The sequence below is a fragment of the Achroia grisella genome, unplaced genomic scaffold (assembly GCF_030625045.1).
Source record: "Achroia grisella isolate CSIRO2021 unplaced genomic scaffold, CSIRO_AGI_Agris_v1 utg1061, whole genome shotgun sequence".
Taxonomy (NCBI): Eukaryota; Metazoa; Arthropoda; class Insecta; order Lepidoptera; family Pyralidae; genus Achroia; species Achroia grisella.
This window is the reverse complement of record NW_026712565.1, coordinates 405,655-659,359: the sequence shown is the minus strand read 5'-3', so window position 1 is coordinate 659,359 and position 253,705 is coordinate 405,655. Positions and strand designations below refer to the sequence as shown.

Below are 253,705 nucleotides of genomic sequence, written 5' to 3'. Positions count from 1 at the left end.
CCAGCCAATTGCTATTTTGATTTAAAAACTGTTCTTTCTTACAACCACATTTCGTATAGCGTTGACGAAACTGAGTTATGAAAGACTTCTGAATACTTGCGATAATTTTTGCTATATTCGCATCTGAAGATTCGGTAAAATTATTTCGTATATAGGTTGAGATAGAATCAACATAATCGCTTCAAAATCCGTTGCGTAGTTTTAAAGATTTAAGCATACATAGGGACGGACAGACAGCGACTGCGACTTTGTTTTATTCTATGTAATGATATTCATTCTTCATATATATTTCTTTATATGTATATATTGGAATAGCATACAAATTTAATGTGATATAACGATTACAGTAATTCTAATGATTAGTTTTTTTATAGCCAATGTATGACCCTCTATTTATTTGAGTGCCTGCAATAGTTTTTTTTAATAGGTCCTTGAATATTAATTGTAAAGAACTCGCGAATGGTTTATTATCTGCCATAGAGAAAGTGGTATAGAGCATAATATATTTAAATAAATTATTTTAGATTTAAAATGTTATAGATAGCTTCAATATGTCACTTTAGGCTGGCTTGAAAGTTAACATGTATATGTGGTTTTTTACATATATAATGTATACATATAGAAATAATATATTTGATTATACATATACTTGCTGCGTGATTTGTCCATATTTATTTAATACTATTATTCGTTTAGTTCTTATCTGACTTATTGGTTTATATGTATTAGTATAACATAAAATCATTATAATCTTTTTAATCATTAATTTGTAAAGTTTTTATTATCCTGAATGAAAATTCTATTATTAATCAATAATGATTCGTAATCCATAATTACATAAACGAGATATTTACTATGACAATATTATGAGTTCCCTGTGAAAAAAATATCAAAAGAGTTAGAGTTACATAGACTTATTTATTATTTTCATTATTGTCACGCTGGTTTTTTTTAAAGATTTATTGTACTATTTTTACACCTGCCTAACCTATACTTATATTTTTCATTATGGTACGGTAGATTCGATATATCATAAGAGTCTATAACAGATCTACATGAATAAAGATATTTTGCTTAAATATAAAAGAAAAAGGTCGATATTTATTACAAAATCTTTTTAAAATTTTCTATTACTCGGTACTTAACCCATAGTATAAAGCTTTGCTTTATAAATTGTCTTATTATCATTCACTTTTTATTTTTGCACATTATTATTGTTGATTATTATAAATAAATAGATTTTAATGTAATCATTAATAGATTTTAATTGGCCTAATAAATAGTTACGTATAAACTTTCGTGTTTATGTTGGTAACCGGGTCTTAACACGAATAATGTTTATGTTTATGGTAAATCGAGCGAGAGGTAAATACCTTTATTTACCATAAAATTATTCGTATTAGGACCCGGTTAACAATATAGATAAGGCCTAATGAATTTCTATTCCAGTCTTAATAGTGACATTTTGAATTCTAGAATAATATAAGACATTAATTATTTTTTAACTTTCGTGTTTAATATACATTATTTATATTATTAACCGGGTCTTAACACGAACTAATTTATTAAAATTATCATCTGCGTGGAATCCAGTCATAAATTAATTCAAGCAAAGTTCAGTAGCATCAATAGTCTATAAGTGTAGGGATACCGTGAGTGTATAATATAGTATCGCTAACTTTCGTTGAACAATCTAGTGGTGGTAGTGAAAAAACTGCTGTCCCCTATCTACATTGACATCGCTGTTACTCCAGTCAGCTCGTGACAACGGCTCACTAGCCGACTGGAGGACTCACTGACTGGAGGTTGCACTCAACCTAGTCGAAATGTCGAGAGGGGTAAATACCTTTATTTGCAATAAAATTAGTTCGTTTTAAGACCCGGTTAAAATATAAATAATGTATATAAGACATTATTTTTATTCAGGGTTGAATATCACTTATCGATAATAAATATCAATAGACAATATTATTATATACCTAGTATCAATTATTTATTCATAAAAATGTTTTTCTTTAATATATGTAAATAATTGTAATTTATTTGTAATATAATTAAACTATACATTACATTAGATTTTAAGTTAAAATTATCATTACAAGTAGTGTAAGATTTCTTGCCATTTTTAGAGTCAATATATATTAAATGAATGGTTAATTATATGTATCAATTCCAAAAGTTATTGGGCATCTTATTATGAAATCTATAACATTTGTTAACTGCATCAGATTTTGCCCAATGACCTTTATTTAACTATTATATATTAGAAATACAAAACAAGAAAGACTATGACATTCCATTTCTTTTTAGTTATAAATATTATATACGAAGGTGAATGAACATAGTGAATTCTATATTATAAAGTTGATTGTGTAACTTTATGGTTGAATACAAAAGTTGATTGAGGTTTTAATGAAAATTACTTCTATAACAATTCGTGTAGAACAGTGTTTCCCAACGTGTTCCACGCCCCACGATACAATTCGGAAACGGACTCGACACGAGTTTAACCTTTTCACTCCGAGACATTTAAATCCAATACTAGTTTACAGTACCGATATTTAATCAAAAAAAGAAAATTCTTAAATAATGTTTTATTGCTAAATTAAAATAATAAATTGATATAGAAAAATCTTTATTTTAAATTAATTGGAATTTATATTCAGTTTTTCATTATATGTTTTAAAAAACTTACTGTGTTTCATTAATAATTGCCTAGTGATTTGTTCCTAAAACATGTCATTTAAGTTTCTTAAGTGAACAATTCATTTTTTTTATATTAAATATTATGTATTGAGGGCTGGGGGGCATAAGAATTTTAGAACAGCTAATGTGCATGGGGCATGGCACACAAAAGGTTGGAAAACGCTGATCTCCGATTTTTAGGATTTGTTGAAAATATCATACAACTTGATGAACTTGATGATAACATTAGACTTTTTAATTATTTAACTTTTAAATAAATCCTTTTTGCAATCATATCATTTGTATGTAACTTCACATGTAATTAGATTTTTGGATAAGTATCAAAATTATTAAAATAAATAAAACAAGGAGATTATGTTTTGGCTGTTTTAATAGTAATTGTTAGGCTGATAAATGCGCGTAAATAAATGCAAAATGTAAATAAGCGTTTATATAAAATATTACACACCAGCGTACATTTAAAAATGTTAAACGTCTAACCGATTTATTTACTATTCCACTGTGTTGTTCTGCTCTTTCATAATTTTTCGTCATTTGCTAGAATGCGACAAAAAATCTTGTTTAGTTAAAAAAACTGTAGAAGGTTTTAGTTTTTAATAACAATTATCTAAGAAGATTAATAATGATGCATATATGTAAAATATAGTGGTTAGTTCGCTATACAATATGTTTTGAATAAAGAATAAAGAAAGATTGTTTATTATATAGTTTGAATAAAGTATTCTTTATTCAAATTATATATATCATAAATGTTTATTGTATAGGTATGCTTATTAGTTATTAATATGATTTTAACATGAATAATTTTACTGTAAACTAAGGTACATCTCCCGCTATTTGAACAAGGTTGCACTAGTTGTCTTGACACATGGCTGTATTCCAGTCAGCTCATGACCACGGTTAGTGGAACCGTTTTTTTGGCGATAGGAAAATCTTCATAGTCCCATCCGGCTTAGGTGCCGATGGATACGAATAAAAACCTTATATTTCTCCTCGAATCATAATGCCCGGGTCAAACTGGGGTCTTAGCGCATTGGCCCAAACCTCGGTATGGTTCCCAACCCAAAAGGCGAGCTGAGAATATACTCTCCACGCCATTTCCAGACCCTAATGTCTTCCCCGTAGGCTTCGGATGGCTCTAACCGTCCTCCACCCCAGGGTCGATTTAGTTGATGCCCACACTGTTTTAAGTCAGCTGTTCGCTGCTAGTGGAAGCCTAAACTGAAGCCTAACATAAAATTATTCGTGTTAAGACCATAATACAATTGACTATAATAATAATATACTAGTCTTCAATTGAGAACTACATTACCAAAGAATCTCATTAAGTTAACAATAATAAAGTATAACTAACAAATAATACCACATTTCCACTAAAATATGCTGTAAACCCGCTGTTTTTGTCTGTCTGTTCTCTGCTTACTTAAACTATGAAATATGTTTTGTCTCATGATTTTATGGAGAGGGTCGGCAAAGTGTGACGTGTGTCAAAGGGTTCTATATCTGAAACACACTTCTTAGCATTCCATAGCACCGTGCGGGTGCCGGGTCCATCATGTGGAAGAGAGGGAAACTCCGAACAGTTCCCGGGACTTGTGACCTGGGTGTCCGAGTCACAAGTCCCTTGCTCACGTATGTCAACACTCACCTTCACCGATGTTTCTCTCCCTGTCACATGATGTTATATTTGAAAACACGAAATTAAAACTGACGGGGATCAGAAGGGGACGAGTGATCGATTGGAGGGGGACGGGGGATCGATCGGAGGCGAACGGGGATTGATCAGAGAGGGCCCCGTCCCTCGATTTGTTCGATCTGAAAGAACGTTATCGATGAGGGATGAGGGAATTTATCGATGACCCCTCTTTATAGGAACTGTCCTATAAAGAATGACGCAGGGACGTAGTCTATTATTGATTATTGTTTTTCCTTATTGTAATTGTTTTAAATCTAGTCTAAGTTAGAGAAATGATGTACAAAGCCCTAAAATATTCGTACATCTTTAGCTTTATGTCTAGGTAATATTACAATGGATAGTGCAGATTAGAATTTAAGTAGTGATTTTATATATAAACAAGTTTGGATATAAGCGAATTTGCATTTTGTATTTCAGTTTTTATTTAGGCATATATATATATATAAGTTTTATTTTGTTATATTATTTGATTCGATGAGTCTGTTTAAAATAATTATTTGTTTTTATTTGCTCAGTTCCTTTTACACGAATAAATATTGTGATTTGGAAAATTATACTGTTTTTCATTTTCTCTGAATGTTGTCTACAAAATGTACCTAGAGATTAGTAAAATGAGTTAGGAAACTAAGAGATACGAGTGACCTAAAGCCTAAAAGTTGTAAATGGTATATAACAGCATTTTTTTTCTACAATCATTTCGAATCTGTTTCGCAATTTCTAAAATATTTTTTAATATGGACAGGCACACATTGCCATCTAGTCCTAAGCTAAGCAGACCTTGTGATTTATGGGTACTAGAGAACTGATAAATACATATATCCATTAAAAAAATGTAGGCCCCTAGGAGTGGATAAACTTCTTAACGGCCCGAGAATAAGTCGCTCTAATAACCATGTGAAGGCTGGTGAGACGGTACGCCGTGATTTGTTTTTGTAGTATTTTGTACTGTTACTCTTCACTTCCCCCGTCCAATACCAACGGGGACCGATGTTACGACGGCTTGAGCCGAGGTTCGAACCCCTAGCGGTGCCCTCAAACTAAAGTCGTATCTGTCAGGCGGGAGTTGGCCTTCAGCCGCTCCATAAGTACGTCCGTAAACTTCCGCGAGTTTGCAGTGCCATGTGCACTCGCCCCCTATCGTCCGGTGAAGCTGTAAAGGCCAGCTGCGGCCAACAGCAGTAGAGTAATCCGAAAAAAAAACTCCACTTCGACATATCAGTGACAATGATTTTGTTTTCAGCTGTCTAGAAATAATTTGGACGATGGATATGGCTACGAGGATAAGTGATACTTATCCTCATAGACGCGTTTAACGCGGCGTCAGTAAGTAAAAATGCTGCCTGCCCATCTGGACAGATTTTTCACTAGTTTATCGGAACCGTCCAAAATTGGCGACTGTTAGGTATTTTTTGCAAACTCGTGGATCTCATCGAGCGTATCTTATGAGAGTATGGGGGTGGACCACCAAAAAAGTGTAGCGTGCCTTCGCGGGGCCCCATATAAAAAATTCTTGGGGCCCTAATGAAGGGTAAAAAAATCGTGAGTGTGTAATGCGAACGACGTTTTTATTTTTCGCCATTGTATTATACATATATTTTTCCACCAATCATTTGAGAACTAAGATTAAATTCTGTGCTAATATATTCTATATCAGAAATATAAAAAGTTGGCCGGAAGGGGTAGTATTAGGGGGCGGCACATTTTAGTTTTTGATCGCGCATCGAATAAAACGAAGCACCTTTATTATTCGACACATACAATTTCGAAGAAAATCAGAAAATATTACCCTGCAGCAATCTTTACCATTTATCTTATTTTTGTCGTTTATCTTCACCCATTATTTTTTTAATTCTACTTATAGCATTATGAACTATTTATAACAGACTAGCTCTATCCGCGACTTCGCGTAAAATTTGGACCTTGACCAAATAATAAATAAATATTTAAAGACCAATCCAATAAAAGCCAAATAAAAAAGATTCATAATTTTAGCTTCAAAAATGACGATACATAATTCCATACAATTCAATCAACAGCCTAAAAAATAAGCTTCAAGCATATAGCTTTGAAAGTGACGCCACTTCCATACAATCTTTCATCTCTCTTTTATAACAGGTTAAAAATATACCTAATATAGATTATATTAGGTATATTTTTAACCTGTTAATTCTCTATTACACACTCAATTTAGTATTTATATTTGACATATTACGTGTAACCATTATCCTTGCCGATTATTACTCATTCAATACATAAAGATCTGAATTTCGTATTCGCCAACATTTTCAATTAGATAACTGTAGATTATTTTAATAAATAACAATTACTAGTCCCTGTCTAACTGTCCCCAGCACTAACTAGAAACAATGACTATGCACTAAAGCCAGTGTTTCTGCTTGAATTCTATTGATAAAGCCGCTAATCTCTAACGATTAATAATCCCCTCCCCTTTTAGATATTAAGGCATATATCCAATTGGTTATTGATAAATTAAATCAATACTACAGACATAACCAATTTACATGTATTCAAGATTAATTGCGTAAACACATTGTGGTCGAAAACTACTCGAATTACGTCCGAATAATATTTTGTTTAAAAAAAATGTACCCAACTAGCCAGACTGATGGTCGGGTGATGGGTCGCCGTTTTATGTTAACATTGGTGATTGGAATATCCGCTGGATTTAGTGTTGCATACATATTGTTTACGTCTGCTGGATACACTCAAGATGAAGTATGGACGTCTCACAGGTAACAACTTAACTTATCTTATAATATCCAAATGTTTTTGTAGCACTATCTTTGGTCGAGTTTGCCGAATCTGTATTGCGATTCGAACTGGCGGGAATCACGAAAATTAAATGTATGTTGTGAATTCGGTTTTTACCAAAAATAATACTAAATATTCCAATAATTAAGTTGGTTTTAAGTTTTTGTACATAGGAAATAGTGCAACATTAGTGACCCGGGATAATTGCCCTCGTAGAAAAAGGCGGGGCTAAAGAGATTGCCCCGAGGCCCCACGTATATCCTCCTTGCTGGGAAAAGAAGGATAGTCCTTGAAGAATTTCTTCAGTAACATTTTTAGTATGTTGTGGCATAGAATATCTAATAGTGGGTACTCTGAAAAATTGATCAACTAAATTAGTTGAGTTACTATAATCATAAGAAAAACAAGCTTTAAAAATAAATAAGAAAATGTCAGTAATGGTATGTAATATTATCTTATCTGTGGTAATAATGACTAAACTTTGGATATAAATATATATTTAAATTAGTTTCTAGTACAACTAGTAATATATATCCGTCCCTATTTTTCAATAAGTGATATCATGTTTATATTATCGTGTTTATTATTATTTTTTTTTTATACTACGATGGTGGCAATCAAGCATACGGCTCATCTTTTTTATTTGGTAGTTATTTCTCAAAAACTTATTTTCTGTAAATATTATTAGGTATATTAAAAAAGACGGAACGACGAATTTCCGTTTCGCCTCGACGCGACGCCACTACATAAAACCGTGTAGGTAGTTAAACTTCGTTGAACGAATTACAAATTAAATCAATAAAGCTTAACCACAGCCGGGCTTTCAGGGATTCCGTAAGAGATTTCGACAAGCATCCAATATCGGCCATCATAGACCACGGAAGCGATGAGCCAGCGCACAGGGATGAGGACAGGTCGGTGGCCGACGAGCTGGCGAAGCGAGTCAGGGTCCTCTGTTGGATCATGACTCAGCCGAGCAACCATGAGAAGAAGGCGAAGCACGTCAAGGCGACGTGGGGAAAGAGATGCAATAAGTTGATATTTATGAGTACTGATGAAGGTTAGTTTTTATTTAATATCGTGCTCGCAAATTGTTAGTTTCCGACAGGGACCCCAGCCGTAAGAAAATCCTCGAAAAGGGAGTAACCTAGGCAACCGGGAGGTGATTCCACTTACAAGAAAGTCCCAAAAAGCTCCTCCTGCGCATTCTCAAGAGATGAGGGTTAAGCCCAGGGCCATCTTTCACCTATTAGAGGCCCTGGGCACATTAGGATAAGGGGGTAAATAATTTTAAAAAGTCGTTATGGGATGAGGGGTTCGAGACATTTATATATAACGTATATAATATATAATAAAAACGAACAATCCATAGTTGGTAAGCATTTGTTAAAACTGATTTTCAGGCGACAGTAGAGTAGTTATCGTTTATCGTTTGGTAATAGGGTAGGGACTAGACTAGACTAGGTGGCCCCAATCCATCGCGGGCACGTGCCCAGTGTGCCCAGTCGGGAAGAGGGGCCTGGTTAAGCCCCAAAACATAGCAGAAGGGCATAGCATAGCAATACCCATACACTAAAGCGGGGCAACCTCGCTGGAGTCGCGATGGACTATCATTGCGATCCCATGACTCTCCCTCAATATGCGCTTCGTCGGGATACCTTGAAGATTTCTTTTTTTAATTTACCTCTCATTAGGAAAGCTATCTCATCACGAGAAGAACAAGTAAGAAACTCGCGTGTTGTTCTTTTATTTATTTTGACTAATTGTTGAATCTTTACGTTTTTAAATGTGTGAATACAAACTACCAACTAGCACTAATTCACACAGTAGTCTCACAGTGCTACTTGCCTCCTCCGAGGCGGAGTGCCTCCCCTGATGGATTTTCTTTAAGGAAAAGGTTCTAACCTAGGCGAGTTAGTCAACTACAATTCAGGCAATTATTATACGATTAAGTTTGATAACGTATGACTCGTGTATATGAATAATACGGTTGTGTGATTGTTTTGTGACTCGGCTATATCATCATAGATAGTCATCCTATCATATGACTCGCCTATATATGACTGAGCAAGATATCCTTATCAAGGCCTTCGTGTTGATGCAACTAGTGGAATATTGAGGGATTCGTATTGGATAAGATTCCAATAATCCTTCAGCGTCCGCCCCCCTGATGGATCCTCTATTGAAAATTTTCCCCCCAGAAAAGAAGGTTATCAATAACTATACCATATTGTTTTATGTTTCTAGGATATTCCTATGTTACCTTTGGAGTAGCTATATATCCTTCCGATTCGAACTTTCTACTTCAAGAATAACATCAAATTCAATTCTTACAAAGCATGATTTACTGTTGTTTGACGAGTTTGACGAGCTTGGTGGTCTAGCGGTCGCTAGTTCGATTCGGTCGAGCAAACATTTATATTCATAAGTATATTTGTTTGTATCGGTCTGAGTGTTATGTATATATATATATGTATTAGATATATATTTTAATAAAATGTATTTAAGTATTTCTAAGAGTTGTCTAATACTCATAACACACGCTGTGCTTAGCTAGGGACTAGTATTATAGATGGATAGGTGGCGCTGTGTGAATTGACCAGTGTTACTGTTATTATAAAGATTGCGAATCACACATAAGTTTCTATATATTGACTTCTTTACCACAAGGTTTACGTGTAGACAAAATTAATATTGAAGTTGAAATAAGGTAAATTGATTGGGAAAATGTTCACTAGCCGATAAGCTTAGACATTATCATGATATGTTGGGTCAACTACCGATATCTGATTAGTGATTTAAATGGAGAATAGAATATATTTTTATTGACTCGACTTGACACAGCAATAAAGACAAAAAGCAATTGTTGCTTGTATTAAGCAACAATTTAAACACATTACAAAACAGAGTCAATGTGTGCCACATCTCAGTATAACGCTCTAAACATTTTGCAGCGCTGATTTTCAGTTGGTCTCATAATTTGGTCGCACACAAATTACAATTTTAAAAAAATTATATAAAACAGACACTAGATGCTATCGATCTTCTCCCTCCTTTTATATATATACTGGCAGGAACACCATTATCAGCCATTATTTGTATATATATATATTAATGGATGATAATGGAAATGTAGTCCTGCCTGCGCTAACGGTTTACGCGGGTGAGACACTAGAGGAAAATGATAGATGAGCATGAGGTCAGGTTGATAGACCATTGGATAAAATTCAGTTGGAATTTATAACAATGATTTCCGTGTTGATGCAACGAGGGGAATATTGAAGGATTTGTACTAAATAAGAACCCTACACCATCCGTCCGCCCCCTAATGCCTAGTTTACACTCAGCCCGAGTGGGCAGGGAAGTGAGCAGCGCGAGAGTGTAAACACTTCCCATGCCATTGGCGCTGCCACTCGCGCTGCCGGGCGCTCTCTCGATTGTCGGTTTTTCATGCGCGAGTCAAAGGACTGGCAGCGCGAGTGGCAGCTTGCTTTTACATTCTCAGTTGTCGCCCGGCAATATTTCTGGCAGCGCGAGTGGCATGGGAAGCGGCTGAATGTAAACGTAGCATTACAAGGGTAGTTCTCTATTAAAGATATCGCCATAGAAAAATGCTGCTTCCAGCCTGCGCTAACGATTTGCGGTGGTGAGGCACTAGAGGAAAATGATAAGATGAGCATAAGGTTAGGACAGCTAGACCAATGTGGATTTAGTTGGAATTTATCACAATGATTTCAGGGGGGGCATGAAGGTCTACCTGACATGGTACATTGCTAGCAATGGGATCATTAGTTCACATTACTCCCCCTTAACTATTATATTCCTAATGTTGACACTGATTGAGTATTATTTGTATTTTAAGATGACTCGTTGCCGTCCATAAAGCTTCCGGTAAAGGAAGGACGGGACTATCTTTGGGCCAAAACTAAGGAAGCGTTTCGTTATGTTTACGAATATCATCGACGGGACGCGGATTGGTTTCTCAAGGCAGACGATGATACGTGAGTAATTAAAAAAAAATGTGTAAAGACTAAGAGTTCGAGATAAGAGAGAGAAAGAAAGAGCCAGGACGAATCATTTTATGTGTCTCTTCTTTGGAATTATTCTAAGTGCAAGCTGGCCTTTATGACTTCACCAGATGAAAATAAGAACACTTCCCGTGTGATTGATTGTTTGTGATTTCTAAATAACTAGTTACCCGGCTTTGCATGGATGTAAGTGTATTAGAACTAAAAACCTTCTCGATTGCCAAAAACTACATTAAAATCTGTTTCGTAAATTAAAATATCTAAGCGGACAGACAACGGAAACGGCTTCTTTTTTTACTATCTAAAGGTATTCTAGGTAGGTAGGTAGGTCTATTTACAGAAATAACTATAGTAGTACCACAGATAACATAATTATATTATATTATGTTATCTGTGGTCGTACTATTTACAGAGTAACTAATATTTATATCAGTTGTCAAGTACTGATTAGCTAGGGACTAGATGACACTGTGTGAATTGTCCAGGGTCCCTAATATTATATTATTATTATTATTATTCCAAATGCACGGACGGGCTTCTGGAGCAGCTAAATATCAATGCGTTCCTTACGGATACACAGACTTACTTGTTTTTTTTTTTATGAGAATGGAAGCAAGTGGTTTCAGCTATTTTGCAGTTGTGCTATTGTAAGACTTACGTTGTATTTAATACAGGATGTTTAGTTATCTTCAAATATTATAAGCAATTGAGTTTATATCACTTTCCTCCGCAGGTACGTGGTGATGGAGAACTTGAGGTACATGCTCGCAGACTACGACACCAACGAGCCTATATACTTCGGGTGCCGTTTCAAACCCTTCACTCCACAGGTTTGATTATATCTATTTGTTTATTAATGTAATTGGAATGAAATACAAATTGAAGCCTCATCTAAATGGTAAGGGGCTATTACCAATGTACAGGTACCATGGTAAGAGCACGGACGTTACATCATCATGCAACGGTGGTGATTCTTTTTATGCGTTACTATCCTGGAGGACTACGATGTGGTCCCTCCGTGCCACATAATTTCACTGCTATATCCTTCAACCCGAACACAGCTTATAAAGCAAGCTTGGCCGCTGAATTAGGTGAAACAGTGATAGATGTATCTACGTAAAAACTTTGACTAGACTTTGTTCGATATGTACCTCGCTTCATATTGCACGTGTAGCGCGGTTGTTATCCACTCATCACTGTTATATATATAACTAGCTACTCGCCTCAGCTTCGCCCGGGTGTACATGTATTATACATATAAATCTTCCTCTTGAATCACTCTGTCTATTAAAAAAATAGCTTTGAAATCCGTTGTGTAGTTTTAAAGATTTAAGCATACATAGGGACGGACAGTCATCGACACCGATGTTATTTTATACTATGTAATGACGTTCCAGTGATGAGGTGATATTTTTTTTTTTTTGGATTGTTTGGGCTATTGTCAGATGTGTAGCACCTGTAGCACTGCGACCTACATAGATCTATTGTGCTCGCCCTTTTCAGAGTTCGCTACCTAGACCCGTCAGGGACAAGAATTGAAGGATATTCTTAGGAGCGATCGTTTTTATCTCCTCGGGAAAGAGTGTAAACTTTCCAAAGGAGATATTTCGTTTATGCATGAGTGGGCTACAACCACATAGAATGTGATGTGAAGCGGCGTTTCCTCTTCAGTTTGGCAGAATCTGCAGATACTTGTCGTGCATAGGCCTAGTTTAGCCATATGCTTGTTTAATTTGCAGTGTCCTGTGAGGGCCCTAGTCATCATGCATATGTTGTTTTTACTCAATAGCAGTAGTCTATTGGAGTAGTTGGTCGACAAGCCCGATATTAGGTCTTTTGAATGTGTTAATCCTGGCATTCTTGCCAGTAATTCAGTGCTTCTCGTTTGGTTATTAATTTGAGATGTCCCAGTTTTAGGCAACGAGGCACACCACAGAAGGGTTCGGGGCCCAGTTGGACGGTTTTTGCCCCTGGTGGGGTGATAACATATGATAGTCATATGACTAATTGTACCCGCGGTTTCAATCGCATGAAATTTATAGCCTATATGTAATTCTGATATATAAGCTATATTACTGTAAAGTTTCATCAAAATACGTTCAGTACTTTTTGCCTGAAATAGTAACAAACATCCCCGCAAACCCGTTATACCCGTTTATACCCGCAAACTTTCGAGTTTATTATATAAAATATATCGTTTTATATGATGTGATGAGGTGTCGTTACATAATTTATTTGTTTATCGTAGTATCTAGGTAGTGAGTATACAGGTGAAATGATTGTACTATTTATAGTACATTAGTAAGTTTATTTGATACTACTACTACTACTACTACATGGCTTATTATTAATAAACAAGCCATGTAGCATGTAACTTTACACTTAAACTATGTTATCTGGAGAGGTACTAATGCAAGGGTGTCGAGTGTTGACAGAAATATTACAAGTGTAGGAACATATGTTTGTTATCTGTTAGAGGTAAATATATGAACTGACTTTCGCAACTATACATATAAATAAAATTGTAGTGTCTATCTGTTTGTAATTTGAAATTAACAACTTTTCACTAAATGCATATGAACTTATTTACGATGATTATTTCAAACAACTTTAAAGAAGTAATTTTAAAATGTGTATCTCTCTGTCTGTTTGTTTGTTCTTGCTCTGAAACGGCTGGCTCGATTTTCGACGATACTTTCACTTTCAGACAGCTAACGATAGAAGTAACTTTGCTTACTTTTATTCATAAAAAGAAAGTTAAATTATTATTAGACGTGAGTGTAGTCGCGGGTAAAAATCTATTGCCAAACGTATGTAAGTCCTACACTTTAATACTATTTCAAGAATTGTTGATTTAAAACTCTAATATCAATTATGTTATCTGTGGTAATATGGTATTTTATGTTGTTTATTTATTGCAAATTATTTAATTAAAAAAATGTTTGTAACGGCAAAGAAAAAAGTAAAATAAAGCTGAATTAATAAGTGATCACATAATTCTTTATTTACGGAATTGACAGATCGAACTTCAGTTGTTCAGTTATCGAAATTGATAAGTGCATACTGAATACAAATAAATTTATCGATGTCGGTAATCATGTATCATTCATGGATCAGTCATGTAGGATTATAATAATTTAGTATCTAATATGATTGCAGCTTATATATATATTATATTATATTTTGACTTTTGCATTAAATAAATGTTGTTAAATAACTATGTATACCTAATTTATTTGTAGAAACTGTATTTAGTATGAATTGAAATATTATATTTTCATATTTATTAATTCATGTAGATGTTTATAAAACTTTATAAGCATTGTAAATTAATTTCAGTTAAATAAAAATAAGTTGTTTAAGGATTCAATGATTGTCTATAAAAGGAACGCGTCTACCTTCCGATAGATCCTCCGTCCAATTGAAACGGGGATCGAAATTACGGCGGCTTAAGCCGAGGTTCGAACCCCTAACAGCGCCCGCAGACTAAAGTCGTATCCGTCAGGCGGGAGTTGGCCTTCAGCCGCTCCATAAGTCTTTCCGCGGGTTTGAAGTGCCATCTGCACTCGCCCCCTATCGTCCGGTGAAGCTGTAAAGGCCAACTGCGGCCAACATTAGAGTAGCCGAAAAAAAACTGAGTGGGGGAGTTGATTTTGAAATATGAACAAAGTGGGTAGTGTTCGTAAAAGTAAATCCTTGTACACAACCGTAGTTTCATTTTTAAGACCTTTAACTCTATATGTACAGTCATAAAGTTCCAAATTCTGTGTTAGTACCTACACCCGAAGTCTGCGACGTATAATAACGGTAGTTAATGCATTATAGATAAATGTATCTTTTTCCCGAAATGCCTGAAGCAATCAAATATATGTATATGTTGAGTTATGAGAACTTAGTTTAGTTTAGTTTAGTGTCATTTATTGACCAACGTAAAAAACATCTTTACATATATGGCACGTCATAATATACAATAATGATATTTGTAAAATTTAAATTTGATTACATACAATTAAATATATATTATTAAATAAAATAAAATATATAAATTACGTACACAATACACGGTATAACTAATTACAAAACGTTATAATAAAGTTTAAAAATCATAATTACGGTAATTATATAATTACATTTTGATTCATATATTCTGTAATATTATAAAAAGGATGTTTTTCAAAATAACATTATTTATTTTCAATGTAAATTCTTTTGGAGGCAATTGTCTGATAGTAATAGGTAGCTTATTATACATTTTTATTTTTAAAGTAATACTATGTAATATTATATTATCTGTGGTAATACCTTGTTTAAAAATTTATCGAGTCTTGTTATTGGCAATTGTACCTATATTATCTTTATTACCCGTGTGGTAATTATGATTATCTGAAATCGTACTTAGCTCATTTCTTTTATCGTGTACATTTAATAAACTGTGGTGGATGTACAATGAAATTACAGTCATAATTTTTTTTTTATAAAGTGGGGTCTGGCTGATATGTGTTTGTGGAGACCACAAATAATTCTTATGGCTCGTTTGGGGCTCGCTAGCGTTGCCCCAAATTGTCACTGCTTAAGTAATTAAAGACAGGATGTAAGCCTAATATACAGACTTCAGTGCTTTTTTATGAACTAATGATTTTAATTTGCTTAAGGCAAAATTGGCTGACGCGAGTTTATTACACAGTTTTCCGATATAGCAATAGCATAACCAAGGAATGTTGTCTCTTTACTGCAAGATCGTTGGCTTGTATTTCCTATGTATGCTTTGTTGGTAGTGTTATACGTCATAAGTACATTTTTATCTGTATTAAGTACAATTCCATTTGGTTAAACTGATCATTTAGAACAGTAGTGACCGAGTTTACGTCATGTTCTAAAATGATAACAATGAAATCACACTTATAAAAATAACAAGATAGTCGTATACTTAATTCGTTGTAATCTGACGATACGACATATCTTGCAATTGATTACATGAAGGACTTATCTGATGACTTGAAATTTCTTTAATGTATAACTGTTTACGATAAAATTAAATTAAATTGAAAAACTAAATACACGAAATTTGTTTTTTAAATATATTAAAGTAATATAACTTAAATAATAAAAACTAAGCAAAATAATAAATATAGGCAAGTATACAGAACATCAGATATGTCATTCATGTAATAATAATTACATGAATGACATATTATGATGGTTGTACTGATTGAATGATCAAATTCGGCGGCATGAGCCTAAAGTGACTCTGAAAATGACTCCTATGTGTACTAAGTCTGCTAAGTACTAAGTAGTAAGTACTAAGAGCGTGACGATGATGGTCTTGTCACGGTACAAAAGAAAAGTTTTGTACGCACAAAGAGGGTCAATCGAAACCATTATGGCACAGCACCGACGGGGCCCAACTTCTTGTTGCGTGCCGCAACACCGCTCACGGCAATGTACCTGTCTCGCCTACACCACGCTACCAAGGAACAGGACATTGTTGACTATATCCAGACCAAAAGTAATCTGACATTGAGGGTGTCGCAGCGGGAATAGAGTCACAACGCGAGCTTCAAAACGTTCGTGACCCGGGTCCCCACCAATATGCTGCCCACCTTCATGAAGGAGGACTGCTGACCGAAAGGAGTGGTCTATCCGTGGGAGTTAATTTTATTTACTTTTTATTCTTATTTAATAATATAAATATATAATATAATATAAATAATATATTATATTCTTATGTATGTTAAGTCTATACTTAACATACATAAGAATATAATATATTAGGTATTTATATTATGGGCCATGTAGCCTGAATTAAATGAATAATAAATAAATTGTATGGTTGACAACCCTAGTCACGGCCCGTTCCAATCCAATTCAAACTGGGATCGATATTACGACGGCTTCAGCCGAACTAGGAGTCAGGCAGGAGATTGCCTTCAGCTGCTCCATATGTCCTTCCGCGGGTTTAGAGTACCATCTGCACTCCCCCATCGTTCGGTCAAGCTTTAAAGGCCAGTTGCGAACAAAAGCATTAGAATAATTCGGTGTTTCCTTATTAGTGGTACGCGTACCCCCAGGGGTACGTGAAGTCGCATCAAAGAGTACGTGCGGCTATTAGTGAAACCAACACACACACAAACTTTCACATTTATAATATTAGTGTAATTTCTACAATAAGGGGTACGCAAGGTTTGGGGTCTCTTTTGAAGTGGTACGCAGCAAAAAGTATTTGGGAAAATGAAAACTTTACTATTAGGTAATTGCCTCAATGAATATAACTTGAGGAAATGTTGGTTTCCAGGGCTATATGAGCGGTGGTGCTGGCTACGTGCTGAGTCGAGAGGCGCTCGATAGGTTCGTGAACAAGGCGCTACCCTCGCCGCATTTGTGTAAAGCCGCCGATGAAGGTGCTGAAGACGCCGAAATTGGTACGGATTTAATTTTTAGTATATCTAAATGGCAAATTTAGTATTTTCCTTATTTCTTTTATGTAATTACTAGCTGTCCCGGCAAACGTTGTTTTGCCATATACATTAATAACGCTATAAAAAAATAGGGGTTGGTGATAGAAGTGTGAAAATTTTGGGGTTGTATGTATTTTTTAATGCCACATAATAAATAAATAAAAAAAATTGTCGAAAAAATAAAAATAAAATTTTGGGGTGTAAAAATTTGTTATAAATCTATTCTCAGACCTACTGAATATACATATAAAATTTCATCAAAATCGGTCATATGTATTTCGGAGAACGGGTGTACATAAACGATAAACCTCTTGAGTCACTTATATTAAAAAAACTTCTCCGTTGCGTAGTTTTAAAGATTTAAGCATACGTACAGAGATATATATGATATTAATTTGTAAGTACATTTAGTAAAGAGCACATTATGAATAATTTTAATCTCTATGGTCCCCGCAGGACTAGCGGTGATCAGGTATCCACACCGAATATTTATTGTTTTACATATGCTAATGGTAGCGCAATAAAAAAAAATATATAAATCTATTAAGTATTAATTGGGATTGGTTTGGAAACTACTGCTACCCTTTCTGGTTGTACCTCACGCTAACTCTTCTGCAAAACAATCGTGATTTATACGCCACCATTGACTGCCCTGGCTTCTTCCTCGTCAGCTTCCTCTGGTGTCCCGCCAGCGTGTACCGTTACTTAGGTGGGTGCATTAACCATATGGTTAGTTAGTTGTTAGCCACTGTGGTGAGTTAACTGGAGAAAATTTGTGTACATAATATCCTTTTAAATTATAGCCTATGTGTTATTCTAATCTATAAGCTATATTACTGTAAAGTTTCATCAAAATCCGTTCAGTAGTCTTTGCGTGAAAAGTGACAAATGAGTATGTTTTTTGAAACTTTACAGATTAGAATAACACATAGACTATAATTTAAACAAACTTTCGAGTTTATAATATTAGTAAGATTTTCTAAGCGCAATATAGAGTACATATTTTACATATTACAGGCAAGTGTTTGAACAATATAGACGTGAAGGCAATGGATTCTCGCGACTCTATGAACCGAGGCAGATTCTTCCCGTTCACGCCGAAGGATCACTTGTTTCCTAGCACTAACAAAGACTATTGGTATTGGAAGTACATATACTATCCAACTGACGAGGTGAGTATATTTAAATATAATATATATAGTGAATATCATAAAAAACTAAAGCCAAAACCATTCTCTCGCAATATGAATTTAAAAACATATTACGGCGACTCCAAATAAATGGGATAAGGAAGAAGCAGATGATAATGATGACGAGGTGAGAAGTTTAAAGTGATGACCACGGTTGCCTGGCGGTTTAGATACGGCCTTACTTACGAGGCCGTGGGTTCGATCCTTACACATTACAAATATCTGAAAATATGATCTGTATTTTTCTATGTATGTTGCCAATGGTCGAATTCCGATAGAATTAATTTCAATTTTAAGATTGAACGTTATTAAGGTTCTATTGTCAAGACTTACTTAAGTGATATCTACATCCGTACTGAGTGGGATGAAATATTTAATAGTAGGCAGCCATCTTGCCTTTCTTTCTCTCAATTTCTATGTCGGTCGGCCATTTTTATTTCTTTAGTATGATGCCACAACTGTTCATATTGCAGACGTTGTATTCTTCAAATGAGTGTTTTAAAAGAATATAGTATATTATAATATTATTTATTCTTATTAAATTAATATTATAGTAATAATCTCAGAACATCTCAGGACAATTAACATAGCGCCATCTAGACCCAAGTTAAGCTAGCTAAAGCTTGTGTTATGAATACTAGATAACTGATACATATACATAGATATTTTTTTGTAAATACATACATATTATACATAGAACACAACCAGACCGATATAAACAATCATACTCATGAAAACAAATGATTGTGCCGTGCGAGAAATCGAACCCGCGACCATCGGTCGTAAAGCGGTGTGCTAGACCACCGAGGTCGTCAAAGATATATAGATAGTGAGTTTTAGTGAGTTTTTCAAGCATTCCTATAAACATTTTTATGATTAATAATGATTAAATATTGTATCAGATCTAGTCAGCTCTGGTGCAATATTCCATCCGTATTTCGTTGTACACGCTGGCATTAGTGGAGGATGAGAATGTAGTCAAGTTAGTCAGCCAATTGTGACGCAATCACCAGGAATAAATCACGATGGTTTCTAGAGGGGACTTAAGGGATATTAACCTAACATAAAACATTGCTACCAGTGGTGTCAATAGTCCCCATTACTAACAATGTCACACCTCTCCCCTAATATAAAAAGTATTAGCTCTTTGCACTCCATCTCTATATAAATTTTAACTGTGCCAAATTTCATACTCCTTCGTGTGTAATTTTTATTTATTTGTTTATTTATTAAAACTTTAATGTACAAATACATAAATATAGATGCATATAGCGGACTTAACACCTTGAGGCATTTTCTTCCAGTCAACCACTGGGAAAACAGAGATTTATGTGGGCAGTGCATTAAAAAAAAATATGTATATAATTTTAAATAACAATGGTAAAAAATTTATAAAACAAATTAAACGATTTAATTTTCGTAAAAAGGAGAGAAAGTATTGCTTCACACTTTAAGTCACAACACAAACTCTGCTTAAATTCGAACTATATGGCGCTGTACGAAAAGAAAGAAAGAAAGAAAATTGTTTATTTGGTACACTGAAAATAATTTTTAAAATTTAATTTACATTTTATATTAATAATTAGAGTACCAACTAGGTCTCCGCTCAGCATATGTCGTGACGGGGTGCCACGGCGCTGGTTTTCAGCGGACACGAGTACTGTACGAGTAGTCCAGACTTTTTCTGCTTATATTTCAGGGATTAGACTGCTGTTCAGATTACGCGGTATCATTCCACTACGTGAATCCAGAGGAAATGTACGTGATGGACTATCTCATATACCATCTGCGGCCGTATGGGATCAAGCATGGCAGCGGCGAGTTGCCGAAAATACTCCAAAATAATAATGATAATAATCTCAGGACAAGTCAAACAGTGTCATCCAGACCAAGTTCAACTAGCTAAAGCTTGTGTCATGGGCACTAGATAACTGATACAAATACATATACGTATATATTTTTTTCGTAAATATATACATATTAGGTATACATAGAAAACACCCAGACCGATACAAACAAGCATACAAATATTTATACCATGCGAGATCCAACCGCGACCATCGGTCGTAAAGCGGTGTGCTAACCGCTAGACCACCGAGGTCGTCTGTATGATATGAAGGATATTAATGTCATATAGCCCATGAAATTACGTATAATAAGAATGTATAAAATGCTCGTGTCATAATGTAAGTTACCAATTACCATACTCCTCCGAAACGGCTTGACCGATTTGTATGAAATTTTATATAAATATTCAGTAGATCTGAAAATCGACTACTATCTATTTTTCATATCCCTACGTGATAAGGGTTCTCCACCCTAACATTTATATTTTAATTTTTGGGCAATTTTTTTTATAATGTGCTATTAAAAAATATATGCAACCCTAAATTTTAACCCTTATATCATCAACACCTATTTTTTCATAGTTTTTTAATTTATTTGGTAAAACAACGTTTGTCGTATAAATTAAAAATATATATTCATACTAGCTGTCCAGCCAGTATGAATATATTTTATTAAATTTGGCCTAATAATTTAGTAGGTGGTTGAATTATTGTAGGTATAATATGGTTATGTTATACCATATACGAACTTCTTTGAAATAAAAAAATAAAGTTTATTGTAATTGTCTGGCCGTTAAGAAAACTAGCGAAAAAATGATCATTAACAACATATTTTAAATTCGAATATCGAAGTCTTATTCGAATATTGAATCAAAGTCAATCGAGTCGACTTCGTCCGCATGTAATAGTGGCCTTGGATAGCATTTCTAATTATTTAGGCCATTTGTTTTACTTATAAGACATGCATGACCTCTTGCTATCTTCAAAAATTACGAATTTCCGTACAAACTTTCATTTCCTAATTTAGTTTAAGGGTAAAATTTTTACAAACTTTGAATGGCTCCTTTATTTATATTTAATCAAAAGCCTAAAAATAAGTTTCCAGCTTCTAAAAATCACGAAATTTTCATACAACCTTTCATCTCCCCTTTTAAATCCTTACAACCCTTTTTTAATATTAAAAAGTAGCGTATATCCTTGCTCAGAGTGTGAACTATCTGTTTACCAAATTTAATTTATTTTGGTTCTGTAGTTTTGGCGTGAATGAGCGACAGACAGAGAGAGTTACTTTCGTATTTATAATAATTGTAAGTAAAATATACCTACAATGGATGAAGTAGATAAATGAATTAAATGATTGATTAAAGTGATATTGAATCAAACAGGATTAATCACTACTTTTAATCTATTACTTATTACTTAATTACATTTGAAATTGAACAGGAAATTATAGGTACCTTCGTCCATGGAATAAACCTTGACCAAATAAACAAATAATATTTAATATTATTTGTTTAAATCTAAATCTAATCTAAATTTAATAAAGAAATAAATTTCCATCTAGTTTCTAAAATGACGATATTTGAAAAACAACCTTTCGTCTCCCCTTTCAAACCCCTCTCAACCCTTTTATCGCATTAAAAAGTAGCCTAAGTCCATTCTCAGATCAGTTCAGTAGTTTTGACTTGACAGCGAGACAGACAAACATACAGATTAAATTACTTTCGCATTTATAACATTAGTAAGGATAATGTTTATTGATATACATTTTTTTTGACAATTGTAAAGGCAGATTAACGAAAATATATAAACCAATGCACTACCCAATGTGAGAAAGAAATGAAAATCTCAGTGGTTGAGCGATTTAGTACACCGTCTTATCGATGATCGCGGGTTCGATTCCTCGCACGAAGATTCATGAACATAATTCTGTATCGGTCTGGGTGTTTTCTATGTATAAATATATAAGTATTTATATCACTTATCCGGCTCTCGTTGATTTTTACGAATTTTCAACAACCAATAAGTTTTCAGTAAATATATAATTGTAAGACTTAGGTTTTTGTAAATATTATTTAAGTATGTAAATGTTGTAGGCATGATCTGCTAATTTAACTTATTTATTTTAAATTATAGTAATATATACCTAATTAAGTACCTATACGAGTTTCAGCGTTTACGCTTGTTATTTTAAGAAAAAAATGTTAACTATGTTATAAAATATTTTTTATTAAGAATTTGTTGTTATATAATAAAAATACATTCATACATTATTTACGCTTATTTATTTACCAGTTCCTGGGTATTTCCACAGTATTAAATACAAATGGAAAATAATTATAGCGCTTGTATGTCTGCCTATATTTTTATTTATTTTTATTGAGGGCTATTGTAAGCTGCTAAGACCTCTAGCACTGCGACCTACATAGATCTATTGTGCTCGCCCGTTTTCAGAGTTCGCTACCTAGACCCGTCAGGGACAATAATTGAAGGATATTCTTAGGAGCGATGGTTTTTATCTCCTCAGGTTAGAGTGTATACTTTCCAAAGGAGATATTTCGTTTATGCATGAGTGGCAACCACATAGGATGTGTAGTGGGGTTTCCTCTTCTGCTTGGCAAAATCTACAGTTTGTTGGTAAGTTTAACCGTACACATACGGTTACTATAATTGTTTTCGATAATTATTATTAATTAATTAGAAATTTTACGAGCATCATGTTGAGAGTTGGTAATGTTTAATTTATTTTTATAGAACGATTATAAATAAGAAAGTATATTTGACTGTCTGTCTGTTTGTTACCTTTCCACGACTGTATGCTTGGTCTTAATGAAATATTATATAAAAATAGTATATTTATAAGTGCTAGGAGTACAGACATAGGTTATCTTTTAGTTTTTCAAAAAAGCAGATTAAATCACCGCTAACAGCTCAAATCTAATCAGAAATCATTTACTTATGGAGGACATTTTAGTCGCTTATGAACGTAAAATTTTTGTATTAATATTTTTTCCCTACCGTCTAGTTCAGTATACAGATTATTTAAGATGCTTGCATAGGTATGTATATGTTTTGGATTATTTTTTTTATGTCATTTGAATTGCAAACAATCTGACGTCCCATCTGATGGTAAGCACTAACCGTCGTCTATATACATGAACAGACGGACATCACGTTATAAAGTGACATCCTTGATAACAATCAGGCTTGGGAGGAAGGGGATTGTAAGTAATGTGGACTGATAACTCCATTGCTAGAAATGTACCATATCAGGTTGACCTCTACACACTTCTCCCTGGAAAGTACAATGATAAATTCCTGGTAAGTTTGTAATGATGGGCTAACTGTCCTGGCCTCATGTTTATCTTATAATCCTCCAAAGGGTAACATTATTCGTAAGAATCTCCTTACCCGCACGCCTGATTGCTACCAATAGGTTATTAGTCCACATTACTACGTGGACTAATAACTTATTGGTAGTGATGTTGACCTCCACGTGGTTTCCCCCTCGAAACCATTCTGGGAAAATGCCATTTATCAAGATGGGCTACATGACCTGACTTCATGCTCATCTTATCATCCTCCACTGGACCCTCGCCTGCGTAAACCGTTGGCGCAGACGGGTACATCATTCCATTATCATAATAAAAAATAGATAAAAAACACTGATATTCCAGAGGACTATGATGTCTATTTGTATCTGAATATGTAATTTCTGAGTCAAAAACACAGGAGCTGACTGAGGTACGCACACAGAGGATTATTTTACAGTTTATCTCCGGTAAATTCTGTATAATAATAAATTAATATGGTAACCCCGCACTGTATAACTAGTATACGAACCTATAAATTGAGTTAATCAGATACCAAATATTATTACCGAGTATGTTTACGATTGTTATAAGTGTGCACACATGTTAGTCTAGATACTGGGTTAGTGGTAAAGAGTACCTAATAATATTGTTTTTTTTACTTAGAGAAGAACATTTTAAATTTGTAGAACCTTTTAGTTTTTTGATCAGGGTTACCAGTCTTAAAATACTTAGAGCCTCGTGGAAATAAATAAATAATCTTTGATATATAACCTCGTACATTATTACATTAATAATATAGTATTTAGACCGATTTTTGTTTAAATATCGTACAAACTTGCGCGATGGTCTTCGAACGGCTGGCATCCCTGTTCCGGAAACAGCAGAATTTTATCCGACAAGTAAAATGGGGCGTTGAATTTTATATGAAATGTAGAAATTTTATAATACTTTTTTAGACAACAAAATTTATTACGTGATATCATATCACGTAATAAAATTGGAGTTTGGCTTGGTTATTGAAAATCATATGGAATGGGCGATCCTTACCGATTGAAAGTGATAATCGCCTTTTCAGCTGGATTTACTTTGGCATATATCTTGACAATAACTGACAAATATAATATATCTTATATTAATACGTAGGTATATAAAGAATTAAATGATAATCATAGTTAATCGTAAAGCAATCATATACGGTATAATAATGTCTGCGGATCTGTTTGTTTTGTTACGTTTTCGGGACTCATCACTTGAAAAAGTGTTTTCAACCCTTTTTTTAACATTTTCATCCCTTTCTCGTCAACTTAAATCAGAATTTTTTTTGAATATTATTATTCATGTAGTCGCGGACTATTTTTTTATATTGCGCCAAAACTGGTCACGTTTATGTTTAATTTAAAATTTTACTGGACTATTTTATTACAATTACCACAGATAACATAATATTACATACATACTATTATCATCTTACTATCTTTTTTTCAGAGTAAGTAACGATACTGATCAGACGCAAAGAGACTTATTGTACCGGGATAACATAAACTTTAGCAGATCTCATAGTGGTGTAAACAGAAATGTTGCAGATGAGTTAGCAAGTCGGGTACGAGTGCTTTGTTGGGTCATGACTCAACCGAAGACCCATCATACCAGAGCACAACTTGTGAAAGCAACCTGGGGGAGGAGATGTAACAAATTGCTATTCATGAGCACAGTTTACGGTAATCAATTCAACATTGTTGTTAACAGAAGCTATTTAAGATAACTAAATTGGCGCGACTGTGGATGAAACCTCAACCTAAAAAATAACGCGGTATAGCTGATTAGCACACCGCTTTACCTCCGATACTCGCGGGTTCGATTCCTCGCATAGTACAAACATTTGTGTTTATGAATCGATGTTTCGTTCTGGATGTTTTCTATGTATATTGAGTATGTATTTACAAAAATAAATGTATATTCCAGGATGTATCCATCGCCATCTAGTCCTAAATTAAGCAAAGATTGGGTACTAGACAATTGGTACAAATACATAGATACATATTTTTTGTAAATTTATACATAGAAAAACACCCAGACTGATACAAACAGTCATATTCATGAATACAAATGTCCGAACCGTACGAGGAAGCGAACCTGCGACCATCGGAAGTAAAGCGGTGTGTTAAACCATTAGACCACCGAGGCCATCAAAATAGATCTCCTCAGTATAATGTTAGATTATTCTTACAACATTTGTAATATTATTTTATAAAATCATTAATGATTTCATTACCATAGACAAGTCGATACCAACAGTGAAGTTGTTAGTAAACGAAGGTAGAGATTATCTGTGGGCGAAAACAAAAGAAGGTTTTCGTTACGTATACGAACAGCATCGCAGTGAAGCTGATTGGTTTCTCAAAGCAGACGATGACTCGTAAGTAATATTTTTTTTATAATATTTTTATTATATAGATGATAATGGAATGGCACACGCTGCGCCAACGGTTTACGCTTGCAGGGCTTGTTTTATCAATGGATTTATGTTACATTTACTCGAACTTACATTATCGCATTTTAAAAATTGAAATTATTTTATATTGCATCACAACTTTAACAGAAACGATTTCATATAGTGTTACATAATTAACCCACAGGTTACATAGCCCAACGTGTCAAATTTATCAGAATTTGTCACGATGGTTTCCAGGAGGAACCGGGTGGTACATTGCTAACAATGTCGTCATCAGTTCACATTATTAACACGCGCATGTATGGAAATAAAATATTTTATATGCTATAGCGGTTCCTACCACAAGTGTTTTTATTAAGAGTAAGGGAAGTAAGAAAGAATGTTATAATTTGAAGAAGAGCATGTAAGTGCTCCTACTACCTTTCTCCTGGTGTCTTACCAGTGAAAGTGACTTTAGACATTCGGATCGGAGTTTATATAAAAAAAAAATATTTTCAGTTATGTGGTGGTTGAAAACCTTCGATATTTATTACACAATTATAGCAGCAGAGACCCTTTATATTTTGGGTGCAGATTCAAACCTTATGTTAAACAGGTCAGTAAAAAAAATCTTAAATAGATCTAGCAGTGTGTTGCGTGCCATATATTTTGTTCAGTAAATAAAATCAAAATCAAAATATCTTTATTAATGAAGGTCTGTTACAGACTCTTATGATATGTCAAATCTACCGTCAGTTCGGAATGATTTCGAGATGAGAAGAACTGACAAGAAACTCAGCTCGTATTCTTTTCAGATTCATTTATAAATTGAAATTTGAAAGAATAGAGTGAATACCAGCATATGCTATACCAAGTTTTTATATTAAGTTTATTTTAATAAAAAATATTTATTCATATTTCTATTCCAACTATGAATACTCCTCCTATTATAGGGTTATATGGCCGGTGGTGCAGGATATGTATTAAGCAGAGAAGCTCTGAATTTGTTCGTCAATAAAGGTCTATCGTCGACTGATAAATGTGCTGCAGTCGACTTCGGGCCCGAGGATGTTTTAATGGGTACCTAATTCATCTTGAAAACAGATAATCATTAGAAATACCTTTATCAGATCTATTTTTGTTACTTAAATAACTATTTATTTACTTATGCCAACTTTGGTACTCGGTAGTTTGCAATCACAAAACATTCTTTAAAAGAAAATTCTGAACAATCGTATAAACAAAATTTTAATAAACAATTTAAAAGGCCAAGCGAGGGGAAAATAAATGTATCTAATATGTGTACCTATGTTATAGACGTATTTACAAAAAGTTGTCTTAGTAATAGTACCTGTTGTAGGTAGGTCAACATTAATTATTGTATTCCCTACCTACTTATTTAGAATAAAGCAGTTATCGTCGTGACATAATGTTTCATTGACACAACAGTACCTATAACATAAGCTATGCTTACCGTGGGGCTAAATAGAGCTGTGTTAATTGTGAACGGTACATTTTTTTTTAATACAGATATTACGAAATACCTACCGACACAGATAACATAATATTACATACTACCGATATTATGGTAGTTGCAGGGACTAGTAGTAATACTGCAACTCTTTCTCTACTCGATTCCGATTGAAATAACTTATGTTATATTCTACAAATTTTCCTGAATACGCACTATATATTCTGAACAATAATGATCAACGATCATGCATATATACCTATATATAATCATGCATAATATTTATTTTATTTATTTATATATAAAAACTTCATGCACAAATATAAAGCAAAATAAAGGTGCATATGGCGGACTTAACACCATAAGGCATTTTCTCCCAGTCGACCATAGGGCAAACAGAGATTAGTGGGCGGTGCATTTAAGTAAATAATAACATAATATATATATATATATATATACACTTCCGAACTCTTTTTAGGCAAATGTATGGAACTCATTGGAGTAAAAGCAATGGACAGCCGCGACACTTTCGGCCGTGGAAGATTTTTTCCATTCCGTCCTGTAGCTCATTTGTTCCCGTTATATGAGAAAGATTTTTGGTACTGGAGCTACTTATATTACCAGGCTAGAGAGGTATGTGTAAACTGACTGTATGTTCCGCGGGGCGGGGGATTGTTAGTAATGTGGACTAATAACCATATTGCTGGCAATGTACGACGTCAGGTTAAACTACACGCGGTTTCCCCCGGAAACCATCATGATAAATTTCTGGTGAATTTGCCACGATGGGCTAACTGACCTCCTGTATTATCATCCTCCACTGGTGCCCCGCTAATAAGAAATAACCATTTTTACTACATGCATATGAATATAAATACGGTACATACACCAAAATAATATTTTTCACAATTTTTGTCTGTCTGTCTGTTTGTTCCGTCTAATCTCTGAAATGGCTGGACAGATTTTCTGACGGCTTGTATTTAAAAAAAATCGTTTAAAGTAGAAAAATAAAGTTACATTCCACGCGGACGAAGTCGCGGGAACAGCTAGTATTCATTACAAATGCATGATGAAATTTAGTAGGTTTACAAGCCTACATAAATAAACACAATTCAGATTTTCAAACTGCACACTTGGTTACCTACTTTACGCAAGCATCGTCCTGAAAACATTTTTTATTTATGGATGAAAATAGAATGGTGCAGCCGCTTGAGCTAATGGTATACACTGACAGGGCACCGGTGAAGTATGTTAGGATGAGCATGATGTCAGTACAGTTTGACTATCGTGGCGAATTTACCAGAAATTGACCACGATGGTCGCCAAGGGAGACCGCGTGAAGGTCTACTTGACATGGTATATTGCTAGAAATCTCGCTACTATCCTGATTATTAAAAATCCCCTACTTCTCTGATCTGGGTGTTCTCTATGTATGTATTTATAAACAAATATCTGTCAAGTCATCTAATAGCAATAGAACAAGCTCTGCTTAGTTTCACACCATCTAGTCCGGCGAGTTATTATTTATTTATTTTAGGGTTTGGATTGCTGTTCTGACTTCGCCATCTCATTCCACTACATTAACTGCAAGCAAATGTATGTACTGGATTACCTAATATACCACTTACATCCATTCGGCATCAACTACAAGGATGAGCTGTAAATGTTTTAAATTAAACCTCTATTTATCAATTATGTTTTTTTATTTAATTTTACATTAATAGATACATAATACACAAAGAAAAGCGTTGACGAAGCTCGCTCTATTAACTAACAAGTACAATTAAATTAAACATTAAACTTCTATATAAAAAGTTGGTGAAATCGCTTCGTCAACTTCAAAACGAGATTAATTTTCAAACAGATCTTCAAAAACTTAACTAAGAACAATCTCAATCGCATCAGATTTGGTGATAGACAGACGCACAGGTAGGTACGTTAAACTTACATCCCTCTTTTTACGTAGGGGTTTAAAAACACCATGACATTATTACTACAAAAAATATAGTCCGCGAGATAGAGACAATTTTCGTCAATTATTTTCTCCCGTTGGAAAACTTCTAAGGTGGCTTCTAAATCTTAGCAAAAACTAAACTTAAAAACTATGTTATGAAGTTTAGTGAAATTAACTGACTTTGCTGTTACGAGGGTTCAGCTATTTCTTCCAGTTTCAAATTTGATTTGACAGCAATTTGAATTGGGAAGAAATGACTTTATGAATCTTAGAAGTTTTGGACAGGGAGGAAATTGAGTTCCTGACTTTGACTTTACTGTAATAAAAGTTACACAATATATTACAAAGTAACGAAACGGTTTTACAATATTTTGACAATAAAATATCATAGATAATCTAGTCAGACTTTATAAAAGTCGTTTGCGTTTGCGTGGTCAGTCTCATTTATTTCAGTCGTCAAAGAGCTAGTTTTGTGAGCAGACATCTTAGAGACAGTCACAGCATGACATCTTAGTCCTCCTGAATACCAACACATGATATCACGGGTGTCACATGATAACGTGATGTCCGTGGTGCTGTTCTTGTATATAGGTTACGGTTACCACTTACCAGCAGGTTGGCCGTCATATAGCCATTCTCAAATTAAATTAAATATATACATAGAAGTTTAATTTTAGATCTCAACTAGAGATTTAACAACTCCTATATCAAATTATCTCACTTGCAACTTTTCACTTTATAATAATGTAAGAAGTACAAAATATATGAGATTTTGTTACATTACGAATTACATTTTTTTATACATAAAAAATGTTACAAAAATACACATTACCGACTATAACTATTCGATTCTAAATCGACTTTTTTTTAATTAACATATACTGTAGTCATAGAGACACTTTTCCGTTTTATACACTATTACTTTGTTACAAAGATATAATAGGATTATTTATAAATACTAGGTAACACGGTGAACTTTGTATCACCTATATACTTCATATACATGCATATATATACTAACTACATGGTATAGGGTTCGACTTTAATTTATTAAATGAAATTTGCTTTCCAATACATACATTTTTATGTAAATATAACGACAGTTCAAAAGAAATTATATAAAAAACAATTTATGAAAAAATAGCAGTCTTGTAGATCGTTTGATTATTTGAAAGTGTACACCATGAAGGTCATCTATTAAAACAAAGTTGAATTAACGAATCCCATACAAAATTACTACCTTGTTTTTACGGAATGAACAAAGATAAACGTTTTATTATATTATATAAAGTCAGTCGTTAAATATTTTTAGCGATACTAAAGTACAGCAATTGATTTAGTATATAAAGATACAGATAACTATAAATAAACATAATACAGATATATTCGCCGAATAAACATCAGACATCCTACTATCTACTAATAAAAATCAGATATGATAAATCTAACTTATTGTATATGCAATAAACATGAATATTCCATTATATACATTCGTAGGCGGCTGATGTGACGTCACGACAACGGAAACAGCTTATGACAAGCGGTAAAGGTCACAAAATGATCGATTTTTATTAACAGGCCAACTATGTACAGGGATGCCAACCGTAAGGATTCTCGTACAAAAACCCATATTTTTGGTGATAAGCAGACATTTTGATTAATGTACAAATTTGTACGAAACGTTGATGTACGAAATACAACGATGCAACGAAAACAGCTTATGATAAGCGGTAAAGGTCACAAAATGGTTGATTTCTGTTAACAGGCCAACTATGTACAGGGATGTTAACTGCAGAAGCATTCTCTTAAAAAACCAGATTTTTGGTCGTACGCAGACATTTTCATTGTTGTAAAAATTTGTACAAAATTATGATGTACGAAATATAACAGTGTACGAGGTTAGAGAACCTAATTCCGCTAATCTCGCATGATTTTATGTATTAAGGTTAATTCTAGTTGTGTTCCACATAAACAAGATTCCACTTTCGGTAATTTTTTATGTCTACACGGGATAACTGTGTACCGTACGGAAATAATATACCTTCACGCCATTATTCCTGATGTGGTAGTCAGAGGCATTGCCGACTGTCAACATGGTGGTGAACGCAACACTTGACATGTCCACATTACACTGGGCGCATTTGACCCCAACATGGCAGAGAGCCTACAGTAAGAACATACAAAAATCTATATTTACCATATAAATACTACGTTAATAAATACATAGAGCTGATACGATACACTATTTACATATATAATTAAGATTACAACTGAAATTGTTAATAAAATTCTATCACCTCGTTATACAATAGAAAAAAAAACCCTTAATCATATTAAGTACAATTCTTAGTAAATGCTAACAAAATTATATATTAAATTAAATACTAAATGTATACACAAAATGTATTAGTACTTGATTATAAACTAACTGAACGTGTGAAAAAATAACTAACAAAAGAATCAATACAACTAAGGCTATCTGTATATATGAATTCGTTTATTTTAATCAGCATTGCCTTGCCTTTACTGGGATAAGGATAAGGCAATAGTGAATTTGTTTTAATCCGGCTAGTTATAACTATTTTAGTTGAAATACAATAATTTGAATAGAATAGAATAGAAAATAATTTATTCAAATAAACTTAATTTAAGCACTTTTGAATAGTCAACATTTATTTTAAATCTACCGCTTATTCGGAAAGCTGTCTCATCACAAGAAGGATAAGCAAGAAACTTGTGTGTTGCTCTTTTAAACAATCCTTGTAAGTTCACATTTTACAAGTCGAAACTTCTGAATACAAACTACCAACCAGCACTAATTTATTTAGGCTCAAATATAACGGTTTACAAATGAATAAGGAAGATTAAATTACAGCAAGTGTACAAAAAATGTAAAATTTTACAGAATCAGTTTGCGTATTAAAAAAATTTTTATTATTATTTTATATTATCATAATATTTATTATTAAATGAGGTGTTGTTTTGTGGTCTACTTCAGTTACACGGTACAAAAAAAAAATATTAATACAGAAAAATTGACGTTCATCAGCGGCTAAAATTTCCAATGAATAAATTATTTTCTATTTTATTAGATTTATTTTATCCAATTAGTGGTGTATTTATTTCAAATTATCTTGTTTTTCATGAAAGACTACAAAATGGAATAACTATCTATTGTATGCACTATTACTAATTTTGTACAACTGAAAGTCTTGCTACATTTGTTGAATGGTTAAATCTGATATGGGATGAAAATCATAATAATTCTAATTTGACTCAAATATAAGTTGTTTGTCATTTAGTTCATTCATTGATAACTTGGAACTAATATTACGTTACAATTTATGAATATAAAGAGTATGCAATATCACATTCCAATATTCAAACAAATCAGCATTGATTTCAAGAGAACGACAGATTTTATAAAAGAAACAATTAACTGAAACTTCTTTTAATTGAGCGGAGCGCGAAGCGATCTTAGAGATCAAATTTGCACTCTTTGTAACGATACTCCTATGAAACGGCCATCACCAATCGAAACAAAAATTTCATTGAAGATGGACCCACGAGAATAGCTTACTACTTAGCTTACCACTAAAAAAAATCCGATAGGTCAAGGTTGAGTTTTTAAAACTAAATGCGCTCCGCTCAAAATGTGGCCGGGTGTAAACGACACACTGGTAACAAAACTAGTTATCGCTAAATCAGACATATGTGTACACAAAACTTAGCAAACATTACAAATTATCACTGTACGGGTCAAATTAATTTATAAATAGAAAATTAATAGACAATATACAAGAAAATGGTTAACATGAGTGATCACTCACTAACCATAGTTGTTTCAATGGCTGATCAATGGAAGTAATTTCTCTTCTTTCTCGATATTCTGCAATAGAATTTTGTTAACTTATTACAGAGAATAATATTATTATATTGACAATTCACACAGCGCCATCTAGTCCCAAGTTAACGAGAGCTTGTGTTATGGGTACTAAACTATTGATATAAACACATTGACACTTTTTTTGTAAATACATAATATACATAGAAAACACCCATACCACAAGCTCTGCTTACATTGCTGTGTAAACTGTACAGGATATATAATATCATTATATAGATTATATTGTAATTATAGAAGTACTAGCTATTACCCGGGGCTTAGCTCGTACTAAATCAAATATATTAGATTTTTTAAAAAAGAAGAATTCTATTGCCATACAAGAACCTGTATATAAAATTTCATGATGATCGGTTCAATAGTTTTTGCATGAAAGCGTAACAAACTACCCTACTTTCACATTTATAATATTACTACCTACTCGACCCGTCTTTGCACATCTACATGGTATTATATATATATACCTTCCTCTTGAATCATTCTATCTATTAAAAAAAACCGCATAAAATCCGTTACGCAGTTTTAAAGATTTAACTTTGTTTTATACTATGTAATGATAATGATAATGATGATTAACGATTAAGGATAGTCTCTGACAATAGAAGCTGAATGATGTCAAAATCTAAAAATTAATTTTTCAATTAATTATGGTCGAATTTCGACCACTATAGATAGAAGAAATTACCCAGTATCACTAGGCGAGAAGAAGAATCCCCTTGGTTTGCCCGGATGCTGTGGTGGCAGTGTGCCCAGGTTGCTGGCAACCGGCGAGTTAGCTGCCGACGTGGGACACGCCCACTGTGCCCAGTAGTCCGACGGAAGCCGCAGCATCAACTGCATCACCTGACAAACGAACAAACGAACTTGATGTTCAAGGGTTTCAAGAATATCTTATCTAATTAATATATATATAGTTATAAACGCAAAAGTTTGTGAGTATGGATGGATGTTTGTTACTCTTTCACGCAAAAAGTACTGAACTGATTTTGATGTCACTTTACAGTAATATAGCTTAAAAATCAGAATACCATATAGGCTAAAAATTTCACGCGGGTAAAACCGGAGGCACAGTTAGTTAATATTATAAATACGAAAGTTTGTTAATATGGATGGATGTTTCTAACTCTTTCACGCAAAAAGTACTGAACGGATTTTGATGAAACTTTACAATAATATAGCTTATACAGCAGAATAACATAAGCTAAGAATATCAAGCGGGGAAGCCGCGGGCACAGCTAGTATATACATAAGTTGAAGAAGGCAGTTTGTTACAAATCCTACCTTATTGTTGACATGACACATATCGAATAATCAAATTAAATATAACTAACTAACTTTAATAACTAAGGCACTCACATTAAACATCTGCGCGGTGGCGCTATACATTTCCGCCTGCGTCACTAAGCCATATCCAACTACAGTTGGGCCGAATATTTTCGACAAATTCTCGATGCCCATCTCGCATTCTGGACTCTCGGCCACTCTGTGAACAAAAGTAATACTATAGTAAATTATCCGGTTAATAGTTTACTTAAAAATATATTTTCAAGAAGGGTTTATTAAGGTTTCTTTAGGGTCAGCAACGTGCACGTGACACTGGTGTTTCAGGCGTCCATAGGCTACGGTAACGCTTTACCATCAGATGGACCGTAAAAAAAATAGACTTAATAAATATTACAGTTTGATTTTGAAAAAGAAGTGGTTTGTTGTTCTTACTTGTTGCAATTGGTTTTTTAGTCTGCCTTTTTTTTACATGGGGAAGATCCCTCATGGAGACCCGTCTGTCTCAGGGGTTGGACGGGTACAGTGAGACTCCTACTCACCAAAAACCCCACGATATTCCTCCCCGCCACCATAGTACCGGGTCGCGGGAACGAGTTCGCAATCGACGTAAAGAATGCTACTCACTTCTGTAGATGAGGAAAGCCAGCGAGCCCCCGTTGGGCTGCCGGACTGCACGATGGCGGCAGTAGCGTCGTCTAGAGAGTTCTACTCACTTCTGCAGGTGGAGGATGAGGAAGGCCAGCGAGTCCCTGTTGGGCTGCGGGAGTTGGCTCACAGCCTGCACGATGGCGGCAGTAGCATCACTAGGTTCAGCCAGCCGCGCTGCGTCCATGAAGTCTGCCCACAGCGCGTTGGACACGAGCGGCTCGCGCAGCGACCGCAGGAAGTCCTTGATGCAGCCGCACAGTACGTGAATGTCCTCCGAGCTCAGCTGCGGCGATCCACACCCTCGCAAGAACCGCTCCTGATATATTTCACAATTGGATTTATTAAGACTAGATACCCTTGTACATATAAATGGATGGTTATAAGGGCAGAAGAAGGCTAAAAGAAGATGAATGGACTGTGTGAATGTTGATATGGAGTAAAGGGAGCAAATAACAAGATGATTGCGAACAGATGGGATAAAAAACTCAAATAAATGGGATGATAAGAAAGAAGCAGATGATGATGATGATGTTGAGATGCCGCAGTGTGAATTTTTTAGTGAGTTCTCATTAGCTAACTTTACATGTGTATGTACTTTCACACGCGAATTGACTATGACGCATGACAGAAAGAGCATGCAAATGTAAAGAGAACGAGAGAGACTGCGCGCCGCCAGCTCGAGGATTACCGCATCCTTCCATCGTGCGTGCTTTGGCGTCTTTTTGTTATAATTAATTATCATTACGAAATGGCGGACAACTGAATATTGAGCAAAAACTTAATTGAACAGATATTGATAATTTATAAATGTTCATCTTTGGAAACTAAAATCTGTGGAACAAAAATTTAAGTAAAAAAAAATTGAAACAATACATACGCGCGAAAGTATATTTAATTATGTTCGTATTTAGATCAGTGGGCAGCCACTAGTATTTATACCTTGAGCCGCTTGACATCCTTATCGACGGCACTGATGCGGTAGATGCCTCGTTCGCTGAGTCCGCGTTTTTCGACCTCATTGATGCAGTGCACCAGCAGCGCCGGGACCATCGGCGGGGAACTCGGAGCGAAGTCCGCGATACAACCCTCCTGCGGATATATATAGCAAAATATTTGTATGACTTTTTTATTCCAGGACAATTCACACATAATCTACGTTCAGCATATTTTTTTTTCTAGAATTTTTTTCTGTCTTTTTTTTGTACCTCCAAGTATGGCACTTACATAAATACTTAAGCTACTTGGTTTCACTCTTGCCCCGCGAGACCTTCAACCCCAGAGTAGACGCATTAGCAGGCTAACGCGGGGCGAGAGGGAAGATCAAAAGAGAGAGGAAATGAGAGAGAAAAAGGGAAAAGGACAATTTGGGGGTTTGCCCCGAGGCCCCAACGTTCGCCCCTAGAGGTGTAAGGATGCCCAGTGTGTGTACACACCTGCCTGGCATTGGGCCTGCGCGCGAGTGGTCCGGGCGGTACACACGGCAGCGGCAGCAGCGCGCGGCACTCGGGGTGCGCCTGCGCACGACACGTCTCACACTTCACGCCCACTTTTGCGAACCCAATACTGTAAACATTATTAAATATTTGTTACGACGAAGTTTGATATTAACATGATAAAGTACGCATGCCCACCGGTGGGTCACTTCGTAACAACATTACCGGCCCGCGTGATCACGGGTGGGTACACGACATGTTTTAATATATGTAATTTACAATAAAAAAAAAATGGCGCTTCCTATCTGAAAAAAAAGATTTTTCAATACGGTCTTCAACGTGTTAAAAAAAATACAGATAAAATAGTGAACATTGTATATTCAAATATTTAAAACTGAATACTGACGTTTTGCCGCAGGGTCCGCAGGCCTCCCGGCGGTAGAAGTTCTTGGTGACGAAGTTGTGGGGGCGGAGCCTCGCGCGCGGGGACCCGCCCACGGCCCCGGACAGCACGGACGCGGCGGACGGCGTGCGCTGCGCCGCGCGGCCCGTCGTGCCCGTCCGGCCCGTCCGGGGCGTCCGCCCGCACCCGCCCGCCTCCGGCTCCGGCCCGCTCTCCGTCTCTGTCGACAACACTAACATTTGCCTTACATTACGAAGAAAGGATGACTACATCATTAGTTATGACTTTATTATTGTCAGGCACAAACTGTAAATAAAATAGCAAACATGCCTAATGGTGAGTGGCAACCAAAATAGGACCACATACATCGCGTCGACATGTGACGGTAGTTGTAACTCATACGCTACAACTGATGACACGACTTCGTTCAAACCTAGTTCTAGCAAAAGTTGCAGTACATAGATGCTATCGAAATTTACTGGTAAACTTCGATAGCATCTATGCACTGCAATGGATGGTAAAAAGGTGCGTTAAAGATAATATTAGTATAGTACTATACTAATAATATATCAGGACAATTCACACAGCGCCATCTAGTCCCAAACTAAATAAATCTTTTACTATGGGTACTAGATAACTAATATAAATCCACATATATATCTTTGGAAGTATTTCTACCGTACGAGGAATGGAACCCGAAACCATCGGAAGTAAGGCGACGTACTAAACTGCTAAATCAGAAAGATTGTCGTTACTTAATGTATTTATAGGGTTTTCTTTACTAGCCAGTTACTAGGACTACTAGATACTTCGATGATGGATGGTAAAAAGGTATCTATCTTTACTTAATGATTTTATCTTCTTTTGGTTAATTCCGCTACCATAGACTATATATACCATAGAATAAAAAGTTACCTGTATGCGGAGGAGCAGAAGGCGTACACGGTTGATGGTCCTCTTTCTTAACAAACTGTCCTGAGAGCCGACATGACGACTTCCGAGGCGGTGCTTCATCGCTGCTCTCCGATATCGGTTGCTGCAATGTTTTTATTAATATTACATGAACTGTGAAGTATACTGGCTGAAACATGTGGCGAACAAAAGTTTAACATATTACAATAAATGGAAAATCGATATATTGACGGAGTTATTAGGTCTTCTTATCGTATGTGTCATTATTAGATACACTTTGTTGTTTTATTGTAATCGTTCAGTAACTAGTATCACATATATCGTTGCCTAGCAACGAATATTAATCTTTACATAGTATAAATCAAAGTCGCTTCCGCGGTGTGGTGGCTTTTAAATTACGCAACGAATATTAATGCAGTTTTCAGCAATAGATAGAGTAATTCAAGAGGAATATACAAGCGTGTTATAGTGTAGAGACAATGTTTTATTTTTAAGCCAATGCGAATTTGATATCATCTACGTTTATATATATATTTTTTTGTAGTTTTTTCGATGAGAGGGACTGACTGAAAATCAGCGCTAAAAATTATTTATGTACATTACTATAAAAGCACAAACGTTTTAATTTCATTTATTTGTTCCACACAAGATAGCGGCCTTTCTGTTAAGGCTGGAATGAATTATGTAAATTATATATTAAGTAAAATATATAAATATACTAGCAGACCCAGCCACGCGTTGCTGTGGCTAAGGTTCTTGAATAAAATAATATTGCGACTATAAAAGATGTAACCTCCTATCTTTCAAGTTGGATCAAATTGCACACAATGTCCAAATAAAATATGCAATCGGTTTAGGAGTCCATCGCGAACAAACAACGTGACACGTAATTTTTATATATAAATATTATTTAAAAAGTAGTATTCATTATATAAAAAAAGCATGGTAAGCTGGTAGCATGTTAGCACCATCACCTGACAGACAGTAAAAACGATCCCCTGCACCTGTTATATATACATACATTTTAATAAATAAAATATGTGATAATAACATTAAAAATACTTATGACTGTAAGAAAGAAATTTAAAATAATTTAATACATTCATTAGTAAGAAAAAAAATTACAGGCGATTTCGATGAGCGAAAGTATATGTAAAGGGAACTTACTGAGAGTTCTTGTACCCTCAACAAACCGTAAGGACCGTACCAACCATAAGTAACTGTAGTACAAGATATGTTTAGTTTGAAGACAGTAAGCGGACGCTGTATCAGTTGTTCAGATTTATAAAAGAAAATGATCTAGGCGTAAGCTAGGGTATTACACGACTAATATAAATAATCAGACACATTTTTTTAAATGTACATAATATAAATAGAAAACACCCAGACGGATACAAACAAGCATACTCACCAATACAAATATTTATACAAGAGGAATTGAACTGCGACCATCGGATATAAAACGATGTGTTAAACTGGTATACCACTGGGGCCGCCATGTTGTGTTAATTGAGTCATAGTAGTGTTAATATTTAGTGAAATATTAGAATAGAGATTGATGAATGTAGAGGAAGTAAAAGTGGTATGAACATTTGGCGTTCCTAGTTACCCCAATGGAAGATAGGCGAGCTTATATATGTATGTACTTACGAAATTTTGCAGTATTTAGTGAAATATTAGAATAGAGATTTATGAATGTAGAGGAAGTAAAAGTGGTATGAACATTTGGCGTTCCTAGTTACCCCAATGGAAGATAGGCGAGCTTATATATGTATGTATTTATGAAATTTTGCGGTATTTAGTGAAATATTAGAATAGAGATTGATGAATGTAGAGGAAGTAAAAGTGGTATGAACATTTGGCGCTCCTAGTTACTCCAATGGAAGATAGGCGAGCTTATATATGTATGTACTTACGAAATTTTGTGGTGGTTTTAAATCATGTCCTGTCGGCGCCCGCTCGAGAGTCAATGTCGTTTTGGCAGTAGCTAACACCTTCGCTCCTTGCAACTCTACTGTCTATATAACAAATTTATATGTTTTTACAACAGTTATTAATGTTGTATTTTCGTATAAAACGGACTATTTACTGGAACACGCAAGTTTTTTGCTCGTTCTTCTTGTGATGAGATAGCTTTCCGAATGAGCTGTAGATTAAAAAAGTAACTACGACTATTCAAGTCTTAAAATTTCAATTTTTCTGTTTTATTCTATACACATTTAGCCTACCGTTGTAGGTGTAGAGCGGAGACTTCAAAAGTAGTCAACAAAGCCATTTTAAAGGAAGGTGTTTATTATAAAAAAAAAGCCTCTGCACATGACTTAGCATGATCAACACTGGCAAGGGCTTATAGTGGCCATGTACTTCTCCATCCCAAATAACTGTACTCATTTAGTACATATTATTATTTTCTTCCTTTTATTTATGTTTGTTTTTTTTCTTTTCTCCTATTTTCATGTTCCCTACATATTCGATATTTAAAATCGTTTCCTTAAGGGTGCTGTTCGAGCGGTATCGAACATGAGCAATTGACAGCCGCTAGACCGGGAAACCTTTCACTTTGCCTTGCGCCTACGACGTCCCGCACGCGTATCTTATTAATTAGATAATGTTCCTTGTAATATTATAACTCCTCGTATTAAATATAATAATTTACGGTCCCCTACTCATTTTATTTACGAGTCATCAACAGGTGCCTTGTAAAGATTGCTTTCAGTATAGTGCCGACTTTTTATAATAATACATGTGTACTTTAATATATTATTTATGTCTTTTCTTTAATATATGCTTAAAATCAAAATAAAAAATTCATGTAGGACATATTAGGCGCTTATGAACATCAAGTTTTTTGCATTAATATTTTATCCCTGCCGACCAGTTCAGTATACAGATTCAATTGAGAATAGCCTAGAAACTCAACAGAATTTCTTTTTCGAAATTACAAATACAAACAAAGTATATTCTATCTACCTGTACATGCCAAGATTCATGACGTTTGTTGAAGCTGTTCAGGCATTAAAGCGTCGCCAAATAAACAAATTCACTTTCTTATCTGTAATATTAGTCATAACTTACCTTAGTGACGGAAGACGAGGAGGAACGGCGTTTCTTTGAAGCAGGAGGGTTTTCGCGTGGATTCCATCCGCCCCGTTGTACCCACGAGCGACGAGTCGACGCTAGAGATAGATCGAGATCGTCTTCCGATCGAGAGTAAGACATCTCTGATAGCAATGTACCTGTTGACAATAGTTGAATTAATTTTGTACACATTAATAAAAAAAAGGTTAAAACTTTTTTTTTTATTAAAGTAATTTTTTTTGATGCAATATTATTTTTTTGGGTGCATTGTGAATGCCAATTAACTTTTTTACTGAGGTAGTCTATGTAGCTTGGGTTACTAGTAACTCTATATTGCGCACAACAATAAAAAAGTGTTAGAAATTAATTTTAAAATTAACTTATTGCATATTTTTTTAATGTCAATCAACTTCTTTACTGAGGTACCTCATACCGTAGCTTACTTTGCTTGGGTACCTTTATCTCTTGTATTACTGCCGATAAGTAGCTTGCTTTGTAAGCTGTGTTTTGGTAAGTGAGATTAAGATAAGAAGTACATATATCTTAATTCTCTAGAAAGCCAACGAAGAATGTGTATCACGAGCGTCACATGATAACGTGATGTACATTTCACGTTTGCCACTTAACATGTTTTACCGTGGGCTCGATTTTTAAATAGAATAGCTTCAAATACATAAAAAAAATGTCCAGACCAGAATTAAAGCAGCTCTTTTTGTGATTAGTCTGGGATCCGAATTAGAATAAACAATAAATACGTCCATACAAAAGTGCATATATTAAGTTTATTTGATTAAAGATTATTGTTATTTCTGATATGACTCACCAGTAGAATTCAACTCTGGAACACCGTTAAGTTTGGCATTGTGGTCTTGTTGGGCTCCATTCAAGAAGGCAAGCTTCTGTAAGGTTTCATCATTCAGTTTGGTGCGGTTGTCGTTGAACAAGAGGTCACGAGCCATCTCCAGTCTCTTACCCTATAATAGCACAATAAAAATGACATAAAATTCCCTTTTCTCTATTATTTTTTGAATTAATGTGAACTATAAAGTATAGTTATGATGACATACATTGTTCTTTTTCTTGCCTATCGGGTTGAAAATTACTACAATTTAGTTTTATTCAATTATTTCTGTCAGTTCAGTATGGTGAATCATGTTTTCACATGTTATTTTCACATTGAGCTTAATGCGAAAATATCTTTATAACTCTATATGTTTAGATTCATTTTTAAATGTCTACCACTTACCAATTCATTGCATTTTTTTAACACAATATTCCTCTCTCTCTTTTCACTGTCAAGCAATTTCCTGACATGTGAAAACTTGGCCTCCCATTTGGAAAGTGTTCGTAGCGCCTCATCCAGTTCCGACTGAAGTCGTATGGTTTCTGCTTCTGATGCAGCCCATTGGGTACGAACCCATTCAACATGCTTCACAAAAGCATAGAAACCTGTTAAAAATAAAACAGATATATAAAAATTATAGATAGATAATTTATTTGCTTGAATAATTACAGTATTAGGTACAAATGTTCGCCTCATATTCAGGAGGCATTCAAATTGTAGTTCTTAGTGCACAATTAAATTAGTGCAGAATGTAAAGTCAGTTCAACAAGAGTAGCAGCAGTTTTTTAGGAGCCTTTGGTGCAGTTCTCTTTTAAATGTATTTAACAGCATCTCTCAAATTACTTGTGGTATTTTGTTATATATTTGTATGAAGTTGATATGTGAGTTAATTTTATACAAGTTTAGTTCTACATGGTGGCATTATGTTATAATATATAATATGAAACAAGTTCTTCATGGTGGTAGAGGACTGTTTGTTTGTTTTTTTTATGGATGATAATGTAGTGGAGCACCTGCCGGCGCAAGCGGTTAAATTGGGAGGGCACCAGAGGAGGATGATAAGATGAACACGAGGTCAGGTCCGTTAGCCCATCATGACATATTCACCAGGAATTTATCATGATGGTGTCCAAGGGGAACTGCATGGAGGTTAACCCAACATGATGCAGTGATAGCAATAGAGTCAACTGACTTATTACCATACAATCCCCAGGGGATTATTTATTGATATATGACACTATCACGCCGACTCCAAATTAACCTAGTACCAAGAGAAATAGTATAAAATATATGTATTTATTTCGTAATTTAGCATCCCTCCCAGAGAAACACATTAAAACAAATGAGAAAATAAACACAATAGAGAAACAAATAAAATTAGTAAAATAAAAATTGGCAAGAGTAGTAAATGCTAAATACCCAGTCAGGCACTCAGCTAGAAATTCAGCTCAGGCTGTTGTAATTGAAATCCCTGTTTATATTAGAAAGGCAATTTGTGCTATATGTACTATTACGTTCATAACTATTAGAAGCATGTACTTAACTACTAGAAGAATAACATTTTTTAAAGTATAGGGGTCATACTAAATACCCAAATTACAAATGTATCAAGTGTGTATTGAAATAGTGACTAAATTAGGTATCATACTTAATTGCTTGAGAACCGAAACATAGACAATATAATCTAAAATGTAATTATTTCATATTCCATAAATTAAATTTAGTTATAAAAGGTCAAAATTTGAGTATCACTATATTAAATTAATTAATAAAACTATTTAAAATTAATTTTCTTACGAAAATTGTAAGAGCCAACTAGAGAAATAAATAAAATGGCATCTGTGGAACACAAAACACTAGGAGCAACATGCTATTATACAAGTCTGTAATAAGTTAAAGTGTCTGTACTCAAAGATATCTGATTTCTGCAAAAACAAGACTTGAGTTTAATGGAAGAGGATTGTTGAGGTTGTTGTTAAAGCATTTTATATGTATTTATGAATGTAAAAGTGCAAAAAAAGCTATATCTAACATTGAAATATTATCTAGCTTAGATATGTGAAGATCCGCCCTACCCTTCTGTATGGTGTATATTGATGGGTTTATAAGTATAGTAATAGATTATAATATAAATTTACTTAAGCTAAGGCCGGGATTTATAATAAAAATATCATAAATCACTAACAAACACCACGACATTTAAAGGCAAGCGGTTGTGAAATTGCAAATAAACATTCTTTTCATTAAAACCCTCTTGTAGCCTTAGAATATTCCTTGAAAGTGATTAAAGATTGTTGTCTTACTGTTATCACTTACATTCTTCAGCAATTCCAGCATTTAAAACTCCGTTAAGACGATTTAAATCGTCGAATTGTGCCACAAGCGAAAGGGCGATGCTTGATCCAAAATTCAAATTTTCTGCACTCATTTTTATTTATACTACTACTTTCAAGATGAAACACAACAAAGCTCTATTTAATAACGAAATAAAACATTTCAATTCAACACAAAAATACAATTATTTGACTACACTCTGTAACCGTATTAAAATATTTCTTCTGTCGAATTGAATTTTTAACGGCCACCGTCTATTTACGTTTATAACGACCAATAATTGTTTTTTATTTATTCTTCTACGAAGACAAAGAGCATAAGCCCATACAGCCGTACGGCCAAACTATTTCATTCAAATTAACGTCAATGTCAAATCGTTGAACATGGCGTTTTAAATTTTTTATATATATTACTGAATTCCATGCTTATTGAATTACATTCATACTTCTTTTATATATCTGCGGCATACTATTTACAGGGATATTGGAAGTAAACTATACACATACGCAATGAATGTAGTTGTCAACTTCTTTATTTTTGAACGAAAATGCCGTCTTTTGTGTTTCCATTATTGAAACGTAATACTACACTTCGATATGCCCGAACGCACACGAAACAAATATATTTTAGAACTAATGGAAAGTGTAAACTCTATACTATTCAAAACACGCATAATGATCAGTTACCAAAAACGATATACACTTTCCTACCTATGAAATATTATTAAAAAGTAAATAATTGTCTGATATAACTTGGGCTTGTATATTTTTTTCTAATAAAAGACCTGACGTTAATGTATTTTGAGTAATTTTCACTTTTTTTTAACTATTAACACTAAACTTATTTATTTGTTTTCAAGTAGGTTTAAATTATATTGTACGTAGGGTTTGGGTTTAATATATTTTGCCCCATACTTCACTAGTACGACATTGTAGAATTCAGTTTAAGATTTTAGACTTGCGTCATGTAGATTGTATATTGTCAATTATTGTCACATACAGTTAATTAAGCAAAAGTTATCTTAAATTGTTAAAAATAATTAAAGTATTATGCGCAGAGAGGAAATTAATATATTTACTAAAAATTTCTATTGATATATTTAAATAAAGTTTTATTATGTCTAAAATGTTAGACTTAAATGTTGTGTGTAATATTCCTAATAACCTAGTTACATTTCTATGTGTTAAGGTTAAATAGGAGTTATTTAGAGTGATTATTAAATAGCTTAAGGTTTTTTTTCAGTGACAGAATAAACCCTTTGTAATAAACAATCACTGAAAAAGTGTGTGTTGTAAACATAAGTTCAATAACTTATTAAAAAACTTGAAACAGTTCATATCGTGTCGTGTACAATAATATACCCTATTTGCCCCTTTTTTTCCAGAACCAAATACCCGTATCTACTTTTGTTTCTTCTGTTTATAGTATTAGGTAGGTCATTCTGCTTCTATTGTGATGTTAAAATTTATCTAATAAAGAAACAGTTATACCATACTTTCTTCATTATTTATAACAACTTTAAGCTAGAGTAACTTAAAATAGTTATATTATTTTAAATTGTCATAACCTGAAGACAGTCGCGGCGGCACATCGTTTATATTAAAAGGAACCGGTCATCACTCTATTCCGTTCGATAATGGTTTTATTCATTAATAGTGGGTAATCGGTAGAAGCTGGAAACATTCTGTACTAACATAATCTGACATTGACACATGACAGTTGGATCGCTTCATTTCATTGGTTATTCGGCTATTTCAATAGAATTCGCATTGCCTTTCTTGCTTGACAAACCGCAATGACGTTTGATTGAGTACGGTTGTCTACTCGTCTCCGTCGCGCATCCTAGCGATTTCTGTGAATTAGTAATAAATTGACGGGCCACCGGTGTATCGTCCACCGCGTGTTGCCATGGCGGACGAAGAGAATAATTGTGATGATGGTGGTGGTGAAGTACGAGCTGATCAGGCGTTTCGGCTTCGAGGCCGCAAGGGTGCCCTGAAGAAGAAGAATGTTTACTTCGTGAAGGATCACAAGTTTATGCCGCGGTTCTTCAAACAGCCCACCTTCTGTTCACACTGCAAAGATTTCATATGGTGAGTCTATATTAAATATATGGCTGTATCTACGTACGTCCTTGTGTAATTGTTTAAGATATGAAATTAAAAATACATCATTTGTTTACAATGTGGAGGCGCTCGTAATCAGTTGCCTACTTGTTTTTAGTTTGAGTTTATGATAACACAGGCATAAATTTGCGTAAATGGAGTGAAATTATTTTATTAATTTAATATAATAAACTTTGTTTGAATTTATTATAAGGAAGTTACTAAATTCACTTAAATTGCTTAGGGAACACTGTTATGATTGTTTTAATTAAAATGATTGCATATTTGTATTGTTATAGGCACAGTTAGAGTATTAATAATGTAATTGTATGCAAAGTGTATTGCTATACACTTATCATTATAGTCTGAGTTTGTTATTATAAATTAAAAGAGTGGTTAATTTAATTAAAAAAATACTTATTTCTTTTCCTATAATAATATTTATTATATTATATTACAACAATTATTACTCATTTTACCACAGGTTATAGGTACTCAGGTAATATGTGGTAATACTGATGATATGAATGATAATTGTAAAATTCAATAAATAGGCTAACACAAAATTATTAATATGGAATCTTACATTTAACTGTATTATAAAATATTTTGATTACTAACTACCCACCTACTTCATAAAAAAAATAGTATAAAAAACAAATATGATAATAATAATAATCTTTAATATTCTGCTCTCAAGGAATTTTACAATGTAAATTAAGTATATTTAAATTTTCAAGTTATTCCTTATGAGAGACTGTAACCTACTAAGCTGAAACCTGTGCAAAAGATCTCCAGGCTCTCTCCGGGATCTTACAGTACTATATAATACATATTGAATGTATTTAATATATAATCAATATTCAAATTGGCAATATAATGTAATGTGAATACTTTACTACTGTTATTGTGAATTTATTCAATAGCAGAGGGTCAGCATAATAAAAAAAAATTATGATGAAATAATGTTATACTGCAATCTGACTTTTATGTTGAATCTGTCATAACATCCTCACCATTTTATACCGGGAATATTTACAGTATTTACACAATCAGAAATGTTTATCTTTCATTCTTGATCACTTCATTGTAGCTAATAAAAAGAATATATGTAAGTAAAATAAAACTTCATTATTTGTATACTTGTGTACTATAAGCTGATTGGGTACTTTTGCTGCCTTTTATTAAGTATCCTTTAAATGTATTTTCTTATATGTAATTTCACTAGCAGCAATAAATGATTCTTATTCTGATTCTTATTCATATATAAAATTTAAATTAATAAATAATAATTTTAATTTATTCTGAAATTTCTTCGGGTAATATTAAAATTTATAACAACCAATTAGGTTAATTATAATATTGACATGATGACAATTGTCCTTATGGTTAAAATGTATAATAATGTTATAAAGGTAGAAAGAGAGCGGATTTTGTTATGAGGAAATTAAAACTATTGGACCACAGCGCTAATTTAAGAAGTACTTTTACTGTTTAGAAGGTACTTTATTCTAGAGTAGCATAGACTATAAATACTTTCGTTTATTGGGTGATAATGGTGCACTATTGCACCTATCTGCACTAATGGCTAGTGGGGCACTAGTAGAGAATGATAAGCTTATGCATAAGGTGAGGTCAGATAACCCATCGAGATAAACTCATCAGGAATTTATCATTGTAGTTTCCAGGGAGACTGTGTGGTGGTCAACCTGACATGGTACATTGCTAGAAATGGGGTCAACAGTCTACATTACTAATAATTCTCTTCCGCTATAGGTGATATATAAAAAAATATTCAAAACTAGCATAAGTCTGAGTGTGCCACTAGTTATGTAAAAAAGATATGTCATGTGTTAAGTAACATGCACAAATTTTGTTTATACCCCAATATATATAATACTAGCTGACCCGGGAAATGATGTTTTGCCTTAAAATAAAAAAAAATGTTGGTGTGGATTACCCCTAACATTTAGGGGGATGAAAAATAGATGTTAGCCGATTCTCATACCTACTCAATACGCTCACAAAACTGTGACACGAGAATTTTATATATAAGATAATATTTAATATATATATTTTAATATATGGCTTATATATTAAAATATACATATTAAATACGGAACTAGTACTACGAGTATATGCCTGAGTGTGCCACTAGTTATGTAAAAAAACATCTCATATGCTATGTATGCATGCACAAGTCGAATTTATTGTTTTTGGCCACAGTACTATAATGATTTCTGAAGTGCGTTATGGTGGCAGACATCCGTCATCACTACTGTATAAATTATGCTTGTTAATTAAATCATCTGCTATTTTGTATAGTGGAAAGATAAATGACAATTGGACATTATTATTTCAATGTAAAAGTAAAGTATAGTAATTATTGTACATACGAACATTGTATTACAAAAAAATAATTAAAAACATTGTTTATGACAATAATTACCGATTGGTTTTAAAAAGTCATATTTAATATGGCTACGCTACTAATAATGTAATACTACTACATAATTGAAAAACGTATGATGTCTATGTAATTTGTGGTTACAAAAAATTTGCTTAACCAATTTACTCACAAGTCACAATGTGTTAGGGAGTCTAAAAATCATACTCTTTACGAATCATAATAAAATTTGCGTATTTTTTCAAATGAAAAACTACTCTTTATTAATATTACGCCGTCAATGTAAGAGTTGACGGTGAGTTGAACTAGAAGGTAGACTAAAAAGCAGTTTATGTGTGGGTCCTCCGCTCATAAAAAAAGCTGAAATAATTAGCAAGTATTCTTTTTTATACCAAGAAGGTAGCAATCAAGCATACGGTCCATCTAATGGTAAATGGTTTACCGTAGCCTATGGACGCTTGAAACATCAGCTTGCTTTGTAAACTGCGTTTTGGTTGATGGGTACTATGAGACAGTAAAATTACAGGGTGAGAGGTATAATACTGGTTTAGTTATTTCGAATGGTAGGCAATGTGGTGGTCCGTTGTGCAGTACATGTATGTATGTAGACCACTGTTACCGTTCACCATCAGGATGATCCTCAGTTACTTACGCTGGAACCTAAGGTCCTAACCTCACATAGTGCAGTTTCAGATGAGCTTTCTCCCGCGTACACTTACATTGTGGAATGAACTACCTTCCGAGGTTTTCTCGAGAGACTACAGCATAGGTCTTTCAAAGAAGGGTATATTAAGATTTCTTAAGAATCGGCAACGCGCACATGACACTCCTAGTGTTTCAGGCGTCCATAGACTACGGTAACTGTTTACCATCATATGTTTGTGTGCTGGTTTGCCAACGTCGTAAAAAAAAAGTTACCTATAGTAATTACCTAAAAAGACTGCTTTTTTTTTATACTTATTATTCTAGAATGGTGGCAAACAAGCATTCAGCCTTTTTTATGTTAAATTACCTAGTATATGGTTGCCTGATACACCAGGAGTGTTATATGTGCATTGTCGACCCGTTCCTAGGTCAGTTGTAATTTTGTTATTTTAATTCTTCACTATGAAATTCAAATTTGCTTTAGGAAACAAAGTAATTCCCGCATGATGCAAGAAACTACGTTACGTTACGTTGTGTAAATTATATTTTATTAAAGTAATACAATCTTTATTCAAATAAACTAAATGTAAACACTGTAGTAGCGATTGTTTTATGATTCTAATGTTTTAGTCGCAATGCAGATTTAGACGAGAAGATTAGTCATAACAATATAAAATCTCAGGACAACTCGCACAGCGCTATCTAGTCCCAAGCTAATCAGAGCTTGTGTTATGAGTACTAGACAGCTGATATAAATGCGTAGCGACATTTCTTTTTATAAATACATACGCAGAACACCCAGAACTATAAAATCCTAGTAATGCCTATGATTTTATAGTTCTGGGTACAAATGTATCGTACGAGGAATTAAACTCGCGAACTTAGGAGCAAACTGTGTATCGAACCACTAAAGCGTTTAGGTTCTTAATTAAATACAAATATGTAAATATAACATTCAAAGTTCGTCATTCGTCGTCTATTCCGACGCGGTCGAAGTCGCGGGCACAGCTTGTATTAATATAATTCAATTTTCAATTGATTTTACCATTCATATTCTCAACAACAATCAACATAAAGCCGTTTTAAATAAAGATAGGACCGTGTCGAATGAATTTGCTACGGGCGTTAGATTGTATAGTTATATTACCGCTGCACACACCTATAAATTGCAGACTAATTTTAACCGAAGCTACACGTATTTATTTATGAATTTATAACTCTATTTTTATATTAGAATGGACGTAGAAATAAACTGCTCCACGAGCCACGTCCAGTGACAGTTCTTTGGCTCCAGAATGAAATTTATCGATTCTAACATTTTGTTGGGAAATATAGTCGTAAACTTTGTATCTTGAGAAGACGTTTTATAACAATAATAATAATAGCTTCTTTATTTCGAGCCACAGGTGTTATTATTTATAAGTACTATCACAATAATTTATATTTTAATTTTACAATAAGATACTGGATTTTCTAGAATTAGCTTTAAATATTGGTGCTGCTTATAGGGCTTGGGCTGCTCTGGTAACTATGACTGATTTCTTTTGTCACTCAAGTAACTATTTATTTATTAATTCAATTTCGCTATTTGGCAGGATTTAATTCACACGAAATTCTTAAAAATGTAATTCTTAACAAGATTTATTTAAAAGTTATACGCAAGTTTCTTGCTCATTCTTCTTACGATGTATCTGCGTTCCAAATGAGTACTAGAATTAAAAAAATATGACTATGAAGTTTTTATATTTTTTTTTTGATAAATAATATTTCTATTTGTATTTTTAAATAAAAATTTTCTGTTTAATCATATTTATTTAAATGACAAATGGGCCTGGCTTTCGTTCTTCATGCACGGGATTTTCATTTTATGTTAGACATAGACACCTAAATAAGTAAAAAAGTTAACAAACTGGCTTAAATAAAAAAATAAATTCAATTTTGTTTCTTGCCAGTTCAATTGAATTTATAGACTAAACTGGACGGTAGGAAAAAAATATAAATTGAAAAAAAAAATTACGTTTATAAGCGACTAAAATATCCTACATGAATAAATTATTTTTGGTTTCATTAGTACAGTATTGTGATAGTAGGGCAGGACAAATGATTCTAAAAGTACAGATTTTAATATAAATGAAGGATTCTGCAATTTTAGTTGTAAAATATATACGTACAGTGTAATGACAAGCACTTTATCGCTGCCGTCCGTTGTGGTATCATTAAGACCAATTAAGATTATGTTCTGCTAATAAAAAAAACAATCTCATGCGAAAAAATGACCATCAGCGACGTGATTCAGCGTGAGAATAGGGAAATACGTTGTTATTTTGTAGCGAAATAAATTGCTCGTGTTCGTGCTTCGTATACTATGTTGTTGATATCTAATATTGTAATGAGGAATGATTTGTTTGTATGTTAGTCATGGCTCAAATTCAACTCAAAAACGTCTTATTTATTGTATTATTCTATAGTGACAGGAATAGAATAGAAAGTGATTTATGCAAATAAACTTAAATTTAAGCACTTTATAGTCTTAATTCTTTTTTTAAGCGACCGAGCATTTTTTGCGATCTTAATGACCCAGTCTTTCACGCCGCCACATATCTGGACATTTTATTAAGCATGACTACTCGTGATACCAACTCGTCCTAGCTTCTATAGGATTATTTTTACTGCTTATTACAATACTTTAACTATTATTACCTATAATAGAAATGTTGATATATTGTACAAAAGTCATAAAGTTGTACTCGCCACGGCTTCGTCCAGGTAAATTATAATCTTTACAACTTGTGTTATATATCCTACTAATATTCAAAATATCAAAGTATCCCATACAGTTTTTCTTTTCGAAGTATTATAATGCTGATGGCCGCAGCTGGCCTTTACAGCTTCACCAAACGAAACGGGGCGAATGCAGATGACACAGCAAATCCGGGAAGGGACTTATGGAGCCGCTGAAGGGCATCTCCTACCTGACGGATACGACTTTAATCTGAAGGTCTAGGGGGTTCAATCTCAGCTCAAGCCTTCGTAATTTCGATAGCAATGAGATTTTAACCCGTTACTCGGGACATAGTTTGTTTTTTTTATATAAAAGATATTCTGCATCAGTCCACGATTGGTGAAGGAGATTCGTTTAGCAGTTTAGTCGTGAAAAGACGAACAGACATACTTATAAACAATTGAATTCAATACGATCTGATCGTCGAATAGTATGAGTGAGATTCGATAAAATCTTTACGTACCTACTTAACTTTTAATTAACACTAGTTACTACTCATCCTATAATTGTTTATGGTACTCCATAGACAATTACGGAATACGTTATGACGGTCATGTCTTAATTTTGCTCCGTCATACACTGCCTTTGTTGTCGTTGCTAACACCCAAGGTGTCTTTATTTTATCAAGTAAAATTAGACTATCTTAACCTTCAGATCAGGGTTACCGACCCTAAAATATTTTGCCTTTTTTTATTTATTCTGAATCACAAACAAGCCAGTTTGGTAGTCTAACCTCATGCATCATTGTATTTAGACCGATTTCCGTAGGTCATCATTTCGAGAGCCAGGGTAATCCCTGGTCCTAGAGATATAGACAGAGGCAGAGTCTTAATCAAGTGGCCCTCGGAGGCGTGCGCCTGTACCCACATTATACCACAATTAAGTAGGGCGAGATCGGTCGCCCTAACAACGGATGGGTACTGACCTGCACCATCACCACCGAGAATGGTGCTCATAGGTACAGCATGTGGTTTTTTAGTGGCTAAGAATCCTAGATACGCATCGTCACCTCTCTGGCGGAGGTACGATCTATTGAAGATTTTTCCACACGATGAAAACGGTCACAATTTTGTACAAGCTTGTACGAGGATGAAAATGTTCTCGTATCGCCACATAAGTTCCTTGTACTATTGGTATACTTGTACCATACCCGTGTAATACCATATTATCGTAGTTGTGTATATATCGTGTAGGCGTATATTTTCCTGTTCATTTCTAATTATATTAAATCTAATTTTGTACATATAATACAATACCATTGTTAAGTTTGTTCTTGAATAGGTATATGTGACATATAGTAGTACAAATTACTATGTTATACATATTTTTGTACTTTACAGGAAATAAGAAATATAATGTTCAGCATTGTTTCATAATGATTCATACGAATAAAATAAAACTTACCGGCTCTTACCTGTGACTTTGTGTTTGTTGAGATGAGCTATCTACTATATTACTGTTTAGATATATAGACTTACTGTCACGTTTGTATTATTAATATGGATTGTTAGTCCATCCTAATTAGATCTCGAGAATAAAAGCCTTAAGAAGAAATTAGAGCCTAGAACAATACAAATTTTAGTATTCAAATCACTGATCAAAGTCCTGAAAATATCCTCTCTTTTTTGCTCAGTCATTAGGAAGTTTTGTTATTATAAAAGTAGAAGGTACTTATTTTTTTCCCAACTTTAGGTGTCAATTAACTTTAATTTTAGGACTAAGGAAATTATATTATATAAGTTTATAGCATTTTACCACTTTTTTATAAAGGTAATTGTACAAATTTTATTTAGCCACGTTGTCAATATTACAGGGAAATAATAAATAAAATATCCCTCAATCGGTTTAGCACACCAATTTAATTCCGATGATAGCGGGTTCGACACCCAGCACGATACATACATTCGTATTCATGAGTTTTGTTTGTTGAACATGAACTTTGTTTGTTTACTTGGGTGTCTTCTATGTATATTTAAAAAATCTTTAAGTATTAATCTGCCGTTGAGTACACATATGATCTGCTTAGCTTGGGATTAGATGGCGCTGTGTTAATTGTCCACGGTTTTTATTATTATTATTTAACTATGCAAAACTATTCTTGTATGAAAATAGTCTCATGTAAGATTTTGTATTTTGACTTTAAATATTAAGTTTTGATTTTGTATAAGGGTGATACTGATACTTATAAAATATTATGTTAATTACTCTGTGGTGTTAGTTGCTCTGTGACTTGCGCAATGAAAATCCATCATCATCTGTCAATTAAAATAAACAGCTATAAAAGGAGAATTAAATCAAATTGTATAACAATTGGAAAGTTTCAAAAAGTTTTCATTTCAAATGCAATTAATATAATTATATAATTTTACACATGGTAATATTTCTCTACCCAATTTAAACCAAACATTACTAGATTACGTTTGTTTTTTTTTTCTATTAATTAAGTGCGAGCAAAGGCGCTTCGGTGAGTTCCGCTATATCGTGAGGTGTCTGTGTTGTACTCTTAATTGATACCGGTTTTTATTTATATTTTTTTAATTTGTCAAGGAAAACGAGAATGTTACGACACACATTTATTAACCTTAAGTCGAATGTAGTTTTAATAAAAGATGCGTTTTATTTTAATTATTTATTGCGCTAGACTAAAACATTTAAAGTAAAGAAATCGGTTACATATCTATACTGTGTAGTTTGTCGTACTTTCACGCCAAAACTACTGAATCGATTTAAATGAAATTTGGTACGCAGATAGCCTAGACTCTAAGACAGGACATAGGCTACTTTTTAATGCGAAAAAGGGTTGAAAGATATGTTGTATGGAAGTACAGTAATTTTAAAGCTAAAAGCATTAAACTTATTTTTAAGGCTGTAGATTAAATATATATAAATATAACATTAAAAGTTGGTAAAATATTTACCTCTAAGGAGGTAAAATAAAATAGGGAATGAGAGTTTGTATGGAAATTCGTTATGTGTTGTCTATTCCACGCGGACGAAGCCGCGGGCATATCTAGTTATATAATATAACTGTTTGGTTGTACATAGTAAAATGTTAGAGACGATGGTTTCGGACAAACTCTCTTTATAATATTGTACTAATATGTATAACTATTGCAGTAATTAATATACGTGCATTATTATAGTATTGAATTGAATTGCGTCATTATTGGAATGTAATAAAGTTTTATATCGCGCGTACTAAGCCATCGGTATTCAAAGCATTTGTGTTACTAATCAGCCGTGCAATTACAACTATACTAAACTGAGACATATCAACTAACAGATCACGTGTCAACTCAACAATGACATGGATAACGTCCATTTGTTGCTCTGTTGATTGGTCTAATGTTTCTTTCACGAAATCTATCCGTCATTGTCATTAAATGTTTGCCTACTACAGTAGTGATGATCAAAATTGAACTTATTGAGTAATTAGCTTAGGTTCTAATTCGATTGATTATATGTTAGAGTGGATGTGCGTTGCGTAATGCGCTGTCCATCTAAAATGGTCGCATAGGTGATTAGGAATTGATTACAATAAGTACTAGATAGAATAGAATAGAATAGAAATAATCTTTATTAATATATAAACTTAATATGAGCACTTTTGAATAGTCATATTTTACTGGATAAAGAAATGTTATAATCCTTTTTAAATATTGTAATTTTGATGGTATATACAAATAAAGCAATGTTATTATTATTATTCTCAATGACACTGGTCTTCTGCACCCCCCTAGCGGGTGAAGGTTCTCGGGGCGAGCCCCATGGCCCGGGTTGGCCTTTTGGGGCGGGTTTTTAAAACTAAAAGTAACTATATATATTTGATTTAACTTGTCCTAACTTAAGAGGTAGTACCATACTTGCGGAATGGTTTTTATTATTTCTATATTATTGGATTTTGAAAAACTACAACATCCAACTTTGTGTTAAATTTCGTTAAACAGAAACAAAACAATATGATAGAAATCCCTATATTAAACTTTGTAAAAAGGCGTAAGTAACTCGGTCTCATTTATTCAGTCTCTAAGCAATTTATTTAGTACGCCTTACTTCCGATGGTCGCGGGTTCGATTCCTCGCACAGTACAAACATTTGTATTCGTGATCCTGATAGTTTGTTAATAGAATATCCAGGTATTTACTATGTAGGTATATGACTTCGACAAAAAAATCCATTGAAGTGTTTATTAGTTGTCTAGTACCCATAACACAAGCTTTGCTTAGCTTGGGAGTAGATGACGCTATATAAATTGTCCTGGTTTATTATTCATTTGTTTTTTTTACCTTGCCTCTGTCCCATTTTTTTTCACCAAATAATGGGACAGAGGCAAAGCAAAGAAATAAAAAATAGGACATTTTTTCGGCGCAGTATGTCATTCTCTTCCCTAACCTAACCTAACCTAATCCATATCGGCCGTCATATCTGAGCATATTCTTCTTTTACACATCTTTCGCACAATCTTTCCATCTTATTATTATCTTCTACGCAGACAGCACAAAGTCTACCTCAGTAGACAGTTGATAAATGGTCGTAAAACATTTAATTTTAGACATATTTAGGCTTTGTAATTATCACCGTGGGCGTAAAATAATCCCATCATGATTACGGTTATATCTAGGAACATTTAATTGGATGACTAGCCTGCGCCCACATATCCGATTCCTACAAATACAATTTCAAATTATTATTTCTCGGAAACCATAATTTACCAAATAAACATAGTATACTGACGTTAACATTCTAGTTATTATGGTTTGTATATATGTGCTTAATAAAAACAATGTTATTCATCATCATCATCATCGCAGCCCGGAAGACGTCCACTGCTGGACATAGGCCTCCCCCAAAGATCTCCACGACGATCGGTCCTGCGCTGTTCGCATCCAATGCCTTCCAGCGATCTTGACCAGATCGTCGGTCCACCTTGCTGGAGGTCTTCCCACGCTGCGTCTTCCAGTCCGTGGTCGCCACTCGAGGACTTTACTGCCCCAACGGCCATCAGTCCTACAGCAAAAATATTGGTGAAAGCCGAGCAATAAAACAGAAATAATAATTGTATTATAATAGTGACAAATCCGTCAAAAGGAATCTAAGGAGACCCTTATAAGAAAACTAAAATATAGGCTGAACCGGATACTTAAATCTTATAGCTTATGTGTTATTGTATGTGTAATGTATAAGCTATATTACTGTAAAGTTTCATCAAAAACCGTTCCGCAGTTTTTGCGTGAATGAGTAACAAACATCCATACTTCCATACTCACAAACTTACGTGTTTATAATATTAATAAGATGTGCATATGTATACAGGTCCTTGTTATATGCTATAATATTCTTAAGTGATATATACACATGTTCGTTTGGAATCGTGTATTGGAGTCTTAGTTGTCCCACATATGTGCGTTTGTTATCTCAGGTGCTCGCTCTGACATCACAATGAGGAATCTCAGCGATTATACTAACCGCCTGTGTTGTTCTAAAGCTATTACAGACAATGGTATTATTAAAAACTATAGCTACAACGCTAGACTTAAAGGTAGCTATCATTATTACATAGTATGAAACAAAGTAGCTGCCGCTGTCTGTCCGTCCCTATGTATGCTTAAATCTTTAAAACTACGCACCCGCCTGCGCTAATGCTTTACGCTGGCAGGGCACCAGTAGAAGATAATAAGATGAGCATGAGGTCAGGTCAGTTAGCCCATCGTGACAAATTCGCCAAGAATTTATCACGATGGTTTCCAGGGGGAACCGCGTGGAGGTCAACCTGACATGGTACATTGCTAGCAATAAGTGCATCAGTCCACATTACTAACAATCCCCTTTCCCCCCAATGGTTGCGGGTTCAATCAAGTAAATAAAGTCACAAAAATTTAGCATACGAATATTTTTCAATAGATCTATCAGGACCTTGATGGCTTCAGTAGTTTAGAGGTTTAGTACACCGTCTTGCCGTGAGTCGCGAATTCGATTCATTGCATGATACAAATATTTGTGTTCATCAGAATGATTGTTTATATGTACAAAATTTTTGTGAATTTATTTGCTTTAATAATATTCATATATTTATTTGCCAAATCAAGGCAAATAAAAATTTTAATATCAAGGATCAATAGTATATTGTTGATAACCGTAAATTATCTGCTTACAGTTGTGCAAAAGTTAAATCAATATGTTTTATTTTCTGTTTAAATTACTATGTTACGTCATACATAGTAATGAAAACAATTATATACGTCTTTATATTAATGTTACAGTCAGGAAATTACTATAATGTATGAAGGCTTAATCGAAAATCAGTGATGTATAATTTACTATTTAATTATTAGTGCGTGGAAACAGGTCGTTTAATCTGGAAAATCTTTTCAAATTGAAATCAGTTATATTATACATGAATTTTAAGCGCTGTATTAAAGTATAATAATATAGACGGCATTTGTGCTTTTGTGGTTTGTCATACCGCTATTCTTCTGATGCTAACAGGTTCGATTCCTAGCACGGTACAAACATTTCCATTCATAAGTATAATTATTTGTTTTGGTTTGGGTGTCTGGTATGTATATTATGTATAAAAATATCTATGTATTTATATAGGTTCATAGGTTAGGTTAGTACACAAGCTCTGCTTAACCTGGAACTAGATGGCGGTATGTGAATTGTCTAGGGATATTATTATTATTGTAATAATCCATATGAACATCTATTCGTGAATATTACTTATCTTAGTTTAATTTAGAAGGATTTGTTCAAAACCTGGCCTCGTTATTTCACACGTAGACATCTAAAATCCTTTAACTTCTTAATGCTTGTTGTCTTCGACCCTGTGAAAAATTAAAGCGGAACTTTGTTCAACACGGCTAATGGTGAAACAATGCATAAACTTTGGCCCCTTTCAAGAGCTTAGTACTGTAGTCTATCGTGTCTACACTAAAGTAATTTAGGTGTATAAAAAGGTATTACCTCGTTTGGATCTAAACGAGACAAGTTCTTGAATCACGTTGAATCATGTTCACGGCAAAGTAGGTTACCAAAATTCTTTAAGCATGTGAGATTTTGTTATAAGCATGAAGGTCGACCTGATATGGTATATTGCCAGCAAAAAGCCAATAATCTTCATTACTAAGTCATCTCCCCTATGTAAATATACAAATTTTCAGTCATAAATTGTATTTCTGCATTGTAGAATTTGTAGATGACTTACTAAAGGTTCTAATTGCAAGGTGATTCAGATAAGAAATATCACATTATGTATTTATTTTTATCTCAGGACAATTCACACAGCATCATCTAGACCCAAGTTAAGCTAGCTAAAGCTTGTGTTATGGGTACCAGATAACTGATACATCGATATATATTTTTTTCGTAAATACATACATATTATACAACCTTGTTTTTATAATATTAAACAATATAATATTTAATCTTTATTTGATTTAATCTGTTTTTTTACTTAAATGTTAATATTCCCATTCCAGCGAACCCCAACTGCTTCTGTACATTCATTTCTTTTAAAAACACTTCCCAATTTATTTCTCATTACGTTCTATTTGTAAAACCGAAATTGTGAGAGCAACATGAAACGGATTGCTTTTTACAACCAAAAGAGACTGTTTATCTAAAATAAATGTAATACTTGATGTCATTACAAGAATATAATGAACCTGGAAAATAAACTCTATTCAAACATTGCCTTTGGCGCCCAACGTGGGACTTCAATGACTTTGTCACCGGCTATATTTTCTACACGTATTGCATTTACGAGTGTGATTCCATTTATCTAAAATCTACAGGACGGCGCAATAAAACCTTGTATGTTGCGTTTATTGTTCACATGTAACGTACTCGTATACTTTGTTCAACCTTAATCCCGCAACGTGGCATGAATCCATGCTCGGTTTGTCTTTTTGTGACGTCGTCGAACAGATTTATTTAACAGCGAATCATTAGAGCATTAAATGGTCTATAAAAGTAATAGCAGCTAATAAAGCGTTTCGAATTATGGACCCTTTGTAATATTCGCGAAAGCCGTACAGAGAGTAATTTACATTTTTACGAGGGAGCCAGGTGATTTTAAAAGCATCTGTATCCTATTTAACGAGATCAAAAGAAGCTTCTTTGCAAATTTCGCAATATGTATATATACACCAGTTAAATAACGGCAGATAAAACCTGGTTAGGATGGAGCTAAATATACGATTCCTGCGTATGGACAATTCACTCGACTAGTCCGATTTTAAGGATAAAATGCAGGCAACTAATGTGTTTATATCCGTCAACAGTCAGACAGTCAATCCAAGTGCTACGAAAACAAACGGCGATAGAAGTATTAAGTATTTGATAACTAAATAGCGAAAACCCATTGAAATATGTATTAGAAAAAGACAGATGCTTTTGATAAATCAAGTTAGCATACATAAAAGTTATTATTGAAATTAAAGAAAAAACATAGTCAAATATCGTTTATTTACTAAGCATTTATCGTTTATTTAGAAAAGAGCTAGATACTTTTATAACATTACATTACAGATTTGAATGTTTGAATATTATATTGCGTGAATACTTGGCATAGTTATTATTTCATAGTCATTAATAAACATCTGTTATATTCTGTACATGCAATTTGATCTGTCGTTTCTATTACTGTACGGAAAACCAGAATAAATCAACAGGTATATGGCCCATTTGGGTGGAATAAGTCTTTATTTCAGGAAGTTTACTTGAAGATATCAGGACCTACTTTGTGAAACAAGAATTCACAACTCTTGAGAGGGTTGTGGCCTGCTACTTTACTATGACTACTTATGTTACAATATAAACTTACACACCTTACGATAGTTAGTAGTCGGGATAATATAATATTACAAGGGTTTTTTGTCTTACAAGGGTGGCAATCAACCTTTTCAAGCTTATCGTTAATGATGGTAATTGAGCAGTGTTGCTAAAAAACATTGGCTCCAATCGCATATTGTTATCTCTTATGACATGCAGATATTGATCCTCAATTTTCTTGCTTTATGTAAAATCATTCCAAAAATAGAAATCTTGGAAGCAACCTGCTTTTCAACATTCCCATTAAGAGAGTTACCTACACATCATGTTTACATCTTTGTTGTAAATTTCTAGATTTTTCTCATTCAAAGTATTCTCGAGTAACGTGCTAAATATATTTGTTTTAAAGGATTGTTATCACTTCCGGTTTTTCAAGAGTATTGGGACATAAGATGGCGGCCTATGAATAGTGACTCGGACAGAAATGGCATTACACAAGTAGCTCGCGAAAGGAACCGAAGAGTCGTGTGCAGGTTTACAAAATGATGTTTCATCATTGAATCAATCTCCCGTTAGTTACTATAGAAGTGTTGTTTAAAAAACATTATATTCTAACTGTAGTTTCTGCAGTAGAGACTTGTATAGTGTAAGAATCAACGGAAACATTATATTTATTTTTTATCTAATTATTAATTGTACAAATATACATATGTGATACATCATCATCTGCTTCTCTCTTATCCCATTCATTTAATATAGTTCTCTTTTATTCATCCCTATTCGCAGTCATTTCGTTATTCACTCCCTTTCTTGTCATATCATCTTCCACATAGACGATCCATCACTTTTCGGCCTTCCTCTGCCCTTATAACCATCCTCATTCATATGTAATGTAGAACATAAATGCTACAGTATACCATTAAGATATAAGGTAAAAATTCTGCTCCCTAAAGAGATAAAAACTGTACCCTTAGGGCTCGTCAGGGCTCGTCACTTATAACAACAGAAACTATAAATAGGATAATAATAATATGAGTATCATTGACTTTACATATTTGTCATTTTAAAACTTACTATTTTTTTAATGATGATGAATTGAAAAAAATAGTATGAGTATGAATGAGTATGATGATGAATTTGAGGACGATAATGGAATAATGCATCCGCCTGCGCTAACGGTTTACGCTGGCGGGGCATCAGTGGAGGATGATAAAAAGAGCATGAAGTCAGTTCAGTTACCCATCTTAGCAAATGGCAGTTTATTACGGTGGTAAAAGGTGGTCAACCTGACATGGTACATCACAGCAATGAGGCTAGTCACATTACTAACAACCCCCTTGCCCTTAAACCTTACTCTTTGTAATATATACAATAGATATACGTGCTAGACACTTTTGTTTTAAAAGTTGGTTCAGTAAATAGCTAAAATCTGTTGGGAGGGTAGAACGAGTCAGCCACTCATCGCCTTATCCAGCGTAATTAAATTACTCTCGCCTTATCTTTTGTACTGTTGACTTTTAACGGTTTAAGGTAGTAACTGTTTGGAAGATTAAAATTTAATTACCCGTTTCCTTAATGGTTTGTTACTTACAAATTTGCGAAATACCAAACGAATTTTGGACGCGTTGTTCTATTGTTCTGTAATTACTATTTCGTTATAGATGTGTTTCAGGCTCAACCGTCACTCTCTTGAACGGGTGAATGGAACCTGCTTGTGGGGACTGGTCTGTTCGGCTTACTGCCACTGATCGAGTTATTTCCTTTAGATCATAATGCTAGATAAAAATATATTGAAATAATTATCTTTATGAGCAATTAATAATCATAGTTATTATATTAAGTAGATAGTAATAGTACTAACAACCATATTCATAAACACAAGTTTGTATCATGCAAGTAATCAAACCCACGACCACCGGAAGTAAAGCGCAGTGTATACAATACAATAAAAAATAATTTTACCTAATTTGAAACTATTGACTGCCGAATTCGTCAGTTTTTCTTTGTCCAAATATAGTTTTATTATGTAAATCTGAAATCTGAGTTCGTAAATGCAAAAGTTCATTAGGTATTTCTGCAAAATCCATATTTAATGAGCCACCTACCTTCATAATCAAGGTTGCTTACAATATTTCCGCACATTTCGCTGAATATTGGAAGCTGCTGGCACGTTTGCTTAATGGGTTTTTAAGTGGGCCCCGCCCGCTGGCCTTTGCCCTTGCTACCACTTCAATTTTTCATTTTTACTGATGACGTAACATTTCTATTCGCTATTCATATGGAAAGTGGATGTCTATGCAAAGAAACAACATTCTTTTATAGAATTAAATGACTTTTAGATTTGACATAACGAATTTTAGATGCCCATGTATATGTAATCCTGAATAAAATAATCAAAAGCATCCTCTGTAAATCTAGGTATATAAAAAGTCTCATTCTTTGGAATTATGTTATAGTTTAAATGATATAAGGCTGGTGACACGCCCTGGCTTTAGAGTGGTCATATATTGTACTAGCTGTACATGTATGTATGTATATATATATATACACATTATACACATCGTCTATACATCTATACGTATAAATAAAATTGGAGTGTCTGTAATATTGAAATAACCGTTTTTTACTACATGCATATGAATATAAATACGGTATATACACCAAAATATCATTTTTTTACAATTTTTATCTGTCTGTGTTTGTTCCGGCTAATCTCTGAAATGGCTGAACCGATTTTGACGGGAATTTTATTGGCAGGTAGCTGATGTAATAAGGAGTAACTTAGGATACTTTTAAAAAACATATTTTATATTAGAAAAATAATGTTAAATACTTTTATTTTAGAAAAATAAGTTAAATTCCACGTGGACGAAGTCGCGAGTACAGCCAGTTGTACATATAAACCTTCCGGATGAAATTCTATATATGGTAGTAAAACCTTATCCAAATTCATTACTTACTCACAAGTAATCGAGTTAATAAATAAAGTTTCTGCCGGAAACTGCGAACTTTATACTATTTAGAGATAAAGATTTTACAACGGTTACCACATATGTATTTATAGACACAGGGCCTCGGTGGTCTAGCGGTTTGGCACATCGCTTTACTTTCCAATGGTTGCCGGTTCGATTCCTCGCATGGTGCAAACATTCCTGATTCGGATTGTTTTTATTGGTCTGGGTGTTTTAGTGTATATTATGTATGTATGCTCATGTTACGCCTACTAGGCAACTGATATAAATATTAAATTATATCAGTTGCCTAGTAGGCGTAACATGAGCTCTGCGGTGGCATATATTAGCAAAAGCAATACGGTAATTTAAGTAGGTACTAAATGAAAAATAGTATTGAAAATATGTTACTTATTTATATTTGATGAATATTGTAACAAAATCAGGCAGATCGTATGTATATTTAAAATCTTATGGATGAAAATGGAATGATGCACCCGCCTTCACTAATAGTTTACGCTGGCGGTACACCAGTGGAGGATCAGATGAGCATGACGTCAGGTCAGCTGTAAATTTACCATGATCTAATCAGGATGGTATACATTCACCATTAATTAACCAAGATGGTTTGCAGGGGATCTGCGTGAGGTCAACCTGACATTGCTAGCAATGGTGTTATTAGTCCACATTACTAACAATATCTACCCCCTGTTTATTTACAATCGCATTTATGTAAAAATGAATGCATAAACGTAAACAAACTATGGGACTTAATGAAAGTATAAAGTCTGTGGGCTCTTGCAGGCTAAATTAAAAATATTTGTTGGTTATTTTCCAGAGTTTTCGGTATAATGGGAAAAAGTTAACAAATGAGAGCAAATTTTACAGCAGATCCCAACCATTACGTGAAATTAATGTGACGAGATATCGTGGAAATTTTGAATATTTTCTTAAAAAAATGTTGGATAAAATAAAATCGTGCTTCCTGTGTTTATTAGAGGAGAGGGGATGGTTGGTATTGGGAAATATTAACTCTATTGATATCAATGTACATGATCCATACAAGGTCGATCTCCTCTCTGTAAACCATGGTAGCTAACCATGATATGATGTAATTCTAGTTTCTGCCAAATAAACATACATTATTATATACTGTTTTAAATTTGACGTGGTCATTATTTATACCTATAATTAGTCAAAATCACGGGACCTTACCACGTTTCAACGTATGACGGGGAAACTGTTACACATGATCATTGCGGTTGAAACACTGCCGAAATATCGGGAACTCAATAAACGTAAAACGTGGTAAGATCCCATGATTTTTACTAATTATACTTATATCATTACTATCGGATACCCATCCTTGACTTCGTCTGCATGTAAAAATATGATAAAAGACAGCCTATGTTCTTGCTCGTGATGCAATCTATCTTCATAGATAATTTCATTAAGATCCATACAGGTGTTTTGCCGTAAAGGTAATAAAAAGACAAAAAAAACTTGACATTCATAAGCGGCTAGAATGTCGTACATGAATAAATTAATTTTGATTTAGATTTATGTCAAACTTCATCTTTACATAGTATAAAATAAAGTCGCTGTCGCTGTCTGTCCGTTCCTATGTATGTTTAAATCTTTAAAACTACGCAACGGATTTTGAAGCGGTTTTTTTTAATAGATAGTGATTATAGAGGTTTATATATATAATGCATGTATACCCGTGCGATACCGGAGTGAGTAGCTAGTATTTAATCATTATTAATAGGAATACCTATTGACTATTAAAGTTACATTTTAATAAATGTTTTTTTTCTATTTCAGGTAAGTTTGAGATTTAACGGCGCAAAAATATGGTTCTAGTCGTGAACGGCTGATCTTCATCGGGAAGTCGACCTGTATTGTAAGAATAGCATATGGCACCCTTATGTTCTCTCTCGAAACAATTAAGTGAATTTTTTTAACCACCTGTTCTGTATCTTTGGCCATGTATTTTCCTAAAAATAAACAATAATATATATAATAGTATTTCAATATTAAATAATTAATGTCGTTACTCAAGAACATATAGCAATATCTTTATTTAGTATAAAGTGAAGTCACTTCCGCTGTCTGTTCGCGTAGATCTTTTAAACTACGCAACGGACTTTAAAACAGTTTTTAGTATAGATAGAGTGATTCAAGAGGAAGTCTTTTATATATAATACATATATCCATACTCAGCCGGAGTGGGTAGCTATAGTGAAATGGAATCTAATTATGAAATTAATTATGCTTCCCAACTTATTAAGCATAGCAATAATAATTTATTTTTAGCAAAATTAATTATCATCGCAATTTTATTTTAATATAGCTCTTAGTTACATATTTCTGTTACTGCTATATATATTAAAATCTCTTGAATTAGCAAATTTTGATGAGCCGTATGCTTAATTGCCACCATCGAAGTATAAATAAATGAAAACAACGAATAACACTTTTGTTCTTCAGAATGACAACGGTCGTGATGTACCGTGAGCGTCCCTTGATGATGTGGTTAGTGAAGCTTATCTGTTCATCAGGCGGTCAGTTCTAATTAAGAAAATGTAGAAACTATATTTTTATATCCTTTCAGTTATTATGTTCCTAGCTGTGTCCGCAGATTCACCTGCTTTAAATTACAATAAAAAATATAGTTATTCTGATGCATAAGCTATATTACTGTAAAGTTTCATCAAAATCCGTTCAGTAGTTTTTGTGTCAAAGAGTAACAAAAATCCATACTTACAAACTTTCGTATTTATAATAAGATTAAGATATTTCTGCTTCTCATTCGATACGTTTTTGACAGAATGGTCGGAGTCATTATATAGTGGATGCAATAACACATCCGATGCTTGCTTCGCCCAAAAAATATATTAATACAAAAACCCCAGAATATACCGTAACATCTCTATTATAAGTACATTTTCAGATGACGGAGTACCTATTGCGTCCAAATTTACATTTTTCGGCATACTGAAATATTTTTTGCGTGTGATAACTCACTCTGTTGAATTTGTAGCGACATTAATCGCAACATGGCGTTGATGGCAGCGTCTCTTTGTTCTCTCCATAAAACGGTACAATTGAAAATAAAATTCTCCGACTGTTTTTCGTGATAGGAAAGTACGCTGAATATTCAGTTAATATTGTTTTATTTTTTTCATTCTAAATGCGACTCTTCGCTGCGGACATATGGTAGACTTTCGAGCACCAAGCATTGGGTCATTACAGAAGGCGCCCTTGATTAGTCAGTTGTGACGGGTTTCGTCCTTGCTCCTGTTTTGTGCTTTTGTTAACCCTCATAATTGATAACCGCCGACCATTTTCGGCTCCTAATGTTGATGTGTAAGGTTGAATTTTCATTGGCATTATATTTTGAGGTGTACGGGTTCAGGTAAAGTGCCGGTTTGGTGGTAAAGGTGAAATCTCAGCGAAAATGGATGAAATTCGGGTCGGGGATGCGGGGATGCGGTCAAACCGAGTATATATAGTTTTGGGTCGTTATTGGTACAAATAAATGAGATAATCTTCAAATGCAACATTTACAGGTAGGCAGTATATTACCGGCTGTAGAATAGATAAATAAACATTCCTGGAAATATTTACGAGTATATTAGAACAGAAAATTAGATATTTAAAACATAATTTAACATCCTTCTCTATTAAAGACTTGTCTCCATGTTATTCCCAAATTTCGTTGATTATCATCAAGGTTTGTTGTTGATTAGATTTTGATTTGTTGTTTGTTTGATTGTTAATTTTGCCCACCGCTGTCTTAAAATGAGTTTTGGTACTCACTTCCGAATCTTATCTTAGTTTCTTCTTAGAAAATAAGCTAACAAAGCCAACAGCCCTATTTTTCCTTGTATAATTTGTTACCTCTACCTCATCAATTTCAGCTGCCAAGCAGGTTACTTTGGAAACTGAGTTTCTTCTTGAAATATGAGATGACTGATTAGGCAGTGAATGTACAGGATAAGAAGCATGCCATCTAAGACTACTGGAATGGCAATGCACTATCACGGGTGTCAAATGATAACGTGATCTCTGTAGTGTTGTTAATGTATATAGGCAACGGTTATCACTTACCATCAGGAGCATCGTAAGGTTATTTGTTATTTCAATTACTACAAAAATGAAAGAATATCCATCATATAAACAATCTGTAGAACCCGCCCACAGTACCTAATATGTCAGCATGATCTGAATGGCTCGCACATATTTTTTCTTTTTTTTATTAATATGTTTTACTGCTCTGGATACAAGTTTATTTTAGCCCAACTAATTCGACTGTGTTGTTAGCTGTAATAAACCGTATACACGGCTTAATATTATCTCAGCGTACTGTTGTAGATGAAAGTGTAGCATTATTAATATAATACACGCTTAATATAGTACCGCATTAACACAAAAATTACAAATTATTGCAACTAGACTTTAAAACCAAAACTTTAGAGTTGATTTTTCAAAATTGAGTGAACTTTGTGTTATTGCAGTATTGTGATATATTTATATGACTTCAAGAATAGTCTTTTATAATATAAAATTATCTATTTTATTACACGCAGCTTTGTCGTTACAATTTTAACATCATGTTACGTCATATGTTTGTCATTTGATTTTTAAATATAAATTTTCAATATAAGTGAAATGTATAATACCTCTTTTCACATTTATTATATTCTATTTCCTTCCTTTCTCTCCATTGTAAAATAAAAATGGTCAACAATGTTTTCCTATTCGTTTCTTTCTCATGCTCTAGTATGAGGCGAAATAAACTTAAAGTACAACGATGCAAGAGTTATTTTTTAATGTATAAAGAAATGTACTGTCGCTTTTGATTGTCATTTCGATGGTAAATGGTATACGTTGATATACTAGCGGTTTTTGTTCATGAACAGGCTGATTTCTGGGGTTAGTTGAATTACCCGTGTGAAGCCAAAACAGTTCGCTAGTTTTGTATATTTTTTGCATTCTTGAAAGATATTTAATAAGTTTCCTCGTTTATGATTTACTTAGCAATACTGTGAGCGACTGTACCGTACTGTTATCAAGTAACAACAGGCTTCGAGAATTCATTTGATTTGAATATTATATGCCAAATTGGATATTATCTAATAATATTGTGTAGTTTTATCCCTATAGGTACGTTACGTCTTGCGAATACGACTGAACTATTCCATTGTAATCCAACCTCGGTTTAGCACTCAGCTTGACTTCCGATGGTCGCGGGTACGATTCCTCGCACAGTGCAAACATTTTGTATTCATAAGCATGAATGTTTGTATCGGTCTGGTTGTTTTCTATGTCTAAGTTGGTATTTACCAAAAAATGTATTTAATTATTTGTAACAGTTGGTTATAGGCACTAGCCTATAACACAAGTTCTGCTTAGCTTGCGACTTGATGATACTCTGGTAGTTGTCTAGGGGTTATTATGATTATGATTATATGTTATCTTATTAATATTATAAACGCGAAATTGTTGAGTATTGATGGATAGATGGATGGATGAATTGATGTTTGTTACACTTTCACGCAAAAACACAGTTTATATTGATTTTTTCTATTGACTTTAATATCATTCATATGTATGTAAGGTATTTATAATATGGGCTATTAGTAGCCTGAATTCAATAAATAAAAAACTACTGAACGGCAGAATTTGATAAAACTTTACAGTTATATCTTTATATACAAACATTACGTGTCACGTTGTTTATCCGCAATGGACTCCTAAACTACTGAACCGATTGCAAATTTGATTTGCACATTGTGTGCAATTTGATCCAACTAGAAAGGATAGCTGACATCTCAATTTATAGTCGCAATATTATTTTATTCAAGAACCTTAGCGACACCAATGCGTGGCCGAGTCTACTAGTACCTTATATATCAAAATAATACATAGGTTATAAATTTCATGCGGGTGTAACCTCGGGCACAACATGTTAGTAATAAAATATATATATATGTATATATATATATATATATATATATATATATATATATATATATATATTTTATTACATTGTGTATATATATACACCTGATATTTTTATTCAGAAAATAGATATCCAAGTTTTACAGCAGCATTACCTAATGACGACATTAAAAACGTGGTCACGACATCATGTACCTACATGTATTTTCAGTAGGCAATAGTTCTGATGGGCTATAATTTTGATAACTTGCATGATATCTACATATTTCATAGGCAATGTTCTGATGGGCCATAAATTTTAATGTCTTGAATGTTTGGCGACTTTAATTTATTAGAAACATTTTTTTATTTTTATCAAATCCATACTAATAACATAAATGTGAAAATATATCCATTGTATTATCTGTCCGTTTGATGGTTTTATACTGTATCTGTTTGTATGTCTATCTAGTTTATGTTTATGTCTATCTAGTATATTTTCGCGACTAAACTGCTGAACGGATTTTAATGAAATTTGATGTGAAGAATAATTATAACAGCAAGAAGAACATAGACTATTTTTTGTCTAAAAAATTACTAATAATACATGTAAAACTAACTAATACATGTACTAAAACTATATAGTACATGTACACCCTGGCGAAGCCAGTGTATGTGTAAAACAACTCCGTCTTCTACAAGCTTTAATGGAAGCATATTGGTAGGAAAGAATTTTAGTCCCAGTTCGGTTTTCGAAAATATATTTAGTTGTTTCTAATTTATAGTTCCCTAACCATATTGCAAACATTAAAATTCTGTTTACTGTAGAACAAAATCTTGAAAGATATATTTTAAAAACTTATTTTCATTTTTAACTAATATGTCGTACTGGAATTTAATGAACTTAATGTATTTTGATGAAAAGAGACAGACGCATTTTATAGATTTCCATATATTACATCCTATAGCAGAGAGGGAATCTCCGCGCAATTCCCGGGACTTGTGACCCGGGTGTAGGTTTAAGGCCCTTTGCTGACGTAACAACTCACCTTAGCTACTCGTGTTTCTCTTCCTACCCATCCAAATGTGGTAGGATCCAGCTAGGGCACCTTTAGATACACGTTTTAGTATGAAACTTACTGCAGTTCTAGACACGGGACACGTGATCTGGGTGTAGGTTTAAGCCTTTTGCCGACATAAGATAACATTCCCCTTCACCGCTCGTGTTTCTATTCCTGCCCAGACAAATCTGATAGGAGCCTGCGAGTGCAGATAGATACACGTTTTAGTATAGAACTTACTGCAGTTTTAGACATGCCAAGATGTTATTTGTTTTTATTGTATGGTTTTTAGGTATATTTGTCTCCCATGATACAGTGAGCTCTAACAGTATTACACGTTTAGTTTTTTTTTCGAAAATCTACATATATCTGGTCTGGCTAATGAAACGTCTAGTAATTTAATTAAATTCCCGTATATAGTTATAAAGTGTTTAATTAATTAGATACATGTTTTGTTTCTGATAACGTCATAAACATATGTTTATTCTCGTTGCCATTATAAGGTATATCCTATGATGTATTACAGTAAACAACACCCAATTATATCCTCTTAACAATGGATATAAATAAAAACAATATCATTGTTCACAAACGTATACCTTCATATGTGGTGAGATAATCGTTACTGTCCTAATGATGCTTGTTGTTTTACCCGATTGTAAAAGAAAGGAGGATAATGTTTTTCACATGTATAAGCATGACTGGGTCTTTAGTATAATGCGTAACTTAAGTAGCTTAACATATGAACTCGAAACAAAGCTCGGTCGTCTGTTTACTTTTGTTTCAAAGCTTTTTTTTATGAGTCCTTGTTTAAGTTAAACTTTTATTCTTTTAGTAAAACTGGATTAGCTTATATCATTGTCACTCGGTGTTGATCAATAAAGAAATTGGTCAAACTGACTTATTACTTACTAAAAAAAATCATCTGTATTTACTCTAAGGTTTATTGTTAAGTTTCATTGTAGAATAGAATAGAAAATTCTTTATTCAAATAAACTTACATCTTATTATTTTAATTTACTGCTCATTCGGAAAGCTGTCTCATTACAAGAAGAAGAAACAAAAATTTTGCATCCTGCAAATTAAATAATTGTTGTAACTTTACATTTTGAAGTTGAATTGCAAATACCAACTAGACATTAAATATTAAAACACAACCAATTGGTTCAGTAACTAAATAAGAAAAATAGTCGTATTGATCAGAGCAGACCAGTCCCAACAAGTCCTCGTTCGTTAAATATGTGGACAGTCAGCTTATCTGCTACCACTTTTTGGAAAACATGCCATTCTGTTTATATAAAGCATTCAATCATTTATAATTTAAGAGTCAGACTCTTGTTAGTGGAGTTCTTGCCACAAACCACTATATTCCATCTCTTAAATGTTGATACAATGCGACCCCAAATTTGTTTTATGTTACTGCGCCTTGTTTGGGTAAAATATCTAAAATATACACATCGATCACAAAAATAATATTTATTTATTTATTTATTTAGGAAGATTAACGGTGTAATGTTACATGTTACTTGTCATATCAAATTGTCTATATGCCAATTAATAATCTTCGCCAATAGTATTACTAGATTAAATTTTTCATTATCCAATTTTAACATTTAATCACAGTGTTTCAGTTGTAGTTATACAGTACAAGCAAATAGACTAACATACCCACAAGCAGCGATGTATCCACAGAACACACAATTAAAGTACAGCTCTGTACCGTTAAAGAATTGGTTACATATGAGTTTCCTAACTGAGGCAGTGCTGGAACAAAACAGTATACAAAATAATTTAAATCTGTTAACTGCACACTGCCACTGTATTTTTCTATGGATTTATCCATAGCGAGATACAGTATCCTGATGGGCGCAGCAAGCTAATTGTATTGCTGCGCCTATCAGGGTCCATAGTGCACTTATAATAAAATTATGTCAACCTTTATTGCAGCACCATAGAATGCAAATGAATAAATAAAAAAGCATTACTATACAAAACTGCTACGTAAAGTGTTCGTTAAATATGTGTCGTTGTTAAATATTGAAAGTTTTATTAATACAAAATCAATTAGACGTAAGTCTGCTTGGGTTTGAGTTCGTATGCGAACGCAAATGGAAATCAGAAACAATTTTGTTTAATCAACTTCATGTATTTCTCGTCGCCGAGATCTAAGTTCAGGGCTCGTTAAGAGGCTGCTCTTACTAAGTAAATAGAATATATTTCAACCTATCATAAAAATGATATTTTATATTAACATACATATAATATATGTATCTATATAAAAAAATGTCTTTATAATTGGTTGTAAGATTCGTTCGTCAAGTTATTATTTATCAAGGATAAGTTCCAGCTGTAATAATGTTGCACAAAATATTTTAAAAACCAGATATAACTAACTAACTAATTTCGTATAGATTTTATTTAGACTATATCAGATTATAAATACCATGTATATTAAAATGCAAAATAATAACGACTGAGTGTCTAAGAAATTCAACTCTCTTATATGTGATTCTTATTTTTTGTTGAACAAAAGGATATGTCCGTATTTGTTAATTTTGTTTTGACTTGCTGATTTGTTAACTGACTGACTCCTTTTGCCGATTGTTTCCAAGATATCCATTTGATTCCACTTATAGATATTCATATGCAATATACATCTATCCAGTTATAAAAAATATAATTCTCTACAATATAAAAAAATATATAGACGTGATCCTCTTAACATAACGTAACTTCTAACGAATATTCCGCTGTACATAGGTTTTCCTCGACGACGTTACGCGGCCTTTGCTAAGGAAACGTAATTAATTAATTGCGCCGTCTTCCTTTTAGTACACTCTGATTTCTACATTCGAAATGTAAAGTTTCAGTACGAACTCGATTAAAGAGCCTCTTTTGAGTGTATACATACTTGGGAAATGTAGCGTATAAAGGCTATGGAATCATAAAGTAACATAACATGAGAAGCTTGGAAATGTAAGCGCATTAGCAAATTACTAATGAAAAAATAGGTAATTATTTATGAACTCTAATTCATGAGTAACATCTTTATCTTTTTATCTTTGCATAGTATAAGATCTTTTAAACTACGCAACGGATGTTTTAGCAATAGAGTGATTCAAGAGGATGGTTTATATGTATAATACTAATAATACACGTACACCCGTGCGAGTCCAGGGCGGGTAGCTAGACTGATTATTGAATGATTTATAAAGTAATATTGTTAAATAGGCAGTCTCATCAAGTAATCTTTTGCTATATTTCTATAGAGGAGAGAAGGCAGAAATTGCGAATTTTGATTAGACAGGTCACATGACACAGACACAGTATCACATGAATGTGCAGAAGAAAAATGTTAGAATCATTATATTAATACGTGAAATAAATACTTTCTACCCCTTTTTACAAAAATGAACTTTTCCATATGGGAGTATGAAAATTTGCAAATTTAAAGTATAGGTCTCTCTCTATGTATATAGAGAAGGAGTGCAGAAAGATAAGATTTTTTCAATTTATTCATATAAAATACATTAAATCAATAAGAAAAAACATTACACACTACCATGTTTCTATGTAACCACACGTATAGAAGTATATAATCGTATATAGTCTAATAATAGAACCTTAACATTTAATATTAAGTCGAATTTCGACCATTGAGCGACCACTAGTATGTCAAATATGAATAATAAAAAATAACTAAATAGAAATATTGATGTTTTCATGATAAGTAAATATAATAACATCAATTATAGTTACAAGTAGTTTCCGTATTTCAAGATATAATAATAGTCTCAGGACAATTGACACAGCGCCATCTAGATCAAAGTTAAGCTAGCCAAAGCTTGTGTTTTGGGTATTAGACGACTGATACAAATACGTAGATTTTTTTATTAATACATACATATTATATATAGAAAATACCCAGACCGATACAAACAATCATACTCATAAATACAAATGTTTGTACCGTATGAGGAATCGAACCCGCGACCATCGGAAGTTAGGCGGTGTCGTGATATTATTGTATAAAATAAAAGGAGCTGCAATCTTTAAGATCAAAGAATGAAAAAGCTTAAGATCTAGTAATCGTAACATATCTGAATTTGTGTATCTATCGACAAAAACTTTCGTTTACAATCTAGAAATAAATTCTGTTGATAAAATCCAGTTGATTCACTGGAAGTTTTGAAGAGAGGCTGATCTTGTGAATTATTGTGAAGCATCCAAACAATAGAATGTTATTACAATACAAACGATGGAATACTTGAGATACTAATTAGTTTACAAGTTCCTGACGAAGCCTTGTTTCAAAGGTCGTTAATTCTTTTCAAGGAACAACTAAAGTTTTCTATCGCCTCAATTTTTGCACGGGTTCCTTGAATTAGCTTATATCTCAATTTTTAATATTTCAGTGAAGAAATTCTTTCACTGCACAGATACTGGACGGATTCGAATAAAATTTTGTATAACATCTGTGTAGCTATCTGCGAGTGAAAGTCCCGTCAAAATCGGAACAGTCATTTCAGAGATAAAAACAAATTTTGTATAATATACATATTATACTGTGAGAATTGTATAACATATAACTATCTGCGAGTGAAAGTCCCGTCAAAATCGGAACAGTCATTTCAGAGATTAGCAAGAACAAATAGACAGGTAAATTTGTTTTTGCTCATTTTATGATGTAATATACATATTATACTTTAATATGCATTTAGTGAAATGCTGTTTATTTGGAATTACAAATAGACACTTCAATTTTATTTATATGTATCGATTAATACAAATGTTAGAGTCGTAAATTTACGTATCACCTATATGTATGTGATATAGGTGATACGTAAATTTACGACTATGTTTGTTAACATATAGGTAACCTGGACGAAGACAATCTTGAGTATTTGTTGATAGTTGCAAAATGTAGTCTATATATATATAGACGTAGAGTGCAGGACTAACTAAAACTTGGGAGCATAACTTATACTTCGTAACTATTTCAATATAGTTGCTAAAATGTAGCAATTTCAGTCTTGCATGAGGTTCCTGTTGCCATTTTAATGTTTATATAGTAAGTACGGAGTGTAGAAAAGAGCGTACATTTAGAAATTGCTTTTTAAGATATCATACTGAAACTTGAGTATTATTATTTGTATCGGTCTGGGTGTTTTCTATGTATGATATGTATGTATTTACGAAAAAAAATAATATCTATGTACTTGTATCAGTTATCTAGTACCTATAACACAAGCTTTAGATAGCTTAACTTGGGACTAGATGGCGCTGTGTGAATTGTCCTGAGATTATTATTATTATTATTATTAAATGGAAAAGTGGCAAATAAATTTTCTTCCGTCTATATGTGTATTTATATATATATATATTTAAAATTTGACCACAGATTGTAACAATAGACCAAAGAATATATATGCATATCTGTGTCATATACATGGTAGTGTGTTTACTGACTTTTTTAAATTAAACAATAAAGATTAATTTAAAAAAAAATATCATTTTGTGCTCCTTCTCCTTCTCTATATAAACTACTAGCTACCTACCCCGCCTTCGCGCGGACGTACATTGTACATGTATTATACATACCTTTCTCTTGAATCACTCCACATATTAAAAAACACCGCTTCAGAATTCGTTGCGTAGTTTTAAAGATTTAAGCATACATACGGACAGGTAGCGACTGCGACGTTCTTTTGTATTATGCAATGATAATGAAAAGTGTGATAAATTTCATACTCCTCAGACTGTACAATTTTCATAAAAATGAGTACAAAGTTTTAGCTTCACTTTTTAATATATATGTAGGTAACTGCATTTTAAAGTAGCAATCTCATAGTTGCACTTCTTTTCGTATTCCTGTGCTGGGGGCGTTGCTCGAGTACTATCAAATGCATTCAACATCCGCAGTTGTTTAAATTATAAATATATTAATATTAAACGAACTGCGCTTTTAAAAATATTACGTAACCTTTTGAAGCATATTTATTTCTTTATTGCAGCATAGAGTTAGGAATAAATTGTATAGCAATAAAGGCGTTTTATTTTTTTAATTTATTTATAGAGTTAGGTTTATTTATATTGTTAAGCGGATCTTAACACGAATAATTTTATGGTAAATAAAGGTATTTACGTCTCTCTCTCTCTCTCTCTCTCTCTCTCTCGCTCTCTCGCTCGCTCTCTCTCTAGAGAGATTTGAATCCTAATACCTTATTACTAACTATATTTTAAAATGTCATTCCAATTATATAAAACTAGCTGTGCCCGTGTTTTCGCCTGCATTAAATTTCAATAAAAAATAGAGCCTATATGTTATTCCGATGCCTAATTGTAGATTTTTTTGCGTGAAAGAGTAACAAACATCCATACTCACAAACTTTCTCGTTTATAATATTTTTAAAATTAAGCTTAACATAAATAGTTTTTATGAGTAAAGGAATTCATTCTTTAACCGATAAACAATAAAGTTGCATGTATCGTGGTTACGAGAAGGCGTTGTGGAATGCAAAGATAGATAGATAGATAGAGGAGTTAAACAGTATTTTATGACAACAATATCCGGTTGTTAATGCTACATCGATAGAGGAAACTGCGGTTGCAGTTTATCTTACTCAGATAATATTGTCTTACCTATTTCTTCAATGAATCAGCTATGCACACATCATATTATTATCTAAAGTTTTTTTAAATTATGTTGAATAATAAACATGAAAACCGTTTACCTGATTGTAAATGATAACTGATGTCTAATAATAATAATGCTGGACACTTCATACACTTCATACAGCGCCATCTAGTACACACATAACACGAGCTCTGCTTAAAAAGTGTATTTAAGTATTTCTATTAGTAGAAGCAGCTAAATATATTTTTGCTTTGTAAATACTTATACATAGAATACATAAAAGCCAATACAAGCAATCATACTCAGTAAAATAGACTTTTCTATTGTGCGAGAAATTGAACCCGCGGCCTTCAGATGTATGGCGGTGTATTAAATCGCTAAAACATAAGAGGATGTCGGAGCATAAATATCACCAAACATATCATAAAATTCACCATAATGTCCTATTCTTTATACTTATTAATCTCAGTGTCATATCTCTGGCCGAATGCATCCAAACTGAAGAAAGGTTTTAAGGAATAACGTAAGAATAACATCTGAAATAGATGTAACCTTATTACAATAACAATTAATTTATAATAGATAATATTAATATTCAGTGTTGTCAATAATATTAAAATGACAAGGTACTAAAGTGTTTACATATCATTTATGACTACAAAATGTTCTTGAAGTAAGGCTATCACTTCATGGAAAAGACTTATTTAAATATACTGGTACAAATATGAATATAACATACTTAATCATGCAAATGGTAAGGTAGCTATCCAAATACGACCGAGATTCGCTGCCGACTACACAAATATTTGCACCAATTTAGTAGCTATTTCTCGTATATGTAAACACATATGACTCGTATTTGTTTCTATAAAAATATTCTAAATATAAATGGTAACTGTGAAGTAACTGTTGTTTGATGTTTCGTCAGTGGAAGCGGTATTTTCCGAGGCAGATTTTGTACCTACGAAATTGTCTACGTAGGTACTACAGATTGTATTATCTGTGGTACTACTGTCTCGACATGAAATCCTTTTTTATGGTATAAGGGAGAAACGAGCTTGCGACTCACCTGATTACCGCCGCCCATGAGCAAAGAATTGCAAGTGCATTGTCGGCCTTTTAAGAAGGAATAAGCTATTTTCTTTAAGGTTTCATGGTGTATATATAAAATAGCTTATTTCATATGAAATATCATTGCTGGAAAGTGACTTATGGGATACAATTACATTAAAATAATAAATGCATTTAATAATATCTAGTAAGACAAATTCAATATTGTCTACTAAGCACTGCTATGTCTAAACTGTGTCACCCCACCTTACATTTTCCTATTGTTATTTAGTATATAAGATCATTATTTCTATGTACATACTGTCAGTTTATTACCATCTGTAATATACATCATCTCGACCAACAACATCGTATCATTTACCCGCAACCTGACTCCATATCTCATTTTGCGAGAAGAAAGTTTCCAAACACACAGTGGAGGAACGCTATTCCTGCAGATGATCAGGGTAGATTTCAGTTTCTGGCGGGTTGTTCAACAGTGAAATTCAGCAATTGGTCAATAATCGGAACAATTTATCCGAACGTTCTTCGAGATATATGCGGTAGAAAATATACAGAGATGCAATGTTTGTCCGCAAAGCCAATGGATCGAGTCTGTCATAAAGCATTTGGTTACCTATGATTCTGGCTGCTCGGTTTTAAAATGGAAGGTTCTTAGTGCTGTTCATTATTATTTAGGTTTACCACTTGAGAGCAATCAGCTTGTTTGCTCTAGGATCTGTCAGGATCTCTCGCGATAAAGGCAGAATAGTGGTTTAGTAACTGCCACGTTAAGCGAACCTTTCATTTATTTAGATTTTTTTATTACAGTCTATTGTTGTGGTATGTTTTGTTTCCTAAGTAGGCTTTCACGTACAGAATGGGCGTGATATAGTGACGTGTAGTCTTATTCTATTAACACATTATCTTGTCCCATCATGGAGAAATGACTGAATTTATTCTTTTTTTAAACTGATACCAAGATAAAAATAGAATTATTTTTATCTTCAACATCAGTATTATATCATATCACTAGATTTTTTTTTCTCTTCTTTTGGCTCCGGCGAAATTTGAAATTCATTTCGAATTGTTGCATAGCAAAATTCGAAATGAATTTAAAATTTCGAATCCCTTTTGTTATAGTTGTGTATTTTAAGAAGAAAGTACACAGAGAAATCATCAAGTAAATCCCTGTACAAAGTATTGAAACTATAGTGAATATTTTATGCGTAATTTTCTACATAATTAAAGATTGCTAATGATTCCATTAATTGTCCGCAACTTCTGTCTCAAGTATCAATTAATGTCTCAAACAAAACATTTAGAATATATGTTATTTATTTCATTTGTTTACAAAAGTTATAGAGAAAATCATATATTTCGCGTGCAAGCGAGAACTTTAATATGTATGCGAACACCTCGATTCTTGAATCCACGAACCGTATCCTGAGTCAGATGTCCTTTGAAAATTGATCTCTGATATTTCCACTTTGAAATTTTCATTACAATGTTGGTACGTTCAACTTTGAACTTTGAATGAATTATTAATGAGTGTTATTGTAAAGTGATTATACCTATTACAACATTTAATTGCTTCATTGTTTTTATAACTTTGTTATATGCTTAGCTATATGATTTGTAGTTGTTGATTTTCCTATTGCGACCGACCGACCGATAGATGAGTGGATTGTACATATAAGGTGAATTAAACAACAAATAAAAATAACTACTTATGACGGTCTCCGTGGTCTAGTGGTTTAGCACACCTGCACCGCCTCACTTCCGATAGTCGCGGGTTCTATTCCTCGCACAATAAAAACACTATACTCATGAGTATGATGTTTTGTATTGGTCTGTGTGAATTCTATGTATAAGATGTATGCATATACAAAAAAAAATATTTATCTTTTTATATTAGTTGTCTAGTACTCATAACATACGCTTTGCTTTACTTAGGACTAGATGGTGCTGATATATTAGTACATACTAATAATAATACTGTAGGAACAGTGAAAAGTGATGATATATGTATATAGGAATATTCATTCATTTATAAAAAGAACATTAAAAATAAATATTAACATAAATATATCAAAAATTACAAATAGTTTGCAACGCCTACGGTTATATATTTTTGTTTGTCTTCTCTACCTACACAATTTTTTTTAAAGGCTTCATATACAATATTTGTATTATCTCTAGAATAGATATTTTAGGCGAAAAATAGGCAACCTACATAATGTTATTTTGCTAGCAGAAAAGTGAAATCAAAGGCCCACAAGTTCTATTAACTAGAAAGACCCTGCACCCTTTTCGCTTATCTTAATGTTTCCGTCATCCTTTTGTGTCCATCATAGCTGAAGGTGATTGTAAAGCGGGTTAACTTTGTCGGCAAGTACAAAACATGAACCTCATCGTAATTTTGTTTTATTGAAAAGAGTAGCAAATGGGTCTGCGGTAACCGTACGACCCGCAGTACTGATGACTGCATCAGTACTAACTTATCAGTACCAGAGAATTTGCCGACAAGTTTCTGACCATTTAGAGAACGTCATAGCCTAGTGGTACATAACCCGTATTATTTTGTGTTGTGTATTTATTCATTGCATGTTGTTATAGTAGGTAGATATATGTTTATATATGTAATATATTATGTTAATATTTGTAATACTATTGCCATTATTATTATGATACTTTTTATCGTTATAGAATGATCGTGCCAGCTACCACCTTCTGTCTTTTCTCTTCTACCCAAAGGTTATTATAAGAGATTGTATAAGCGATAAGGCTCCTTACCTTATTAAGGTACCTTATTACTCTGTTAATTTTGATTCCTGTAATTTATCTGGTACAATAAACAAACCTGCAATCGCCCCGAATCGAACCTGTGCCCAACTGAAGTAAAGCAATGTGCTAAACCGCTAAACCACCAAGGCTGTTAAATGGCTTATTTCTACTTTATATGATGGAGTAATAACCTAATAAGAGCTTCAATAAATATGAGTGTCTATGAATATATATCAGGATACCACCCAGTATTACCGGCCCGCCAGTCAACCATGTCATTTGTCTAATTAATTTCAATTTGCATACTCGAGATTAGTAATTTTGCGGTGTCTGCAGCTAAGTAATTGTTATGCCATTAATTTACTTGGTAAATGTTGATTTATGTCAACCATTTTAGTACACACTCATATCATGGGCTTCTTTTGTTCTTACTCGTTTTTACCCGCGGCTTTGATCGTGTTGATATTTTTATTACTTTTTTTTTAATTATCAGAAAATATCCGTACAGTTTGAAGCAAATTGGACGATACTATAAAGTTTCGTACATAATTACCCCATTCTCATCCTACCGTCTATAAGTTTTACAACATTTTTAGAAAAATTGGGCTAAACAGTTCGAAGGGTTCCTTCTGTGTCTATATAAAAATTCTTGAATTTTGATTTTGTTTTGTTTTCATTTAGAAAATTGGATTTAGTAGTTTAGGTGTAAAATCATAACAAAGTCACTACTGCATTTATAATAATAGGACTAGCATAATCCTATTATTCAATGCGTAAGTGACTTTGGACTAGGAATGTGTAACTTAGTTTATTTTTTAAATTTAGTCAGTCATAAGAATATGTATTCTCTGCTATGCCGTGCTTCTTTAAAGATCATAGCTGATACTGTAGCAATTATTTCCTCCCCCAGACTCCTAAAATTTTTCTCCTTATTCCTAAAAAAACCACAGTCATTAACCCTGCCCCGGACTAAGCAAAAAGTTCGTGAGATATAAATTGCATACTATACAATCAAACTTTGGTAATGAAAGCCCTTAAAAATATCAAATGAATATCTATTCCCAAAAATGATTTCTAATATTGAATAATTTCCTCAGAAATGTCGGACATTTTGACAGTATATTTTAAATTTCGAATACGAATTTCCAAAGAAAGTATCGACGAATAAAACTGAGATATACCAATTAAAGAAAATTGGTTTTTAATTTTGAACGTCGTTCGTGTTCTGGAAAAGTCGGACATTTTGTCAGGATATTTTAAATTTCGAATTGGAATTTCTGAGGAAGGTGTCGTGGAAGAAATCTGAGAACTGCCAATTATAAAGCCACGGCAATTGTTGAAAGCGTCCTTATCCACAGGGGACCTGTAACCGTTACATCATTCAGTGGGTAACTCGATCTACCCTCATTTTTCTCGTCACCGTCACCCATCGTTACAAAGGCGTCCCGGTGGATCCATTAGTTACGCCACTCCTTAGTTTCGAATGACGCTTCTTTTTAATTGTTCTTGTGAACGAAATGTTGAAGCATCACGTAAAGCGCGTTATGGGTAATACACATTTATCGTTTGAAGAACTATTAACTTTGTTCGCACAAGTGGAGGCTATACTAAACAGTCGTCCATTGTACCCTATGTCATCCTCTCCTGACGATTTTCACTCCTTATCTCCTGGGCACTTTTTAATCGGCAGACCTTTAAATGCACTGCCGGCACCGGCATTAGAAGACAGCAAAATAAACCCAATCCAGCGACACCTTCGTCTTGAGCAAATCCGACAACATTTTTGGAGAAGATGGCAATTGGAATACATCTCTGAACTACAACAAAGAACGAAATGGAAGACCGATAAAACAAAACTCAATATTGGAGATCTGGTCTTGCTGAAAGAAAAGGATGCTCCGCCATTGTGCTGGCGTCTTGGACGGGTCTCTCGACTGTTCCCAGGCTCGGACGGTGTAGCACGGGTGGCAGATATCAATACTGCAAGAGGTTGCGTGCGTCGACCTCTGGTTGGCCTGTGCCCTTTGCCAACTTCTGAAGCTTCAAGTTGAAAGTCATGTCTTTCAAAGGAGGGAAGATGTTCGCGCGCTTAAGTTACGGCAAAAATGTAACACTTTGTTGCGGGTGGAAGAATAATAAATGTCACTCACTACTAACTCGGCCATTTTACACAAGTGATTCTTGCTCTGTACAATTTTATTATATTAAATGTCTAAATAAGTAAAATATCGAGTTTCACTAAAGAAATTCCAATCTTGTGCTAAATCATATCAAATCTAGAAGTGTGTTCAGCTAATTACAAGGAAGCTTGGAAGCTGCTTTGTGATAGGTACGATAATAAAAGAATTCTTATTAATCATCACTTAGATTCATTATTTAATATTCAACAGTTACCTAAAGAATCTGAAAAATCACTACGTTTTTGGTTGATCATGTCACTAAAAATTTACGTGCGCTTCTTGGCCAGCCTACTGATTACTGGGACATATTGATCATTTATATGCTAACATCTAAATTAGATACTACTACCATGATAAAATGGGAAGAATTTCGTAACAGTTTGGACGACGTACCAAACTTATTACAATTCAATAAATTTTTAATTGATCGTGCCGATATTTTACAATCCTTAAATCGTAATAAAGGTACAAACGACAATCAAACTTTCAATAATTCATCTAAATATTCTTCATCTAATTTTAGCAAACCACCATATGCACCACGTTCTTTGCAAGGTCAATTTTCTAAAAACAATAAGCGTAATAATTTTGAACGTGTACAGCATATTAATACTTATGTTAATACTACGGAAAATAAGCCTAATATTTTACGTTGCATAATCTGTGATGGAAATCATAAGATTTATGATTGTACAACTTTCAAATCAAAAAATATTCACGAAAGATTTTCTTATGTTACTAAATACAAATTATGTCCTAATTGTCTCAGACAAGGTCACGCTACCACTGAATGTAGAATGGGTCCTTGTCGAATGTGTACTCAAATGCACAATACCCTTTTACATAACTCTAATAATATTCATTCTCAATCCAATAGGAATGAATCTGTAGTAACTTTTTGTAAACAAACCCCAAGCCAAGTTCTTCTGTCTACAGCTTTGTTAGAAGTATATAATCCTGAAAACAGTAAAACGGAGTTAGTTCGAGCACTTTTGGATTGCGGTAGTCAGTCATCGTTTATCACAAAATCACTGCAACAAAAATTATCTCTTAAATGTAATTCATTAGATGCTATTAAAGTCATAGGAATAGGTAACAACTGTTCAAATAATGTTGTAGAATATTGTAACACTAAATTAAAATCAATTAATAGTGCTTACCAAGTGAATTTAAGATGTTACGTTCTTAATGAACTGACTGGTAGTCTCCCGAAGGCTCCTATTGACATACAAAATATTAAAATACCAGAACATATTAAGCTAGCTGATCCAAATTTTTACTTACCTGGTCCTATAGAAGTGTTGATAGGCGCAGACATCTTTTGGGATATACTTGGCCGTGAGCAGCATGAATTGGGCTCGAATTTACCAAAATTACACAACTCTAAATTTGGATGGGTTGTTGCTGGTCCGTTGCATTCAACTATCATAAATAATAATAATATTCAATGTAATAAGGCAATTATTTCAAATTGCAATATAGACGAAATGTTAATAAAATTCTGGGAACTAGAAGAATTGCCACGAAAGAATATTCTTAGTCCCAACGAAATAGCTTGCGAAAATCATTTTATAAACAATACAGTACGATTAAATACAGGCAGATTTTGTGTGAAATTGCCCCTAAAGGAATCCCCAGACTGCCTTGGTAACTCATACTATTTAGCAAAAAAAACGTCTACTAAATCTTGAAAAAAGATTCAGAAAAAATAAAACTCTAAAATTACAGTATATAGAATTTATTCGCGAGTACTCTGATTTAGGACACCTGTCTCAATCACCGGTATTCATTCCAAATTCGTCTCATTATTTTTTATGCCATCATGCTGTCTTCAAGGACGACAGCGAGTCTACTAAAGTTCGTGTCGTGTTTGATGGCTCCGCTCCTACAACCTCCGGATATTCTGTCAATGACATTTTGATGGTAGGTCCGAACCTTCAGAGCTCTCTTCTCTCCATTTTAATCCGATCGCGTCAGTACAAATTCATTTTGACAGGTGACATCGCTAAAATGTACCGCCAAATAGAAGTTCATCCTGAAAATCGCAATCTACAACTTATTTTGTGGAGAGAAGACGAGCATCAGCCTATCCGAACGCTGCAGCTGAGTACTATCACTTACGGTACTGCAAGTGCTAGTTACTTAAGCACCAGATGTCTTTGGCAGGTGGGAGAAGAGTGTGATGACGAATTAATTAAAACAATCATTCATTAAACATCAGTCATTAAACATAATGTTTCATTATGGTACTGAGGTAATACCTTAATATATAACTGTGTGGTTTTCTTATTATACATTGACAATAACTGTAAATTGTTTACTTAAAATTAACGATTATTTTAATGGAAATAAGAAATCTTTATAAAGTTTTAGGTAAGAGATTTTTTGCCTTCGGTTCGAAGATTTTTTCATCCTCATACAACTTTTTACTGGATTTTATCTTACGGAAATCCGCCAAAATATCGAGGTCAATCCTCGATATTTTTAAGACAGTAAAATTAAGCCAAAAAAAAATAAAAAAATGTAAGGCTGACAACCCTATTATCTTGTACTCCTTATCTTGTAATTTCACTGCTACATCTCACCATTCAATATGTTTATATAAATATGTATAACTATTAATGTAAAATATTACGTATAAAATTTAATATATATAGGCAGGAGTAACTTAGTCATCCCCTAGAGATATATACTAAATTACTATAACTTTTGCGGTATCAAGTCGGCTTAAGTATAATAATCTATCAAAATATATACATATTTATTATTAATTTCTCTGTTATTATATTTTATATTTAATAACAGAGAAACTAATAATCCGGAACACAGTTTGCAAGCCGCTGGCAGTAAAGTTAAGATAAGTACCCACGCAGATCACTTTATTCAAAGTCTCCCTCTGGAAAATCTTTTATAACGTCAAATGCGATCGCTTAATGTCAAATGGAGACCTTTGACATTCGGTACACCCACATTACATCGCTACTTATTCCAGTTATCTCGGGATTACTTTACAAGTTTGCGTGGTAGTTAGTGGATTTCGGACTGAATTTTGCTATTTTGTTCGTTATTAATTGCGAATCTCGTAATTATATTACCTACTCTGAGTAGTTATTTAGACTATTTTTTAAGTTTAGTAATTAGTAATTTCGAGAAAAGGCCCACTCATGGATAAACAAAATATCTCCTTTGGATGGTCTCTGTCTCTCTATCCTTGTGTCTCAGGCGTCTATATGTTACAGTAACCATTTACCATCAGATGGGCCGTAGGCTTGTTTGCCACCATTGTAGTATAGAAAAAAAAATTTAGAAAACCAATATATATCATATATCCTAACAATATCCTATAATTCTTGTTCCGAACGGATCTTAGGTAGCGAAGTTTGAAAATTATTTTTATTTATTATTATTAGAAGAAAAGAAAACGAGCACAGCTACAGGTCGCAATGCTACAGGTCTTAGCACATAACAATAGCCCGAAATCCTCAATAATAAAAAAACAGCTTCAGTCGATCGAGTCTATGCTACGTTCATAAATTAAGTTTATTTTTTATCGTAGAAATTTTCTATAACAAAAGTCTGATTTTCTCCGTAATAGATTCTCACCCGAAATAAACATTTGTATTCAGGTATGTAAGCGAGCCTAAGTCAGGCAGGCAGAAGGTACAAATAGACCTTCACAGTTCAGTGGATCGTAGTAAGTACTCACGGTGGAATCCGGAAGAAAAACTGCACCAACAAATAAGTCTGTCAGATATTTAGTCGCATTACCACATCGATAAATAAATAATAAAAAAATGTGCCGTCACAGCTTACATAAGGAATATAATGGAATTCAGTAAACATATGTTAGTAATGACGTAAAAAAACGCAAGTAATGACCACAACAAGACATAATGCTGCAAAAACATGGTTTCCATCGCTAATTTTGAGTTGCACTCACACTCGACGAAACTCACTCACGATTTACAAATATTAATAATCTATACATATAAATAAAATTGGAGTGTCTGTTTGTAATATTGAAATAACCGTTTTTTACTACATACATGCATATGAATATAAATACGGGACATACAACAAAATAACATTTTTTACAATTTTTGTCTGTCTGTCTGTTTGTTCGGGCTAATCTCTGAAATGGCTGGACCGATGTTGACTGGACTTTTTTTGGCAGGAAGTTGATGTAATAAGGAATACCTTAGACTACTTTTATTTTAGAAAAATAAAGTTAAATTCCACGCGGACGAAGTCGCTAGTATAATACAATATTTCAGGACAATTCACACAGCACCAACTAGTCCCAAGCTAAGCAGAGCTTGTCTTATGGTTACTACACAACTGATATAAATATATATAGAAAACACCCAGACTGTTACAAACAATAATACTCAAATATTTGTACCGTGCGAGGTATCAAACCCGGACATAAAGCGGTGTGCTAAACTGCTAGTACACCGAGGCCATCAATTAAAAAAATAAATAACATATAAACGTATTTACTAATATTTTTCTTAAACTAAATTACGACACGGAAACTTTGTGCAACGACGTCAGTCTAGATACTTAAGTCTTGTCTATTCCTGCCGCTAAGCAGCTTACTTCGTAAGCTGTGTTCCGGTTGGAAGGTGACATGGCAGCGAAATGAAGGCTGGATACATTACACAGTCTTCAGAAAGGCCAACTCATGTAAGATGTCACCTGATGTTGCGATGTCACTGATGCTGTTTATGTATCAGACAAAATTTTTAAATGTTTAACCTGTTAAATTTATGATTATTCTCACGCCTTTTATCTTGTAGATCTGTGTTTTAACTTTTTTTTTAATTATAAATTTGAAGTAAATCGTACAATACTATAAAAAGTTTCGTACAAAAATTACCCCAATCTCACCCTAACGACTATAAGTTTTAAAACACTATTAGAAAAATTGGACTAAAACAGTTCCAAGGGCCTTCTGTCTCTATATCAAAATTCATCGCAATTGGATTTGGTGTAAGAAGGATGTCACCTGATGACGCGATGTCGGTTATGCTGTTCATATATCAGACTAAATTCTAATGATATAAAATTAATATGGTTAATATTGTTTAACCTGTCGTATTTCATAAAATTTATATTCCAAAAAGGATAGAATATAACAGTAATACATTATGGTGCACAGAAAAAAATAAGTACAACAAAAATTACATAAAGCCTTATAGCTTAAAACAATTATATACTTATCATATAATATTTAAATACAAAGGGATCTATGTAATTTATTCTATGACTAGATGTTACCCTACAGTATGCAACTATGTCCACGTATAATTATTTTTTTCTTTATATTCTGAAAATAAATAACATTTCTAAAATAAAAGTAGTTTAAGTTACTCCATATAATGAGTGAAAGTCTATGAGTGAAAAGCCAATTAAAATCGCTTTATTTATTAAAGAGATTAGGAAGTACAGATAGACAATATTTTTAATTAATACATCTTGCAATTTTCAATTACTAATAATAGTAATTATTTCTATAGATTAATAATTACTGCTCGTATAATCACTGTCCCGATAATCTAGTGTTTTTTTATTCATACGCAATGCATCATATCATTAAGAAAAATTATTAAAATAATTATACGCGTGTTGAGGCAACCTAAAAACACATAACAATCGCATTACTAAAAAGCACACAAAAACTACTGGTGACACCTTTAGAATAATTAGAATTCAAATTAAGAAGAATCATCAAAATCTGTTCACCTAAGAAAAGTATTAACAATACAAACATTAAAAAAATGCAGTCGTGTTTAGAATTAATTTACTTTTGTTAATAGAAGTATTAGCTAGAAAATAGCTACATAAAATTAAACTACATTCTCTCCTTTCTTACTTCAACATTATATTGTTTTCTTTATTTTCTAGATTGCCCGGTACAACAGTGTAGGAGCTTGTTACTTTATCCGTTCACCTGTTAGACCGCGATTAATGCTGTCCATTTTATCCGGGCCGCTCGTTACGGCAAATAATTATGCGATTTAGTTAAAAAGGGGGACTTTGTTGTCAACCCTAATAACGATAATGTCCTGTAAACACTGCCATCATTTTTATCTTTTCGCCAAGGTATTGTTTGGGATTAAGTACACACTATAGAATGGTTGCTAGCTGACATTGTTGATAGAAGGTGTTTAATATTATGGATGTACCTTTTAAACACTGTTTTAAATTCTTTTTCACTGTTGTTTACATTTGCACGAATTAAAGAAAAGTATTTATTATTCATTCATAATTTAAGAGCTGCGCTCCTGTGTGCCACTGAATGTCGTGCTCGTGCCATCTCTTTAGTTGTTGAGACGACTCCAAATTTTTCCCTATCTTGGTCTTCCCCTTCCCCTTCTCCTCTTTCCTCTAAAAGTCATTATAATAATAGTATAATCTTTATTGGAACTCAAAAATAACATTTTACGACGGAGTAGGCAGTGTAACGATGACAGTCACATTAGTAATATATATAGTATTAAAGTAATAAATAATGAATATAATTTTTTTAATATACCCATTAAAAATAAATAATTTAGAGAAAGAATGCACATATGGTTAAACTAGACTACAAATTATTATTAGTGATATTTGTCTTTCGTTGTTCAAATGTTTTTTTTTTTTTAATTCAAATAAACTTAATATAGGCACTTTTGAATTGTCATATTTCTTTATATTCCATCACTCATTAGAATAGATTTTTTTTTAATCATATAAACTCACATTTAAGCATTTTTCTAATAGTGGTATTTACTTTTGAAACCTACTGCCACCTAGGGATATCAATCTCATTACAAGAAGATTGAGCAAAATACTTGCGTGTTGCTCTTTTAGATAATTGAATAACTACATTTATATGTTGAAATGTAAATACTAACTAACAACTAGCGCTAATTCATTAGCATTTGGAAAGCAGCACAGGAAAAACGAGCCAGCTGCTCTGGCTCATCATGAGAAGAATGAAGAAGAAACTTATGTGAAAGACGGCTCTATAAAGTACTGGCCTCGGCTTCGCCCGGGTGTACATATATGATACATATAAATCTTCCACTTGAATCACTCTAACTATTAAAAAAAAACTGCTTCAAAATCCGATGCATAGTTTTAAAGATTTAAGCATACATAGGGACAGATAGCGGCAGCGACTTTGTTTTATACTATGTAATGATAATGATGAAGATAATTAAAATTATATGGATATACTTACATGATAATTGCTATAATTTTAGTTCACTCGCCACAAGTTTCAATAAAAAGCCCTGCAGGCCCGTAATAACGTTTACGGCCTTCATTACGTTTATCACGTAATCCTCGTACGACGTAGTTTCTTAATTAGCTTTTATACCATCTTTATCACTCAATGTATCTGTCTCGTTCTGCCTTAGAACATACGTTGTAATTAGCGGCAATTGATTCAAAGTTTTGCTGAATTGATTGTGTTCGCGAAACGGCAGTTTATTTTGTTTGCTAAGAAAATATCGCAACAAAGCTACTTAATATATAATATTGTGTTCAAAATCTACCCTGTATCATCATAAGCACAGATTATTATATTAGAGTCCGTCAGTTTTCTGTTCCCGCGTCTTTCCTTCCCCTCCCTTAACTAGTAACAAACGGACCGTACAGCGGCCTTGACGCGCGCGCGCATTTGTTGTGAATTAAAATAAATTAAAACTGTAAAACCTACTGTGAAAGTGTGTGAAAGCTAGCGAAGATATCTTCGAGACCCTGAAGCCCAAGAAATCCGCAGAACCATACAGGTACGTGACCTACCGTTTTCCCTAACATTTTGGTAGCAGAGTAGTTTCCCAAACAAATGTGAAATGTTGTTTCACTGTTTGTCTGTCTTTCTCATCTTCATGAGATATGATCGTAATTAAATTTGAGAAGAAGTAAATTACATTACGAGAGTGGTGTTTGGCCAGTAACCGTTCACCATCAGATTGGTCGTATGCTCCATTGTCACTGCTGCTGTATAGAAAAATCTGATATCTTAAAAATAATATGGAAAAAAGGGTTAATAATGTGAATTGATGACCTTATAGATAGCAATGTACCATGTCAGGTTGACCTCCACATGGTTCCTTCAGGAAACCAACATGATAAATGATTAGCGAATGGGCTAACTGGTGTGACCTCCAGCTGATCCTATCATCCTTCACTGGATGGTCGCGGGTTAGATTCCTCACACGATACAAATATTTGTATTCATGAGTATGATTATTTGTATCAGTCTGGGTATTTCCTATGTATAATAATATGTATGTATTTACAAAAATGAATATATCTATTAATTTGTGTCAGTTGTCTAGTACCCATAACTCAAGCTCTAGCTAGCTTAGCTTGGAACTAGATGACGCTGTGTGAATTGTTCTGAGATATATAAAGTCGTAATACTGACTTCTTTACGGGCGAAGTTGCAGACAAGTAGTAAAATAGTCGAAACTTAAAATTTTTGATACTTGAAAGATATTGTGAACTACTCGTAGCTACTTTAATATAGTCGGCATTCGATATTACTATTGAATTGAAATAAGGTAAGTTCTATCAGCGAAATTATTCGTTTAACCATTATTGGTATTTTAATACATTTTAGCAATATAAATGTAATAGAGTATGATTATTTGTATCGGTCTGGATATTTTCTATGTGTAATATGTACATAATTACGAATATATCTATGTATTTCTATCATTTATCTAGTATTTCATAACACAAGCTTTAGCTAGCTTAACTTGGGTTTAGATGGCGCTATGTGAATTGTCCTGAGATTATTATTAATATGTGTATTAAACACGAAAGTTTAACAAAAATCACTTTTAGATTAATATTGTTGGTAAGTAGTTAGTAGTAGTTGTTCTACGGTCTACGCCGTAGAGGTTTGTTGTAAAGATACGCGTAGCGCTGTAGCCTACTACGCTGCGGCTTTACGGCTACACCGCCCGCTACGCAATCTTCTTGGCTGTGGCATCATTGATATAAGAGAAGTACTTTTATCTATTTGTTAGTATTATTAATACGTGAAGCAAAAACTTTGTACCCCTTTATCAAATATTCGTGGATGTAAGAAATTTCGCATACTTATAATTTATGTAGAGTCACAAGTAAAACAAACAACCTTTTCTAGTTTTTTATATACGAAAACAATGTAAATGGATAGCTATTTATTTAAATCGTTTGTTCTGTAAGATATATTAGTGTTTTATGTACGTAGTATATCTTCCGAATAAATTATAAAAAATATAGAAATATACATTGACACATATTTTTAGTCCAATTTCTAACTTATAACCTCTCAGTCTAAGTACTAGTAGCGTACCACTAGGCCATGACGTTCTCAAATTAATTTATAACGGTTCACTTATAAGGTTTACGTGACGGAGCGGTTTTAATTTCTGAGATTTCTCATTTGTTTTATTGTGTGCGTAAATTTTGCCGACGAGGCTACAAATTAGTAATCTGTGGTAATAAAAACGTTTAATGGCATTGTTATCGGGAAGAATTTACTTTGTACTGAAAGAAAGGGGCAATGAACTTATGTTTACTATATACAGTACCTTGATCAAATTACACAGGGTCATCTAAATGTAACAGATTGTTATTTATGTAACAGAACGGCAAATAAGTTGATGGCTATCATGACGGTAAGCTTATAAATCTCAATAGTCCTATGGACTTTGTAGTTTTTAAGTTTTGTAGCCTTTTTCCTTTGGTTACGGCAGAACGTGTGGACGGCTGCACCGATTTCGCATTTTTTTTTGTTGTATTAATATTATAAGGAGAAGGTTATATAAAGTAGAAACAGAAAATAGGAAAGTTGCGCGGAATGCGAACTCTATATTCACATTTATTAAACAGGACAATGTTTGTCCAAACTCCGCTCCACTTCTATCCTCCACTGGGGCTGGAGTGGTCACCTTAGGTGAGGCAGTGCCCCAAATAAATGGGCCCGGAGACGTGCACGTGTCCCTACGTGAGTCCACAGTCTAGTAGTGCGCTATAGGTCGCCCTAACAACGTGATGGGGCCTGCTCTACCATATACAAAGTGGGCCATTAACGCGACCTCGCGACTACGACAATGTCGCTCGTAAGTACACCATATGGTTTTTAGTAGGTAAGAATTCCATACACCCCCTCGGCACCCCTCTGACGGGCAGACGGTCTTTTACAGACTACATATATAAAAATAAAAGGAAAACGTCTGTCAGGTTAGCTAGTGTAAGTCAAGTAATTCATGTATTAAAAATCAACGTTGTAGCTTCGGCTACAGCAATATGCTGAGCTGAGTCATGATTAGCAAATAGTTGTTAGTAGTGTATCGGCTTTAATTATAATTTTACTTTATTGGAGTGGCAGTGTGTATATATATATATGTTTTCATATATTGTATACATACTGCAAAATTAATTTAATGTAGATATGCTAATGTTAACTTTTTTGCTAAATAAATATATATTATTATTAAAAAGTAAGTATACGTTTTTCTCTACAAAGTCAATGAACAGTTCTAAATACCACATGCCAATAATCTATTAAAAGTATCAACGATACCACATCGCAAAAGAATGTAGTTAATAGCAACATGCAACAAGAATGTAGCTGTTAAAAGATAATTAGTGAATGAAGTTTAGCCGGCGATAAAAATAAAAGAAAAATCATAAAATGTTTATGTAAAAATACCGATATGAACGTGGGTGGCAGTTGGCCAGCCGAGCGGGATGCAGCCGCGGCTGTCGGCTCGCCCGCGCCTTGTTTCCCGCAGCTAATGAATGAAAAACGGATTTTGTTGTCAACGTGCTTTTTTTTTGTATATACGACGAATATACTTATTTTGGGAAGATTAATGGTGTAATTTTAAATACTGTCTGTCAATACCAGGTTGTCTCTAAGAGATTGCTAATAGCAATAAGACTGCCTTTTGTAAAACATTTTCAATGTTATTTTCAAACACTTCTTTGGTTATTTACTGATCTGTGCGCAAAGAGTTATTATTATTACTTCTATATAGTGGCGTTGTGTGGTCTTTCCCCACTTGTAGACATCCGGTCCCTTTATTTTATTAAATTCATAATTTTATAACAATTAAAATACCTAGGTTTTTAGGTAAATAACAATATAAGAAAAGTACTAGGAGTATGAGACTAATTGTGCCCGCGGTTTCACCTGCTGGAAATTTATAGCCTAAGTGTTATTCTGATGTATAAACTATATTACTGTAAAGCTTCGTCGAAATCCGTTCAGTAGTTTTAAAGAGTAGTGAAAGAGTAATAAACAATCATTCATCCATCTATTCTTCCGCTTTTATAATATCAGCAAGATACTTTTTATGTGATTAAATTACGCAGAGAAATTGCGGTTATTGTAATAAGTTTTTGTCGTAAATGTACATTAGTTCAACTCGATGGCTTTAAACAAAGTTTCTTTACACTCCACTTAATACCTAGCTGCCTTACAAGTATCTACAATCCTGAACATTAATGCATAGTAACACATAAATTATGATACCGCCAGTGCAGATAAACAATACATAATGCGCTTTATTACAAAGTGTGAAGGTAGAGTTTTGTGTGTCGTGTTGTATAAGTTTTATATGGGTCGTGAATGACTATATTCAGGTCGCTGTCACACCTTGTGGGCCGTATCGCTGGAGAACAATGTAGTGCTCTACAATGGATCAAAGTATACTTTATCTTATTTAAAGTGTATCGTGTGTCTATACGTCTATACAGAGCGGAAAAACAAGAGGCTCTTGAGGAAATACTACAAACAATATTGAAGATAGCAAATTATATTCAATGAAAAAATAAGAGCGTGTAGTGAGTATTGAACCACCGACTTTCGACATCGAATTGTGACTTAATGTATAATGATTAATGTTACAAATTTTTAATATACATTTTTTAATGTTTATTTTACTTAAGAATATGATAAAACTTGTCTTTTTATAATTACTACCATATTCTGACAAATAACTAAATAATGATATATTTTTCTTCTTTATTATTTTTCTCCTCGGCTTTTATCGTTATTTTTGCTACATAGAGGCCTAAGACAAGTACATTATAATGCTATGTTATTACGTGAATATAGTATTACTATATCCTACTCTTATTATATGAGTATCGGCCAGACCATTTTATTATTATTATTATAAAATGTTATATAGTTTTTTATACCAATTATTTTTAGAAACAGAAATGTTTTGTCTGGAGTCCCGGACTCAATTGGTATAACTATTTAATAAATGCCACCGTATTTTTGCAATCTCAAATCAATATGTATTATTATATATTCTGGGCTTATAGCTTTTAAATTCGACGCGTGTCAAGGTACAGAGGGCGATTTAAAATAAATTAAAAACCTCTTAACCGCAAAGTACATGTCAAAACAAATTGCTTTTAGGCAAGTTTCGAAGTTCTTCAAGTAATTTACATTTTACTTAGAAAAATATTTTACGGCGCTGTTGTTTCATTTCTGTAGTTCTATGTTGGAGTGATTCAAAAGTTTTTTAATTATGATTAGGTTGTGACAGGCTTCTCATAGAAAAATATAACAATTATCAGTAGATTCACATGTACTTCAGTATTTTTATCGTCATAATGATTCAATATCGTCTCACCACTAAATATTAACTCAAAAAAGTCAAGAATTTTGTTTCATTTACCACACTGGCCAGGCGACATGGTATAAGCGTGTTTTTTCGATTTTTCTTCTCATGCATCGTAATTTTCGGTGCAGTTACAGACATACACAGATAAAAGACAAGTATTTATATTATATTGAATTGTGGCTTTTTCATCATCATCATCATTGCAGCCCGGAAGACGTCCATTGCTGGACATAGGCCTCCCCTTCCCCAAAATTGTGGCTTTTAAAATTAAATGTATAGTAAGCTAATGTTCGTGGTAAATGCTTCTAAGGAATAAAGTGTCTAATTTTTGTCCCCGCACTCATTCGCTGTTTTTTTTTAAGTGTTGGTAATGGAATGGTGCACTCGCCTGCGCTAACGGTTTACACTGGCGGGACACTCATTCGATGTTAAATCACTTCTCTTTGTCAAAAACTATAATATCTTTATCATTAAGTCTGCTTTTTGTTCCACATTTTAATGGTCAATAAAGCAATAAATGGTTAAATAAATAAAAAAAACTCTGTCGATATTAAAACCTCTCTCTATCAATATAAATGTGTAATTCTATTATTAACAATGCTTTAAAGTTATTCAATAGAATTCTATTGTAGGAACTTTGAATCGTTTAGTCAGTCAGTTAGAACGTAAATAATTTAAATTGATAGAGGACATAGATAAGTAGCAATAGAATCTTTTGTATTTTTTGTCTATGACGTTATACTTTTATTTGCGTCTTCATTGATTTTTTTTGCGAATCAGATTTTTGTGGTGATTTTATAAAGTTATAATTTATTTATACGAAAAGCCAAAATTACAGTGTATTTCTTAATTACAATTTAATATGTAATATGCAATATATATGTATATGCGTATAAAACTATGTACGTAATTGCGTTTATGTAGAAGCGACAGTCAACATCTAAAACTAATTAACCTAATTTAATAATTCACATAGTTAACATAGTCTGTTCTTAATTACCTCCTTTATTTCTAGTTTCCTCTATATGTTATAATTAATTTATTATTATGTTTACTTACAGTCTTCTAGCTGGGTAATTTTGGTAAAGGATAACAAAACTTGACAGGAGGTTGTTGAGAACAAACTGAGGTTTACGTTTTTTATTTTTTTGAATTTGGAATGTTATGGTAGCTGATGGTTCATCTGATGAGAAGTAGTCTATTATATCAAGTTAGGTGTTGTTTTGCGTAAGTATATTTCATTACTTAATAAATTTATATTATTTGAATTCGGAAGTCTTTAAGTTTAATTATATATAGGTACATGTTATTTTATTTTACCTTTTTTTGTTTGGTTTTGTTTGTATATTGTAATCACCGTTGAAAAACACTGAGTAAATATTTTTCTTTCTTTTTATCTCGAGCTGTTTTACTTGGTCATATATAAAAGCGTGCCGTATCGTCCTTTTTTGTTTTAATCTAAGGATTATATCGATTTCGGAGCGTTTCCGCAAACGAGCTTGTAGTTGGGCCAGATATTGGGGCTCGTCCAAAATTGTTTTCATTACTCTTTAAATTGGAATTAATTTGAATCTTCTAATTGGATTGTGGATTCGTATCAGTTATATGATACAGCCAAACTCCGAGCTTCTCTGCAGATGACACGTTATGCAAGTTAGATGTACTTAACTTGCTTAACAATTTGAAACTTCTGATTATAAATGGCACGCTATTTGTTAATTGGTATCTCTGAAGTAGGAGTTTTGAGTCTTTCAGTGGTAAGCGTTCATTTGATAAAATTTTGCCTTGTTGTGGATCACTACTTTGGGAGTAATATAATAATTATATATCAGGATAATTCACACAGCGACATCTAGTCCCGGGCTAAGTATGCTCCATGTAGCTTATGTTATGGGTACTAGAGAAATCAAACTCGTCACCATCGAAAGTACCAAGGCAGTCAATATACAAGAAATATATTTATATTTCATGAATTAAAGGTTAACCTAATCACATTATTATCATTATATTATCTTATTGGTATCAGTTGGTAAATTCCTGTTATTTTCTTAGACTTTTAGAATGTCTACGCACCCGAATAGTTTATTTACGTACCTCCAACGACAACCAGGGGTTAGGATTGCTGGTCGTTGGTTACGAACCATATCTGAATATCATTAAATGTTTTTAATGCAACAAAAGACATCTAAATATTATTAAACATTTTTAATGACACAAAAGGGTGCGACGTAGAGGTAATAATTCGATTTGTACACGTATAGATTTATTAAAATAAATATATGCTGCTAAGGGTATTTAAAAGACAGGAAATCTAAATAATGGGTTCAGCTTTTGCGATTGAGGTAGTAACATGGACCCACGTCTAAATTAATATTATAAAAACCTTGTAACCTTGTTTCTAAACGAAGAATAAAAAAAAAACTGAAGCGATATAAAAAAAAAATAGTGTGTCTATTGACTTCAATATACGGAATACTAGATGCGCTGTTTGAAAATACTTATACAATTTATTAAAAATCGTTATTTATACAGCCATGGATTATATTATGGCAATTCAACCCTGTCGAAGTAAAGATGGGTCGAGAGTAGTTTATAAAAAGGATAAAAGGTCTGGGTTGAACGGGCCATTTCAACCCCAGTAGATCGTTTGCAGCAGCCGTTTCCGTCACACGTGCCGACCCCACGATCGAATCCTAATTCTTAAGAACAATATGTGTGTCCCATAACATTTGTATTATCATTTTACTTAAGGGTTATGGGACAGACATCGTTTTTCATCCTTGCTCACGTGTGTGTAGGGTCTTCTCTTACGGTGGATATAGACAGAGAAGGTGATACTCAAATCTAACTATTTTCAAATTAGATATATGATAAACTCAAACTCAAAATTATACTTTAATATAGGACTTAACGGCCTCTTGACATATAAGAAGAACTGCCAACTAATAATATTAATTATATCTCAGGACAATTCACAGCACCACCTAGTCCCAAGCTAAGCAAAGATTGCGTTATGGGTACTAGACAACTGTTACAAATACTTTTTTTTTGTAAATACATACACAACATATATCGTATCAAACAATCATACTCCTGAATACAAATATATATACAGTATAAGAAATCAAACCACGACCATCGAAAAAAAAGCGTTACGCTAAATCGCTATACCACCGAGGCAGAACTAAAAAAAGAACATTCTAATACTGAGTAACAATACAATACAATATGTCAATAATATTTTTATTACACCAATGTGTAAAAGAAGAAAAGTTTTAAATATATACCACGGTAATCATAGTAGACTAAATCTACTTTTTTATGTGCCAGTCAGTTGGGAGAGTAAGTTATATGAAGGACAAAAAACCTAGGAAACAGGCGTAGGTTGTTTGCCACTATCGTGAAATAAAAAAAAAGTTTTACAAAATCTATCTCGGTGTTAATATACATGAAAGAATTCGCTTAATATTACGTTTGAAGGCTTCACACGCAATATTATATCTCCATCGTGTCATGTAAGATAATGACAGCTTATTATGCATAGCATTTTCGAGTAGGGGATCGAAAAGGATAAGGGTATCGTTTGTGAATTTTTCATTATATCTTTATATCCCCTTTATATATTAAGAGGATTCATTTGTGTGGGATTTGTTTTATTTTAATACTAGCTGTTCCCGCGACTTCGTTCGCGTGGTATTTAACTTTAATTTTCTAAAATAAAAGTAGCCTAAGTTACTCCTTACTACATCAGCTACCTGCCAAAAAAAGTCCCATCAAAATCGGTCCGGCCATTTTAGAGATTAACCGGAACAAACAGACCGACAGACAGACAGACAAAAAATTGTAAAAAATGTTATTTTGGTGTATGTACCGTATTTATATTCATACGCATGTAGTAAAAAACGGTTATTTCAATATTATAAACAGACACTCCAATTTTATTTATATGTATAGATAACCATAATGATATAGATCCACTCTGACAGAATGGATCTATACTATTCAGTCAGACTGTAAGGACTTGTGTAGAGAGCTGTGTTTAAAGTGGGATAATTGTATGACAACTGAGACAAATTAGCTAATCGCCTTATTTCTGATGGTCGTAAGTTTCCCTTGCTTCCTTGTACTCTACAAACATTTGTATTCAGTAGTATATGATTGTTTCTTTTGGTCTGTAGATATTTTCTATGTACGATTAAAAAAAAAATAACAGTTGTCTATTACGCATAACACAAGCATTGGCTAGCTCTGTGTTAATTGTCCTATGTTATTTATAATAATAAATCAGGATAAATTATTTTATTTATTATAGGTATCGGAAAGTGTTTAGTGTGTTTTATGTGCATTAAAAAAATAATAACTAAATTAGTTGAGTCAATCTTCTTCTAGAAATATCACAAAATTTATATAAATTGCTACACTGTTTTTGTAATACAACCAGTTTTTCCACAATTTTACAGTAAGTAATGATAAATATTTTGGTGTTTACTAAATTACTACTATTACCTAAACTTTCGTAGGCATATTTACATTTACAAAGTTTATTTTTCAATGTATACAGAACTATCTACTTTATTTTATAGTTGTTGTTTGCTTAGCCATTTAGTCGTGTCAAATGTAACACTTTGTGAAGGACCTAGTTTATTTAATATACGCTAAACGGTGTTGTAAAGCTGTCCTGAAACTCGCTATTAAAGTTTTGAACACAATTAGTATATATTCACAGCGACATACTTTAACCATTAAAGCTTAACACATATATATTTCCTAATATATAATAATTAAATTTAATAGTATATATATACATATATATACATTTTCGCTGTGAGCCTTTTTGTAAAATATACACATTTATCACTATTAACCTGATTTTCAATAAAATATCATTGTGTTCCCGCTCTAGTCACAATAATGATAGTAATTTAATTTTAATAAAAGGCATCAGTAAGAGGGACAAAGTCAAAGAGTTATCGGTAGCGGTATCAATAAAACATGATTTAAAACCCACTGAATACGCTATTACGTTTTCACTTTCCCGCAGAAATCTTTGACATTCCACTTCAGCTGTATTTACCGCTAGGCTTACTGTATCTCATCCTTTTGTGTTGGAAATCCCCCTATATGTGAGGCTTTAGGTGCTAGATAAAGTGCCGATCTGGGTTTGACGACAACTATCAGAACTATAAATAAAGACACTTAAAATGTGCGGTCTCGCGGTTATATCGGCGACCTCGGGGGTCTAGTGGTTTATTACACCGCTTTACTTCCGATGGTGACGGGTTCGATTCCTCGCACGGCACAAACATTCATAATGAGTATGATTGTTTGTATCGGTCTGGGTGTTTTCTATGTATATTACGTATGTACTTACTTAAAAATATCTAAGTATTTATATGAGTTGTCTAGTATCCATAACACGAGTTCTGGTTACTGTGGGACTAGATGGCTAGTTAATTGTCCAGGGTAACTGCGTGTTGTTTTATGAACTTTCTATGAATTGTTTGTATGAAGTCCATATACAATGGTCTTAGAGAATGAGTGATTTCTATGTAAGATCGATCTATTGGGAAGCAAATCGTGTTGTCCGCTATACTCGATTAATGATGTGTATAAATAATTTTATGAATGTTATTGAGACTGAAATATCATATCCAGGTTTGGATAACAAACGATCTGTATATGTAATATTGTGGTGTATAAATGTGTTGGTATAGGGAGCCAGTGAAATCAGGCTTATTCGTCAAGTCAAATTATATTCTATATAGCCTATATTACAAATATTATACTTGTTCATATTTACATTATAAATAATAAAATTAGCTTGTATGTTTGTTACATTGCTATGTTACTGTGTTACGTTACTACGCATAATTTTGTTTCATAAAAAAACGCCCATATTGTTTCGAATCGAATTGGCAGTTAAAAACGGCAGCTAGACAGTCTAAATAAATTACATGTCTCTCTTAATTTTAATCGAATTTTTTTGATAAAAACTCATATTGAGATATTTATTGATTGACGACCTCAGTGGTCTAGCAGTCTAGCACACTGCTCTACGTCCGATGGTCGCGGGTTTGATTCCTCGAATGGCACAAACATTTGTATTCATGAGTATGATTGTTTGTATCGGTCTAGGTATTTTCTATGTATAATATGTATGTATTTACAAATATCAGTTGTCTAGTACTCATAACACAAGCTTTAGCTAGCTTAACTTGGGTCTAGATGACACTGTGTGAATTGTCCTGAGATTATTATTATTATTATTAAATATGCAACGTTTCCATAAAAAACAAAAAGAGAACATAAACCATTATAATGTTTATTAGAAAAAAAAATAACGATCAATTTAAATGTTCAATTCTACAAAATTGCCAATAATAGAAAATTGGAATAATTAGGTACAGTTTGATAGCAGTTGTCACGAACTTCTTTGGTAGTTAGGGACCGGTTTTTATCTAATCGGTCTAGTGAATAAATGAAATGTCAATTTTCATTAACTCTTATTGAAATACAATGTGTAACTACAAATACTTTTCTACGATTTCTACGATGTGGCAAAGAAATGCGTATACAAGTTTAGGACAGGTAGTTTATAATATCCCATGATAATTCACATAACCCAACTAATCCCAAGCTAAGCAGAGCTTGTGTTAGGAGTACTACACTCGCGAGCAAAAGTATGGAATCACTTACTTTGAATTGATTCCGCGCTATCTTGAGTACTTAATAACTAGTTAATAATAAAAATGGACCATTTGAAAGGTTAAACTGTTAACTTTAAAGTGGTATCAAATTCATTTACATCACGCCATAATTTAAGAAGTTATCCCGGATTATGTGAAAAAGTAAGAAAAAATATATGTTTCAATTCTTTGATATGTCACGAGTTGCGCCCTATTATCCCTCTAAGCACGCGTTATCGGATTTTCTTTATCAGTCGGCTTTCACACGTTGACAAGTACATATCTCCATTACTTTTGACCCTTGCACTTAGATGGATACTACACTTACAGAATCAGTTCAAATCGTCGCCCTATTGCAAGAAGGGCTCAGCTAGCGGGCTGTCTTACAACAGCTCCACATAAGCTAGTCCTGTGTTTCGAAAGTTTATAAACGGTTTCGGGAAACTGGTGGCTTTATCCCAAGAATAAGATGTATATAACAGGAGACTCGATGGATATATACTCTGTATATAACTGGATTCTACCCACACATCTGGACATCAGCAACTTTGTCCATGTGACACGGATGAAATCGCTGAAGTCCAGATGATTATCCGGGATAAACAGTTGCCGATGTCTATTTTCATCCCAAATGTTACATATACCAAACGAAACATTGAAAAATGATGACCTTAACCCACTGACTAATCTCCGACCATTACCTGATCTACACCTACATTATGTCACGTGTTTCGCCTCTAAACGAGGCACTATCAGGCAATGATCATCATCATACCTGATGATTGCTTTCCGGTAGCAGCAGTTAATTTTCCGCACTGAATATTTGTGGTCTCAAACATGCTAATAGTAGTGAAATTAGACAAAATAATAAAAATACATTAAGTAATGAAATGGACTTCCGCAAAATAAAACCTAATACGATAGAATATGTATTAGTCAGAATTTCAGGGGTTTCCACCGAACGGATCATTGTATTCCACGTTGATATTATATTCTCTACTGGCTTGTTCCCCTGTCAATCAGACTGAATTTCGGAACTGAATTTACATAATTCAGAAAGGCTTACGTACAATTTGACACGGTACAGACAATACTGGATATTTCCAGTTGCAATATTTCAGTTGGAGCCGTGAGAATACCATTAGGTCTGAAATATCATTTCTGGTTATCTCTAAAACTCATAACATAGTTTTTTAGAATAGAAAATTTCATGAAATTTATTGTTGTAATTTTCTTTTAAACCTAGACATAGACCTATATAAGTATACAATGCCAATAAACTCGCTATATATAAAAAAAGATATTCAGTTGCCAGTTCTTCTCAATTGAATCTGTATATTGAACTGGATAGTAGGGAAGAAATATTACAAAAAACTATATTCAAAAAAATGCTTGATATTCATAAGCGGTTTCTATGTTGATTGTCGCATGCTCAATATTTATTTAAAAGCCACACAAGTTTCTTGCTTACATGAAGAAATGTTTTTTATATTAAGTATTTGATTTATTTGAATAAAGATTATTGCTATTATTTCTATTTGATTTTTTTTATATCCTAATTGGAATTTCAAACATGCCTGGCTGACTATTACACTATGTACAAAGTCATCTGCTTGAGTACTTCTATGTTATCTATATAAGCTGACAAGCAGCTTGCTTTGTATGTAACCTGTGTTTTTGGTGAAGATACAGCTTATTTATTATTTTAAGTTATTTAATTAAGATTCGAAGGCATCACACCTTACTCTTCAGAAATGGCAACGCATGAGCGTTACTACGGGATTCATATGACCAAGTCATGTCCTTCCAGTTACATGAAATAATATTCTATCGTTACAATACGAAAATTTGTTGTTGCTAAATTGCTAAACCACTCCGAGTTAGCTTTAGCTACAAGAAATGTGCGTGTTTGGTCCACATTTTCTCGACTCGACAATAAAACTAATATTTGATGGAGTGTTACACGCATTCACATTTGGGTGTTGAAATGTTGATAGCATAATTATTGTTAGTATAATTAATGGATTTTTATCGCGGTGTATTAGACTGTTAGTTATAATTAGTCATAACCATAACAATCTAACGATAATCTAACGTCCCTACTATTTTTACTAATAATATGTATATAATAATGCTATTGATTCCTAACTTTTTTCAGCGAGAAATATATATATATATATATTTATAATAAACATTATATTACATATAACATATCTTATTAATATTATAAACGTGAAAATTTGAGAGTGTGGATGTATGGATGAATGTTTGTTACTCAAAAACTACCAAAATGGATTTTGATGGAACTTTACGGTAATATACATCAGAATAATATTATTATTTCGGCTATTTTCATGCCAGCTAGTATTATTATATATCTAGGTGATGTTTGTATTATCATATCACATACCGTCCTAGATAAATTGCTATAATACTCAACGAATGATTCATCGTCACTCGCAGCGGCCTATTGGCAGGATGTAGAGAATTGTCCCGCTTTATGCAACACCTACCTAACTGCGTATTTTTTATGGGTCATGAACTCATGGACGAACAGGTTCCTGTCTGCGGTAACAGTATACGCTCATCGTGCACTATTTGAAAAGTCCTACTTGTTTAACTCTAATAACCTATTTCAAGAATTAGGCTGTAAAATTAAAAAAATATTTTACTTTTCAAGTTCAATAGGTAGTAAATTAGCACTTTCAAAAAAGACAACAAGCTGTTACAGCATATGCTGTCAGCTTACTGTCAACATTGATATTCTTTTATGTTTCTTGTATATAAACAAAAAAATTGACTCCGCGAACTTCATTTCGCCTCAAAATTAAATATGTCAAAGGTTTTTTGAAGTTTAAATTTCTGAATGCATCCTGTTTAACAGGTATCAGCCGTTTGTATGAAAAAATAAAATAGTTGTTTTTACTATTTTACATGCAATTTCTTCATATTTTGTCACCGTTTAAACCTTTCCTGGACTACCACGAATATTTCAAGACTAAAATTGGCCAAATTGGTTCAGACGTAAGCGAGACTAACGAACAGCAATTCATTTATATATATATATATATATATAGATTAATGATAGAAAATAAGATGTTTGAATGTAACATATAACAAAAAAAACATTCAAAATGGCCGATACTTTAGCCGCCAATTCTTGCAGCAATAACAATGGCGGCAACAGTTCGCCCATAAACCGGTCTCTAGAAAAATTGCTATCAATAAATTCAGTTAGCGATAAAAACGGTAAATCTTTGGTGACCTTAAAACGTCATGGAATCCATTTTTTCTAAATGGGCGACGAAATTTACGAACTGTTAGGTGGAATGTTAAAAGTTTGCAGAAAACTGCGGGTATCAATTAAGTGTTTTAAGTGTTTTTTTTAATAACTTGACGGCACACCTTATATTCGGTGGTCACCGTTGCGTTATATATATGAACAGCACTACGTACATGACATTATCATGTGACTAAAATGTCATACCTCTCATCCTGTAATTACACTATTTATCCTACAATTCTAAATTCATCCTACAACTGATACATATCTTACTAAGTAAGCTGTTTGGCGGCTGAAATAGGTGAAACTGAGGTACGACTCGGGCGACTTTTTAATAACAATAATCATTTATTTTACAGTCTACCTTAGGTAAAAGATTGTGTTTTCCATTGTAATTAAAATTAAAATTTGTTAAAATTCTCCATTGCAGCTTCTTTAATTGTTTCCATTGAATATTTATTAAAAGTTATTTACAGTATACCTACAATAAGTGCCAATGTACCTATATATGTATCATAAAACACCTCTTGCAGTAAAAGGGTCGTTGCTTTAAATTGCAATACTACTTTATATATTTTCTTTATTGCATACTTAGATACAGTAACAAAACTAATTAGAGACAATGTGAGCAAACGTGCACTTATCTTTAAAACATCTCTCTGTCTCTCTACTATATTCATAGTTATAATTATATTTAGTAACAAGAATATGTAAAGTTTTGTTGTAGAAGCTCGATGAACATTCCTAATTAATAAATTTAATAAAGACTAATTCACAGTTTATTCATATATTTGAACTTAAGTTTTGAAGGTTATTGCTTTAACTATAACTCACATAACGCTATCTAGTCTTAAACAAAACAGAACTTAAATAGATAAGAACAAAATTCTCATGATTATAAATGTTTCGTGACGTCATATTTCACAAATCTGATATATTAAAGTGTTAAAACACGAAATCAATAAGAAGAGAAATTCAAATAAATGATATCTGTCTATCTGTCGTATTTCCAAATGTAATGCATCCAAGTATAAAATTCAAAATTTGAACTATTAACAAAATCCTTAATAAATATTTTCATAATACTGAATAAAAATAAAAATATGTGACGTCACATTAGGAGAGGGAAGATGCACAAATGTAACCAGGATGTGATAGGGACGGGGCGGGGTCAGAAATAATGAAAATCGTGTGACGTCATTTATGGATGGCCCCTAAGTCTGTAGAACAAGTTCAAACATGTCAAACAGAAAAGTAAATGTGTATACGATAAAAAGCGAATTGATCGACAAACATGTTGACACATCACTCGGCGTTCTCGGTTTTGAAGTTAATGGGTATGAAAGTTTTATATGCTCCCCTGTACCACGTATGAGGAGAAAATTGCGCTTGTCGTAAAATTATATACTACAATTACAGGATATTTTCACGACTATTTGATTTTTTAATATAATTATAATGGCCAACTAGCTGACCGTCCACCTGATGGTAAACGGTAATCATTGATTATACACATGAACTCTACTCTACAGACATCTGATCTTCCACCTCTGAAAAAATTCAAATGAGGATCAAAATTACGACCTGTTATCATATCATGTTATCAATACTAGCTTATGATATTATACTTATTGTATTTATTATTTGTATTTTGTAAATGGAATTATTATATTATGCGTTAATAGAAGACTTAAATAGACAGTCAACACGCTGATAGTATATGTAGAGGTCTCTACATGAACATGGTTGAGTCCTGGGAATTGTAATTATTTATAAGTATAATTAGTATATCACGGGATATTAGCACGTTTTATTTTTGTTGAGTTCCCGATATTTCGGCAGTTATTCAACCGCCATGATCACAGGTAAACTGAGTTTAGCTAGCGAACTCAACAAAAATAAACGTGCTAAGATATATAAAGATTTAGTTAGATTTTAGATTAGATTATACTTATAAATAATGACCGCGTCAAACTTAAAATTGTAATTATTGTTAATAAAATAAATTAAAATCCTATACTAAAATGAAGGTTACGGTGGAATAAACTTCTGTGCAGGTATTTATTAATTAACTCTGTGTCGGTTTTGTAATTGGAAAACTCTTGCAGCGTGTAAAATAAAAGTCCTGAATAGAAACTGTTTCTCTTTGTTCAATACTGATTTTTCCTGACGTTTGTTTCAATTTTACTTTAATATTTTATATTTCGCTAGAATATACACTATGTATTTTGTTTTTTTATGGTTTAAATATAAAATGGTACACTCGCTTCCGCTAACGGTATACAATGGGGGGCATTGGTATATGATAAAATGGGGACGAAGTCAGTTAGCAAATTGTGATGAATTCTTCAAGGTATAACCACTACGATTTCCCGGACAATACGTGGAGGTCTACCTGACAAAATTGCTTCTCTGCCCCGTATGCAGATTGTTAGAGATTTAATTATTCAGAATAATGAAAAGAAATTAATAAATATATCTTTTTTTCCAGGTACGTAAAAGTTCAATGATCCTGTTCTCCGACAGAAAGTGTGGTACGTTTTAAAGTATATATTTTTATAACTAATCGAATATTTGATATGTTTACCTTTACACGTGGATCGTACAGTATTACTCTCTCTTCGGCTTCTGAGAATTTCAATTACTGTATTTCTATTTACTTAATTGAACCGATTTTAGTTATAATTTTTACTTGAATGTTTATTGGCATCTTTGTTATTGATTTTAATTAAAATTGAAGTAATTTGTTTTCTAATTAAAAATATATATTATTTCAATACGAATTGTAATTATGTATAGTACTTTACTAAGACTAAATTGAGATGATGATCATTAAGAAATAAATTATCTTGATACAACGATGTGAGTATGGTAACCAAATACAGAATAGAAAATAAAATCGATGTCCCTAATATTACAATTTTCTAACCAAATTGGTCAATAAAAATGTCTTATATGAATAAATAATATTGACTTTTACTTTAATTCAGAATTTGAAGACAACACGTGTTCAATAAATTTAGCAAAACCGAGTAAATAAAAACTTCTTTATTTTTCTTGTTTGTGCAAGCAATAGACATAACAAACATGTTATTGAAGCGCATTCTTCATATCTATTTTTTTATTTAAATGTTTGTTGAATTTTTGTGTATGCAAAACATTTTGTATAACAATAATGCTTAATGTTATTGGTATTCTCTACCAGCCAAACTTTAGGAGTGCAAAGATATTGGAAGGCAGATTTTAAATATGTTTGATTATTTAAAAATGTGAGTTCTCTGCTGCTCAAACTGAATAGAAAACCTTTTGTTTAATCCGGTTTAAATAATTATTTAGTAACTTGTTACAGTAATGAAAAAGCATTTATGCTTTTCTACAATTAGCAGATGTTTGATTAATGATTCAGAATGTGTTTATAATTTGTTAAACACTGTACCAGCGCTCATGCGGTTTATGTACGCCTTCTCATATGCCAATGCCCGTTTACTTGGATCAATCCGCCGGATCCTCCAGGATCTAGGAACTATTAGAAGGGAGTATATTGTCTACTCTCGACTCATATACTTGAAAAGTTAGTGTGTTGTGAGTAACTGTAACTTCTCATTAGTTCTCTTTGCAATAACATTGTAGAAACTCCTAAAAAATATTTAAAAAGTATAATAAAAAAACCGTCACGCGAAGATACTTTGTGTTTTTTTTTTATAACACAGGGGACAAACGAGCATGCGGCTCACCTGATGGTAAGTGATTACCGCCGCCCATGAGCACCCGCAACACTAGGGGAATTGCAAGTACGTTGTCGGCCTTTTAAAAAGGAATAAGCTCTTTTCTTGAAGGTTTCAATATCGTATCGGTTCGGAAATACCATTGCTGGAAGGTGATTCCTCAATGTGGTTGTGCGGGGCAAAAAGTTTCTAGAAAACCGTACTGTGGAAGACCGCCATTCATCCAGATGATCAGGATGGTATTTCAGTTTCTGACGGGTGGCACGGTGGTGAAACTCAGCAGCTGGTATTAATCCGAACAATTCCTCAGAATACTCCCCGTGATATATGCGGTAGAAAATGCACAGAGATGCAATATCTCGCCGCAAAGCCAATGGGTCGAGTCTGTCACATAGACGTTGATTACCAATGATTCTGGCTGCTCGGTTCTGAATGCGGTCAAATGGAAGTAGCTGGTATTGTGGTGCTCCCGCCCAGAGATGAGAACAGTATTCCATATGCGGCCGGATCTGCGCCTTGTATAATTGCAAGCGGTGGGCCGCCGTGAAATACCGTCTCACTCTGAGCACACCAAGCTTTTTAGCCTTGTCCTCCAAATGACCGCAAAACTGAACGTCACTGGATATATCAACGCCAAGGATCTCGAGATTTGGCTTTACATCAAGGAGAGTGTCTTGAAACTGAGGAGATACGATAAATGGAATCTTTTTAGCGCTAAGCGGTATCTGTGTTGCGGTTTAGTCAGTTAAATGCAGTTTTTCGCGTATTATAGGTATGTTAAGACGCGAAAGTTTGTATCCTTGAACGAATGGTTCTGACTCTTTCACGCAAAACAGTTTTAGATGGATATAGTAAAAAATATAGCAAGTGGTTTTATTATGCTGCAAACCGGCCTGGACTGCTTAACTGGACAATAATAGGTCGCATAGAAACCCGTCGAAAGACATGGTGCGATTGAAGATCATCTCCTGTCTTAGAGTTACATACTTTTATCAACGTCGATTAGAAAGAGATGCATGTAATGTTCAGTATGCACTATGTCGAAATGAAGGAGCATGTCTTTTATAATTTTCAGCATGCACTATACTTGTAATTTTCTCTATGTATAAATATCTCATAACTTTTTGTTTGTTGATATTTCTCTGGGCGAACATAAACCGCATGATCTCCGCTATATCTGTATGTGTGGACTGTACATACTGTAAAATAAATTATAAACATATTCTCTGAATTATTATTAATATATTAAAATTGTATATATTACTCGCTCGTCTCAAAATTATTTGATATAGTGTACTCTTTACTCTAGTCAATTATAATATAACTTCGTGGTTGTTATTATATAAATATATGGATTTATTTTAATTATTAATAATGGAATGATGCACCCGCCTACGCTAACGACTTACGCTGTTGGGATACCAGTGGAAGATGATAAGATGAGCATGAGGTCAAGTCAGTTAGCCCATCGTGACTACCAGTTTACCAGTATTTTATTAAAACGGAAACCGCTTGGAGGTCAATCTAACAATCCCCTTCCGCTCAGGAATATGGGCTAGAAGTATTGTCAACTGTTAACGTTATAGTGAACCATTCCCATATTTCGCTTGGTTGTCAACTGTAATGCACCGTGGTAGTTACCCAACTCTTAGTTAATCTGATTTGATTTGTTATCGGCATTTACAGAGTCCGAAATATTAATTAAAACAGAGTTTTATGCAGTCAGATTAAAATTAAGCGTATTGAATGGAAAACTATTATTAATTTATTTTTGAAACTCTTTAATACTTAATGCACGTAGTAACTACTCTTTAATCTTTCCTGAGCTGTAGGTACGTTGTATGCGAATAAATTTACCTAGCTGTCTAATTAAATAGGGAACCGATAATTTGATAGCATACTACGACTAGATTTGGTATCATGTGGTCACATACTCCAACTTTTCGCCATATTATGCATTAAGACACTAGGCTTTAGCTTTTAGATGGAGCCTGTTCGGCGGTATTGGGGCGACCTGTAGATAAATAAATATACTGAGCAAAACCTAATACTCTTAACGCCTTAAACGATTACTTGAATGACGAGCATGAATGACAATATTTGTTATATAAATATACGTTGTAAATAAAATGGCTTTAAAAAAAAAGTAATTCTACTGAATTTCTTGCCAGTTCTTTTCTATGGAAACTGAACAGAACTGGATGGTTGGGTTGAATTGATGATATAAAAAAAATTACGTATTTATGAACGTAAAATTTTCTAAAATGTCCTATATGAATAAATGATTTTTGAATTTTGATACACCATCTACAGAGCGCGGCAATGCCGCCGGTAGAATGCGACTTCAGTGCTGACGCTTGTAAGTACTCCATATGGTTTTTTAGTGGGTAAGAATCTCACACACTACCTTATCGGTTAACCTCCTGGTCGGTCTTTTAAGGATTTTTCCATTTTTCCACATGATGAAAAAATAGTATAGCTATTTACTTATTTAATCAATGTCCACAGTTGTGGAGGGCTTGTTAGATTGGTAATATATTTTTTAATAGATGCTGAACTTGGCTAATACGATTTTATTTAAATTATACATAAAAAAAATAAAAAATAAAAAAAAAACAATATATACTACCATGTATTTGACACACACGCGAATAGAAGTGTAGTATTTGACAATAGAAACTTAATAATGTTCAAACTTATAATTTAAATATAGTATGGTTGTTACGTATGTTACTAGAGGCTGTATTGTATTCAGGCTTGTTGTATATTATAATAAAAGTAAATTACAGAAACATACAATAGTATAAAACAATTAAGAATTAGGAGCGCAAGAGAATTAGTATCTCAGCAGAAGAAGTCATTTTTGTAGTTTTTTATTTTCCCGCGCAAACGTAATGCGCCACAGATGCACAATATTGCAAGGCGCGCAGCCGCAGTAGGATGACGTGCGCGTTATGGCTGTATGCGCGATGTTGATACTAGTATGAGTAAATTTCGACCGCCAGCCGCTAGTTTAAATAATTAAGCGTATTATTTTAATTATATTATATGTAATAATTATACTTATAACAATTATACTATTTAAATTTAATAAGTGGCATCATTTATATCTTCTTTTGTACTTTTACTGTTGTATTACCGAATAATTATGATACAAGCGACTCAATATTTCCTATATTTTAATTGATATATTTTTAGAACGGTGTAATCATTAGTTTCAGTCTTGTAGTAACTATTATATCATACATGGTTTTACGACGACACTTAATTGTTAGTTAATTACTTTGTCCATACGTTTCAATTAGTGTGTGGTAACAGTATTTTGTGATGAATCGTTTGACTTATTAAGACCATTTATTTCACTGTAGGTATAATATGGATGAATTAATGTTCAAGGTATTGTTTGTTTTTTAGTCAAATTCGTCGGTGTCTAAGTTATATCAGATGTCCAGTATCCATAATACAAGGTCTGTTTAATTTTTGAATTTTGTTGGCGCTGTGTGAATTGTTCAGGGATATTATTAATAACTAGCCATTCCCGTCACTTCGTCCGCGTGAAATTTAACTTAATTTTCTAAAATTAAAATAGCCTAAGTTACTACTAATCAGGTACCTGCCAAAAAGAGTCCCGTCAAAATTGGTTCAGCCATTTCGGAGATTAATGTATAATATGCGTATTATTTCAATATTACAAACAGACACTCCAATTTTATTTATATGTATATATTACATATTCACAAAAAATGTACCGTTAATGTAGAATCATCATTTAATCATCATCACTAAGAAAATTCTCATCAGTGGCTCTGAGGGAACAAGTGCTATACTAATTAAGTTTGTCGCATTAAAATGTTTAATGCGACAAATATACGCAACTGTAATATTAATCTATATACTGTAGTATAAAATGCTACTACTGTCTGTCCGCTTAGATCTTTTAAACTACGCAACGGATTTTAATTCAGTTTTTAGCAATAGATACAGTGATGAAAAAGAAGGATTATAAATTCATTAAAATTAACACCATATCATAAAAAAATAAAAGGATATATTTAGTAAAAAAATATATCAATTAGGGGCACTCATACCTACCGAGTAATCATAAAAAATTCATCAAAAGCAGTCAATACGTTTCGGAGACATATGTGATGATGACGATGATGTAATCCCGGCCGATTTCGGCCACGGCGACAGTCTTCAATTCCGGTTTTGCCATTAATGTGATGGCATGTGACTTATGTAGCCTGGAGAAATATGTAATAATACAGTGATACGAGAACTATCTAAAATATATAATAATAATAATAATAATGTATTTGCCTACTACATGGTAATTTTGATCTTACAATATAATATAAGTACACGATATGCAGTACCCTTACCTTATTTGCATGCATACGGCATGAAAATATTGAAAATGATATCATAATTACAATATGTCATTAAATTTCATTAAAACATTATAATACGTACCACAATAAAATTATAAATGTCATAGTATTCCACTAATGTCAATCAATATTATTAAAACTATATTTACATGAAGTCAAAGTTCGTATGTCAAATAATCCCTTATACTGTAGAAGTTTTTTTTAATTAGCCACTCCTGTAACGTTGCCCTAAAATGCCTTATAGTATCTGTAACCTACATTATATGTAACCTAATAGTATATTATTATTAATAGTTTATTATAATAATATATATGTTTATAATTACTATCCTACATAATGAACAATTGTACCTGTAGGTAGGTTAGGACCTTCGTATAATTTTGTGTTTACGTAAACTTTATAGCAAAATACAAGTAAATTAGTTGGACGTAATATTCAGAATAATATATGTAATGATACATATGATTATATATATTCCTGGCAGGTTGTCTTATAAGGGGATATTTACTTATTGTATGATTTTGATATACAATAAGTAGTTATATATAACTTTGTAGTTATATTAGTATACCTAGCTACCTATGAAAGCAAGTGCTTGATGGGTAAAGTTGATCAGACAGGTATACACGCAGATTATTTCTTACAAAGTTTATCTAGTTTATATACAAGTTTAATATATTTTTGGAATATGTAGTCATGGAATATGAAATGACGCAGTGTGCTAAACTAACAGCGTGTGACAAATCACTCAGCGTCATCTAGACCCAAGTTAATCTAGCTAAAGCTTGTATTATGGGTACTAGATAACTGATACAAATACATTATTTCATTTTTTTTTTGTAAATACATACACATAGAGACACCCAAACCGATACAAACAATCATACTCATGAATACAAATATTTGTGTCGTGCGAAGAATCGAACCCGCGACCATCGGAAGTAAGACGGTGTGCTAAACCATCAAAGCCGTCAAATGATATAAATATAATAAATAGTAATACGATACTTACAAAATACCCAAGTTTATGTACAGACTTCCGCCCTCTTGATATTAAATTAGGGATCAATATAAGAGCCGTATCGAGAGCAAATTAGAATTGAATAAGATTCAATACACGGAACCAATCAAGTTGGTATCAAACAGAATTAGGAGTCGATCTGAGTGGATTATACGGTAAACACGCTATTCAAGAGTTTGTCAGCTTGTAATCTGTACTTGATCCGGGATACGAGGGTCGTAATTAGGCGATTTTTTAATGATTTGTATTATCATTTTTATAATACAACCTCTTCAGATTTCAAATTATCAGCTCTATAGTTGTATTATAACCTCTTTTAATTTTAAATAGAGAATACTTTGAATTATCAGTTCGGTAGTTGTATTATAACATCTGACGCCGTGATAATCTACTTTAAATTATCATTTCCGTAGATGAATTATAACCTCTTCAATTTTAAATATAGAATAGAAAAACAAAAAGTCATCTGCGTGATGAGACTCAGGTACTCTCATCTACTACTGCCGTCATGCAGCTAGCTTTGTAAGTTGTTTTTCGGTCGGAGGTCGTAATAAGGCAGTGAAAATACATACAGGATATGAAGATATATTGTGGTAGTTCTCCGGATTAGAAACGCAGGAGGGATATCACGGGCATCATCTGTGTGTTCATGTATGTAGGCAAAGGTTACCGCTTACCATCATGTTTGCTGTAAGCTTGTTTTGCAGTTACGTAAAAAAAACTTTAAAAATCTTAATTTGTTTGTTATCGGTGTTTCCTTAATAGAGTTAGAAATAAAAATAGACACAAAGTTATTAGTGTCGATTGAGTATGAACTCACAACCTTTCGGGCTCAGTAACCACTAGACCACAACGCACTCAATATAACAACTTCAATATTAATGAACATCGGCCCTTTACAATGTAAAGTCCTTTTATCTGACAATTTTGCCGCCAGCGCAGAACCGAGCGCTGTCAAACGCAATACTACAAATATATTACGCTGTTGGTTTAACGTAGGGTTGCCAACCCTAAATTAAATAAAAACAAGATTTAAATTAGATATGCCAGGATAATGCAGTCCAAAAACAGAATTCAGTAATAGTTTCAACAGTTAAATTAATATGAAGTGAAAATAGGTGAAATGAAATTCAAGTAATTAAACAATTATATTTGATAAAATTATATATATATATTTTAATTTTAAAATTTATAGTAAAATTAAAAAGCCCAGGACACTGCTTAAAAACTATTCAGGTCATCCCAAGACACCACAACAACGAGGACTTGTTCTGGGAAAACAGGAAGGTTGGCAACACTAGAGTTCTTAAACGTTTTCCACGTAGAGGCCACTTTCCAGTTATTAGAATATCGTATTTGCTTCGTCTCCTAGTCTTTTATTAGTTCTTAGACAAAACGAGTTCGATTCTGGTTGACAATGTAAAACTGTGCCATCTTTGTTATTTCAAACTGAGTGTCCGGCTGAAGGAAATCCAGATACTAAAGAATTAAACAAGAAAAAAATCTGTTCTCATGTACATAACGAACGATAATTGATAGTTATTTTAAATATTGATATATTTTTTTATAATTTTAATTCTTTTAGGACAAAATAGATAAGTTTATTACTACTTTTAACTGACTTTTAAAATAAAAAATTCTCATATCGATTTTCATGCGTCAGTTCATAGAGTGATTCCAAAGAAATTATGCGAAAAACCGAATAAATAATTAGTTACTCAGATTCATACAATTTTTATGATTACATTACGAATATAGTAATAGTAATTTTAAACAAGTAATTGTTTTCATTCAGTAACTGTAATGACGTAAGCCTGAATTTGAAAACTTAATTCTCTACCAATCCAACGTTAACTGATCAATATTGCTGCCATTTTATAATATATTAATTTATTTTTAAATATAATTTTTTCTCTATTTTTTATTGACTGCCAGCATTCAATGGAAACGTATAGAGGTTAAACAATAATGTTTCTATTCCGATACAATATCATCGTGTTTTTTGTAATGTTGTTGTCGAATATAATGGCAATATTATTATAATATTCAGTTTGTCATCACTGTCTTTGCTAACATCATATCGACATGGCTCCGCTCCGGTTCATTTCCTCAACGGAAGCGCCTCGGATCTGCCGTTTGACCTTTTTTCTTTGCCGCATTGAGTAAGGTCAAGCAATCACTATTTTTTGTCATTCTTTTCCAAATTTGAATTTGTTTACTCGTAATTCGAAAATCTTTCCGAGGTTTTTCATTATGATCAAGTAATCACTACTTTTTGACATAGTTTTCCAAATTTGAATTACTCGTAATTCAAAATTCGAATATCTTCATAAGTTTCGTCGTCGTTATCAGCGTTATAAACGAATAGCTTTAAAGGGATATTAACGATGTCAAAGCAGTATAATCTACTGGCTTTAGCCGCTTTCGTTTTATGTGCTTATCGACGAGGTTGTGCAAATCTCATTTTTCAACGGCTTTCGAAACGATCGCACTTCAGAATATGACTGTACTTTTTTAATGAAACACAATATCTTAGTCTCTTTGCATAGAATTTGGTGGTACAAATAATAGGTTGCAAATATAAACATTTTTTACCCATTTGTTGGCTGCTTTTAAAAATGTTTCAAGTTGTCAGTAATGTCACTCTAATAGAGTACTGGAGTGTAAAGTTTAGATTTTATTGTCTTTTCGAGTGCTCACGTCAGTTTATTATTATGATTATTAAATTAAATATTGTATGAAAAATACTTAGGATTTTTTAAATTTTATTTCTGTTGAGTTGTTCACTAACAAATAAGAATGAATCTTTCGTGTTCTCGATCAATGCCTTATATAAGTTGTACCCGCGACTTCGCATATGCGCATTGTTGAACTTGTTGTTATATTTTACACTTTTTAACCAGCGGTATTATACTGTTTATTACGAGATCGGACGTTGAATAATTTTTTTACTACTTCCCTTAATGCTATATGAGTAATTTATATATACTGTATATATATTTCATATAATTTTTATTAGTATGGCTAACAATTACATAGATAATAGGTACTTATTTGATAGTAGACAATTTAGAATGATGAATATGATATTTTAAAATTATTATTGAAATATGAAATAATATTATTAATATGAAAATTTGTCTGTACGTCTATTTGTAACCTTTTCACAACTAAAGTATCTTAATGAAATATGACTCGAATAAATTTATCGTTGATAGATTATATTACGAAAATGGACACGGCCTATTTAACTGAAATTAAGTAAATCTATTTGTTATACAATATAGTTATAATAGTATAAAGTTATATATGTATGCGAGGTAAATTTACGGATGAGAGAACGGGTATATAGAAACATCTGTCGGGAAATCGAATAGAATTCCCCAGCATTTCACGAATTATGTTAATATCGAAACGGAACAAAGGGATACAAGACGAAGGTAGGTAAACAAATGCGAAATATTTTGATATTTCTCTCGCACGGAACCCGTGGGATGGTTACGAGGCGTTCGGGACCGATACGTTTTTCTGATGTACTACTCTGCCCGGTACAGTTATTGTGCGATATTGTTTGATTAGATTTTTATATACAGGCTTTTCTAGAAACATCTAGGGCTTTATACAGTCCCGGATCTAGGGGGAACAATACGGGCACCATGCCACGGGCGGCACTTTCGGGAGGCGGCAAATTCGAGCATGGCAGATGAATACACAACTCATAATTTGACGCATCTTTGACAACTTGACCACTGACAGACAAGGTCAAGTAAATTGTTTGTGTTCAATGCATTTGAAAATGAAGATATAACTGTTAAAGCCTCGACGGTTTTGGCCTCGGTGGTCTAGCGGTTTAACACACCACGTTCCGATGGTCGCGGATTGGATTCCTGATATTTGTATTCATGAGTATGATTGTTTGTATCGGCTTGGATGTTTACTATATGTAATATGTAAATGAACAATATACAAATATTATGCGATATTGTCTAGACTTTTCTAGAATCATCTAGGGTTTTATATACGTTGTCAAACAATATACTAAGATAATAGTGGAGGGGTTTAATCCGCAATATAAATAAATACAGACATAAATGTTCTTTTGCCCGGTACAGATATTGTGCAATATTGTTTGATTAGATTTTTATATACAGGCTTTTCTAGAAAATTCTAGAGCTTTATATACGTTGTCAACCAATATTTTATGATAATAGAATGTTGATATATTCTTATACGTAATATATTATATTGCAATAATAATAATTTAATTGCATCGTTTATTATATCGTAGAAAAAATATAAATTTAATATTTTGTAGTTTTTTTTCACCAGCTATTTTTGTCACTATTTTTGATGAAGATCGTCAAATTTTCAATTCTACTATTTGTTTTCTAAAGTAATTTCTTTGTATAAAACATATTATCTTGAACTGTATAAAGTTTGTTTCTTAATTAATGTTATAAAGCGGAAGTATTTTTTTTGTTCATAACGGGTTTTAAAAATAATACATTAAATAAAAATAAAAGAGTCTGCATACATCGCTGTTATCACTCACCATTCACCGTCCACTCACCGTGTTACCATTCCTGCGGACAAAGATATTATTCCTTTGAAGTTTATAACTATTTCAGCTCACCCTTTAACCGAAATACAAAATACAAAGCAAGCTGTTTGGCATTTGAAATAGATGAGGCAGCGATACCCAATGAATTTCCAAAACGGTTCACCCTTACTTCGCTTTAATAACACACTTAGGTCGTTAGACTAGGCTAGGTCACTTAGGTTGGTGAGGGACTATGAGCAGACCTCCCACACACTTGACAAGATGTGGGGCTATTAATATAATAATAATAACCCTAGGATAATACACACAGCCCCATCTAGCCCTAAACCTAAGTGTGTGTGTTATGGGTACTACACATGTACACAACTGATATAAACACATTTTTTTTTAATACGTACATAATATAAGGAATACATATTGTTAGTAATGTGAACTAATAACCTCATTGCTAACAATTTACCATGTCAGGTTCGCTTCTACGCTGTTCTCCCTGGACTAACTGTCCTGACCTCATGCTCATCTTATCATTCTCCTTTGGTGCCTCATCAGCTTAAACCGTTAATACAGGCGGATGCAATATTCCATTATTATCCACAATACTCACGAATACAAATGTTTGTACGGTATGAGGAATCGAACAGCGAATCGGAAGTTAGGCAGTGTCTAAACCGCTAAACCACTGAGGTGAATATATGCCTGACTATAAAATTAGAGATATTATTTTATGCAACTGGAATTGGAAACAAAACTGATTTACCACATGATGGAAATTGGACTATCAACGACTTTGAACAAAGTCTGTCTCCGTAATTTGTCGTTAGAGTGGTGATGGGTACGTCTTAATCTTAATTGCCTTTGGAATGGTCAAATTAAGTGGTACTAATGGAAGGTCATTTGAGCGACGAGTGGACTAGTGGAGCGTACTAGTCCGCTATTTCCAAGCCATTGGGCCGTGCCGAACTGCGGTTGAATTGAGTTAGGTTTTTCATGTAGAAATTGCAAATGATTCTATTAAATGCGATGTCTATATATTGATAATACAAGTATGACACCCCTGGTAGTCTAGCGATTTAGCACACCGCCTTACCGATGGTCGTGGGTTCGATTCCTCGCACGATACAAAAATATGTATCCATGCATAATTTATTAGTATAGATGTTTGCTATGTGTATTATGTATGTATTTACAGAAAATATATGTATGTACATCTAACAGTTGTCTTGTACCCATAACGCAAGCTATGCTTAGCTTGGGAATAAAAGACTCTGTGTAAATTGTCCAGGGTTATTATTTTAAAAATAATATATTCGCTATTACCTCATGATGCTTATAAGCTCTGCTTAGCTTGGGACTATATGGCGGTGTGTAAATTGTCCAGGGTTATTATAATATAATTCTCGCTATTACCCTACGACACTTTCTGATTATACCCTAAGGTTAGCTAGGAGAGAATGCCATACGGCATTATGCTGGCCTGTTGTAGAACGGTTTTTTATTCAATACAGTATAAATGAATAAATAATTTCACGACTATTTTTCCAGTCATAATTAGAGGCATTGTCGACGGTCGATTTCATGATTACTGCAGACTTGAGTTTCGTTGCTAATTCAGCAAAATGTGGGCATGTAGCCCACGCACGGGTGTACATATATTATACATATAAACCTTCCTCTTGAATAACTCTATCTAAAACTGCATTAAAATCTGTTGCGTAGTTTAAAAGATCTAAGCGAGCAGATAGCTGAACCAACTTCATTTTATACTGTGTAACGATCCTTAATAATTAAAACATATATACAATTGTATTGCATATATACTACCTACACTAGGAAATGATCAGTTCGATTGTGTACTCGTTGCGGGTAATATACGAATATGCGGGTAAATGTAATAAAGTGTGTAACTGTAGGCTTCGTGTTTTTGTTGTTCATAATCGTAAATTTGGGAAATGGAATAATACGTATATGATCAATTTTTAGTATGGATCAATTTTATTATAAATTGTCAAACCTAAATTGATTTTATATTACTTTTTGTTCGGATTGTCGCTTATAAGTCGATCCATACCTATTATTATTTTCTATAATTTTGTTTATTCTATTTAATGTATTTTATATTTTATTTACCCTAAGGGCTCCGCTGAAAATCAGCGCTGTAGTTTCGGCTGCAGCAATATGCTGAGCGGAGTCCTGTTTAGCAAATGGTTGTAAAAAAAAATTGGAGAGCATAATGTCATAAGGCATTCTCTACCAGTTTGGTTTTTGGCAAACAGTTGAAGGGCAGTAATGGTAAAAGGCACACATCTTTACTACTGACGTTTATAGTGAAGTAATTAACGCTGTACATACCTAAGTCGTGTGCTATCTTCAAATATTCCATTTCCGTTTCGTCCCGCTAAGAATTAATAAAACATACACGAATCCTCGAGTCCGGTATGGTTAATTAATTAATTAATTACTTAATTAATTAATCCCTTTACATTATATTATCAAACGATACATTCGCCTCTTCAAACGTATCTTAAATTTTCTAATAAAACCCAATTACCCTGACGTTTGGCTGTTATAATTTATATTTATTTAAAATTATAGTATAGAAGATTTCATATTATATATCTATATATTAATTAATACGTGAAACAAAATCTTTGTACCCCTGTTTACGAGATTTGCGCGAATGGATGATAAAGATGGAGAGTAAAATGCTAATATTTTTTTAATTTATGCATAGACAATACATAAAAAATTACACATACTATACTATATATGTGACACACACCGCATAACTGTTATTGTTAACGTCTATGGTTTAATTAAAAATAGATTAATATTGTATATCTTTAATGTTAGTTTACTATTCAGTAAGACTGTAGACAAATAACTAATAAATAGGGGTCGAAATTCGAACGTAATTAATTATGATCCGATTGAGCGACCACTAGTTTATTTAATAAAGTGTAAACAGGGTCTCAATTATGTAACGCTGTTATTAACAATTCTCAATTATAGCGTATTTACAATTTGCAGTTAAGCAAAAATCATTTAGCAGTTGCAATTCCGAACCGTTCAAATAAGCTCGAATCTGCAACTCTCAAATTGTTTACAGAAAATCGCAAACACACCAGTTATAATCCGTTACAAATGAGAATAAATGTGTTAATAATATGAAAGAAAAAACAAACATTTATTGACAAACGTTATTAACATACATACATCATAATTACATAGTATAAAACAAAGTCGCTGTCGCTGTCTGTGCGTCCCTATGTATGCTTAAATCTTTACAACTACGCAACTGATTTTAAAGCAGTTTTTTAAGATAGAGTGATACAAGAGGAAGGGTTATATGTATAATACATGCATCATATTTTAGAGAAACACTGATTAATTTAGAGGTTTCTAATGTGATATCGTAAATAAACACAATTTTTTGCTCTTACGTAGGTGATCATGCTTTTACTTGGTATATTTAGTAACTGCATTGCACCCGAGCGAAGCTGGGGTGGGTCGCTATTTATTAATATATAGTACATACACATATATATAGTTGATTTTTAACTATAACACTAGTAAAGGCTGTAACAGAATAGAAGAGAGTGGACTCACTGCCCCCTTTGAGTTGTATACTGCTTGGTCTTGATTACCTTTTAATTTTATTATAAGCCGAGATTATAATAAGTCATTATTTCAGACAAATAAATATGATTGAATTAAGCACTGTTATAAATTCATTCTATAATAGATCGCAAATAGACTTCGGAACACCGAAATTAAGTAACGGATTAGAGTTACCGATATCAAACGAAACATCTAAAGTGGACCGTCCATTTATGTCGAAGCAGAGATGAATATATAAATCATTAATGTGGTGACTGAAGATGGGAAGCAGAACTGTAAGCAGACCAGCATCGTGATGGTCAGACGACATTAGGAAGACGGCATCACACAGCAGAAGTGGGCCGGTAATGTATCGTATGTCGAAGCAGAGATGGACATGCAGATCACTAATGTATTGACTGAAGATAGGAAGCAGAAGTGTACGCAGACCAACTGCCAGGTGGTCGAACAACGTCAATAAGACGGTAGAGCAGACCTGGACCATATTACCGCATACCGTAGAATGTGGAAAACTATGCTAGAGGCCATAGCTGTCCAGCTATGACAGCCGGACTATGTAAATGTAAGTTGGACTCCATTTTCTGCAATCAGCTTCTCATCTGGGCTATTGTGCGTGTAGAGCCGAGACTACTAGAATAGCCAGCCAAGCTCCTCCCAAAAGCACAGAAGTCTCCTGGGTTCTTCACAGGGTTCTCGGAGCGACCTCACTCAGCTATGGACTGATGTGGTATATAGATAGGCATATTTTATTTATGTATATCTTTAGTATTTATGTATATATTTTTTATTGAAAATTTTATAGTTTTTTACCTTTCCTTTACTTAGAGCCTCGATCTCTCAGGTTTTTCCTAAGAGATTGATTTAAGCGATTTGTTTGGCAGATTTATATTAAGTTCTTTTTTATTTTGTATATACTTTTCTGTGCACAATAAACAGTTATATAATAATAATTATTATATATATACTGAAGAAGAAGCAGAAGAGAAATTCATTAACCATGATGAAACGTATATTATATTATCTCGATCCCTTTTACTTCTACAAAATAAACATAATAGACAAGTTGAGTGTGTTGCTTAAAAGAAAACATTGCGAGCAGAAATTAATTACGGCAAATTTGAATTAATTGAAGTGAATAAGGAAGTTCCCTCTTAGTTACATCTTAGCAAAATTCACTCTCTCGCCGTAATAATTAAGAAGAACAAACCGGAATTTCGTAAAACTGAAGCGACTACACTTGACGCGGGCAAGTATACCGAACAATGGTTTCTTATTGGTAGTCACTTTGTACTACACTGAAAGGATAAATTTCAAGTGAATGGTCAAAAATGTATACAAATAATATGGGTTATATTGAAGATAATTCCGACAGAAAAGAAAAATATATCTTTATTAACTGTACAGGTGTATAATAGAATGTAATGCGTAGGAATAAAGATCATATCCTAAGGACGGTGTTACATATGAATGTAGATGGTTAAAAGGGTAGAGGAAGACCGAAAAAGATGATGATAAGATGGATGGACTGTGTGAAAGATGATATGGTGAGAAAGGGAGTAAATAACGAGATGACTGCAAACAGAGATGAATGGAAGAGAAAATCATATTACGCCGACCACGAATAAATGGAATAAGGAAGAAGCAGATGATGAGGTGTATAATAGAATCGTGAAATAATCTGTTTATCTGTTTGAATGTTTTGTAATGATAATGAAATAAAGCACCCGCCTGCACCGACAGTTTTCGTTAGCGGGACATGTGAGGGATAATGAATGAGGATGAGATGTACATCAGGTTAGGTCAGTTAGCCGATCGTGACAAATTCACAAAGAGTTCGAAATAGAAATAGAAATAATCTTTATTCAAATAAACTTAATATAAGCACTTTTGAATAGTCACATTATTTTTATTCTACCGCTCATTTGAATTCGTATACAGACTCAACACAAAAAGAATGAGCAAAAAACTTGTGTGTTGCTCTTTTATATAAGTATTGTTTTAATTCATATCAATTCAGTTCATTATGATGGTTTCCATTGGGAAACTCATGGAAGTTAACCTGATATGGTATACTGATATCAATGGGGGTCATTAGTCTCCTTGTTTTTGTATGTTTGTGTGTTAATGTTTTAAGTAATAATGGCTGAAGTAATTATCGTGAAATTGTTGTAGAATAAGTTGTTAAATAGGCTATGGTAAAGAGAGTAAATAATAAACTTTGTGAAAATTTTTAATACAACTTGATTAATAAATTATATATATGTATAGTATATATACGTGCGAAAAATCGAACCAGCGACCTTCGAAATTAAACCGGTGTACTAAACCGCTAGTCCGGCGTGGTTATCGCTTGTTGTACGCATCGTTTGTTATGAATTTATACGTTTTTATGTTTTATTCACGAAGTTATGTACATCCTAAATGTAGGAAATGAACGAGACTTATTTACATTGATGATCTTTTCCTTAATAAGCTTAGAGTAAATTGCTTTGGAATTAAAGGCATTGTTCCCAAATATCCAGGTAGCCATTTAAATTTGAATTCAGTGTTTCGCATGAAATATTTTCGCCAGTCCGTAACAATTCAGCGATTTAACGTCCCGCCAAGTTTTGTTTAAGGATCTCACGAGGATTGCCTTGAGACGGATTTGTGTTGAAATTGTCGAATAGTAATGAGCGGGAAATCGACATGATTTGTATTCCTTTGAATATTTGTATTATAAATACTTTTTTAATTAATTTCTAACAATTCTGTTAGTCGAAATATTGGTCTCTTTGTGCTTTCTTGTAACCTAATTATATTTACACCCTGACATCCTTCGTACATAACGACGCACTCAAAGGAAAGGCGATGGAACATAGTTTGGTTTATGTATTACTGATTGAACATGCACTTTATAATAATTTAAGATCATGGTCATATTTAATACATTCATATCTATTTAATAATATATTAAAAATATGTTACATTATCTAACATACTTTCAATAACATGGAAACAATAAAAAAAAAAGTAATAAATAATATACAAACTGTAGCATGGTCTTAAAAAATCTAAATTATGAAATATGTTATTATAAAAAGCTAGCTGAATTTGAAATATTTGAATTTAGAATGTATTAAGTACATTTTAATATTGGAAAAAACAATTAAAAAGGTTGTCATAATCGACAGTTTAAAGAACTATACAATCAAATTTAAATTAATTCCATTTTAAAAGCAAATCTGAAATTTTAAAGCTATCCTTTAAAATTTCAGGTTTGCATTAAAAATGGAACCTTTGTAATAAATTAATATATAGTATAATTACTAATGTGTTCCACTTTTAAAATTGATTAAATATTTTATATGAAAGTTTTCATAGACATCGTGAATGGCGTGATTGCATTTATTATTCGCCTATAAAATTTCCAACTTTCCAATATTCATTTATGTTTATTAATAAAAACGCCATTTAATTTCAGAAGTTAGCTGCTGTAATTACTCCACTTGTATACGGACAAGTAGAGTAATTACAACAGCTAACTTTTGAAATTAATTGGACTTTTTTATTAATAAACATAAATAAATATCCAATCCAATCTTTTTATTCAACTCTTATTATCTACTTTTTATTTATTCATTGATTTACGTCAGATGGCTTATTGGCTCTATTTATTTATTTCCAAAGATCTGTGGTAATTATTACTATCCTGTTTGATGATATATTCAACCAAAAGTTATGTAGAAAAGAATAAGAAAAGAGTTTCTTGTCAGTTCTTCTCAGTTCAAATTAAATTTCAAGCTGACGATACATTTGACTTATTATAGTCTTATTATAGTATATATAAGTGTTATAAAGTCAAAGTAAAAAAACTAATTCGTTAATTAATATAGCATATTTTTATGCCTACAAACTTGGCAGTCCGTTATCAATAACGACTAGAAGAAAACGGCAATAATGGACTTGACGACTGGACTGAGACTGGACTGGACTGAGGACTGATCGGCTCTCCTAGCCCTTCTTCACACACCCGGGGTGTGCGAAGAAGGGCTAGGAGAGCCGATCCCAATTGAAATGGGAAATGGCTAGGCAGAGAGAGAGAGAGAGAGAGAGAGATAGGATATTTTTGTCATTTATGGACGGACCTTTATTTACAAATATTTGTGGTTGACCCTTGGTCGAAATTCGACCATATTTAATTTAAATTATAGGTTTGATCATTAGTATGGTTCTAATTCAGATTACTTCTACACAACTTTATTTTTAAATTCGTAAATTGTTAATTTAAATTATAGGTTTGAGCATTAGTCTGGTTCTAATTCAGATTACTTCTCCACAACTTTCTTTTTATATTCGTATATTGAGAGAGTGGTATTTCAATAATAACTAATATATACAGAACAGTAAATTAAGTTATTATGGTTTGACTAAGTGCTAATGCTATGACTTGATATAAGTTATTATGGTATGACATTTAGTAGGACTATTGACAAATAATATTTTAAAACAGACAATATTAATCTATTCTCAATTTGACCACATACTTTGACAATAAACAAATCAATATATATGCGTGTGTGAGTCAAATATATAGAGTGTGTTTTTTTATAGATTTAATATATTTTTATGTATAATTTCACTGCCATGTCTCACCCTTCAACTAACAGACAGCTTATAAAGCAAGCTGCTTGGACACTGAAACAGTTAAGATCAACGCTATCATATTTATACTAAATATACGATTTACAATATAAACATAAACGAATAAAGATATTTCGAATTGGTTTAATAAAAATATAAATAAATCGCCGTGAAGCACAATAAAAACAAATCCTCATATTTATAAGATAAAATTGAGTTATTATTTTTTGTGAGAGCGCTAATAGGGTTGTTCTCGGATCGCCGGCTCGCTTCAAAGCCGACTGATATAGCGGGCTATAAACGTGCACCGTGACGTACCAACTCCGCGCCGCACATGTCAAATCGATCGATTTAGCGGTAAAAACAAATAGACTATAGTAAATCTTACTAATATTATAAATGCGAAAGTTTGTGAGTATGGATGGATGTTTGTTACTCTTTCACGCAAAAACTACTGAACGGATTTTGATGGACTTCACAGTAACATAATATATATATATATATATGTATATATATCAAAATGATGCATAAGCTATTATATAATATAAAAATATATTATATAAATTGGACGATATATAATGATTAGTGTGATGCAGATGAAGTTGCGCGGGTCAACTAGTAATACTAGAGTTAGTTGAAAAAATGTTAATGTTTCTCTTTAGTCGATGTATTTTATTCGATTTTAAGGTGAAAAGGTTTACGTCGTATTTTTCTTTGTGATATATTTTCGCCATTTGTGAACGAATATGTCGATTTAGCGGTGCAAAGAAATAGACTACAGTAAATAATGCTAGTTACTGTTTAATTTATCTTTTTAGCTGACTGACGTGGTTTGGTATCTTGAGTAGCATGGCTTTTGTATTGATTTTTTTTATAACACAGGAGACAAACGAGCATACGGCTCACCTTATGGTAAGTGATTACCGCCGCCCATGAGCACCCGCAACACCAGGGGAATTACAAGTGCGTTGTCGGCCTTTTAAAAAGGAATAAGCTCTTTTTTTTTAAGGTTTCAATATCGTCGGTTGATTGCCGCATGCATCCTTATGTAAAGTGCGAATACTGTAACTACCATATAGTAATTTTAAGTAGCTATGACGTGGTCGAGTGGAATGAGTAGTCATGCTCACTAAAATATCCAGACATGTGGCGGCGTGGTGGGCTGCGTTATTGGCCTCCCTAATTCGATCAAAGTGATGGTTGGCTCATCTTTCACTAGTTTTGAAGATTGGTCTGCTCTAATCACTACGACTGATTTCTCTTATTCAGTTGTTTTGACTCTAATGACTTAATGCTAGTTGTATTCAGTAGTAGTTTGTATTCAAACAATGAAAGTGTAAAGTTAGGACTAAATTATTTAAAAGAGCATCGCAAGTTCTTTACTCTTGTTATAAAAAAGAAACAAATAATAAATTTATGCGGTGTGGATGGACTAGTTATCATAAATTTATCAAACAAGAAATAAGTTCATAGTAAATAGGTTTAATTCGTGATCTATAAATTATTTGTATTGAAAACGATACAAATTTATTGTAGCGTTCCGGATGTCTTCAGGAAATTGAATATCAACGACGGCCGACTGGGGGTGCTCCCGCATTTTTGTATATACGTTGGGTCAACATCTTTGTTTCATTCCCGAATGAAGTCAAATAAAATAACATTTACGTAACTTTGTAGATTCAATATCATTCCGTAAGAAATCGCACATTTTTAAGAGATTTCTAATATTCGGGTTTTTTTATGTTTCTTATATTTTAATAATAATATAGGTAGCCCAAGACAATATCGGATGAGGTTCTCTATTCGCATTCTAATTTTAATGTTTCTTACATTTTAATAATATTAACCCAAAACTATTTACACACCATAGGGTAATAGACAATATTTTTTTATAAATACATACATGATATACATACAAAATACCCATACCAATACAAATAATCATACTTATGAGTACATATGTTTGTTAGGGAGAATTCGAACCCGCGAAAGTAAGGCCGTGTACTAAACCACTAGACCACAGGGCGGTAAGTATAGATTATTTATTGCATTATATTATGACATTAATACCATTACCTGAGGTTACACGACGAGCTAGATACCACCTGAACTAGAGCGAGTGAAAAGCCGATGTGTCTAAGTGGATAGAGATGGCTTCCGAAGCCCCGCGGCCTCGCCAGCTAATACTAATGCTTTGTAACTTGCAGAGTTGTCTGCTCTAACATGTAATACTTTTCTACCTTGTCACAATATGAAATTATACCTTTTAACTTTTGGCAAAGTTCGTTTTTTTATGAAAAATAATGAAATGGAACGGTAGCGCAGGCAGGTGCCTGTGCTAACGGTTTACACTGGCGGGGTACCAGTGGCAGATGATAAGATAAGCATGAGGTCAGGTCAGTTAGCCTATCATGACAAATTCACCAAGAATTTATCAACATGGTTTCCAGGGGGAATCGCGTGAAGGTCAACCTGACATGGTACATTGCTAGCATCATCATCATCAGTCCACATTAGTGACAATCCCCTTTCCTCTCTGGGGGAGGTAGTAACAATAGCTTACCAAATGCTCCAATTCAGATATTATATTCTATCCATATGACTTCTGTCATACAGCTGATGCTGGTTCAGAATCCGGGACCATACAAAAATCGTGTATAAGATTGTAATTGTATTAAAATTATATTTTAAATTATATTTTCAATCTGCGTATTGTACGTTCTGCACTTTATATTGTGTTCCATTTATACAAGAAACGATTTTATGCTCGTCTTATTTTTTCTTTTTCTTCTTCAGCATATATTCCACTGCTAAATATGCCTCTTGCAACAGCTACTTCCGGTCTGCGAACTTTAAATGAACAAATCACTTATCGAGTGAAGTTTGCTCGGTCATTCTCTATGCTATAAAACAAACATGTAACGAAACTGATGTACCATACCGGACGCCAGATTGAGCGTGTAACACCCGACTAAAACGAGGTTCACGGCGTTAATAATTGATCTGTTATGGCAGTTTAAACTTCAAACTAGTTTAAACTGTAGGCTATTGTTCGTCCAAACTCCAGTAAGCACCACAACGGTATTATGTAGTATTGCGGTGCTTTTAGTATTATATACGATTTCAACGTCCATTGTTCGGGTATTGCGAGTTTGGAATTATGTTTACCGCAACTCAAAACCTTTAATATAAGGGTCATTTACAGGTCGGTACACACTGTAGCTACTAACAGCCGAAATTTATTAATACTAATAATAATATTTCAGGACAATTCACATAGCGCCATCTAGTTTTAAGGTAAGTAGTGCTTGTTTTATAATTACCAGACAATTATTACAAATACATAGATGCATTTTTTTTACAAATAATACAGCATAACATACTTAGAAAACAGCCAGACCAGTGCTATTTGTATTCATACTCACACAAATGTTTGTGCCGTGCACAGAATCGAACCCTGGACCGTCGGAAGTAAGGCGGCGTTCTTAACCGCTAGACCACCGAGATCGTCAGTTATATCCGATATAGATCACACTAACATCCTCATCGCCTAACATTTTGTAAAATCTCTAATACGTTTTATAGCAATTGCGTAAGGTTTTACAACACAATACCAGAGTCTGTTATAAATCTGGCTGAAAAATAGATTTAAATGTCATAAAATACTTACTTTGCAAAAAAGCTTACTATAAAATTGATTAATTCGTTAACGATAATAATGTTTTATTGAAACACTTAAAATCCATAGCACTGACAATATTATCTGATTACACTAATAATGAGTGCGTAGCGATTTGTATGTTGATTATCGCATGCCTCTTGTTATACTGTGATTATTTATATAAAAAAACATCTATTAAAAAGAGCAACACACAAGTTTCTTGCTCATTCTTCTTGTGATATGCATTCCGAATGAGTGGTAGAATCGAAATATCACTATTCAAAAGTGCTTGTAATGAGTTTATTTGAATAAAGATTATTTATATTTCTAAAAACATATTCCCACCAAAAAAAACGGCACATTAATAGATCCATTCATCCTTGACAATCTCAGACGGCAAATCTGAGAGTGCCAATTTGCTGGGACTGAATTTGAATGTACGAACATTCATTAAGTTGATCGTTTCCAATCAGCAGTGGAAAATTTATACTACGTTAGTGACGGTCTGAATATCGGCTTTAGATTCACCGGTCTCCGATATTTATTTAGGTATTAGCAGCCAGTTAGGTGAAGCTGTTGATATTGAACTCTTCAAAAGACTCGTAGCATAATTAAAAATGAAGGGTCGCACTCATATAGCCGTCCCTTAATTTTCCATAATGAATATCCTTCTCGAATTTCTTTACAGTGTGTAATGTTATACTCCTTATAGTTCTTGTTACCTTGTTAGTAGAGTTCATATTATGTATGTATTAAAAAAAACGTTTTGTCTAGTATTCAAAATACAAGCTCTGCTTAGCTTGGGAATAGATGGCGCTGTGTGAATAGTCTTGGAGATATTATTTATTATTATTATTATATGGAATATGGGGCCTAAAATGCGTGGCCGAAGGGTGTGGTGTATCGAGCTACCGTGGCAGATTGCCGTCGTCAGTGCCGTGACCACACAGACTATATCAATATATTAGTTTTAAAATATCATTTCCTATATATGTTAGTCTATAAGGTACTTACGATATAGGCCTAGTTGCTTGAAATTAATAAAATAATAATAATAAAAATGATTTTAGGCACTTTGTCAGAAAATAGTAAAAAATGTGCTAGATATATGAAATTATTATTAAATATCTAAAACAATCTTTAATAATTTATCTAATATAGAGTTAATAATTTATTTGTTTATGGTAATAGTAACTAAAACTGATATGTCACTTTGACAAAGATGTTTCTTGGTTTACATTTTTTAGGTACAGTGTAAGTTCAGTTCAAAAAGTAATCATAAAGACTGAAATTGTAATTATTGTTAAATGAATACATAAGTTACAAAAAAAAAAAACTATTGTGTACCAATTGACGTGAAGCATGATGACGATTATTTATTAATTGCAAAATGCCTTGACTAGAACCAAGAAATATTATATTAACAGTATTGTGGGCGATAGTATGAATGGACTATATGCGTAATATAAAGCAAACAATGGGTAGAAAATGTATACATTTACTATACATATATACATATATAAAAATATGCAAAGATTTTGCAACAAGTGTCTAGTTGTCTAATCCTTACATAGTATGAACGAAATCGCTTTCTGTTCGTATCTTTTAAATTACGCAACGGATTTTAATGCAGTTTTCAGCAATAGATAGAGTGATTCAAGAGGATAATTTATATGTATAATGCTTGTGTGGTATAGTAGAGAAAAACTGATAAATTCAAAGATTTCTAATGCAGTATCCGCCAAGCCGGAGCTGTGATCTCTAGTTATGATATAAAATAATCATAAAATTCAATAAAAGCGAAGATGTAGAAAAATAAATTCAGGCAAACTGGGAACCACGACCCTTTATAACGGCTGAAAAGAAAGGTACGCAGTAGAATCAACAAAATATAATTAATATATTATTTTATACTACGTAAATTGTAAATGAATTTGTTACGCCCTCGCTTTCTACCCCTACCACTTACGTGGGTGTACATTTATTCAACGCAAAATGTATTTCTCTATGTTGGTTTTATGATGAATATTATTGTTTAATAAGTCTAGCAGTCTTCCCCAACTTTGCCCACAAGAATATTTTATCTCTAATTAGAGCCGTCTGGAAATGTTGTGTTAGTTAATATCTTATTTTGCCTATCTTTTTTACCTTTCCTTTTAAGTTTATATTGGGCATTGCGTTTATACAATATTAATATTCTGTATTTAAAAAAGATTTGTATCTAGTACCCATAGCTCTAGCTAGCTTAACTTGGATATAGACGGCTGAATTGTCCTGAGATTATTATTATTATTACATATACCATGAATGCCAATTGCCTAATTTTTACTGAAAAGATACTAATTCAAAACCAAGAATTGATTGACTACAGAAGCAACAAACTTCATTTCATCAAATTCTTGTTCAGGTAAAACTAAATTAACAACAAATACGATCAACAATATTATAATATGTAGCTTCTTCTATCTGATCAGAAAATATAGATTGAATGAGATATGAGATAAAATATAACCTATGTCCTTTTCGATTTCGAAATTTATTCAACAGTGGGTGTAAATTTATTCCACGGAGAGTGGATGCTTTTCCTCTTTTGGGATTGGGACTATATTATAATGAATACTGTTATTAATAATACATTGAATATTAATTTATACCTCATCTCAGCATGTATCTGATATACCGGCTTTCGTCAGCATTAACAAATGTATATCAAAACTAAACAAATAAGACTTCAAGTGAAGTTTGAAGTTTTGAAGAAGAAACGAGCGTAATGTGAAAACGCAAGCACGGAAGCAAAAAGAGACCTGTATTGGGGGAATGAGATTGTTAGTAATGTAGCCAAATTACCCCATTATTAGTAGTTTGCCATCTCAAGTTGACTTCCACTTGGTTCCCCCTGAAAACCGTCGTGGTGTTTTGCTATTTGCCAAGATGGGCCAACTGACCTGACTTCTACCTCATTTTATCATCCTCCACTCGCTTATGTGTTATTCTGGTGTTTAAGCTATATATTCCTGTAAAGTACCACCAAAATGCGTTTAGTAGTTTTTGTGTAAAAGAGTAACAAACATTCATCCATCCATCTATACGTTAATACTCCTAAACTTTCGCGTTTACAATATTATTACGAAGATATCATAGCATGTAACTTTATTCAGAAATACTGGAATTATTTATCTTCAGTTGATTGTAAACATTATTTTATAAGGGTTCACTCGGAATACTTTTCGTGATGTAAATTTATCACAGTGGTAAGCCTAAAATTTCGGAATTTCGTAACTTGTAAACAAGTATTAAGGTCGAAGTTTCGTTGATAGATTCCGATCTTCTGTTGAAATGATATGTTTTATTGAAAACGCTGTAAACGAACACCAGTAAATATCCCCTATAATGAGAGGAATACAAATGAATACAAGCTATTCATTATTCATGATGGCGCCTCGGTTCTGTTAATTTAGTAAATGACAGTGTTTATATTTTTTCAAATTCTCAACTAAGTGTAGCGTTTTAACAAGGTTTGTTTAGGTAGAATATTTGGTTATGGTAGTTTTTTTTATGGATGATAATGGAATGGTGCAACCGCTTGCGCTAACGGTTTACGCTGGCGGGGCACCAGTGGAGGATGATAAGATGAGCATGAGGTCAGGTCAGTTAGCCCATCGTGATGGTTATGGTAGTTATAAAAGATATAAAATAAGCGATTATCAGATATATGCCATCAATTCTATTTAACAGTAGAATTACTACCTCAGAACAGGCTTTAAAAATAATAATAAAAAAATACCTCAGAACAATTCACATAGCGCCATTTAGTCCCAAGGTAAGCTTGTACTACGGGGTAAGAGCTTGTACTACGGCTACTAGACAACTAATATAAATAAATATTTAAATACAGTTTTTGTAAATACATACCTATATAATTATATAATACATAATATAGATAGAAATAGACTATATACTATTTCTAGACTAGACTAGACTAACTTATAATTTATTTTGTATATGTCTAGGTGACTTATACAAAAAAATTACTTATTAATACAAATGTTTGTACCGTGCGTTGAATCGAATCCGCGACCATCGGAAGTAAAGCGGTGTGCTAATCTGCTAAACCACCAAGGCTGTCAAAAACTTATCGTTTGAAACAAGTGAGAAAGATAAACTTTATAGTGATGATAAAAGCTGCTATTGATAGCCGGTTTTTTAGTAAAACAAAGTATAGTACTTGTTTTTAAATATTAGGTTGTTCGGAAAGTAATTTCGTTTTTTCCTAACTTAGGATTTCATTTTTTTTTTGCACTCAATTTCACACTTAAACCGTATAATTTTTATATACTTTGAGAGCTCATATAGCAAGGCAAAATTACTTTCCGAACAACCTAATATATCTCTATTATAAAAATATTGAATTAACTAAGTATGAAGAACTCGTTTAATTCTAAACATTCTCTCTTACAGCTTAACTTTCGATCTCAAAGTTTGCCCAAGATTGGTTTTACAGGGAGCCCTTCTGTATACAATAGCTGTTTTTGGAAAGTTCAGCCATTACCCTTTCCAATTCCAATATTGTTTGCAGAGGAGCCTTAATAAGATTTCTTTTCAATATATACCTATTTATATCTATATTTAGATTAATGTAAATATTATGTAAATTATAGATAAAAATGTATAAATTGATTACTTTTTATTATATATTATTAAATTATTATAAAATATATAAATTGATTGATATTTATTGCAATCTTCTGGGTGTGTTCTATACCTACATAGTCTGGCCATAGATAAATACTATTACAATTAAAAATAAACGAAATATACACTTTGAATTTGGAATCTGTCAATTTAAAAATACAAGATCTTGGAATCTACCATTATTTTATTAATGTTTATTGTGTTTTCTTATTTTCGCGCCAATATTTATTTACAAAAAATCTAAGTATTTGCATCAGTTGTCCAGTTATACCCATAACACAAGCTCGGCTTAGCTTGGGGCTAGATGACGCTATGTGTAATTCTTCTGGGTTATTATTATTATTTTGATGGTCTTATTTATTATCTATTTGAACATCGTCTGTTTGAATGCACCGTGCATAGCAGGTTTTAGTAACCGCAAAGGTAAGTTGTTGTACCGCAGTGACGTACCTGATCTACACGGATGTAGATGTCTTACGTAAACTTACAAATTTGAGCAACTACTAAAAAACTAAAAGCAAAATACCAGTGGTATGGCACTAGTTCTAATAATAAATAATTTTAATGCCTTTTTTAATTATCTTAATGCTATGGACTTACCATAGCTTCATATAAAGTTTTTGCAACCTGTCTAGTAAGAGGTTTGTAAGACCCTGGGTTTACTGCTCCCGGAGCAGATGGCTCCGGGAGTAAATCCCGGGTCTTCCCAGGGCAAATATTTCTCATGGTATGGAGTATCTTATATGTATTAGAACATGTGGTTATAATAGAATAAAACAGTATTATTTTAAAAAATATTAACATTGAAGGATTGCAATTTACGTACGAAGGTATGGTAAACCTGTAAACCAACAAGACCTTCAAGAGCTCTGAAGGATCAGATACATTCCTTCCGTTATTAGCTATCTTGTTTATTTATTACAAATACATACACAGCGCCATCTAGTCACGTGGTAAGCAGAGCTTGTGTTATGGGTAATACAAAACTGATATTAATACTTACATTATTACTTAATGTCATTTTAACCTATGAATAATTTCCATAATCGCAAGATTTTAAATTTTGAATACATTTTAATTAAGAAACTGTAAAGGAAGAATATTAAGGACGAGTTGAATATGTAACGCGACGAGAGCAAAAAAGGTAGTGTTGTCAGAAAAGTTACTGACTAAAGTCATATATAAAACAGTATAGTTAACATAAAAAAAAATATTTATTTCAAGAAAAGCACTTCACATGAGACACAACTTTACAAATATAGATCTTAACTTAACCTATAACAGTTAAACAAAGTAGTCAGTTGTGTTTATTTACAACGGTCTCTGCACTAAGCATAGCTTATCGCAGGGGCCAGACTATGTTTTACCTATTTAGTTTGTTTTAGGACAGTCAGTTCTAATACAGTATCCATATAAATTTTAAGATTATAAGGTAATTTATTAATTAAAATAAAGATTAAGTGTGTGTGTATGCGTTTGGATGTGTTTGTTCATGTCTTTGGAGTTATTTATTTTGTGGGAATGGGGATGCTTAGTTTAAATACAGACCATAAAAAAGGTATGTTGCAATAATAGCTAAGCCTTAGCAATGAGCTTAGAATATGTGTGATCAAGTTACCAGGGTTGATGCTAGGGATCTGATAGAATACATTGATAGAAATGGGGACACCTAGAATAAAAATATACAGATAAAATCTTTTAAAATATAGGAAATTTACCAATTTATCGTATGGCTTCGTTTACTGGATTTCGCTGATTCCCTCGAGTCTGATATTGGCTACGCCAAAACTCTTGGTATCCGACAAATTTTGCGGTCGACGGGTGAACTACCCTTTTAGAAGTGAACAAGTTCTTAAAGGGCAGTAAAGTCCTCGAGTGGCGACCGCGGACCGGAAGAAGCAACGTGGGAAGGTCACCGACAAGGTGGACCGATGATCGGGATAAGATCGCTGGAAAGGGTTGGTTGCGAGCAGCGCAGGATCGGTCGTCGTGGAGATTTTTGGGAGAGGCCTTGTTCAGCAGTGGATATCTTCCGGGCTGAAATGATGATGATAATGAAGTGCTTAAAAGTTGATATACGGACTTGATTTGATAAATAAAAGTGAATATTTGTACGCCATGAATGAGCAAGAATTTTGTGGAAAGTAGAAATAATATTGTATTTATATACAAAATTCATGTAGGACATTTTAGCCGCTTATGAACGTCAAGTTTTTACTTATAACTTTTTTTTTTCCCTACCGTCCGTATTATTGTATGTATAATACTCGTACAGGTACACTTCAGTTCTTATCAATTGAACCTGTATACTAAACTGGACGGTACCGAAGAAAATTATAATACAAAAGATTTGACGTTCATAAGCGACTAGAATGTCTTACATGAATAAATGATTTTTGACTTGATTTGATTTGATAAATATTTAAATATAACTATTTTCTTTTACTGTATAATTTGACGTTGCTTGAATTGTTCAGGTTTATTATTTTTATAATATTAGGTGAAGCAATAACTTTTAATTCACACAGCGCCATCTAGACCCAAGTTAAGCTAGTTAAAGCTTATGTTATGGGTACTAGATAACTGATACATATACATAGATTTTTTTTTTGTAAATACATGCATATATATACATAGAAAACACCCAGACCGATACAAACAATCATACTCATGAATACAAATGTTTGTGCCGTGCGAGGAATCGAACCCGCGACCATCGGTCGTAAAGCGGTGTGCTAGACCGCTAGACCACCGAGGTCGTCACTTTGTACCCCTTTTTACAAAAAATGCGCGGACGGAGAAGTATGAAAAATTTCATATACAATAGGCATGCAAAATACTATTTCTTTTAAATTATGCATAAAAATACATTACACACACTGTATTTGACACACATACGCATATAAATGTAGAACCTTAATAATGGGCGAGCACTAGTTATTATTATTATATGTAGACGTGGTTTCAGACCTAACGAAGTGCCTACCTACGGGTTGTTTAGGCACTGTTTAGTGCTTACCGCACCGTACGTCCCCTGGGTGACATAATTTGAAGGGGTTGCTTGTGACACGGAATGTATGTTATTGTTATATACGTTTCTACCGACTTTAAAAAGGAACACATAAAAAAAGTAGTTGAAAGCGCTTTTAGCGTCATTGACATATAGCAGTAGTATAGTACTGAAAGTTGTCTAATTAGTGCAATTTTATTCCATTTTAATGTCTCTGCAGGATATATGTTGGTCTATATTAAAATTAGATACAAAATAACAAAATAATGTTAACAGTGTATTTTGTTATGTTGACCGATTTTCAAATTATACACCTAAATAATGTTAATAGATTCCCTGTTTTGAAATTAAAACATTTATTTAGCAACAGTTGAGTTTTTGTCAGTTTTCTTAACTCTAAACAAACCTGGATTGTAGGGAAAAAACAAATAAAAAAATTACAAAATTTGCTTGTATATGGATTTAAATGTTCTATATAAATAAACAAATTTTTCTTTCACCAGAACAGAAAACAAACAAAAAAAACAAAATCTTTCAAAATAATTTCTAAAAGTATGTACTTACATATATATGATAATTTTTAATGATTTAGTATTTATTTGCAGAATCCTGAATCTCTTTATGAATTATCGAAAACAGACATGTACAGAAACAGACATAAAAAGTCTGTCAAATTGAATCCTTCCTTTTTGAAGACGGTTAAAAATATAACTCGCTTAGTTTTCGTAAATACTATGGTAATCTTTATAATTATACGTCTATACTATTATTGTTTTGTCTATGGTTTGTTTCAAACAGCTACTAAGCTCCTCGCCATCGACAACCCATTTAGAATTTATACACGCTGCGTCCGAGGGGATTACTCGGTACGTCACGCAACCCCTGCCCGCAATGTATAAAATTAGTGTCTATGTTATATATGCACTGTAAACGGACATTTACAACAATACCGTTGGCTTCAAAAAGGTACTGAAACTGAAAGATAAAGGTACATTATTTATACTCATTATTTATTATAGTCTTTTGACTATTATGATAATAATGTAAAATACAATTTCAAAATATCTTGACAATACACGTTCAATATTAAATTCATATGCGTTCCAATTTTAAAACTATCGCAGCAGTCGTTGCATTCGAATCAAAAATAATTTTAATGTCTTTAAATAATCTGTACAGATAAAGTATTTGTCTTTTGAATAATGTTTTTTTATATGTTTATAATTAACAATTGTATTCGATCAACTACAATCTAATGTAAAGAAAACTGTCGGTTCCGTAAGAACCAGATGGCACATATGGCGTCCTTAATCGCTAAGTACTCTTTAATGATTTTTTTATAGCTCTGAACAGGTCTGACAATGTCATCTAGTCCGAAGCTAAGCAGAACTGTGTTATGGGTACTGTAAATGGCATATATACTTCGATATTTTTTATAAACATAATCATAATATGCATAGAAAACACCCAGACCGATACAGACAATCATACTTTTGAATACAAATGTTTGTACCGTGCGAGGAATCAAACCCGCGGCCTTCGGAAGTAAAGCGTGCTAAACAGCTAGCCGTATTGTTTTATTGTACACGAGATCATTGTACTTTGTTGTTAATTAAAGCATTTAATCACTGGCTTTCTGAAAGTTACATGCCTTCCTGTCACATCCTCCCATGAGGGGATCTTGTATTACCCTAATCTCTACGTTTGGCAGATTGTAAATTGCAGATTAAACATTACAGATATGCTATTATTAATTGTTATATCTGTACGTATAATTATATATACCACGGGAAAGAGATTGTGTGCGAGGAAGTGCGAGGAATCGAACCCGCGATCACCGGAGGTAAAACGGTGTGCTAAACCGCTAGACCACCTAGGTCGTAATACTGTTCGGTGTCTGATATATTCAAAATATTGCAAATATTTTAGAAAATACAGACGTATTTTAGAATAAATATAGCGCCAACATTTGTATCCGTGTTGTGTATATGAATTCGCAATCCAATATACTCTAATCATAACAAATCACATCAGCCCTCCACTAGATGTCTCCAGCTCCACAATGAGTTGCAGAACAAGTTGGATTTCGCGCCATTCCGCCAAGATAAAATGCAAATGGCTTGGCGTGGAAATACGTATTCGTAACTTAGTAACTCTCGGCAACAGAAGGCAATTCAACTGATTTATTACTACTAGTATTACACTATTGTGGTCTAATTTAATAGAAACATTTTATAGTCTATGTTCATGACAATGTTCTTTTTCAGAAAATTTTGTTTAACGAAGATGATCTCGGGTTTTAATAAAAATAATCTTTATTCAAATGAACTATATAAGTATACGGTTTTAATTTGACACGGTCATTACTTATGAATATAATTTGTAAAAATCACGGGATCTTACCACATTTTATATTTATTCCCGATATGCCATGATGACGGGTAAACTGTAACGGGTAGTACTTTTGAAAAATCATATTTAGTGATTTCACCACATATTCGAAACGTAGACTCATCACAAGAAGAATGAGCAAAAACTTGCGTGTTGCGTGGGCCACCCTTATCACTAAAAATAGATAACAACTTATTCACAGACCAAACAGATATAAAATTTAATCAAAATCGGTTCAGTAATTTAGGATACCATCACGGACAAATAACGTGACACGAAATTATACGAAATCCTTAACTTGTATAAATCACTAAAATGCATATACATTAAACATGATTAATTAATTTTGAATTTGAATTTGGAAGTATAAAACATAGAATAACGAACAATTCTAGAAACTCTAAAATCTTTGTTACGCACGTACAGAGAATGAAACATTCTACTTCTGTGTCACTGTCGCTTACCTGTCATTTTACGAGGCATTTGTATTTTCTTTCTTTTGTAAGACACAACAAAGCTTATTGCTATTAAAATAGGAGTGAAAATGGTATGATATATATTTGATGAGGGATTTTATAGTGATAGACAGTAGCACTTTGGATATTATGGGAAAATCCTCACTGCTATAACATTTTCAATAATAAATCAGAATCGCTGACCTCGGTGTAGCGGTTTAATATACTATATCATTCAATGATGTTTACGTGTTTGATTCCCTTCGTTCTTAAACGTGAAAAATAAACTGACCGTCTCTCAGTTTTTAAATTTCCATAAAATTACTGACGATTTAGATCGTATTCTTCCGTATGGCACTTTTATTACCTTAAGGAACATTAGACATAAGGGGCACATCTATCTAATACTTTTTTTTCTACTCGTATAACTTAATGTCATAGGTACTCGCATATGCAGAGAAAACGAAAAGAATTTTCGGATATCGATGATGATGATAGTATCGATGATTTTTGGTGATCAATATTCCTGTTTATTTTTTATTTGACTTGCAATACCATGGAATCCTAAACTACTTGTCTTTTATTTTATATCCTCATTAATAACAATTACCTCCTCCCCACGGGCCACTGTCCCTTAAACAGACATTTGTACACAATAGGTGCTACAGACAGTCCCCTATGCCGGGGCTGCTTTGTAGCCGAGGAAACGGCCGCTCACGTAATCCTGGAGTGCGAAGCAGTGACCACACAACGAAATCAAATCCTCGGAACGGTGAGGTCGCTCCGAGAAGCCTGCGAAGACACCAGGAGACTTCTGCGCTTCTGGGAGGAGCTTGGCTGGCTACGCTAGTAGCCTGGCTCTACACGCACAACGGTCCGAATGAGAGGCTAATTGCGGAAAATGGAGTCCAACCGACATTGACATTGACATTACCTCCTCCCCAATCGTGTTGAGTAGGATCTACTCTACCCAACTCTACTCCGATAAGTCGATCGAATAATCATCTAGCTTTCTTTCCAACACTACCGTGTTACCTGTTACATCGACCAACCGAGTGATTTTCTTTTCGAGCTATTCTAAAGCTGTTGGCCGTTGATCTTGACAGTTTCGCTGAACAATAAGGGGCGAGTGTAGATGGCACTTTAAACCTGCGGCAGGACTTATGGAAAGACTGAAGGGCAACTGTCTGACGGACTTTAGTCTAAACTCTAAAGGTATCGCTAGGGATTCGAACCGCGGCTTAGGTCGTAATTTCGATCGTCAATTAACTAACTGGCGTACTCGAGTGAACAGATCACATAAACTTACAGATTCAATCCGAACGGATGACAAATTCGGTGATTGGTTCGTAGATGCTAAACCAGCACATAAAAAACTTTCCTATCTGTATAGATGGCATTTGTTGAAGTGGTAGGTACTTGTAGTAACTGGCGTAAGCGGACCCGCGTTATAAATTACCACCTGTCTGAAGTGTATCCCGGCAATTTGTTACTATTCGCGAAAAATAGACTAAAAATGCTGGTCCAACTGTAAATTACGATTTGTACACTTATTTATACGTACATAAAGAATATAATAGAACGTAGATATAAGACCATATATATCTATAATGTTATAATAATAATAATATCTCAGGATAATTCACACAACGCCATATAGTGCCAAGTTAAAAAGAGTTTCTGTTATTAGACAACTAATATAAACCATAAATACATAAATAATCATATTTATGAATATAAATATTTGTACCGTGCGAGGCATCGAACCCACGGTCATCGCAAGCTAAACTACTAGAAAAAGACAAAAATATATTGTATTATACGTATTGTCAAATCTATACTTTTACATATGTTATAAATGCGAAAGTGTGTCTGTTTGCAACATTTACACAGCTAAACGGCTGACCAGATCTTAATGAAATTTAACATACAGATAGATAGGACACGAGGACGAACATTAGCTATCATGCTAGCTAATATCCAATTAATCTATACTATCAATCCGCCCTGGCATCGCACTGATGCATTACGAATCTTTAAATTTCCTTCTTCTTACAGTGCGATCTTTGAATTTCCTTCTTCTTTTGGCATTCGGCCTAAATTATTTTTATTTTTTTAGCACTAACATTATGTTAAGCTTATGACAAAAAGTTGATAATAAAAACGATATTTTAATACGGAGAAAAATTTCGACGGATTGTTCGCTCAAACGCCTGTTGCCCATCACAGCAGAATAATTGTAAGAAATAGCATCTCTCGTCCAGTATACCACGACCTCTGGTGTACTTTAAATTCGTCCTTTTGTATATACGTTTAAGGTATTGCTTTTATGTCAACAGAGTTTGTACTAGATGGTCGGACGATTCCAACCGTGTGATAAATGTTGTGTAAAACGTCGTGAAATTTGAACAGAAAATAAAATAAATATATTATAATGTGGTTGCGAGTCCGTACTTATTCGTTATACAGGGTTGCTCGTAAAGGAACATGTTTACCCGAGGAGTAAAGGTTACATTTCATCAAGATAGACTTTGTAAACAGTCTGCGTTTGTATCTTTGAAGATTTCTAATATCTAATTCTAGTATCTAGTAATATAAAGAACTTAAAGGATTTTCTATCATACAGAGCATTATTTTATGAATTAATTAATCTTCAAAATCGGTTCACACAAGAATAAATTTGATAGGACAGTAATCTTAACTCTGTGTTCGTGCAAAAAAGTTGATAAAATTCATTTTAATCAACTAACTAAATAATCAACATAACCAATTCTGATTTTGTGTTTTTGTTTCAGGTAAGCGCTTCATGGTGTTTGTGATGTGATTCGTATGTAAGTAACTTATTTTATATTATACATCGTTAACGTTCATATATAATCGTAATAAGTTAATGTCATCACTATTGGAGAAAAATATTATTAAAGAAAACAACAAGTATTGGTAGACATTAGTAAAATTGTAATACAAGAAGTAGAGTGACGATCGACGTCAAAATATTATAAACCATTGAGGTTACATGCTACAACAATCACATCGCTTCAAAAGTAATGAAATAGTTTAAGCTAGCTTTGCCCGCGGTCTCACTCGCTAGAAATTTATAGCCTGATGATACTGTCCTAGCCGTTCCTGTTACGATGACCGCTTCAAGTACTCTATTATATGCCCTTGTGTGACTAACATCCTAGCTTATTTACAAAAGTTGGCGCACATTTTGGGCCTGTCTGGATATTATTGTTATAAACGTAATTTATAGCTTCTAATGAACTGGATTTTATTGCATCGCGTCTCGCATCTAGCTGACGACAACGATGAGACTCACAGTTTGGTACTCTAGTTTTAACTAGAGCTCCAGTCAGTCTGATTATATGCCAATAATATTTATAGTCTATGCGTTATTCCGATGTATAAGATATATTACTGTAAAGTTTCATCAAAATCCATTCATTAGTTTTCGCGTGAAAGAGTAACAAATATCCATCCATACTCACAAAAATTCCCATTACATTTACCCGCATCTTCGCTCGCATTGAATCCATCAAATAAAAATTATTTGTTTTTTTTATAAAAAGTATCCTATGTTCATTACAATACCTCTAAGGACATGTGTACAAAATTTCTTGATGATCGGTTCAGTTTTTGCGTGAAAGCGTAACAAACATTTCTACTTTCACATTTATAATATTAATTATGATAAAATTCATCTTCATAATTTAATATTTGTCTTATTCCGATTGACTGATTGATATGTGATTTTCTGCTGCTTATATTATATCACTTACAATATATATATATTAATATATACAGTCTGATCTGGCGAACACTGTACGGCCTATCATCAATAACACGACTTAAATGATTTATTGGCCGATTGATCTGGAATGATGGAGACGAGTGATCTCTGGGATTTACATTGACAGTATATTTTTGTTTTATTAAACATTTGGATTCGAGTGTTTCAAAAAGCCTCTTTTTCGTGAATTTATCCAATTTTTTAATACTTACTTTGGTATTCGAGACAGATATAATTAAAATACGTCCAGTAGTTCTTTAGTGAAAATTAGTGTAACTACAACAACTTTGTTTTATAGATGTTATTATTATTATTTCTTTATATATATATATTACATATATATCTCTCTTTGATGGGGTAATAGACTGATCATTGCGGGTAAAAATCACCAAATAATGATAGTATAAATGATGAATGATGAGGATAGATAATTTTTAAGTGGAAGACAAAAATTTGCGGACTACTCTACATATTATTATTAATATTATTACATTATTAAAAATATATAAATATAGCTTAGTCTTAGTGATAGAAAACTAAGTGCGTTCTCTGTAAACCTAATATTCTCAGCGACATTTCACTGAGAATATTTGTTCTATAGGCATCTCAGTCAAACGTCTGACTACGGTCGTGAATATATGTATGTAATGTGTCGTAGTTCGTTTTAAAACGGCACGCAGTCAAGTAGAACGCGACGTAACTGCTCCATTATTATTTCACGTGTCGACACAGTATCTCGCCGTGGCCTTCACCATACTGAATAATAACTTAGTCGCAGAATTTATCACCCGCTTCACATCATTCCAGGGTTGCCAACCTTAAAACATTTAGCCACACACGAAGAAATATAAATAATTATATTAATACGCTTAGCAAAAACTATGTACCTGTTTTTACTATAATTGCGAGGATGGAGGAGTATGAAAATTCACACTTATACCTTTTGTGGAAAAGGAGTATAGGATGCTAATATATTCTTAAAATTGCGTAAAAATATATTAAATCCATAAAAATCATACACACATTACTATTATGATAGTCAAATCTGCGAATCAGCGTAGTCAAGAAAACCGTAAACCACAATTTATTCACGACTTTAAAAATCATTTGATGGAAACCATTCAAATTAAAAGAAGAAATCTGCGAATTGATGTTTGTTTCTGTGCTGTTATCAAATTATATAGATATTAATATGTGAAGCAAGTTTTTGAAAATAGAACCTTATATATAGAATACTTTATTGCACTTTTAAATACAAGGTTTTAAATATATGTTACAAATATTGATTGCTAAGGCAGACTTATCTCCAAAAGAGATCTCTTCCAGTCAACCCAAAACAACGTGACACAGGAAGTGGTGTGTGGGTCACAGCAACAAGAAAAGATAAAATAAAAACGAATACTAAACTAAACTTTAGTAATGTTCAAACTTACAATTTAAATTAATTAGGGTCGAATCGCAACCACTGGGTGAACACAGATAAAATCATGTATATTACCAGCTCAATTTGGTTATCATACATCGTAATATTTTGCCCGATTTCAATAGGTCGAAATTTCGTACAAACTTGTAGGATGAAATATCTACGTACCAAAGGTCTAAAGTCTGGGATTTTTACGTGGATTCCGTACGGTCGGCATCCCTGCATTATGCTGCTGTTGCTATTCAATTAATGAATATACATGTCGTCTTATAAGGTATTAAAGTACCAAATATACTCACGTCCTTAGTGCTTATGGAATTTTGAAAATACATTTTTGATTGATAAAAACTCTGTGTTCATGTTTAGATTTTCTTTAAGAACAGCAAACAAGATGAGAACCTACTTGATGGTAAGTGGTAACTGTCACATATGTCACTCTTGCATGAACGTAATATCTCCTTTGGAAAGTTTACATTCTATCCAGAAAAGATAAAAACCATCGCTCCTAAGAATATCATTCAATTCTTGTCCCTGATTGGTCTAAGTAGAGAACTGTGAAAAAGGGTAAGCACAATAGATCTATGTTGATCGCAAGCATCTGACAGTAGACCAAACAACCCAACCCAACCCAATAAAAAAACTGTCACATATACTGCTACACCGCCCACGACAATATCTGTCCCGTCTACATTACGCCACTAAGGAACAGGACATTGTCGATTATATTCGTACCAAGAGTAACCTGACATTGAGGGTAACGCAGCTGAAGTCGAGTCACAACGCGAGTTTCAAAGCGTTTGTGGCCCTGGTCCCCACCGACTTGCTGCCCACCTTCATGAAAGAGGACTACTGGCCGAAAGGTGTGGTATATCGGCGCTACCGTGGCAGATTGCCGTCTTCAGTGTCGTGATCACACAGAAAATATCATTGTATTAGTTTTTAAATATTATATATTAGTCTATAAGGTATTTATAATATGGGCCTAGTTGCCTGAAATAAATGAATAAATAAAATAAATATATATATGAATAGCACCATGGTCATTCTATGATGTCCATGATTCCGCTCATACGTTGCTATTGAACCGAAATAATATTACAAAGCAAGCTACTTGGTGACAAAATACGTTAGAAACAGTAAATCTATGCAGATGACTTTTTAGTCTTGGAGAATTTCCCAAGTATTTAAGACGTTTATACAGCATCCTTCTTTATTGTATACCTCTTCATACAAATCAATGTAATAAACGCCGATATTGTGCTTTACCGTCAAGTATCTACATATGTCGACCATTATCGACAGATGCTGTCAGTTTCGAAGTAAATGCGTACATATCTGCAGATAAGTTCAGGTTGAACGTTTAACATATTTACCTATACTAGTGGTCGCTCATAAGATGAAAATCAACCGTAATCTAATTAAATTATAATTTTGAACATTAGCTCTATTGTCAAAGATGTGTATTGCGGGTGTCATATACATGCGGCGTAGTGTGTATAATGTTTTATTTATTGATTATTACCTGTCACCGCGGTTTCACCCGCGTGAAACTTATAGCCCATATGTTATTCTCATGTATAAGCTATATTATTGTAAAGTTTCATCAAAATCTGTTCAGTAGGTTTTGCATGAGAGAGTAACAAACATCAATACTCGCAAACTTTCCCGTTTGTAATATTAATAAGATTGCACTTTGAAATACAGTAGTCAATTTAATTATATACAAAGTGAGCAAAGGCGTACTTATCTCAAAAAGAGATCTCTACCAGTCAACCTAATAGCGTGGCATAGCTAGTAGCGAGTGAGCAACACTAGTGCAACAAACAATATAATGTTGTAATGGCCGAAATTTGAAAATAATCATTTAATATTTATCAAATTAAATAATGCTTTATTTTAAAATTTGAACATTATTAAGGTTCTATTGACTATACGTATGTGTGTCAAATATGGTAGTGTGTTTATTTTTTTTTATTGATTCGAAAATCTATAAAACATACGTCATTAATTTTTTATAATAGTAAAAAAAAATTTGCTTTCTGCACACCTTTTCTTAAACACTATTTTTTTCATACGTAAGTAAGTAAGTCAAAACGTGGTAAGAGCCCAAGATTTTTAGTAAATATTCGTATAAAGCATCGAGTAAGTCCATTTTTAAAAAGAAATTATTTAATTTTCTTTTGAATCACCAAAATGAGTTATAACTGTATTGCATTGTATTTATCTATATTTAGCATTAATGTATGACATTATATAACTTCAGGGGGCGTATTATGAACTCTTATTCCCATTCAGTTTAAGCCGTAAACTTAACTGCCTGGAAACTGACTGGATTTTAAAGAGTTCATAATACACCCCCAGGTATTATTATATGTATATATTTATTTGCATTTCATATATATTATATAATATTTATTAGTAACATTGTAATTGTTTTTTGACATAACTGCCCCACAACGCTTTCTGTATACCTAAAGGTTAGCTGGTGGAGAATGCCATACGGCATTAAGCTCGCCTGTACAAGTTATATTGTGCATTAAAGAATAAATAAATAAATAAATAATGACCGCGTTAAATTTAAAACAGTATACCTTTATTTACCCTAAAATTATTCGTGTTAAAACCTGTTTGGTGGGGACAAACGAGCATGCGGCTCACCTGATGGTAAGTGATTACCGCCGCCCATGAGCACCCTATGATTAACTATATTAATGATGGAAATGGTGTAGTTACAAAGTACATATTATGTATAATATTTATTTGCCTTTCCAGTTAGGTACATCAAAATATTATTATTTATGTAATGAATAGTTAAACTGGTCATTTTACATCAAAATATTTCTATCTAAAGCGTGTATTTTTGTAATCAAATACCCGTATTAATTTGCGGAGTATTTTTATCCCTTACTTTGTCCCCGTTGTTACCCTCGGCCTTTTTGGGGAAATTGTAATTAAGGAGTAAGTAATAAAAATTAATTTCAGCATAATACCCAATTAAGGATAGAGCCACCGGGATTATGAATAAGGCGTGCATAGGGCCGGCCACCGTGGAATTATTTCATTTTGATGAAGTTCCGAAAAATGACCTAAATTAGAAAAAAAAATTGCATTATTACAACAAGTTATGCATTGATATCTATTACAACAAGTAATAGTCACCCCGGCTTTACTAAAGTGCTCATAACTTTGTAAATTTTATGTGATTAGCATGATATATATACTGAAAAAAAAAAGTAAAAAGATACTACTGAAGTTTTGTAATAAACATCAAAATATTAATTCATATATACTGATGAATTGTGACGGACAAACCAGTTGTATTAGTAACTGAATAGTTTACCTATTTATTTAACTAAATTTTGTGAATATAAGCAAAAATACTATTTATTACTAAATCTTGCTTATTTTTAGAGTAACTCTGACTTACTCACTCTAGAAATAGTTTAGTTCATATATTTTAATTTATATCTGAAATAATGATTCATTTAAATTAAAAAAAGGTATCGGAGCTTAGTTTCCAATAACTAAATATTATTTCTCTATTTATATTATTATGTAAGTATAGTTCACAATCTTCTAAAAGATCTTGGTCTGTCTAGAACTGCAGTAAGTTCTATACTAAAACGTGTATCTATAGTTGCATTGTAAAAGCGTTGATGTACGTCTAAGTAAACCTATACCCGGGCCACAAGTACCGGGAACTGCTCGGAGTTTTCCTCTCTACCGTACGTTGCAACCCATGGAATGCTGAGAAGTTCGTCACTAGGCATTCTGTAAATATATTTTATTAATTTGCATGCCTCGTGCATGTAAATTAATGAATAATATGTAAAAGTATAACAAATTCCATTTAATTCAAAAATGATCGCACTCTATTCACTAATTCCAGAGAATTCCAGCTGTTATTAAGTACGCCAGTCTTGTCACGTATTACTGGAAAATTGTCACATACCTGTTCAGAAATAGACAACCTTCAACCCTTACGTGCCAAAGGCAAGGAAATTGCTTGAATCTAATTGTGAATCCCTCCGTTTGTCTTTCTTTAATTTGAATGCATTAAAGGGTTGAATTTTATTTGTTGGCCCGATCTCGTTTATTAGTTTTGTGAACAATCAAGGGTTAGAATGTGGGCTGTTTACGGTTATTGTGTTCGCTGGGAACGTTGTTCGACGTATAAATTTTTATTGTTGATTACATGGTGCCAATTTTGTCAGCCTATGCCATAACAGCTTTTTATTGACCTATCTACATTCTTTTACAGTGTTTGCTTATGTTTGTAAATAGAAATTGTTTTGGTTATTTGCTATGTTATAACACGCTTGGTTCCTTATGGGATAAAAAGCGAAAACCAAAAGCTTGCTTCGAGTATGTGTTCTTTTTATATGAATAATACTAATTGTTAATAATTTTTAATGTAACTGGAATAGCATACAAAGAGATCACTCTTTATCTGATGATCTGATGGCATATGGCTATACATAGAAAACACCCAGACTAATACAAATAGTCACACCCCCTCTTATAAATACAGAAACAACGATAAATAAGTTTACAGCAAACTGTAGATTTTTTTATCTTTTTTTTTATATATAACTATTCAATTCAAATCAAATCAAATATTGTGTAGGATATTTTAGAAGCTTATGAACGATTAGTTTTTATTTCAGCAAAGCCTCTAAGTTTAGAAAATTAAAATTTGATATTAAATATAATTTTGCAAGGGCATAATAATAAAGAAAGTGTTTTATTCTATTCTATAAATTTATTTATTGTTACAACCGATATAAAAAATAATACACATTATAATATCGTAAGAGATCACCCACACGACTGCCTAAAGGTTCTAGGGACGTGTAGCAACAAAAGGTACATATTACGCAGTTTATGACGTGTAAGATATGCGACGGACGGACATGTAGACTGCCATCAGCTATTTAATTTACCGGACTACAAACCTTTATTTATTAAACGTAGACCATAGACCCCAGAAACAACGATAGATAAGTCTGCAACAAACTGTAGACTTATTTATCGTTATTATAATTTATACCAAATCAAATCAAATCAAAAATCATGTAGGACATTTTAGCAGCTTATTTTTTGTATTCCTATTTTTTCCTAATGGCTGTTATAAATTGATATTATTTTATTTAATTCCGCTAGCATACCGAAAATTCTTTAATTCCCTCATAAGTCTAGGTAGTGAACTTTGAAAAAGGGCGAGCAATAGCCTAAAACCTCCAATATAAAAAAACATACGGAAAGCGATTTAAAAAATATATATAAAATTATGTAATGATATGTGATAGAGTTTTGGTCTATGCTTTGACTTAGTAACGTTTTTTTATCACTAACCCTGCCGTCCTTACTATCCGTTTGTGTTTTGTGTAATACTGACCGCACTGTGAAACGGTGTGCCGTTTTACTCAATTTGTTTTCGCCTTACAAAATGCCGCCTGAAAAATACGGTGCGTTTAAAAATACGGTTACGGTGCGATGAAAAATACGGTTTAGTCTACGCCACTGGATTTTATTATCGCCACATTTTTCGTAGCCCTTCATATTATTTGTTGGTACAGCTTAAGTTGCTATAACTTACATTCTATTAATTTTGTATTTTCATATTTTTACCTGAATCACGGAGGGTTCTCTAAGATTTTTTATCCTTAGTCATAAACATTTGATTGAATTTGTAAGTTGATTATAAAATTGAAATGACGCTGAACAATTTACGTAGTGCCATATTGTTTAAGGTGATCTTGTATGATATGCACTTACTAATTAAATAATAGACATTGTGTTTTTTCTTAGAAATAAAAATAATATCTTAAAAGTCCCGAAACAAAAAATATATTTAGTAAATTGACTGTAATAATAACAAATTATAATAGATTTCTCTAAAGAAAATTAGAACAGAACAGATTAGATGTGAATTCCATGAATTTGTTTTATTCGTTTTTATATAAAACACTGGTATAAGACAAATGGTATAAGATAAACATTTATTTTGAACGTGAATAGCCATTAGATATTTCTTAAAAATAAAATTATTCTTACATATAAAATTCTCGTGTCACAATGTTAGCTACCATACTCCTACGAAACGGCTTGACCGATTTTTATGATATTTTATATGCATATTCAAGAGAACTGTGAATCGGCTACTATATATTTTCATGCCCCTAAGTGATAAAGGTCGTCCACTTCTAACATTTATTTTTTATTTTTTTAGAGAATTTATTTTTATAAAGTGACATTAAAAAATAAATACAACCCTTTATTTTTTAACCCTCCTATCACCAACCACTATTTTTAATAGCAATAATTATTACCTCATTTTTTATGCCACAACAACGTTTGCGACAGCTATTATAGTATATTATATTAAGTGCCCAAAACAATTGAATTATATGTTATTACCGTACAATAAATCTCCAAACCTACAAATAATTAGATTTCCAGTTGTTTATTAAAAAAGAAGTATTAATTAATTGTGTGGATTATTTAATTATAAGTTAGAAAAAACGATGGCGCCGCCGTTCAGCAATTAATTTCGTAAACATTCTCAAAATTGGATGAGGCTTACTTAAAAATACTATTAAATAAACCACGCCGAGGAGTGAATTAAATTACTTTTCGTGGCGTCTGAGTTTCCCTTTTGACAAATGATTCGAAGTGGAACGAGTAAGGCTCACTAAGGCCCTACAGGGGTGCCAACTGTGCCAGAATCCTCGTATAAGTACGAAATTATAAATCTTTTGTACGACGATATTTTTAATTCGTACATGTTTCTTCGAGGTTTTAATATATGGAAATAGGTCAAAATGTTTTAATGTGACAATCCTTTTTATAGGGAAATATTTTTACAAAGACAGTCCTCCCGCCAGAGATATGATGAGGGATGATTCTTACTCACTAAGAAACCACATGGTGTCGCGTTCTAACGCAATCTCTCATGACTCCAGCAGCGCTGACCAGCTATGTAGATGGTGTATGGCAGGTCCCTACTCGTTTATTAGCGCTACCTATTTCGCCCTACTAAATGGTGGCAGCCTACGCGTACACCTCCGGGTCATTTGATTGTGGCGCTGCCAAAAGTCGGCAACCCTGGGTCTCGTAGAATTTCGATTGGCACGGCAAACTTTACAGAATTGTCTGTCGTTTTCAACGTTCAATATTGCTTATAGAACCGAAAGGGAAACGCGTTGGCCCAAGGCCCAGTTGGATTTGATTGTGTTTGAACAGGAATTGAACAAATATCGATCTTAATTGTACATTTCGTTGCCGAATTTTGGGTACAGTCAACTTCAAATACAATGTAGCGTCAATTTATTTAATTTTAGAGGAGACCATATTAAAATTATGTACACATGATATAATATAACGTGCCGCTGTTCTGTATATAGGCGACGGTTGCCACTTTCGTTATCATGTTAGTTCATTTTCAGTAATAAGAAACACTCATGTAGGTATATGCAGACGAATCTATAATATTTGTTTATTTAGTAAAAAGCAATATAACAATTGTTCTCATCTCAAATCTTATCTCTCATCTCATTTGTTTAAATTATAATCTTTATATTAATAAGTACGTAATCAGGAAGTAAATAACTCACGAGTGTTAAAAGATTAAACAATATTAGCCAATAACGGTATTCCTGATCCTCAATAATTACATAAAAACAGTAAAGGTCTTAATATGGTGTATTAAAAAAACGTAAATTCTATTTTTAAATTTTCTATTTAATTAGTTTTGTTCTTTTTGTGTGTTTCTTTGTTTATATTTTTTTCGACGTTACAAAAAAACAAATATCAACTATTCTTTTTTTTTTAGTAAATAAATTAAGGCCATAGGAAATTGGGCGGTAAATAACTTAGCTCGAAACGCCGTTAGGCAATCGCGAAGTCAATAATGCAAACAGCGTGCAGTAAATCTAAACATCGATCCACAGGGGGCGCCTGTGTTAGTGAGCGTACAACACTTGGAGTATAGAGCTCAAGTAATGGAGAAGTCTTGTAATATCCCACAGGGCTCCTACCGGTGAGACGGAATTGTCTAGGCATTTGACGTCCATTTGTAGACTTAACTTTGCTTAAAGGAAGAATCCTGTTATTTACCTAAACACAAAAATTTTAGACTATTTGACTGTTTTAGACTAAAAACTTTGTAGATTATTTTAGAAGTAATTTTATAATGGTATTTTTTAGTATAAAGATGCATATTATGTGGTTGTAGCCTAGCTTTGTTGACCAAATGCTCAAGTTTGCCATCTGCTTATTCAGTTTGCAGTCTCCGATGAGAACGTTAGTTTTACTCAATAGTAATAGTCTATTGGAGTATTGTATTGACCTGCACAGCTGACATGAATAAATTCTTTTGATTTCGACTTTAGTTCTTTAATCTTCCTTTCACTCAAGAGAAATGTCTGTTCATAAATGTTTGACAGACAGATAAGGAAAATTGTAAAGGTTTCGTTTGAAAAGCAACAGCGAGGAAAAATCTTAAATATTTTTCTTCTTTTAATGTAAATATTACTATTGTTTATATACATTTTAAATGAACAAAGGTAAGCCTGTTTACTTATTGTCTTATGTTATTTTACCTATAGAGTTATCTCAAGTTACAACAATTATTTTAAAGAGCATGTCAGTTTGTTGCTCGTTCATTTACTTTATCTGCTATAGAATACAGATATGTCCATATTTCTTTAGATATATTTGTATCCAAGGTAAAACGGGTAAGCTCGCCGCTGTATCTCAGATTTATTATCGGTTTTTCCATCAACGGTGTTTTCTTCAATTCTTTTTTAAGACGTCTAGATATGAACACACACTTTATAAACTATGCCACACCGCAACAATAATAATTATTTATGATGTTTGGCTCTAGTTCTTACTCCAACAAATTCGATTGAGAAAAATGAAAAAGTGATTTCACGGCGGCCTATCAATCAGGCCTGTGTTATTGATGCGCGGCACCTACCCGCCCGATCTATCATCTTGGACGGGTATATTGAAAAACGGTTCAGTGTTAACGCAGCCTAACGTATTTACACAAGATATACGTAAGCGATTGTAAGTTATTGCTGATCGTGCAACTTGAACGCGAGGTATGGTACCAGATATATATTTTTTAAGATAACTTAAATTCTAAATCTTTAATATTATTATTATTAATATTATAAATGTGAAAGTAGGGATGTTTCTTACGCTTTCACGCAAAAACTACTGAACCTTTCATCATGAATGTTTATACACATCTTCTTGGAGGTATTAGAATGAACATAGTCTACTTTTTATTTAAAAAAAACGAATATTTTATATATAAAAAAAAATTTGCTACTTCTGCGCCATTTAGCAGTCAGTAAATGAAGTTATGCGAAGCCGCAGGTAACAGCTAGTAAATAATAAATAAAGATAACTTTCAATAAAATAAGAAATGGAATTAAAAGGATTAAAGGAAATAGACAGATCATAAATATTTTTGAAAATAGACGCGAAAAAATGTTGGGGCGCTTGATACGACACGATGAACTTGTGAATAATGTTATCGAAGGAAAAATAGAAGAAAGAGAGGAAGGGCAACCAAGGCACAGCTATATTAAGCAGATAAAGGAAAAAGTTGGAGTGCGTGGTATCAACAACTAAAGAGATTCATGGAAAATGGCAAGAGCTCCACCGACAAGAGCGCAGCTCTTAAATTATTAATGAATGAACTTCCAATAATGGAATGTTAAACAAGCAGACGGCTGACCATGTATCTGGAGATTGAAGTCAGTTATTTCTTATTATTTTTCTTCCATTTTGCAGAAGTTTATTTACATACAAACATACTTTTTTATTATATAGTATTTACATATTTATTTTTATTGGGGGGTTTAGGCAATAGTCAGGTGCTTAGCTGGAGCATTGCGACCTACATAGATCTATTGTGCTCGCCCTTTTTCAGAGTTCGCTACCTAGATCCGTCAGGATCAAGAATTGAATGATATTCTTAGGAGCGATGGTTTTTATCTCCTCAGAATAAACTCTTTATGTATATTACTTAATACTTAAAAATGTGTTCAAAATATTTCTTTCTCGTAAAAGTATAGATTGCAAATCCTATTAATTATTTTTAATTTCAATACAATACCGAAAGTACGATATTGTTATTAATAGAATTTCTGTCTGGAGTTTACAAAGAGAACAGTGGTCGGAGTTTAATCAGATAATCCGGAGAGCAAGTCTTCCTGGCAAACACATTTAAATGTTAAATTTAGAAATGAAATAAGCTTCCAAAATGTATCATTTGTTTTTATACTTAAATGTAATAGACCTATTTTATTTATCTATACCGACAAATAAATAAAATTGAAGGTAATAAAATGAAAATTCAAAGTTTTTTGTCTGTCTGTCTGTTTGTTCTTGTTAATCTCAGAAATGACTGGGCCTATTTTGACGGGACTTTCACTCACAGATAGCTGCCAATGTTATAAGGTGTACCTTAGGATGCTTTTATTTTACAAATTTTATTCATATAAATATAACAAGTTTATTTGCATATGGAAGAAATCTCGGTAACAGGCAGTATGTGATAAAACAAATTACACGATATATACACGAGCTTTAGCTAGCTTATAGGTCTAGATGGCGTTGTGTGAATTGTCTTGAAATGATTATTAAATTATTGCCTTATTTATTAATTACCGGTGACCGATCTGCAAGTTTACCATTCCAAGTATATAACAGAACACAGTTAACGAACATTCTATAATAACTCAACCCCTAAAAGATATAAAGCTTCCAGCATATCTGACAACAATGCGTCGGCTAAACGATCGGATGAGTCGTAAATAAGACATCGAATAGACATTAAGGCCACATATATATATTATTATGTATTAATCTATATGTTACATTAGTTATTGATTGCTTATCAGTGCTCGGATAATTATTTAACGGAAAAGGAAGCACGTAATGCGATAATCTATCGAAATATACCTAACATAGCTAATGGCTAATACACAATTTAAAATGTAATGTAACAACAAAATTATTTAAAAGAGCAATACGCAAGTTTCTTGCTCATTCTTCTAGTGATGAGACAGAATTCCGAAGGAGCGGTAGATTGAAAACACAAAATGTGATGACTATTGAAATGTGCTTTAATGTAAGTTTATTTGAATAAATGATTTTCTATTCTATTCTAATGTATAGCAATATATTCTACTATAATCTTCATCACATACAATAAAATCGTAAAAAAAGTGTTTGTTATAAATATCCCCCGCATTTTTATAAGATCTTTACTCTATATCATCATCTGCTTCTTTCTTATTCCAGTCATTTGGCGCTGACGTAATATGTTTTTCTCTTCCATTGTTATTCACCCCCTTTCCCCCATACATATGTATATTTAGGTATATTTGTAGTCATATATATTTATTTTTGTTTATTACGTGCGCCAACTACCATTCCCTTTTTTTTATTTCTCTATCCACCCAAAGGTAGTCTGGAATGGAAGAGATTGCTTAACTATAAGACCGCCTTCTGTATCAGTTAATGTATATATATCTCTATTTTAATTGTTTTTTTTTCTGTAATTAATGCAATAAATAAATAAAGTATAAATAAATAAATAACTTCGTCATAAAAGATAAAGTCTATCAAATGATCGTACGACGCCGAATTCGGTCGTCATTGCATGCTCCGTTCAGTCGCGCCTCGTGCGACGTCTCGCCAAGTAATAAATCACGATTTGCTTAAACATATTGACGCTTCCTGTCACGAAAGCTTTAGAGAACATTTCACTTACATATTATGTTGTTAACATTATTAAAATAAGTTTGTATTCACGTATTTATTTTATAACTACAAGCTAAAGAGACATTGTACAAAGATATTTGAATGGGTAGCTCTGTCTCACCTACCTCAAGTGCCTGCAGTTTGCTTTCAAATGAAATTAAATCATAAATCATTTATTCATGTAGGACATTTTAATCGCATAAAAACGTTCGTTCTTTGTATTCATTTTTTTCCTATAGTCACGTTGGGTATACAGAACTTCAGACTTACTTCAAAGTCACTCAAATAAGGATTGATACCGTAGTCCAGAGCTGAGTGTAATGGCAACGCACGAGGGGCACATAGAAGACCACGACATCTAAGATAACCTCGACTAAGACCCGTTCAAAGGCGACAGGTGGCTCTTACCATCAAGTGAACTGTTAATTTGTTTGTCAATCTAATTGGTAATGACCATAATGGTGATAACCGGTTCATTCGTTATACTGAAGAAATTGTGCTGCTTGTAGGAATTTAGAAAGATTTTAGAAACAGCTAGTCTGTTCACTATCTTTATAAATACAAAATCTCAAGTACTGTTTTCTATCTACTAGGGCCAGGTATAAATTTTGATGATAAAGTTCCAATAAACTCTATTATTTCTGTTCTAAAAAACCTGAGCAAGTCAATATTAGATTTAGCTTTAAATATTCAAGATTTCAAGCAATCTTGAAGACAATTTCAAGCTTAACACAATTACATTAATTACAGGATGAGTTTTATAGAACAAAAGAGATTATCACATAATTGTCAACAGCGGTAATTTAAACCAGTTACTTCACTCCAGGGATGCTAGCTGTACGAGAATTGTCATGTACGACAATTCTCGTACAGTTATATACATCTCGTACAGTACACAAACAGTACACAGTTTGTCTCGTACAGGACAAAATTCTCATTTTGTCTCATTCTCATTCAGAATTTTGTCCTTCGGTACATGTATATAATCATCTTCGTACAAGTCTGTACGAGATTATGAGTTAGGAAAATTGGTAAAAATTCGGTTAGAGAACCAAATTAAGCCAGAATGAGATTTTATCAGATTTTTTTGTTTCATCGTTGGAGGCTAAATATTTCAAGTTTGGCAACCCTGCTACACTCCCGAATTGTGATTCACGAGCCAAGTTTTAATATGACGATTTGTCTTTGAAAGCGCTCTCGTGTAGCCTCGTATAGTCTCGTCGCTTTAATGAGGAGGGTTGCGAGTTCTACTAAAGTATATTGTTACATGTTTATAAATTAATAGCTGACCCGAGCAACTTCGTCTGCGTTACATTACCCCGCTTTTACTTTTTTCATTGTAGATCCACTCCTATTGACCGTAGCGTGTTATATATCTCTTCTCCTCGATATCTTCCTCGATAAATGGGCTATCCAACACTAAAAGAATTTTCAAAATCGGTTTAGGAGTTACAGAGAGTTCCCCGTACGACCGTTACAAGATTGTATGACAGATATTTAATGAAAATCAACATACATATATGTAAATATAATATATAATAGACGAACTTCATCTGCTTCTTCCTTCTCCCTCTTATTTGTGGTCGGCATTATATGTTTTTCTCTTGCAATTCTCGATACAGTGAAAACCCATTTAAAAAAATAATAATTATGTACAAAGTATAGAAACATTTAACGATGCAATAAGTAATTTACAATTATTAATGATCTCACAAATCAACAACTTATAATAATTTAGGAAATCCTGCGTAGCTTCTGTATCGTTAATATCGCTTTTTGGGCCTATTAATCACGATCTGCATGGTTTGGACACAGAAATGCCAAGTCCAGTATTTGGCTATTGTATTAATGAGTACAGCGGTAGGCCCTTTGTGAGAGTATATATATAAAATTGCTAACTCCGAAGTAATATGGAACAATTTATAAACCAAATTAATTGAAGAAAGTACAATAAATCAAGAAATGAATCTTTAAATTTAATTAAGGGATATTAAAATAAACTATTAACACGTAAGGTATAAAAAATGTACCTCTTTTTGCGAATATTGACGGACGGATGAGTATAAAGTTTTCTGCACTTCTTCTCTAATTAAATTATACTCTTCTATTAAATTCCTTATCTAACTAATAGATAAGGACTGCAGAATGCTATTGTTTTTATAAATAAAAAATATGGATATAGATAAATATACATTAAATGAATAAAAAACATTACACACGCTACTCTTTGTTTATTTATTAAAGGCTATGGTCAAACTGAATAAATTAATAAACATAGATACAATTTTCTTTTTGTATATATACACATATGTACATAACATACATAAAAAACACCCAGACCGATACAAACAATTGTAGTCATGACTACAAATGTTGTGAGAAAATGAACCCGCGACCATTGAAAGTAAACCGATGTGTCAAACAAACCACAGAGGCCGTCACTATACATATAATAATATATCCATAACACGAGGTATAGGTATATAAATAAAATTGGAGTGTCTGTTTGTAATATTGAAATAATCATATTTTACTACATGCGTATAAATTTAAACACCAAAATAACATTTAACATTTTTTTTTACAATTTTTGTCTGTCTGTCTGTCGGTCTGTTTGTCCCGGCTAATCTAAAATTACTGGACTGATTTTACGGAACTTTTATTGGCAGGTAGCTGATGTAATAAGGAGTAACTTAGGCTACTTTTATTTTAGAAAAATAAAGTTAAATTCCAAGCGAAAGAAGTCGCGTGTACAGCTAGTAAGAATTAAAATCTAATCAAATTCCACCAAGAAGTTATCACGAAATTAATGCTACAAATGTTGATTCGCACAACTTTGTCAATTAGCGTATTCAGCATTATTGCGACGAAATGGGCCAGCATCTATCTCATTTAGCTGACGACAAATGCAAATAAACTTTACTAATGTTAATTGAATGTAAACATAGACCCCACAGGTGTGATACGCTCACATAATTGGAAACCAAAGTAAAAGCGATCACGTCAATGTAACAAGGATTAGATATAGGGAAATGTGACTGGGAATTAATCCAAGCTGTGGTTTAATTCAACTGACTGTCTGCGTGTCACTTTACTATTTAAATTAGTTTCAAAATTTCTACTTGTTAGTGTAGACTTAGATCTAAAAGCGGATTCGTCGGATTTTAGGATACGTTGATGATATATATAGAATACTATTGGAAATAGACGAGGGAAAATGTTGGGAAACTTGATACGGCACGATAAATTTCTAAAAATTATTATTGAGGGAAAATTAAAGTAAAGAGTGAGAGAAAGATCAAGGCACAGTTACATAGAGCAAATTAAGGACAAAAAGGGAGACGTCTCTTATCAACATTTAAAGCGGAGAATGGAAGATCGTGAGAAGTGGCAAGAGGTCCAACGACAAGAAAAGAGCCACCCGCTCTTAAATTATGAATGAATGTAAGTTTGTGATATGTTTTTGCCTTAACTGCCCCATGGTGCATCTTTATACCTAAACTACTAATTTAAAAAAATTAACGCTATACACTTTTTCTCTATATAAACTACTAGCTACATAAAATAAAAACCTTTCTCTTGAATTGTTGAAAACTGCATTAAAATCTGTTGCGTAATTTAAAAGATATCAGCGAACAGACAGAGACGGTGATTTTGTTTTAGACTATGTAAAAAGAAATGTTTGAAATTTCACACTCCGTCCGCGCAATTTTAAAAAGGAGTGCAAAAATCTTGCTTTACGTATTAATGTATAGTTAGTATTCAGGTGTTGCAAGTTAAGATCGTATAACACTTCAAGACTAAAACGAAATGTTTCCGTCGCTGCTGACGGGATAAATCCGGATATATGCGAGATGCTGCCTGTGATATGCGCTCACATAAGAGCTCGCATTTGTTATGTTGATGTTGTGAGAGGCAAATATTTGTCAGATAGTTACATTCCATATAAAATTGCGATGCCTGAAAAGAATACAGAGGTATATTGTATTAGGTTTTTGTATTTTAACATTGTGTTTTAAGAAATTCACTTTATAAAATAAATTGTATAATTTTATTTGGATAACCTTATTTCCCAATATATGCTGTGAATATTTTATTTTTTATTTAATATAACTTTAATGCACAAAAACAATGTATACATATGACGGACTTTAATTAATAACTTGCGGCGTTATCTACCAATCAACCATGAGTGGTGCAGAGAAAGATTGTTGGCGGTGCACTTATATTTGTAGCTGTCGCAAAATTTTCTTCATTATATAAACGTTTATATGCATATACATAAGCTTCGTTATTTTTATAAGTTGCATTAGTGCAGATTGTTAATTTTTAAAAAAGGAAAGGTCATTTCATATAAAATCAGTCTTATCTACTCGTAAATACAGTATTTGATCCAAATCGTTAGAGCTGTTTTTGAAATATACTAAGTACACAATATAGACATATATATAAGAATATTTGCTCGTTTAAAGTAATAGAACAAGTAAATGTTCATAGCATTTATGCATACTAATTTTAACAATCTATTATACAATATTGACTTGAGAAGTAACTCGTTGCCACATAATATACTGAGAAGTAGGTTGGCCAATTCTATTAATACATTATTATACATTTCGGGACAAAATCGAGGCTGCCAATTCTCAACTTAAGTTCTATCTACTCATAACCATCGGTCATAAATGCCGATGGGCCATAATTTAGCACTCTTTGCGATATTAGCGCTGGTAGAGGGAGGGGAGAATGATGGGGACCAAACCAAATTTGCTGCGCCCTTCACACATGTTTTGGCGACAGGAGATCAAGCCAGTTTCCTCATCTTGAAATCGAAATACAGTTGAATTAAACCGGGACAACCTGATTAATATGCAGTCGGTGGTCCACTTTGCACAGGCCTGGAGAAATTTGGTTGGAACACACATTACTGGTGATCACGGCCCTCAGCCTTGAGAAATCAGCAAAGAGAAGAACCTGATTAAATCAGAACAGTTGGTAACCCTATTGATAAGTGAAAAAGTTACGAGTGTAAGCTCTATTGATCTCACTGCGGCCGTAAATCGAGACTCGAGTAAATGATCGACTGGAGATTCGATTTCGCATGCCGATACGACGCGAGTGAGCAATCGATTACCGATGAAATACGTCTGTTTGTCGTTACCTAAAGCTTTCCTATTGTTGCCTTTGAGAATTGATAAGTCACATAATATTGATTCTATTTTCGCGGCACATTTCTGTCGGGACATTCCCAATACAATTTTGTTTTGTTGTAAATAAGGTTTATTGCATTAGACCCGTAATTTTTATTTACGTAAGTAAAATGTAAGTAACTTGCAATACTAATAGTATTTTTTATTAAAGGTTTTGGGCTATTGTCAGGTGCTAAGACCTGAGCGCTGCATAGATTTATTGTGCTCGCCCTTTTTCAAAGATCGCTACCTAGACCCGCCAGGGATGAGAATTGAAGGATATTCTTAGGTGTGATGGTTTTTATCTCTTCAGGATAGAGCGTATACTTTCCAAAGAAGATATTTCATTCATGCATGAGTGCGCTACAAACACTACAATATATGGGTAACAACTAGTCCTATATAAGCAGAGTTTGTTAGCAGAAATATGTAAGAATCTAGATACTTTTAATGAACACCTCCCTTTATAATAAAGAATAGATAAGAACTCAGCGAAGAAAAGATAGTCCTCAAATAAAACAAACGATTCTCTTTTGTGGCACTACGTATATTACATTTATCTCTCTGGACTAGGTTTTCAATACTATTTTCAAGAGTTCCTTTCGATTGTCTGACTAATTCTAATTCGTTGCACTGGCAGATTAGAATTATAATTTTGTTATTGTACTACCTCTAATACATTATGCATGATCGATCGATAAGCAGAATATAATAAATGCTTGTTTTATTGTCTAAATTGTGTGCCTAAATTGTTCCACAAAAACCAACTTTGAATACCTATATTTTGTTTCACAATAAAGTAACTGATAATTGTCATCTAGTATATTTTGTTTAAAAAAAATGATCATCCCTGAAATATAGTACGCTTTAACTACTCATATAAACTTATAATTACTTCAATGTAATCTTAGTGGAAAGATGGATGGTGGATTAAAGTGGAGAGAAATTTTCTTGGCTCTGAACTTACGCTCGTCCTGACAGTTATACTCTAGCATCACGATCAATATCACAGATAAGGTGGTTAGAGGCAATGTCATCTGTCGACGTTGTAGTGAATGCAATACTTGCCATGACCATATTTCGCTTGGTATAATTGAAACCAACGTGGTAGAAGCGAATTCATTGTCGTCTTGATCTTTTTTGTAAACTACTCTAACGTTATCCGGTGCACCTGGCCTTACAGCTTCAGCGGACGATAGGGGGCGAGTGCAGATAGCACTCCTAACCCTCAAAAGGACATATGGAGTGGCTGAAAGCCAACTCCTAGCTGAGGCATACGTCTTTAGTCTTAGGGCACCGCTACAGGTTCGAACCTTCACTCAAGGCGTCGTAATTTCTCCTTTTGACATTAGGACAAGGGACCTATCGGAGGGTTCGAACTCACGATTTTTCAGTTAAAGACCGGGATTGAACTAGGCCACGATGCTCTACTTGTGTTCTTGAACATTGCACAACATTATTTCCAGTATATTGATAATGATCTAACGCTCACAAAACCCTTTGCCCAAAAGTTTCCTACAGGATTATTAAAACTCGTAAATTTATATGATAATTTATACCCGATTATTCTATGAGACCATGTTTGGACTGGTATAAATTTTGAATTCCAGTTTTAATTTTTTTACCATCAACAGAAATGAAATGTATATTTAATTAGATCGTATAATTATTTATTGCCATTGCCGACTAGCTTTTAATCGGACAGCCGTTGTTCTGTCTGTCAAACTCGTAAAGTTGAAATAGCTATTACATTATCTCAAATACAATTACAATATTCTTAATTTCTGCGAATACTGAGATGGATGTATGGTGTGACAGGAGTGGATTAGATAAAGACTGAATACATTTGAGGAAGTATGAATGTAGCACCGGTTAATATATAGAGATTGTAATGAGTAGGAATGAAGATAACAATTTAAGGAAAGTGGTACACATGAATGTAGATGGTTATAAGGGCAGAGGAAGACAAAGATAGATGGACTGTGTGAAAAATGATATAGTAAGAAATGGAGTAAATAACGCGATGACTGCGAACAGGGATGAATGGAAGAGAAGAACATATTACGCGGACTCCAAATAAATGGGATAGGATGGATAAGGAAGGACCAAATTATGATAGTTTACGAAAAAATGTAGTTAGGTATTTCTTTTATTTATTTATGAGTTATTTATCATCATAAATTCTATTTATTTTGAGACTAGACAGCACTGTGTGAATTGAGTTATTATTATTATTCATTAATATTATTTTTTCTAGCAAAAATTGGAATCCCGAAAAGATTCACAACTCCAAGCATAATAAATTCTCTAAAATTAATGAATAATGCAATCCATCAATTTTGTTTCAGACAATTTATATTGCTTTAATTAAAATTCTGAATTTTACTAATGGCTGATGGAATTGTTGCTTTTGTTGTACATTCAAAACTGAATAATAAATCGAGAGGGACTAAAGTTCAAAGTCGAGTAAAGAAATAATATACAAACGAAATTGCGAATACATTACTAAGCAAAGTATAAAATTTAGAACCTTTGCACTTGCGAAAAATTCGAGAAATATAATATTTATACCAAAAGAATATAATCTTAAGATTATACTTCTGTAGATATTATATTATAAATGCAAGACTGTATGCTGTTCATCTGTTTGTTTTTGTTTTTTACGACTAAACGGTGGAAAGGATCTTAATGAAATCTGACTTGAAGATAGTTGTCCATAGGCTACGGTAACCGTTTACGATCAAATGAGCAAGATTATTTGCCACCATCGTATTAAAAAAATCATATCGCTAGAAATAGGCAATTAAATTTATCTCAAATAACAGTAGATGTCGAGTATATCAACTAGTATACATGAACATAATGATTACTAACGTTTATGGAATATCAAGTTGTGTCATTGAAATTCTTTTGTAATTATTAAAACCATATTTAAAAGCGCAACTTGTTCAAGTTAATTAAACTTTAATGAGATTTTTAGAAGTTCTTAAAACATAAAAAGCTAGTAGCTTGATTTTTTGTTGTAAATTATTAACATCACAAATGGAATAATAAAATAGAAAATTGTAGGAATTTCTTTGAAAACCTGAGTGGGCTTGTAAGCTGCTCGGCTTTACATTGTGTCCATGTATACATGGATTAATAAAGTTTTTTATTTCAGTTCCAAATTCTGACATCCAACGTTTATTCAACATCGAGGTTCTCATAATATTTAGTCAATCAATATATCATTATCCTAGCTAATACTATAAATATAAAAGTGTGTTTGTCTGTTAATTCATTGCATTACATAAAACCAAAAGAAAATAGTTCCGTAGTAAAGTGTAAACTACTCTCCTTGTCTTTCTTTTTATTTAACTGGAATGCCAACCTAGCTCACCATCAATCTGGTAAAAAGTGGTAAAACCTGTCATCACCTCTAAATCACGATGTAGACCTAAGCTAAACAAAGCTGTTATGGATACTACAAAACTGATACATATATATGTATTTTTTGTTAATACATACATAATGTACATAGAAAACACCTAGACCAATACAAACACTCATACTCATGAATATAAATATGTATGTACCCTGCGAGAAATCGAACTCATAACCATCGGAAATAAGGCTGTGTGTCAAAAATAATCAAATTAAAACCTCATCCTTTTTGAAGAAAAGATACAAATTGAAATACATCTGTCTCTTTCACCACATATTGGTTTGTAATATTAAATTCTTTGAACGCCGACCATACATTGGCGGTAACCCGTTGGTATTTTTGAGGCATTTCATATTGAGGTTCAACAGCGTTTACTATCCAAGTCTAAATCACAACCTGTCTGTTCGTATTGTGGAGTAGGGTTGCCAATTTTAAAGCACTAGGCTCCTAAAACTTAAAAAAATCTGATTAAATCATGTACTTTAAGCTCAGTTTACTCCCTCTGAACGATCTCCTACTCAAACGGCGAAATTACGACAAGCGGAGGTTGGAAACCCTAGCGGTGATCTCAGAGAAAAGTCCTATCAGTCGTGCAGGAGTTGACCCTCAACCGCTCCATAAGTCCTTCCGTGGGTTTGAAGTGCCATATACAGTCGCCCCCTATCGTTCGGTGAAGTTGTAAAGGCAACCGCGGTCAATAGCATTCGAATAAAAACACTAACCTAGGTACATAGAAAAATGTACGCTGAGGATTCTCCCTTTTTGTTCGTTGTAACTGCAAATTCAAATTCAAAATATATTTATTCATGTAGATCTATTACAGACTCTTATGATATGTCAAATGTACCGTTAGTTCGGAATGATTTCGAGATGAGAAGAACTGACAAGAAACTCAGCTCGTAATCTTTTCAAATAAATGTTGTACATATTTAATAATACAGATTCATTTTTAAAATTCAAATTTTTGACCGATTCGAATGTAGAACCACCAGCATATGTTATTACAAAAGCAAACAGTCCAATAAGTATTCGTAACCCGAACAGACCAGTCCTCACAAGCAGTGCACTTCAACAGAGAGGAATAAGTTTTTTTATTATAGCGGACAAATTGTTCGCTGAGGATTTTCTCATCTTTGCGCAGGCCTTTAGTGACATCAAATAATATCGCAGGCCGTTTCACCGACGAGTGGCTCCTTTGATCACTAATTTGTTGAATTAAGCAAATACCAACATACATATAGTATGTTTGTATAAATTACGAGTATACCATATATTGTAGATGTAGGTCTTTTAAAGTTAAGTATAGCTAAGAGGTATTTACTAATAAAATAATAAAATCGTGACGAAGTCAAAAAAGTTTTACAAATAAAGGACTTACGACTGGATACCATCGTGTTAATTTCAAGTGATATCGCCACGATGGGCTAGTTGCCTGACGTCATGCTCATCCTATATGTCCTGCACTGGTGCCGCGCCAGGAATATTCCATTGACATAGGCGAATACGCCAATATTCTTTTCAGTTATTAAAAAAGTAATACATATTAAGACCCAGACTAATGTATCTCCAAATGATCCTCCGTAGAATTCTAATAATTCAACGACGACGGCCTGAGCCAGGATTCGAAACCCTAACGGTGTCCTGAGCCAAAAGTCTTATCCATCAGGTAGGATTTGGCATTCAGCTCCTCCATAAGTCCTTCTGCGGGTTTTGAGTATTATCTGCACTCGCCTCCCATCGTCCGATGAGGCTGTATTGGCCAGTTGCGGCCAACAGCATTATAATGGTTCAAAAAAAAATATTTCCTACTTCAATTGAGATAGACTTTGTACAATGTAGTCATCATCAGTTTAACCTTTTTCAGCCGCCAAATAATGTGATTTGTGTGATGTATTTCAGTTGAAGGGTAAAGAGGGTAAAATAAGGCAATAAAATTGTAAGATATAGGACTTTTATACGTATCGTTCGGTAATACTGTAAAGGCCAGCTGCGGCCAACAGCATTAAAATAGTTCCAAAAACAAATCCAACTTTCAAACACTAGAAAGTAAAACCACTATACGACATATAGTTAAACATATAAAGCAAATTGTAAATGTAACCCTATCCCTACAACATACAGTCGTTTCCACAACGACAGAAGTACAATCTTGTCACACATCCCATATCTGATATCCGTGTTCTGAATTCACATGTAAATCAGACGCGCACCTCCATCTGGCTTGTACAATGTAGGGGTGGCACATGTAAATGTTCTTGAAATGTAGGATTACAAGGATATAATGTAACGATAGGATGAATTAATTAAACAATGTTGAAATATTGTGTAACTGACAGCTAACTAGTCGCAAATCCCGGCTACGTCTGGGTGCTGACAAGTTTTGTTAATATATGTTGATGTAATATATTTATTTAAGTAAATCTATTAGTTGTTGTTAACAGTGAAAGATTTTTGAATAGGTGCAGGTTTTCACAGTTTCCTTTCCTCACAATAACATCAGTTTTGTATGTTTATAATATTGTTATCGGTTAATTACGTTCTCAGATAAAAAACAAAGATTGGCACTTTTTTCAAATAATATATATTGTATGGTCATAAAAATTTTCAATCATCTTCCAGACAATTATAGAAATTTGAACAAGAAACAATTTAAAAGTAAATTATTTAAAGAATTACTAAATAAAAGTTATTCTTCCACAAATGATTATTTAACTGATAATAATGGATTGTAATAATAATTTTAAATATAATAATGTGATAATAATGTAATATAAATATTATCGTAAGATTTTACACGCCTGAAACGGCAGGGCATGTTTGAAACTATTATAATCTTAAGACCATTATGTACACATGTTCCAGTAAATAAATTGAATTGAATTGATTTCAGATTATCCGATAGTCTACAAAAAGAAAGTAATGTTCATTTGTCTGAAATGTATTATATCGAAACTGAGGGGCAATATGATTTAGTTAAACGAGGTAGACTGAGGGGTAGGGGATTGTTAATAATGTGGACTAATGATGCCATTGCTAGCAATGTAGGTACCATGTCAGGTTGACCTCCACGCGGTTTCCGCTGGAAACCATCGTAAATTGCCATTTGCCAATGTGGGCTAACTGACCTCATTTCATGCTCATTTTATCATCCTCCACTGGTCGAAAGTTGTCTGCGTGGATACCTCGCATCACATTTATTACTCTCGAAAACTTAAAAAATAACTCCCTGATTATTTATTCTTATAGGACACATTCGCTGCTTTTACACATGCATTCGGCCCATCTGATGGTAAATGGCAATGGAATTCATTGGACAAGATACTCAACTGGTAGATTTTATGTAACTATATTTTTAAACAGTATCTTTTATAAAAATCTGTGTATATGTCTAACAATTTTTAAAGTGTCGAAGCGACTTGCTTTGGAAACAGTATAAAGGTGAGATCTGATAGTAAAATTAGAGATTACCACTTAATTCGTATTGAATATCGTTAGTATTCGTCCTTACGTAAACACCATAACCCCTTCAGCTTTGTACGCCATTCTTCCACAAATAGAGGTGTCAGTTATCAAATACGTGAAGTGCTTGACTCTGCCCAACTCGAGGACTTCGTTTTCATGGCACATGATCGAAAGGTTCTATAATGAACAAAGGTCAGTGTTTATTGCTATTGATACGCAATACCACGTCCTTTTTGTTAACAGTACTTTGATCCACTTTATAATATAAAGGTATTCTTTGATATGTTGATCTAAAATAGAGGAACATTTGACTTATTGTTAACTAGCTACTACTACGGTTTGGGCTACTTTTTTTTTGAGATAAAATATAATTAATATCATTTTAAGCATTCAGCCATGAATTGTAATACACCGTCACACAGACACTTTTGCATTTATAATATCGGTCTGTAGACCGAAGGAAAGTAGAGTGAAGGGGATTATTAGTAATGGGGTCTTGGTCCTCATTGCTAGTAAAGTACCATGTTAGATCGACCTCCACGTGGTTCCCCCTGAAAATCATCATGGTTAATTCCTGGTTATTTAATCATGATCTGAAAACCGTTAGCGCCGGCGGGTGCAATAGCAATATCGGTCGGGATAATAACTTAACGAGTTTTAAATTCTTTTACTTGAGTAAGTTTGGGACTGTTTGTAATTTAAAAAATCAACAATTATTTCAATATTGTAACTCAAGTTATAATTAGACTATAAAAGTTCTTATTTGGCGTACCTATGTAGCAAATAATATTAATTTTTAATTATTTTGCTTCTCGGTTTTCGTTTTATTTTATAGACTGTTCCCAGGTGCTGGTGTTTTCTTTTTAATTTTTAAGGATACCTTGATCATAAATACACGATATTTTAGTTTGGTTTTATTCTCTCTTTTCATAGATACCAATATAATGGCATCCTAATTAAATAATCTACCACTTCTAGTAAATAGTGTTACCGTAAATCTGTCAATGATGTTTGGTGGAGCAATATTGTAGGTTATAATAATGAATGAAAAATATTTTTCGTACTCGTGTTGATTGCTAAAGCCGTAAACTTTACAATACGAATGTGTATATAATGAAAGAAAAAAAAAACAAAATAATATTCCTACTCGTTCTTCGTACCATATTTAAAATTTTGAATTTTATTGGCTTGTTTCAATCGCGAATAACTGGCAACATAATAATAATAATATTTCAGGACAATTAACACAGCGCCATTTAGCTAAGCAGAGCTTGTGTTATGGGTACTAGACAACTGATAAAAATACATAGATACTTTTTTTTGTAAATACGTACATAATATACATAGAAAACACCCAGATATAAACAAAGATACTTAACTAATATAAATGTTTGTACCGTGCAAGGAATCGAACCCGCGACCTGATGTAAAGCAGTGTTCTATACCGCTAGACCACTGAGGCTCAAAACGTAAAAAAACAAACTAAACATAGAATGTTACTTCGCTTAAAACTGAAGGAACGATTTTCCAGTTTATTCCTGTTTGTCCCAAAACATTTTCCACGTTTCTAATAATCTAATATTGTAAGTGAAAGGGTGGGAATTGTATGCTAGTATAAATAATACATATTCAATTTAAAATATACTCAGAACAACCCTGCCGGATTCCCGCGAACGGCACTCAATACGCTGTATTTCTATGAATACGCCACTAAATGGGTGCATTTACATATTTTTTCGCTCCCATTTCTATTCGTATAATTGCCTTATTTACATATGTACTGGTACTCAACGGCATTGGTTTACAATATACAATATTACGGCACGCTTATATTTTCACAATTGACTTTACAGTATTGCATACTTTTAATGATATGTTTATTTAATGACACGCAAATAGAAATAAACAATTCTTTACAATATAATATATCTCTTACAATATATAATCTTCTTAGTATTATAAATGCGAAATTTTGTGAGTAAAAAAATTGGAGCCTGGCAGAACGCAATTTATGATAAGTTTACTTGCGTATAGTTACTTTTTTTGTGTTTCTATATGCACCCTTTAGGCAAAGACAAATCCATATTGCTAAAAATATTTTTTTATTATTTATTCAAATTCAATTTAATTCAAATTTGTTCCATTACTGGTACAATGTATTTCATAAATTACTTCGCCTAAATTTTTCATTATATATTTTTAATTACACGAAATGTTCCGTTGTATAGCATTTACCTGTCTATAATGGCCAGTATTGTGTAAATATTTTTTCTTTGGCGCAGCGCAAACTCATTTCGCAAATTATGTTGACATTGTCGAGTCCGGTTTATTGGTGTCACAAAAATGAAACGGAAAATATGGCTCGAAACAATTGAAGGGACTTGAAATACCTTTTAATATTGATTTCCTGTATGGACTATCATTAAATTTTGTTCTACACTAATGTAGACTAATATATAAAGAGAAAAATTTGTATGTTCGTACCAAAAACAGTAATGGGCTGTTTTTTAAAATACTATCACCATTAAACTGCGAAATTTCCCTGAGTAACAGGATATTTATTTTTATTTTATTTAATCATGTCATCTTTATGAATGGCGGTCCTTGCATTTCTTCCAGAAACTTTGTCTCGTAGAATCTCTATGCCCTCTAAAAAAATCACAATGTGATTCTTTTAGAGGGCAAACGAACTTATGGCTTATCTGATGATAAGTGATTACCGCCGCCCATGAGCACCAGCAATACCAGGGGAATTGCAAGTGCATGCCGACCTTTTAAGAAGGAATAACTTCTTTTCTCGTAAGTTTCGATATCGTATCGGTTCGGAAATACCATTGCTGGAAAGCGATTCCACTATGTGGTTGTGCGTGGCAAAATTGTTTCTAAAAAATGTTGAGTAGTTGAATTTATATAATTCCCTTTAAGTGTTAAAATGGTGGGCTGTTTAAATAAAACAGGACGCCTAAAGCTCAGCGCAGTCTGTTATAAATGGGATAAAATGAATAAATACACTGTTTGGGCTACAGTAATTAGAAATGTCGGCAAAAGTGTGCAAAAATAACCTCAAACTGTTTATTATTCATTGCCTACGTGTGTTTAAAGGCCTCAGTGATATAGCGGTTTAGCACACCGCCTTACTTCCGATGGTCGCGGGTTCTATTCCTTTCACGGTGCAAACATTGGTATTTACGAGTGTGATTATTTACATCGGTCTCTATGTATGTTATGAATGTATTAACAAAAAAATCTAGGGATTTATATCAGTTGTCTAGTACCCATTACACAGGCTCTGCTTGCCGTGGGACTAGATGCCACTGTGTTGCTTTTCTAGGGTTATTTATTATTTTAAATTAATTTTATATAATTTTCTTCTGACTCCAGTGATTAATATAATAACTAATGGTCGCTCAATGGGTAGAATTCGATCATAATTAATTTAAATTATAAACTTGAATATTAATAAGGTTTTATTGTTAAAGATTACTTCTATGCCTATGTGTCTCAAATACATGGTAGTACGCGTAATGTATTTTTTATGTATAATTAAAAAAATAGCTCTCTGTGCCCCTCTTCTACATAAACGATAAGTGTGCAAAATTTCATACTGCTCCGTCCCTTTCACTCTTTTTCGTAAAAAGAGTTTTTGTAAATAGATTACTAGAGACACTATTTTATTAAAAGGTAATAATTATATCCTTGGACAATTCACACAACGCCATCTAGTCCCAAACTAAGCAGATTTTGTGTTATGGGTACTAGGCAACTGATAGAAATGTGTACTTACAAAAAATCTTGCTGTATCTGAGTGTATTTTTGTGTCGTTCAGATTTGAAGTCACTACCTTCTTGGTGTAAGTCGAAGTAACAAACTACTAGACCAAGAGGCCTTTCATCGCCAATCGGTAAATAATGGGACAGTTACAACATCAATTTATAAATGCTTGGAGGCGCTACTGAAAGTCTTTTAATCAGTATAAATATTCACTTCGCACCTCCATTCGCCGAGAGTGCGAAGATTTATAGAGGAATATATCTTTTGGGCCTCCGACCTTGACCCCAGTCTGATCCCTTTAATATGAGGGCCGGAGTGATTTGCCTGCCGAGCCCCAGATGTCTCGGGATCCAAGACGTGACTTTTCATATTAAATATGGGACTTATTCTCGACCCATTTCATATTGACGCATGGAATAATTGTAGCTCAAGTTTATTTGAGTCGGATATATATTTTTTTATAGCACAGAGGACAAACGAACTTGCGGCTCACCTGATAGTAAGTGATTACCGCCGCCCATGAGCACCCGCAATACCAGGGGAATTGCAAGTACTTTGCCGGCCTTTTAAGAAGGAATGAGCAGTTAACCGATACGATATTGAATCCTTCAATTCAATATCGGAAAGTTCGGAAATATGATTGCTGGAAGTATTTAGTTCTGAACTTTTTTTTTTCTGTGCCTATCCTGCAATCAGTCGGAGACTATGAACAGATGTGGTGTAGGTGTTACGTCGCATATAACTGAACTAACAAATAAATAAGTTTAAAGAGTTTATATTATTTTGTTAAATTCCGTTACCATTAGCATGATTGGGACCACAAATATTCAGTTCGGAAACTGGACTATCGCCACTGGAAGCGTTCGACCTTCTCTATCGGTGATCCAATTCCGACCGTTATTGAGTCTACACCCATATTGCGCAACGTGTTTCGCCTCTGAACGAGGCATCATCAGGCATTGAATAGAGTTCAGATATAGTTTGAAATCTAGTGTTAACTTTGAATTGCAATTTAACTCAATATTTCACATTACGTGATGTCTTAGACAATTTTAAATGCATTTCAATATTCAGGCTCTAAAGAAATATCCTATCAAGTTTTTTTTTATAAATGTTGAAGTAATGGTGTTTTTGCCTAGAATAATTGGTATCAATTTTTTTTTATACTATGTATATATGCATAAAATATATATCTAAGTATTTATGTCAGTTGTCTAGTATCCATAATACAAGCTCTTCTTTGCTTGGGACTTGGCACTGTGTGAATTATTATTCTTCTTATCTTGGTACAAGATTTTTTTTATACTGGTGGCAAACAACATACGCACGTGCGAACGTGCGCGTTGCCGACCCTTAAGAAAGAATTGTCTAGGGTTATTATTATTATAATATTGATTATTTCTTTAAAAAAGAAAAGCAAATTAGCACACTATCTTTATAAATGTGAATGTACATTTAAGATGAAAAATGTTGAAGTTCAAACTTTGTGTGCCAAGAATACGTTTATTCTAGCTGCCACGAAGAGCCAAATATTTGTAAACATACGCAGAGGTTGTTTACTCACAGTTATGTTCGACTTGTGATGACTAGATTTATGGGGAGAACTATTAAACTGAACTAAACAGATCGGGAATTATAAAAAGATTTAGGGTAATTTGCGTACAGGTAATAGAGAACCACAGATCTACATGTATTATACAGAGAGATAGATTCCACTTCAATGCATATTTTTTATATAACTGGAATATTTGACAAGCTAACGTCACATCTAATAATAATAACTGGTAACCATTGTCTGTACAGGTAATGCTACAGATACGCATATGTACGCCCTACTGACAGATTGCTCTTCTACTATGCATTTTTTTTTTTACCTTGTAAGTAGACAAGCTAACCAACCACCTGATGGTAACTGGTATCCGTCGCAACAGCACTGACCGCCGTGGACTCCTTTGATAAATATCTACTACTACTAAATATCTACTACGACTTATTAACTTATAATTTTAGAATTTCACTATTTTGCCGTGGTCTGCAGCATCATATTGCAATATAAAAGACTATCTGACACGCGCTACTTCGTCTACGTTACATTTCCCCGTTTTGCAACATGTTTTATAGCCTATAACATTCATTGATAAATAGACTATGTAAGACTAAAAGAATTTTCTAAATAGGTTCTGTAGATCATGAGATTACTCCTTTACCTGTTAAGTAAGTTTACCTAATTATAATATTAGTATAATATTATAATTAGGTATAAATTATTGAAATATATGTATTTCGTTATATAGATACCCATACAATCTATGGATTGAACGCATGAGAAAGGATAGCGCTTCCTTTCTCACTTTTCCTTTCCAACCAAAGACTAGACTAAATGTCATGATTCCGTATACTATATTTTTTATTCCACGGTGGTGGCAATCAAGGATATGGCACATTTAATGATAAACGGTTACAATAGCCTGCCTGATCGGCCACCTAAAATTCCTGTAATTTAACTGCCATATCTGAACTTTTAACCAAATTTTAGCTTACAAAGCAAAATGCTTGGCTGTTGAATGAGAATGCATAGAATATGCACGAGCTCATGCAGAAGAGTTTGTACAAAGTTTGCCTTGGTAAATACAATGCAAAAGTGGAAGTAAAATTAACTAAATAAATAATGTTGCTGACTGCTGCAGTGTACAAACTAATTTAAATCTACAAGAATAAGCTCTTACAGTACAATTAAACGTAACAAATAAACAAGTACAGTGTCGTTTAGTTTATTTAAGGAACACCATGAATGAAAATAATGTCGCTAGTATACTAAAGAATTGACACTAATATTAAAAATATACCGGTTGAATTTCTTGTCAGTTCTTCTCAGCTAAAGTGACTATGATGTCATATCCTTCAATTCTCGATGATAAAAAGAATATTCTTCTTTTTTTTTTAATTGGGGGTTTTGGGCTATTGTCAGGTGCTAAGACCTATGATACTGCGACCTACATAGATCTATTGCGCTCGCCCTTTTTCAAAGTTCGCTGTCGCTTACCCGTGAGGGCCAAGATTTGAAGAATATTCTTAGGAGCGATGATTTTATCTCCTTAATTTTTTTATTCTATCACAAGCATACACTCTATAGTGCATGCTTGCGATAGAATAAAAAAATACTATTGAAAACTTTTTGGAATAATTTTTATTTCAATAAACTCATCTTAATTTCTTGAAATAAAAATGATTCCGATTCTGATATAACTCGTTTATAATTTAGTTATTTTGAGTTTATTATCATTCCAAATCAGAAAGTAAATTCTTTCCTCTTCATAATATTATTTTAAACAATATATGCTCATATTAACATATTTTGCGAGGGCCATAAGAATAATAGTCTTCGAAAAAATAGAAGCCTTGTATCGGAAGCGTAGTTAAACAGAGTATACTTTGTATTATTATAATAAATATTATTCTTTTATTCGTTACTGAATGAAACAGACAAATAAAATTATTTCTTAACGCATTTATTCAATTTAGTTCTTCTGTGATTATCAGCAAACTTATATATCATCTGTTTCATAAATAATGTAAATTAAACTTTATATATGTAATTGTTATGGTTGTTTTTATAATTATAAATGTAAGCAGATCTATATTAAACAATACTAGCTAATCCCGTGTTTGTATACGTGGCAGGTATTCGGAATAATAATAGTTTATAAATGTTTTGTTTGTAAACTTATTGGAATAAAATAAACTCGAAATTGTAAGTCCAGCTTACTATAATATTATACATAGGTGAATATGGATATTGTCGCAATCAAATTCACAGACAAATAAAAAATTCTACCTACTATCGTTTCGAGTTTTATTATGTTGATAGAGTCACCCAATAATAGTGATCTGTAACAATAATTTTATTATATCTACATAGATTCTATACATACAATATTTTAAAACTAATTAATGACTCTTTGCTTATAATCTTAAAATATTCTATTGCGTTAGTTATAGAGGTAAGTAGAAGTGTATGTAATGTTAAGTGCTTAATAAAAGAAAAGGAGAAATAGGTATTAATCATTATTGTTTCGAATTGGTGTCGTTAGCAATTGTGCAGTGCGGAGTTGGTGGAAAGTTCAGCACTTTATAATGGTTTAGCAAAATTATTCTTCCATACAAGATTTTATCGGAGTTTCAAACTTTAGCATTGTTCGCAAGAGAACAAGCGAAACTACGTTTTTAAACAGCTACCGTATAATTCATTAAAACTTGACAATTCCAGTGTTACTTATTATTTTATACATTTTAATTTATGGTAATATTTACTGACATCCGGTTTTTCAAGAGTATTAGAGCACAAAATGAACAGTGACACGGATAAAAGTGACATTATAGGTATAGCCCCCGAACGGAATGGACGTGTGGCACCAGTGGAGAATGATAAATGGGCATGAGGTCAGGTCAGGTAGCCCATTCTACTAAATTCTTATTGAATTTATCACGATGATTTTCAGAGTGTACATTGCTAATAATGGGGTTAGTCCACATTTCTAAGAATCCCCCCCCCCCCTAGCTGAACTGATTGCCATCACAAATAAGTACCTACAACACCATGGGTGATGCCGACATTTTAGGATAGAAGTGTATAGGTAACAGAAGTAGACCAGGATTAGGAATGGGATGGGAGAATGGGTGAGAAGGAATCCGTACGTCCCACTCTCTATTTTAAACGCGCTAATATTTAATTAAAGTGTATTCACTTAGGCCGGTCTTATCTAGAGATATGTGTTGGAAAAAATGTCACTTAGGCCGGTCTTATCTAGAGGTATGTGTTGGAAAAATTGTCACTTAGCCCGGTCTTATCTAGAGGTATGTGTTGGAAAAATTGTCACTTAGGCCGGTCTTATCTAGAAGTATGTGTTGGAAAAATTGTCACTTAGGCCGGTCTTATCTAGAGGTATGTGTTGGAAAAATTGTCACTTAGGCCGGTCTTATCTAGAGGTATGTGTTGGAAAAATTGTCACTTAGGCCGGTCTTATCTAGAGGTATGTGTTGGAAAAATTGTCACTTAGGCCGGTCTTATCTAGAGGTATGTGTTAGAAAAATTGTCACTTAAGCCGGTCTTATCTAGAGGTATGTGCTGGAAAAATTGTCACTTAGGCCGGTCTTATCTAGAGGTATGTGTTGGAAAAATTGTCACTTAGGCCGGTCTTATCTAGAAGTATGTGTTGGAAAAATTGTCACTTAGGCCGGTCTTATCTAGAGGTATGTGTTGGAAAAATTGTCACTTAGGCCGGTCTTATCTAGAGGTATGTGTTGGAAAAATTGTCACTTAGGCCGGTCTTATCTAGAGGTATGTGTTGGAAAAATTGTCACTTAGGCCGGTCTTATCTAGAGGTATGTGCTGGAAAAATTGTCACTTAGGTCGGTCTTATCTAGAGGTATGTGTTGGAAAAATTGTCACTTAGGCCGGTCTTATCTAGAGGTATGTGTTGGAAAAATTGTCACTTAGCCCGGTCTTATCTAGAGGTATGTGTTGGAAAAATTGTCACTTGGGCCGGTCTTATCTAGAGGTATGTGTTGGAAAAATTGACACTTAAGCCGGTATTATCTAGGGGTATGTGTTGGAAAAATTGGTTGTAAAACATTTATATTTTAATGACAACAGTAGAAATAAATCGTAGACAACAAGGTAGCAAAGAATAGAAATAAACTTTAAGTACATATTTTTCTGCTAAAAGATTTTATAACAGTATTCTTCACGATTCATTCAGTAGACTTACATTTTAAATTCAAATTAATTTTATGGTTGGTATTGCGTCAACATTATAAGAATAATAAAATGAAGTGCATTTTAATCTTCTTTCAATGTTGGCGCGATAGTATTGTTAATAAAACAAGAATACGATTTTTCGAACATCTTCCACAAACGCGAAGTAACTTCAAGTACCTAAGTTCGTGCGGGTGAAGTCATTGAAATAGTAGACTTAGTTCTTCATGAGTACATTTGTAAACAAATGTGAATACAAAATCGTAGCAGGTTGTAGGATCCTCTCACGCAATTTTGACTTCTATTGTAATATGAATAAAGTTATATGTTACCAATCAGTTATGAGGAATGCGAAGAAATATTCTTCTATTATTTTTTTTATGTTTTTTGTATCGCTATTGTTGTGAGAATGAAGAAACTTTAACACATACGTCGTCCGACATTATTTTCTTGTACTATTTTGTTAGAAAAGTTCTGAATGATATTTTTCTGATTTGTTTCCAATTTAGGAGAGGGTAATAAAATGTTTTATATGTTATTATACTTACTATCTATTATGTTTTATATTATACTTTCTACAACATATTAGAGATGAATAGGAGTGAAATTAGGAATGGCTATGCATAAGATAATATATTTTATTTAGATAAAAATTACTTTATGGACGATGATGAAACGGTAATCTGCCCTAATAGTATACGCTGACGAAATTTCTGTGAATGACGATTAATGTAGCAAATATAAGTATGGAATTTCAAAAATTACGACCACCACGGTTTCGGAGAACTTTATAGGGGTCAACCTGACAATAATTCTTTTTCCCGGAATCAAATAGATAATGCCTTGATTGGTAGAGAATGCGATCAAGCATTTAGTCCGCAATTTTAAGTACTAATTTATTGTGCAAAAGAATAAATAAATAAAACATAGAGTATAATTTATACCTAAAAACAGTATTACAGAGATTTGCTTGACAGGAAAAATATAAGAGTTAAAGCAAATGAATGCATGAAGACAACTTTGTACAATGCTCTTTGATAAATAACTTAGTTTATTAAAATAATTACGTTACTCAGAACAATATTTACTACTACAACTGCTAATGCCATTGCATAAGTACAATATTTAATAACTACCTTGTTAACAGTTTTCTTGTTTCCTTACAGGTAAGTCTGGTACGCGCGTTTCTTAGACTCCAAAACAAATTCCGAAGACAATAGAAGCGCAACAAGTTGTGAAGTTATGGTATTTACTCTTTAATTATACACTAATCACTGAAATTAATCACTTTACTCTCTAACTTTGGTAACGACCGATGTGCTACTTAACCATGCCTGTCTTCAGGCCCGTAGACTCGTGATAAATTAATTTATCGGCAGATTTTTTAAAGAAAACGCTGTATGTGAGCGTCTCAATTTAATATTTGTGGGGTAAACGTCTCAACTGATAGTTTCAATTGCTATTGATCAAATTAGTCAGCTCTAGAAGTTCTGTCTATTAACCAGGTAAAATTTTATTCTATGTATTGTACCTGTGTGTAGAAGCTATAGGATCTTTTCTGATAAGAAAAACGTTACCATCAGATGAGATGACAACTTGTTAGCCTATGTAAATAATAAGAGCCATCTAGTTCCAAGCTAAGCAAAGCTTATGTTATAAGTGATGCAAATACTATGTATTTTTAGAAATATATACCTACTCATAAATACAACTGTGTGTACCGTGCGAAATGAACCGCGACCATTGGAAGTAACACCGAGGCCGTCCAAATGTTGACTGAATTAATAATTTTGATATGAATACCATGTGTACTCTAAAAGAAACTTTAATTTCTTTATTACTATACTCGTACGAAGCAGAGGCAGATTTTAATATCCGACAAATTCTTTCATTTCTTGCCCCAAGAGACAATGTTTACAGAAACCTTACCGTTATAAATGGACCGCAAAACATCGAGTTTTAATTAACCGAAGGACGCTGTAACCTTTGCGTAAGGGATTAATGCTCAATTACTCTTTAATCCTAAAATTCTCATACTTTAAAATATATCTAATAAACAACCGCCTATAGAATATAAAGGTGGGGGGGGGGGGGGTAGACTTAGTGAGTGAACCCACTTTGGTCTTATACGTAAATTTTTCATAAATTTTCCTTCACCTCTAAAAAAGTATTTTAATAATTGTTAACGTAATTATTGTTACTTTCCATTTGAGGGTAGTGCAACACAAGATGGAGGCTATGGACAATGACTCGAACCAAAAAGGCATTATATGAGTAGCCCGCAAATCGAACGGACGTGTCCTACACATGTTCTTAATATAGTTAAATATATAATAAGTCCCTAAATGTCCTTAAGTACTATATATAAGAGTAATTCGTATAATATATATGTGACTAAATTTATCTTAGCATCGTAGATGTTTATTTAAGAAGCGGTTAAAATGTAATACGTCATAAATAATTATTATCACCATATAAATGTCTTAACTGAAGTGTTTTATAAACCCTTTTCTAAGAAAATATTGCGAATATTTTTAAAACCATATAATAAAAGGTCCGTGATAAAAAATTCAGTAACAAAAATAGTGATATTGACTCAAACGACATCACGCAAGTACGACTACATAAACATGTACATGAGAAAATATTAAAGGAGTCCCTTCTTACTTTATGGGCCCTAATAAAATATGTGCTCTCTGATTCCAAGAATTAAGACGTATAAACGCAAGCAAATTGTAACTGAAGTTTCGTTCGTTTGGATTCGTTAACGAAATTTCATATTCCGTACAGAATTTCGCAAACTTTGTTAACTTAACGTAACGTTGTAAAAATATTGTTACAATTACGTACTTTTACTTGTACTTTGTCATATAAAATAAAATTATTACAAATTATAAATATCATTTGTAATATTTCTATTAAATTAAATTATAAATTATTTTTTATTTGTATACTTCTAAAATAGCCCAGACGCGTTAGTTTAGGTTCCGTTACCAACGTACGGTAGTAACGTTTACCAGAGGTAAACTGTAAAAAGTCGGTCCTGTGGGTACCTCAGTCTCACTTATTTCAGTCGCCAAGCAGCTTGCTGTGTACCTTATATTTCGGTTTTAGGGTGCAGATTAGGAAGTAAAATTACCCATTAAGTGGCGTGATATCCTCTGGAATGATAAATGCAAATTCGACACCCATGAGTGGTATCACTGGTGTCACATGATAACGTGATGTTCGTAGTTCTATGCAAGTATAAAGGCATAATTACAGCTTACCAGAGAACCGTCAGCTTATTTATCATTGCAAATACGAGAAAAAAGAGTTTATGTGGTCAAATCATTACATACTATAAAACAAAGTCGCTGTCACTGTCTGTCTGTCCCTATGTATGTTTAAATATTTAAAACTACGCAACGGAATTTGAAGCGGTTTTTTTTAATAGATAGAGGGAAGAAGAAGTTCAAGAGGAAGGTTTATATGTATAATACATGTACACCCGGGAGAAGCCGGGACGAGTAGCTAGTATATTTATATAAAAAGATATAATAAAGAAAAAGAAGTCTTAAACACTTTTCCCCATATCTAAAAAGCACTACCGGGCCCAGACTAACTGTGAATACCACTTAATTGTCTGTTCGTATGCTTTAAATCGTTCTGAAATTTATAACAACGACTTTCCAACTGAAAACTTGATCCCAACCAACAACACATCCAATTAGAATTTCGCAAAAGCTTCACGAAATGGCTTATTATATCGTACAATTAGATCTGTTCTTTGTTTATATCTCAATAGATTTAGCTGCTCCCACTCCACTCTGATTGTTCGGGGGATTGTGGGTGAGGGATATTTGTGTTTAATTATTATAAACCCTGCAGGTTTACCTCTTTCTTTTGTCTTGTTTCTAATACGTTTGGTTTTTATATTCCTCATAACATTACGGTTATTATACACGTTTTCTTTCAATAATATTATGAAAGAATATAATATAAGCACATTCGCCCGCGTGCAATTTAAAGAAATAAAATTTCTGAAATAAAACAATACTAAGTTACTCCTTATAATACTAGCAAGTGAAAGTCATGTCAAATTCGGTCCAGCAGTTTCAGAATCAGAATCGAACCCCCGACTACTGGAAGTAAGTCGGTATGTTAAACCTTGTTTAACGGTTTAACATACCGACTTACTAAGGCCGTCGATTGTATGAATAAATTTTATTTTGATTTTAACGTAATTTAACCCGGAGATGTGTAGGCGCGAGTATTTATATCGAGTTAAGACAACATAACCGTATTATTTCAGAATCCTGGAAAATACAAAAAGGGAGGATAAAATAAAGCAATGATCAAGTACATAAGCTCCAACAGGAGTATTTATATCGAGTTAAGACAACATAACCGTATTATTTCAAAATCATGGAAAATACAAAAAGGGAGGATAAAATAAAGCAATGATCAAGTACATAAGCTCCAAGAGTACCCTTAATGTGAATATCGTAAAGGCAGTGTCCAACAAAAAAGATATTCATTGTCAAATGAAAAGGTTTTGTAGGATTGCGAGTTTTTATTCCTGAACCAACTTTTTAAAAAGCAGCAGTTCCGGTTTTATTTCCTATGTATTTTTTATGTCTATGTGTTCATCAACCAATTCACTATTTTTTATTAAACCAAATTCAGATAGAAAATTGTCGTATTGATATGCAATTTAGGTTTGTTAAGCGATATGTGGGCCAATTTTAAAACGATTTTCACCTTCAAAAAGCAGTTACGAATTTGACTATAGTTTCGCATATATATTTGTCAGTTTGTATCCCGCAAAATTTTAAGTACGTAATTCTGAACAACATATATTTGAAAGAGCAACACGTAAGTTTCTCGGTCGATCTTCTTTTAACAAGTCTGATTTCCGAATGAGAGGTAGAATAAAAATATAAATATTATTATATTTATTACTAGCTTTTCCCGCGACATCGTCCGCGTGCAACTTAACTTTATTTTCTAAAATAAAAGTAGCCTAAGTTACTCCTTATTACATCAGCTACCTGCCAAAAAAAGTCCCGTCAAAATAGGTCCAGCCATTTCAGAGATTAGCCGGAACAAACAGACAGACAGACAGACCAAAATTGTAAAAAATGTTGTTTTGGTGTATGTACCCATATTTATATTGGTACGCGTGTAGTAAAAAACGGTTATTTCAATATTAGAAACAGACACTCCAATTTTATTTATATGTATAGATAACAGAAGATTATTTCAATTCTACTGTATTCTTGGTTTGTAAGTTATATTATATAACATCTTCCCACACACATTCTTTTATATTCGATACTCTTTTGGGGCTCTACTAATTTTATCGAGATTGAAGTTATTTCTTATGTATATAAATTAACTTTCAAAAAGGAGCAACGAACATCATAGCATTTCGAGCATTTCCCGGGACTTGCAACCCGGGTGTAGGTTTAAGAGCACCTTTGCCGACGTACATCAACACTTACCTCCACCACTCGTGTTTCTCTCCCCAGCCAGCCAAATTTGGTAGGAGCCTGCTAATGCAGTTTTAGATCTTCTTCTCATTCGCTTCGTTCTTGTCAGAACGGTCGTGGTCATTATGTAGTGGGATGTGAGGCTGATGTCATCCGCCGCACGACAGCTCGCCATTTGTCTCTACTGTCTGCCATTCTGGTACACTCGTGGAGTGGACCGCCTATTTCTGCTTTGATTTGGTCGGTCCATTGTATGGGTGATCGTCCACGTCTATTCTATTCAAATTGTGTTGTTGCTGATAGACGCTGTGTAATGCCGAGTTCTTCGAGTATAGAAACGTTTGTTCTAAATTCGGTCCATGATACCCGAAGCATTTTCCTCCAGCACCACATTTCCAGAGCGTCTATCTTTTTCTTTTCTATATCTCGCAGGGTCCACGTCTCCGCACCGTAGAGAAATATGGGGAACACGAGTGTACGCACTAATCTCACTTTTGTATTCTTTGTTATTTTTCGGATCCTCCATATTTTTTTTTCAACTTATCCATAGCGCTTCTTGCCATGGCCATACGTCTCTTGACATCTTCCATGCAACCTCCTCCATTCGAAACTAATGAGCCCAGGTAAATGTAGGATGGGACCACTTCACAGTTCTCCATTTGAGTGACTTCGGGCGAATTATTATTTGCGCGGTCACCAATCATGATTTGAGTCTTTTTACAATTGATTTTTAACCCAAACTCATTACTCACTAGCTTCATTTTCTGGAGTAACGTTTCCAAACGTTCAACACTAGTCGCAAACAAGGTCGTATCATCTGCATAACGCAAGTTTGTAATTTTGTAACCATCGATGTTAATGCCGTCAGTCCAGTCCTCTAAAGTAATGCGCATGACAAGTTCCGTGTACACATTAAACAGTAGCGGTGATATTATACATCCTTGGTGAACACCAGCACTGGGGTGGAAACGTTTTAGATACACTTTGTAATATAAAACCCACTGCAGTTCTGGATAGACCAAGCTCTTTTAAATTATTGTAAAGAAATTTCGCTAGTATACCTCTCGCTCCCACATCGACTACTTATAAATTAACTAAATAGCCATTTTTAGTTTATTCATTTATTACTGCGTAATATAGCAGGATAATTCGTAAAATGAAAGACAATTTTCATTAGAAATGGCGATAAAGGGTACCCGACATGCTGCTAAATTAATTATTTAATGCATCTAAACTAGAAGTTCTGGGAGTCTGCCCTAAATGGAAAACTTTTTGGTGGAGTTCATTAAGTTTAGTATCTCCAATCCATCTTTCTCACAGAGATTAATGAGTCCTTGATGTCTTGAATCGATGTCGTATCTCGTTGATTTATTGGTATTAATAGTCAAAACCTATCAAGCGAATGTTCCGTAGATTGTCCTTAGTACATTATTAGTCTTTTTATATGTCTGATATGAATTATGGTGCCGTCGCAATAAACAGCACCACAGACATCTCGTCTTTGTTTTTTTTTTATATATAACTTTAATGCACATAATACAAATGTATAAGTATATGAGGACTTAACACCTTACAGCATTTTACCAGACAACAATAGGTTCTGCCGAGATAAATAGTAGGCAGTGTAAATATAATCTGTAAGAAAACAATATGTCATAAAATATCTGTACAATAATCAAAATATATGTACACACATATCGTCGAGATTTAACACTCCATTTTACTTCCAATGCTCGCGGATTCGATTCCCGGGCAAACATTTGTATTTATGAGTCTGTATCAGACAAGTTGTTTCCTATATATGTTATGTATGTATTTTAATTACAAAAAAGATGAATCTAAGTATTTATATTCGTTGTTTAGTACCCAAGCTCGTATAAATGTATATATATGTAAAGATCTATGATTTTTAACGATATTTATATAAATACATACCGCGGCACCCGTCATTCCTTGTAGTTCCGCAGAAATAAGGCATAAGGTTTCCATACCGTGCAATTTTGTGCCACATCTTATTTTATCTAACAACGCAAGCTACTTGTCTGCTGAAATCAGTGAGACAGAGGTGCCCACGCAGATGATTTACAATATCATTGACTATACATTAAGGTCAATGGAGTAAGAACTAAAGAACAGAACACGTGTCTCGAGCGAACACTTGCCTAAAGCGATCAAAGGAAAAGTAGAGCTACATATGTATATATATATATACATTATTCCATATAACTATTCTCCTACATTGTATTCGTTGTATTAAAAAGCAAAAGAATATTCTTAATTACATTAGCAGGCGTAGCTCCGGGCGTATACAAAAGTAATGTAATTAGAAATTAGGTTATATAATATGATGTTTTTAGTTAACGTGCGTATCTTATATTGTATTGTATAACCTGAAGTTTATATTAATAAGTAAATAATAGATGTCCGAAATTAATAATTAATTAATTAATATAATGTCCACATTAAAAATAAATTCCTTTCCTTTATGATATTTCGTTAATGTAGCCATGTTTTATTTACAAATTGTGTGCGTCTAGAAATTTAATATCTTGAATTCTTTCCTCGAGGTCGTCTTTGTTCTTTAATAATTAAAGTAGGTATAATTTGTTATTTGTTACGTAAATAATGTTTGTAGTAATTTTGTTTACTTTCCTTTACCAGAGCCCGATGCTTACTCGATGCTGGAAAAAACATTACCATGTTGTCGATTATATTATGGAATATCTAAATTTCAGTTGATTGTATTTTTAATTAATATACAAAAAGAGAGTTTATTTCTTAAATATTATTTGATACAATGAATATATTAGCGAACAATAACAAAAGTAAAATCTTTTTTTTATAATATTGTAATGAATAATATAGACAAATTTTAGGCCTAACCTAAACATTACTATTATATTTTAGACTAGCTACTCACCCCATATTCTCCCGGGTACATATATTATACATATAAACCTTCTTCTTGATAACTATATCTAATAAAAAAACCGCATCAAAATCCTTTCCGTAGTTTTAAAGATTTAAACATACATAGGGACGGACAGACAGCGACTTTGTTTTATACTATGTAATGAAGCATTCATATAATTCTAGCTACTCGCCCCGGCTTCGCACGGGTGTACATGTATTATACATATAAACCTTTCTCTTGAATCACTTTATCTATTAAAAAAACCGCTTCAAAATCCGTTCCGTAGTTTTAAAGATTTAAGCATACATAGGGACATAAAGCGACAGCGACTTTGTTTTATACTATGTTATGATTAAATAATACGAAAGTCAAATTCTGAAACTCAATTTCTAAAGTAATTTTTAGTTCAAAACGAGACGTCGTTTGTAGCAATCTCTACAGTGATCATTCTAATAATACCTTCATAATTAAACATAAATACTGTAGCTTTCCCATTGTTTTAACAACCATTGAAACAAGATGTAATTTATTTGAGTTCAATGGTAATCTTAATATTGATGCTAAAATTTTACTCAGAAACACATAACTCCAAATATTTAATTTTAATTAGTCTTATTTGTGTTTTTATTTTTCCGTTTACTCTTCTTATAAAAGTCACAGAGATTTTAAATAGCCTATCTTTCGTAAGAATTAGGCAATAAAAAATTGTACAAGATAAGCCGAAAGGCAATAAGAAATTAACTCGTCGACTTCATAGTATCCGTATGCATATTTTTTGCCACTTAGTCAAACAAAAATATATTTTTAATAATTATTCTACGGTCCAATTCGGATAGCTTCTATAGCTTAAAGAATTGACAATCTAACTTAACTGGTACATATTTCATTAATAAATCATTCTTATAATTTATTTATGATGGAGATTTTCATTAAATATACGACAGTAATTATAATTTACTCTTGTTTTCATCACAGTTGCATGTAAGACTGTTACTTTTACACACAAACCGACACCGTCCTCGCCGGCGAAGACGACGACCTCAAACACACAATATCGCGCATTCAACCGGGCACCTGCTGCAACAAGAATACTAATTTTGAATGTATTGTATTATACTTTTTTCACAACTAGCTACTCGCCCCGGCTTCGCCCGGGTATACATGTATTATTTAATATATATATACTTTCCTCTAGAATCACTCTATCCATTGAAAAAACCGCTTCAAAATCCGTTGCGTATTTTTAAAGATTTAAGCATACATAGAGACAGTGACAGTGACTTTATTTTATACTATGTAATGATAATGATAATGATGTACCTAATAATTGCAAATATATTGAGAGAAGTGGGAATGTAATATATTATATGTTACTTGCAGAAAGTTTTTGAATATAGGTCACGTAACCTAGCAAGTGCATTGAGGGCGATACAAATCAAAATTTCATCTAAATCACCTTTGAGTTATATATATAACTCAAAGGTGACTGACATAGTGATCTATCAACGCATAGCCCAAACCACTGGACGGATTGGGCTGAAATTTGGCATGCAGGTAGATGTTATGACGTAGGCATCCACTAAGAAAGGGATTCCACCCCTAAGAGGATAAATTAACGCGAGCGAAGCCGCGGACAAAAGCTAGTAAATGATAAACCCTTTGAACCAGGTGAATTATATGTTTTTTCTAATTATTTTCGAATTACAACAATGTTAAAATTTCGATGGCGTTCGGCAAATAGAACGAGTTGTCATTATATATGGCAAGTAAAAACTATATAAAATATTATGATTGTAGCCAAGAAGATTATATGTTTTTAGGATTGTTACGGTATCCCTTCCGACCACTTAGACAATGTTATGTGATATTAACAAGACTAAATGTAAATCGTGAAGCCGTCAAATATAAATAAAGCCGTTAAATTGAAATATCAGTAACTGGCGCAGTTAATTTCCCACGGTGTACATTTATGGCGCACTAACAGCGCAACTAATATGGTTTGTAGTAAACAGTTTGAGATACCATCTAAAGTTGCTTTGCCTTAAGATTTAATAGCTTGTTCCATAAATAAAAGAACCATAAAATTATTCAGTGCCAATCTATGTATACATGTACACAAATAAATAAAATCAAATTTAGATTTTCACTAAATACCTATGAAAGTATGTAGGTATATACGATAGGTACATCGTACGGTACTTAAATAATTTTAAGTTTTTTGTGTTTCTGTCTGTTTGTTTGTTCTTGCTAATAAACCTAAAAAAGACTGGACCGATTTTGTCGGGACTCTCACTCGCAGATAGCTAATGTTATAAGAAGAACTTTGGCTAGATTTGTTTTTGAAATTTTATTTTTTGTAAGTAAAAAAAGCTTAATTCTACGCGGACGTAGTCGTAACAGTTAGAAAATAATAAAGCTTGCACCAAGTAGCTTATAATATGGTATAACCTGAGTTTCGGTTGTAGTAAATTTCAAATTATACAGTGGAATTAACAAATAGGTTAACAATACGTAGGTATTAAAAATAAAAAACAAGTAGGCAAGTAGAGACAAGATATCTTAGTTCTGGAATGGCAATGCACCATTTTTTTATTGAGGGCATTTGAGCTGTTGTATGTTGCTATGACCTGTAACACTCCGACCTGTATAGATATATTGTGCTCGCTCTTATTCAAAGTTCGCTACCTAGACCCGCAAGGGACATGAATTGAAGGATTTTCTTAGGAGCTTAATACACCATTGCCAGTTACCACCTGGATGCTGTTAGTTTGTTTGCCATTTAAAACTCCCTGCAACTGAAAACAAACGTGCAGAGAATTAACAAATTTTGTAATGGCATAAAGGTTTTTTAAGATTTGGCAACGCGCACGTGACAGCCCTGCTGTTTCAGGCGACCACAGACTACAGTAACCATTTACCATCAGATGTGCCGTATGCTTGTTTGTCACCATAGTAGTAAAAAAATGTCTTTTTTTGTTATAATATATATATATATATATATACGTTTTTATATAATTAGCGAACTGATTGTTATACGTCGGCATGTTTCGACTGGACTGCCCTTGTGAATAATTGATAATGGTCCCTTGGGCTGGGTTAAACCTTGAGAGCGTTTTATCCCAAAAATATAGAACCCCGCGGGAATGCTTCGTGAGGTTAGTATTACGCTTATTTAATATGCTATTATACAAATGTTAACTACGTATAATATTTGTACATATAGTATCTACATGAAAAATATATCACAAAAAAGTTTTAGTACTATATCATTGATAAAATACTACTACTTTTTTTTAAACATTGTATTACGTACGTAACGTACTCCAAAACAATGATTGTTACATTTTTTGTCTCTTTGATATTTCCTATAGTTTAAGAGATTCCTATGTGATTTTCACTAGTGACACGCCTCACATAAAATTTGGTGTTTGTTTATGTTTGTATCTATGTATTTATCAGATGTCTAGTACACATAACACAAACTCTGCTTAACGTGGGACTAGATGGCGCTTAGTTAATTGTTCTGGGGTTATTATTACTAATATACAATACGTATGAAGTCGCGATCACAACTAGTGTAGAAATAACTTTTCAGCCCCTAAAGCGTCTCAAGGGAGCTAGGCATTTATACGGTGAAAATAATTAAGTTGTATAATCTTCCATCTTGTTACGTGGTTACTAAATAAAACACGTGTTTCATCGTTTATTCAAATTATTCTGCGTAGTAAAGAATCTTTTGGATGAGAGTTTCAACTTCAAATATATAATAGTATATATTTTGTTCTTATTTTAAAATCGAAGCAAAGGAATAATAAGATTGATATATATTATAAAAATGTAACTAACAACCTTCTATAAGAATATCACATTCTATGTACATACTAGTAGAAGTATATATATTATAATAAAATAACAACTATATATAATTCATTTATTAAAACTCAATATCAGGGAGAGATTATCGTCGACTGTGCAAATACGAATTCTCATGTATTTTGGTCACATTAGCCGGAACGAACACTGTATGGAGCGGCTAATTATCCAAGGTTCGGTTGAAGGCAGACGTTCTCGGGGTCGATCACCAACGAGATGGACTGACAGTATAAGAACGGCTACACAGCAGTCCATGGTACAATGTTCTCGTGCAGCCAAAAACCGTACCAGGTGGAGGCAAATTGTAAGGAGCTCTTTCGCCAAGGACCACAACGAAACCATATCACAAAATATACCATCATGAATGCCACGACCACTCTGCCAAGAGTGAACGACTGAAGTAGTAGTAAGTAGAATTAATTTAACTATGTCTCAAACACAATTCACTTTAGCATTTAAAATACAACCAGCGCATCCTGTGCTCAAAGACGAATGCTGTGGCTTATAAAAACCCTCCTTTTATACAGAGAAAATATGAGCGGGGGTTATACGCAACTAGTTTAACGATACCGAGTAATAATGAAACTGCCTTCTTTTAATATTTTTAAATTATCTGATTTTTCTCCAATATCGATGTGAACCCTAACACTTTAGGGTATGATTCAGATCAAGTCGGGATATTAAACCATTAAAAAAAAAGAAATTCAGTTGAGTTCCTTGCCAGTTCTTCTCTATTGAATCTATATACTGAACAGGATGATTTGAAAAAAATATAATAAAAAAAAATACGTTCATAAGCAACTAAAGTGTCTGTATCATTTGATTTGATTAGCCTGTGCTCTATTGTCTACAAAGCGATAAAAATATTAAGTTTACCTTCAACTTTCACAGCGGACGTTCAAGAGGTATATGGAGACGTGAACAGCAAAACACAGTGTTTTATATTGGGATGGCTCATTAATATACACTGGTAGCTACCTAGTACGCTAATGAGACCTGAGATATGACGTCATATGCCTCAAACGTGTACCAGCATATTTTGTTACACGCTTGACTTAGTAAGTTATAAGCAGATGGTAGCTACCTACTAGAGACATTCTATTTTTTATCTTGCTATCGCTATCCGCCCCGGGTTAGCTCGGGTTCATTCATAATTTAAGAGTTATGCTCAAGTCGGTGGTGCTCTTGCCATTTTCATCAATCTCTTTAGTTGTTCATACAAGACGAGTCCAACTTTTTCCATGATCTGCTTTTAATATAGCTGTCTTAGTTTTTCACCTATTTTATTCTGTTTTTCCTTTGATAATCTTATTTAATGTTCACATGGGTGTACATATATTATACATATAAACCTTCGTCGCTAACTGACCTGACGTCATGCTCATCCTATCATCCTCCACTGGTGCCCCGCCAGCGTAAACCGTCAGCACAGAAGGATGCATCGTTCTATTATCATTCATAATAAAAATAACTCTACGTGGTCCTGTAAGGTACAATTGTTAACTCATCTGATAACTATGCTTCTTTTATTACTTGGGAAAATCCATCATGGAACGTACGGGTACTGATGAACTCCTACCGGCTAAAAGGTGTACCCAAGGTGTACCTCTACCTCTGATTGCTGGAGCCAGGTATGTGCGCGAGCATTCTTTCGAGGCTTCAACGACGTAGACCCATCTCAATAGACGGGCCAGTACTCTTTTTCAGGAGTAGGAGTAGCGCGGATACATGAACATATTCACTTAATTTCTTCCCTTTTTTCCTTCCTTCCTGGCCATTACCGATTAATATGCGACGACTGCTGATCAGAACCTGTCATTATTCACCATCTCGCGTATAACTGCTGGCAACGAGAAGTCATTTCCTATGATTGTAACCAGAACGCGACGCTCTCCGACGAATGCTTGTTGAAAAGTACATAACAAATTTTATTACACCATGTCATTTTAGCAATGACACTATTTGACTTTTGTCTCGGGTGTCTCATGCGTAATAAACTGTATTATTTGAAGAATCTGCAAGTTAATTTATTCACCATAAGACTTAATATAATAATATTCTGTGTCGACATTATTAAGCAAACAAGGTACATGTACCCCAAAATGTAACATAGTATCGAAACTGTATTCCATAGCGCAGAAGCTTTCTATCCAGTCGGCAAACAATTAAATATTTACTACAGTCTTTGCTTTGTTTGCAATAAATTTATAGGGCTTAGCAACTTTGAGGAATGGTGAAGTTCGCTCACTTGTCTTGTATATACGATAAATAATGCGGGCATGTCATAAATATATTAACTCTTAAAGTGCTGTGTTTTTTTATTATTATTATTCTTGTGTTATATTCTTACATTTGATGTATTTTTTTTTTACTCGTATTATCTGGATACGAATAAAAATTTTATCTAACTCTATATTTATACAACCGGTAAGAAATTATTTTTAAAGACTCGTCCTGAAAAGGGACGTAACACAGGTAACTAAAAAGGTAAACATCAATAAAGTAATTGCTATAAAGGATTTTTAAACTTTTTTATTTACCTTTCGTTTTTAATATATCTTATTTTCATGCCTAATCCTTGTAAATGTATATCTGCTTAAAAAAACATGTATTTAAAAGATCAACACACAAGTTTCTTGCTCATTCTTCTCGTGATGAGACTGCGTTCCGAATGAGTGGTAAAATAAAAAAATGTGACTATTCAAAAGTGCTTATATTAAGTTTATTTGAATGAAGATTATTTCTATTTCTATATTGTTGAATTACTCGTGTTAAGACCAGTTTAACAATATACATATTTGTAAATTTCTAATATATAAATGAAAGGTTAGGTTAAGATCCTTAGATTTTTAACATGAGGGCACAAATGTCTGTTTGTTTTCTCTTTTAATGTTCCTAAGTATCATTCTCCATATTTTCTGTACTGTCATCAGTTTATCTTACATCTAAATCGTTGTATATTTTTGGAACCAAACACCCTATAGCCCTTTCTCTGCGGTTTCGGTTTAGATTTTTGCAAATTGGTTTGGCGAATTGATTGCTTTCGGTTGCACAAATTTATTCTATATGTTATTTATAAAACTGACGTCGTTGTGTATTAAAATTATAGAAACTCCTGAATTTACGTGGCCCCTGAATTTAAATTGAAGTGTCTATTTGTAATTTCAAATTAACGGCTTGTCAATAAATACACATGAAAGTATGTACCTACTGTACTTACATCAAAAAATTAATTTAGATTTTTTTGTGAGCCTGTCTGTTCTTGCTAATCTCTGAAACGACTAGACAGATTTTGATGGGACTCGCAGATAGCTAATCCTATAAGGAGTAACTTAAGCTTATTTTAGAAAATTATACATTTTAATGAAAAAGCAGTTAAATTCTACACGGACGAAGTAGCGAGCAAAAGTTAGTACATAGTATACAAATCGAATCTACGACCATCGGAATTAGAGTCAGTGTATTAAACCACTAGAAATATGGCAAAACATGTCTTAATCCTGCTACCTACTTGTTTCATGTTTTGAAATCTGTATAATATAAATATGGTGATAGACATTCAGATCAGCTTATTAAGATATTTTTGTGCTCATGTATTTTCCGCGGTATATCAAAAATAAATCTAAAAGCGGTTTAAACACATCCCCGTAAGCGAGGCATCCGCTTCAAAGCGTCTGTTTGATACTTACTCAATTATATTCGAATGTATTTTTATATGTTCATCCAGCGAGCAAAATAATGAAAAACAATAGAAATTCACATAAAGAACAACTGCCAGAGTTAAGTTTCTTGCCAGATTTTTCGGAAAATATACTAGTTTATATGGAATTTCAAAGAAAAAATATAAATTCTTCAATTTATATTTCTCAATCTCAAGCTCAATTATTTTAGAATCGACAATTGAATCTTAAGGAACGTTTTAGTAAAACAAAGTGTGCACCTATTGTTCTTATTTTATATTTATTTTTCGTTGTATGTTGATATTATTTGAGTGCTATATTTGTATAAATTACAGTAATTAGTGCAAATTATTGCTAGTAAACATTAGTAAATAAAAAAAAAGCTGTCATCATCATTACGGTTTATCATTTACTTTATTAACCTTTATTTATTATAGAAACTTTATTATTTTCATAGTTTTTTATGAAAAACATCTTAATGTAGAAGAAGTAAATAGTAGAGGCACTATGTAGTCAATTACACATTACGATCAATAAATACTAAGAGTTTTAAATTTTCTTTGAAAACACAGTAATGTTGTCTACCCTACACTATTAGGCACATTGATTGAAGTAGAAAAAGTATAATCCATCACATTTAAAATAAGTATTGTTGCTAAGTAACAGTTTGTGTGTAACGTGCAACTGCAATTGGAACGAAATAAATTATATTTACAACTGTATACGTAATCCACTGAATATCTCTATCAGGTTTATAGGTCCAACAGAAATTGTTAGTATTTTAACAGATTTAATTTTGGATATGTTTTTTGCTAGTAGTTCTATTGTTTACTCTTCTGTATATTGTTTTATATTATGTATGTTATTTAAATGTAGAGATGTAGAATGTCTTAAATGTAATGGATTAAGGGACCGTATTAGGCACATTAATTGAAGTAGAAAAAGTATAATCCATCACATTTAAAATAAGTATTGTTGCTAAGTAACAGTTTGTGTGTAACGTGCAACTGCAATTGGAACGAAATAAATTATATTTACAACTGTATACGTAATCCACTGAATATCTCTATCATACACATTGTGATTAGCGCGGTGTATATACATATGTCATTGCAAGTAGGGTGACTATACCTTAGAAACATACGGAAAATATAATATTTTTTGGTTAATTGTCTCAAAATATTTTAAATTCATATTCATATTTAAATATTACGCCGACCCTAAATAAATAGGATAAAGAAGAAGCAGATGATGATTCATATTTAAAACAATCATTTTTTAACGAATGGTAATTCTAGGAAGTGTTTTAATAATTAAATAGCCTTCTGCCAAATATATAAAGTAACAACGATATATTTTTTCCAGCTTAATATATAAAAAAATTGTGTCATGTTGTTTGTTGGCGAAGGAATTTTAAACTACTCAACTGATTTTGATGACATTTTATATGTATACTCGATCGGTCTGAGTTTAAGTTGTTACCTATTTTTTTTTAAATGGAAATCTCACAAATATTTATTTTTATTTTGTTTATGATTTGGCATTAAAATATCTATATAATCCTATATTTTCACTATTCTACCCCTATTTTTAATAGCAATATTAATTTTTATGGCTTAACAACATTTGCCGTGTCAGTTAGTTTAATATAAATCAAATGACCTTTATGTAAGTACTTATTATGTTGTATGTCATAATTTTGTTCGCAGGGTAAAAATTGACTTCTTGTATATTTCGAAATACAATGTAGCTTAGCCTAACCTTCACCTTTAGTCAAATTTAGCTCATATATCAGTATTCTAACCGATTTTAAAATACAAGGAGGTCCTTAATTCCTCCGCGCCGCCCATAATGAGTCCTATTCTTAGTAACTCGTTATATTACAAGACATTTTTGTTATTGTCTTAGACATTTTGTGAACTTTTGTGACGTCATACACATATTTAGCCCTTAACAGGCTAGACACAAAGAATATTAATGAGTTATCGAAGTATAAAACGGGGTGTTTATTCGTATCACTTCACACACATTTGAGCCGCCGAAAAGTAAACATGAAGATCCAGAAGAGTTTCGTGCTTTTGTCTTTATCGACTATATTGGTTCTGGTGTTGGCGCAAGAGAAACAGAATTACTGCGGCAAAAGGTTGGCGGTGACTTTGGCATACCTCTGCAACAACGAAATGGATAAGAGGTCCGGGTTGAGGTATCAGAATATGCCGAGTTACGAGGACTTTGCCTGGCCGTGGATACCCCATCATGAAGCCAGGAGCGTCCATAGAGGCAAGAGGCAGATCGTATACGAATGCTGTATCAATTCTTGTACCACGGATGAGCTTCTTACGTACTGTCCTAACTAAAGACTTGGATCTTGTCACAGTGAAACTATTAAGATAATGCCTAAAAATGTTTATATAATACTTGTATAAAAAATGTAATTATGATAAATTATTAATATTCTTACATATAATTTAACAGTGTTCTTAGGTTATGACTGATTATTATGATATATTCCATATTTATTAGTTTAATGATTGTATTTATAAAGTAGTTATAAGAATATTATACTTAATGAAATGTAAATTATTAATTGAATTAATTATTGCATTTAACGAATGTAAAATAAATTACATCTTGCATTTACACTGTATTTTTTAATATATAACTGTAGATTGTATATAACATGTAACGAAAATATACAAGGCCTAATAATCGAATAATTACTGAAGTTTTTTTTATTCCAATACATTGAAATAGGTATGATTTTCCTTCGATTGGTTTTACTGATTTAAAATTCCGGTAATCGCGGGTTCTATTCCCGATCAATTAGAATTTGCCTTTGCGTCTGATCTCTTTCTTTGCAGAATTATAACTAGAGTCTTATCTTGTCGTTACTAATAGCATCAGTTTTAACCACTGTTTAATTTGGAAAAAATCGCAGCCGAACCATTCGCCAGCAACTCCCCCTATTTTTCTCTTAGCGTTCATTCTGTCTCTTTATCATTTGGATGTCTTCTAGGAATATTTTTTTTATTGGGATTTGGGCTATTATTAGGTTCTTAGACCTGTAGAACTGCGACCTACATAGATCTATCGTGCTCGCCCTTTTTCAGAGTTACCTCTACCTACGTACCTAGGCCCAGCAGGGACAAGAATTGAAGGATATTCTTAGGAGCGATGGTCTTTATATCTTCAGGATAGAGTATAAAGTTTCCAAAGAAGTTATTTTGTTTGGGTTACGACTATATAGAATGTGTAGTGGCGTTTCCTATTCAGCTTGGCAAAATGTTTTATTCAATTTGCAGTATCCACTGATAGACCTAGTCATGATGCATATATTTCTTTAACTCAATAGCAATAGTCTATTGGAGTATTGTTCAGAGTCATAGCATGATGTTTAATGCCTTCCTAATTGAGATACCTACAGTTTAATGATGAAAATAATAAATGGACCGAACGAGTTGTAGAGTGGATATCAATGGAACATACGAAAACAAGGACGCCCTAAAAGACGATGGATGGATATTATTACACAAAGGGTTTGACCAGAATGGATGAGAATTGCGCGAGAAAGGGGCGTATGGCGAAATATAGAGGAGGCTTAGAGGCGACTATTGCTGTGGATGTGTGCTTAATATAAAAATAAGGGACGTACGGAGAAATTTAGAGGAGGCCTACATCTTAGACGACTATAGCTCAGGATGTTTGATGTACATAAAAATGCATAAATATCTAATTAAATAAGTAAGTATCAAATTGTAAATAACGGAATAAAAGGCTGTGTTTTAATTTTGTTGCAAATATTCATATCAAAATATCTTAATTCATATAGGTCTATTACAGACTCTTATGATATGTCAACTATGTATATTTTAGCCTGTATGTCATACTAAAAGAGTTTTTATAATTGCGGCTACAATTCTAAGAGATTAATGAAATCAAAAATCATTTATTCTAGTAGAACATTTTAGCCGCTTATGAACGTCATGTTTTTTGTATTAACATTTTTTTCCTATCATAGTGAAAAGCAACTTAATATATCAGTACCTACACATGATAGTGTAATATTCCCCCAAGCATTTGCTCATCAGCTACTTACAGCTTAATAGGTGTAAGTACTACATAAGTTTCAGATATATAGCTCACCGTTTGACTTTGCGAACACAATCAAAACTAGTACAGCAAACATTCAGCTAACTCAGACTGATTAAATTCGCCGACGGCAGAGTTTGTTAATGAACCCCATTTGATGGTCTCGAAGGGTGTTTCAAATGGGTCATAAGTTCATTGTTTGTGCAGTTACATTGTTATCTGTGTTTACGTGTTATTAACAATTAACTAATTACTGATAAATATTTTTTGTTTCTTTATTTCAGTCAATGACCGTTAATAACTTGGACGAAATCATAATAGTCTATTTCTTTATTTATTATTTCTGTATTTTATATAATAATTATTATAAGTTTACGACTATGGCTTAAGGCAAAGAATGTTTTCGACTTCGTTCAATTTCTTTTCACTTCTACTTTTCTATTAAAATAATCTCAGTATTTATTCTGTTCTTTTGTATTTTTTTCAAACGTTACTATTGTATGTACTCTCTATTGTATTATTTATTTAGTTTATAAATTCTTAATTTGGATTTATTTTTAAGATTTCCTTTTATAGTTGTGATATTGTTTGTGAAGAGAATAATTATTAAACACGATCTAACCAACAGGTCTAATGACGAATCAGATATCAAATCGTGTTGTACGTAGATGATTGTAGAATGCGCAAAATCTAAATTAATAACAACAAACAATAATAGCTTCAATGACAAGAGCGACTCTTAAATAATGAATGCATCTTTAACAATATTAATCCCGGACAATTCACACGGCGCCATCTAGTCCCAAGCTAAGCATAGCTTTTGTTATGGATACTATACAACTTATTTAAATACATAGATTTTTTTTTTATATATACATAATACACATGATAACACCCAGACTGATACGAACTCATGAATACAAATGTTTGTATCGTGCGAGGAATCGAACTCGCGACAGTCGGAGGTAAGACGGTGTGCTAAAACGTTAGACCACCAATGGAAACAATCAAATATTTTTGATATAAAAGAAATTGAAAGTTAATTTTTGATACTGCTCGGAATGCAGATTTGGATTTCAGTAAGAAAAATTAGCAAGATAGTTGGTTATTTCTCTTTTTAGAAAATATCTCTTTCTTTCTTTTATTTCTTTTTATTAAGAAACTGGAATAGTGAACAATTTGACTGCCTATATGATGAAAAATGGTCATCTTCACATATATTCCTATACAGCGCTATGAATATCACTTTGTTATACCTGAAAATTAAAATGTAATGCCCCTATACCTTACAATTTCACTGCTTAACAACTGAACTAAATCACACAAATCAAATTATTTGGTGGCTGAAAAAGATGTGACTAATCCTGAATTCTGTATATAAAGTCTACCTCAGTTGAAGTTGGAAGTAATCTTTTTTTCGGATCATTCACCCCCAATTACAATACCATAAGACATTATACTATGGAAGTAACTAAAATACACTAGCTTCGCTGTTGCAGTATCAGTGAACTGTCTAATTTTTCTGATAGCAACCGAGCTAAGTCTTTTGGCCAGTGTGAATGTTGGCCGCAGGTGGCCTTTACAGCTTCACCAGACGATAGGGGGCAATTGCAGATGGCATTCAAAACCCGCGGAAGGACTTATGGAAAGGCTGAAAACTAACTCGCGCCTGACGGATACGACTACAGTCTGAGAACACTGCTACGGGTTCGAACCTTGGCTCAGGCCGTTATAATTTCGATCGCTATTTGAAATTGCAGCTGACATTTACAGTTTCACCGGACGATAGGGGGCGAGTGCAAATGACACTCCAAACCCTGAATAGAGCTGAAGAGAAAATAGAGCTGAAGGCTAAGTTCTGTGTACGGATACGACTAAAATACGCTTTTAGAATGGACGCAAGATATTTCCCTATCTCCCATCTACATGTCTATCGTACAACTCGCGACATCGTATCTTTTACGGTTATATAAGAATATTACCAATGACACGCATGCGGCCATAATACGTAGTGATGTGCGATACCAGATATCGATACCTACTCATTTAAGTTAGTCAATTCACTATCGATAATATTGGTTTGAGGTTTATTCCTAAATTATCAGGTTTGTAAACATTATATAAACGGTATGTTTACCGTGATAATATTAATTCAGAGCTTTCGATATTTAGACCTACTAATATAGGTCGTAGTAAATTCACTATCGATAATATTGATTTGAGCTTTATTCCTAAATTATCGATACTTAGAGTTTTAAACCTTTTTCATGTCTTTAAACATTATAGAAACGGTATGTTTACCGTAATAATTATTATTTCGGAGCTCCCGATATTTCGACGCTGTTACAAATGTCGACTAGAAATGTCGGTTGATATAAATCAAGTGACAACTGTGTCTACCCGCTTTCTTAGTCTGTTTCTACGTATATTACTTAATACAATACTTACTCGTATAGTTTTTTTTATGTTATATATAGAACTATAAAATAATGTAAAAATTAAGGGTAAAATACTAATTTCTTTTTAATTTGTATTTCGAATGTCCTTTATTCTAAAGTCTACAAAAATCCAGTCGTATCCGATTTCATGACTTTTAAGTTTCGAATTTTTGCCCCCAAACACCAATCTATTTTGTTTCCACAAGGAGTAAATGTCGAAAGATTGATTCGATGCGAAAATTATACTGTATATCGATATCGAAGTAAAAGATCGAGTATTTACTTATATTGGAACGTCTCTAATAATACTCCGAATGCTATAACATTACGTCCCTTTTCTAGTACGTACGGGGTAAACGTGACATTTACATTTTTTATGTAATTTTTATTAAATAAACACCTTTTATAAAAATTGCATAAAAACGTGAATGTTTCATTTGACTTTATCTAAAAAACCTTTTAATACAAAAAGATAAAAGACTTTTATGAATTTGCCTTCTAAAAAATTAGGCCTCTGTTTGATTCTATCAATTTATTGTCGCAAGCACAAATTTGTAAATAAATATATATTGTAAATTGTACATAATTATATAAATATAAATTGTAAATCGTAGTATTTATATGATTTTTATAAACTACATATATTAAAAAAAATACAGCTGAATTGAAAACCTCCTACTTCTTATTAGAGTCGGTTGAAAATAATTTATACAGCCATTACGCTATCTATTATTTTATTCATAAATTAATTAATAGTTTGAACGTTCTTCAGCTTCTACTATCCAAGACTATACATCTGTGCTTGTGTGTCAAATACATAGTTGTGTAAAGTTTTTTTATTTATTTATTGTATTTTTATATATAATTTAGAATAAAAAAGAACGTCGCACTCCTTCTTTATATAAACTAGAAGTGTGCAAAGTTTCATACTGCTCCGTTCGTACAATTTTCGTAAAAAGGGGTTCAAAGTTTTTGCTTCATGTATTAATATTTTAATATATTATTCATTAATAGTGCATGTTGCATATGATAAAGATGTCAAAAAACGTGTGTAAATTTTTGTCAAATATTAATATTAAATTGAATATCGTCACGATATCCGTGGAAAATCTGTAAATTTCTAAACCATATAGTGACATTACAACTACAGTAAACTGCACTAAAAACCACAGCGCCAACTTGTTCCTAACTTATTTAATTTAATTAGTTTAGGCCCAATCAAAACTAACAAGATTGGACGCCGTGAAGTTACCGCTTTGTTTTACCCAAACTTGTGTATGAGTGTACAACTCGAAAGAACTTATTTAGACTGTTTGTCGACTCGACTCCAAATGAAAACTGTACCGAACTGTCAAAAGTTAGGTGATACAAGTGATATGTGAGTGAGTGATATGGTATTTCTATATGGTTTTTTTATACAGATGTTGTTAACTACACATCTATAGAAGTAAATAAAATTGGAGTGTTTATTTGTAATATAATCATGTTTTTCTACATGCCTATGAATACATATACCAAAATAGCATTTTTTACAATTTTTGTCTGTATATCTGTTTGTACCGGCTAATCTCTGAAATGGCTGGACCGATTTTGACGGGACTTTTTTAGCAGGGAGCTGGTGTAATAAAGAGTAACTTAGGCTCGTATTTTAGAGAAAATATTTTAGTTTAGAAAATATAAACGTAAATCCATTAGGCATTTAGTAGGCATTTTTTACATAGCCTCTTTTTTGCCTACCATGACGTTAACAAAGAAAGACCACACTTTACGGACTGACGCTCGCCTGACTTTCCTAATAATACCTTGGACCCTGCTACATCTGAAGAACACTGAAACCCTCGAAGAATTGAAAGATACGACTGACATATAACCTCACACGCTTGCACATTTTCCCTAACAATTGGAATGGGAAACAAGCTAATCCCACTTAATGGTAAGTGGTCACCTACATGTATATATATATAGATTATATTATTTATTATATTATAGATTATTTATTATATTAGATCCTAACATATGAAATTGGCGTTTTGTAAAAGAGTAAAGTCGTTTTTTTTTCAAAATATTGCTATTTATGCACATTTGCTATCTCATAGGTAATTAAATTATTCCTTTACTTAAAAAACCATTCGGTAACCATAACACAAGTTCTGCTTAGCTTGGAACTAGATGGCGCTGTTTGAGTTGTCCTGACATGTTATTATTATTATTGTTATAAATGTATGTATTTAAAGTATTTACGGTGGTTCCTTCCAACGACGACTGAGAAAAGATATATATAATATATCTTTTCTCAAATATATTATATATATGTTTTCTGTATATGCAAATGAAAAGTATACCAATTCTAATTTTGCTGAAGATATACCTTAAAGGAATAAAATTGTGAACAACCTTTTTGGCTGGGAGATGAATATAAAATACCTAAGTTATAGATTATACATATAAATATGTCAAGGGACAGCAATATAGCTCCCAATTGGGTTGAAGTGCGGTAAGGTAACAAACAGTTCATGTTTGTAAGCTATAAATAGAATGTGACACTTTGGAAATTTAGCAAAATATAAATTATACTGTGAATCGATAATAGTATATGAAGCCTGAAAAACGCATTCCGACCTTTCGTACTTATAAATACAAAAGTTTGCACCGTAAGGAATCAAACCGCTAGGACACTAAGGCTGTTGGAATAAGTTAATAAGTTTGGTCGTCGAGTTGTTCATACTAACGCAATTGAGTGGTGAATAGATTTAGTGTTCCAGTAAGGAAAGACTTGACGGAAAATCTATTTATTTTACACAAATTAAGTCTTATAGACAAAGAATTACAGCCTATTTTCAAAACGCTATATCTCCCAAACATTGTAATTCTACATACGACTTTTTAGTTGTACGTGATATTTATAACATACTATATATCTAAATATGTACCTCAATATATCTACATAGCGTTAATAATGCAGTCCCTCGGGTACGTCCCAAATCTGGCCCACACCATTAACCCCATGTCTTATGGAGCGTTTTGATATCGCTCTTAAAAGTAATACAGTAAAGTACAGAATACTTTAAAGTTCTTTTGTATATACGAACTGTAAGAATTGGCTAATGACGAGACTACTCTCCACTCGTGAATTCAGTCACCATCCCATACACTCTGGAATAAACTTGGCTCAATAGTTTATCTGCCAATGTAAATAAATAAATATTGAACAGAATCTGTACTGCATTGAATACAAAATAACTATTGGACAAATTTAATCAACAATCACCCGAAGGCGAGGCAATTTCATAAAACGCTCTAGATACGCCGTCCAAATATCGTCAATTTTTTTTTACTACTAGAGCTTTATCTGAATCTTATCATTTCATATCGCATTATTTCTGTCTACCTCAGAGGGTGGCAAACTTGACACACCTTTCTACTCCCTAGCGGTTTATCACACCTTTACTTTCAGATGGTAGCGGGTTCAATTCCTTGCTGTGCAAATATTTGTATTCATGAGTTGTTTTTATTGGTACTGTTTCCTTTGTATATTATATATGTATTTACAAATTTATTTATGTAGTGTTATCAGTTGTCTATTGCCCATAACACAGGATCTGCTCAGCTTAGGACTAGATGGCGCTGTGTGATTTGTACAGGATTATTATTATCTTTATTGGACTATTAATTTCAGTATTCATAATACTTTTAGCTCGAATACTGTAATATCACATACATGTGATGTCAATAAAATATATATGAAAAATGAAACTAGGATAAATTTAAAGTCTTTTTCTGCCTAAGTTTTTTTTTATATCCCCATATAAGAGGAGATAGGATGTGTTAATTAATATAATCATTACATAGTATAAAATAAAGTCGCTGTCCCTGTCTGTCTGTTCCTATGTATGCTTAAATCTTTAAAACCATGTAAAGGATTTTGAAGCGTTTTTTTTAAAATAGAGTGATTCAAGAGGAATCTTTATATATATAATACATGTACACCCGCGCAAAGCCGGGGCGAGTAGCTAGTATTCTATATATTATTATATACATACATATATTCTATATACAGATACAGAATATTCACATCATAGACAAAAGGAATCAATTCAAATTAGGATTTACATCGAAAATTAACCCTAAAGCTGCTGGCAATCACAGCAGCTGTCAGCTCCGGGACGTTGGGACTACAGATGTCGTGAATTGTTATGGCGAATAATCGATTATCGATTATTTAGCGTTCCTTACGAGAAGCGGGATATTCACCTAAATCATTACATAGTATAAAATAAAGTCGCTGCCGCTGTCTGATCCTATGTATGCTTAAATCTTTAAAACTACGCAACGAATTTTGAAGCTGTTTTTTAATAGACTGAGTAATTCAAGGGAATTTTTTATATATATAATACAGGTACACTTGTTCAAAGCCGGGGCGAGTAGCTAGTTATAAATAAGCAAATCATGCTGCTGCTCAATAGCTTAGTCTCGGAAGGGCCAGAGGTCGATATTTTTCACAACACTATTAAGTTTATTGAGTGTTGTTTGTTGTTTTTTATGTAATTATGTTATTTGTTATATTATATCATTGGTTCACTATACGGGTATACACTTTAGATTATATGTAAGTGTAGTGAGCACCTTATTTTAAATAAATAAATAGTATGGTATGGTATAAAGAATATCAGTAGGGAAAATTATTAATTAGAAAAACCTTGACGTTCATAAGCGACTAAAATGTCCACACGAATAAATGTTTATTGAATTTGAATGTAACAAACTGTAATTTGACAAAATGCAGTATCAAAGTCCTCTAAAATGGTTACGCTTAAGTGATATCACGAATATTATGATAATAATGTATGTTACTGTTCATATGATCGACGGTTACAACTTACCATCGGGCGGGCAGTCAGCAAGTTCGACATATAAATTACATAAAAAAATCAACAGTAAATTAGTGGTCACTAATACTCAATTTTTTATTATACATATATATGATTAAAGTAAATTCTAGTGATTTTAGTACAATTCAGAAAAAAATATTTTACAGAATTTATCAACCTATTTTAAATATATTTTATAATTTCATAATTTTTGTTGGTATTTTAGAATTGGTGCGTATTTTTAAGGACCTGTAAATTTTTAATATCAATGGATATATGAATGTTGACTCATTGTACAGAATAAAAAAAAACGTGGTTCAATCTTTTAGGGGATATTCTACTACAAATAACGATCCGATAGAAAAGTGTTTATTATTTGTTGTATAGAAAGTTTCTGCCAAAAGTTCACACGTTTCTACTACGTATTTCATTAGTTTCTACCGGCACGAACTTGGCTTGACCGAACTATATTTATTATTCAGAAAAACGTCCAGCGTTTAATAAAACAAACCTATTGGATCCATTTTCTTTAATAAAATAAAATTGATTCAACCTATTTTCGAGTTATTTTCCAATTTATAAGAAAATAGCAAAACAATTAAATTTGTTTTGATAGGGTTTTTTAAGAAGGTATTATTTTACTATGCTTTCTTAAGAGTCGGCAACTCGCACGCAACACCCTTTACCGTAGCCTATGGACGCCTGAGATACCAAATCTCTAGCGTCCATAGGTTACGGTAATAATTTACCATCAGATGCTTGTTCACCACCATCATTTCAATTATATAAAAAAAAACTTGATTGGTTGGGTTTAGTTTTTTTGACTTAAATGATTAAGGTTTTCGCTTCTTTATTGTACTAAAACTTTGATCGGTCGACAAATTGATAATGTTGTGTCGTCATCATTGCCTCGCTTTTGTCACGTTATAGGGGTCGACGCAATATTTTTTTTCAATTTTCCTCTTCCAATGATCCTAGCTACCGGTGGAAGTTTCTGTCAGCATATATAGAATCGTTGTTTATTATTCTTGTATGCTTGTCATCTTTCACACACTTTATCCTTCTTATTTACAGTCAGTATTATTTTAACATCTGTCACTAGTCTTAGGAGCTAGTGAAATCAGCTTGTCGTTATTTTGGATTCGATCTTCTTATATACATATCGTCTTTCTCGCAGCACATCTATATTTTCCTTTGGTCCTTTCCTACACGTATATCGCTTTTTATAGTTATAGTTGTAAACAGTGTTTAGATCTAACTTCTGAGAACATTGGCAGCTTCAATTTGATCATAGTTTAATATATATATACATGTGATGTTTCACGCAATCCATCCATTTAATTTGTGATTCACGCAGTTTGTCCTTCTATTCTTTTATATTTCTCTTCTATCTTTTTTTTAAAGTCCTTGAACATACGCAACTGGACCTGAGAATAAATGGCAAATTTTATCAGCTGTTATAGGGTTAGTTTTCTTATTGTCATATTATCTTTCACGCAAACCATCTGTCTATTCTTTTAAGCCTCTTCCTTAGTATTTGATAACACCTTTCGCTCATTTTATCTTTTTATCCAATCTTTTTCTTTACCCGTCCTTTAAGGTTGCTCTTTTAATCCAAATCATCCATCTTTTTTTTTACTCGTCCAATTTTATTACGACGCTTCGTATAGGTGTTGAAAATGTTTATAATAAATGGCGTAAATGATCGAACAATGGCGGCTAACCGCAGCTGTAATTGTGACCGCTGGATGATAAATAATTTCATATCGCTTCCATAGAACTATGTAGCCGGGGATGAATCGAGCTGTGGATACACCTGTTGCGGCGCGCGCACATCGACCGGCACCGCCCGTCCTGCATTCTGTTGGATTGTTAACCCCCCGTGAAATGTGGGGCGCACACTTTAAATAACGAATTCCCATCGTACATCACACTTGCATATCTTCACGGCGGTGTTCTCGGAACGGGTGGGCAGTATGTGGAAAAATTTAAACAAAAGAGTCGCGGCTCGCAATTGGTGCCTTAATTATAGGTCACAGACGGTATAAACCTGGTTGACTTACACTCACATGCGTTCTCTAGTCCCAAACTAAACAGACCTTGTACTATGGGTGTTAGACAACTTATAGACATACTTAAATATTCATTTTGTAACTGCTTAATATATGCACACACACACATTCACTATCTCTCATAAATTTTATGCATAATTTTTTAATATTTTCTTATATAGATTTATCTATCTCAAAATATACTTTTTTTAAATTTAAACTTATACATTGCTGTGAAGATAGGCGCAATTCACTGCAATACTGTTTTTGATTGAACCCACTACCATCGGAAGTGTGGCAACCAAACTACAACATCACCATGGTCATTAATAAGCCGACACGCTGAGTACGGATTATTTATTGATAGTCTGTCGATCGCTTCATTAATATCCTTGTTCAAAACGCCTAAACCATTCCTCAAACGCCGGCTTAAGAGTCAGGGATTACCTGTCCGTCCATAGTGATTAATAACAATGCATCCTCACAACTGGTGACCTAAAATTTGACGGCCTCGGTGGTCTAGCGGTTTAGTACACCGCCTTCCGATGGTCGCGGGTTCGATTCCTCGCACGCCACAAACATTTGTATTCAGTATGATTGTCTGTATCGGTGTGGGTGTTTTCTATGTATAATATGTATGTATTTACGAAAATTAATCTATGCATTTGTATTAGATATCCAGTACCCATAACACAAGCTTTAGCTGGTTTCACTTGAGTGTAAACGGCGTTCTGTGAATTGTCCTGGCATTATTATTATTTTTTTCTTATTATTTCTCTTCTCGGTAATTTTGGTATGTACGGGCCTAAGTCAAGTACATTACAATGTTATATTTTTACATGAATATTATTAAATGGGGTAAGCAGAGCAATTATAAACTATCGACATCATGTGAATCTTAATAAACATTTGGCGGATAAAGAATCAAATATAGCAGAAAGTGAGCCCACAGCCGAAGATTAACGTGGTTTGATATCGGTGTTTTTATCACTTATTGTTTAAATTTTTATTATGTTTTTTATTATTAATTGTTACTATTCTACATTACCCATGTAGAATAATACCACTAAGCCATAACGCTTTTTAGTAATACCACCAAGAATAACGACATGGTTAGTGCTGATAGAAATCTTTTTATTATCATATTTTAGCACATAATCCAAATAAACCGTCTCTATCAAAGAATAAACATATATTACATCTAATGAAATCAACAGGCGAACCAGAGGGAATGTTATCAAATATGTATTCTTTTGACAATGTTGGTAATTTACTTGACTTCCTACAAAGAAGATAAAAAACCGAACAATCGGTTTCTTATACATTTATTATGAGTATATCTGATATTTATGTCATCATTTCTTGAACGTGATCTATCTACATATATACGGCGGTATGTAGTTATTGCTGGCAGCTTGTCATCTATTCTTTTTATAAATATTTATATTACTTTGATATCTAGAAATAATAATAGTCTATATTCAAATAAACTTAATGTAAGTACTTTTTATTCTACCACCCATTCGGAACGCGGACTCATCATAAGAAGAATGAGTGAGAAATTTGCGTGTTGCTTTTAAATAAATGTTGTTCAGATATACGTTTTAAATATTGTCCGTATGTATTTTTTAAGAAAATACCAAATAGCAAGTTGGCATAATAAGTAAATAGTTAGTGGAGTAATAATGTACAAAATAAATTAGTCATGGTAACCGCCTATATACAGGAACAGCACCACAGTATCATTTGCTCTTTCGTCGTAAGTTAAAGTCGTATCCATCAGGCGGGAGTTGGCCTAGAGCCGCCTCGTAAGTCCTTCCACGGGTTTGGAGTGTCATCGTACTCGCACCCTATCGTCCGGTGAAGCTGTAAAGGCCAGCTGCGGCCAACAGCATTAGAGAAGTCATGTAAAGGCGGAGATACCACCCACATGCCTGCGCAGTTATCATATGGATTTGTTATTGCTATAAATATTTTGTTGCTTGTACGACACCTACTCCTCGGAATCCAAAATATATATATAGGATATATAAATATATATGTATTGTGAATTGTACCCCTTATACACCGTAATCTTATTATGAAGTTGTTATTATATTCCAATCTACAAACTTGCCTCAGGAAAATATAATAACGGGTATCTTGTAATTTGAATAATATCTACTTGTATTTCAATTAGGGGTGTACATGTACAGTTAGCAGCGGAGGTTGCTGAATATATTTTGCGTCGTAATAATGCTATGCTGTATTAAAGCGAATTATATTGTTCACTCACCAAAATTGAGGATAATTATGTTATAAAGAGAGAATGAGAGTTTTAGGAGTCAATTTTTCAGCAGAGATATATTATTTTTTATAAACTTAGGCACTTAGGCTACAGGTTTATGTACAATATTAACCCAGGCGAAATCAGGTGAGAATGCTAGCTCAGAATAATTCAACTAAATTTAATGATCGTGTATGTTACACGATAACTCCGCAAATTTTCCATAGATTTAAATATTTATTTCTTATATTAATGGCATTGTCAAGTATGTTAGTCCCATACTAATTGTTTCTATTTATGTATTACTGGCTACTCGCCTCGGCTTCACTCGGATGTGCATATTTTATACATATACACTTTCCTCTTGAATCACTCTATCTAATTCTAAAAATTATATTAAAATCCGTTGCGTAGTTTAAGAGATCTAAGGCACAGATAGCGGAAGCGCCTTCATTTTATACCATGAAAAGTTTATAAAGAGGTGAAGTTTGAGTTCGCAGAGGTTTATCAGTGTATCTACTAAATCTACAAAACCGATTTTGAAAATTCTCTTAATATTGGATAGCAAATTTATTGTGGAAGGTTAAATGCTATATAACATTGTGCTACAACCAATAGGAGCAGAGCTGCATTGACAAATATTGCAGAAAAAAGAAAAATGTGGCGCAGATGAAGTCGCTCGGGGAAGCTAGATCTTTATAGCACTTTTAATGAAAAAAACTCAAAACTAAGAATAAAATAAGTGGATAGCACACCTAGTTTAAAACGGACTACTACCGACTAAATGAGTACTGATTTTATAGAAGGTTAGTTGTTTATATTTTATATTTCAACCGGTTGTTACTACTATCAACTAAATGAGTACCGATTTTACAGAAGAGAATCGGTTATTTGGTTATATGTTATAGCACATTCAGTAAAAAAATCTAGCTTACAGCACACTTACAACTAAATGAGTACCGATTTTACAGAAGAGAATCGGTTATTTGTTTATATGGCATAACACTTTCAGTAAAAAAATCAAGCTTACAGCACACTTACAACTAAATGAGTACCGATTTTACAGAAGAGAATCGGTTATTTGTTTATATGTTATAGCACTGTCAGTAAAAAAATCTAGCTTACAGCACAGTTACAACTAAATGAGTACCGATTTTACAGAAGAGAATCGGTTATTTGTTTATATGGCATAACACTTTCAGTAAAAAAATCAAGCTTACAGCACACTTACAACTAAATGAGTACCGATTTTACAGAAGAGAATCGGTTATTTGTTTATATGTTATAGCACTGTCAGTAAAAAAATCTAGCTTACAGCACAGTTACAACTAAATGAGTACCGATTTTACAGAAGAGTTCCGATAAAGAGAATTTATCGACATTTGTACGAGTGATTCACAACATGGATAGAATGTAATATAGTTCTCTAAACCGCACATCGAAAGCAATATTGAATACCGCAGCATTGAGGAATTCCACAGTGATTGTTCAATTAGGACATGAGTTCGGACAATGTGTAGGATAGTTATGGTCGATGTGGTATTGCGGTTCCCAATACGTATTGTAGATACCTGTACTAGAATTGATACATTCCAATGGTTTACCTATATGATAAATCGAACTTGCGACCAAGGGATTTAGGGTGGTATACTAAACTGCTAGACCAGAGGTTGTTGATAAATCATTATATTATACGTGAAGCAAAAACTTGGTATCCCTTTTTACGAATCGCGCGGACAGATGAGTCTGAAATTACGCAAATGGTTTCTTTTATAGTTTACTAGCTACTCGCCCTAGCTTCACACGGGTGTACATTTATTATATATATAAACCTTTCTCTTGAATCACTCTATCTATTTAAAAAAATCCGCTTCAAAATCCGTTGCGTAGTTTTAAAGATTTAAGCATACCTAGGGACGGACAGACAGCGAGAGCGATTTTGTTCTATACTATGTAATGATTTAGAATTGTCCTCTAATATAATCTATAAAAAAAAGATTACACACATTATTAAGTATTTCACACTCTTTTGTTTAATTATTACCATAGAACCTTTTGTATTTTCAATGAATGAATTTTAATCACTGGGCTACTACTAGTAATGTTAATAATAAATATTAAATCTATAGTGTAGGATAAAGAGATTTAATTTTACAATTACTGATCTAAATTTCTTCTGCGTCATACGCAGAGGAAATTGCAGATCTGCTAATCTTACTAATATTATAAACGCGAAAGTTTGGTAATATGGATGTATGGATGGATAGATAGACATTTGTTACTCTTTCACGCTAAAACTACTGAACGGATTTAATAGAAACTTTACAGTAATGTAGCTTAATATATAGGCTATAAATTTCCTGCGGGTGAAACCGCGAGCACAGCTACTATTTAATATTTACTAAGGTGAACACTGGTCAAGTAGTGTGCCCTGAGGGAGTAAAGTTTTGTGTAGAGCTCATGATTATACACGCGCATTTATGTCGAACTCAGCTATTTTACATAATTTATTCACAACTCTTACTAAGTTATATACCTCGTGGAATAAAGTGAAGCTCGTTGAAAACGGTTAGATATTATTTTCTATTTTGTACACCCACAGGTTCAAATATATCTGCGTAGGTGTGTAAGAACGTCACGCTTGTCTTCCGTTGAAGTAAGATGGGCAGAAAGAATAAAATGGAAAATTCTTTATTCAAATAATAAGTTTATTTGAATAAAGAATTTTCCTGGAATGGAGTTTTGAATTGACTGTTAAAGAAACTACGCACTAGATTATATTTTGAAGATAAACTAGAAAGCCTCAGATTTATATTGTTTGTTTTTTTTACATAAAAGTTGCTTATGTATGTACTTGTAATAAAAATTATTTGTACATAAAATTTGAAGCTGACAGACAGTAAGGTTTACCGGTTTACCGGATTACCGGATAACCGGTTTACCGGATGTGTAAAAATTACAATGATGTCAGACATATATTTGATTTTTTCGGCGCATCTGTCAGTAATATTAAACGGACCGTAAATTGTATATGAAATATAAGAAAATTAGCACCTGTTTCTGTAACGTAATCATTTATTAAAACAAATTATTATTGTATACATTTATTTTTTCTAAAAATAAGCATATTGCATGCTGTGTCTACTCATACATCCAGTAGAATATAATACTTAAATAGTTTATTACACCCGTATAAAATTATGGTTTCAGTAAGTCATGTAACCTAATAATTGAATTAAAAAATAAAGACACTTTTACATTACTATTAGTGTGAATTATGTGATTATTAATAATAATAATAATCAGCAAAAGCTGAGAAAAAATAAAGAATGATAATAATAATAATAGACAATTCACACAGCGCCATCTAGACCCAAGTTAAGCTAACTAAAGCTTGTGTTATGGGTACTAGACAACTGATACAAATACATAGATAATTTTTTCTTTTTCGTAAATACATACATATTATACATAGAAAATACCCAGACCGATACAAACAATCATACTCATGAATACAAATGTTTGTGCCGTGCGAGGAATCGAACCCGCGACCATGGGACGTAAAGCGGTGATAATAAGTCGAAATGATCATTAGCACTACTACTCTTTTAAGATCATTTGACTGCCGAAGCCTTCAAATAATTTGCTTTTCAACATCGCTCGAATGCTCATAGCTCAAATGTTCGGATCTTGAATTCTTGTTGAGAAGTCACTTTACGTTTTTAATTTAGCCTCCGTCCTATTTCCGCTCGAGTTCTGAATTTCCAGCAAAATTGGTATTAATTACGTCACGTAGAAGATAAAATTGTGTTATGAAGACACATAGCTGTTATTTAAATAAAACTTAAGAAGAGAAAATAAAAACTCAGCTTGTTGTCAGTGAATTATGGATATTTGACGAGATTACTTATGTTTTAATTTGTATGATTATTTGTTTTTCTCTATCAAACGCTGCTTGATCTCTCACTTCCAAAAGAATAAAAATATATCAATACATCAATCAACCAATCTAAATATCTGTTTTCATGTAGGTCTATACTAGACTCGTATGATATGTCAAATCTACCGTCAGTTTTGAGTGCTGTCGAGCCAGTAAGAACTGACAAGAACGTCAGCTCTTTCACATATACTTGTACATGTTTAATAAATACAGATTCATTTTTAAATTCTAATGTGACCACCAGCATATAACTTTTATTTAATATATCTTTTCTTTTTAATATACTCTTTATTTAATAAAATCTCTAATAAATTAATAACTATCATATAAAGATAATAATATAACCCAGTTATATGTTCAGAAACATTATTTAATGTGTGAACAGGGTTTGAATTGCAACAAAATACCTCTTCTGTTTTAATCAAGCCAGACATGTGATTAATTAATCAAGAGCCTTCTGTGCTTGGAAATAAGGTTGCGATTTGAACAATGCTGCTATTACGAGGAACGCAATTTTCTCCGGTGCAACCGCTGTCTTGATCGATATTCTACACAATAGCGGCAGTGTATTCGCTTCCTATATATTATTAACGTTCAAAATAGGAATGGTGAATTGAATTCAAATTTGGAATATTAAAATTCGAAATTTAAAAGGATGGTTGACAAAATACTTCATTTTACCAATTTCATAGAAAAATTAAAAATATTTTGAGAGACAAAGACAAAATATGAATCTGCCATCTCTTTTCATAATTTTTGATATGTTCTCACCCGTTATACTCGTGAATGGATGCTGCTTGTAGGTACTGCTCTGCTCTGATCACTATGACTGATTTATTTTGTTACACCAGTAACTATTTATGTCAACATTGCTACTTGGCATTCACACAAAATTGCTAAAAATGCAATTCTGAACAACATTTATTTTTCTTGTTCATTATTTTTGTGACTGCATTCCGAATGATTGGTAGAGTCAAAAATATGTCTATTAAAAAGTGATTATATTAAATTTATTAGCATAAAGATTATTACTATTTCTACGAAAGTCAGCGAGACATATGATTTGTTCTTAGTGTTTCCATAACTAGAGAGTTTGAAATGTAAAGTGACAAAAATATTTTGGTCGACCAGATTCGACTTCATGACCTTTGAGGTTTAACTTGCAATAGTAAACTGCCACAGTTTGACGCTCTATATGCATATATTGGATTATTTCACATCATCACTGACGGTTTCACAATGAAAACTATTGATCCATTTGGTGGTTTTCCACGTAAATACGTGGTACATTAATTGATACGTTGATTGATGAGTGAATCATTCAATACGAACCATGGATTGAGGTACAAATGACGTTTATAGGTTATTATTAGATTACCCAATAGTTTTATGAGCAATCTCCTGAAGTGTGTTGCCGGTACAGTTGCGTGGGTATATAGTGTCGTTTTAGTAATATTATGTTATCTGTGGTTCTAGGGACAGTTTTGACAATTTGAATATTTTTTAACTAATTTAAAATAATATGAATGTACATATTTTCTTTATAAGTTCACATTCTTTTTTTAATATTTAGTATTTTACGATTCATATCCTTATTTCCGATGTCTTTGAATTGAAAAAAAAGTCAATAAAGATATCTTATATGTAAAATTCTCGTGTCACAGTTTTCATTCCCATACTCCTCCGAAACGGCTTGACCGATTCTCATGAAATTTTGTGAGCGTATTGAGTAGGTCTGAGAATCGGCCAACATCTATTTTTCATCCCCCTAAATGTTAGGGGTAGTCCATTCCTATTTTTTTTTATTTTAAGGCAAAACAACGTTTGCCGGGACAACTAGTATAAATATATAGACTGCTAGCCCAGGTGGGCCGCTACAAGTACAACTTGGTGAAATGGGCTGGTCAGGGAGGGTCTGCAGCGCACTATCCCAGACTATAACCTACCTGCTCTGCTGTATATCACCATTGTCCATTAAGTTGCGCGATCCATCGCATATACATAGTTAACAATAATGAAATGAAAATATAAATGCTATTCACGTCCGCTAACGTCAATTTCCTTTTGATATAATAATTAGAAATTGTATTATTACTTCGGAACCCTCAGTATACGAACTGGACTCTAAAACCGCCATATTATGTTTCAGTTTCGCAAATCATTTGTTTAATTTAATAAATTCAACAAATGATTTGCGAAACCGAAAAAAAGGGAATGTCATTCATTATATTCCCAAATTATACTGAGCGGTGATTCGTAACAATGAATATTTCATTCGAGTTCCAACGCTGTTAGTCTCCGATTGGGTAAGTTGTTCCCGACTTTTTTAGAACTTTCCAGAACTTCGGCGCTCGGTGTGGAAATAAAATTTACTGGGAAGTGGATGTGTGCATCGTGGGGCGACGTCGATAGAGCCATTCAGATGGATTATGAAGTTTGGCAGGCAATCTAACTCCAAATAAGTACATACATATTTCTCTAAGTTATTCCGCCGAAGGCGTATACGATTTGAATATACTACATCGTAGTATTGTATGCGATTTGCCTCGCGAATTGTACTTTCAACTAGGCTCTAAAAGAGTACATTTTTGTTACAATACCTTTATAAATCTAGAAGACATGTTGATTATTGTTGTAGGTACGTTTTTTTCTCAAAGTTTTCTAATTTAACTTTTTTTCGGTCTATGGAGTAAATTTAAAACATCTTTTTAGGGTGACGTAGTAAGATTACGTATGTCATCATTCCTTCTCGCATCTAGACGTGAGAAAATCGTTTAATAAACGTGTCTACGTTTATTAAAGAGTATATTAGTGAAATAATTATTTATTTTAGAAACTGCTAATAAAATCTATAATAGCAGTTATAGCATTATTTCGTTCAAAATGGCGCTGAAAAAATAGTAGTGGCTCAGAATGTAACCTTCATTCGTTTAAGCTTATTTAAATTTCGAATACAAAAGAATTATCCATATTATTTTTTTTTAATATGGAAAATTCTTACATTGCCTGAAACTTATTAAATAATTTATTATAAACCTATTTGTATTGTATAAATGCATGAATTCATATTTCCTGCAATGATTAATGGGAATAATATTGGATTTGCTCTTAGGATTAAGGACTATACAACTTTAGCAGTTTTTTTATTTATAATAGTGTTTTGAAATAAAAATACACAGTTGAAATTCAACTACAAGGAAATACATTAAGAATAAATAATAAGATCAGATAGCTACTGACTATTTCAACAATGGTTTCATTTGTCGAGTAGTGTGCCAGTGTCGGCTATTATACAAAACTGGCACGAAACAACCCGCCTCGTTCTACTTTTGAATTCGAGCATACCGTTATCTTTTTTTCTAGTGCTAGATATATATTTTTTTTTATGTATAACCAGTATCTTCTATTTTAAATAAATAAATGTAAACAAAACGGTTTAATACAACATAAAAATGAAGTTTATTTTATTTTTTTGTAAATAATCGATTGAATGATAATGTTGTAGAAGAAACTTTCTGTATACGAAAATGTTTGAAAAATGTCACGGAATAGTGAATTATTAAGGTTATAAATTTCTATGTAAAAAAAAATATAGAAAATTATTTACCGTATAAAACATTAACATTCAATTTAATTACTTGGATTGTTTTAACTATTAATAGATTACCCATTAATAGAATTAATAATTTGTTATATATATGTCATTTTACTTAATTATACCGTCGTCGTAAAGGAACTTCTTTAAATTTCTTCATTAGTGTACCTCTATAACACCGGAGCGGAGAGCTATTTTGAAATATTAAAAAAAAAATTTGGACAGATTCCAAATTTAAATTCTTATCGTGGTAGAATAAAAGCACGGCCTCTATCGATGGTTGCATTTGTCGTGTCGGGCACCTTTGTACGGAGCTGGCACGCCAGCGACTTGTTCCACTTCTCCCCTCCTGAATCTGAAAGGCGGGCGGAAGTGATTTAAATAAGTGGACTTTTGTTTCATTTTTTCCAACGTCCGTGATTTCACTGTAATCCAGAGGCTTTGTGGTAGTATTAAATTAAAAATGCGATAACAAAACTGTTGAAGTAACTGTGTTTCAAACTACCGATGAATAGCGTTTTCACTATTTATATTTAGAAGGCCTCCTAAAACTCGCTATTAAAGTTTTGCAACGCCATTGATATAGATAATGACACATGGGCACTAATATGTGCGAATCGTCCGATGAAGCAGTAAAGGCCAGCTGCAGCAAACAGTATTACAGTAGTCTAAAAAAAATAGTGATATTGTCCGGTATCAGCTTCACTGAATGCCAAAGTATATGTGTAGCCAGGGTTACATTTATAAAGCATTAAGATTAAGAAAAGGTAATAGACAAGAGCAAAAATAAAAATTAAAAAGTATTACGAAACAACTTTAACAACTAAAGGTATAAACAATATAATAATTACATGTTATTTTATAGCATGCTCTATTAAATTGAAGCAATTTTCCAATTACCTTCTTCAGCTTCTTTTAAGTAGGAAACTGTTCGTGTCACACGATACGACAAAACAGTACCTGTTGTTTTCCTTAACGTTATAGTAGTAAGCATAAAAAAGAATTGAATTATTATCTGTACTTAAATTTCTGTCCTCGTACAATTTGTTTGCTTATATTTTGAGAAGATAATATTTCTGAAATTGAGGTCCTAAATCATAAAATATATTAAAGTATTACTGGTACTTGTTTAGTGTATTATTTGTTTTTAATAGTTCAGTTCGCATACAGTTCGTTCGATTTGATGGCGAACAATCACATACAAACCAGTTTGCAGGCTTTACAACAAATTCTACAAAAAATAACGACGTAATAACGTAGTAACCGAATGTCTATCATAGAATAATCATTTACATTCGGGTAACATAATCCTGGCACTCAAGAATATGTATTCAGGGTCATGAATAAAGCATTATAAAAGAAAAACTTAAGAATAAAAAATCAAAGAAGTTTCTTATAAGGACAATGTTTTTTACCCTATATCTACTTTATTATATTTAAAAATGGAATGTTTTATTGTTTTGAATATTATGCAAGTAATATTGAATGAAATTATTCTTGTAAACAATTGAATTCCATTTTCAAATGTTAAATATTGATTTATACCAAAAAGAGCTTCAACCTCCCATTTGTAGCAAAGAGTACATTCCATTAAATGGATCACCTCGAATTCCGTTTGTTAAAAAATGTTGTACCAATAATTCAAGTGGTTGTGTTCTCGTGTTTCGATTGTATAATGGAATTTATATTTCATCCCATTTGCACGTACCGTAAATATTTCGATTTCGGAATTCAAAGAAAATGTCTAAAGCTTTATGAAATGATATTAACGATGCATTTAATTTTTAGGTTATGTTTGTAAAAGTTTAAAATAAACGAGTTTCTAGGAATATTGATGGATAACGTACTCGTATTTAATATTGAAACGATTTATTGAGATTTCAAATTTAACTGTAATTATTTAATAAAATAACGATATGTCGTTTCTTACTATTTTTTTTAATATACACTACTATTACTAGTGACGTAGTATCTTTGTTATTGTATTTTTGTAGATATTATTAATTAGATCTATTAATCTATATAACGTTGTTATTAAACAAATACTCGTATTAAAAAATAGAGCAATTCTACAGAACAAACTATGCAGATCTCGTTCTGTGGGTACATCTGAGAGGAATACTAAAGTGCATTTTAGCTTTATAAAATTGATACATAATATAGATAGAAAACATCTTTTATTATTATAGCCCTTTATTCAGACGTAAGATGATTTTGTTGTTGTTTACTCTATAGTCTATATCTAATAGTTCTTGGTGGTCTGTTTGCTTCCCAGCAAAGGCCTCCTCTAATCTTTTCTTTTCTATTCTGTCCTGAGTGATTCTGATCCATACAAGAGTCCTCAGGAAAGAAGGGAAACTATGGAGTTTCCCTGCTTTTTTAACTATTTCATCTTCCCATTTTCTATTAGGAAACATCGAGATGAGTACAAACAATTATACACATGAAAACATAAGTATGTTCATTTCGAGAATCGAATCTGCGACCATAAATAAGTGTTCTAAACCGCTAGATCACAGAGAACATCAACTGTTGGTATTTCATAAGATATAGACTTAAAGCGGACTCGAATGATTTACATAGGCGTTTGCTGCCAAGAACTTCATAAACTGGAACACGCTGTGCGTTTAAAGTATAGCACTGACTATACATTGACACGGACGATGTGACGCGACAACTTGTAATTTTATATTTATTTAACTGGGTGAGGCCCGTTGTATGTAATTAGAAGGGAATTGTTTGTAATGTGGAATAATAACCCCATTGCTAGCAATATACCAGTCAGCCAGTCAGATTGACCTCACGGTTCCCCCTGGAAAACATCGTGCTACCATCGTAATTACCATTTGCCAAGATGGGCTAACTGACCTGACCTCATGCTCGTTTTATTATCCTCCACTCTGTCTAAACCATGATGATGGAATGGTGCACCTTCCTGCAACATTCCATCATCATCATCCATTAAAAAAACTAATAGTAATTACACAAATCACTATTTAGTACTTGCATGCAAGGCTATTAGCATTTAAAGTTAAGACGATACCTAATTTCGAATTTTGAAACTGAAGAGTTTGTATGTCGTTTAATTGAATGTGCTTATCAGAAGTCAGAAACCTACTATTAGAATTAAAAATAATATTAGTATTGGATAGTTTATTTTCATTTATCCAGGAAGAGCACATACATACAACATCTCTGTACAACCAATAGGAGCGGTATAAAAATGAAAAATGTCACAAAAACGGGAAAAAATTATTCATATTTGCCTCTTATGCCTATATTATTCCTTTAATTGAATGCGCTAATCTTAGGAACTACTATTTTAATAATAAAAAAGTAGTATTGGATAGTCTGTTTATCTAGGAAGACAACTATAAACAACAACACTTTACGACCGCTAAGAGTGAAGCATAAATGAAAAATGTTGCGAAAATAAGAAAGAAATATTGATTTTTGTCTCTCTCATATTCCATATTTTAGTATATATGTATTTTTTAATTAATGATAATGAAATGGTGCATTCGTCTGCGCACAGTGGAGGACCAGTGGAGGATGATACGAACATGAGGTCAGGTCAGTTAGCCTATCGTGGTAAATTTACCATGAATTTATCATGATGATTACCAGGTCGAACCACGTGAAGGGCAACCTGACATGGTACATTGCTAGCATTGGTGTATAATCCACATTACTAACAATTCTCTTCCCCCCTATATATATATATATATTATAATGTCGTATTTAAGTATATGTAGTTATCAATTGAAACGCTGTTCGCTCAAATACATCGTCAGTGGATGCCTTTAGGGTTTATCATTAAATATCTCGTTTTGATAACTCAGTTACGCGAGGGACATGATTTATATCAACGCGAACATGCGGCTTCTCACATAAACCACTAATAACATATATATACGACAGCAATTTCAAAGGACGATAATCAAAGGCATTGTTAATATTTACAGTCTTCTTATATATAAAAATGAAATGACGTTTGTTAGTCTCGCTAAAAATACCTAGTTAAGTAGTAGTTGTACCGATTAGGCTTATATTTGGTTTTGTAGAACGCTAAGGAAGGATTAAGGTAATTTAGCGAATTATGATTTTGAAATATTTGTAGGACCTCTGTCCCGGCAAACGTTGTTTAGCCATATAAATTAATAACGCTATAAAAAAATAGGGGTTGATGATAGAAGGGTGAAAATTTAGGATTATATGTATTTTTGTATGTTGTATCATAAAGAAATAGAAACTAAAAATTATGTCTAAAGAATAAAAAAAAAATTTAGGGTTGGACAACCCCTAACATTTAGGGGGATGAAAAATAGATGTTGGCCGATTCTCAGATCTACTCAATACGCTCACAAAATTTCATGAGAATCGGTCAAGCCGTTTCGGAGGAGTATGGGAACGAAAACTGTGACACGAGAATTTTATATATAAAATTTATATGTATATTATAAACACACTTGTTTATGAGTAATGAGAGTTCACATATTTATTCACGTACAAATCTATTTTTATCCAAATAAAAGGTAAATACATCTCGGCTACATGCAGAGATTTCTACTTAATCTCGTTAATCCGGGAGGATGTAACACTTGGACGCTTGGGCTAACGACATCACAGCGAAAGAGTGCAATTAGGGTCGATAAACATGCGGGGTGGGTGACTAATTAATATTAACTGTACGGAACAGGGTTGCCAACCTTACACACTTAGACTTATAAATAAAATATATATACAAGGTTCTAGCTGTTACATTTCTTTTATTTAATAGCCAGGATATTATTTTCTAGGTTAGTTACTACTTTATGTATACACGATTTTTTATTATATTACAGGATACACGTTTATATTAAACACAGCAAAAACACTAACAAAATTATTCTAGTGACTATACTACTGATAGATTCAGCGTGATATGATTTCTGGATTTCTATTTCATACATAAATAATCATGTATTATTTATTACAAAGAATCGGCAACCCTATTATTTGTTATCCAATCAAAAACAGACGACGTTGTTGTTAGTAGAATAGTAAGTAGGGAGAGTAGCCAAAATATCAAAGTTATAAAAAATATAAATATCATTATATCTATTACTATTAGCTGTTCCCGCGACTTCGCCTGAGTGGAATTTAACTTTATTTTTTCTAAAATAAAAGTAGCTAAGTTACTCCTTATTACATAACTTACCTGCCAAAAAAGTCGCGTCAAAATCGGTCCAGCCATTCCAGAGATTAGCCGGAATAAACAGATAAACAGACAGACAGACAAAAATTGTAAAAAATGTTATTTTGGTGTATATACCGTATTTATATTCATATGCGTGTAGTAAAAAAGGATTATTTCGATATTACAAACAGACACTTTAGTCTTATTTATATGTATAGATTATGAGAGGTCTAATGACAGATGACGTTTTTTTCTCGTGGATGATAATTGAATGGTGCATACGCATGCGTAAACAGTTTACGCTGGCGGGGCACCAGTGGAGGATGATAAGATGACCATGGGGTCAGGTCAGTTAGCCCATTAGTAAATTCACCTTGAATTTATCACGATGGTTTCCAGAGGAAACCACGTGGAGGTCCCGACATGGTACTACTAGCAGGGTTATTATTCCACATTTCTAATAATCCGATTCCCCCTTGACAGATAATGTTAGGGCTGTGCCTTTATTGTTAATGTATTTTTATATAAGTATGTTGAACTCTTTGTTCTCGAAAAAATTATACGGTTTTAGGGAAAGTTGTAGAACAAAAATTGTTCGTAACCAGAGGCACTTTCGTATCCTTGCGACCTTTCCGTCTAAACCTGTATAAAAAGCCTTTTATTCTGTTACGATTTAGTTAAAATCATATTAATTTTAAAATCGTCAGCTATACACACAGTCTCCTCCAAGGCGAAGGCCTCCCCTCTATCTCCATATCTGCCTTTCCCGTGCTTTTCTCACTCAGTCCAGTGCAACTCTTTATGTAAAAATAAGTACCCTACAATTTGCCGAACATAGTGCACCTTTTAACCAACAGTTTCCTAAGGAAATTGCCGTACCAAGGTATCCACGCAGTTGTCTTTGTACAATCTTGTAAAATATCTTAAAGCTACGTTATCTATAGACATAATGGTACGAAAAACAATTATTTTTTTATATATGTAATAGCGTATTTCAAACAAACAAAATAATTAAGGTAATTTGTAATTTTGTAATATTACGTGAAACATTGCGTTTACTCATTTACGCAATTAATGCTTGGTGCGGCATAATGAGTTGACAATACTTCTGACTATCCCATCTGGTATATCAGTCGTGAGAGTATATTTATAAATATACAATGAGCCGCATGAAGTGTTGGAATTTGCTCGTTAAAGAAGTGTTTGACGCTGAAATCAGCATGTTGTTATGTTTACTTCCAAATTTAAAGTTAACGATTATCGTTAGACCATTGACACGCATTCTGATTTCAAATATTGCCATTCCATTTTTAAATAGATGTTCTTCAACCTAATATTTAATTTAAAATCGAATTGTATCACCATTTTGAATATTTAACTTCCATATTTCGGAAGGAATAATTTACATCATAAATTACTTTCTTGTCGTCTTTATACATATTACACATAAAGTAACAGCATATTGCCACAGACTATCTTGATTTAATTTGTGCTTTAATTTTGCTAATAACTAAGTATTTAATTAATCTTCAACACCACTTGTGCCCGTAACAGCACCATCAAAACTGTCACTCACAGCATCACAAGTCTGGAGATGAACAGTATTGTTACATAATACTGCTAACTGGAATGCTGCCCATAGAGTGAGTGAAATATAGCTATTACGTGACATAGTGCTGTCTAATTTAGATGACCGCTGAAATAACAATGCTCTGAAATATTAATGGCCAGTGTAAACAAGTGAAACCAAAGAGTTGTAATAATACCGACAGGCTGATTTTAAAGTATTCGCAGCCGTAAAAAATGATTGAATACACAAGATGTGCAAAAATGAACCTAATTGTGTTGTGGTAGAAATTATTTTTAATAATGTACTTATGTGATATTTTTTATAAGATGACGGCATTGTGCTTCCGTTTACGCTAACAGGATACTGCATCAGTGGAAAATAATCGTATAGAATTTTCCAGAAATGAACAGGGCTACAACTTTCATAGAAACACATCTAAGATAGATCGTATGGAAGTCGACCAAACTAATCCATACTACCAACCATACTGTGACATTGATATAACTAATAATAATAATCTAGGCTCCCCCCCCCAAACCTGAAACTTTGCGTAGGATTTAGGGGGTAGGGGTTATCTCATAAAAGAGCGGGGGATTTCTATCAAGTGGATTCCAAAAGCATCCTCGTTGCAAGCCCAAGAAACATTGGCTTTAAGGCCAAGACACATAAACATAATGCTCATGCTTTTAGCATAATAAAGCCGCAAAATAAAGACATCTGGAGAAAAGGGGAGAACCAGCAATTGCTATTGATAACATAGATTAATAAATAAATACACAGATAACGAACGTCATGAAAGTTTTTGTAAGAATTTTTTATTGTCTATAGAAACCGGCATTTTGCCAAAGCTACAATAAATTTAAAAAAATGTCACCTATTTATGAAACTCATGATACTGTTTATAATAATAGGTTTAATTTTAGTTCTAGCAACATTTCAGATTCTTTTTAAAAACTAAATATTGAAATTAAATGGGTTACATGATACACCCAGTATTAGACGGAGTATCAACTTCATTTTTGGATGCAGCCGAAGTTCGGTACTTTTATTTGTAATATTACTTTCGTTACGTACAAAACATTTACTAAATATAAAAAGAAAACAAATAGATATATCAAAATTAAGAAGCAACAAAATGCTTCTATAGAATGTCTTATAGAATGAGTATTATTAAAATTTTATAAACTAAATATAATAAATCAATAAGTTATACAATTTTTATAATTTATTAATAAAAATAATATTTATATAGTAAGTAATAGAATGTAGAGTAAATATATGTATGATATAGTAAATAAATTACTGTACAATACTTAAAGCCTACGCAATTTAATCATTCACATCTCTGCCCCAATAATTGTATACTCAAAATTCCACGTTTTATTTTTTAATTTTTCACCGTACAGTTATTCAAAAGAGTATAAAAGAAACACCTTACATTACAATGAATGTAATGTAACTCTACAGGTACATGTATTAAAAATGTGCCTGTAGAGTTAGCTAAAGTATTATGTGATGAACTTGTAACATATAATGTGATATCATGAACGTAAATCAGGCTTAACTGAATTTATACTACCTACGCTCGCGCGACTCGCTTCCGTTAGTTCAATGGAAAAATGTTATAAATGTTAGTAACTTTAAGCGAAGAATATTTATTAAGTTTCAGTTTATATTGATACGATATAACTAAATTTGAAAACTAAACTTTTAGTTTGCTATAACGTCCTAATATATTCTTATTATAATAAAATGTTAATATAATAAGAATATGTTATAAATGCGAAAGTTTGTTAGCATGGATGGATGTTTGTTAGTCTTTCACACAAAAAGTATTGACGGATTTTGATGAAACTGTACAGTAATATAGCTTATATATCAGAATAAAACATAGGCTAAAGGTATCGAGGCGACAGCCTCAGTGGTCTAGTTATTTAGCACACCGCTTTACTATCCGATGGTCGTGGGTTCGATTCCTCGCACGGTACAAACATTTGTATTCATGAGTATGATTGTTTGTATCGGTCTGGGTGTTTTCTATGTATAATATGTTATTTACAAAAAAAAATGTATCCATGTATTTATATCAGTTGTCTAGTACCCATAATATAAGCTCTGCTTAGCTTGGGACTAGATGGCGCTGTGTGAATTGTCCTAAGATATTATTATTATTATCTTGCGGGCGAATATACTTAAAAACTTAACTGTTTTACGTTTAATTGTTACTTTCATTACATGGACAGTTGACTCTAGCTATCTCATCTGAGATAACAGTCATGTATGAGTTTTTGTTTTCTGTAAAATGTCACAAAATTCATGTAATTAAATTATTGTACGCTATACTAGGGTTTTACTGGCTCATCGCCAATTCTGCTATTAATATTGGCTAAATACTCTTAAAACTGAATGGTAGTAGTTCGTTCATCGATTTAGTGGAAATTATTGAAACCATTAACTAATGATTATGGAAGCGTCTGTCTGTCTATCTATGTATCTGTTAGTTATACAACTATACATACGTATATCTGTTACCTTTTCATCACTCTACATGGTTCTAATGAAATTTGACGTAATAGATTTGACAAGTCGCAAGAACATTGTCCATCTTTTATCTCACGAAAAGCAGACGAAACATAAATGTGGAATTTTGTTTGTCTATATGTAAATGTGTTACCTTTGCATGACTAAACGTCTGAACAAACCGTAATAGAATTTCACAAAAAGGTGGATGGTTTTACAAGGACAGACGTTTTAGACATTTTGATCTCGAAAAAATCTGAAAGGGCTGAAATGCAGGATGAACTGCGACTGTCTGTATGTAAGTCATCCAGACGCAGTCGTGGGTTAGTAGTGTAACATAAAACCATAAACAAACCCCATAATCTACGCGTCATCCGTAACTTGGTAAGTACGCGGTAACTCTAAATCTACGTAAACAATGTACCACTTAATTCCTACTTTAATGGGATCAACCGTTGTAATTAAAGTTCCTGCATAAATTATCACAGAATCCCCGATAATTCTTATTAGCTGCTTTTACACGATACGTTTTCTCACGCCGCATAGAGAGTGCCCGTGTTTTAGCGCGGCCAAAGCGTTAAAGCATTGCATTTTTTATTTATTCATTTATTTCAGGCAACTAGGCCCATATTATAAATACCTTATAGACTAACATACATACATATAATATAATATTTAAAAACTAATACAATAATATTGTCTGTGTGATCACGGCACTGAAGACGGCAATCTGCCACGGTAGCGCCGATACACCACACCTTTCGGCCAGTAGTCCTCTTTCATGAAGGTGGGCAGCAAGTCGGTGGGGACCAGGGCCACAAACGCTTTGAAACTCGCGTTGTGACTCGACTTCAGCTGCGTTACCCTCAATGTCAGGTTACTCTTGGTACGAATATAATCGACAATGTCCTGCTCCTTATTGAGGTTTCATAAATTATTAGATGCTCCACAGGCCCAAACCCCCCATCTCTGATAAGTCCTGTAATTGGCCGCACAGATGAGGCGTTAATGTCATATTGAGAGCAACTATTTTTTGTGATCGCTCTATCGCGTGTCCATTACATGAGTGTAAAATATTTCTTGTCATTTCACATTATTTATTATTTTATTTTTCTACAGAGTTTATTTTCCAGGCACGTTTTACACACCACGGCATAATTATAAAGTTATCAATAAGATTTAAAATATCGATAACCTTACAATTAAAGTCTTTGATCCATAGTCCGCCATTTTGCAATCATAATTAATTATAAGAAAAAAGCGCTAAATCTCGCACAATGAAGGATGCGGGAATGTGCAAGCTAGTGTATCACGCTTTTACTCGTTCTCTTTCTTTACATTTACATGCACAATTTATCGCGCGATAAAGTCGATTCGCGCATGAAAGAGCATACGTGTAAAAGCAGCTATTTCGTCCCTTATGTCCGGCGTTAGGACGTAAGACGTGTCCATTAGCGACTTAGTGAATCTGTTAAATAATTGCCAGGGAACTTCGTGCCTGCTCTAATCCTGCCATTAGTGTTGTATCCACAAGCGCTGTCACATGGTTAATCATGCATTTCTTTTTACAGAGCGCACCGATTTATGTGTATTTCGAACAAAAACTAAGAAATCTTGAATATATTTTTATACTAGATGATACCGCGATTTTGTATAGAAATATATCTTTATAAACCGACTGTAATAAAACTTGGACTGGGCTTCTGGTCATCCGCTGGTCCTTACGGATAGCAGGAATCGGGCCTCGATCTTAAGCTCTTTTTTGGTCAGCAGCGCCCCCGTTTTACCACCATTAAGAGTATTTTGCTACTTATCCAGGCACTCGGGAAGCAGCAATAAAACAAGCACTAAATTTTAAACGTAGTTTACCGTAATATGTTAGTGAAAACCACAGCCGGTTGGTTTAAGCCATTTCTGAGATTGGCGCGCACAGACTTAGAGGAAAACGGACGAGAATTCTAACATTGTTCAGCTTCCTTACGTTGCTAATAGGGGATAATAATAAATTTTCTCTTATATATTTCATGTATGGATAGTGATTAGTTATTATTGTATAATAATAATAATAAACCTGGACAATATACATAGCGACATCTACTCCCAAGCTAAGCAGAGCTTAAATTATATGGGTACTAGACAACTGATATAAATACTTAAATACATTTATAATGTACATAGATCTCCCAGACCAATACAAACAATCATCCTCATGAATACAAATGTTTGCACCGTGCAGGGAATTGAATCCGACCATCTGTAGTGTGCGCTAAAATTCTAGACCTAGATATTAATTTTGGAAACATAGATTATTCGCAAGAGAAATTATGACAATGGTTTAAACACAAAAAACTTTTGGCAGTACAATTGTATAAAAAAAATAAACCAGACAATTGTAGTTTTCAATCGTTTATAAATTAACTGCCATATTCCGCAATGATTGGTCGTGTCAACAAAGTTATCACAGAATCTGTTGTTCTGCAGCTGTATAAAAACTGGTAAGCCTGCAAGGGGTGGGAATGAGGGAAGCAGGGCGGCAATTTCACGAGCCAGTGGCGCGAAAGGGCTGATTGGAAAGTCCTGATCACAGCGCGATTGAACCAAACACGCTGTAACAATGTGCAGTTTTTCATTTATAACCTCACAGGCAAAATTGATTTTTATTCATATGGCTTGAAGTAGCAAAATTGAATTTTGATAAGCTACCGAGGTAAACTGTATAAAGAGTTGTCTGCTGTATCTTACCCCTCCTATCGTTCCCGGTCCAATTTAAACGGGGATCGCTGCCCTCAGACTAAAGTCGTATCCGTCAGGCGGGAGTTGACCTTCAACTGCTCCTTAAGTCCTTTCGCATGTTTAGAATACCATCTGCATTCGCCCCCTATCGTTCAGTGAAGCTGTAAAGGCCTGCTGCAGCCAACAGAATTAGAGTAATACGAAAAAAAAAGTATCTCTTAGTCTCACCTATTTCGACCGCGAAGCAGTTAGAGATTGCGAGTTCGATTCCTCGCAGTATACAAATATTGTATTCATTAGTATGATTGTTTTTATCTGGGTGTTTTCTATATATATTATGTATGTATTTTCTAAAAATGTATCTGTATATATCTGTCAGTTGTCTAATACCTATGATACAAGTTCTGCCTAGCTTAGGACTAGGTGGCGCTATGTGAAGTATCCAGCAGATGGTTGACAGCATAAGATCGTCCTGGTACTGGAATTTGCTCGCAATGGGATAAAATTTCTCCATCAGCGCATAATTTTCGAATAACTATCAAGTACTTACCGATTTCTAAACATACAAAGAAATAGCTTTTTGAATAAAACAATCTTAAACTATATTTAGTAGGAGTTTTATTATTTATCGTACACTTACAAACTCGATTTGCGCTCTCGAGAATTATTTCCTCATTGTACACTCCACACGCAAATAAACTGTGAAAAGTGGATTCTACGTGTCATGTAATTCAACGAGGGTGGAAACATGTTTTATATCTTACATCTACCTATCACAGATATGAATTTAAATAGATGACGCAATTGATATTTTATTAGCGTGACGAATTGTTAAGGAACTTCTAAGAGTGATAACTGGCTAAATTGACCCGGACGAAATTACATTTTCTGATAAAATAAATTTGGGATTACCTCACTAAAGGCATGAAATGTTACAAGAAAAGAGTGAAATATATTAATGTATATAAATATTCTGTCTCAATATTTTATATCAAAGACGAGTTTACCGCCCCGGCTTCACACGAGTGTACAAGTAGTATACATAAGAGCCTTCCTCTTGAATCACTCTATCTATTGCTAAACTGCAGTAAAATCCATTGCGTAGTTTAAAAGATCTAAGCGAACAGACAGAGGCAGCGACTTCATTTCATATTATATCGAAATGAGCAATTCAAAATCAATTCAGAATAGACCCTGTTTTGTAAAATACACGTGACAAAATAGCATTTGGTCTTCGTTATCTTTGAATACGATTGAAAATCACAGAATGATAATATAAAATAAGATAATGTATTACACAATGCACTACAGCGACAATACAGCCTGCTGTTACTTAAACATGCAATGACGCGTGTACAACAAGGCAACTAGACAACAGACAACGCCGGATGGCGTTGCCGAGTCGATGCAACTTGAATGAAACGCGAGATAGTTTTGTGAGCTCAAACAGCGCTGCATTTATAGAGTTGAGTGGTCACGGCTGGTCGACGAAACGTCGAGAGAGGTAAATACCTTTATTTACCATAAAATTATTTGTGCTAAAACCCGCTTATCTGGAATGAAACTGGATATAGTTTTGTGAGCTAAAACTGCGCTGCATTTATAGAGTTGAGTGGCCACGGCTAGTCGACGAAACGTCGAGAGGTGCAGGTACTAAGCACTGCTGTGCCAAACTGTGTCACCCCACCTTCAATTTTCCCATTGTTATTTAGTATATAAGATCATTATTTCTATGTACATACTGTCAGTCTATTATCATCTGTAATATACATCGTCTCGACCAACAACATCGATCATTCACCCGCAACAAGGAACTCGCAACAAATCCGTTTAACTGTATTAATAAGTAAATCTATGCCTTTACAATGCGTCAATAAATTTATAGTCCAATATTCAGATAGTAGAGAGCTAGGCACAGCTATTAATACTGAAAACATGGGAACGAGGTTCTAATTGGACTAATAGCATTGGACCAAACGCGCAACTCCTATCCAATCAAGTTGAATTTCCGTTCAGTTCGTGTATATAGAATGTAGTACCTCTAGAAGCGATTTCGTGTATTTATTTCCTGTTTTTCTAAAAATTTACGCCCCACCGTGGTCATGTATGTCGTTTTACGTGAAGATACTTACTTCTGCTCGCGGCTTGTCTGCGTATTGACTATTTACTGGAATTCAAGTTTATTACATGTAAACTAACAGTTTCTTGTTTGAGAGAAATAAAACTTTTCTCATCTGTTTTTTATATAAAATGTATAGAACATTTTCCCAGACATCAGGAATATAATCAATGATCACGTCAAATTTCATTAAGATCTATGTAGCATATATTACAAATAAAGTTAAAATGTTTTTCCTCAAAACTAATGTTGTAAGTTTAAACAAATTATTTGAAAACCTAATTTAATAAAAAAAAGTCATTGCTATGTAATAAAAATACAACAAAACTATAACAACACTTGTCTCATGCATATTTATATAAGAATAACAACAACTTAACCATTTTAATGTTGCAGTTTAATCTGTTGCATGAACTTTATATACAAAAAAACCTACGATAACAACAAAGGAAGCAGTTGTCACATCCAGATTTTGCAATCTCCGGCCTGCTATAACCCCGAACACTTCTGTTAGTAACTGCATGCGACAGGAATATCCTCTGTTTATCTCATTTTACGGCAGTGGGTCGTTCGATCGCGGGTAATCGCGGATAAACATCTGCCTTTACGCTTTATTCTCTCGGACTACTCAGCTATTGATACTGTTTGTCATGATAAATCTTTTATTGTATATCCCTTTTATTATTTGACGACCTCGGTGGTCTGGCGGTTTAAAACTGCCTTACTTTCGAAAGTAAGGTTACGAGTTCATTTCCTCGTACGATACAAACAGTTGTATTCATGAGTTTGACAGTACAAATACTGTTTTCTATGTGTATTATGTATCTATTAAAAAAAAGAATGTATTTAAGATTTATATCGGTTGTTTAGTACCCATAACAAAAGCTCTACTTAGCTAATGCTATCAAATGGCGTTTTTAGTCTGAATTCTAGAAGGGTTTCAGTGAAACTCTATCTGAAGGGTCGGCATTGCGAACGTATGTCCCCTAGTGTTGATGCGTCCATATGCTACGGAAACACTACCATCAGATGAGCTATATGCTTGTCATCATCTAATCAAAAAATAATAAAAACAATGACACAATTTCTTTAAATTTCTCTCCTTTTGAATAAAATCAAATTAGCCAGAACAATCCACGATTTGACTAATTTTGCAAGAAAAATAATATAACCAGTAATTTTATTTTCCCATACAAACAGGTTATACCTGCCAAAGAGGTTGAGTGAAAAAAAATATTTTACGATTTAATACTACGATATTATTTAATTCTGAGGCGGCGTGAACTTCGCCGGGTCGGCTTGTTGATGATAAATATCCTCATCCCTTACACTCGAGAATGGGTCAAGCATGTGGGCACTTGTCTATTCAGCTTATGACTACTGATTATATTATTTTATGCTGATGGTAGTCTATAATATTGTACTAGGGGTCTATAATTCTTCAATAGACACCATTGGATCGATACAATAAAAATATCTCGCCGTTCCTTTTCTCCGTGTACTTGTAATTTAAAACTAATTTTCTGCCTAATAGTAAGTTATTAAATCTTATAGACTTATTAATGAAATAGTTATAATGAAGACATATATATATAAATGAAAATAAAATTATTTTTACTTTATACATTTTTCTTTGAAGTAATATTATTTTTGATCATTTTACATTTTTTGTAAAACGGAACGCAATTGTACGCTGACAGAAATGAGTGACTGGTTTCTGTATATTATCTGTGGGGAATACGTAATGAACTTTAGGAATGATTTAAACCACAATCATTTAGACCACGTTTCGTCGAGTTCTAACAGATTTTTTGTAAAAAGACCGTTCAGGTTTTGTGTAATTAGAATAGCGGGCCTTATGTTAGACTGTGGTAACCATAGACAGTATGCACCATCATAAAAACTTCAAAATACTTTATCAACCCGTTACCATTTCTAAGAACTTATTAGTTGTATTCCTACCATATTATTTCCCTAACATAATACACTATTTAGATTGAAAGATAGCTTACAAAAATCTGCTTGGCGGCAGTAATAAGTGAGAAGTGTCTGAAAGTCTACTCGCACCTAGGTAAAAATGTAAACGCTAAACAAGAAGTCTACTAAGTATACTGAATCCTCTATTTGAATATATATACATATATTTATTGGTGAGATTGCTAATATAACTTTCTTTTCTTGTTCCAGGGGCTTCGGTAAACAAGGCTTCCAGTGTCAAGGTGAGAATGACTTAACTGATACTAAATACACATTTCATTTCTTCTTGATCTTAATAAATTTTTAAAATAAAAGTAGCCTAAGTTACTCCTTATTGCATCAGCTACCTGACAAAAAAGTCTCGTCAAAATCGATCCAGCCATTTCAGAGATTAGCCGGAACAAACAGACAGACAAACGAAAATTGTAAAAAATGTTATTTTGGTGTATCTACCGTATTTACATTCTTATGCATGTAGTAAAAAACGGTTATTTCAATATTACAAACAGACACTGCTTGTATAGAAATCTGTAGATGCTATATTTATAGCAAACAGAGTCTGTTGAGGATCCTAACAAAGTTGACAAAGGTAGCACAAAAATTGATAATATTAATTTTGATATATAATTAATAGAGTTTATTAATAATTAATAGAGTACCTGTTTAATAATCCTAACATACTAATATCCAACATAGGTTAAAACAATATTAACTGTGTATGTAGATGTAGTGTTTTGTCATTTTTCTCAAATGAAGTAAATAACTTAAGTAGTAAGAAAAAAACTGACATAAATACTACATACGACTTTGTACTCCTTACTCCCGTTTTTTACAGTATATTATTTATAAATATATTATTAAATTAACTGTCATTTTGTAGAAGTCTATTCATTTGCCCCAGGGCCCTTGGTTACCTAACTACGCCACTGATCATCAGACATTGAATACATCTGGGATATAGCTAGGAAGAGTAGTGTTGACTGTTCCACGCATTTTCAGTTAGTCACCGAACAGTCAACACTAGGCTTCCAAGTTATATCCGAGCTCTATCTCTCCAATAGATAAACTATAGTCGTAACGTTTCCAGTAGCGGTGGTCAGGTTTCCGCACTGATTATTTGTGGTCTCACACATGCTAATGGTAGCGGAATTAAACAAAATAATATAAATTCCTTATGTAATAATACTTTATGTATTTAAGTAATATATTTATGTTGCAGTGTGCAGTTTTGTGGTACACAAACGATGCCACGAGTACGTGACGTTTACGTGTCCCGGCGCGGACAAGGGCGCCGATTCCGACGTAAGTATTGTTTTCATCCATTCATATTTCTTTTTTTTATATGAAATAATAATAATGCTTTATTTGTACAACCACAACATTAATATATAATAGCTGAAGTTAGTTAGCTAGGTAATGAAATGGCAGAAAGTTGCGCAATACAAAATGAGGACCCTAATAACCTAAACTAGGTATTAGGTACACCTGTACATAGGTATCAGTGAAAGGTATCAGTATAAGTATTCGAGTCTCGACTCCATACTGGCAAATATCTTGTAGATGATGGATATGATGATGATGATGAAATAAGCGAATGATATACCTGGCATTCTAACAGTGATAATTAACGATGAAATTATGTCACGTAGCCCAGTTTGGTAAATACAAAGTAACAATGCTTTTATTTGCAATTACTTTTTTGACCTACTGTGGCGACCGCAATGACTTCCAGAAATCAATGTTTATATCATTTTATTTATCGTATGGAATAATCTTCAAAAGATCTCCGCCGGAAAGGTGAAGAGATGGTTTAAGGGTTTCTTACCCACTGGAAACAGCCTGCGAGCATCATGGTCGGAGTCACGAGGTCGCGTTAGCACATCAATATTAATACTAAGAGCACTTGGTGTCAGATTAATGTGTGACCACACAAAGGAAAATAGTAAATAAGATATAAAAATAAATTACAAGCATTTAACTACATATTTGCATACTCTTCATACACTTTCAGTATAAACAGCTCTATTATTTAAAACAATTAAACAATTACACTAATAAGAAGTAACTAATTAACTAGCAAAGTGATTAAAACGCAAATTAAATGTAATAAGACCCATTAGCTTGTTAGAATGAAACAATGGTGGATAATAAGTAATTCGTATACAAATATGACGGCACTGAACAATGCGAGTAGAAAATGATCCGGAGAAATTCACAAAAACATAGTTGTTTGTAACATAATTATACAATAATATAGCAAATTTATAAGTAAATTATTATTATTATATCCAACACGCGACATCATGCAGTGTTTAGTTATTTATTTATTATCCTAAATATGCAAGCATTTTAAGGTTCTGTTATAATTAGAATTGTCTGTTAATTTACTTCTCTTTGATTTTGTGTTTTACAAAATATTTACAAACAAATTCTTGAAAGAAATTGAAATCATTTCATTTCGTTTTAACTTTTTTCGTACGCCAAATGTTTCATTAAATTAGTTTGAAAAGAAGTGACTTGACTCTGATAGTTAAAATTTGTTTCTACTTTTTATAAATAAAGATGGAATATGGATATATATATATATATATATATATATAGATATTAATAATACGCGAAACAAAAACTTTTTACCCCTTTTTAGGAAAATTGCGCTTACGGAAGAGTATGGAATCGCACACTTATAGCATATATAAATAAAGAGTGCAGAATGCTAATATTTTATTAAAATTATGCATTAAAAATACATTAAATCAATAAAAAAACATTATACACAATACCAGGTATTTCACACGCATGCATGTCTACTCTTCTGTTTATTGTTAAAGTCTGTAGTCATTTGTCTATGGTTTTGTTGTCTATAGACTGAATGTTAAATTAATTATGGTCTAATTTCGACCACTGGGCGACCAGTAGATTAAATAAATATGTAATGTTATTAGAAAATTCATCGGTTTTCATGCTAGTTAGTCAAGTTGTCAGCTGTGTATGTTCATATTATTTTCTATCTATTCTGTCAACAACAAGTCGTATCAATAACAAAATAATTTATATAAACCATGAAATATGTATAACATATAATAAACCTCATCTACGTAGTCTGAGATCCTCATCGCGCTGCATTTAATTAAACTTGCCTCTCAGAAACACGAATTCCAAGTTTCTGTGTGTAATCCAAACTGAGCATGCCGCTATGGCATCTCTCCAACTAATGAGGTATTAGTTAATTACTTTAATAGCCGAAAATGTATTAAGGGCCTGTCATGTACTTACATCTTCATTACGTTACTCTTTTGTTTTGTATTGTTTTTTACAAAGCTTAGAATTCTTTGAAAATTCTATAATTTAAAAATTTCTTCTTTTATACTCACGTATATTTTTTAAATATAATATCACTACATTACATAGATTACTTCATTCTTTTTACTCAATAAAATCAAAATTGTAAAGTAACTTCATGATTATTACGATACATGTTATCTCTAGGAGGGCACCGGTGTCTGAGATATAGTCTTGGCCTAGTTTAAACACTAAAGTACTGAATATAGTGGTAAATGGTTTCTCAAGAATAAGTTATTATACTTGCATTATATAGGTACCTACCTATTGATTATAAAAACCTAGTAGAGTCTACAGTTGTAACTATTTCTATGTGCAATAAACGTTATAATTATATATTACACTGTCATTATTACACGGTACTGTATTTCACACATAATAAATTACAAATACACAGTTAGTACAAAATACATTATTATTGCACTCATATAAAACAGATTTAAGTAAAATGTTAGATGTGGATGTATCACAAACGAAACAAAGGTCAGGCAACCGTCATTCCGAGTGGCACGTGAGGACGCAATTTCAGAGTAAGCAGAAACTACTTACGTTGGATTCTTTGTGGGCAAAGGGACTGTAGCCGAGGTAACATTTATTAGATCCAATAAAGCCATTCCTGTACAACAAACAAAAGTGACAAACAAACATAATTACATTTCTCGAGAAGGAAAATATATATTGTTGCGATTGAAACGTAATCTATGTGGAAGAATATCGTCAAATTACGCCATTTATGAAACAGACAAACGTTTGGAAGATTTAATGAAAATTACATTAATTCTTTAATAAATACAGCATTATTGTCAATCAATATATGCATGTATTCAGTAAGTCATCTAAACACATTACCAACAGGACACTCGTACCCGGCACAACTTCCGCAATCACACATACTCGTCACCGGCGTTCTGCGACCATTGCGGGTCGCTGCTCTACGGCCTCATCCATCAGGGCCTCAAATGTCAAGGTACAACGCCAGGAGATCAGCTTCGACGGCTCAACTTCAATCTGCTAATACGCTTCTTCTAACGCTTTGTGTGTGCTCTTAGCTTTTCTTACTTTTTTCAGATTTATTGGTGGTGGTTATTTCATGCTAATGCTTGTTGTTTTTTTTTTTATTTACTTTATGTAGACTTCTCAACTCTTCAACTACAATATTAGAATATTTATCGGACTCAAATTACACGACGTTCCTTCCTTCTTCGGAAGTCTGTATATCGAATCCATTTCCACAAATTTGCAAGTAAATTGCGCGCCCCTGGGGCGAATCTGTTCTTGTTTTGTATTAATAATAATTTATTGTTACTAAGGCCGCCTACGCGCCCCACAAATGGAATACATGGACCTTCCTAGCTCCAACGTTTTGTGACCATTGTGGTACAATGCTACACGGTCTCGCACATCAGGGATATAAATGCGGAGGTACAAATGATACATGATTAGATTGGTGAACTTGCAACAAACCACGGAAATTAGTTCCTGGGGTCCCCTGTAGCGATATGTATATTAAACGATTTTGCCTGAATCGTCACTGGTTGTCGTTGATTCACTCAATATGTTCCTATATAGCCAGTATTCGTTATATGGTAACAATGAAACAAATGATTACGTATAAATGTATGGGTGTGCATATAAATCTGATAATAAATAAATAGATTTTGTTGTATATATTCGTTGTCGTGAAACAATAGTTATTAATTCCCTTTGCACGTTCAATAAGAAATTTATAGAGCGATATTCTAGCGTAATCCCATTTATTATTAAATTAATGTATCTAGTAAATACTCCAACAAGTCCAGGCAATTTAATTAACGTTGGCTGAATGGCCGGTGAAGCGCTTATTTTCCATTTATGCAAATTTAGTAACTGTGTCGTCCGCATTGGATTTAATATTTTATAACTTGCATATCAATTTGCTTTGAATGCTAGTCGAGTGTCTTCTGCACGCTTTGTTATTACTGAAGTAGACGTAGTTAGTTTTCTGTCAAGTCGCATTTGTTCCTGTCTCGTATAACACAGTAAATGGAGCGTGGCTGTGGTGACAAAGTACCTCGTTAAAAGTATTACTACAACATTTTATGTGCGTTAGGAAAGTAAAATGCTAATATCCGATTTATTTCCGTATTGTTTACACATATTTAAAATTTATTACTCTGTCTATGTTACATATACGATACCATTGAAGTATCAAATCCAGCTACGCTTCAATACAAAAATAAATAAACTATTTTGTATCTTTAAATGTTTCCTAATGCCATAAATCATTGACTGTTAAATAATAATCTAATTAATTCAACAATTAATTTAATACATTGGCCATAATATTAAAAAATTACAATATGAATACGTTAGGAAAACCAAGTTTAAAACCAAAGCACATTGCCTATTTCCAAAGAATTTCAAAAGAAACAATCAGGAAAGTTTAGTCATAGCAACAAGTTGTTTCTATAATTTCATAATTAGTATTTACTGGCTCCTCACGGAACTTCACCCGTGTCGCTCTGATTGAATGTAGGTATATAAAACTACGTTATTTCATTAAAGCTAAACGTAAAGAGAAACTAAAACCTTAATTAATATTGAATTTCTTGATATGATCGCTTGCTATATTGCTTTTCAAGTATTACATTGTTTTTTACTACACTATGAACACGAACAGTTTAAATTGTATGAAATACAAATAGTAGCCAGTACTTTCGTATTTTACTTACTGCTCTAATGAAAAGTAATGGATATCGAATCGAATACAGTCGAGTAAATTGACGTTTGAAATTAAATTCGTTTTATTTAACAACGTTCACTTGTTTGTATTTATTTGTATTGTATACTTGTATACTTAAATGTAACTGTTGTAATAAAAGCTAACAAGTCTTCCGAAAATGTGTATTTCAATGTTTGAACAGCTTAGCTTAGCTTATCTTTTGCACCACCTTTGCATTGTATTGTGTGTATTTATTAGAGCCCAAATCTCACCTATTTAAAATACTAGCACCAAATACTTATAGCACCCAAATATAATGGAAAGTATCTATATACGATCCGTAGCAATTCAGCGTTAGTAGGTACCTACTGATAAAACAGAATATCTTATTCTAAAGCACTCGTGTTTCGGATGAAAATATGATTCTGTATTTCTTATTATAAAGAATTTATTCCCATGACCATGATACATTGGTTGCCTGTGTTGCATTAATATGCAACATCGATATTCCAAATGTAATTTTCATCAATATATATATACTAAGCAAAAAGTAACTTAAAAATTACAGCTGAATTATAATTGATAATTATTATTATTATTTATTAATTTCCATTATATTTGCTAGTGAGTTTCAACGTCCATATACTTGTTGTCTATCTCTTTCAATATTTATGTGTAGTTATGATAAGCATCTTAAAAAGAATTGTTATTATTGATTTTCCAAACTTTTGCACCTACAACTATTGCACTGATTTTGTACAAATTAACTTTATTTAACGTAGTATTTTAATTTGTGTCTATAACTTCTTTTAAGTGCTATTCTTGCATGACTTCTATTAAGGCGTTCTTTCCGATGATGTAAGTACCTATTAAAGTGTCTTAAAGTTTTAGTAATTATTAAAAATTCTGATAATCTCTTATTTTCAGTATGTTATAAAATTTATTCAATGAAGTATTTATTTTGACTATAGTTTTTAGATTTTATTTTATAAAAAACGCCTATACCGTTTTTGATAATAACTGCTGGTTCTAATAGGCTTATAAAACCAATTGTCTGCTACATTTTAGTACTGCAAATACAGCCATATGAAGTTCTGAAAAAATAATAAAAAAATACGGTACTCACATGTGTACATGTTACAGTAAAAACGTAACATATCAAAATCACTTATGACTGAAATGTAAAGCAAAAACTACTAAATGCATTTTAATGAAACTTTACAATAATATACTTAAAAATAGCACATGACCTATAAATTTCACGCTGGGCAAACCATGGGCAACAGCTGTTTAGAATATGAGTATTGATTAGATAGTTTCATGTAAATATTGTGGAATGCAGCATGCGACATGAACGTTCACAAGAGATGCGAGGAGTCTGTGCCCAACTTGTGTGGCTGCGATCACACGGAGCGGCGCGGCCGCATACAGCTGGTCATCTCGTGCCAAGGGAACAAGCTCACCGTGGAAGGTACTAATACCGTTTTTAATCATAGTTATATTAAGCGGTACATGCGCTGAATTCAGCCTGCTTTACTCTTTGACAATGTTGGACAATGCTGGATATATCGTCAATCATTTGTAACTACAACTGATAGCAAATTTTTTGTATCTTTATTTGAATAAATATCTTATCACATATATTACAATTTATGTATACAATCTGACGCCAAATTATGTAATTTGGCTTCTATTATTTGGACTTACATTTCATTGAACCTCTGCGTGGGTTCTTAGAGGCGAGGACACTAGAAGAAAGAATAGAGGTAAAATTACCTGTAATTACCTGTTAAGGAAAATTCCAGAGAAATAAGATTATGTAGGGCAACTAAATTCTCGGGAATGACAATACATGTGGGGTATCACGGGCTTTACATGATGATATGTTATCCGTGGTTCTCTTTATATATATACCCGACGGTTGCCACTTACCATCAGGTGTGCTGTAAACTTGTCTGCCATTCCAAGCACTTAAAGAAATAACTAAACTTACTGAATTCAGTACATTATTCATCATCATCTGCTTCTTCCTTATCCCATTTATTTGGGTTCAACATAATATGTTTTTCTCTTCCATTTATCCTTGTTGTCAATCATCTCGTTATGTATATCCCTTACCATATTATCTTTCACACAGTCCATCCATATCTTTTTCGGCGGCTATATTTATAATGGCAATAGGAAGACCTATTGCCATTATAAATATAGTACATTAGTGGTTTCTTACATTGCAGTGAAGCAAGGTCGCAACCTGATACCAATGGACCCGAACGGCCTATCTGACCCATACGTCAAGATGAAGCTCATCCCGGACTCCGACAACGTCAAGAAAAAAACCAAGACCATCCGAAGCACTCTCAACCCGGTGTGGAACGAGACATTGTCCTTTGATCTCAAAGCTGAAGATAAAGACCGTAGACTACTCATTGAAGTGAGTGACTTATTTCGTATCCTCGAATTTTATCCGTCTCACTCTTATAGTATAAGAGCGAGTGTAACAACAACAGATGGCTGGGACAGCTATAAATCTTTAACCGGAGCTTCCTTTTCCCTTTTTCGCCTAAATCGAAGCGGTCCCAATGGGATTACGTAGTTTTTTGTCATCTCAAAATTCAGCAATAGCTATATCTAAACTTTTATTAGATTTCATTGTTTATACTCTCTAGAGTTTTTATATGAAATAGTAGTCACCTATTATTAAGTGTATTTATTTTAATGGATGATAGTGGTGCACCCGCTCTTGCTTACGGTTTAAGTTGGCGTGGCACCAGTGAACAAACGAAGCATGAGGTCAAGTCAGTTAGCCCATCTTTACTATTTCTTACTATTATTACTTGGTTTATTTAATACTCTTCTCTGAGTCTGACTACAAATATACAAATGACTTGGTTCACTTAATACACAAGACAAATTTACTGAGAATTAATACAATAGTTTCCATGTGGAACCGCGTAGAGCTCAACCTGATGTGGAATGTTGCTAGCTATAAAGTCATAAGTCACATTACCGACAATCCCCTTCCTCTATGTGTAATTGTATTAACGTTGGCAATAAATAGATTTATTTATTATTATTACTTTAAAAAATAATCTTCTTAATTCTAGGTATGGGATTGGGACCGTACATCTCGCAACGACTTCATGGGATCCCTTTCTTTCGGCATCTCCGAGCTGATGAAGGCACAAGCCGAGGGCTGGTTCAAACTCCTCACCCAAGAGGAAGGGGAGTTCTACAACGTCCCGGTCCCCGAAGAGGGTACTGATCTCGCCCAGCTGAAGACGCAGATGAGGGCAACTAGCGTCGGCGCTCGTAGGGCTCCACCCCCGCCTGATAGAGAGGTCCCACACAACATGGCTGCCGCTGATGTCATCAGAGCATCCGATTTTAACTTCATAATGGTGCTCGGCAAGGGATCTTTCGGAAAGGCAAGAGACAATTTATCTTTTTATAACTTACCAATTTTACATTTAAAACCGCAGTATAGCTTACAAAAAAATGTAGTAATTTAATACTCAATTAATATTTGTAAACTTCATATAAGCAGATTTTGGAAGGGCCATGTCTTCATTAAAATCTTGTATTGTACCTGTTCACCAATAAATCCATTATTATTAAAAAAAAGTAAATTGCTTGGATGAAATAGGTGACACAATGGTACCTCAACAGATGACTATCCGCCATTTTGGAAAGAAAATTATTTATTACAAATATGCGCGAATCCACACACGATGAAGTACGTGAGAATGCGTGAGAAGGCGGCGCGACCATTTTCTTTATACATTTCTTAGTCTACCTTTACATGGACACTCTTCTATATGAAAGTTGGTTCATCTATGAAAGTTTGTCCGTGTAAAGACAGCTATTAGGACGGACATGAGCTATCCATTAGGTTAACATTAAGTCAACTTTAATGTTTATTATGAAATTTGAAGATATATTGTGTGATAAAGACGAACATAGGACTATCTTGTAAGAAGAAAAATAGGAAGGGGTGAAATAGAAGTTGGAAGTTTATACAGACACTCTCAGGCTGGAAGTCTCGAGTAACCGTTATTATTATAAATGCGACTTTGGCTGCCTGATTGTTACATTTTAACGTCTAAATTACTCACTAAATTTGACGTGAAGATACATTACACATATCATGTGGTCAGACATTTGCTGTTTTATCTCAAAAACTAAAAGAAGTTACAGGTAAAAACCAGTATACAATAAAAAATCATTCACTGAAATTATTACTGTGTAATTTTCAGGTAATGCTAGCGGAACGTCGTGGTACGGACGAATTGTACGCCATCAAGATTCTAAAGAAGGACATCATCATACAGGATGACGACGTCGAGTGCACGATGGTGGAGAAACGGGTGCTGGCACTCAGCACCAAGCCACCGTTCCTCGTGCAACTGCATTCTTGCTTCCAGACCATGGTGAGACCATTATTATATATTTTTCGTATATATACGGCATAAAAGTATGGTATATACCATAAATTTATTCTAAAGAGGTTATCTTATCCAATAGCATAGAGGTTTAAAAATACCACAGCGCTTATCGATGGTAGCGATGTCGATTACGACTTATAAGTACAGTTTGTGCTAATGTTGTATTTTCTTGTGAACTGTGAACGTTATGTATTTTCTATGTCAGTGTTTTATTGCATTTAGAATTTTTTTCGGACTACTCTAATGTTGTTGGCCGCAGCTGGCCTTTACAGCTTCTCCGATAGATAGGGGGTGAGTGTAGATGAGCTCTAAACCCGCGGAAGGACTTATGGAGCGGCTGAAGGCCAATTACCGCCTGACGGATACGACTTTAGTCTGAGGGCACCGCTAGGGGTTCAAACCTCGGCTCAGGCCGTCGTAATTTCGATCCCCGTTTGAGTTGGACGGGATCCATCGAATGGGAAAGTACAAATGTCTATCATATTAATGTATTAAAAATTCTTACTTGGACTACTGACGCCATACGCAGTTATCTTCCAACTAAATAATTGCAATTTAATACAATAAATATTTTTAATGAAAATTTAGAAATTGTTAATCTCTTACTTATAAACGTGAAAGTTTGTGAGTATAAATGGTTAGATGGATGGTTGGATGTTTGTTACTCTTTCTCCAAAAAACTACTATCCGGATTTTGACGAAACTTTACAGCTAATACCTACATCAGAATAACGTATAGGCTATAAATTTCACAACACAGGCACAGCTTGTAGTCTATAATTTAAGAAGATGTTATGTAAATTGCGTGAAATATAATGATAAATGTCAAGTAAGTGTAAAAGCAAACGAAATTGCTAAGGGCCAGTTAGAATATTATAACTGAATCTCTCTTCAAATATAGTAGTCTTGATATAATACAACGTATACTTATTATATGCATATATATCAGTTTCATCCACATAGAAAATCTCTATATAGTTTCGTATCTATGTAAATGTATTTATAGGGTTTATGTAATATTATTTGTTAATATTTATCAAGAACGAAAATTAATTACTATAGTATCTAATTGAGGAGATATTTAAGTACTGTTAATTTACAATTTTAATATTGTAATATTGATTTTTATTTATTTACAATATAATTTATAGAACTGCAATTTAAGAATGATTAAATTATACTTGTCAATTTCAGGACCGGCTATATTTCGTAATGGAGTACGTGAATGGCGGTGATCTCATGTTCCAAATACAGCAGTGTGGGAAATTCAAAGAACCTGTAGCCGTGTAGGTTCACTTGATACTCTTCTCTGAGTCTGACTACCAATATATAAATTACTTAGGTTTACTTAATACTGTTCTCTGAGTCTGACAACCAATATATAAATTACTTAGGTTTACTTAATACTGTTGTCTGAGTCTGACTACCAATATATAAATTACTTAGATTTACTTATCTATGCTCTGAGTCTGACTACCAATGTAGGTATAAATTACTTGTATGATATAAAAAAGGAATAATTCTAAATTAAAATTAATTTAGCTATTTGACTGCAACTTCTCCTCCTTCGAATGGAATACAGCAAACAAGCAAGAAATGCACAAAATCATTTAATGTATTCTCAGTCTGATTTATTTTAACGTTATCCTCTGGTATATTTTAACATTTATCTGTAGTAAAATTTTAAAATTACCTTAAAAAAACTTGAACAATTTACCTTTGGTAAATTTTAACAATTACCTTTAGTATTTTAATAGTTCCGTCCAGAGATTTATAACAATTTTCTCCTTCTTTTTTAAAGATTTTACGCATCAGAAATTGCCATCGGATTATTCTTCCTCCACTCTCGTGGCATCGTGTACCGAGACTTGAAGCTCGATAACGTACTTCTAGATCAGGATGGTCACATAAAAATTGCTGACTTTGGCATGTGCAAGGAAGGTATTACAGGTGACAAAACAACAAAGACCTTCTGCGGCACGCCAGATTACATTGCGCCGGAGATCATTTTATACCAGCCGTATGGGAAATCTGTTGACTGGTGGGCGTATGGAGTGCTGCTGTATGAGATGCTCGTAGGACAGCCACCTTTCGATGGAGAAGATGAAGAAGAACTGTTCGCAGCCATCACGGACAATAGCGTGTCATATCCGAAGACACTGAGTAAGGCAAGTGTATATTTTTAATTAAATTTTCGGTTTTAGGAACCACCTGATTACTCCACTTTTAAAGATTTTAAGAATTTCAGTAAATAAGTCGTATATTGACAAGATTCTGACCAAGAAGTGATAATGGCAACATTGTGTTTAAATTTTTAAATTACAAGAATTTTAGGTTATCAGTACCACTAAGTATCTGGTTAATATTTCCATTACGATTAATCTTGTATATTCATTACTAGCCCCGACTTTGTTCGCGCAGCGCACGCAACGAAAGCCCTCAAAAATGAATAATTTTCCTCGTTTTTGCAACATATCACTGATGCTTCGCTTCTATTGGTAGCTTAATGTTATATAGTTTTAAGCTTTCCTCGACAAATGGCCTATCCAACATAAAAATAATTTTTCAATTCCATCCAGTAGTTCCTAAGACTCGCTCGTTCAAACAAACAAACCAACAAACTCTTCAGCTTTATAATATTAGTATAGATTTCCCTATCCTAAACCCGTTGATTGAACATCATATTACATTGGTATATTTATCATATTTTTGTTCTATAATTGGTGCAATAAAGAGTTAGTATTAATAAAAAAAAACATTTTTACATTAAGAATCGCCATTATTGTTTCGTAGGAGGCAAAAGACGCATGCAAGGCGTTCCTTACCAAAAACCCTCAGAAGCGTTTGGGTTGCGGCGCGCGTGGAGAAGAGGATGTCCGCACGCACCCGTTCTTCCGACGCATTGACTGGGCGCGTATTGAAGCCAGGGATGTCCAGCCACCATTCAAACCCAAAATCGTGAGTAGTTTTTTTTTTAATTTGTGTGTATGGATGGATTTTTATTACTCTTTCAAGCAACATCTACTGACTCGATTTTGATGGAGGTTTACTTTAATAGCTAATACATCAGAATAACACATAGTTTTTATATATCTATTATCTTTTATTTATAATATCTGTATACCATAAAATTATTCGTATAATAACCTATTTTGCTATATTAATAACTGGCTGTGCTCGCTGTTTCAACCGTTTGAAATGTATAGCCTATATGTTATTCTGATGTATGAGCTGTACTATTGTAAAGTTTTATTAAAATCAATTCAGTAGTTCTTGCGTGAAATAGTAACAAACATCCGTACATCTACACAGAAAAACTTTTACGTTAATAATATTAATAAGATGTGTAGGTAGGTACTAAAAGCAAAACTTTAAAATAAACAATTTTATTTCAGAAACATCGTAAGGACGTGTCTAATTTCGACAAGCAATTCACTCAGGAGAAGACAGAGCTGACGCCCACCGACAAGCTGTTTATGATGAATCTCGACCAGACCGAGTTCATGGGCTTTTCATTCCTCAACCCGGAGTACGTGCAGCACGTCTGAACGTGGAAGGTGAGTTAATCAAAATCTGACTCTGCGCTGATGGAATCACCTATAACAAACCAAATTAATCCTATATATGACTGTTGCACCCTGCAAATCGTATTTAAAATATACCAAGCGAAATGTGGATATATCAAGTATAACGTTCACTTTCTAACTATCGACATTTGTTAATACCTCTGATCACCCCACCTGGGATATGATTCGTGAATGTATATTTAATAATTTACACTTACTTATTATTCTCTATTACAGGGTTGAATCATTCTTCTCACGTCATTGGAGCTGACTTAGCGCTCGAGTCTTCGGTTTCAAAGCGCGAACTCTTCTTCATCTATCGACTGTCTCTGTCACTCATACGACGCCGGTCGTAAGCTATCTCGTTCATACTCGACTGTTAACTATGTTAAGTTCGAATGTTAAGATCTATAAAGTTTATCTTGAATCGGGGATAATAGGACAATTAGGAGCAGATTTTAACACCAGTTTTGTAAAAGATAAGATATATTATTGAAGTAATATATTGGAGGAAAAAGTGCTCATTCCCTAATCTTTAAGTTTTGTTTTTCTTCCAAACATATTCTTCATAATCCATCCAATACGACATGACTTAAACTCGTTTTGGTATACTTTTATTTCTATAAGTTTTTATTTATTCGTTTCACTGCAATAATATCGCAATTAGATATTTTAACGAATTTTTCAAAGCAATAATAAATACTAATATAGTTGTGTTACATAATACGCTCTCTATTCATAATCTCGATTTCATTTGACATTAATATTCCTTAGACTGTTATTTAAGTCAATCATTAAAAAAAATAAAGCGTGTCTATTAATTTTTGTGCTGATTGTTTTGTGAGAATCTCGACAAGTATTAACATTATCACGACCTTGGGGCCATTTGGTATGTAATGAATTTATGGTTACTTACACTGGTACTTGACTTGTCAATATTTTATGTCTCTAAGCGCGGGAAAGCATAATATTGATATTTAAGTGTGGCTAACGCCATTTTGTTGTTTCTCATCTGTCACATATCAGTGTTAAATGTAAATAAAATTAATTAATTCTACGTCGTGTCGTGTGGATGGCGGTGTTTGTTGCACGTTTTTTGGTGTGTCTATAATTTCATAGATTAACTATATTTTTTTTATCCATTTATAAATCTCACAGTAATTTGAATCTCTATACGATGTGCTTTTATTTTATTAGAAATACTTAGCGTTATTATGATTGACACTGGCCATTTTGTAAAATAGTTTTTTTTTATTATGACCAAAATATAACTGTGTATTATAATTTGAATGGCCATAAAGAGTTTGTATTATTAAGTTTTCATTGTCTATTGTCGATATCGTTGTTATTTAGTTACGTATTTTTATGACAGTCACAAGAACCGTGATTGTTTGTGATGTATTGATCTAATCATATATTGATTTTGTGTGTAATTTCACTTACACTATATCTGTATGTGTGTGTGTGTGTGTGTATGGATGTTTTATGAATGTTTTTTATTCAATCGCGATATATGGTAGTAATAGACGGTTGTGGAAATTAGAATGATCCAATGTTTATTTTAATTTTATATTTAGTTCTCAATACTGTTATTTGCATGTACTAGTCGTACGTATAACGCAATTAGAGGGAGATATTCAATATCTCTCCCTCTTGTAATTCGATACGATAGCTTATATTACTTACGTACTATAAACTCAATTCGTGCCACTATACCTACTTAAAATTTATCACGTTGTATAAACAAAATGAGAATTGAGCATAAGCAAAAAAGCTAAGCTTTTGTTAGAATTAGTACTTTACTGTTATCTAGCATCTCTGTCTTTACTCAGTATGGTGTAAGCGAGACAAAAGATAATACAATTCATATTTGTTTCAATTTCGCATTTATAGTGCATCCTTCGTTGGATTTAAGATTTTTCTAGTATGATATGAATGTACTCATAAATTATAATATATAGTACACTAATACCGTCTATTACCGCCATGCTTTTAGCAGCTAACAGCTGACAATCGTCTACTAAAATAGCCTTACTAACTTATAATAATATGTCTGATAAAATACAATTTAAAAGTTGTTTAAATCTCTTACTAGATTAAATTAATGTGAATTTAAAAATGAGAAAGCATTTGATTCTAAATTGAATTATAATAAATGACATTTTAGGTGTTATCTTTTTTTTTAATTTTGCGGAGGTGTCACTAAAGTCATTTGGGAATTTGCGGGCTGTATACATTACACCTGTGCCATACCCCAAAAGGATAAATAGTAAAAAAAATACTTAATATAGAAAATCTTGTGGCACCTTCCATTTTTATTAATGTCGCTTTGTATTAGAAATATACTTGGTATTATAGTAATTATTAAGTTATTTCAATTCTTTATTAGATATAAGTGTTAATATAAGGATGTCACGCTGGCTCATTTTCAATCAATATAGTTTTATATTAGCAATTCAGTATTAAAACGGGTTATTTAATGTTTTATTATTATATACTGTAGTATTACCTGCTGTTGAAGGTGTCTTATATATTTTACAAAATATAAAAGATATTTAATTTAGAAATTAAATCAATTTGATTTGTTCTAACTGTAAAAGTGTTGAATAATAATGTATCAGATAATAGAAACGGGAAAACGGGTTTTCTTTTCTTATCTATTGCGCCATTTTGTTGTATGTTATAAAAAATATGCTCTAAACACCATGGATCTTCGTGGATTTTTGTACAATATTTATTGTCTATGATTTTATTTTCCCGCCAACTGTGTCATAGTATTATTATAGTTTATGGTTACCTGAAAATGGGCCGGCACCATAGTATAAAATCAGCTGGAGAGGGAGTCAATGTAGTGAGCGCTTCTAGCGTTATCCCACACCATTCCTCCTGGCCATTAGTGCTCTATGCTTACATGTGCAATGTGTTATAGTTTATAATTGACCATAGACTATGGATTCATATGTCGCTGTTATACGAACTAAATACTAAATATATAG

General features: G+C 33.1%; 5 protein-coding genes across 5 annotated transcripts; 4 read left to right on the top strand and 1 right to left on the bottom strand.

Annotated features, from left to right (window-relative positions):
- Window positions 1–8,006: 8,006 nt before the first annotated feature.
- Window positions 8,007–21,019, top strand: LOC131853302 (glycoprotein-N-acetylgalactosamine 3-beta-galactosyltransferase 1). Its single transcript, XM_059204200.1, has 6 exons — window positions 8,007–8,234; window positions 11,037–11,175; window positions 11,936–12,032; window positions 17,495–17,621; window positions 18,675–18,829; window positions 20,547–21,019. The coding sequence occupies exons 1-6, from the start codon at window positions 8,138–8,140 to the stop codon at window positions 20,751–20,753; spliced, it is 822 nt and encodes a 273-aa protein (XP_059060183.1). The 5' UTR covers window positions 8,007–8,137; the 3' UTR covers window positions 20,754–21,019.
- Window positions 21,020–25,614: 4,595 nt separating this feature from the next.
- Window positions 25,615–29,573, top strand: LOC131853210 (glycoprotein-N-acetylgalactosamine 3-beta-galactosyltransferase 1-like). The gene is made up of 6 exons (XM_059204082.1): window positions 25,615–25,726; window positions 26,286–26,424; window positions 26,959–27,055; window positions 27,393–27,519; window positions 28,389–28,543; window positions 29,448–29,573. The coding sequence occupies exons 1-6, from the start codon at window positions 25,630–25,632 to the stop codon at window positions 29,571–29,573; spliced, it is 741 nt and encodes a 246-aa protein (XP_059060065.1). The 5' UTR covers window positions 25,615–25,629.
- A 3,420-nt stretch (window positions 29,574–32,993) lies between these two features.
- Window positions 32,994–44,798, bottom strand: LOC131851947 (rac GTPase-activating protein 1-like). The gene is made up of 13 exons (XM_059202538.1): window positions 44,687–44,798; window positions 42,773–42,975; window positions 42,350–42,500; window positions 41,524–41,684; window positions 40,365–40,466; window positions 38,452–38,572; window positions 37,540–37,756; window positions 37,134–37,263; window positions 36,640–36,789; window positions 35,766–36,016; window positions 35,125–35,251; window positions 34,454–34,611; window positions 32,994–33,753 (listed from the first exon to the last, which is right to left on the bottom strand). Exons 1-13 carry the CDS (start codon window positions 44,796–44,798, stop codon window positions 33,720–33,722), a joined length of 1,917 nt encoding a protein of 638 aa, XP_059058521.1. The 3' UTR covers window positions 32,994–33,719.
- Window positions 44,799–46,456: 1,658 nt separating this feature from the next.
- Window positions 46,457–251,919, top strand: LOC131850938 (protein kinase C, brain isozyme). The gene is made up of 13 exons (XM_059201391.1): window positions 46,457–46,797; window positions 236,872–236,903; window positions 237,881–237,963; window positions 240,856–240,967; window positions 244,044–244,172; window positions 244,936–245,132; window positions 245,806–246,126; window positions 246,955–247,128; window positions 248,338–248,429; window positions 248,945–249,311; window positions 249,937–250,101; window positions 250,539–250,700; window positions 250,947–251,919. Exons 1-12 carry the CDS (start codon window positions 46,613–46,615, stop codon window positions 250,689–250,691), a joined length of 2,010 nt encoding a protein of 669 aa, XP_059057374.1. The 5' UTR covers window positions 46,457–46,612; the 3' UTR covers window positions 250,692–250,700; window positions 250,947–251,919.
- Window positions 83,400–84,091, top strand: LOC131850857 (uncharacterized). The gene has a single exon (XM_059201270.1). It carries the CDS (start codon window positions 83,479–83,481, stop codon window positions 83,896–83,898), a length of 420 nt encoding a protein of 139 aa, XP_059057253.1. The 5' UTR covers window positions 83,400–83,478; the 3' UTR covers window positions 83,899–84,091.
- Window positions 251,920–253,705: the final 1,786 nt, after the last annotated feature.

What these genes read in the sequence shown, in the direction of transcription:
- LOC131851947 (XM_059202538.1), bottom strand. Translation starts at nt 44,798, where the DNA reads ATGAGTGCAGAAAATTTGAATTTTGGATCAAGCATCGCCCTTTCGCTT. An exon ending in TAAAAAAATGCAATGAATTG is followed by an intron (nt 42,501 to 42,772) that starts GTAAGTGGTAGA and finishes GTGCTATTATAG; the next exon opens with GGTAAGAGACTGGAGATGGC. An exon ending in TGCGGACCCTGCGGCAAAAC is followed by an intron (nt 37,264 to 37,539) that starts GTCAGTATTCAG and finishes TAATGTTTACAG; the next exon opens with TATTGGGTTCGCAAAAGTGG.
- LOC131850938 (XM_059201391.1), top strand. Translation starts at nt 46,613, where the DNA reads ATGGCGGACGAAGAGAATAATTGTGATGATGGTGGTGGTGAAGTACGA. An exon ending in ATCCGAAGACACTGAGTAAG is followed by an intron (nt 249,312 to 249,936) that starts GCAAGTGTATAT and finishes ATTGTTTCGTAG; the next exon opens with GAGGCAAAAGACGCATGCAA. An exon ending in CACCATTCAAACCCAAAATC is followed by an intron (nt 250,102 to 250,538) that starts GTGAGTAGTTTT and finishes ATTTTATTTCAG; the next exon opens with AAACATCGTAAGGACGTGTC.
- LOC131850857 (XM_059201270.1), top strand. Translation starts at nt 83,479, where the DNA reads ATGTCATCCTCTCCTGACGATTTTCACTCCTTATCTCCTGGGCACTTT.
- LOC131853302 (XM_059204200.1), top strand. Translation starts at nt 8,138, where the DNA reads ATGACTCAGCCGAGCAACCATGAGAAGAAGGCGAAGCACGTCAAGGCG. An exon ending in ATTTATGAGTACTGATGAAG is followed by an intron (nt 8,235 to 11,036) that starts GTTAGTTTTTAT and finishes TTGTATTTTAAG; the next exon opens with ATGACTCGTTGCCGTCCATA. An exon ending in TCAAACCCTTCACTCCACAG is followed by an intron (nt 12,033 to 17,494) that starts GTTTGATTATAT and finishes GTTGGTTTCCAG; the next exon opens with GGCTATATGAGCGGTGGTGC.
- LOC131853210 (XM_059204082.1), top strand. Translation starts at nt 25,630, where the DNA reads ATGACTCAACCGAAGACCCATCATACCAGAGCACAACTTGTGAAAGCA. An exon ending in ATTCATGAGCACAGTTTACG is followed by an intron (nt 25,727 to 26,285) that starts GTAATCAATTCA and finishes TCATTACCATAG; the next exon opens with ACAAGTCGATACCAACAGTG. An exon ending in TATATTACCAGGCTAGAGAG is followed by an intron (nt 28,544 to 29,447) that starts GTATGTGTAAAC and finishes TATTTATTTTAG; the next exon opens with GGTTTGGATTGCTGTTCTGA.